Source organism: Mytilus trossulus, chromosome 11 (genome assembly GCF_036588685.1).
Source record: "Mytilus trossulus isolate FHL-02 chromosome 11, PNRI_Mtr1.1.1.hap1, whole genome shotgun sequence".
Classification (NCBI taxonomy): Eukaryota; Metazoa; Mollusca; class Bivalvia; order Mytilida; family Mytilidae; genus Mytilus; species Mytilus trossulus.
The window spans coordinates 57904772-58193129 of NC_086383.1; the positions used below are offsets into that span (position 1 = coordinate 57904772).

A 288358-nucleotide genomic window follows, 5' to 3' on the forward strand; every position below is an offset into this window, starting at 1 on the left:
TCAGTAAAAACTGTCAAAATATGGCTCAGTTTCTTTTAGTATAGAGAATCTGGTCGGTCTTTTTTTAAATTTTCAGTATCTTTTTTTTTTATTTTAGAGTATATTTTGTTTCTGCTTAATTAAATAGGAATTATTCTCTTGTATTTGATTAAAAACAGTTCATTTAAAAAAAAAATTAAAACGATTGCAAGATTGTATACAGTGAAAACAAAAATTAGAAATTTTTAAAGAATCTGTCTCATTTCTGCCTGCTGAGATTAAAAATCTACCTGTTAGAACACAACTGTTCTGTTACCTGTTGAAGAGATTGTACCATATAGGCAACTTAATAAATTAAGACCAAATATCTAAGTTTAACAAAAGAGACAGTAAATTTGATTCTTAAAGGGAGGCAATAAATTTGATTATTAAAGGGAGACAATAAATTTGATTATTAAAGGGAGACAATAATTTTGATTTTTAAAGGGAGACAACAATTTTGATAATTAAAGGGAAACAATAAATTTGATTATTAAGGGGAGACAATTTAGCAACATTTGATTGTCTGTTTAATTAATCAAAGTGACTAGTTCAGTACACATGAAACATAACACATTAAAACAAATAAAATATAAATATTGAGATATAAAAACAAAAAACTACTAGAGGAAGTAAAATAATAAATAAAAGAACGAAAGATTTAAATAAGAAAGAATAGCATTCACTTGGTTCAATTTTCTTTGCCTTTTAGAACCATGTTGGCCTGTGAAAATTACAATTCTGATAAATTGAGGTCATCATTTATCTGTGTGATGTATATGTACAGATTTTTTTGTTCTTTAGAAATTTTTTGTTCTTTAGAAATCACAAATGGTCAATGTTCATATGATCTAGAATTAGACATGCGAGTACAAAACATTAAATATTACTTTTCAAATACTTCAGAAAGTCATCAAGATTGTTGGCTATGGTTTATTTATTCTAAAAACCCTTATCAAATAAAACGATAAAAGCAATCAAGCATGCAAAAAAATAAAAGAATAACAATAAAAAAATGTCAGCCTTAAATATTGATACTATATTTTTCTTTTCAAATCTTGGCTTGCCTATTTTTCTTCAAAAATGGCCTTTCTTTTTCATAAATTTGATCATTTAAAGTTAAGTATGAAACTTTAAATACTATATGCATCTACAAAGTTACTGAGAACTCGAAAATAATACTAAGTGTAACTTATCGAAACTTAAAGAAAAAAACATAACCATGACTTATCTCATAAAACAAACTTTAATATTCTAATAGGCACGTTCGTCTTGTTTATCAAGTTTTTAATGGATAAACTACCGGTATGTCCATCAGGCACCATTTTGGTTGGGATAAAAATTTACAGCAAGAAATACACTGTAGTTGGGTGTTATGCTTGACATCCTTCAACTAAAATTGGAATTTCGTGGGTGAATCTAAATTTATTGAAAACTTAACAAAAACCACAGTTTTCAACAATCTTGATGCAAAAGTTAATCGAAATGAATTTTCATTCTGGAAGTATATCAAAACAAAAAGTACCAAATAATATTAGATTTACTCACTATATGAATCGTTGAATTTGAATTTCAAAATAGACAATGACCGCTATAAAATTAACTCTCCTTATGGATTGATCTACAGCCCAAAAAAATCACTAGAGTTAAAATGAAAAAGAATTCTATAGGAAAATTCAGCTGGTCAGATTCAACATGACTGTTAAAATATATCCTTTAAAAATGGATTAGATATAAAAAAAAAAATAATGTCCTTTTCTATAGAAAAAAATGAACTGGACGGATTCGACATGACTGTTAAAATATACTTTGTAAAAATCAAAAAATAAATATGAGAGACGAAATAACAATAACAATTTATCATTCACACATCCATACCCTTATAAGTGATGATAAAAGAATTCAAGAATTTTGTAATGTCCTCTGAAATTCAATGGAAGCTTGGTGAGAAAGTTGGATTTTAACTGGTTTCAAAAATATCAAAATCAATCAAAATCATGATAATTAAATGGAGAAACTTAAATTTGACTAGCAAAATGGTCACATAAATTTTCTGAACTAAAAAAATGTCTGCACTGCTATATCAGCCATTTTTTTAGTGACTTTTAATGACTGAAGTTATGTCATGAATGTAATCTATTTTGATCTTTTCTTGTTCTTTTTTTTTCATGGTTCATTATTCCTTTACAGATATTTTTTTATTCTCTTGAAGCTAAGGACTGTCAATTTCATTAAAACTCTTTAAAAAGTCACAAATGGAAAAATTTAAAAACTAAGACTTATATCTTTTACCATCAATTATAATTCTGAACATATTCCTGCTGTTCTATAACAATTCAACCATAACAATTAAAGTAATAACAATTATCATAAATAATAATCATAACAATCATAAAAATCATAAATATCATGTTTGTTCTTTTCAATCATAACAATCATAAAAATCATAAATATCATATTTGTTCCTTTTCAATCACAACCATATCAAAAGTCATCACAGTTATCAAGTTAATACAGCTCTCTATCAAAATCATATATACAGTAAGCACAGTTATCATATTTATGTTCCAATCACAATTGTGATTATTTGTTTCCGATTGGTGGCAAGAATTTTCCTTCTTCAATACTGGTCTCCTGCTTATGCAATTTGTCCTCCGATAAATTACTTTCTTCCTTCCTTCCACTTTTGATGGAGGTTTTTGCACTTGGAGCTGTAAAATAATGAGGACCTACATGATTAGTTTGGTAAAGCTTTGTTCTATGCTAATGTCGTTACATATATATCTATATCTATTATCAGATAATATAATGATTTGTGTGATTTAAACGCTTACACTAGTTTCTTATGATTTGTGTGATTAAGACGCTTACACTAGTTTCTTATTATTTGTACATTTTCACTGTAGTTACAACATGTATAAAATTACCATTGCATGTTATTACTGAGTTAAGATCAGTTAATGGTTGTACTTTTTGTCATTCATTTTGATGGTAAAATTATGCAAGCTTTAATTTTTTTTAAATATCACACATATATAATTTTTTGTAACCTTCTGTGTAAATAAACACAGGTATTCTGGTTACAAAATTATAGCTTTGATAAACTGACAAATGGCAAGTTATTTCCTTTTGATGCAACTTTAATGACAACATTTTCACAACATATATTGTTATATGCCATCAGAAAAAAGAAATTAATGGATTTCATACACATGTGAAATTATTGGTTTCCTTTCACGTGTGAAAATATCTAATTTCTTTCACAAGTGAAACCATCGATTATATTTGATTGGGATATCAGAGTTTTCATTGCAGTTTATCATGTTGTTTTTCTTTTTTTTTATTTGTATGATATTGTATATGTGGGGGATTTCTAATGTTGAGCTCATAGTGCAGTTGATGAGGGTAAACTTTACAATAAGCTTGTTGAGAGAAAAGAAGAATCTGTGACTTTTCTCAGATTAATTAAGTGCACCTCTTCAATGTCTTTAAATATTTTTCTTATAAACATTTTTAGAGATGCTTTTGCTCATTAAAAAAAAGAATGAAAGGAATTGTACCAGAAGTCATTTACTTTGAATTATAATGATATTCTAATGGATAAATGTAAATAAACAATAGTAGAAATTTGCTATAAATAAGCAAAAAAAAGGCATTCTATAAATCATCAATAAATTATTGTCATATAAAACTGCAAATCTAATAAAGAAAAAATATATACTAAAATTCAAACCTCATATAATTTTTCTTTTATTTCATACATATCGACAAAATCAATAGTTACCTCCAAGTGTTATTATGTAAGAATTGTGTTAAATTGTATTAGTGTGACATAAAACCACAAACAGACAGACAGACAATTAAACAACAAACACACAATCAGTATTTTTTTATCATTAGTGCAGCATAAAATGGCCCAGCACTAAGCTACGCGTATATCCTACTCTATCATAATAGATATTTATCTTCTTAGAGAACGTGTTTTATAAGAATTTATTCTTATTCAATTAGTAGCCTATAAATTAGAATATTGACGAACTTAAAATAATGATGAAAGGAAATTAAAAAGTATTTTTTAAAGAGAAAAAAGGAAGAGGGATTCCAATTAATGTCAGGTTTATAAAAAGCAGGCAATAAACATGATTGGATTAAAGGAAGGAAAAAGGCGGGAAAAATTCAAAGAATTACCAATAGTTTTAGTTTCATTAGTGTCTGGATTATTTGAAGACAGACGGAACTGAACAACTGGAACTAAAATATAAATTTAGAAAACTTTAATTATTATTATTCCCAGAAAAAATTGACAATCTAATATAACTTTTCCATGTGAACCATAATTTTGCATACATTTTTAAATTTTAAACCATCATCAACTTGTATGCTGTGTTTCAAGTTGATGTGAGAACAACTTCCTGGCAAACTATCTTCATCCAAAACTTAAATCTGATACAGACATACACATAGACCGTAAAATGAAATGAAATGCACCACTTCTATCCTATAGGGTATACATTTAATTCAACCACTCAAATATTGACTACTGACTCCAAAAAATGTGTGCCCCAGTGACAAAAACTTGCTTATATGAGTAAGCTGTAGTCAGGATTAAAGACAGTTAAAAAATCTTAAGCTTTTCTCTTCCCTAAACTTCATACCTATCGAATTTATCAAGAAGAAATAGAACACACCTTTTTGGGGTGATGCTTGTTTACAGAGTAAATCCATCTAGTATCAATTTGGACAGTCAGCACTTGCATTAAAATCCTGTACCACTCAAAATATGTCATGAGGGCAAATAAAATCCTGTCTAAATGAGTAACAACATTTTCAAAGCCAGATTTTGTAATGCATCATGAAAACACAGTTACAACTTCTCCAGTCCAAAGAAATTTTGTCCTCATGTAATTTAGTGTATTATTTCAAAGCAGTACACATTTGACTGTGATCAGATGAAGAGATATTTTAGTGTATGAAATGAGTATGACCAAAACTCAAAATTCTCCCACAACTTAGGGGAGTTCGCTTCTCAGTTTAAAAAATAATTAGCTTTTCAAAACACTAGTTTATATTGATAGATAATTGATAAAGGAATCAAAAGAGCAAAAATATATATATTTAGGTCAATGTGCTTGTTTTCAAGATATTAGCCATTAAAATTTTGGCAGGGAAAATATTCTCTCTTGACTTTTTATAGCTTTATCATTGACAAGTTTTAAGTTCTCAAAAACCATTAAAAAATAATTAAAATTTTATAAGACTTTTATAGATGGCTTATAATTATACATGTAAAAGATTTATATAAAACCAGAGAATAGACCACTTTCGAGTTCATTTATCACCGGAAAAAAATCATCAATTATACATGCATTTATCACCGTCGTTTGTGCATTTAGGGGCGTCGTCATTTCCATTCCAATGTTGAGCCAGTGGTTGGAAAACTATAATTCTATATTGTACGAATTATTCGGCAAATCGAATTCTCAAAATTGACAACCAGCACTGCTGTCATTAGGGAATAGTCATTAAGTACCTATAGAACCACAATTATTTCTAGTTTATCCTGCACAAAGACGATCACTAAGATGTTGATGAAAGTAAATAGTGCAGGGATACAGGCGACCCCCTCTATCTGGTAAATGACGTCATAAAGGTGCGTATAATTGACAAGTTTTTTTTCGGTGAAGGATGAACTCAAAAGTGGTCTATTAAAAAAAATCAGAAAAAAAAACCACCAAAATATGACAAGCGAACTTCCTTCAGAGTGTAAGTAAATTCAAAGCCATTAGTGAATTTTGAGTGCCCCAAAACCAATCTACTGTTCAAATTGAGTACCTGTTATTGTTACCAGTTTCCTGGAATTTAAATCAGTAATTTTAGTTTTCTATAATCTATTTTATAAAAACAATTTCTATCAGTTATTTTAGCCTGTCTAAACTACACTGGATTTCAACATATAGGATTAATGTGACTCATTTAGTTACTTTTAGAAACTTCAGAACTACATAGCAACCACTTTACAAAGAAAAGATAATTCAAATAGAGTTATTGCCCTTAGATCTATTAAAAAAAAAAATGACAAAAGCAAAATCTGTTGGGTTTTTTTCGGCAAATTTTCAGATAGTTAAAAATATTTTTGAAAAGAAATTGCCACACCAGCTTAATAAAATCTCAAAATTTATCATTGTCATAATAGAAATACTAATTTAAAAAAATCCATATTAATATCAAATGCCAAAAAGAAATATCTAACTATAATTCTTGTGCTTTTGCCAAACTTAGTGCTTTCTAGAAAAAAATCTTTTTTAAAATCATATAATATTTATATTTCAATTAATTGCAAATGTTTGTGATAACCTTTAATCGAATCACCACAAAACGTATATTTTTAAATAAATATAATAGCCAATGCTTATAGCAGCCATCAAAATACTTCCATTTGAGAAATGTGTATCAGTAGTTCTGAAGTAGCTAAAACAAGGAATTACTAGTTTCTGGTCTACAGTGCTATCACTAGGGCGCCACACAAATGTCTTACATATCAGGATTTATGTTGTTGAAAGTACAATCCCAAATTCAGTGGTACTTTAGGCTTGTGGTCTTTAACTACTATTAAAGTAAAAATACTCTTCAAACTCTCTGACATAATATTGCACAAGCTGCTATCATTGATATTTGGAAATCCTAAACTTACATCTCTTTTCTTTTATCAAATAATCTTATGAGTAAAATTTCTTGAAGAGTTGTACATATTTCAGTATAACTTAAGATCAATTTCTTAAAGATTATCTCCCTTAGGCAATTCAATACGGTAACTAACTACCTCATGCTGTTTAAGAGAGTCAGAACAACTCATTCAACCAATAAAAAATTGCCAGCATCTAAAGCATTATAGGTAATTTTCAATTTGATGCATAAAAAAAACCCAAACAATTCTGTTCTGCCATTGGCTAACTATCAATTTTTCTTACCAATTATAATCATTGATGCCATTGGTGGAACAGTATTCTGGTTGGGGGTTTTTTATGCATGAAAATAAAAGTAAAGTTTGAAAATATTACCCATAATGCCTCAAATACTGAAATGGTTGATCGACATCACTGATGATATAAAAAGCAACCTGCCATCTGTCACATTATATACTACTGTAACGTCATTTATTTTCATGGATTTCAAATTTCATTGACAAAAACCTTAAATTGTATTGTTTTATTGGCCCATATTCTGATTTTGCTTGTGCATAAAATTTGCAAGGTACTTTTTATGATTTAATCTTGACTGTGAAATTTGCAAAGCTAAATTTCAAGTCCTAACAAAACTTTCCCTTTTTAGAATATTTCCTTATCTACTCAAACCTAAAAAATACCATTAAAGGATTTATTCCTTATCATAAGCAAGAGTACACTGACAAAATCATTTTCCCACAATTTTGGAAGCAAGCTGAGTGCTGTTCCCATATTAGTGTGAAAACTGTGAACAAATGAGTTTTTTAAAAACCAAATCAGCAAAAACATGACCTAAAATAGTCGATGATAAAAAAAAATCATGCGGTTTTAACTTCTTCATTTTTTTTTTATATCAAGAAAATCTAAATGTTTATAAAATTTTGTTACCTGTGTACTTACGATAACCAGAATATAATTTTTTCCACACAAGCCAGTTTAATGGGGCTTGGTAATATTGCCCTATTTTCACTTCAGGAATTTATAGAAGAAAAAAAATATGCATTCTGAAATCTTTCATTTTACTGTTTAATTATCTTAATCAAGATCATAACACTGAAGAACTTTTGTGTGTTTGATTTGCATTTATGATGGATTATTCTTACTCTATCAATCATCAAAAGACAATATAGTTTTAATTTTACGTAACAAATGAAATTACTTACAACTCTTAAAAAAGTCAGTGAAAAATAAAATTGCAGAACAAAGTTTGGCATGAGCAAATGATGTGTTGACAGCCTTCAAGTCCACAAACATTTTTCATATTTAAAAACACCCAACTTTTTCACACATAATCAGCTACAAAAACAAAATACACTCAGCTCATTCTTAGCCATAAAATTTCTGCACACCTTAAATCACAGTTTCATTTACACTCAGTTTAAAATTAGCATGAAATATGGACATTTATCTTTTCCATTCATATTTTTTCAGGAAAAAACTTTTTTTTTTTTAAATCAATACCATTACACATTGGTCATTGAAAATATTTGCATTTTTACACATTTTATTCCAATATCAGAAAAATTAAATTATTCAGAAACACATGAATGGAATTACAATGTGTTTAAAAATACCAATGGTAGTTCACAATCTGATAATAGATATCTGAATGTACTTTTCACGGCTCTCTTCCAAAGATTGAATGAATTTCTACTTTTTATATTTGGTTGACATAGTTTCATCAATTCTATTTAATTTATAGTTGCTTCTGACATTTTAAACCTCTAACTAAATTCTGTATAAACTGGCTAATTCCAAGTCTATATATATATATGCACTAAAACAAAATTGGGCCCAGCAGCTGCCTTATTTGGAAATATTCTACAAAAGGAGAACTCCTCACATTTATTTCTTGTGAAATGATTAAAATATTTGCTTTTCAACAATTTTGTAATAAGTCATAAATGAAAACGAAGTTCACAGAAAATTGTTCAATTTTAAAATGAGGCTGATTGAGAAAGAGTACAATGCAGATTATCTTATATATAAAAAAAAATATACTTTCAATGGTATAATCAAACACAGTGTAAAACAAATCTGTCCAAATTTCTATGACAAATTATGTCACAAATACAGAACTGAGCTAACTCACTTTTCACATGTTGACAATGGATATATTTTTTAATGCTACAATGCAAACTTGGCTTTAAAAAACCCAAACTTAAAATTATGTGTACAAAAAAATAGCTTATCAAAATTGAAGATATAATAATATTTTTGTTTTATCTTTATAAATTTAAAGGAATAAACAATGAGGACCTTGGTAGACTGAATAATACTTTTATGTTCAATATTTTTCACATTGAAGTTCAATTTGAATGTGAGGCGTGGATACACTGACAATGGTGGGCAGAAAAATATTCTTGTCATTTGTAAAAAAAAATCTTCAGTTCCATGGTATTTGTTGATTGAATTTTCTTTAAAGCATAAGTTTTCAAAAGAAACCATACATTTTTTTTCAATTTTTCTTGTACATGGTCAATTGAATTTAAACATTATCAATATGAAGACCAGTGCAAAATAAAATATTTTATATGTCTTAAAGAAATTTAGTAAAACACAGAAAAAGTCTAGTAGCAGAAGTCATTTGATATTGAAGTCTTGTTACGTTGAAATATCTCTTAATAAAATTCAGTCTGATCTTTCCCTTGCAAGACTTCTATATAGTTGGACCATAAAACTTTGATTGGTTAAAAACAAAATGATCTTAAGATTTTATTTCTTCAATTTAAAAATATCTCAACAACACCAGTACGTGACCCAAGAATACAGAGTCATCTTTCATGAAAGACAAGAAAGTGGAAAATTGGTGAAAAAAAGAGTCCAGAAGTTTATACTGTGTTTTAAGTATGAAACTTTCAATTCACTTTTTAAATATTTGTTAGAAATTTCTATGTTCTTACTAGGTACATTCTAAGGAGAGTTTTGGTGAAAGAAAGAGTCCTTTATCCAGAAGTTTACATTGTGATTCAAGTATGCAACTTTTGAATTCAATTTCAAAATATTTGTAAGAAATTTCTATGTTCTGTCTAGGTACAATGTGTACATACCTCTGGCACTGAGTTGTTCTTCATGTTTTTGTGTATCAGCTGAGGCACCAATTGGGGGCACTCGTTTGGCACTCTTTCTGTCCTTTAACGTTACCCTCCATTCTTCTGACTTTTGGGTATCTATAATGGATGGTAACATTCTTTCATTTATATTTAAATTTGCATGAGAGTTCCATGACTTCTATATATTTCTTTACGGCACTATGTTTTATATATATATATAACAGTCTTTCAATATATAAATGAGATGGGGTATTACCCATTGAATTCCTTTATGCATGAACGATTTTGGCAGTCAGTATATAAGGAAGATTTGAGGTGTGTTTGACAAATGTGACGCTCGTTACAAGATAGTAAGAACTAGGTTAGTTTGAGGTGTGTTTGACCAATGTGACGCTTGTTACAAGATAGTAAGAACTAGGTTAGTTTGGTATACTATTCCCAACCCTCCCACCCTTTTTATATTTTAACCTTATCATTTCTATTCGACTTTTGTATGGTAAATATTGATTCATTTATGTATGACTATTATATGTATTTATGTTGAACATGTTTAATTCAAAGGCGATCTTGTTGCGAATGCATGACCCCTATACTGTGTTTGGTATTTTTTCTAAGATGTATAGTTAAGACAAAATTTATTTTCGGAGGAGTGATACGAGGGAGTAAATAAAAATATATTATAATGCCATATTATCTTTTTTTTACATTCATTTTCATTTGCTAAAATTGACCATCAAAACAACAGTTCATATTGCAATCAGCTATTTTACTATACAGATAAAGCTATACGTATAAACATAAGCTTTATACATCAATGACCCCAACTAACCTATAAGCCCCGCCTCCTTATTGTATTTCATCAACAACGCCACGTCACGACCATGACAACGTAAAGCAACAATGGTCAAACTTTTATGAATTTAAACTTTTATGTCTTCAAATTGGTTATTTATATACCATGGTTATCAAATGTTATCAATTAAGTTCATTTTCCCTTTCTAATTCCTTAATATGAATTCCCTTTTAAATTGTTAGGATCAACAAATGTTCAATTGCTACAATATTATAAAAAATGCCCCTGTTAGGACACTACTTCAGTGAAATTAGGTCCAAATTTGAATCATAGACATATTATAATAAACAATCATGAAGTTTTATCCATTAAATAAATGTGTTGTTCGGTCACTTGTTGAATATTTTTCTATATTTCAATTCTTGAATGACTATTATTAGAGAATCTATCAATAAATTCAAAACTGAAACGTTTTTATGGACAGAGAAAATTGGTGATTTAAACAGAATGTCAAAAGACCCTAATTCTGACCTTTAACCGGAGGTTGTGCTGGCACTTTATAAGGATCTGGTTGTCCAGAAGATTCTGATTGAGCAGGAGATGGCCTATGACTAGGTTTAGTTTTGTCCCTATTGGACTCTCCACGTGGACGTCGGTGGACCAAACCTTCCTTTATCCACTCATGTTGTAAGGCCTCTTCTGGTGTCATTCTAATACTAGGGTCCCATCTACAAGGTATAAAGACATGTCTATACTTAAACTTCTGTGGGATGTTATCTCATGAACATCAGTCTGCTTACTTTCAATATGTGTACTGAATCACTATATATATTTATATTTCTGCATGCATTTTTCATTTTTGTAATTGAAATAAGGTTCATCAATACTTTTCAAATAAAGCTGAATTATAGATATTTACAAAAAAATGAACTTCAAATTAAAAAAAACAAAAAAGAAAGAAACAAAAACCAATCTGTACTACAGGCCAATAGAATCTACACAATATTTTCATAACAATCAAAATAGCTTCTGGTCTGTGGCTATACATGTTGCCATATAAGAGGGAGGTTTGATTAGCCATACAACCAGGTTTAGCCCTCCCTTTTTTTCTTATTAAAATGTCCTGAACCAAGTCAGGAATATGACAGTTGTTATCAAATAGGTTGTTTCTATGTATGTTGTAGTTTGCTTTTTGTTGCAGTTCAGTGTATCTTTTGTTTTGTTGTTTTCTTCTGACAGCTTAAATGTTCCCTCAGTTTTAGTTGGTAACAATGGACTTGATATTTGCTTCATCAACTTATGACTAGTGAACTTCAGTAACCTACTGTTGCTTTTATTTATCGAGAAGACTTCTTGTCCTGATACAACAGAAAACTTGATGTATTTTGTTTGCCTTATATATATAGTAACTTACTCTAAACATCTCCGTATAAAATCTAAGAAGTTAGCATCGCTAGTTTTAACAGCCTGCTGTAAGTCTTTAGATCCCACTCGTCTCTTCTTCCCTTTACTGTTTGTAATACTTCTAGGATTACCCTTGGAATCTGTGGGGTACACAAAATAGTAATTGTAAATATATATAGCACAATATATTGAATTCAATATTTGTCTTCCATTGATCAGAATCACAAAAGAAAATATTTGACATCACAGAACAAAAATAAAAGGGTTTTGCCAACTTGGGACAATATTGACAGCAGTTCTACTACATGAAGAAAATTCCTGAAATTGAAAAATTATTTTGAAAATTATTTTATAATTTTTGAGTCAAAATATATTTGAGGGCTTTAACTTCAAATGACTTGGAAATGTTAAAGGGAGGCCTGGGACTGAAGATGGCTTAAATATCTGATTTTACCTACTTGCTTGTATGATATTGTATGAAAACAATGGTGATATTTTTGACAATTAGAGATAATCACAATATCAAAAATTATCTCCTGGTTACCTATTGCAATATATCATAAAGTAGTAATCCCATCAAAAGTCTTACCAAAAAATAATCTCCTCCTGGTTGCCTGTTCTAATACATTATTTGGAGGAAGTCCCATAACTTCCATGATACAGGCTAGCTGCTCCACCTCATTCTCCCCAGGAAATAGAGGGTACCCTGTGTATAACTCAGCTAAAATACAACCAAAACTCCACATATCTATAGGCATGGAGTAAGGCAGACCTAAGATCACTTCTGGCGATCGGTAGAATCGACTCTGGATATAAGTATATACTGAAAAATAATAATCAAAGTTACTTAGCAGTTTGTTAGATTTATACAGAAAACATGTTTTAAGGGAGATAACTCAAAAGTTTAAAAATCAATTTTTATACAATTTTATTACGGGATTGCTGTCTTTTCTTTTTATACAATAATAATATTGCATAGAAGTTTCATAAGATTTCTGACATTTAATTGGCTGAGGCATTCTGAAAGTTATTTATCATTTCCGTTTAAAATGCAACATCTATGACTGCCTATGCTGTCAGTGACAGCTTTAAAAATATGCAAAGATTTGATAAGTTCTGTGCTTCATACAAAAAGAGCTTCAGTCAACTTTTCCACACCAATAAAATTTACAAAAAGAAGCATTCAATTCTTAATAAATCACAAGATATATTGTAGCACTTACCACGTTGATGCTCATAGCAACTTGAGCCGAAATCTATCACTTTGATTGAACTTTGACCTCTTTGTCGTAATAATATATTTTCCTGAAAAATAGAAAAAATTTTAATATAAAAATCTTGCACTTATTCATAACATATTCATAACAGAAAACCCAGTGATTCAATGACTTTATCAAATCTTTATAAAATTCCCAAAATTAGAGAAGTGAAACAAGAATGTGTCCCAAGTACACAGATGTCCCACTCACACTATCATTTTCAATGTTCAGTGGACCGTGAAAATGGGATAAAATCTCTAATTTGGCATTAAATTAGAAATATCATATTATAGGGAACATGTTTATTTAGTTGCAAGTTGATTGGACTTCAACTTCATCAAAAACAACCTGGACCAAAAACTTTAACCTGAAACGGGACAGACGGGCGGATGGACGAATGAACACACAGACCAGAAAACATAATGCCGATAAATCGGGCATAAAAATAATGGAATAATGTTCAAAATAAAATTCTCTTACCTGACATAACTGCTTTTAAAATACTTGAAGAAAGAAATTTTAACATCACAAAATACAGGCAACTTAGATGTTTTTAATTATTGTATAGAACAAATGGCATTCAGTTTTCAGTTTAAGCCATACTAGCAGAGGATTAGTTACTGTTACTGTTCAGAAATTAATTTGTGCAATTTTTTTTGGAGTTTTGGAAGAATGGACAAAAAGGCAAGATTAATCATTGCCATTTCAGGAAAACCTGCATATCATCCATCACAATAAGAAATCTTACTACTTTAATACTCACTCAGTTACATTATTCTCAATATCAAAAACCTCGCAATAATTTCTAACTTTACAGTTATCCACCAGTTTCTACAAGGAAATGCCTGAACCAAGTCAAGAATGTTTTCCATTTGCTTGATATGTTTGAGCCTTAGATTTTGCCATTTGATTAAGGACTTTCCTTTTTTAGTTTGGTAATTTTTTTATTCTTCCCTCTCTTTCATAGATAACCAGGTACAACAGTGCTGTACAATTAATTGTGGGATGCTGATGATATAGTCATACTTACTGGTTTTAAATCACAGTGGATTATTTTGTCTCGTTGTAACAACTTAAGACATTGTAGTAGAGAGAAGGCAAATCTACGTATTAAAGCTATACTAAATCCTTGGAAGTTGTTCTTCTTTATCAATTCATATAAATTCATACTGAAATAAAAATAAAATGATTTTAATCAATTATATTCTTGACACTAAGTTTTGGATGATACATCTTTATATTTTCTTTGGACTTTTAATCGTCTTTTTTTGGTCTTTCTTTTAATATGGCCATTTCATTGTTTGTTTTCCTGATGGTTTTTGATTTTTATTCTCTCTTTCTTTATCTTTTAAAGCAGCCTGCGCCAAAAACTTTTTCATCTAAGACACTAAATATCCAAACTTGTCCCAATATGACCATACAAAGGAGTAGGGGCATTAAGGCCTAATTTTGGCCCAAGAAAATAAAATGTTTGATAACTATTTCAAATTGGCACATAATGTTTAGAAATGCATAGGGTCAAGAAATATAAATGAAAAACATTATGATTTTTATCTGATGACGTCACAATTACGTCATAGTGTATACTATTTTCACAAAAACAATGAAAATACAGAATTTATGCAGTTTTCTATCTTAATTTCCGTTGAGAAAACATCGTGCGCAGCCGAGAAACAACAAAATAATTTAACAGAAGCTTTATTATAACTATTGGCATAATCTCACCAAATATAAAGTTGTTTCTTGAGTGCGCACATACTTTTTCAATCTAAAATCTACTTCAAATTTGATGAAAAAACAAGGAAAATCACGAAATTTAACAAAATATGCAAATTAAGTCATGATTTGTTGCCATGGTAACTTGTTCGATGTCAACTTTGTTTTGTTTTTCTTAGTACCTTATTCCTTAGTCAAGTTTTCAGTAGTTTAAGAATATGTATGATAACTTTTAAATTTGCAGTAATTTTTGGGCCAAATAAGGGCCTTATTGCCCCTACTCCTTTATAAAATATTCACTAGTCCGAATCAATTTTTACTAGTCTTGCAGACTGTTAAAGTGTTAACAACCAACCTGCTCAATATTTGTTATTTCAACGCTAAATATTTTCCAAACTTTCCAAAATAAAAGAAGGATGTGTCCACTGGACACAGATGCCCACCATTTGAAAATATACAGCAAATTAAGGGAGATAACAAGAAATCAGTGAAATAGACATGACCTAAAGTACTCTTGATGTGTTTGATGGTTATAATACAGGGTAACAAATCATCCTGATTGTCCATAATTCTTCTCTTGAATTGATTCACATTTTATCATACCCATCCTATTTATAGCTTACTAAATGGTATAGGTTTTTAGCATTGTTGAAGGTCATACAGCGACCTGTAATTACTCACATTTCAGTTCTATGATCTAATGGATAGTTGTCTATTGGCTATCGTTTAATAATTTGATTTTGGATATAACACGTCTTCTGATTGGCTGACATTATTTTGTTATGAGCCCATAGACATAATTCAGTCATAAGACCGTGACGTCATCAACGTTTTTTCATGGTTTTCTACGGTTTAAAATGGAATTTAGAATTAAATTATAAGAAATGACTGTAACATTTTGTCTGTAATTTTTTTTATGCGCGTTATGCAGTGAGCACCAAATTTTTTGTGTTATTTCTTCATAGACAGAAAAAATATTACAGTCATTCCTTTAATATTTTCATATACTTACCCCATAAGTTCAAATGTGATACATAAATGATTTCTAAAGTAGAAATATTCTCCCATATGTATGATGTTATATTGTGAGTCTTTGTCTTTTCTACGGAGAGCATCTAATATTTTTACTTCTACTAAGGCTTGATGATGAAATCTACAATAGCAATATGATTGTAAAGTCATTTCTTAAATTTCTTTATTTTTCATTATACAGTGAAACCTGGCTGAACCGAATCCTGTATAAACGGAAAAAAAAGTACTGTATTTATAAACCTTGATTAAAGATTTTTTCCTAAAAGTATGATGAAAATGTACATTGTTTTTTCTTTTTCTTTTTCTTTCTATTTTAAAATAAAAAGTACAGAATAAATAGTATAGAATATTTGTTCCATGAAGTACAGGTATTATGACATTGTTTATAATAAAGTTTCCTCTGGAACTTCTGTTAGGTGGAACAAATAAACGTAGACAGTTTGACGTCCAAAATGTTCACCAAGGGAGATAACTTCAACTCAAATTACATCCTAAATTCCACACGTGTATATTACCTCTTTTTGTTCCGTATAATTTTAACAGCTACCATCTGGTCAGTTTTATGGTCGTAACACTTGACCACTTGACCGAACGACCCTTTCCCAAGCACTTCTAAAATCTCATACCGGTAAACCATGTGATCATGCATAACCTATAGTGCAGAGATATAGAGAAAGCGTTGTTAGTATGTGGCTAGCCTAGTTATGGTTGTACTAAAGCAGGACAAGATATATACATAATACATTACAATATATGTACACAGCTACTTTTGCATAGGTACTAATTCTGTACTAAAAATTTGCAGTACTGGAAATTTACTTTTAATATTCAGTTCTATTGTGTTACTACAAAATTAGGGTAATGTTTAGGTACCTGTATTTTACAGTACTGTATTTGTGCTTGAAATTTAGGTACTACAGATTTTTGGTAACTACCGTTACATTTTCAGTATTTTATAAAAAAAATCATCTGTCTATTTCTAATCTCTCAAAGTTATGATTTTCAAACATGGAATATTGTATTATTTCTGTACAAAAATATTGAGTACAAATCAAGTACTGTAAAATACAAGTACCTAAATATTACCATAATTTTAAAATAAACAATTAGTACTAAATATTAAAAGTAAATTTCCGGTACTGCATATTTTTAGTACAGAAATAGTACCTATACAAAAAGTAGCTGTGTTGGGACTCATAAGATGATAGGGTTTCAGATTTCTTATACATGTTTATAAAATTAAGTTGTTAAAATTAAAAAATCCTCCCTTTGAAAATAACAGAAATCTTAGTTTTTCTATCCTTTATTAAATTTATTCTCACATTCAGATTGATATAGAATTTTGCGGCCCTAAAACATGGATAACAATTTAGTTACAGCAGATTTCATTGAGTGTGTAGAGAAAGGTAGAATCCTTGACTAGCTAATGCTTGTTAGTTGAACCGTGAAGTTATTATTTGGTTAGGTAAACTACCCTCCTTTAAGCGTAGACTAGTCCGACAGATAACCAATCGATCAGTCTGTAGGACTTGACTACTTCAAAAGGAGGGTAGTCTACCTTACCTAATGATGACTTTACAGTTTACCTTTGAGCTTACAAGCAAACTAACCAGGTATTGTACCTTTCCCTACACACTCAATGAAATTGACTGTAAATGAATTGTTGATCAATTTTGCCAGACAAATTATCTCACTTGAGTGTATACATATTCACGTACTTTTCATCATTTCTTAAAATATGATGTCGTTTTGTGAGCTTATATGTAGAAATTAAAACTTTTGGTAATGAGTTTCTTAAAAGTTTCTTGACAAATTGATACATTGAATCATTTTGTTTCAGTCAAATATGCTTGTATAATGACATTTAAGTTTTCTTATAAATTGAAAAAGCTTTTTGAAAATTTTATAGCAATAAAAAAAGTTTGTAGAAAAATATCCTAAAATCTACTTTTTACACAAATTTACAACCATGCACGGCTAGCTAGGTCTGCTACTTACAGATACACACACTATAAAGGTTCTATACAGTTCAAACATGTGCAAAATACAAAATTTCAACAGACCTAATCAATCAATGGAGATTCTAGTACTAAAAAGGGAGACAACTTGAAAATAATACAAATTTCAAGCTATGGTATCCTAATTCAAAGCTATGATGGTCTGGTGAAATAGTAATGAATTTCAAAGCAAAACTGATGCTACATGTGCTTGGCAAGCTGAGTACAGAGTCTTAGACAAATCTAAGAAATCTTTTAAAAGTAAGATCAGAGGCTCTTTTAACATTAAATTATCCATATTAGTCTTGAACAATTATAATTTTTTTCTCTTGAGAGCAAAAGAATGCCCACAAAAGAGTAAATAGAACAAAAATGTATGTGCTTACCAATTTTCTTGCATTTTGTGGTCTTTGTATTTATATTCAATCATCAAAAGTACGTTTTTTCAGCACAAATACCTATTTTCTCCATTTTCTTAAATTTGTCATTTCAGAATGCATCTAACTACCTATCTACTCAGCCAAGCAAAAATTTCAAAATTTGTACCTTTTTTTATTTCTAATGATTTTTATTGCAACATCCATACGTCGTTTATGGTCAATTGCTCTGACCACCTGACCAAATGACCCTTTACCTATAACTTCTACTAGTTCATATCTATATCCTATATGGTCACCAAGGATCTGTTTCAAATAATTATATTGTACAACATATTGACAAAATTTATGATTTTTGTAAACTAGCTATTAACAATGGAAACATTTACATTTTAATATAATAAGTCTGCTGTACCAAATTTGGGATAAAAAGATTCGTTGATTGAAAATTAATGAAACTAAGATAACATCAGCTGAAGTAAAGGATCAGATATTATCAGTTTTAAAATTATAATGCACTTATAGATACCCCCCTAAAAAACCAGTTAATTTTGTAATATTCCATATAAATACCTTTTAAGATTACTTACTTATATGATTTTTATAAACAAGCTCACTTACAACAAGGCTACAATTTATGCAAGTTCTTTTTTAACAGCAGCTTATTTCGTTGATCATAATAATTTATAACAGAAACAAGAATGTGTCCCCAGTACATGGATGACCCACTCGCACTTTCATTTTCTACGCTCAGTGGACCATGAAATTTGGGTCAAAACAGTTATTTGGCATTAAAATTAGAAAGATCATATCATTAGGAACATGTGTACTAAGTTTCAAGTTGATGGGACTTCAACTTCATCAAAAACTACCTTGACCAAAGTCTTTAACTTGAAGCGGGACGAAGGGATGAACGAACAGACGTACAGACCAGAAAACGTAATGCCCCTCTACTCTTGTAGGTGGGGCATAAAAAATATAAACCTTAAAGAGTACTAAATCCAGTATTTTGGAAGGTAGATTTTTTAGTCTAAGTACAATAATCTAATAAATTAGATGCTTCAATACCAAATGTCACCCACCTTAATATATGACCCACTCTCGTCATCGTAGCCGTTATTTTGAGCACCACCTGGAACACCCTCTATCTTCTTGGCTTCTAATCCTAGGAACCATATTTCTGGATAATCTAAAATTTCTGTTTGTTCAAATGCAGACAATTTACCCCTGTATAGCTTTAAGGCCTCTGTGAATTAGAAAAAAAATAATTAAACATTTATATCATGAACCATACATGTATCAACTAATTTATACTAGCATAGGTATTTTCTAAAACAATAAGAAACAACGAACATTTGCGACTCAAATTGGCCCTGTTTTACATGCAATAAGTTTTTTTTATCTAGCAGGTTACCAATAATGGGGAAATGATCAGACATCATCATTAAAGTATATCATTTCAATGTTCTCTGAAAAAATGGTAAAAATGGCACAAAATTTACTGTGTAATTTTTGATTTTATAAAAATGGATAATTACCACGTGAATCACTGTTTACATTTACTCGGAAGAAATTGTTCCGAGTATTCTTTATTTTGATTGGTTAATTTGTTACCTGGATACAGGACGCTCTTATATATTTCTTTGTTTCGGGATTCGCGGTACATTTGAAAATTTTCATTGAAATTATTTACCCACCCACCCGCCACATACAACTGTGTTAGTTATTAATTTTATTGTATTTTATGTGCTTATATATAAGATGTGCTTATAAAAGAAATTGTTCCGAGTATTCTTTATTTTGATTGGTTATCTCCCTTACTCTTTTACATAAGAGTAAAAATGGCACAAAATTTACTTGAAAAAAGAAACTATAAAAATAAAAATAAGTCTCAGAGTAATTAATAAACAATGATTTGAATTTATCCATAAAAAAAATTGTTCAAACATTTCACCAAACTTCTAAATATAGTCTGCACTCTAGTTTCTATCAAACTGACCTTGTGGGGTCATTGGCAGCTTGTTCCCATACTGGTCCCGTTTCGCTCTGTCAGGGGTACCAGTTGTGGAAAATGAGTTCTGTCTTGTGATGTTGGAGTCTGAAGTTTGTTGTTTATTGAGTTGAGGTAGTGTGTTGTCTTCATGATGCTGGCGATGGTGCGAGTGTTTCTGGTCATGTGACTGACCAAGGTGAGGTAAAGTCGTTGTTGGGGCAACAGTGGCAACTAATTTGCCACTCTGAAATAAAGACAGAGAAATTAAGATATAGATATGACTTGTACATAAATACAGTCAAACCTCATTGTGATATTTTTGGTTGTGTCGAAAACTAAGATAAAATGATAGTTCTGATAAAATTCATGTTTGTTCAATGCTCTATATATGAAAAAAGAAGATGTGGTATGATTGCCAATGAGACAACTCTGTTTGTTCTAACTCTGATGACTTGTACATGGATGATTTGAAACACAGGTAAATTGAGTATATTTCATATTTTTCTAGAAACACTTAAAAAAATAACCCATAAATGTTGAAGTACACAATGAATTCATTGCTACATTGTACTAGCTATCATTGCCACACAAAAAAAATCTTTCACCACATCATCAGGTTGAAAAATGTTACATTTAATAATTCAAAATATGAAAAAGATGTGCCATCGATTGACAGAGGTTAATTACCGGTATATAGGTGTTCTTCACACAAATACTTAGTTAACCTTGAAGATTATTCTACAAGATCTAGTAATAGACAATTCTGCAATAAGACTTATCTCCCCTTACCTCTGTTGTATGGACTGTATTTTTGTGTTGTTTACTATGTGTATGTGACACTGGTTGCTGTTTGTTGTTGACAGTTTACATAAGAGTGATCTCCCCTTACCTCTGTTGTATGGACTGTATTTTTGTGTTGTTTACTATGTGTATGAGACACTGGTTGCTGTTTGTTGTTGACAGTTTACATAAGAGTAATCTCCCCTTACCTCTGTTGTATGGACTGTATTTTTGTGTTGTTTACTATGTGTATGAGACACTGGTTGCTGTTTGTTGTTGACAGTTTACATAAGAGTAATCTCCCCTTACCTCTGTTGTTTGGACTGTATTTTTGTGTTGTTTACTATGTGTATGAGACACTGGTTGCTGTTTGTTGTTGACAGTTTACATAAGAGTGATCTCCCCTTACCTCTGTTGTATGGACTGTATTTTTGTGTTGTTTACTATGTGTATGAGACACTGGTTGCTGTTTGTTGTTGACAGTTTACATAAGAGTAATCTCCCCTTACCTCTGTTGTATGGACTGTATTTTTGTGTTGTTTACTATGTGTATGAGACACTGGTTGCTGTTTGTTGTTGACAGTTTACATAAGAGTAATCTCCCCTTACCTCTGTTGTATGGACTGTATTTTTGTGTTGTTTACTATGTGTATGTGACACTGGTTGCTGTTTGTTGTTGACAGTTTACATAAGAGTAATCTCCCCTTACCTCTGTTGTATGGACTGTATTTTTGTGTTGTTTATTATGTGTATGAGACACTGGTTGCTGTTTGTTGTTGACAGTTTACATAAGAGTAATCTCCCCTTACCTCTGTTGTTTGGACTGTATTTTTGTGTTGTTTACTATGTGTATGTGACACTGGTTGCTGTTTGTTGTTGACAGTTTACATAAGAGTAATCTCCCCTTACCTCTGTTGTATGGACTGTATTTTTGTGTTGTTTACTATGTGTATGAGACACTGGTTGCTGTTTGTTGTTGACAGTTTACATAAGAGTAATCTCCCCTTACCTCTGTTGTATGGACTGTATTTTTGTGTTGTTTACTATGTGTATGTGACACTGGTTGCTGTTTGTTGTTGACAGTTTACATAAGAGTAATCTCCCCTTACCTCTGTTGTATGGACTGTATTTTTGTGTTGTTTACTATGTGTATGAGACACTGGTTGCTGTTTGTTGTTGACAGTTTACATAAGAGTAATCTCCCCTTACCTCTGTTGTATGGACTGTATTTTTGTGTTGTTTACTATGTGTATGTGACACTGGTTGCTGTTTGTTGTTGACAGTTTACATAAGAGTAATCTCCCCTTACCTCTGTTGTATGGACTGTATTTTTGTGTTGTTTACTATGTGTATGTGACACTGGTTGCTGTTTGTTGTTGAAAGTTTACATAAGAGTAATCTCCCCTTACCTCTGTTGTATGGACTGTATTTTTGTGTTGTTTACTATGTGTATGAGACACTGGTTGCTGTTTGTTGTTGACAGTTTACATAAGAGTTATCTCCCCTTACCTCTGTTGTATGGACTGTATTTTTGTGTTGTTTACTCTGTGTATGTGACACTGGTTGCTGTTTGTTGTTGAAAGTTTACATAAGAGTTATCTCCCCTTACCTCTGTTGTATGGACTGTATTTTTGTGTTGTTTACTATGTGTATGTGACACTGGTTGCTGTTTGTTGTTGAAAGTTTACATAAGAGTGATCTCCCCTTACCTCTGTTGTATGGACTGTATTTTTGTGTTGTTTACTATGTGTATGTGACACTGGTTGCTGTTTGTTGTTGAAAGTTTACATAAGAGTAATCTCCCCTTACCTCTGTTGTATGGACTGTATTTTTGTGTTGTTTACTATGTGTATGTGACACTGGTTGCTGTTTGTTGACTGTTATCTGTGACTGATATCGCCCCTCACCAAGTGATCGATGTGTTTTATGGCCTTGACTGGGGCTCTACAAATATAAAGAAAAACTTATTTGAAAAACAATAAAATATACATATCTAAAAACAATAAAATATATAAGTTGTATAATTGATGTTCATCCTTCTATTCATGTTTTGACTTACTGTTTTTCCAAGTTGCCTTGGTTAGACGGGAAACAGAGAAAATACTGAGACAATCAAATTGTGGTCTCAGATTTTCAGCATAGACATTTTTCTCATCCTCTCATTCAGACCAGTCAGTTCAATTAACCAGATACATTTGATTCTCTGCCAAATCTATTGACTATTCTACATTTCATAATGTATATCCTTTAAAACTTTTGCATTCAATAATTTATGAAACGTGTTCAATCACTTGCTAATTATTAATTTTGAAATCCATTCACTCTTGAAAATTGAATTATCTAAAGTGCATGGCAATAAGTTTCATATTTTAAAAATTGAAATTTAAGTATCCCTAGAGAGTAAATATTGTTATGGACAAGTTATCTAGATTCTATTTGACTTGAAAATTTAAGGTTATTGTATATTATGTACTTCCCATACCTTGACAGTAAGTATAACTTCTAAATGTTTATGAAATATTCATGTTCATATACATGTAAAGTTGTAAACTATGCCTATGGTACATCATACATAAATTATGCCACTTCAGGGAAACCATTTGAATAAACCAATTAAGGCAGATTCATGTATTTCCTGAGGTTGAAATTGTTATTCCATTCCTAAGTACTTGTAAAAGTCAATGATAAAATGTTTTCATTGAAAGATTTGAGAATAGATAGTGGTCAATTAATATATTTCTTTTTTTCGAATAATATTTTTTCTTTCTCTCTCTCTCTCTCCATTTTTACAGATTAAAGGGCTGCTTCTTTTCTTGTGAAGGCTTCACAAAACTTCAAAAACCTAATGAAAAATATTGTCCAGATTTCCATCCATGTCATTATGTTTCATGAGCTCTTATAGACTAAGGTCTACTTCTAATTTTCATCTCTGTACCATGAGAATTTTCACAAAGAGCAATATGCACACCTTATACTCCTTTTAGAAAAATAAACCTTTAATTCATCTGTCTTATATTTTTACTTCTTTTTTTTATTTTTCATTATTTCAATTTTTCTAATTTAAATATAAATTACCGTCATACTCCAGTAGAATTTCTGAAGCTAATATGTAAGGTATTTCTTCACTTATAACACTTTATTTTATAAATGAGTTATCTCCCTTTGACAGCAAAATAATCTCCTTTTAATAACAGAATTTGAACTGTCTTATTAAAGATTGTGATATAACAAATGTTTTTTCATTAAGCCCAATATAACTTTATGGTATATCACTATATTTATATCAGATTTCTTTATCCCATCAAGAAATAAAAGCATTCATTCTCAATTTCTTGTAGAATTTTCTGAATTATACATTATTTAAAACTTCCAGGTCAATTCTTCTGCTTTTCTTTTCACTTGCTTATTAATTTTCAGAATTAAAACACATTAAATTGTAAATTGACCATTTTTTTGTTTCTCAAACATAAACAACTTGATAAATCTGTAATATATCCTGAAAGAACTTATTGTCTTGAAAAAATCACCAAAAAGAAAATAATAAAATATTCCCCGTTCAAATTGTTGTCACACAAAAGGTCCTGTATGAGTTCAAAATTTTCAATACAGCAATATATCATTCACATCACTTAAAGAAAACCCTGATCATAGAGGATCCCACAAAACTATTTTCCTTTAAAACAACACTATCTTCTGAAAAATATTGATACACACAAAATGGGCACTAGGTTCCCAAAATCACGACACAGTTTATCGCACCAAAATAAATTGATTACGGCTTAAAATATAATAATTAGCAACGTTTATGTGATCAACAAAGCCAATGGTATTAAATCAAAACCCATTGGATTAAAGTTAAATTAAGACCAAGTACTTCTGCCTATATGCATGTGTTCAAGTTATAAGATTTAATGAAACATCGTAGCGAAGAATTTACTTAATGAACTGGTCAGAAATAAAATTTGAAGGTACATTAACCTAACATAAAAGATGTTAGCCTTAAATAATGGCCGTCTGTCTGAGGTCTGCAAGAACAAATATTACGGCACTATAATTGGATATTAAATTCAATAATCTTTTGCAGTCTTAATTGTGATTTAATGATTTTTTTTTATATTTATTTTTATATCATTTTAAGAAACATGTTGTACTCAGAAAAATAGTTACACAAGTTTTACTTTAGTCTAAGAATGGAAATATAGTTGTTTCAAGAAGCATGTTTCATTGCATTGAATTAAACCCAAGAAACCAGACTTCAATTTTTTCTTAGCAATTTTTTAACAATACAATTTTAAAGGTGTTAATTAACTCATCAAATATGGGTGGAAACTTCTTCTAATTATTCATTTTAGAAATCTTTCTTTGATGTCGACCTTGTAAAGGAGCAGGGTCAAATATCCAATTTCAAAGACAACATCACTCCCTTTTTTTTTCATTTTTTGTATCTTAAGTAGTTAGTTTGCAGTGTATAAATTGACTACCAATAATTATGGTCAAACATTAATAATTCGAAATTTCTTTTTTTTTTTTTAAATTTTAAAATTCTATATTCTCTTTCATTGATAATGAACTCTCTCTCTGAGTTAATTTTAAAACATTTTTCAATAAACTTAATTGCATCATCATTCTTCAAGTGTAATATCAACCACCTGTGAAATTATCATTCAAATATAATTAATTTCTCTTCAAATCAAGGCCGTAATATTTCGTAGTCAATTTCAAAATGCAATACAACCAATACCACTGTAAAACTTTTAATTGTCAAACATGCCCAGTGTCAAAAATTCAATTTTTTTAATTTGTTCTTCAAACGCTCCTTTTTTCATCCATTTAATAAAATCTTGTATCAACCCTAACTTTCTACTTATCAAACACTTGTAAAATTGACGTTCAAAAAGCTCCAATCTTTAACAATTACCGACTTAAAATACTTACTTGTTTCAATCTATCAAAAGATCGTCAAATCATTATACTGTTAAATTTCACATTAAATACTGAATGAAATTGAAAATCAAACAGCCCTAACTTCAAACAATTGTCACCTTTAAATAAAGACCCACTCCAAAATACCATGAGGTCCACAGATCATTTACTTTTCCAAAATTCAACAAACAGCTGTGCACTTGTAACAAATGTATCACAAAATCTTACATGATTTATTGTACCTGTTACTATATGATTGCTAAAATACCAATTAATCTTCTATATATATATACAGACTTTTTTTTTTAATTATTTTAATATAAATTTAATTTTGACAGGTTGAAAAAGTCTAGATATAATAAATTTAACTTCTTTCAAAATTGTTAAAAAGAAAAAAAAAGAAAACCTAGAAACTTTCCTTTGAGGACATCTTCGCACATCTGAAGGATAGTGCAGTGATGGATTCAGAAAGAAGGGGCCTTAACTGCATGACTGCTTAAGAGGGGACCTGCTCAGGTCATGCATCTGAGTGCTTCCCTATATAATCAACCAAATTTACCCCCACCCAGGGACCGGACCACTATAGCAATGTTTTGATAAATGTTACCCAGAATGCATAAGATTCTGAAACAGCTAAATTTTTGGCAAAATACAAAGGTTGAATACTTTATGATGAGTCCATGTATTGAACCACTGGCAGTTATTTTGAGAAATTGATTAGAAAAATCAAGTTATTTCAATAAGCAAATCTCTTGTTACTGTTCTACAAAATAAGGTTCTACTGTAAGAGGAGTTCATGCAGAAAGATGGTACACTTATTTATTTTTTGTAAGGGTCATACAGTGGGAAATTCACCTTAACTAAAAAAAAAACTAAAATTACATAAAAAAATTCAGATGCATTAACCCCCTCATACAATCTTTTTTAAATACCTTAAATTAAATATAAAAATATACTATAGTGACTTTTTACATTAATCTACACAAAAAAGCTCATAATAAGCAATTTAAAAAAATATAAAAAAAACATTTATCCGCTCAGAACCCAATACATTAAAGACTTACATACATCACAGTATCTCGTAAAAAGTATTTAATGTTTGTAGTATAATAGGTAAAATGTATCTGAACTTCCGTTAGTCATCAAAATAGGTATAATAGGGGAAAATGTAACTAACTACCTCTTGGTCATTCTAAATAAAATCAATTAAAATGGCCGTTTATTCTTTGAAAAAAATCATTCACTTGGAAAACATGACAATTCTCCTGATAAAGAAAGTTTTTAAAGTCACAAGATATGAAGCTCTTACTTTTTTTATCACCTATTCCCATTTTTAAAGGCAATTCATTAATTGTAAAAATTAAATGACAGCAACTGAAAGATAAAATTGGCTGTTCTATAGAATGTTCAAAGGATAAAATTGAGAATGGAAATTGGGAATATGTCAAAGAGACAACAACCCGATAATAGAAAAAAACAACAGCTGAAGGTCACTAAAGGAGGTTCCTTTAATTTCATATTTTACCCAAAGAACCATAAATTAATTGTAAAAGAAATGATAACAACATTTTAATTTTTGATACCGACTTTTAATAATTAGCTTGAATTTCAGCTAACCTTTAATGTACAGTTTGAAACAAAACAAAATTTGTTACTCTATATATAGGCCTTCAATATAAAATGTAAAATAATATGGTTAAGAGTACTATCATGCAGCTAAATAACTAACATGTGTATTTTAAACTATTGTTTTCCAACAAAAAATCTAAACAATTGTGAAGTACCTTTAGCCAGACCATGTGACTATATATATATATGTTAAAAGTCTAATTATGTTCCGCTATAAATCAATGATCGACTTCTTATTATGAAATTTATAGATAAGATCTGACCGATTTTTAAGCTTTCTACATGTACTTTTGAGTGGTGAAATAAAACATTTCTGATTTGTAAGTTGAAAAGGGTTGATAAATGGATGCAAATCTTACTGGTGTATTTACTAATAGGAAAGAGATTAGAATTTTCAATGAATAGACAAAATAAAGGCTGGCTTAGAATGAACAGTAAGGAAAGAAGAGATGTGGTACTGCCTGTCAATCTTTTTAAAATATTTGTTGAATCGGTGATAATGGTAAATATATACAGTATCCCAGAGTCCTAAGAAGCTTGTTTAAGTTACAAAACATTTGGTTGAGGCAAACGTATGTAAGAGAATGAAAACTAAAAAAATCAGCAATTTTTCTATTTATAAAGGGGCATAACTCTTGAACAGTTAGAGTAATGCCACCAAAATTCAAATCTGATCTGTGTTTTGCAATAATAAGCATTGTGTTTAAGTTTCATAACATCGAGTTGATGCAAACTCAAGTTAGAGAACAGAAACCAATGTCGGGACATATGGATGGGCGTACGTACAGACGGACAAGGGTAAAACTTAATGCCCCCTACGCTACGGCAGAGGCATAAAAAGGTTATGGGACGTACCTGACAGAAGGGGAAACACTTAATGCCCCCTTTCACCTAGCAGCTGTTATATCTGTATATTATGTAAATATAGATTCCACAACTGCAACAAGTGACTATTACGTAGCAATTTTACCTGACCATATCGGGAAATAGGTATTTAGTCGGATCTTAACACGTACGTGTGATTTGTTTAAACCGGTTTTCGATAAAAATAGACGAAGAAATGTCAAAATGTTTAAGACTTAATTAAATCCGTATTTCGGTAAGATTGTGCAAGCATACGATATTTATTGCGTGTTACACTTTGAGAAGCGAATAATCTGTAACTACTTTATCAAATATTCTGTAAAAACGTTAATTTTGAGCTATGAAAGTCAAGTGGCAAGAGAATTTTTCCTGAGGAAGTTTTAAAAAAGTGCAAAAAAATATTTTTACAGTGGGTTAGCTTTCATTAGTCTTCACTATCTATAGATTAACAGCTTTTGGTTATATTTATAATTCAGAATCATCATTGAAGGTGGAGCGCGATTGCGCAGTTAAATAATTATATGGATGTGCCATTTGTATGATGAGTGACATTCCGTGGTATTATGTGCCAATTCGAAAAAGTTATTCGAGAATTGTCTCCCCTTAACAGGTTCATTTTTTTTATAATTATGTTTAGGTTTCAGATATAATTTTGAATAATTACAAAATGAATCAATGCAATATATTTCAGTTTTTGTTATTGATGTATCAAAACAATTGATGTACGAATATAATTTCATAAATTTGAAACGTCTAAAATTTTTACATACCAATATAGTTAACTTTTTATTATTTTTGAAACAGACTATGAATAAAAATTGCATGAAATTACTTCCCTTCATGATAGATTGATTGGGAAATGAGCCAGAGTTATCTATTTGTGATCACACAGAGGGACTAGCAAGCAAATTTTGATTGCAGCTAATTCAATGTTAAAACAATGTTCCACTATAAACGAATGTTATTTTATACAAATATAAGGACTTAGTTAGCTAAATCTACAAATTTTATTTGAAATTATGAATTTTTATTGCAATAGATTAATATGCTATATTACGATATGTCTCCACTCGAGACATTTAAATTTTAATCTTTAAAGCGTGAGGCTTAATTTTTTTTTTAATTTAACTATTGAGAGTGGAGACAAATAATCGTAATACACAAGTTACAGTGGTGGAATTTGTTTCTCTAATGATTTTTATCCTTCCTTTTCAAAGATTTGAGGAAAATTGTGTTCTTTTGGTGAGACGTCTGATCAGGCATCAGGTTGCCTTTTTTACGTCACGATTAAATTTCAACCAATCAGTTGTTGAGAACAGATTTTTCACTAGTGAAGAGAAATATTTTTCTCACACCGGTTTGGAAATGTGAAAATAGCACAAAAAAATTAGAGAATGTTTACTCTTATCTCCACAGGAGCTGAAATTATTAGCGGTGGCAAAACAAGCAAATAAAACTTGTTAAAAGAAAACAACAAAATAAAAACTTCATCAAGTGCTTCCCACAAAACAAAATTTGACACTGAAAGTTAAACAGCCCCCAATCAGTCACTACACAATACAAGGTTAAAATGACAAATCTTAAATGTTTCAAAATCACAACTTTAAATGTTAAAAGTGTCACAATTTATATATCTTATTCTGTTATTAATTTTTGTTATATTTACTTTAAACCCCACAACAAGGGATTATACCATACTTTCTCTCATTTCATTTGAAAATATCAATATTTATTTAAACATGACACTAATATGGATAAATTCAATTTTGTGAGGTTAATTTGTATAAAGTCTGATCGAAAGTAGACTCCATAAATGATTTGTAATCCTATGAACAACCTTGGGATTTAACAAAATATCATTTACCCACAAAATATCTGATTGAGAGAAAACCCTGTAGGTGATTAATAATTCTATGAACAACCATGAGACTTAACAAAATATCATTTACCCATAAAAGTCAAAAGTCCATAAATATGACAGCAAGAAATACAACACTTAATAGTAGTCGTTTTGGACAAACTTTTACGCTAAAGGGCCATACCAACCACCAATTAACACCAGACATCTCAACTTAAGCCCTACAAACCTTAGCAACTTTCATTGGAACAAATAGCCATTGGCACTCATACCACAGTCTTGTCATTGTAAAAGTAAGCCATTATAGGTCAAAGTATAGTCTTCAACACAGGCTCACACTGAACAGCAAGCTATAAAGTTATAAAGCTTGGCTCACACTAAACAGCAAGCTATAAAGCTATAAAGCTTGACTCACACTAAACAGCAAGCTATAAAGCTATAAAGCTTGTCTCACACTTAACAGCACGCTATAAAGTTATAAAGCTTTAAAGCTATATTATAAAGCTTGGCTCACACTAAACAGCAAGCTATAAAGCTATAAAACTTTGAAGCTATATTATAAAGCTTGGCTCACACTAAACAGCAAGCTATAAAGCTCTAAAGCTATAAAGCTTGGCTCACACTAAACAGCAACCTATAAAGCTCTAAAGCTATAAAGCTTGGCTCACACTAAACAGTAAGCTCTAAAGCTATAAAGCTTTGCTCACACTAAACAGCAAGCTATAAAGCTCTAAAGCTATAAAGCTTGGCTCACTCTTAACAGTAAGCTAGAAAGCTTTAAAGCTATATTATAAAGCTTGGCTCACACTAAACAGCAAGTTATAAAGCTATAAAGCTTGGCTCAAACTAAACAGCAAGCTATAAAGCTCTTAAGCTCTAAAGCTTGGCTCACACTAAACAGTAAGCTCTAAAGATATAAAGCTTGGCTCACACTAAACAGCAAGCTCTTAAGCTCTAACGCTATAAAGCTTGGCTTACACTAAACAGAAAGCTATAAAGCTCTAAAGTTATAAAGCTTGCCTTACACTAAACAGCAAGCTATAAAGCTATTAAGCTCTAAAGTTATAAAGCTTGGGTCACACTAAACAGTAAGCTATAAAGCTATTTACATGCCTGTCACAAACCTCCCAAATAGTCTAAGAAGAGACACAATAGGAGAAATTAATTTTTAAATATTACACCAGTTAAATTCAAAAACTCTAACTAATTGACCAATATTACCTTAACTTTCTGAAACATGAAGCCTCCCTTGATAGCATTGTGTCTTTTAAGGGCCGAATGAAGATCCCTTAATTCTAAAAGTGTAGCAAAGTCCATCTGCATGTTGATAATCTATCCCAAGTCTCCTGATTTCAACTAATCTTGTAAAATCCACATTGGATGTTTTCAACTGATATGTAAGCACCAAACTTAAAACTTTCTCCAATAAATTGTTTCTCGTTATTGTTTAACAATCATTTTTCTTAGTAATAATTAATATCATTTCCATTATTGTTCCCAACTTTACTGTCAACAACAAGATGTTATAAACTCCTTCAAATTTTCACTGGGAATAGTTGAAGAAAATGAAGACAAATCTAATTATTAAGCACAATTGAATTCAATCATGTACAAAATTACTACAAAATGCACAAGTAGTCATCATTGAAGAATTTTTTTAAACTTTAGAGCCAGAAATCTTTAAAATATCAATTGGTAGTTATATTCAGCTTCCATTTACAAAAGTTTTATTTTTCAAATATTCCATTATTTCATTTTTGTAAACACGGAATAAGACCAATACACATGATTTTATCTTGCCATATTTACATCAGCGATCCGATATTTAATTTTTTCCCACGATCCCTTACACCACTTCGAGTTTAAAATCTATCATAGATCACAATGTTTTAAGTACAGGTCCGTGTAAGAATCAGGCAAATCAAATAAAAAGTGATAAGTCCATATACACGGAATATGGTGAAATTTTGGGAACTTTGTTATCCATTAATAAAAGTGACAAAACCATAGTATTACATCGATGTATGCCATATTTGTCTAGAAAAAATAGATTGAATGCGTTCGCCGTCCGCATATACAACAGTGTAATGCATTGAAAGTAGGTCAACTTCGATATCGATTTTCTGTTAACAGCAGATGCCTAGCACACATTTTTTTTTATATTTGAAATCTTTTGATACATATCTTCTCTTTCAATGAATAAAAAGTTTGGAAATTTTTATTTGAAAAATGTTATTCACTAAAGAAAAATCATCGAAACGCGTCATTGACTGTATTGTTTATCTCCCTTGCTTGGTTACCTCTTTTTAAAAAAGGCGCGTAATCTGCACAACAACAATAACAAATGGCAGACGAGATGGTCCCGCCGGACATGAAGGGCAGTATAAGTCTGTTTTAACCCATTCATGTGGGGTTTAATCCTGTATGTAATCAGGATAAAAGTGTACGAAAGCTCGCTGAATGAGTTAAGACATAACGCCGCGGCATTGACAGATCTCAGACTGCGTGGAGGTTGCCAGACTACACGAACCAGCCGTGGACAATGCCAATGAACATGATGAAGGAGAGTTGATAGCACTAAGATGTGGTATTTTCAGGTAAATCAATATGCTGCCTCTGTCCCCACACTCTGTTTGCACAATAAGTAATACCATTAATACAAACAAAGATAGAACAAGTGATAACACCCATAATACACATTACATCATGTCCGTATGCCCGGTATAGAATATCTGTTATTTGTGGTATATTTTGTTAGGTTTCCAGTTCCACAGGACTAACTACAGTTACAGGGTTTCTTAACTGGAGTCTTATTGCTGAAAAGGCAGTGCACCCATCCATCAAGCTGTTAAGGGAGCTACCATTTAAATTTTTTAGAGGGGGGGTAGGATTATCAATTTTGCCCTGCATTTTTTTTTTGTAATCTCTGTCTTGCATTTTTTCCCCACTCTATCATCGACAGGTCTTGCCAATATTAATTGGGTTATCATTTTTACTTAAATTGTCATCCTGCCTTTATTTTTGGCATTTTTTTTATAATCAAAACTCCTGTCCTGCCTTTTTTAAATATCATCCTAGCCCCTAATAAAAATCAAATGGTAGCTCCTATGAAACATTAGGAACAATATAGATAGTGATTTACAACTAATTATCCAGCTAAAAAAAAATTAAAAAAAAGACATGACCACATTGTGAGTGAACACAAACCTGAAACTAACTTCAAACTATAGGAACTGCATCCATCCACAAAGTACATGTAGTACCATATGTTCTGAGTCCTCTAAGGCTAACAAACACTAGTCAAAACTAGTTTGGGACAAATTTCCACAATGGTTAAAAATAAGAAACCTTTTAAAATTTACTTTGCAATTTATTTTTTGTTTTATAGTATATAAAATGTATATATAATTTATACAACAATTTGTGGTACTTTAGAGATGTTAAGACCATGAAACTGTTCAACCTTTTGTTGTCTCGCTCATTCACCAAATATTCTAGAATTGGTTGGTTCTGTCCATTATATTTTATTCTTAAATTTTGTATCAATGTTTTGAATACAACAATAAAAGGCAAGTAATTATTTCTGGATATAAGCATGATAAGTGTATAGCATGTATAGATTTTTTTGATAAATTTTAAAAAGATAAATATGATGCAGGATATGGAAAATATCACAGTCAGTATTTCAGGGTCATTTATTTCTGACTATATAGATGCAGTAAATCTTTTGCTTATTACTAAGTTACTAACCGCCCTTTACCTATTAAGTGATTTTCCTTGAGTTTAGGTGAAGGGGCCCATGTAATTGGAAATAAAGTTTGTGAAATGTTGGCTTTGAGGAAACTATATTATTTGGTTATTCAAAGGGCACACTGTACATTGTTACATCAGCGTGTGCAACATTCAAAGGGGGTTTAGGGTAAGACCCCCCCCCCCCCCCCCAATTATTTTTAAAATTAGGTACAAAATCCTCGATTCTGAGATCCCTATGTTTATATACTACATGTACCTTGCCGACTCTAAATAAAGCTCATTTATTCATCCCTGACCTATAATTAACCTCAAAGAGATTTGCTCTCTTTTGGAAAATTTCATACATGTAACTCTCAGTAGTCTGTGAGTTTTGAACTCATGGGAATTTGAAAAGTCTGTAATGAGAACCCTGAGTTACTTCATTTGCAATCATACCACAAATAATCTTTAGATATAGGAAGATGTGGTGTGAGTGCCAATGAGGCAACTCTCCATCCAAATAACAATTTAAAAAAGTAAACCATTATAGGTCAATGTACGGCCTTCAACACAGAGCCTTGGCTCACACCGAACAACAAACTATAAAGGGCCCCACAATTACTAGTGTAAAAACATTCAAACGGGAAAACCAAAATATGCTTATTTGTAAAACATGTATAAGGTTGGTCTGAGTTTGAGACTGTTTATATAATTTTTCATTGTGTACTTATAATTACATGTATCACACTGACTATAAACAAACAAAAAAATCCTTGATTTAAGCTCCTACATGTCCTAATGGAATAGATTCTTATAAACATGATGAAATGAATATAAATTATTAATGTACATGTAGTCTTTTATTTGGAATGAAATCAGTATCAACATCTATAAAAATTGTCTTGTGCATTTCTTTTTCAGCATAGAATTTTCACCCATGTTTTAGAATCTGTGATACAGAATTGGTTTTGTGTGGCTTCACTTCTTCAGAATTTTATAATGACTAATGACATGTACCACTGTGGACATATCTGGTTATGCTTACAAGAAATAAGTAAAAGAACAGGTAACATACAATGTATATTACAAAAAAAAATTGGGCTAAGTAAATATAAAGTAAAAACAGAAGACAACAATATCAGAATTAGGGACAACATCAAAAGTTCAATGTAGGATAAAAAACTTATTTATATATGTACTAGTATATATTTTTTTTTCACTGACCCCCTTACTCTCCTCTTAACTTAATTTTGGGAAAATTGAAAGTATAAAATCATTTCAATTAAAGAAAACTTGCAGCAACTTTACCCCCACCCCAAACTATTTGAATTAAGTTTATTATCCTTCATTGATTTTTTTTTATGTTTTCCCTAAGTGACAGTAGTTTAATGTTCATCTTACAGCTAATTTCTTAATGCTTGTAGAGTAACATTTTGATTTGAAACGTTTACCCAAACTTTGCAATTAAGACTGAAATCTTCAAACAATAAATATAGGCAACCTTAAACCTGTAAATATAATAGTTAAAAGCAATTGGATGTTATCTAAATTCCTATTGTACAACATGTACAATATACAAACAAAGTAAAAAAGTCTTGCTCTACATGCATTAGGAAATTAACTATAATCTTTATTTTTATTAAAGCACATATGTTTCTTGAGACATTGCTTTCGAAAGAACAACCTAGAGATATCATTTAATTTATATCTATAAAATGATATAATTATAATTTTGGGAAAACTAAAGCAGTAAAATTGTTCACCATGTCAAAAGCTATCTAACAAGAAATTTTCTGATGAATCAGACAACACTTGAAGGGTTATTGCCCTTTTTCGAAAGGAAATTTGAGTGCATTTTGTTATAACCTTGATATTATTTTAGATGTACAAATGTTACTCATAAACTTATTTTATGCCCCCTGCATAAAAAGAAGATGTGGTATGATTGCCAATAAGACAACTCTAAACAAGGGACCAAATGACACGTGTACGTTGTCGTTAACTTTTACAAAAATCTTCTCCTCTGAAACTACTGGGCCAAATTAAACCAAACTTCAGTGACCCAGCCAACCAACCAAGATGGCCACCATGGCTAAAAATAGATCATAGGGGTAAAATGCAGTTTTTGGCTTATAACTAAAACACCAGAGCATTTAGAGCAAATCTGACATGTGTCCAGTGACCCTGTCTGCCTAAAACATGGCAGACATGGCTAAAAATAGAACATGGGAAAAAATGCAGTTTTTAACTGGTCCATACATGTATCTCTGAAACTAGAGCAAAAGTATAACAACTGTTGCATTATTCCATGCATCAATTGTAATATAAAATTATCATTGGAGCAACAAGGGCTCCTTGGAGCCTCTAGTTTAAAATTATTTTCTTTTCTTCAAAATATCATGTTGACCTATGTAGTAATGTACACACATTTTGTTGAAGTTGAAAACATGACCTTTGAATCGGTTTATAATTGCCCTCATTATTATTTCTTTTCACAGGTTTTGCTGGATGTCAAGTCTCTGAATGTGCTAACTACACCTCATAAAACAAACTGATAACACACAAGTTTAATGGAATAAAGGATTTTAATGAGTTGTGAGTTGAAGAAGATGGTATACTACTGAGGAAAGCCTACAATATTGGCAAAGTAAAATTTATTCCTTATAAATCCATAGACCAAATGGATTTTGGTAACCGACAGGAAAATAAAACAGAAAAATGTGTGTTTATATCAGGATTTTACTTACCTGTTAATGTAACTGGAAAAATCAAAACACCTAAAACACGGTGCAGTTAATCTCCATGAAGGACCAGAAATAAAAACAGAAAATGGTGAAGACTCAACCATATTATCCTCTCATCACTCAGAAAGTTCTGATTAAATGCTGTTTTTTTTGCTCAAAAGTTGGCTGTGTCATTAGATTTGCTACCTTAAATAGACTTGAAAACCATCTATTGATAGCTATATATATATATATATATATACAACTCGTCTAAACATCAACCCAACAATGTTAGATCTGTAAATTTGCTTTCGCAAATTTTTGGTTCTTTTGCGAAAGCAAATTTACAGATCTAACATTGTTGGGTTGATGTTTAGACGAGTTGTATATACATTATGTACACAGCCATGTATCACCATCATTGATGGCGATCCGATGGATACATCTGTTGTCGAGTTGTCACTGACTCAGACGTACTTATGTATATATATATATATATATATAGGAAAGCATTTTTAAAAGTTGTAACAGGAAACAGTCTGACACCTGAGTTGGCCAGGTTTTGCAATGAAGTGGTATTTACAACCAAAAAATAAACCAACATCAACAAATGGGACTGAAGATGAGTTATGAGATAGGCTTTTAAGAAAGACAGGAGAATATTAAGATTTCCTTATTATTTTTTTCATAAAAGTATTTGTCACATATTATTAAAGTACTAAGCATGCTAAGCAATCACTCTTTTGAATAGAAGGTTAAGATACATATTTGATCAATGAAAACTAAGTATTATTAGAACATATGTTAAAATAATTTTACTTGTACCATCATGACCATATAATTATTTAGTTATTAGAAAATTAAAAATTTGAACAACTTATTATCTATCTTTTTTTTTTATTCTTTACTTCCATTATCTCCAATTGACTTTCTTCCTAGTAGTAAACATTGAATTTAAGTTCAATATTATCGATTTGTGAATAAGGGTGGTGTCACTTAATACATGTTAGTTCACTAGATATGTTCTGTTCCAAAGGGAAAAATTCTGTATGCAAGACCATTGACTCTTGCATATTTACATATTGAGGAAGAAAATGGGGACACTTAAGTGAACTGTTTATTTTTTATTAACTGCTTGTACCACTGAACAAATATTTTGCAGGAGTACCTGTTTATCACATCTGAAATAAAAAAAATCAATGTGGGAGACACAAAACATAGTAATCCTTTGCTAAAATTACTACACTAAAGTGCCGTGTGATATTTGGATCAAAATATTGAGAAAACTATAAGTTTCTAAGAAATCAAATCCTTCATTTATATCAATTCAGACCCTTGTTGATGCTTGCAAGGTAACAACACAATTATTGTGGACTTAGGCTCATTACTAATGTAAATCATAACATTTTCCCCCTTGGAAATAGTTCAGGCGACCCTCCTCCCCAAACATACACAAACAAACTATATATTGTTCCACTCAAAATGCAAAATATTACCCCTTTACACCCTGGTATATCATATGTATAGGAATTAGCATGATTAAGTGAATATTTCACCTAAATTTGATCAACATAGGGTATAAATATCGTAAATTATTTTAAAAAAAACTGAAAAATTTGACGATTTTGATGGTGCTGCCACCTACAACAGCCAAATATTTCCGAACTTTTTTTTGTTTCGATTTATTCTACAGGGCTTCTACTAAAAGGGAATATATAATAAAAGTGTGTATACTGTTGCTGTTTCTTAAAAAAATAAATGAAATTAGATGAAATTTGCATTTTTCTAAAATTCATTTTGATCACATTTCCATGGTTACGGTTGCTAGGGAAGAAAATATTTGAAATCAATTTTCAATCTGTTTTCATATCACTATACATATTAACTCTATATAAAGTATATACTTGCAACAAAAAATATATTATTAAAGCAAGATAAATTACTTTAAAAACGTGCGTTTTTGTAGTTTTCCTTGCTCATTTTTAGGGGCCATCAGGGGAAAATTTGAAAATGAATATTTTTAACACAAAAATTATTTTTTCAAAAAAAAATTTCATATTCAAGTTCTAATTAGGTAAATCCATATCTAGAATACGAAATTTGATCAATTTGCCAAAATGGACTTATCACTGTTTGCCTGATTCTTACATGGACCTGTATATCCTTTAAAACTTTTGCATTCAATAATTTATGAAACGTGTTCAATCACTTGCTAATTATTAATTTTGAAATCCATTCACTCTTGAAAATTGAATTATCTAAAGTGCATGGCAATAAGTTTCATATTTTAAAAATTGAAATTTAAGTATCCCTAGAGAGTAAATATTGTTATGGACAAGTTATCTAGATTCTATTTGACTTGAAAATTTAAGGTTATTGTATATTATGTACTTCCCATACCTTGACAGTAAGTATAACTTCTAAATGTTTATGAAATATTCATGTTCATATACATGTAAAGTTGTAAACTATGCCTATGGTACATCATACATAAATTATGCCACTTCAGGGAAACCATTTGAATAAACCAATTAAGGCAGATTCATGTATTTCCTGAGGTTGAAATTGTTATTCCATTCCTAAGTACTTGTAAAATGATTGTGCAATGATTTGAGAATAGATAGTGGTCAATTAATATATTTCTTTTTTTCGAATAATATTTTTTCTTTCTCTCTCTCTCTCTCTCCATTTTTACAGATTAAAGGGCTGCTTCTTTTCTTGTGAAGGCTTCACAAAACTTCAAAAACCTAATGAAAAATATTGTCCAGATTTCCATCCATGTCATTATGTTTCATGAGCTCTTATAGACTAAGGTCTACTTCTAATTTTCATCTCTGTACCATGAGAATTTTCACAAAGAGCAATATGCACACCTTATACTCCTTTTAGAAAAATAAACCTTTAATTCATCTGTCTTATATTTTTACTTCTTTTTTTTATTTTTCATTATTTCAATTTTTCTAATTTAAATATAAATTACCGTCATACTCCAGTAGAATTTCTGAAGCTAATATGTAAGGTATTTCTTCACTTATAACACTTTATTTTATAAATGAGTTATCTCCCTTTGACAGCAAAATAATCTCCTTTTAATAACAGAATTTGAACTGTCTTATTAAAGATTGTGATATAACAAATGTTTTTTCATTAAGCCCAATATAACTTTATGGTATATCACTATATTTATATCAGATTTCTTTATCCCATCAAGAAATAAAAGCATTCATTCTCAATTTCTTGTAGAATTTTCTGAATTATACATTATTTAAAACTTCCAGGTCAATTCTTCTGCTTTTCTTTTCACTTGCTTATTAATTTTCAGAATTAAAACACATTAAATTGTAAATTGACCATTTTTTTGTTTCTCAAACATAAACAACTTGATAAATCTGTAATATATCCTGAAAGAACTTATTGTCTTGAAAAAATCACCAAAAAGAAAATAATAAAATATTCCCCGTTCAAATTGTTGTCACACAAAAGGTCCAGTATGAGTTCAAAATTTTCAATACAGCAATATATCATTCACATCACTTAAAGAAAACCCTGATCATAGAGGATCCCACAAAACTATTTTCCTTTAAAACAACACTATCTTCTGAAAAATATTGATACACACAAAATGGGCACTAGGTTCCCAAAATCACGACACAGTTTATCGCACCAAAATAAATTGATTACGGCTTAAAATATAATAATTAGCAACGTTTATGTGATCAACAAAGCCAATGGTATTAAATCAAAACCCATTGGATTAAAGTTAAATTAAGACCAAGTACTTCTGCCTATATGCATGTGTTCAAGTTATAAGATTTAATGAAACATCGTAGCGAAGAATTTACTTAATGAACTGGTCAGAAATAAAATTTGAAGGTACATTAACCTAACATAAAAGATGTTAGCCTTAAATAATGGCCGTCTGTCTGAGGTCTGCAAGAACAAATATTACGGCACTATAATTGGATATTAAATTCAATAATCTTTTGCAGTCTTAATTGTGATTTAATGATTTTTTTTTATATTTATTTTTATATCATTTTAAGAAACATGTTGTACTCAGAAAAATAGTTACACAAGTTTTACTTTAGTCTAAGAATGGAAATATAGTTGTTTCAAGAAGCATGTTTCATTGCATTGAATTAAACCCAAGAAACCAGACTTCAATTTTTTCTTAGCAATTTTTTAACAATACAATTTTAAAGGTGTTAATTAACTCATCAAATATGGGTGGAAACTTCTTCTAATTATTCATTTTAGAAATCTTTCTTTGATGTCGACCTTGTAAAGGAGCAGGGTCAAATATCCAATTTCAAAGACAACATCACTCCCTTTTTTTTTCATTTTTTGTATCTTAAGTAGTTAGTTTGCAGTGTATAAATTGACTACCAATAATTATGGTCAAACATTAATAATTCGAAATTTCTTTTTTTTTTTTTAAATTTTAAAATTCTATATTCTCTTTCATTGATAATGAACTCTCTCTCTGAGTTAATTTTAAAACATTTTTCAATAAACTTAATTGCATCATCATTCTTCAAGTGTAATATCAACCACCTGTGAAATTATCATTCAAATATAATTAATTTCTCTTCAAATCAAGGCCGTAATATTTCGTAGTCAATTTCAAAATGCAATACAACCAATACCACTGTAAAACTTTTAATTGTCAAACATGCCCAGTGTCAAAAATTCAATTTTTTTAATTTGTTCTTCAAACGCTCCTTTTTTCATCCATTTAATAAAATCTTGTATCAACCCTAACTTTCTACTTATCAAACACTTGTAAAATTGACATTCAAAAAGCTCCAATCTTTAACAATTACCGACTTAAAATATTTACTTGTTTCAATCTATCAAAAGATCGTCAAATCATTATACTGTTAAATTTCACATTAAATACTGAATGAAATTGAAAATCAAACAGCCCTAACTTCAAACAATTGTCACCTTTAAATAAAGACCCACTCCAAAATACCATGAGGTCCACAGATCATTTACTTTTCCAAAATTCAACAAACAGCTGTGCACTTGTAACAAATGTATCACAAAATCTTACATGATTTATTGTACCTGTTACTATATGATTGCTAAAATACCAATTAATCTTCTATATATATATACAGACTTTTTTTTTTAATTATTTTAATATAAATTTAATTTTGACAGGTTGAAAAAGTCTAGATATAATAAATTTAACTTCTTTCAAAATTGTTAAAAAGAAAAAAAAAGAAAACCTAGAAACTTTCCTTTGAGGACATCTTCGCACATCTGAAGGATAGTGCAGTGATGGATTCAGAAAGAAGGGGCCTTAACTGCATGACTGCTTAAGAGGGGACCTGCTCAGGTCATGCATCTGAGTGCTTCCCTATATAATCAACCAAATTTACCCCCACCCAGGGACCGGACCACTATAGCAATGTTTTGATAAATGTTACCCAGAATGCATAAGATTCTGAAACAGCTAAATTTTTGGCAAAATACAAAGGTTGAATACTTTATGATGAGTCCATGTATTGAACCACTGGCAGTTATTTTGAGAAATTGATTAGAAAAATCAAGTTATTTCAATAAGCAAATCTCTTGTTACTGTTCTACAAAATAAGGTTCTACTGTAAGAGGAGTTCATGCAGAAAGATGGTACACTTATTTATTTTTTGTAAGGGTCATACAGTGGGAAATTCACCTTAACTAAAAAAAAAACTAAAATTACATAAAAAAATTCAGATGCATTAACCCCCTCATACAATCTTTTTTAAATACCTTAAATTAAATATAAAAATATACTATAGTGACTTTTTACATTAATCTACACAAAAAAGCTCATAATAAGCAATTTAAAAAAATATAAAAAAAACATTTATCCGCTCAGAACCCAATACATTAAAGACTTACATACATCACAGTATCTCGTAAAAAGTATTTAATGTTTGTAGTATAATAGGTAAAATGTATCTGAACTTCCGTTAGTCATCAAAATAGGTATAATAGGGGAAAATGTAACTAACTACCTCTTGGTCATTCTAAATAAAATCAATTAAAATGGCCGTTTATTCTTTGAAAAAAATCATTCACTTGGAAAACATGACAATTCTCCTGATAAAGAAAGTTTTTAAAGTCACAAGATATGAAGCTCTTACTTTTTTTATCACCTATTCCCATTTTTAAAGGCAATTCATTAATTGTAAAAATTAAATGACAGCAACTGAAAGATAAAATTGGCTGTTCTATAGAATGTTCAAAGGATAAAATTGAGAATGGAAATTGGGAATATGTCAAAGAGACAACAACCCGATAATAGAAAAAAACAACAGCTGAAGGTCACTAAAGGAGGTTCCTTTAATTTCATATTTTACCCAAAGAACCATAAATTAATTGTAAAAGAAATGATAACAACATTTTAATTTTTGATACCGACTTTTAATAATTAGCTTGAATTTCAGCTAACCTTTAATGTACAGTTTGAAACAAAACAAAATTTGTTACTCTATATATAGGCCTTCAATATAAAATGTAAAATAATATGGTTAAGAGTACTATCATGCAGCTAAATAACTAACATGTGTATTTTAAACTATTGTTTTCCAACAAAAAATCTAAACAATTGTGAAGTACCTTTAGCCAGACCATGTGACTATATATATATATGTTAAAAGTCTAATTATGTTCCGCTATAAATCAATGATCGACTTCTTATTATGAAATTTATAGATAAGATCTGACCGATTTTTAAGCTTTCTACATGTACTTTTGAGTGGTGAAATAAAACATTTCTGATTTGTAAGTTGAAAAGGGTTGATAAATGGATGCAAATCTTACTGGTGTATTTACTAATAGGAAAGAGATTAGAATTTTCAATGAATAGACAAAATAAAGGCTGGCTTAGAATGAACAGTAAGGAAAGAAGAGATGTGGTACTGCCTGTCAATCTTTTTAAAATATTTGTTGAATCGGTGATAATGGTAAATATATACAGTATCCCAGAGTCCTAAGAAGCTTGTTTAAGTTACAAAACATTTGGTTGAGGCAAACGTATGTAAGAGAATGAAAACTAAAAAAATCAGCAATTTTTCTATTTATAAAGGGGCATAACTCTTGAACAGTTAGAGTAATGCCACCAAAATTCAAATCTGATCTGTGTTTTGCAATAATAAGCATTGTGTTTAAGTTTCATAACATCGAGTTGATGCAAACTCAAGTTAGAGAACAGAAACCAATGTCGGGACATATGGATGGGCGTACGTACAGACGGACAAGGGTAAAACTTAATGCCCCCTACGCTACGGCAGAGGCATAAAAAGGTTATGGGACGTACCTGACAGAAGGGGAAACACTTAATGCCCCCTTTCACCTAGCAGCTGTTATATCTGTATATTATGTAAATATAGATTCCACAACTGCAACAAGTGACTATTACGTAGCAATTTTACCTGACCATATCGGGAAATAGGTATTTAGTCGGATCTTAACACGTACGTGTGATTTGTTTAAACCGGTTTTCGATAAAAATAGACGAAGAAATGTCAAAATGTTTAAGACTTAATTAAATCCGTATTTCGGTAAGATTGTGCAAGCATACGATATTTATTGCGTGTTACACTTTGAGAAGCGAATAATCTGTAACTACTTTATCAAATATTCTGTAAAAACGTTAATTTTGAGCTATGAAAGTCAAGTGGCAAGAGAATTTTTCCTGAGGAAGTTTTAAAAAAGTGCAAAAAAATATTTTTACAGTGGGTTAGCTTTCATTAGTCTTCACTATCTATAGATTAACAGCTTTTGGTTATATTTATAATTCAGAATCATCATTGAAGGTGGAGCGCGATTGCGCAGTTAAATAATTATATGGATGTGCCATTTGTATGATGAGTGACATTCCGTGGTATTATGTGCCAATTCGAAAAAGTTATTCGAGAATTGTCTCCCCTTAACAGGTTCATTTTTTTTATAATTATGTTTAGGTTTCAGATATAATTTTGAATAATTACAAAATGAATCAATGCAATATATTTCAGTTTTTGTTATTGATGTATCAAAACAATTGATGTACGAATATAATTTCATAAATTTGAAACGTCTAAAATTTTTACATACCAATATAGTTAACTTTTTATTATTTTTGAAACAGACTATGAATAAAAATTGCATGAAATTACTTCCCTTCATGATAGATTGATTGGGAAATGAGCCAGAGTTATCTATTTGTGATCACACAGAGGGACTAGCAAGCAAATTTTGATTGCAGCTAATTCAATGTTAAAACAATGTTCCACTATAAACGAATGTTATTTTATACAAATATAAGGACTTAGTTAGCTAAATCTACAAATTTTATTTGAAATTATGAATTTTTATTGCAATAGATTAATATGCTATATTACGATATGTCTCCACTCGAGACATTTAAATTTTAATCTTTAAAGCGTGAGGCTTAATTTTTTTTTTAATTTAACTATTGAGAGTGGAGACAAATAATCGTAATACACAAGTTACAGTGGTGGAATTTGTTTCTCTAATGATTTTTATCCTTCCTTTTCAAAGATTTGAGGAAAATTGTGTTCTTTTGGTGAGACGTCTGATCAGGCATCAGGTTGCCTTTTTTACGTCACGATTAAATTTCAACCAATCAGTTGTTGAGAACAGATTTTTCACTAGTGAAGAGAAATATTTTTCTCACACCGGTTTGGAAATGTGAAAATAGCACAAAAAAATTAGAGAATGTTTACTCTTATCTCCACAGGAGCTGAAATTATTAGCGGTGGCAAAACAAGCAAATAAAACTTGTTAAAAGAAAACAACAAAATAAAAACTTCATCAAGTGCTTCCCACAAAACAAAATTTGACACTGAAAGTTAAACAGCCCCCAATCAGTCACTACACAATACAAGGTTAAAATGACAAATCTTAAATGTTTCAAAATCACAACTTTAAATGTTAAAAGTGTCACAATTTATATATCTTATTCTGTTATTAATTTTTGTTATATTTACTTTAAACCCCACAACAAGGGATTATACCATACTTTCTCTCATTTCATTTGAAAATATCAATATTTATTTAAACATGACACTAATATGGATAAATTCAATTTTGTGAGGTTAATTTGTATAAAGTCTGATCGAAAGTAGACTCCATAAATGATTTGTAATCCTATGAACAACCTTGGGATTTAACAAAATATCATTTACCCACAAAATATCTGATTGAGAGAAAACCCTGTAGGTGATTAATAATTCTATGAACAACCATGAGACTTAACAAAATATCATTTACCCATAAAAGTCAAAAGTCCATAAATATGACAGCAAGAAATACAACACTTAATAGTAGTCGTTTTGGACAAACTTTTACGCTAAAGGGCCATACCAACCACCAATTAACACCAGACATCTCAACTTAAGCCCTACAAACCTTAGCAACTTTCATTGGAACAAATAGCCATTGGCACTCATACCACAGTCTTGTCATTGTAAAAGTAAGCCATTATAGGTCAAAGTATAGTCTTCAACACAGGCTCACACTGAACAGCAAGCTATAAAGTTATAAAGCTTGGCTCACACTAAACAGCAAGCTATAAAGCTATAAAGCTTGACTCACACTAAACAGCAAGCTATAAAGCTATAAAGCTTGTCTCACACTTAACAGCACGCTATAAAGTTATAAAGCTTTAAAGCTATATTATAAAGCTTGGCTCACACTAAACAGCAAGCTATAAAGCTATAAAACTTTGAAGCTATATTATAAAGCTTGGCTCACACTAAACAGCAAGCTATAAAGCTCTAAAGCTATAAAGCTTGGCTCACACTAAACAGCAACCTATAAAGCTCTAAAGCTATAAAGCTTGGCTCACACTAAACAGTAAGCTCTAAAGCTATAAAGCTTTGCTCACACTAAACAGCAAGCTATAAAGCTCTAAAGCTATAAAGCTTGGCTCACTCTTAACAGTAAGCTAGAAAGCTTTAAAGCTATATTATAAAGCTTGGCTCACACTAAACAGCAAGTTATAAAGCTATAAAGCTTGGCTCAAACTAAACAGCAAGCTATAAAGCTCTTAAGCTCTAAAGCTTGGCTCACACTAAACAGTAAGCTCTAAAGATATAAAGCTTGGCTCACACTAAACAGCAAGCTCTTAAGCTCTAACGCTATAAAGCTTGGCTTACACTAAACAGAAAGCTATAAAGCTCTAAAGTTATAAAGCTTGCCTTACACTAAACAGCAAGCTATAAAGCTATTAAGCTCTAAAGTTATAAAGCTTGGGTCACACTAAACAGTAAGCTATAAAGCTATTTACATGCCTGTCACAAACCTCCCAAATAGTCTAAGAAGAGACACAATAGGAGAAATTAATTTTTAAATATTACACCAGTTAAATTCAAAAACTCTAACTAATTGACCAATATTACCTTAACTTTCTGAAACATGAAGCCTCCCTTGATAGCATTGTGTCTTTTAAGGGCCGAATGAAGATCCCTTAATTCTAAAAGTGTAGCAAAGTCCATCTGCATGTTGATAATCTATCCCAAGTCTCCTGATTTCAACTAATCTTGTAAAATCCACATTGGATGTTTTCAACTGATATGTAAGCACCAAACTTAAAACTTTCTCCAATAAATTGTTTCTCGTTATTGTTTAACAATCATTTTTCTTAGTAATAATTAATATCATTTCCATTATTGTTCCCAACTTTACTGTCAACAACAAGATGTTATAAACTCCTTCAAATTTTCACTGGGAATAGTTGAAGAAAATGAAGACAAATCTAATTATTAAGCACAATTGAATTCAATCATGTACAAAATTACTACAAAATGCACAAGTAGTCATCATTGAAGAATTTTTTTAAACTTTAGAGCCAGAAATCTTTAAAATATCAATTGGTAGTTATATTCAGCTTCCATTTACAAAAGTTTTATTTTTCAAATATTCCATTATTTCATTTTTGTAAACACGGAATAAGACCAATACACATGATTTTATCTTGCCATATTTACATCAGCGATCCGATATTTAATTTTTTCCCACGATCCCTTACACCACTTCGAGTTTAAAATCTATCATAGATCACAATGTTTTAATTATACACATTAATTAACATCAAGATGCCCAACGCTTCCAAATTTAACACAGAAACAATTGACGAATTATCCACTTGACAGAACTTAATTGACGGATCTGAAGATCTATGTGTCCACGTTATATATTCAAATTGTCAAATTTATCCAAAGATTTCAATGTTTTGCTTAAGGATTTTTATAAATATTTGGGGCACTTAAAAGGATTTTAATTTGTTTTCTCGATTTAATTTAATAGCATTTTGACCAGTGGACATTTTTTCCCATTGACAATTTAAGTTTGGAAGATTTTAATTGATTAAAATCAAATGTTAATTTATACTATATAAATCATATGTATGTTGATTTAAATACACTGTGATTTGTATTGAATAATGTTATTATTTCAAACAATGTCTAATGGAAGCAAGAACATTCTTAAACCAGTTAATATCCAATCAAAAGCATCTAAAAATTTACCTCTATAGGTTCTAAATATTTCTGTTACTTCATGTTTCATCTTCAGAAATTTTGTGAAAAATTATTTAGAAAAAAAAGATTCATTTGATGTCATAGTTTAAGAAAATCTAATTATTTCAATCCACTGACATTTATAATACCACAAAGTTCTATAACTATAGCGCCATCACAACAACTTCAGAATGAAAAGTGAAAGATATAGTTTAGTGTATTTTTTGGTTGAAATAAACATGATGGCAACCTTCCCATCCTACTTTAAAGGACCCTCATTCTCAGTTAGAAATGGTAGCTCTTTAGTTTCTGCCATGTCTGGTAGTTTGAGAAATATCTAGCTACTTTTGCTTAGAATGATAGCAAATTACAGAGTTATCTCCCCTCAAATGTTAATTTTCAATCAAATTATATCTTGAATTACCAGAAAAGGAAAATAAGAGAAATGGTAAATTCATTCGCCATTATATTTTCTGAACTTAAATTAATGTCAAGTTTAGTGTTATTTTTGTTTGTCATGTTTTCACCACTGCCTGATTTTAGGCAGATTGGCACTTTAAAGGACAGTCACATGAGTGAGCAGTCTGAAAAATATGTAAAGCTCTAAAAAAAAAAATTTAAAAAAAAATTTGTTAGAGGTCAGTTTCCTCTAGATCATTGTAGATCAAAATCTTTTAAATTTTTAATAACCGTCACTTTTTCTATCAATCAAATATTTCATTCATTTTAAATTATGTATATTTCTCTTTATCAATAATATACCACAATTATGTGACAATATATAATATCCTTTTTGTTAAAATTGGTATTATTTTCTACAAAAAACGGAATATTTAAATTGATACACATCAAATTTTAGCGAGTAATTAAAGGCTCACTTGAAATCTTTAAACCTGCGGTAAAAATAACACGGTCATCAGTATCTAAAATGTGTATTGACCGAATTCATCAATTGTCACTTAAAGAGTTTAGATTAGAAAGCTGTATAATTATGTTCAGATATTAATCAAAGGGCTTTTATTTAGTAAACTGAATACCACAATTTAAAAGAAATTTTATCTTTAATCAGTATTATTGAATGTCACTTAAACCAAGGTCTTTGTAAAATTTAAAATGTGTAATTCATTAATGTTTTATTGTTAAAAGGTAGGATAAGGGCAATTATGAAAAGTAAAAACATGTCTTGACAGTTCTTGTACAAAATGTATATCTCAATTAATTGTACTTTATTTGAGTCCTTTTTCATTTCATTTTGTGATACGTTAAATGAATGATTTAATAGATACAAGTCAATTCACTACTAATTACATAGATTCAATGCTGAAAGAAATTTAGAATATTTTTTATACCAGAAAACAGTGAAAAATCACTGGTGCTATGAAAATGTTGTGTTTTTTTCCAATATAAATCAGTTTATTATGTATTTGTGTATTTTTTTACTTTTTAAAAGCAACTATATCTTAAACATGTCCAAACATTCTTAACACTGCTTAACTGAAAATCATTTTAAAAAAAATGCAATGTATAACAATAAAGCACCCATTTACATATAATGTTATAAAGGGACGTCACTCAATAACAGTAAAAGTGACTAAACCCAAATTCAAATTGATATATATTTGTGTTTTCTGGCAAAAAACATTGCATAAAAGTTTCATAAAATTTGGAGCAAACTAAAGTTACAGAATTGAAACTAATTTTGGGACTTACCCCCTGCAGCAGATCATCATAAAAAAGAAGAAAGTTTTTAATCTTTCTCATTTTCATATCCCCCTTTTATTATTTCCAATCATGCAACTGTCCGAAACATTCAATAATACATTTCGCACTTTAAGCAATTAAAAACAGCTCAATGATGAAGGTCCTGCTAACCAAGTGAGCAGTAACAGCTCCCAATGCTGAAGGTCCAGTGATCCAGGTGAGCAAAATGACAGAAATGAGGATGGTCCTGCTAACAAGGTGAGCAAAATGACAGAAATGATGATGGTCCTGCTAGCCAGGTGAGCAAAATGAAAGGTTTCAATCTATATCCCTTACAGACCCCATAATCCCTTTTATTTATTTTCCTCCATAACAATTAAGTAACATAAATTGCCATGTGCCGCATTATGTATTTGGACAATAAAGTGTTTTATAAATTTAACACCAATTCTGAATTCCATGTCAAAATATTTTGATTTTTAAATTTTGTTGATATTTAATGGGTCCATTAAAGTAGTTAAACATGTATAATAAATTTGTTATCGTAAAACAGGATAATAGGAAAAACAAACTAAGAAAAACATAACATTACTAACACTATTCAGACAAATTATTTTGGTTCACACTTATGGTCTATTTATTTCATTTAAGATGTTTTACTATATAATTGAGAATGGAAATGGGGAATGTGTCAAAGAGACAACAACCCGACCATAGAAAAAAACAACAGCAGAAGGTCCCCAACAGGTCTATATACAAGTATATCAAAGGGCAGGAAATAGGAATGAATTTTCATTGGTCTTTGTCTGTCAAATATTCTTTTTGAATTTTTTTTTTGTTATACTGTGGATTCAGTATTATTCGTTGGATACCAATTTTCGTGGATTTCGTGGGTAAAGGTGAACCACGAAACTAAATGTTCAACAAATAACAAATTGTCCATAGGATTTTTTGCAAAGCCACGAAATTAAATATCCACGAACATGTAAAATTTCTATAATCCACGAAAATTGGTACACACGAAAATAAATGAATCCACAGTAAATCAGGTTGATAGTTTTCTGGATTGAAATGTTTCATACTTTTTATGTCAGGCAGATGGTCTGAAGTGAGCAATTTCAAATTTGAGCTGGTCAAAAGACAGCCCCCACAATTCATGGCATCAGCAAGCCCCCAAAAAAAAATTAAGCTGTCAAATTTAGAGCATAAACTTTCTTCTTGATTTTTTCTCTTCCTGAATATGCATGAAATATTTGTCACTGGACATTAAGCAACCAACAATCAAAAATCAATCAATTCTTCTTGATTGTGCCAAGTTTTCAAAGCTGGACAATTGATAATTTTCATTTAATTTATCAGCATCTTATAATAAAATATTTTAAATATCTTAAATTAAGTCAATTCAAAATACCAAAACCATTGATTAAGAAAAAATCCATATTAAGTATCAATTAACCCAACAATTGAGCTGAAGAATAAAATTCTGACATAATTTCACAACTTCAAAGAAATAAATAGAACAAAATATTTTTTGTGTTATACAATTGACCTCCCATAGATATTTATAAATCGATACCACAAAAAAAGGTCTCAGAAATGTTTTAATTTCAATTATTCATACAGCTTACTTGTACAAGTGCATGGTTCATTTGACAATTTTATAAAGTAAGTTTTAAGCTTACTTAAATTTTATTGATAGCTTTCTCTGATTAAATCTTTTAACTATGAGTGTATTAGTAAGACTTAATTCATTTACTTATATACATTGTATTTCCAAATATTTTACAAATTTATATAGAATAGAAAATATCCAAATGTGTTACATTGTACTAATCATTTACATGATTTCAGTTAAAGTTTTTAACATTTTTCTATCTTCGTTTATAAAGTAACAATTCATGGTAAAAAAATGCTTTGCTTGTTTGTTTGTTTTTCCAATTAAGATTATTAGATATAAGATACTTTGAAGGTTTATTGACCAATAAAGGACACTTTATGGTAAAATAAGGCAGTAATAAGCTTAGGTCATTATACCAATTTTGATAGAGGCAGAGAACAAATATATTTATTAAAACTTTTCTCTTCTTTTTTTTTTTTTGAATTCTACATATATAAAGTGTGGAAATCTCTTCACCAAAAGACTTTAATAGGTGTGCAAAAAATGTCCAAACTTTTAGAACCCTCACCAGATTAATTATAAATTAACTCTATAGAATGCATTATAAAACTCATTTTAAAGGAGATAACTCAAATAATATCCTACAGAATCTACTGTAAAATGGACGTCAATTATCTGTCCTGTTAATTTAAGACAGTCAGCGGAAAATAATTTATAACTCATTCCTTTCATGACTACACCCATCTTGCAACTGGTTGACAAAAATAAACATTTGAAGCCTTGCATGTAGTATTTAGGGGTCGTATGAGGACCACCTTTGGGTGAAAGATTTTCTCGATGCATTGAAGAAGCAATGATGGCCTTCAACTGTTGTCTGCTCTTTGGTTGGGTTGTTGTCTCTTTGACATATTTCCCATTTCCATTCTCAATTTTATCACAATATTTGAATTTTGCATGATTTCCAACTGCTACTATTTTTTAAAATCAACTTCTTACAACAAGACCAATTTCCTCGTCAATTTTTTTTTATTTTAAAAAATAGATCTAATTAAAACTTACACCAGGTGGCATAAAAACTTTCTCTGCCGGTACAATTTTTTCTCCAGCATGAACTTTCTCTATTGTTATTTTGTCTTTAGGTGGGGCTGTTATGATCTTATCCTTAATCACTGCTTCCGAAGAGAGAGCAATTTTTTTCCGATTTTTATTCACCATCGGCAACCTCATAAGAGGAGAATCAAATGGAACCGAAAAACCGGGACCTGCCATTGTGATTCTGAATTCAATTAATTATATATTCCTTCCTTTTATGGTTAACAATATATCATATTCCAAAAGTCATTTTTATTTCTTCTTTCCGTAACAGAAACATATCCATGGAGCACTAAATAATAGAAGTCCATTAGAACAAACCAGCCACTACAATTATTATTTCATCGAAAATTTAAGTGACTTTTAAACGACTTTAAATAATTATCCATAGTACGTTTTAACTATTCGGAAATGATACATCCAAAATCAGCATTTAAACCATTTACCGAGATATCATATTGCAATGAAAACAAAGACTAATTTATGCAATACTGTCGATTCAAAGGAGTTGTAAGCTCAACAACTAAAATATAAATATTTAACCAGAAGGATTGTTAGTCTATCTAACATATAATTGGGCCATAACAATGATGATCATTATGGCTTTTCAATTTGATTTTTTTCACGCTATATAATTATACAATGGAAGAGATATATTCAAAACATTGGGCATAGTTTTATGAAAAATATATATATACATATCGTATGATGATAGAGATAGATACTATAGAATTTAACAATGCTGTTGTATCAGTTTGGCGGCTGCCATGTTGATCTTGAATACTAAATTGATCACCGATTTTGTAAATCTCTATTATTTCATCAGATTAGATTCAAGCACCCGTAATAATCATTAAAGTCAACAGAATGCATTATAGTCCGAATTAAATCTGATAACCTTAAATTACTCGTAGAATCCATTTAAACGGATTTTATGAAAAATATGTTATGATAGACTGTTAAATAATGGTCAATCAAATATTATATTCTTAACAATTTTATTCTAATCACGACAAAAGAACTGATTTCCTTGTTGCAAACACTGGTGTCAGATCTTTAGGAAAAATTCTAAACATTCTTCTATGTGAACTTTTTCAAAACGGCCATCTTCTACATTTTGCATTTCCATTAATTCATCTTAAATCTTATGCTCTTTATTATATATATACGTATAGTCATTATTACCCTAAATACTACATAATTGTAACCGTATGGTGAATCAACTTTAATTTTATTTTTCCTGTTGAAAGAAACTTCTCAAATTATTTGCAATGCCCTTAAAAGAGCAATATATCTATTTTACAATGAGGTCTATATCTTCAAATCAAAATCACACCATAAACACAGGTGCTAGAAAGGTCATGGTAAAGGTCACACAGCAAGAAAGGCTATGGAAAAGGTCACACATCATGAAAGGTCATGAAAAAGGTAACACAGTTTTGAGAACTTCCTTCTAAGATAGGGTCAGATAAAGCAATAAATCATGAAAGGTTTTCATAATATTTGACAATTATGATATTTTTTCTTTTGTTATCTTTAAAATAAAGATAAATGCCTAATTGTTTAAAGTACTGTAAAGTCAAAAATTGATTTTTATTGTGTACATTTGATATAGTACTTTTTTTCTTGTCCTATTTTGGTATTTTTATATGCAATTTGAGTATAATGAACTAGAAATTAATAATTAAAGGGAGATAACTCTGTGAACTAGAAATTAACATTTAAGGGGAGACAACTCTTTAATTTTCTATACTTCTAACCGAAATTCATTTAAAGATTTCTAACTTAGGATGTGCATAACCCAAAAATATGATGGTTATGTGTCACTTGTTTTTTTTTGGGTCAGGGTTTGAATTTTTCTTAATTGCTAAATGATTCATGCAAAAAGTTTAAGACACTTGATTAAAATATAATTACCAAAAAAAATAATTTATTTTTTTGAAATTTGTGACAGATTAATTGGTTTGGTACGTGTTTAATACAATTGTATATCTATATATGGTGGGGGTCAATTTCAATTGGCAGACAACATATGAACCTACAAGAGGACAGCTGACAATCCTAGTCAATTAAAATTCAAGTCAAACGTACAGGTCTACCACAAAAAGAGTCCGAACTACTGAATAAAGTAAAGTCTCATTTAATTTAGAAAAAAATATTCAATGACCATGATGACAATTGTCCCATATTTTCCAAAATCCTCAACTCAAGTCATTAATAATAATAACTTTCATATATTTCGATGGGGAATCATAAAGTATAAATGTAGTTTTAAAGAGCTTTAGAAAAACTTGAAGCAAAAGCAAAAACATTATAAAAATAAATCAAAGTATCTATAAAGTTTATTCTCAGAAATAATTATTTTTAATTTCAAGATTTCTTTTCCTTTCTTTCTGAAGTTAATATAGTGTGAAGCAGTAAGAGTTGTCTAACTTTGATTAAAAATAGGATAGTGGGGAAAATTCACATTTGGACAGTTGATATAAAAAAGAAGTAGTATAATGATTGCCAATGAGACAAATCTCCTAAAGGGAAAAATGATAAAGAATTTCACAACTTTAGGTCACTGTTTGGCCTTCAACAATGAGTCAAGTCCATGTTTGGCCTTCAACAATGAGTTAAGTCCATGTTTGGCCTTCAACAATGAGTTAAGTTCATACAATTTAGACCTTCAACAATGAGTTAAGTCCATGTTTGGCCTTCAACAATGAGTTAAGTCCATACAATTTAGGCCTTCAACAATGAGTTAAGTCCATGTTTGGCCTTCAACAATGAGTTAAGTCCATACAATTTAGGCCTTCAACAATGAGTTAAGTCCATGTTTGGCCTTCAACAATGAGTTAGGTCCATACAATTTAGGCCTTCAACAATGAGTTAAGTCCATACAATTTAGGCCTTCAACAATGAGTTAAAAAGATCCATCCAATTTACAATTTTGTACTCCTTGTCTTATAAATGATTTGACTGACACTGATTTAAAAATTTAGAGTTGAGAGTAAACTAAAATTCTAGAAATAAATTTAAAGAAAACCTAAAACTGTGAAAAGTAAGAAAATATTGCTTTCTATCGATCTTTACCTTAATTTAACTAATATAAAAAATAATGAAAAAATTAGTAAGTAATTTGTTTGCCAGAAAACATAGAGTTGAACAACCACAATGGGAAAATCCCTTAACAACCATTGAGGTTGGACACATGAAAAAAAATAGTGATTCCGCCATACTTCACAAACAGACAACAACAAAAAAGTGTCTTACCTTCTTTCTATAAATAGTTTCGTGCATATTTATATTATCAGGTCATTGTCATCACAATTTTTTAACAATTTTCTCCAAGTTTTTTTGAAAATATAAATATTTAATAACTAATAATACAGATTTAGAGGATTATGTTTTATGCCAGATTAATATTATTCTCAAAGGGGCCCATGACAGGATAATTATTTATTTATCATGCTGAAATTTATTTAATTTAACTTGTAATATCAATAATCTCTGTAAAGAGAAATATATTAATTTTATTTTAAAATTATACACCTTTTTGTAAAGGGGCTTAGACAAATGGACCTTAAAAAAAAATGTGTTTGAAATTCTTAAAAGGGAATTGGGCCATATATCTGATAAAATTGTCATTGGACCTATTACATCTTGTGATTGAATATTTAAATTCATATTTTACATGGATATTTTGCAACAAATAATAAATTATGTTCATACTTCTTAGCAATTATAAAATATCTTCATTTCTTCATAATTTTATTTCAAATATTTTACATGAAAAATTGTATAAGAGTAGAATGTCCAATTCTCTCTTGGGTACCCCATACTTGTACTTTTTAAAAAACTATGCAAGTATTTCTATTCTTTAAAGTGGAAAGTTAGATAATGAGAATTAAATGGAATTAATTAGGATATAAATAATTCTTCAAATCTCTATTTACGATTACTCTGACCTTGTCGTCATAACTGTAAAGTGGAAAATTTATGTACACATTTCAAACAGCACGTGAATAAATAAGGATAAATCCAGGGTGGGGTGGGGGCAAAATTCCATAAAACTAATTATGAAAAACTTGAAATATTTAATTTTTTTGCTGATAAAAAAATTGAGAAAGGAGGGGGAGGGGGTTGTCTGAGTATGATAATAGTACTTAAAAGTTTTATGAGTGTATATATAAGCCCCAGTTGTCCCAAAAAAATTGCATGTAATATTTGCCACTGATAATTAAGCAAACAAGGGAAGCAGTTGTCTTTGTAGTTTCTGTCCATTGTCCATTGTCCAGTTTTCAGATTTAGTATTTTGTTTCACATCTTATTTTTAGATCCAGATTGAAAGGTAGAACTGGATTTATGGGATTGACAATAAATAAAAAATGATACGTTGAACATGACCCTCTCAGCACTTGTACAACGAAGCCTCATAATGGATGGGCAAAGTAATTAACCAAAAAGTATTTCTGTTGTAAAAAGTTAAAGAAAACTACTAATAAGTTTTAAAAATGAAAAAAACAAACAATTCAATTATTAAAATGATTTTTCTTGCCTGACTCACCTCAAAATCTATACTTCGAAAGTTAACAGTTAAATCTGGAAGTTCTGTTTTCACCATCTTTCTACGTAAAATCCTCAAATTAAAATCGGCCAAGAAAAATTATATCGTCAAAAAATGAACGATTTCCTGATGATTTGTCATGTATTATTATTATGTCTCGTCCTTTTCTCTATTTATTATCACACTAAATAACAGTAACCATAAAAGGTTTGGCGTATTTTTCTAATCCGTCTATTTATCACTGACACTTTATTAAACCTTCTTCATACCTAATCTCACTAAAATCCATCCAATTATCCAAAAGCATGACAATATATGTCATAACTTATTCTACAGATGCACTCCAATTATTGAAAACGTAATTCATCAAATATAATATTTTGAAGTGTTTTATTAAAGCGTGATTTGAAATTCAAGTGTACTTTAAAAATGCACTCTGTTTGAAATTATGTTTAATAATTTCATTTTTCTTTTCATAAAGCAAACAAAACCAACTTGTGTAAAATTTATTAAATTTACAACTAATATTTATGTCACAGTAATGCACTTTAATGCAAAATTTATGTTCCAAAGCTTGTTAAAAATAAAATTTTATTGTCAAATTATATTATTTCAAAATTAAATTGTCAAATTTTAAACACATTAAACTTTCAAATTGCTTATAATTTCTGCCATTTTTCCTGTTTCAATACATTAAACACTTCATAGTTAGGCACACATTCTATTGTATCAGTTATAATAATGACATATCATGAGCTAGATTATTCCCAAAGTTGTGAAAAACATTGCTATTCTTGAACTCTATACTAATGAAAAGTCATGAAAAACACAGCTGTTCTTGAACTCTGTCACAATTCATTAATATAAAAAACACAGCTATTATTAAACACCATTTCCCCAATATCAGATATATTGTGCACACCTAAATGAAATATACAAGCTTTAATTAGCATTTTAATCAATTTTTTAAGGTAAGTTTTTTAAAAATGTCCAACTGTAGTGTTTTTAGCTTTGGAAATTTAAAAATTTAATAATACCAATTTTTAAATGCATTTTACACTGACTGTGAAAACACTGACTCCCAAATTTAGGGAAAAAAATAACCACTTCATAAAGATGACAGACTGTTGTTGTCAATACAGCACTTTGAATAACTTTTTTTCTACCCAATATGCAGTATAAAACATCTGAAGAATAACCATTTATATTTTTTCAATCTTAAGGCGAACTCTTCTGAACAATTGAAAACTGACAGATTCAAGTCTTTCTTTGTACAGTAGTTCCTTTGATCTCAGAAGCATTAATTAAAGTTATGTTTAGGTAAGTTATCCTCTTCCAAACTTATAGTGATCGATCAGAAAAAATAAACATTGATTGTTCAAACTTTGTTTTTTTCTCCTCCAAAATGGTAAAACACTATTACATTATTACCAGTAGAATAAAAACTTGCCAATCATTCTCTGTGGGTAATTCTTTTTGTTTGAGACGATTCATCAATCATAAAACACTTGAAATGAAAACAGTACCAGTCTTGACTGTTACCGTGGGCGGAAAACCAGAAATTAAAATAAACAATTCTTTAAAAAAGAAAGGTGCAGTTAATAAATTAACCTTCATCAGTCATAAATTTACTAAATTAACTTTTATTTTTTAAACTGATAAAATCGCTTGTTTTTTTTCAGAATTAAAATAACTTTCAATCTACTGGAGGTGATGTTTTTTGACATTAATAATACATTATTTTCATTTTTCTTTTGTAGACTAATTAGATGTTAATCTCATTAATCCCTTAAAGATTATCAATAACCTGTCAAAAACAACAAATGTGTAATAAATTGTAAGTATTGATAAAAACATCTGACAAACTTGATTAATTATAATCATTCTTACAAAATTACAAATGAATTCAATCATTCTTACAAAATTATAAATCAATTCAATGAATTCAATCAATAAATTTAATATTAGTAAATCTAAAGTAATTACGCATATGACAGCTTAAGATCTAGCAAAAAAACAAAAAAAAACAGAGATTATTTTTCAAGAAGTCAAATATCAGAAATCTGGACAGATAAAATATCATCCAATTTTTTTATTGTATTTTGCAAAAACATATTCACAAAAAAATATATGTAAGAAGATGAAGTATGAATGCCAATGAGACAACACTCCTAAGTTCCAAGAACAAACAATTAATGACAAAAAAGTTAACAAATAATTAGATCACCTTATGACCTTCAATGATGAGCAAAACCCATACTGCAAAGCAATTTGGTAATATATAAAAGGCACAAAATGAAAAATGTGAATCATTCATCAATATATATATGATCCTCACACATAGTTTGACAATCTGAAACCCACAAAATAACAGAAAATCCTATTCATCAAAATTAATACATAGACAGGAAGGATTGGGACATTTTTATTCCTTTTAATTCCTTTTACTGATGTCCTTTCAGCAATAAAATATGGAAAAATTGTGTTTTTTTGTGTATGAAAAATATAACACATGCAACTAATACTAAATACTACCACTTAAATCCAACATATTTTAATTCTTTTGTATTTGAGGCCTTGATACATCAAAATAACAATTTAAACTTCATAGTCTAGTCCTCGTAATATATCAAACCTCCCACATCCATCAGACCCATACTTTCTATTTAATAGATACAACATAACATAACTACAATACACATACACCTAGATTAAAGTAAGCATATAAAATGGTCGAGACTATTATCACTGAACTAGTATACATTTTTGTTAAGGGGTCAGCTGAAGCACCCCTCAGGAGTTTCTAGCCGCATTGGTGGACTTCGGTTGTCTGCACTTTGGTCCATTCCATTGACAATTTTAGTCATCTGAGTGTTCATTCACACATTGTCAAAATATTGAATTTTAAATAAGAAAGTCTGCATAAATATCATGCATATTATCCCTCTAATTGCTACAGATTGTACAAATAAAAGAATATGTTAGGCATATAACAAAGAGACAGCAACCAAAAGCCATCTAAAGGTTAACTTTCCTACTTCAACAATGTTCAAACTTGAATAGGTGGAGGAAGTCAAAGTGACTTAAGGATCAGGAGACAACTACCAACCTTAGGTAGGAGAACTGACAATCCTAGTCAATTGGCCGTTTCAGAATCTAATGCATCCTGGGTATATTTTCGAAAGCGTTCACCAAAGTGTTTTGATTGGTTTAAAACGTTATAAACAATGGAAATTCAACCAATGACGTAGCATTGTTTTCACTTTGGGGTACGAACAATGAAATTACCCATGATGCTCTAGATTCTGAAAAGGCCAATTAAGATTGGAGTCGAGTGCACCTGCCATATGCAATATTGAATTTCAGAATCGCAGTTTTGATAGGCTATATAGGATTAGTTTTCTCGTCTGAATTGTTTTACATTGTCATTTCGGGGCCTTTTATAGCTGACTCTGCAGTATGGGCTTTGCTCATTAATGAAGGCCGTAGGGAGACCTATAGTTGTAAATTTCTTTTTCAATTTTGGTGTCTTGTGGACAGTTGTCTCATTGGCAATCAAACCACATCTTATTTTTTATAGTGGTACAGTAGTTGGTCTATTTAGACCACTTGTCCACCAAGGTTCCTGGTGTAAAATGAACTTAGCTAGCACTGGTAGAATTATTTTGACATATTGCTTGTATGGTCTATCTATGATCGCAATCAAGGCTGTATGCTGAACCTCTCAGTTGAAGTTCCTTGGTGGTGGAACCCCTACTTTTAAAAATGGCTGGATCTGCCCCTACCTCTTTTAGACAGCAATACAAATTTGACAGTAAATTTAAACGGGTGGTGGAACCCCCACTTTTAAAAATGGCTGGATCTGCCCCTGCCTCTATATAGCTATTAGACAGCAATTCAAATTTGACAGCAAATTTAAACTATGTTTAATAAATATCTGAATGAGATGATCTCCCAGTTGTTCCCAGGCCCATTTACACCCCTTAAATTATAGTTGTCAAAACACAAAGAAATCTACTTCCATAAAACTGAAATTTTTCATATTGAGAAACAGTAACATTTGTTCAATAACAATATTGACTTAATGCACATGCTATAGAATATGCATTATAAAGATTGTATTTACTTATCACACATATCGAGAGTTTAATTTACTTGAAAAGAAGTTATAACGAGAGATCAGGTCATTGTGGAATAGATTGGGATTATTATTAGGGCCTGAGAATACTTTTAATTTAGAGTGAATTTCTTTTGAATGACTATTTAAAAAATTCCCCATCTACGTTTTCTCAATAGGTTTTTTTTAAAGTGTAGTAAATATAGTATACTGCTTTTTTGATAATTTATATCAAACTTTTAATGTTACTGTCTAAAGTCAAATAGTATAAATTGCTTTAACATGAAAGTTATGATAATTATTCAAAGTCAATGAGAATATGAATGAAAGTTCAGGACCTATAAATCTTCATGGAAATAAAATGAGTTAATGGTAATGCAACTGCATACCAAATATCTTGACCGTTACCACTTAAGTTCCTCATAAACTGACCTACTCACAAACTGATACATATTCATGCCAGAAACAGCAACCCTCATAATGTCTTAATTTTTGCTTATTGAATCTGTCAAGGGAGGGGAGACAAAACTAGAGGCTCTAAAGAGCCTGTGTCGCTCACCTTGGTCTATGTGCATATTAAACAAAGGACACAAATGGATTCATGACAAAATTGTATTTTGGTGATGGTGATGTGTTTGAAGTTCTTACTTTACTGAACGATTTTGCTTCTTACAATTACATCTATCATGAACTTTGCCCATTAGTAACAGAGAACTATATTTGGTAAAAATTTACATAAATTTACCAAATTAATGAAAATTGTTAAAAATTGACTATAAAGGGCAATAACTCCTTAAGGGGTCAATTGACCATTTAGGTCATGTTGACTTATTTGTAGATCTTACTTTGCTGAACATTATTGCTGTTTACAGTTTATCGCTATCTATAATAGTATTCAAGATAACCAAAAACGGCAAAATTTCTTTAAAAATTACCAATTGGAGGGCAGCAACCCAACAACCAGTTGTCCAATTCATCTGAAAAATTCAGGGCAGATAGATATTGACTTGATTAACAATTTAACTTTTTTGTCAGATTTGCTCTAGATGCTTTGGTTTCATAGTTATAAGCAAAAAACTGCATTTTACCCCTATGTTCTATATTTAGCCGTGGTGGCCATCTTGGTTGAATGGCCAGGTCATCGGACACATTTTTCAAACTAGATACCCCAAAGATGATTGTGGCCTAGTAGTTTCAGTGGAGATTTTGTAAAAGATTACTTAGATTTATGAAAAATGGTTAAAGATTGACTATAAAGGGCAATAACTCCTAAAGGGGTCAACTGACCATTTTGGTCATGTTGACTTATTTGTAGATCTTACTTTGCTGAACATTATTGCTGTTTACAATTTATCTCTATCTATAATAATATTCAAGATAATAACCAAAAACAGCAAAATTTCCTCAAAATTACCAATTCAGGGGCAGCAACCCAACAACCGATTGACCGATTCATCTGAAAATTTCAGGGCAGATAGTTCTTGACCTGATAAACATTTTTATCCCATGTCAGATTTCCTCAAAATGCTTTGGTTTTTGAGTTATAAGCCAAAAACTGCATTTTACCCCTATGTTCTATTTTTAGCGGTGGCGGCCATCTTGGTTGGTTGACCAGGTCACGCCACACATTTTTTAAACTAGATACCCCAAAGATGATTGTGGCCAAGTTTGGATTAATTTGGCCAAGTAGTTTCAGAGGAGAAGATTTTTGTAAAAGATTACTTTAATTTACGAAAAATGGTTAAAAATTGACTATAAAGGGCAATAACTCCTAAACGGGTCAACTGACCATTTTGGTCATGTTGACTTATTTGTAGATCTTACTTTGCTGAACATTATTGCTGTTTACAGTTTATCTCTATCTATAATAATATTCAAGATAATAACCAAAAACAGCAAAATTTCCTCAAAATTACCAATTCAGGGGCAGCAACCCAACAACCGATTGACCGATTCATCTGAAAATTTTAGGGCAGATAGATCTTGACCTGATAAACATTTTTATCCCATGTCAGATTTCCTCAAAATGCTTTGGTTTTTGAGTTATAAGCCAAAAAATGCATTTTACCCCTTTGTTCTATTTTTAGCCGTGGCGGCCATCTTGGTTGGTTGACCAGGTCACGCCACACATTTTTTAAACTAGATACCCCAAAGATGATTGTGGCCAAGTTTGGATTAATTTGGCCAAGTAGTTTCAGAGGAGAAGATTTTTGTAAAAGATTACTTTAATTAACGAAAAATGGTTAAAAATTGACTATAAAGGGCAATAACTCCTAAACGGGTCAACTGACCATTTTGGTAATGTTGACTTATTTGTAGATCTTACTTTGCTGAACATTATTGCTGTTTACAGTTTATCTCTAACTATAATAATATTCAAGATAATAACCAAAAACAGCAAAATTTCTTCAAAATTACCAATTCAGGGCAGCAACCCAACAACCGATGACCGATTCATCTGAAAATTTCAGGGCAGATAGATCTTGACCTGATAAACATTTTTACCCCATGTCAGATTTGCTCTAAATGCTTTGGTTTTTGAGTTATAAGCCAAAAACTGCATTTTACCCCCTATGTTCTATTTTTAGCCGTGGCGGCCATCTTGGTTGGTTGACCAGGTCACGCCACACATTTTTTAAACTAAATACCCCAAAGATGATTGTGGCCAAGTTTGGATTAATTTGGCCAAGTAGTTTCAGAGGAGAAGATTTTTGTAAAAGATTACTTTAATTAACGAAAAATGGTTAAAAATTGACTATAAAGGGCAACAACTCCTAAACGGGTCAACTGACCATTTTGGTCATGTTGACTTATTTGTAGATCTTACTTTGCTGAACATTATTGCTGTTTACAGTTTATCTCTATCTATAATAATATTCAAGATAATAACCAAAAACAGCAAAATTTCCTCAAAATTACCAATTCAGGGGCAGCAACCCAACAACCGATTGACCGATTCATCTGAAAATTTTAGGGCAGATAGATCTTGACCTGATAAACATTTTTATCCCATGTCAGATTTCCTCAAAATGCTTTGGTTTTTGAGTTATAAGCCAAAAACTGCATTTTACCCCTTTGTTCTATTTTTAGCCGTGGCGGCCATCTTGGTTGGTTGACCAGGTCACGCCACACATTTTTTAAACTAGATACCCCAAAGATGATTGTGGCCAAGTTTGGATTAATTTGGCAAAGTAGTTTCAGTGGAGAAGATTTTTGTAAAAGATTACTTTAATTAACGAAAAATGGTTAAAAATTGACTATAAAGGGCAATAACTCCTAAACGGGTCAACTGACCATTTTGGTCATGTTGACTTATTTGTAGATCTTACTTTGCTGAACATTATTGCTGTTTACAGTTTATCTCTAACTATAATAATATTCAAGATAATAACCAAAAACAGCAAAATTTCTTCAAAATTACCAATTCAGGGGCAGCAACCCAACAACCGATTGACCGATTCATCTGAAAATTTCAGGGCAGATAGATCTTGACCTGATAAACATTTTTACCCCATGTCAGATTTGCTCTAAATGCTTTGATTTTTGAGTTATAAGCCAAAAACTGCATTTTACCCCTATGTTCTATTTTTAGCCGTGGCGGCCATCTTGGTTGGTTGACCAGGTCACACCACACATTTTTTAAACTAGATACCCCAATGATGATTGTGGCCAAGTTTGGTTTGATTTGGCCCAGTAGTTTCAGAGGAGAAGATTTTTGTAAAAGTTAACGACGACGGACGACGACGACGACGGACGCCGACGGACGACGACGGACGATGCCGGACGCCGGACGCCGGACGCCAAGTGATGAGAAAAGCTCACTTGGCCCTTCGGGCCAGGTGAGCTAAAACTAGAGGCTCTAAAGAGCCTGTGTCGCTCACCTTGGTCTATGTGCATATTAAACAACGGACACAAATGGATTCATGACAAAATTGTATTTTGGTGATGGTGATGTGTTTGAAGTTCTTACTTTACTGAACGATTCTGCTTCTTACAATTATATTTATAATGAACTTTGCCCATTAGTAACAGAGAACTATATTTGGTAAAAATTTACATAAATTTACCAAATTAATGAAAATTGATAAAAAATGACTATAAAGGGCAACAACTCCTTAAGGGGTCAATTGACCATTTAGGTCATTTCGACTTATTTGTAGATCTTACTTTGCTGAACATTTTTGCTGTTTACAGTTTATCGCTATCTATAATAGTATTCAAGATAAATAAAAACGGCAAAATTTCTTTAAAAATTACCAATTGGAGGGCAGCAACCCAACAACCAGTTGTCCAATTCATCTGTAAAATTCAGGGCAGATAGATATTGACTTGATTAACAATTTAACTTCTTGTCAGATTTGCTCTAAATGCTTTGGTTTCATAGTTATAAGCCAAAAACTGCATTTTACCCCTATGTTCTATTTTTAGCCGTGTCGGCCATCTTGGGTTAAATGGCCAGGTCATCAGACACATTTTTCAAACTAGATACCCCAAAGATGATTGTGGCCTAGTAGTTTCAGTGGAGATTTTGTAAAATATTACTTAGATTTATGAAAAAATGGTTAAAAATTGACTATAAAGGGGAATAACTCCTAAAGGTGTCAACTGACCATTTCGGTCATGTTGACTTATTTGTAAATCTAACTTTGCTGAACATTATTGATGTTTACAGTTTATCTCTATCTATAATAATATTCAAGATAATAACCAAAAACAGCAAAATTTCCTCAAAATTACCAATTCAGGGGCAGCAACCCAACAACAGGTTGACTGATTCATCTGAAAATTTCAGAGCAGATAGATCTTGACCTGATAAACATTTTTATCCCATGTCAGATTTCCTCAAAATGCTTTGGTTTTTGAGTTATAAGCCAAAAACAGCATTTTACCCCTATGTTCTATTTTTAGACATGGCAGCCATCTTGGTTGGTTGACCAGGTCACGCCACACATTTTTTAAACAAGATACCCCAAAGATGATTGTGGCCAAGTTTGGTTTAATTTGGCCCAGTAGTTTCAGAGGAGAAGATTTTTGTAAAAGATAACTTTAATTTACTAAAAATGGTTAAAAATTGACTATAAAGGGCAATAACTCCTAAACGTGTCAACTGACCATTTCGGTCATGTTGACTTATTTGTAGATCTTACTTTGCTGAACATTATTGCTGTTTCCAGTTTATCTCTATCTATAATAATATTCAAGATAATAACCAAAAACAGCCAAATTTCCTCAAAATTACCAATTCAGGGGCAGCAACCCAACAACCGATTGACCGATTCATCTGAAAATTTCAGGGCAGATAGATCTTGACCTGATAAACATTTTTATCCCATGTCAGATTTGCTCTAAATGCTTTGGTTTTTGAGTTATAAGCCAAAAACTGCATTTTACCCCTATGTTCTATTTTTAGCCATGGCGGCCATCTTGTTTGGTTTGGCGGGTCACGCCACACATTTTTTAAACTAGATACCCCAATGATGATTGTGGCCAAGTTTGGTTTCATTTGGCCCAGTAGTTTCAGAGGAGAAGATTTTTGTAAAAGTTAACGACGACGGACGACGACGACGGACGACGGACGACGACGCCGGACGCCAAGTGATGGGAAAAGCTCACTTGGCCCTTTGGGCCAGGTGAGCTAAAAATCAGGGAATAACTATCAAAAATTTGTTATGGTGAAACATTTCTGAAATATTTGAATATTTCATTCTGCTGATCGATAATATTTTATCTGAAAAGTTGGTAAAAGTAAAATTCAAAAAACTGCATTTTTTTATTTTAAATTATCATTAAAGGGCAATAACTCCATTTCCAAGACAATTCAAATAAGACAGGCAGAGCTTATAATTGTATTAACTTGGGGAACTTCCATACAGCAAGGGTTGTCAACAGATGATATCAAATGATTCATCTTTCAGACAATAAAAGATTAGCATTACAATGTATGAATTGAACACATGACCTTGGGTCAGAGGGGTCCTGATCACAAAATCCAGGGCTTAAAAACAGGAAATCCCAAAGTCCTGAATTTAAAAAAAAAATATGCTGACATCTTTAAATGCTAAATAAGAAATCCCAGATCCCGAAAGGGTCAATCCAGACATCCAGAGCTTAAATACACTCGATCCTGACGTCTCTAAAAAGGTCCTGCCCCCCCCCTAATATACACTTAAATCTCAGGTACTTCTAGAGTACAAATATTTTTAAAGTCTGCAAATAATAATTTAGTACAAATTTTTAACTTACATTCAACCATACATGTACATGCTGGACTTGAAGAACCTGGGTTGATGATTCAGTCTGGTTTCCTGCAGCATTTCCCATAGTAGAGGGAACAGTCAAAAATCTAATACTGAACATTAACTCCCATTATTGATGACTAGAGATGATCAATTCTTAATTAACACTTGTAGTAACTTTTTTCTTATCATCAAAATAAAAGTATGCATTTTCATACATGAAAAGTTTTCACTCCAAGATTATAATCATTGATTGCTGCCCTTGAATTTCCGTATTTTTAACAAACTCCACATCGCAAAGTCTTTTGACAAATAGTTTTTTTTTCACTATATTATGTCTGAAAGTATTTTCGAATGGAAATCCAAGTTAATTTAATTTACAATAGCATGAATAATAAAGTACATCTTCATATAAAAAAGTGTCATGGCTTATCCAAAATGGATTCATGTCAGCACATTTCAATTCTCTCATCCAAATGTTTAATTGCATCAATGTGTTTTCCATTTCAATTATTATCATCAAATTGTCGCAAAACATTTGGGATCAAAATCTGTGCCACGCTTCTTAACATTTTGTCAAAGTTTTGCGTTCTGTCTGTAATTCAACTGCGGTCCTAATTTACAGAGTTCAAACAACGAGGATGAGCGTGTTGGCTGCCATTGATTGCACTCATTTTTGTTTCTCTAATAATTCAAGTTGTTTATAAATGCAAACTGTAAAATTAAAATCTATATGTGACAGTGGTCATGCTGTGAATTCTTGTGGATTCTAGACTAGAGGTTAAACAATTCAATTTAGTTTCTTAAGTACAAATATATATATATTCAAATTTTATGGAATCTTATATATCTATTATTTATTATAAAATTGATTTTAACAGACAAGTTTAAACAATTCCTATATTTAAATAAGTGTCAACAAAGATTCAAGTTCTTAATAAATAATAAATGCAATTTAACGAAAATTTGACAACACTTCATGTTCATCCTTAAGTTCCTTGTTTCTTATTTCACAGGTCAAGTTTCCAATCTAGATTGCAAGCCTTTAGTCTATACAAGTCAAAAGTTCAACAAGAGTCAAACAATATTTTTTTTCTCAGAAACTTAATCAATTTATTTTGATGTGAGAGAAGGAAATACAGCACTCCTAGTAAAGAAATTAATAATCTAGGACTTCAGGTTATATGAAAAGGTTACAGCTATTTTAACAACACTAAGATTAGCACCTAATCGCAATTTGCATTTCTGGTTCTCTTGTTCTTGAACATTTATATAACTAAGAAGATGTGGTATGAGTGCCAATAAGACATCTCTCCATCCAAGTCACAATTTGTAAAAGTAAATCGTTATCTATAGGTCAAAGTATGGTCTAATAGACGTAGCCTTGGCTCACATTGAACAGCAATATTTAGAATAATTAGACTTTATATGATGTAACAAGACAAAAATGCACTGCTACCAAACACGCAATAGAGAAATAGGTACGGGTAGTGAAAATCTCTTTTTAAAGTGCTGTTATAGGTCTGTATTATCCTCATTTGTGAATAGTCCGCATCCCCTTTCCAACCCCAAATATCTCAAAAAAAATCTAGCTTAATAATTGCTTGTCAAGTCCGCAACGTTACTTTTGACAAGTTTTGAGTCCTTGAATCTTTCTGACCATCTGACCATTCAAATCTTAGTTTGGTCAAAACAAAGTTCCCTGCTTCAAAAATAATCAGCCAGACCAGTGCTTTTCTTAGAGGCTTAATTAAAGCTCTGTTTGACTGAGTTATAACTGCGCAAACTTAATTTTATTCCAATTTAACTGATGAGTAATATGCACTCTTATTAGTTTCCTGCTTGAAACATCAGACAGAACTTATTTTCCCCGAGAGGCTTGCTGATAGATTGTTTAACACGATCTATGAATTCCAATTGTCTTCTAAGTTGCAGTTTTAAAGTTCCCTCCTTGTAAAATCCAATGACTGGTAAATACCTATAGTGCTATTGTCTTTTAGTTCTCAAAACAGTTATCTCAAGAGTCAGAATATAAACGACAAAATGATACTGTGCACACTTCATTGATAGCAATCAATCAAACTCAAGATTGACCTTTCCGTATTTGAAAGTCAAATCCACGCACTTTTAAAATTAACCGTTATTGTTTACCAATCAAACAACAATTGTTAAATTGTTGTTAATTTCTCAATAAATAATCAACCTACAGATATTCAGCTTACATTTATCAAACCATAAAATAACCAGAATTTCTTTCCATTAGTTAGATTCACTGAAGGGACCAAGTCCCTCTACATGCCAATTTGGAGGTTATAGTTATCAGTATTTCTTTAAACAGATGAAGGCTCTTCCTGTCCCGATTTTTGCAAAACAAAAAATAAACTTTAACTTGACAAAGCAGTAATATTCAAAAGGATGTAAATATCCAGCATCTGAGTCAAAAGAATAAATACAAATAAATCATTTTATTCCTCAATTCAGCACCAATTCTTTTTAATTCCAATACTAGCACATTTAAAGGTGAACAGTCCTTTTCTTTACAGTATCATGACAATAGATTTAAGAGACTTTATTCAATATTTGCCTCGCCAATAAACAATTCTTCTCAATCACTTGAATTTTTCCAGCTATAAAGAGGTCTTATAAATGTTATCATATGTATATCTCAATAAATCCTCACTAGAACCGAAGCTACCAAACTCTATAGTAGCAATGTGTGATTTAATATAAAACTATCCAAACACCATATTTCTTATTTAGCACGCTAAAAATCATTGAATTCGTTAAATAACAGTCAAATTTTCATGGTGCTAATTTACCTCTACTCTCTAACGGTATTTAATTTTGTTAAATTTTCATCCATTTGAAATATTTATTGTTTATTTTCAAAAGAAATGTCAACATTAAGTTCCCCGTTGTTTTTTCTTAAGTCATTTAACTACATTCAATAATAATGTATATGACCAACTGATGTTAGTTTCGCTGAATAAACACTATAATTTATCACAAATTTAAAACTAATATTTGCATTATTAATAAAGTCATAATTAATTCCAAATAATAAATTTCACATCCTGATTTCTCATACAGTGTACTCCATCAAGTGAAAATTAATATCTTGTGTACAAAATCCAAATAGGAATAAACATATTATGAAAATTAATAAACAAATTTCACTGCGTTTGTCCTTTACCCTTTAGCATAATAGTCTTCAATATTTTGTTTAGTATTATTTCCAATTTAATCAACCAGAAGAAACAAAACACAATTGGAGACGATCGTATTACAGCAAAATCAATTAGCGGAATATTTATAGACAGTCAAAGTGTTGAATAATCAAGAATTTTGACAAGTATCCCATTTTTTTTTCATACTTTTTTATTCCTTACTCAAATTCTGTTTTTAGATTTTTAATTAATCCTACTATATCTAAAAAAAATATATATTAAAATTAGAAATAAAATTCAGTATTTAACAAATTTTTGCATGTCTGAATTTAAAGCTTAATGAAAAGACCTTTCTTTTTGATAACATGGCCTTTGTGGCGGACCGTGGTCTAAGTAATTGACAACTACATAGTACATGTATGGTGCCTTTGAATCCAATTGATTTAGATTACCAGTTTTCCTGCCAAGGGTTTTGGTTCACAGGAATAGAAGACTAGCAATGTAATTTATTCACAGAATATGAGTAGCCAAAACTAAGGGAATGTGTTTCAAAAGAGGGACGAAAGATACCAGAGGGATAGTCAAACTCATAGATAGAACATAAACTGACAACGCCATGGCTAAAAATAAAAAGACAGACAAATAGTAGTACACTCACTCACTCCTGAAGACACAACATAGAAAACTAAAGAATAAGCAACACGAATCCCACCAAAAACCATTAAAACGATTATTATGTGATCAACGCCAGTTGTTAATAGTTACCGTAATTGCAAAATATAATTTGTATTGTATAAATTAACTTTATACTGTTAATTGCGTATTGTCCGGTTGCAAGTATTTAATGCATATTCAGAGAGAACATACAAGTTTCAAGGTTTTTACAGTCGTACTGTATAAAAGAGGGACGAAAGATACCAAAGGGACAGTCAAACTCATAAATCTGAAACAAACTGACAACGCCATGGCTAAAAATGAAAAAGACAAACAAACAATGGCACACACTACACAATGTAGAAAACTAAAGAATAAACAACACGAACCCCACCAAAAAACTAGGGGTGATCTCAGGTGCCCCAGAAGGGTAAGCATATCCTGCTCCACATGTGGCTCCAGTCATATCATTAACCTTAAATATTACTTACATATACAGTCATCAAATTATGTATGTTATATTGAATGAGGATTACAAAATAATTGCATGTTGATCGACAGCATCTCTTATTCCAGGGTAGACAATAACCCATTACATGCCCTGAGAAATCTGTGAAATCTAACAGTTAACTATCTAATTTATCATTACTAACGTAATTAAGTATTCTAAAAAATCACTAATTGAAAACTGTGAAACAAAAATTGTAATTATTACTAAAACCAATATGTTTCAAAAGAGAGACAACTTTTGCAAATATAACCAGATGCTCCGCAGGGCGTAGCTTTATACGACCGCAGAGGTTGAACCCTGAACGGTTGGGGCAAGTATGGACACAACATTCAAGCTGGATTCAGCTCTAAATTTGGATTGTGATTATATAGTTCACACAGCATAGGTTTCTGACACAGAATGAATGTGTTCTAATGAACTTAAAATTTTTGTTTTCTCTTAGAGCAATTCACTATGCTGTTGAATATTAATCCTCTCAAAAAAATGTTGGAAGAAAATTTCCTTTTTATTTATGAAATTTCAAATGAGAAAAATTGAACCCAATTTTTTAATCACATCCCCCTTTCCCTTATTCCAAAACTAATCTCAATTAAAATATTCTAATGGAGTTTGCAACAATAACTAGCTCATTTAAATACATCATAAAATATTAAGATGTAAAAAAACTGCTTGTTATCACTGAACACGCAGAGGTTGAACCCTGAACGGTTGGGGCAAGTATGGACACAACATTCAAGCTGGATTCAGCTCTAAATTTGGATTGTGATTAAATAGTTCACACAGCATAGGTTTCTGACACAGAATGAATGTGTTCTAATGAACTTAAAAATTTTGTTTTCTCTTAGAGCAATTCACTATGCTGTTGAATATTAATCCTCTCAAAAAAATGTTTGAAGAATTTTTCTTTTTATTTATGAAATTTCAAATGAGAAAAATTGAACCCAATTTTTTAATCACATCCCCCTTTCCCTTATTCCAAAACTAATCTCAATTAAAATATTCTAATGGAGTTTGCAACAATAACTACTCATTTAAATACATCATAAAATATTAAGATGTAAAAAAACTGCTTGTTATCACTGAATGGTAAAGATCATTTAAATTTATCAGTTGGTAGTAAAAAGTGAATATACATTGTATATTGTATATAACAAAGATTTAAGTTGATTCTGAACAAAGAAAGATAACTCCAATTAAAAAAAATTCTTGCAATAAGATATTTCTTGCTTACTATTCTGGACAAAGAAAGATAAAAAAAAAAATTTGCTATTTCACAATATTGTGAAATTAGATATTTCTTGCCATTGCACAATACTGTGCAATTGAAAAGACTTGCTATTGCACAATACTTAATATAATAATTTTAGATCCTGATTTGGACCAACTTGAAAACTCGGCCCATAATCAAAAATCTAAGTACATGTTTAGATTCAGCATATCAAAGAAGCCCAAGAATTTAATTTTTGTTAAAATCAAACTTAGTTTAATTATGGACCCTTTGGACCTTAATGTAGGCCAATTTGAAAACGGGACCAAAAATGAAGAATCTACATACACAGTTAGATTTGGCATATCAACGAACCCCATTTATTCAATTTTTGATGAAATCAAATAAAGTATAATTTTGGACCCAGATTTGGACCAACTTGAAAACTGGGCCAATAATCAAGAATCTAAGTACATTTTTAGATTCAACATATCAAAGAACCCAACCGATTCATTTTTTGTCAAAATTAAACTAAGTTTAATTTTGGACCCTTTGGACCTTAATGTAGACCAATTTGAAAACATGACCAAAAGTTAAGAATCTACATACACAGTTAGATTCGGTATATCAAAGAACCCCAATTATTCAATTTTGATGAAATCAAACAAAGTTTAATTTTGGACCCTTTGGGCCCCTTTCTCCTTAACTGTTGGGACCAAAACTCCCAAAATCAATACCAACCTTCCTTTTATGGCCATAAACCTTGTGTTTAAATTTCATTGATTTCTATTTACTTAAACCAAACTTATTGTGCGAAAACCAAGAATAATGCTTATTTGGGCCCTTTTTTGGCCCCTAATTCCTAAACTGTTGAAACCAAAACTCCCAAAATCAATCCCAACCTTTCTTTTGTGGTCATAAACCTTGTGTCAAAATTTCATAGATTTCTATTAACTTAAACTAAAGTTATAGTGCGAAAACCAAGAAAATGCTTATTTGGGCCCTTTTTGGCCCCTAATTCCTCAAATGTTGGGACCAAAACTCCCAAAATCAATACCAACCTTCCTTTTATGGTCATATACCTTGTGTTAAAATTTCATAGATTTCTATTCACTTTTACTAAAGTTAGAGTGCGAAAACTTAAAGTATTCGGACACCGCCGCCGCCGCCAACGACGACGCCGACGACGCCGACGACGCCAACGTGATAGCAATATACGACGAAATTTTTTTCAAAATTTGCGGTCGTATAAAAACAAATGAGCAACTTAAAATGCTATTAAGGTGGTACCCAACACTTAAAATTCACTCAAATTAATTTGGCTCATTTAATTTTCATAAAATTTTGTCAAAATATTTACTTTGACCCTTTATCACAAATAAAAAAAAAAAAAAAATTTGAACCAAGTTTCGTCAGAAAAATTACACTATTTATATAGCAGTTTGACAAACATCAATTTTGATCATTGAGAAGCTTAATTATTATAATTCCTTTTACAACACAGCGTATTTAAAACATTTAGCTGACTTTACAGAGTTATCTCCCTGTATCACCTTAAATTACTATTTTTTTAAATTCACATTTGTTTGAGAAATCTTAGCCACAAGCTGCACCACAAAATCATGAAAATTTCTATCCACAACAAAATAAATAACAATACTTTCTGTTTCAACTTTTCTCTTTTGGTTATTTGATTTATTGGCCCATGGGTTACTGTAATTGACTGATTGTTGGTTGTTCATAACATACAGTGGCAAATATTTCATGCATGTTCAGAATGAAGGGCTACTGCGACTCATTGAATTATTTCAAAACTTATATGTATACATGAAATTTGGATAGGCGATTCTCAAGTTACAGTGCCACATGTGGACAGGGGAGTATAAAAATAAAGAGATGTGGTAAGATTGTCAGTGAGACAACTTATAATACACCAAAGTTCAAAATGCGTGGAGATTACAAAGCAATTCCCATTTAGAAAAAGCTAAAAGTTCATGTCATTCTAAATAAGTTTATTGTTTGATTTGATGTTGTCTTTAATCCAATATGTACACACTTTGTATAAAAATAGTCCCCTTGACATAAGTATATATTCATACCAAAATGACTTATTGACTTAGCCATCAACATGATGTAAGCTTTAAATGCAGTTAAAAGTGTAATAAGTACCTTTGCTACAGATATGACTCATATTTATAAGTTCTAATAATAAAATTGAGAATGTGTCATTTAGAGACATTAACCTGGCCAAAGAGCAGTATATATAAAAAGTATATAAGTAACCTTATATTACTAAGAACAAAAAATTAACTGTTAACACAGGGACATATATGCCTGTTTAACTTTAGCAACAAACATTTTGACACCAATAACAACCTGTGTAAGGGTCAAGAATTCATTGGTGTATTCTTTAATTTTTATGCTATTTTCTTTCTCTTAGCCTTCTTTATTTTTTGCTCATCATTCTCATATAGTCAGCTTACAATAAGGGCCATGAAATGAAATGACAAATGTAAAACAAAACAACAGATAAAATCAAGTCTTTAAAACAGAAAGACTATATAGAACCAAATTTAACATCAGATCCTTAAGTAAGCAAAGCATGGAGGACACCAGACCTGTATTTCATTAAGGATGTTTGCCCCTCCATTTTTTTACTTTTTGCCAAATTTTTTGGAATCCTCTGGTTTTATCCATGTATTGTCATTAAAAAAAATTGCCCACTTAAACCCCTACTTTTCTTTTTATAATTTTATAACATAAAGTTTAAAAAGCCATATTTCAAAATTTTATAAAATTCTTGTTACTTTTTCAAAGTGTTTTAAACAAATAAGGTGTCAATGTTAAATATATGAAAAACCTAGAGAAAATAATTTCCCACCAAATTTTCAATGGCTTATATCTCGAAAAAACGAGCACATGGACCCTCCATTTTTTTGCTACTTTTTAAGTTTCTTTATTTATATACTATCAATTCATAATAGTCTTTTAAAAAGCTTGTTATTCTTTAACAGAGTAGTGAACATCCTTACAGCTAATTTCCTAATGCATGTAAAGCAAAACTTTGGTTGGCTTGCTTGCTTTATTTGTATAATTGTTTATTCAAGCTTTGTATTTAAGATTGACATCTTTAAACAATATATGTAGGCATAGTTAAACTGTATATATAATATTTGAATTTAATTGGGTGTTATTCTAATGATTGTACAATAGTAAAACAAAGCTAGTAAGCTTACTAGTCTTGCTCAACATGCATTAGGAAATTAGCTGTAAGACTAGTTTGGGAGTTTCTTCAATTGGTAAATCATCAACAGACCAGTGAGGTACATTCCAACACTAAGTCAATTCTTTTATCACATATAAGTTATCAATTAAGATAAAATAAGTGTTTGAATGGTAGATAAACTCAATAGTTAAATAAATATATCTCCAGGGACATCCACTTATAACAAAATTATAAATATCAGTACCTTCTGACCTTTGATACTTAACTTCCTAAATCATAAAACTTGTTTGACCCTCTATTGTGTGAACGTGCATCAAGTCACTATAGCTTTTTGCAGAGGCAGATTTAGGGGGGGGGGGGGGGGCCCACTTCTTGTGAAAAAATTTGGCTGCTTATATAGGGAATCACTGAAGCATGACTGGAGCTTGCCCCCTCTTAGGTCAGTCAGTGGGCCCCCACTTATAAAAATTTCTGGATCCGCCACTGTTTTGGACCATATGTTGTTATCTTTATTTTGTAAATGATTTTATTTAGTGGATGGAGACTGGGGTCATGATGATAATTTCAAGTTTGATAATTCCTGTTAACCCTTTCTATGTTTTGATTGAAATGAAAACAGATCATAAAAAAAATATTCTTATTTGGGACTTATCAGGGATAAAAACTTAAAAATTTTATACTTATATTTTCTTTTATAAAACTAAGAGATTAAGAGCTGTCGACGACTTTTTTTTTAACTTTAATTAGATAAAAATCGTAAAGCATTTTTTCACATCAAAACTTTTTTAGTGGCTTCACCAATTATATTTAATGCTTCACTTTACTTTTTAGAAAGGACCTGTTATAAGTCAAAATTTTCTTGCCTTTTAATAAAATTAGGGTAACAGTTGAGTTAACCAAAAAGCAATTTAAAAGACAAATCAAAAGTACCAATGAAAACTGAGGAAAGCAAACGAAATGAACACCAAAAGGAGCAAGACTGGGTGTAATGACAACATAAGCTAGATATATCATTAAATGCTTCTCTTTCTTTTTAGAAAGACCAAATAAAAAGTACCAATATTTCATTCAATACCTTCTTTACTTTTCAGTATGGATTAGATATATGTCATTCAACGCTTTCCTTACTTTTAGTATGGACCAGATATGTCATTCCATGCTTTCCTTACTTTTAGTATGGACCAGATATGTCATTCCATGCTTTCCTTACTTTTAGTATGGATCAGATATGTTATTCAATGCTTTCCTTACTTTTCAGTATGCATCAGATATGTCATTAAATGCTTTCCTTACTTTTCAGTATGGATCAGATATGTCATTCAATGCTTTCCTTACTTCTCAGTATGGGTCAGATATGTCATTAAATGCTTTCCTTACTTTTCAGTATGGATCAGATATGTCTCTCAATGCTACCTTAATTTTTAGTATGGGTCAGATATGTCATTCAATGCTTTCCTTACTTTTCAGTATCATGAATCAGATATGAATTTCAATACTTTCCTTACTTTTCAGTATGGGTCAGATATGTCTTTCAATGCTTTCCTTACTTTTCATTATGGATCAGATATGTCAGAAAATGCTTTCCTTACTTTTCGGTATGGATCAAATATGTTATTCTATTCTTTCCTTACTTTTCAGTATGGTTCAGATATGTCTTTCAATGATTTTCTTACTTTTCAGTATAAAACTAAGAGATTAAGAGCTGTCGACGACTTTTTTTTTAACTTTAATTAGATAAAAATCGTAAAGCATTTTTTCACATCAAAACTTTTTTAGTGGCTTCACCAATTATATTTAATGCTTCACTTTACTTTTTAGAAAGGACCTGTTATAAGTCAAAATTTTCTTGCCTTTTAATAAAATTAGGGTAACAGTTGAGTTAACCAAAAAGCAATTTAAAAGACAAATCAAAAGTACCAATGAAAACTGAGGAAAGCAAACGAAATGAACACCAAAAGGAGCAAGACTGGGTGTAATGACAACATAAGCTAGATATATCATTAAATGCTTCTCTTTCTTTTTAGAAAGACCAAATAAAAAGTACCAATATTTCATTCAATACCTTCTTTACTTTTCAGTATGGATTAGATATATGTCATTCAACGCTTTCCTTACTTTTAGTATGGACCAGATATGTCATTCCATGCTTTCCTTACTTTTAGTATGGATCAGATATGTCATTCAATGCTTTCCTTACTTTTCATTATAAATCAGATATGTCATTCAATGCTTTCCTTACTTTTCATTATGGATCAGATATGTCAGAAAATGCTTTCCTTACTTCTCAGTATGGGTCAGATATGTCATTAAATGCTTTCCTTACTTTTCATTATGGATCAGATATGTCAGAAAATGCTTTCCTTACTTTTCAGTACGGATCAGATATATCTGTCATTCAATGCTTTCCTTACTTTTCATTATGGATCAGATATGTCATTTAATGCTTTCTTTACTTTTCATTATGAATCAGATATGTCATTCATGTTTCCCTTACTTTTCAGTTTGAATCAGATATGCCATTCAATGCTTTCCTTACTTTTCATTATGGATCAGATATGTCAGAAAATGCTTTCCTTACTTTTCGGTATGGATCAAATATGTTATTCTATTCTTTCCTTACTTTTCAGTATGTTTCAGATATGTCTTTCAATGATTTTCTTACTTTTCAGTATGGTTCAGATATGTCTTTCAGTACTTTCCTTTATTTTCAGTATCATGAATCAGATATGTATTTCAATACTTTCCTTACTTTTCAGTATGGGTCAGATATGTCTTTCAATGCTTTCCTTACTTTTCAATATGGATCAAATATTTATGTCTTTCAGTGCTTTCCCTTACTTTTCATATTGGGTCAGATATGTCATTCAATGCTTTCCTTACTTTTCAGTATGAATCAAATATGTCATTCAATGCTTTCCTTACTTCTCAGTTTGCATCAGATATGTCATTCAATGCTTTCCTTACTTTTCAGTATGGATCAGATATGTCATTCAATGCTTTCCTTACTTTTCAGTATGGGTCAGATATGTCATGTAATGCTATCTTCACTTTTCCATATGGATCAGAAATATCATTCAAGACTTACCTTACTTTTCAGTTTGCATCAGATATGTCATTCAATGCTTTCCTTACTTTTCATTATGAGTCAGATATGACATGCAATGCTTTTCTTACTTTTCCATATGGATCAGAAATATCATTCAAGACTTACCTTACTTTTCAGTATGGATCAGATATGTTATTCAATGCTTTCCTTACTTTTCAATATAAGTCAGATATGTCATTCAATGCTTTCCTTACTTTTCAGTTTGCATCAGATATGTCATTCAATGCTTTCCTTACTTTTCAGTTTGCATCAGATATGTCATTCAATGCTTTCCTTACTTTTCAATATGGATCAGAGGTCATTTAATGCTTTCCTAACTTTTCATTATGAATCAGATATGTCATTCAATGCTTTCCTACTTTTCAGTATGAATCAGATATGTCATTTAATGCTTTTTTACTTTTCAATATGGATCAGATATGTCCTTCAATGCTTTCCTTACTTTTTAGTATGGATCAGATATGTCTTTGAATGCTTTCCTTACTTTTCAGCATGGATCAGATATGTGTCCTTCAATGCTTTCCTTACTTTTTAGTATGGATCAGATATGTCTTTGAATGCTTTCCTTACTTTTCAGCATGGATCAGATATGTGTCCTTCAATGATTTCCTTACTTTTTAGTAGGGATCAGATATGTCTTTGAATGCTTTCTTTACTTTTCAGTATGGATCAGCTATGTCATTCAATGCTTTCCTTACTTTTTAGTATGGATCAGATATGTCATTGAAAGCGTTCCTTACTTTTCAGTATGGATCAGATATGTCATTGAAAGCTTTCCTTACTTTTCAGTATGGATCAGATATGTGTCATTCAATGCTTTCCTTACTTTTCAATATGGGTCAGATATGTCATTCACTGCTTTTCTCACTTTTCAGTAAGGGTCAGATATGTTTTTCAATGCCTTCCTTACTTTTTAATATGAATCAGATATGTCATTGAAAGCTTTCCTTACTTTTCAATATGGATCAGAGGTCATTTAATGCTTTCCTTACTTTTCAGTATGGATTAGATATGACTCATTCAATGCTTGCCTTACTTTTCAATATGGATCAGATATGTCATGTAATGCTATCTTCACTTTTCATTATGGATTAGATGTGTCATTCAATGCTTTCCTTACCTAATGGGTCAGATATGTCATTCAATGCTTTCCTTACTTTTCATTATGGATCAGATATGTCATTAAGTGCCTACCATACTTTTCCCACACCCATTTTCTATAATTATGATACCAATTACAAAATAAAGTCAGACAGTATTTTTTATACAGAATCCAGCTCTCCTATATAATTCATTCAAGGAAGGTTCCAAAAATTGATTTTCATTGATAAAGGTAGAAAATTACAGGAAAACAAGAATTAACCAAGTTCTGAAAAAACATTAACCAAGTTATCAGGTTTTGTTGGGAAAATTCAATAGTTAAATCGATTAAAACATCCGACCAATTTTCCAAGTAAAAACAAATTTCTCAAAATACAAAATTCTTGAATATATTTTGTTTTCTATCTTTTCAACTTCAAATTTTCACCTAAATTTATTGAGTATAGTTTGTTCAACTTCCTACCACTATATAAATATAAACATGCATACACCTAAAATCTCTATAGTTATCATTTAGAACCGCATCATTTTTTTTTTGTTGCTTTATTTTTCAATATTTTGGCATCCAATATTATTATAACGTTATTCTTCTTAATTTGTTTAGTCCATTTAATTCTTTTATTCTTTTTAACCCATCTAGATTTGTACATATATTTGAACTAAAATATGCAATTCTAAACTTAAATGCAGGCTTTAATTTTTTTTTTAAATAACAACTTGATTAATAATTTAATAATTACGATAACTAAACTGAAATGAAACATCCCCCCCTTTTTTCGATTATTTTTAAACGACTGACATTAACTTTACCTGTGACTCTTCATTCATTACAAACTGGTAACCCATACTGAATTCTAGACATCACAAACCAAAGGTGTATTATAGTCCAGTAACTTCCTGTTCCGAAATTTCCCTTTTTTCCTCCTTTCATCAACAATATAATTCGTTTAAACACAAACAACAAAGTTATTAATTATTCTGTTTTTTTAGCTGTTTTCTTTTGTAACTTTGAGTCAGTTTTAGCATTAAATTTCTGTCATCAAACATCAAACATACTAAAATTCCAAAGTTATTCCAAATCAACTCTTTTGAAAAGCTGCTTCACTGCAGGTTCTTTAAAATATACAGCTAATTAACACTTCACGGAAGATCACATATATATCATAAAATCTCTGTTACTGCTTAAAAATCAACACTTTACAACCCAGATGTTGTTGTCCTGAACATCAAGTTCTAAATCGACACTAATTTATTGACCTGCAGACTCCAATAATCGGAAAATACAAGCATTCGGCCATCCATACTCAGACAGACAATATTTGACCACAATTTTATTCACAAGTGCTATATGATAAATAGTTAAATCCATACAGCAAACAAAATTAAATAAACTTTTTCTGTTAAGTTTTTAAAAAGCTGACTCAATGTGATTTTTAATTCTAAAGTTATCGATTTTAAAAAACATTAAACTGAAAGATTGTTCTAAATGGTATTTTTAACCAATAAACCTTCGAAAGACAAAGATCACAGATTATAGACACATACAACTAATCAGTAATTTTTCAAGAGGGGATCACTGTCAAAAACACAAATTTGTTTTCTTCCATTTTTTGATCAATTGATTTCGGTTAATATCCAATATTAACTTTCACGTGATTTCATAAATGTCACATAAAAATATAAGTCACAACTTTCTTTCAAAATTCAGTAAAAATCAAATTGAACGATTGTTGGATGCTTAATGTCCACTGGCAAGCATTTCATACATTTTCTGGACGATCTCTTACTCAGAATGATTTAACTGTCAGTTGGTTCATGTGTCTTAGTGGTCGATGAGTAGACCTGAGATATTAAGACTCGACTGTTCAAATATTTGTGAAATTTAACCTGAGTTTCATAAGTACAAAATGACTATTATCATTACCTTTCAACTAATTTTCTCATGCAAATCCTACAGAAAATAAACCATTCCTTTATTTATAGCTTTCCCATATATTTCATGGTAACTTGACTATTGTCGTACCACTTTGAGCATAGAGCAACCACTTTGCAAAAATCGTCATCGACAATACCTAATTAATTTTTAATATCTGTATTATGGCATAGAATTACTGGCAATGCTAGTTACAGTATGGTTCCATTAATTGTCATCTATTAATAATTAAGACATTAATAATTAGTTAACCACTTTTATGATCAAAGTTCTTAATAAACTCAATAATCAAAGACTTTTATAATTGAAAACAAAGGACATGGTGTATAAATTCTTGTTTTACATTATCGAAAGACATAGGTCATGAGGAACGTCTCTTTATTAGTTGAGTTTCCAATGTTTGGGACGTTGTTCGGTAACAAAATTAACAGCCTTTTGGTGTACACTTTTCTAAAATTTAATGTTAGTTTAAACATATTTATTTATAGTGGATTGGAAAACAAGTTTTGCAACTATATTAATCCCTTTCCAATTGACCGGTGCAAGTGCTGCTTAAATGTAGCTGCATTAGCCTTCTTTTTTTCGAAATCTACAAGGGTGTCTTTACCTTGCAAGAGATATGGCTCTCTTTTTAAACACGGGTCAGCCATTTATCGTCCCCTTAGGACGGACTATCATCGTTTCCTCAAGACCATACTCGCAAATGGTGTCAAGGGAGAGCCGAAAATCAGTCCCTGAAATGTTCAACCCGGAACGGGAATCGAACCAGGAACCTTTGTGTTAGTAGTCCGATGCACTGTTACCACTACACCACGGTTTAAAAAATTTAATGTTAATTTAATTTATTTGATTCTGAAATGTTGGTTGTATTGTTGTTCTTCATCCAAAAGTTATAGGTCTTAATTAAAGCCTGAATGCCATATAATTATAAAACTCTCACTTCACTACAAATTCAACATGGCACATTAAGCATCAATTTGAGCATATTTCTTTGCTAGCTATTAAATAACTAAGCTTCAAATAATAAAAATTTCCACAGAAAGTTAAAAGCATCAAACAATCAACCAATAAAATAATAAAAAGTAACTTATAACATTGATGGTTGGCATTAATATTTGAATAAAAGAAAAAAGAACAATAAATAATAAATAAATGAATTCTCAGTGGTACATGTACATTACAATGAAGGTGTGAAAGTGTACCTGTATGTGAAACCTATAAATGTTGAACTGATTAAACCCTTCTTTAGCATCTTAGTTCATTTCTAACTAGAAAAAACAAAAGGCTATGAGAGTGATTCCATCCATGACACAAATCAGTACAAACACAGCAAAAACCCACAGAAAAGACAAAAGAACAGCAGTTTTATTGCTGTTCTTCAGAGCAAAATTCTTTTGTATTATTTCGTTCCCGCATGTTAGAAAGCATTTGACCATTTCTGTTTGATAAGTCAATATCAATTAAGAAATAATTCATGGAAGCCATAGATTTGTTGGAAATTTACACATGGCCTGGGCCGTGATATTCGAATTTTATCCTGAGCGTTAGGGAGGGATAAAATTAACGAATATCACGGCCCAGGCCATGTGTAAATTTACAACAAATCTATGGCTTCCATGAATTATTTCGATTCTAATAGTACAAATAAGTTAATTTAAATACTGAAGCGAGGGTTGGTATGCCGTGTGTGGAGCTGTTCTTTTTTACTCCTTGTTAGATAAAGCTCAAATATTCTCATACATCTTTAACTTGCATTAATTATTTCGTTAATAACCGCTAGAAAAAATATGTTTAATTAACAAACCCAATATTTCCGATTTTTAATTTACATGTTTTCTCGTAAGCTACCGTCAAATCCAAAATTGACATTTCGTAAAGAAGGAGCTGCCATGTTGACTCGCTGAATCAAAGGCAATAGAATAGAAAACCTCAGAATTCCATTTTAATACAATATTATACGAACTTCGTTGGTTACAAGAAAGTTTTTATTTTTGTGATATTGACTAAATATTGTTTTTATACTGCAACTTAAATTAGTATATTGATATTTTTTTAAATCGTAACATAAATATCAAGCTTATTTGCATCCCTTAACGAACCCCTCATTGTAGAGAAAGTGTTCTATGATGAAATTGACATTGCACAAAATATACAGTGTTACTATATTTAGGAAATAAACAAAACTAGTTGCATTACATTAATTCTTTTTATTATGCATCTGAATAAGAATAAAAGTTCTGTAATGTTTTTTGTTTAATTAAAATTAATAATACAATAAATTTGGCAAAGCGTTTGCAATGTATGTTCAAATACATGTGGATTTACGTGGGAGGTATATTGTAACATCCATTATTATGTATATCTCTGAGTCTGCGCTAAGTATAGATATATCGAGAATTTTCACACAGTGTTGTTTACAAAGCGAAAGAAGCACGTCATATTAGAATTTTGTATATATATATGTGCATTGATCATGTTATTGGTACTGTTTTATGACACCATCATAAAGTCCAACAGTTATCATCAATGTTTATACAAGGAAGTTTTCATAGTGTTATTGGCTTTTATATGTCTAATATTTATAAAAACAAACAATTTCAAGGTACAAAAGAAACATCTCATTTTGGGGGCATACTGTAAAACATGGTATGGTACGATGGTATGGTATGTGGTATGGTATGATGGTATGGTACGAATATCATCATACCATGGAATGCATGAATGGTACCATCGTACCATACCATGTTTTACAGTATGCCCTTTTTGGGGTAGACATCATAACTTTTAATAATTTCAAAAAACTTCAATAAATACCATTTTATCTAGGGCCATTTAGTGTATTGGTAAATGAACCATTGAACATTAGCCATTACAAAGAGCATACTACTAGTAAATCAAGTAATTTATTCACTGAGTGCATTTGCACTAACGTTGAAGTACTCTCTTATAAATTAATTACAACTTAAGATACCAGTAAATATTTCTCTTTGATAGTTTAATTATTAACATGATCGATAAACGATAAAAGTCAATTTCTCATCAATTTTTTATTTGGCGAACAATTTCTATCTGGCCAATAAAAAACTACTTCCAGTTAATCTGTTTTTGAAACACATGATAAAAAAAATTCTTATCCTAATGCATTGAATTGATTGATTGCTGTTTTCTAAATTTATGCACAGTGGCAAATATTTGATGCATATTTTAGACAACCTTGCTGACTTTCTGTTTGGTAATAATATTGCATGATTGATAATGCCCTTTGCTTTAGGCCCAGTGGCAAATATTTGATGTTTATTAAATTGGACAACCCTTGAAAACTTTCTGTTTGGTATATAGCATCAGGGGCGGATCCAGCCATTTTAAAAAGGGGGTTTTCCTAACCCAGCTCAAAGGGGGGGTTCCAATTACATGTCCCCATTCAAATGAATTGATTGTCCAAAAAAAGGGGGGTTCCAACCCCAGGGACCCCCCCTCTGGATCCGCACCTGAGCATAATAGTCAACGTCATTTTGTTGTTAAGTGGTTTGTGGAATATAGGAAAGTGCTGTTTTTATACAGATGTAATTAATGTACTTATCTTTAAGAAATAAAAACTAGAGTCAGGGTCAGAGTGAAATATTTTAGCTGCTTAAATGGCAATTGATTCACAATGTTTAAGTCTTAAAGATAAAGGTTTATATACAAGTATCACATAAACTTAACATTTTTAAAGATCCATGACAATGAGGTCAAGGTCAGATAAATCCTGTCAGACAGACATATCTACTTTCAAATTATTCCATACACCAAAAATAATTAACCTATATTACAATTATGATAATTGAAAAACAGAAAACACAGAAACTTAACCTTGACCAATAAACCATGACAATGAGGTCAAGGTCTTATGATTTCTGCCAGACAGACTTGTACACCTTACAATTATTCCATCCATTGAAAAAAATCTGACCAATTGCAATTAGTCTTTGAAAAATAAACCAAAACATGAAATCATAACATTGACCATTGATTCACAAAAATTATGTCAAGGTCAAATGATACCTGCTAAACAGACATGTAAATTAATCCACCAATAAAAATTGACTAGTTGCTATTCAACAAAATATGTTTGACCTATCGCTTATGATAAAGTACTTTATAAATCAGACCAAACCACAAAAACTTAACATTGATCAATTAACCATGAAAACATAGGTCAAGTTCATATGATATTGGCTAGAGTCATACAGACATGAGTACATGACTTACAAGTTACAATCATTCCATAATCCACATATCCATGACTATTTTATAACAACTTATTAAACAAAGATCTACCAAACTTGAAACTTTTAAGTATATATTAATAAATATTTCATTCTCTGTTTGCTGGAAGCGTTAGTTTTAAGTCGAAAAAAATCTCCTTACGGGTCTTCCATTCCTAAGTTCAATATATCTACTTATAAAGTCAGGCAAAATTTTCCAAAGTAATTAAATTCAATTCATTTTATGATCTACCAATTAGTGTCCAAGCCAATTTAACTGCCATTTATACAGGTTAATTGTCTAGCCAGTAAATAATTAACTATGTTCGCATGACAAACAGTCGTTCCAAGTCATTTCGACCGTATTGTACAGCCTCGATCAATGGCTAGAACGTGACATTGTTTTACGACATAATTAGACTTTTTTTTACCTTTAAAAGACTGGTAGTGAATGTTTATTTTTTACTTCGTAATTGAAACTGATTTTTAATCAATCTTATAAGACCAGTAACTGAATGTATTATAGTCAGTCCATCCCTTAAGGCTTATAAAACCAGGTTGAAATACAAGGTTTATAGCCAAGACACAGCTGGGGGTCATAAGAATTAGGATCACACAGGATTAAGGTGGTACACAACACTATACAGGGAGATAACTCTGTAAAAATCAGCTGAACGTTTAAATGTTTGTCAAAATTTTATAAAAACTAAACGAGGCAAAATCAATTTTAGTACAGGTACCATCTTAAAATCGGTTTTAAAATTGATTTTCTTTTTTATCTGGTCAATTTACTATAAATTTCAAATAAAAATTGTTGTGATATTAATTAAATACTATTGATACAAAAAAAAATTGAAAAATTGTTTTGACACACAAAGTTATAAATTATGAAGTTTTGACCAATTAATAATAGACAGACAGACACCAGCAAGGGTAACACTTCCTCCATTCAGCTAATGGCCAGGTCATAAAAATCAGAGTTTCCATGCTTTAAAAGGCAGGTCATAATTAGATATAAGAAGATGTGGTATGAGTGCCAATGAGACAATTATTCATCCAAGTCACAATTTGAACATGAACCTAAGTGTTGATCGACACAGCATAATAAGACAGTAGTTTAACTACTGAGACCACCTGGCCTCACGGTCATAAAACTTTCGAGCATGATTTTTGTACTCAGACTAGAAAATCAACCAATCAAATTGCTGGATTTCACGTTTCGAGCCTGATTTTCGTGCTCAGAGCACTGAGCAAAGTTTTATGCCTTCAAGGCCAGGTCACCAAGCTTAAGGCTTCTGCATGGTATATTTGATTTTATTAATTTATTTTTTTAATGCCACTTTGAAGCACCATTTTTGGGCTATTTTGTACGTGTGGCAGGCAGTTTTTATTGATGGATATAAAAAGAAGATAAGGTATGATTGCCAATGAGACAACTGTCCAAAAGAGACCAAAATGACACAGAAATTAACAACTATAGGTCACTATAGGAGTAAACTGGACTGCCCAGAGAAAACCACTGACCTTCGATTGTAAAAATGACAATCATTGTCAATTAAGATTGGAGTCCACTCTAAGTGCACCTGCACCAGGGACTTTGAACTTACAACCTCTGTGTTGACTGGCTACTGTGATTCCCCTGGTATATTAAGTACATGTGTAATAAACCAGAATTAAAGTGTTTATTGTCTTAATTTTGATAAAATTTTACAATCAACTTGAGTGTTACACTTTTCACATTTTTAACAACTTTACAATTTACAATGGGTTGGTTAAACCATTTATAATGGAACAACTACAATTTACAATAGGTTAATGTTTGTATCAGCTTGAAGGGGTCAAAATTTTGGAACGCACTTAAAAGAGTACATTGCATTATCAGAACATAATTTTTTGTTATTTTGTATTCATTAGTTTTACCCATTGGCCATTACATGATTCTTAAGGTGGTACCTAACACTACAGGGAGATAACTCTATAAATTCAGCTAAACATTTTAATTACGTTTTGTTTTTAAGGGAATATTTAGCTTCTCAATGATCAAAATAAGTGTTAGTCAAACTGATATATATATAACCAGTGTAATTTTTCTGATAAAATGGTTGGTTCAAATTTTTTGAAATTTTCATATTGTTGTCAAAGGGTCAAAGTAAATACGTTGCCAAAATCTTATGAAAATTAAACGAGCCAAATTAATTTTAGTGAAGGTGTTGGGTACCACCTTAAGTGGGGATAAAAAGTTAAAATAACAAAAATATCGAACTCAAAGGGAAAATTTAAAACCGAATAGTCACTTATCTAATGACTTAATGGAAAAGTCACTGATATCAAATGCATAAGACAAAATCAAAAACTCAAACACATCAAATGAATGCAAAACAACTGTCATATAAAACTTAAAAAAAAAAAATGGCCTAAAAGCTTTTACAAATCACTTTGGCATACTCTCCTTGATAACAAAAACTAAATGTTAAAGGCCATTGACAAGATAAATGAAATCCATCTACAAATAAGAATATTGACAGTAAATGTCAGCATAGACTAAAAAAGTAAAATTTATATGGTACAAATTCAAATAATCTAAGATACTAATAACTATTTTCTATTTTGAGAAGCACAAACCCACTTCAATAAATCAAGTAACGGACTTAATTGCAGACTGAAAAACATCTCGTAACAAGATTTTTTACCTTAAAATTTAAATCTGTAAATTTATAGTCCTCTTGCTCAATATTGTATTATCCTTATATATATATATATCAATAAAAAATATAATGTTAGTAATCATCTTGGCAATAGTAATTTGAAGCCCAATATATCAATAACAAAAATATGTCCAGTACAATTGCACTATCATTTTATATGTTCTAAGAACCAGGAACTCTATAATATGGCATTAAAATTAGAGAGATCATATCATAGGGAACATGTGTGCAAAATTTCAAGTTGATTGGACTTCAACTTTGTCAAAAACTACCCTGACCAAAAACTTTAACTTAAAGTGAGACAGACAGAGGAATAGACAGACGAACAGACTGAAAAACATAATGCCCCTAGGACGGCCTTAAAAAAAAAAAATGAGGTTATAGCATGGCATCACAAATGCATTGCTCTCACTCTAACAGCATTACAACACAATACCTGGATAAACCATTAGAACATATAGTGTCTTGGTGATCACACACAAAACCCAGTGATGGTTTGAAACTAATACTTACTGAAGATATATCAGCAAGCAAAAATTCTGTCAATAGCTGAAACGATACCCAAATCTTATCTGTTACTGCCCATTTTATTGGTGATTAATTCATGGGGCACTTGCACAAAAAGGCTACCTGAATTATAAGAGTGATGTCAAAAGCACATACCATGTGGGAGAATCGAACATTGGCAACCTCAATGCTGAGTGTTGACTTGCTAGTGATACGGGTGCAATCAACAGTTTTTTCCTATGACGTCATATTTTGAGGGACCATCTATAATTGACCCTTAGTGGTGTTAATGTTAATGAAGATACTTGTATAAAACTAGATATCATCCCTTATGAAATTGAAAATGTTGCTGCAGCATTGCCGTAGCGTTGCGGCTTTATAGCTGCAACCTAATCAGGTTGCCAGAGGATTGTTGCCGGAGTAGTGCCGGATGATGCTGCTAGCGGCATTGTTCTGGCATCATTGCGACACTAATTTCTTTCAAAATTAATGAGCACCACAATATAGCCAGAAAATTTGATGGTCATTTCCTGCGTTTTTAGCTATTCCCTGTACTAGTGTGTTAGAAATCCACCATGTTGCTTGCGATTATAACTGTATTGAAGAATGTTGTGTTCTAGCTGGGTTTTTTTTTGGAAGATTTGAAGACTTGTAAGTAAACACATATCAAGTAATTGCATGTATAGAAAAGATCAATCTTGCATTGTGTATTTCAATAACATGGCCTCATCTGAGTTCACTATACATGTATCGGTGAAGTTTGTGGTTTTTTTTTGCAGCAGTTCAATTGCATAGTTACTTGTAGTTTGGTAAATAACACAATATTATTATGCTAAACTAAGGGCACATTACAAATTTTCATTATTTTTTATGCAGATACCGCTAACATTTATTTTATGTGCCTGTGCATAAAAATTTATAATGCATGAATGCATGTCATATATATATGCATTGACAACTTGTTTTTGCTGGCACAATACTTTATATACAAAGCACGGCCTATTTGCATGTTTTGTCACTAAAATGATGCAAGAATATAGCCGTATTAGCGCCAGAAAACTAATTTGCATACGAAATACGCTATAGCCGCATCAGTGCCGCAACATGATGCCAGAATATTGCCGCAACGGTGCCAGAATATAGCCGCAATTATGGTGCCAGAACACTAATTTGCATACGAAATATGCTATCGCTGCATCGAAGCCGCAACAGTTTGCAGCAACAAAGCCGCAGCATAGCCATACTGCTGCCGCAACTATGTGCCAGAGGGCTTATATTTCCCTAAGGGATTAGAATCAGAATTTTCTCTAGTTTATGATGAAATAAAAATAAATTGTGCTTTTAATAGTACCAAAAAGTTTTATCCAGAGAAAATGGGAAAAACATTGCCTAATCTATGCATAAAAAACATGAAATCAGGCCATGTGCACACCCATGCAGACATGATACATGCACATTTTTCATATTCAAAACTGTATGAATTTCATAGGTTTTTACCTGGTCTTTCTAAAAATTTACGCTTCAGGCTACGTTCGCCTGCTCCGAAAAGAGCTACATTGGGTGCAAATAAGTTTTGCACTTTTCACTGCCAAAAAAACAGGATGTTTACAGTTTGTCTCCCCTTAAAACATGTGTATTTAATCTAATTTTTAAAAATTATTTTAATCATACAACCTGTTTTAATTGAAGCTAATTAACTTATTTTTACAATCAAATATAAAAAACATGATACTTTTTTACCAATTATGTTGATAAAAAGGGACTTCCCTCCAAGTCTATTTTTAGTTGGGGAATAACCCCTAGTTTTTTATACAAAACTGTTTATAGCACCCTTAAGCAAAACCTTGTATGCGATATATAAAAACTTCTCAGCTTTTATGAATCTGTACACAATACCGATTAAAATGATGTCTTACTTTAAGGATTGTGACCCCGAATGGTGAAACTACAGCTAATTTTATATGTTGCATAGTTGTGGTATTTTGGCCAGTGGCAAATAGTTTAACTGGCATATTCCAAACATTTCCTGTATTCTATTGTCATCAGTTTATTTAAAAAGAAAAAACATAAAATTGGGTTTCTTTTGAATAAATAGAATAAAAACTGTAAAATTAGCATAAATAAAGTTACTTTAAACATATTTTGTCCCTATTATTATATGAACTAAGTTGTAGCTGAGTTGAGAAAAATATTGAAATAGTGTATTTCTTATATATGATACTTGGAGCCTTTTAACTATTAAAAGTACAAAAAATATAAATTAATGAAAAAAAATCCATGTTACACTAATCAGTAGTACAGGCCAAAGAAGAAAAAATCAACACTTTGCATGTGCAACTTTTGGTTCCATATATAGGAGAGAATTAATAAAAGTATCATGACGTCGCAATAATCTGAAAAACTTCAAAATTTGAACAGAGTCTGGTTTTCTTATATCTGGTTGCTATGTACAAATCTGTAATATTTGCATTAAATATACCAAACTGATGCTTTAAAATTAATGTACACATGCCATACAATATTTTTCAGAATTGTTTTAGTCCATTCACTAACACATTTCTATGCGAAAACCTCACTATATTATATGTTTGTCCCTTTAAGGGTGCAATCAACAGTTTTTTCCTATGACGTCATATTTTGAGGGACCATCTATAATTGACCCTTAGTGGTGTTAATGTTAATGAAGATACTTGTATAAAACTAGATATCATTAGAATCAGAATTTTCTCTAGTTTATGATGAAATAAAAATAAATTGTGCTTTTAATAGTACCAAAAAGTTTTATCCAGAGAAAATGGGAAAAACATTGCCTAATCTATGCATAAAAAACATGAAATCAGGCCATGTGCACACCCATGCAGACATGATACATGCACATTTTTCATATTCAAAACTGTATGAATTTCATAGGTTTTTACCTGGTCTTTCTAAAAATTTACGCTTCAGGCTACGTTCGCCTGCTCCGAAAAGAGCTACATTGGGTGCAAATAAGTTTTGCACTTTTCACTGCCAAAAAAACAGGATGTTTACAGTTTGTCTCCCCTTAAAACATGTGTATTTAATCTAATTTTTAAAAATTATTTTAATCATACAACCTGTTTTAATTGAAGCTAATTAACTTATTTTTACAATCAAATATAAAAAACATGATACTTTTTTACCAATTATGTTGATAAAAAGGGACTTCCCTCCAAGTCTATTTTTAGTTGGGGAATAACCCCTAGTTTTTTATACGAAACTGTTTATAGCACCCTACAGTGGTTGCACTACTTAGACCACTCAGTCGCTGAGGTCTGAATTTGACCTCAACCCCCACAAAACATTACTACAGTGTTGTGTCTTAAATTGCTTGATATCAAATAACAAAACTATTAAAGGCAAAGAAAGCTAATCAGAATATTAAATGCAAGACAATCTAAATAGTTATCAAAGTTTATAACTTAATAGGCCAGACACACGTTTCGTCTACATAAGACTCAGCAGTGACGCTCAGATCAAATAGTTATAAAGCCAAACAAGTACAAAGTTGAAGAGCATTGTGGACCCAAAATTCCATCTAAAAAGTTGTGCCAAATACAGACAGAGAGATATGATTAAATAGCAACTGTGTACATAAATATATATTTATAAGTTTTTAAAACTCTTGTGCATACTCATGAGGGGGCATTGTCATTTTTTTTATAAACAGAAATTTAGTATTCATCTAGTTCCTCCGACAATCTAATTGTTAAAAGCAGACCACAGTGTAACATATGTCTTCATTCTTTTAAAAGTTGTAAAACTTTTTTTGCATACCCACGAGGGGTCAATGTCATCATTATTATAAACAGAAATCTTGTTTTGATTTAATTCCTGTATTCTGTAGGTGGTATTATATAAGTGTTCTCAACATGTTTTTGTACATATATAAGCACTATAAAATCTGCAATTCACTGCACTTGAGATGATATTTCGTGCATTAAAACGATTTTACAACACTTGAACAAACAATCCTCCACTCTTGGTTTAGAGATTTATTACATCATCCCATTGTTATAAAGCAATTACATATTAAACATTTCACAAAGTTCAAATTGAAATTTAAAACTCAATATTAAAACATAACCGATTTTTGAAAAGTTAAACATTTTCATACTTTTTTTTATCTGCATATTATGATATCAAAGTTTTATATATGGAAATATCTAAGCATCAAATTTAGATATATACAGCTAGAAACTTTAACAATAACGGAACATTTAAGTGCCAGTCTTTGTAAGATTTAGAAGAATTTCAAAACATGGTAATAAAAAAAAACTTGCCAACCCAATCGTCCCAATTTGAAGTTACCCTTAAATTTTGAGTTTGAAAGTGTTTAGTATTGGGTCTTTTTTTTCTGTGTCTGATAATTCCAGAAATATCTAAGATAACTCAATTGTGATTAAAGTGATAGCAAATTACAGAGTTATATACTCTTTAATGTGAAACTTTAAGCCTTAAACTTAGAGAACTAAAATTCATCCATCAAAAGCAGATCTCCAACAAGCATGCTCGAAAGCTAGAGCTTTATATAGGTTTGATTAAATATCAAAATAGTTATCATTGAATCATAGGTACTGACTGTTCTGTTGCTTATTATATATACATTTATACTGGTATATCATTTATATCAACTTAAATTTTAACTAAAATTTAATCTTTCATAGATCTTCGTAATAATAATACAATTCTGTGACAGGGCAAATCTTTAACATTCGTTTCAATTATTTTGGTATCATATTCCATTTTAAATACTCGTAATTATCCTATACTATTATTAGTCCATAGATAAACAGGTAGCTGGGTAAACGTATATCCACGTCCATTCAGATACAAAAATAGTCTCAATAAGTTGCAAATAAATTTCGTGTGTAATAAATCATGCCTGAATTCTTTTTTATTAAACTACTGGTATACTCCCTGGTAATAAAGTGCATCACTGTGCAGCATTTTTGAACTTATGACCAATTTTAGGTATTTAACTCTCGTATGAATTTCTAAGTTCAAATTTCAATACTTTTGAACTGAAAATGAAAATTAACATTGATCTGTAATAAATATAAGGTTTATCTTTTAGTTTAGAGGTTCCAAATTGTGTATGACCTTCATTTAATTGGTATACCAACAGTGCAAGGTAGCCAGGGTCAATAAAAAATACTTTGCCATCCTATAGCTAACCTTTGTGTTATACTAGCAACTTACATTTGTTCCACCTAACAGAATTTAGATAAGGCGGAAATTTTATTATTGAACACATAAAATGTCAGCTATGAGGATTGCATTATAAGTTACCATGGTAACACACATTGTGTGTTGAAGCCATAGTAAGGACTACTATTCTCATTTCAAGGAATGTTTCAATGTTGCTTTAATATCAGAAAACCGAAAATCAAGACGATCCATAGCACTAAATAATGGTCTTTGTATATGTACTAACAAATACCAGACTGAGGCTGAGGTCCTTTTGCAGGATGTCTGTTAGAGGGGTTATTCTTGACGAATTTCAGTCTCTGACATTCAATTAGTATGACGTCCATGATCACTGTACTAGTATACATATTTTTTAGGGGCCAGCTGAAGGACACCTTAGGGTGCGGGAATTCTCGCTACACTGAAGACCCATTAGTGGCCTCTGGCTGTTGTCTGCTCTATGGTCAGGTTGTTGTCGCTTTGACACCGCAGTCTGCACCAAAAACTTTTTCAACTACTAGTCCGAAGACCAATATTCTGACAATTTTCTTATTGGGCCAAACAAAGTTTTGGGGGGGGGGGGGGGGGTGGGGGGGGGGTAGATGAACATCTCCAACCACTGTGACTTAATAAAATTAACAATAACACTTTTTCTGCACTAGATGTGCATTTCGACATGGTATGTCACCAGAGCTACTCTGATTGACAAATGTTATGGGCATCTATAAATATTCAAATAAACAATAGTAAAAGGATGATGTTGCTGTGAAGATTGTGATGACAATATTGTTGGTGTACTTACGAATTCAGGAATACTTTGAGTAATACCGAGTGGAACAATGAATGGAAGATGAAGTGCTTTCAGTGGTTTGGCTTGTGATTCTGTTTTGGAACGATCTTTCATTCTTCGTATCCTAAAAAAAAAAATCCAAATGAAAATGAACAAAAATATTATTATTATATAAAACTGGAGGCTTCAGAAAGTTGGAAGTTCAAAATACTTCAAAAATCAGGACTGTTTTACCCTCTTTGGTTGTTGTCTCTTTGACACATTCCCTGTTTGCATCTAAATTTTATTGAACAATATTTACAAAAAAATTAACATGACTCCTTTGGGGACGGGAGTTTCTCGCTGCGTTTAAGACTGATTGGTGGACTTTGGCTGTTGTCTGCTCTATGGTTGCGTTGTTGTCTCTATGACACATTCCCCATTTCCATTCTCAATTTTATGAAGTGAAAATACACAATTTTATCTGACAACTAAAATAAATTATCTTTTTATTACTAATTATGTTGATCACACACTGCTTCACTAATAGAAAGAAATAATAATTTGAAAAATATAATAATAATGAAAAAACATAATGCATGAAAAATTCAAAAAAATAAAAAACGAAACATCAACTTTGGACTCTAAAGAATCTGACTGCTAAACTTAAAAGGCACAAGTCAATCCACTGCAGTTAGTTTCAAAAGCCAAAAAGTTATTTATGGAAGATGTTTATTAAAAACTGTGCAGACATATTTCAGTAAAGTCTGCATGTAATAGTCTAAAATAAAAAAGAAGCATCGATTAATTAAATGCAACATGCTATTTATCATTGGCCTGAAATTACTGCACATTGTATTTAAATAGCTAAACCACATCAACATCTGAATTGTTGCCTAGCAACAGCATTTTACCTCCACTGAATTATAGACATGCATTTTTTATTTTGTTCCATAAAATTTTATGCCAAACAGGTTTGTAATTTCTTTCTTGCAGTAAGTCTGTTATTAAGTTTTATATTAATGAAAAGAACATGCAGTCCCTTCAGGATAAATTAGCTTCCCTGTCCAGTGGCAAATCCAGGGGGGGGGGGGGGGGGAGTTCTGAAGGTTGGAACCCCCCATTTTTTTGGGCCGAACAATGTATTTGAAAGGGAGCATATAGTTAGCACCCCCTCCCCCCCCCCCTTTAATCTGGGTTGGAAACCCCCCTTTTTAAAATGGCTGGATCTGCGACTGCTGTCTGAGACATTACAGATGAACTTTCAAAATTATATGTCAAAAAATGTAATATACTCATTTTGTTATTACATTTTTAAGTTAAATTAAATTATTAAACTCCAAACACTTATTTTAGTAAATTAGTTAATGTTATACAAATCAAACAAAAAGAACACACAATTCAACAGTTATGTATTAATTTTTCAAGACGAAAGTAGATATTTGATAACTTGACCATTTAGACATTCTAAACAAACTATACCGGGTTTTTTCTCGGTCCAAGGTTGTTCTGATGTAACTGATGCCATCAGGGAATGTTATCCCTGGCCTAATGAATGAATAAATAAACAGATATATAATACAAAACAATTGTGCATCATCATCGACAGGAGTCAATGCAAGTTGTACTATTCAATTCCATGAATGAATTGCAGTTTTGTTAATTAGCAATCAAATTTTATATTAATTATTTAACTCAGCCAACTGAATTTCAATCTGCTATCAACTTTGAGTTGGAAATATTACATACATTTTTAAAAAACAGAAACTGAAAAATAAACAATAGATATAAATATAATAATCTCAATTTAAAGAAGAATGTTTCTGAGGACACTGATGCCCTGCTCAAACTGGGGGTCTCATTGAGGGGTTCTGATCCCGGATCCCGCTTACTGTTTTATCAGATACCAGTAACCCACTTACACTATGTATGTAAGCAATTCTCATTTTTTTTGTAAAAATTTCCCGTGTCCCGCTAGATTTCATTTCCTGTTTTCACGGCATAATAACTTGACTTTCATGTGTCACGCTTACAAAAAATCTGCAATCCCATGTCACGCTTAGACCCCAATGAGACACCAAACTTCTGTTCCAATTTTTTCCAAAATAAAAGGCATAACTGCATGAACAGTCAAGTGTAACACCTAATGCCCTTAGTTGACTACAGGGGGGACAATAGACAAGTTAACAACTGAAGGGTAAAAAAATAAATAAAGGGTTTAAATCAAGGCAAACATCAATATCATGGGAATGTTATATCACAGCAGCTATTAATGGCCTTGGCACTGGAGCTGATGAGAGTGTTTACCTGAGGCGAGAAGTCATGGGTTCAAACCCTGGCTGGGAGAAAACAAAAGACTGTAAAATTGTCTTGTATAAGTTGCTTCTCCACTCAGCACATACTGTAAACCAACTTATTTTTGCAGATACTTTATTTCACGTTTTACCCTTTCTTGACCACTTCACAGCTATTTAACTTCGCGATTTTCTGATTTACTTGATGCAGTTTACAAAGAAAAAATCCAAGATTTACATATTCGCATAATTTTTCAACTCGCGAAAGTCGCAAAAATAAATCGCTCGCTAAAATAAGTTGGTTAACAGTAGCATTAAGGAGTTAAGAGAAGTCCAGGGAGGCTTGGAGTCAGAGTAATGTGCTTTGATAGGGTGACATGTCTTTCTGTAGACTGTTACCTTTTGTCTTATTAGCAGGTAAAATCTACACTTCTATCATGTCTATTTTTATGAGTCTGCTGTTGTATTAGGATTATTTCTGTATGTTTAAAACTACTGCTGAATTCTTATGCAAAAATATGAGAAATAAATTGTTTTCAAAATTTGATAGTTCAATTATCCCATTTGTTTATGAGTGGGTTCAGGTAGTCAAATATTCTGTATAAACACAGTTTATAATCATCAATAAAATTTGGAAAAAAATCCATGGATTATATGAAAGTTTACATATTTACCTTTCGATATTTATTAAGATGTCAATCCATAAAATAAGAATCTACGATAGATCTTGACTTATCGCAAGAGAAATTTACATTGACGACACAGTAACATTAAAATCATAATTTATCACAACACTATATCAATGCACTGGAATCTTTTCAATGATATTTAATTTATCCTGCCACAACACAATTAAACTGTATGGATTTTCCTCTTATCACATTGAAAAAATAAATGTGTAATTTAGACGAAATATTTATATCGTTACAAGACACCATGAAAATTTAACCAAGATTTTACTCCATCAGTTCTACTTGTAAAATCACCTATTTAAAAGCTAGCATTAAAATATGTATTGAAATTTATTTTTAATTTTTTCATACTTTATACTTTTTTAAATACTAATCATAAGATTCAAATTTCCATTCAAAATTTTTGATCCATCTATTTTTAAACGGAAATTTAAAAAATATAAAACTTATTCATTTTCATTATAATAATTTGGTTTTAATAAATCTGGCGCCAAATGTAAAACTCAATTTATATTAATAATTACAAAATTAAATTAACAGATTATGGTTTAATTCAACAACAATAGTTTCATTATTGGTAGCCTTTGGCTGCCTTCTGCTCTTTCAGTTGTTGTCTCTTTGACACATTCCCCGCTTCAATTTTCAATTTTATCTTTAACAGTTTTTAATTGACTTCATTTGAGTTCAGTCTTCTATAATAATCAGTGAGGTCGAAACAAATAAATATTAAAGTGATCAATCTAAAAAGTCTTTTAATTCTCCCATTTATTCAACTTTAAAAACTCCTAATACAGAGTTCGCGTAATCTTTTTTCCCCTGGTGGTCCTTGAGGAAAACCTGCAGGTCCTCACTATTAATTCTATTGAAAAATACTAAAATTATGTCAGTCTAATATGCCATATTTTGGTGGTAAAATCCTGAGGACCACCACTTTTTGTGAAATCTAGAACAGGTTTGATGGCCCTTGAAAGGAACCAGTAACAGTTCTGATTTTAAGTAGAATTAATTACTGTAGGATATGATGTGTAAGTGACATACATACAAGACACTTAAAAAAACAATTGTTTTAAATATGAAACCAATAAAGCTGAAGTCCATAGAAAATTACAGGCTTTTTATTAAGAGAGAGAATGGCTCAATTGACCAAACATTGATTTACAACCTTAATCAAATTACATGGATTGTATCTAAACTTATGGGCTCTATAAACAACATCACAGTTAAACTTAGGATGTGATATCCTGCTTGTAATACGTGTTTAGATTCAGAGAACAAGATTTGAAAAGTAAACAATGCATGATGTAAGACATCACAATTCAAGAACAAATAATGCCAAGGGAGGTCAATAAATTATAGCTCCTATGACTAGGTGAGCTTATAAATTAGCGAGACATATACACATAACAATTCAGGTCACACGACAAAAGTATTTCATATATAAATGTCATGAATGTATAAGACTTAAAAAAATAACAATAAAAATTGAAACAAAGCATCAGGTTTTTTTTCCATATTGTATATTTTTATCTTCATGTTTATGTCTCTAAACAGTGACTATTGGGATTTTTATAATGACTATTGCTCAATGTTCAAGTATTGTTGTTGTTGTTTGTACTTATAATTAGATTGGGTTTTCCCCATTTTTGAAGGCCATACCACCACCTATGCTTGCTAACATGCATGTCATTTTGACTCTGTTGGATAGTCGTCTCATTGGCAGTCATACCATATATCTATATCTTCTTATTTTTATATTACATTCAATATATCTCGTTCATAAACGAAACTCTTGAACTTCACCTAGCCTATTTCATGGTCTATTTTTTTGAAAGGACATCATTTATATTACCGATTTAATAATGCGTAGAGAATATCGTCAAATCTCCTGATCAATGAACGAGGCTATAAAACAGCTTAGATTTATCTCTTTTTATGGCAAAATTGATTGAATTTAGATTCTATTATGTCAATTTCTGTAAATAAATATTATTAATGTGTCGTTATTACCACTGAATGTGATGAATTTATGCAGTTTTTCTCCATGAACTAGGTTAATTATTTCAAATAGCCGTGATATTTGATCTCAGGATTAAATTATGCATTAAAATTCTTCCTGTTGCAGTTTAGTTGATAAGTTTTATATTCGCATTTAATATTTCAATTATGCATTTTGAAACATTTTGTAAGTTTTAAATAAAACTTGTATTGGTATATTTAAGAGTTCAAATTTTAAATAAAATGCAACTTTAAATGAATATCACAAGGCTTATGTAAGTGATATATTTATAGCAGATTGTCACCCAGAAAAAACATGGTCAAACTCGGTGAAACATATTTATTTAAGGAATGACTGTAATATTTTTTTGTCTATCAAGAAATAACATAAAAAATTTGGTGCACACTGAATAACGCGTGTAGTGGGTTATTTAACAGTGTGCACCACATTTTCTATGTTATTTCGAATAGACAGAAAAAATATTACAGTCATTTCTTATAATTTAATTCTAAATTTCATTTTAAACCGTAGAAAACCATGAAAAAACGTTGATGACATCACGGTCACATGACTAAATAATGTCTATGGGCTCATAACAAAAAAACGTCAGCCAATCAGAAGACTTGTTACATCTAACATTAAATTATTGGGGGAAACAGTCTGCTCTATCACCCCTCATGCCTCAGATATGTGTTATTTTTTTTATTTCACTCAATGCTCTGTTATTATTGTCCTTCAATATTCAAATTTCAAATAATAAACAACTATTATTTTCAAATCAGCTGTACTTAAATATATAAAAGTCATCCATATCTTATAAAATCCACAAATGACCAAGCTACTCTTTGAAGACTTATATAGAATATATCAGCACTGAGAAAGTGTAGATTTTTCCCTTGTACATGTATTAACCTATCAAAAATTGGCATTTCAACAGGAACCAGTTTCAAAGAACACTTCATATATACAGTACACCTCAAATGGATTTTTCAATTTCCATGTTCCACATGCACCTGTCAACAATTTAGGCAGAGGCTGAGAGTAAAGTGGGAAACTTCTAGATGTTCAATTGTCCTCATGCTATAAACTTAAAAGTGGCATGGCTATTTCTTTAAGTATGTTTCTAAAGACTAGCAAGTAAAACTAATCGGCATGAATAAAAAACTTATAATAGACTGTGTTCAAGATTGCTACAAAAAAAGAAAATAAGCTAGAATGAACTAGTGGAAATAACAAAATCTGCAGTGTTCTCATGCTAGAAGCATGATTTCAGATAATAGACAATGTAAGCAAAACCTTATGTGGCCCCTCAACATGTACAGTCCTTAACTGGTATTTGAATGTCAAAGGTCATGTGGCCTTTCAGTATTTTTAGTTCACTGGTATTTGAATGTCAAAAGGTCATCTAAATTCTTATTTTTGTGTATAACATTGTACTTTTTATAGCATTATAGTTTTTAACTAAGATTGTGCATTCAAAACTCTCTGCTAATAAAAAAAATCAACTAAAAAATGTGCAAAAATCTTTTTTTTTCTTCAAAATAATCAAGTCAGACAAAAATTCTCAATTTCAATATATTAAACTTTAATCTTTTGATAAAACAATATTACCCTACACAATGATTTCCTTTTATGTAAAAAAAAACCCACTTGCATTCTGAGACCCTAAGAAAACATCAAAGTGTAAATTTAAAGTTTATTTTAGTTAACCAAGCACACAGGTCCAATTATAAGTCATATACGGTCCTTTTTTAAATAGCACCAGCTTGCACAATATCAAGCCAATGGTCTTAAAACTACAGTTCTGAACTGAATCCTGCAAATTTGTATGTATAAGTTTCTTTTCCTTTTGAACTGTATTACAATTATCATGACATTATCATTTATAAATTGGTATAGGTTTTGCTCCTAGTTGAAGGAAGTACATTGACCTTATTAAAATTGTAACACATTGGTGGTTTGATCTTAAAATTGGTAAATATGTTATAGAGAGGAAAGTTTTAAGAAGTGTAGGATGATTAAATATATGACAACAAGAAATAATGCCAAGTGAGGTCAATAGCTTATTTGACCAGGTGAGCTTATATAAGTTATAAATTAGCCAGACATATCAAATACGACCTGAGTCAGGTGTTCACAACACCAAATGCAGATGTAAGCTTAGTGTAACTGACTAATTATATATATACTTCTATCGGTATTTAATTCTATAAAAAATGTGAACTAAATGTAATTATCATTGTTAAAAGCCTTTAAAAGCTGACTATATAATCTGTGTTTTTCTCTTTATTGAAGGCCATACAATGACCTACAGCTGCTTACATAAAATGATCAGAAAACAGGGAATGCGTCAAAGAAAAAACAACCCCACGGAAGAGCTGAAAACAGCCCAAGGTCACCAATGGTTTCAGCAAGAATATCCTGTCATTTGGTCACTGGTTGATAGTTGTCTCATTGGGAATAATAAAACAATTCATTATTTCTATGATATATATCTTAATTTTGAAAAAAACCTTTAAGAAACTGAGAGTATATCAGTTTCTAATAAATATCTTGTTGTTTTTTGGTGTCTTTTTTTAATTTGTGAGCTTCTTGCATGACAATCTAAAGGTGTTAGGCCTTTTCAATTGATTTTTACAGTTTGTTCTAATGTTGTGCTGTAACAACTTACACCAGTGTTCTAGGGTTATTGGATATTCATTAAACCTAACAGTGTCCCAAGCTATCAAGTCAATTCAGTCTTATTATTTTATCATATTGTACATTGTATATATATAAATACATTTTCTTAGCTAGATAATAAATCATTTCAAGACCACTAATATAAATAAGCCCTAAAATGGATCTTTTTTTATGGATATATTTTATAAACAACTTTTTATTTGTCTAAAACTGTCATCCATTTGTGTACAAAATAAAATAAAAATTAATTTATAAAATAAAATATATCTTCTACACCCTTAACCCAGGACTTACCAGGCCAGATATTGCTTAAAATTCACTTTCCCACGGATGAAAGAAAAATAACACAATTGATAAGTTTATATATATCTAGAACATTCATTCTTAAGATTAAAACACATAAAATCTCATATGTGACATTGGTTATACTCTTTCTGGGCAACCTAAAAGAGGGACAACTTTACACTACATAGATAATCTTTTCAACTATATGATGTAATCTTATTTCAGTTGTGTCTGGTATCTATAGAAAGATTTAGATAGGATGTAAATTCAAAGTGAGTTATTTCCCTTGACTACTGTGTTGGACATGTAACTTGTTAATCTTCTCATTGACAAACCAAATTAAAACATGTGGTAAGAGCCAGTGTGAGGTAATATCCTTAGATCTTTGTGATGAATAATGTAAGGCTTAAGATGGTACCTAACACTACAGGGAGATAACTCTGTAAAGTCAGCCTAACGTTTTAATTATTTTGTGTTATAAAAGGAATATTAAGCTTCTCAATGATCAAAATTGGTGTTTGTCAAACTGCTATATAACCAGTGTAATTTTTCTGACAAAAGGGTTGGTTCAAAATTATTTTTTTTTTATATTTTTGTTAAAGTGTCAAAGTAAATACTTTGACCAAATTTTATGAAAATTAAAACGAGCCAAAATAATTTTAGTGAAAGTGTTGGGTACCACCTTAAGAAATTAAAACTGTCCTCCCACATGGGAAATGACTCTTTATCAAGTTGTGTAAATGTTGTTAAGTTGATTACACCCCTACCCCTGGCATGCACACAAACCTCACTTGTCGTCATTTTAAATCTTCCAGGCAAAATGATGTATTTTGGGACTCAGGTGATACAGATACAATTAGGATGCATCCCAGGGACTCACAGGTTTCAAAAATGATGTGTCCAGCTTGATTCTATGTCTAGGACTTTATAGTATATGCTTCTTAACAAGAACCCTGGATGACAATTAAATTTGTAGTGAGTTTGTTGAGAGCATGTGTCCCTTATTGAAAGCTACTTAAGGAGGTAGACCTTGGTTAAGGGAAATAAGTCTTAAAATCATCAGTACGTTTGTGTCAACCGTTTTCAAATATATTCTAAGCTTCAATTATTTTCAATCTGTTTCATGTAAATGCTTAAAAGACATTGATGAAACTTGACTTTTACAAACGTATAACTGACTTAAAGAGTTATCTCCCTGAACCAAGGTCTACCCCCTTAAGTCTGCAGATGAAGAACAGCAATACAATCACTGTTCCCTATGCTAATGTTTTTGTTTTATTAGAAAATAAAATTCCCTACTGAAAATGATGCAAAGAAGATTTTATTATTGACCATTAACCTAGGCCTGTTACTATCACATTTTACCCATCTATTAAAACATTACAGTTATTAATTTCTGAATTTACAGTTATTTACATTTAACCAATCAGAGCGTTTCCACTGTTTTGCAACTATTCATAATGTTAATCTCATTACCTAACAAATCCCCTAATTTAGCGACTATATATATGTATATGTTTATGCAGGAACATGCATATATATTGACATACTGTTCCCAGGTTTATGTTAATTTTATTACCTAACAAATCCCCCTAATTTCACCTTACAAACAAAAGCCACCTTGTGAGATAAAAATATCTTCAAATGTTTGAATTCTGACACATTTTTCTGATAATTTAATAAACTTGACTATTTGAAGTACAATTGAAATGCCTATCTTTTCCTTCCATTTCTCCGACTCGATCACTGTTAAGTCAATATTAGTCTGAAGACCGATATAAAAACTTGTCAAAATAAACGTAATCTGAAAAATCACCATTTATTGATAAATAAATACTTTGAGAGCTTAGATAACGGGATCTTGTGGTACGATATCATATTATTAAAGCTTAACTTTTATGCTTATTTTCCACTTTTGATGGTATGCTGTAACATCTAAAATATTTACATAAAAATTAAAGTTCGTTGAAAAATAGAATTTAACACCTCCTCAATGTTTTTTTTCAACTTTCAAGTGCACATACTTGACCAAATTTTTCCTCTAACAACAAGTTTCATTCTATAAACATGTCTATGAATCAAATTTTGTCATTCTTTATTTGTTTTAGTTTTAACATTCAAACCTTGTGATATAAATAGAGAATGTGTCTGTGATAATGCATCATCTTGCATATATATAACAATTAACTCAAGATTGGTTAAAGTGACAATAACCAAAATTCCTACTTGAATGATGTTTTGTTTTATTTTAAGCATTGTGCATCAGTTCCATAACATTTGGTTGAGAAAAACTAAAGTTTGACAACAGAAATTAACTTAACGTACAGACAAGAGTAACACTTAATGCAGAGGCTTAAAAAATCACATATCTTGTGTTCATGCAATGCCTGATATTTGGAACACCCCCTTTTTTTTGGACAGTCAATGCATTTGAATGGGGACATATAGTTGGACCCCCCCCCCTTTTTTTTGTCCTGGGTTGGGAACCCCCTCCCCCCCCTTTTTTTTTGAAAATGACTGGATCCGCCTCTGAATGTTTTTCAATTTTTATGATACATTACTGAAATATTTGCCACTGTGTAGCTATCAATCACCAATGAATCTTATCTATAATAAATAACTTTCATCAGCCTTTCTTTTCAAACATAAAAACAGTAGATATATTTCTCTGGTCATAGAACGAAAGAACAGTTAAAAAGTCTTTCATCTTCTTTAAAATACTTACAACTAATTAAACTTTAAACAAATAAATCTATTTTTAGTAAAATAGTAAATCAAAGGTCTGAAAGGATGGGATATACTAATTTAAATGTAAATGATATTACTGTTTACCCATTTAAATGTATAAAAGGCCTTGTGGTATACATATATCACATTCATCAGTGTAATAAAATAAATTTCAAGGTGGAAGTTAGAATAATATAAAACCACCCTTCAATTTGAAAATGTTACCGATGAGTATCTAAGTGTCTCTCTGTATTATTTTAATATCCTTTTTCCATTATAATATGCATATTAAAATTGTTCTATGACAATTTTTCAACTTTCATGTACAATCATGAGATCTGTTTTTTCTGTTTTAACTCAGTTCTAATATGATTTTGTTACATGTCTTTACGCATAATTTTAAATATGTATCCTATTTCAATTTGTGAATTTCATTTTATTAATATTTTTAATCAGAATCTGGAAACAGATTGCTTTCATGTGAATAATTTTAAGTACCATACTCTGTATTCACTTTTTAATAAATTTAAATTTAAAATTATCTTTTATGGCTAGTAATACTTTGGGACAATATTACATGTTGAATTTTGAACAAAATTACAATTCAAAGAAAAATTATCAAAAATTAAAACAGGTTTGTGCACTCTACTTGGTGAAAATCTACCAATTTCCATTGTTTTACACATGAACTGTTGGTCACTGGACTGTGGAAATTGAGAAAAACACTGTTGTTGTATTGTTCATAATGTTTATTTATTTTCAATTAAAATAAAAATGCTCTGCAGGGCACAGCTTAATTCGGTCAAACCCTGATCAGTTTAAAGACTGGACACAACATTCAAGCTTGATACAGCACTCACTTTGGATTGTAGTTAAATATATAACATGTACAGCATATGTTTCAGACACAGGATGAATAAGGTCTAAGGATTTTAAAATTTGAATTTACCTAGTATGGTCTAATATCTGAAGTCTAAATACACTAAATACAAATCAAAGTACCCCATATATATATAGGTTTTTTTTAAATGAACAAATATTATTTTTGGCTCCCGATTTTGACCAGCTTGATAACTGGACAGAAATTCAAAGCTCTAAATTCAGTTAAATTCTGTATATTAATGAACCCCCATTGAAAATGGTCAAGAATTCAGAAAAATATCAGGTATTTGACAAGTATTGTTTGTGGCCCTTCATTCTTAATCTCAACTTTTACAAATGTAGGGCCATAACTCCAAAAAGCAAAAGCAATCCAAACCTTCCTTTTTAGGTATGGTACTTTGGTACAATTTCTGTAGACTTATACATGATATTGTCCTGAAACCAGAAAATCCCTGTTTTCTGCCCCATATTGGCCCTTAATTCATAAACGGTTTAGATCAATATACCCCAAATACCGATCCCAACCTTAATTGCTTTTGGGTACATGTATGGACTATAGAACTATGTGGTACAATTTCATAAAGATTATATATTATAAAAATAAAGAGAGTTAGACTAAATCAGAAAGAATAGGGAATAATGGCTAGAAAATATAAAGAACAGAGAAATAATTGTAATACCCTAAAAATATAAAGAATACAGAAATGAAACACCTCCATCTACATGTAGATCTTCATATAAGATGACACTGCTATTAAAAATGTTTACCTATTAATAACCGTGAAAATCAGATAATATGTATCTGCATTTTGAACCAAATTGCAATCTAAAGACTCATTGAAGAATAAACTATTACAAAAATTTATCTAATAATTACTGATTTTACTGATTTTTAACCAAAAATGTAATCTAAAGAATAAACAAAACAAGCAAAATCAATACAAAAAGCAATTTAAACTTTCCACCTTAAGTGGCTAACGGTAAATCAATATATAGATATGATAAAGATGATGATGGCCTACCTTTTCTTACGTTGTTTTGACACACGCGGATTCATTCTCTAACCCCTCGCCATACCACCTGAATCTTTTGGACTGGTCAGTTTTATTCTATTTATTCCGCTGCAAGATAAAATTGTCACTGCGTTGTAATCACTCCATTAAAGCCATGAGGCAATTATATCATTTTAAACTGTGATTTTATTTCCATTCACTGTTTCGACTACGATAATTAACTTAGTTAAGCTTACTCAAGAAAAACATTATAACAACCGAACGGTAGTTTCTGACTTAATGTACAGTAACTTTTTAAACAGGTGATTTTTCTTTTTTTTTACCTTGAATCTGAATATTGATCATAACAATCACCGAACTTTTAAGGAGGTTAATTTTTACCTGTCAGATAAACACAGAGGATGAGTTGATTTTATAACTATTTTTATTTAGGTGATAATTCTAAAATCAATACTATTAACGTCCAGACAATATGTAAACATGTAAAATCGTTTGTATGCCTCAACAAATGTCATTCAAATCAAATTGGATTATTTACATCAATGACAATTAGATTTGATTTGGTGATAAAAATTTCATAGACGTTTTGTTAATACATACATACATAGATCTGCATTTAATAATGTTAATGTTTTGTAAAGGTAAATCAAAACTTTTAAAATACATGATATAGGGTGAAATAAACAATTTTGATGGTTGATGTCATATTTTGAAGGCTCTCTATTCATTAATTTAGTGACTATAAAAGCAGTCAATTCGTCTCTACAAATACTTATAGAAAATTATAGGTATCATTGGAACCAGAATTTAAAAAAAAAAAAAATTAAATTTAAAAAAAATGTCAGAAAACATACATGTCATGCATACATACATGTATGTGTTAAAATGAAGAAAAAAAATCAGATTGTTTTAAGTTCAAAGAAACAATAATTAACTTCTACTGTATACCCAATAATAAATTTATAACATTTTAACATAAATTACACCTTATGTAAGAATCTGTGGGTTTTGATTGGTTAATAGCCAGTGTATTTTTCCCCAATTTACTTTTATCAAATGAATATCGTTAAGGATATGCCTTTTTTACCCTCTCTGCCGTGGTATTTGCCAAAAAATACTCTATCCGACTGGATGCTTGTAACGTCACGATCATCAATGCGTTTTAGTACATTTAACATTCGGTGTAATTAAACAGATATATCATGTTATTGAGGGGTATTTGCGAAAAATACCAGTCTTGAGAATGAATTTCCCTCGCCTTACGGCTTGTGAAATTTAACATTCTCTCCGACTCGACTGGTATTTTTCGCAAATACCCCTCCTTAACATGTTCAATATAATGTGGTCCTTGTAATTATAAATGTAAAATTTTTATACATTAGTTGATGATAACATTCTGCAGAATGACAATATTCTGAAAGTTCTATTCTTTTTTATTCTATGTATCAGCTGATAGACATGATTTGAGTAATAGCTAATAGGTTTATGTTTCACCATTAAATAATGCCATTAATGGCATTATGAACTAAAACTTCAAAAAGAATGTTACTCCATCATCCATGATCACATTGACTTGAGACAGCAACTGTGAACCAAGGACGTATAACTACAATGTAACATACGTCCTTGTGTGAACTGACCAAGCAATCAACACAATTTTCAAAATATTTGTTTTTTATGGGTTTTTTCCTTTTAAATAAGGAAGTTTATTCCAATCTTACTATCAGTTTCTGCATATATGGCACTATGAAAGTTTTTTCAGTTTGGCATTGAGTCTAATGAGTTTGGTCCAGTTCTGCTGGAGCGTTGCCATGAGAGAGATGCTGAATGAGAAGACTTCCGGTTCGGTTAAACGATGGAATAAAATATAAAAATGACGTAGAAAACGAACGTAATGATCCTTCAGTCGATTTGGAAGAGTGTCTGGATGCATGAGCCGGTTTACAAAATCTGAGACCAAAGCCCTACTATGAAGAGACATATGTCTCTGATAAGTCCAACAAACTCTGTTACCAGGTTATAGAAGTCCAGTATCAATCGAAATAGAGAATAAACGACAAATCATACTGAATAAAAGGCCGTGCAATAAGATAAAGAATAAAAAATAATTAGGAGCTAAAACACAAAGAATAGAGAATAGAAGGAATACAAAATACAGAATAGAAATAAATCGTAACTAATATTCTTTGCGTTTTAAAAGAAATTTTGAATTCAATTTTGCCAAACAAACCAGGCTTTACCCCTTTTTTGATTTTTTAAAAGAATAATCATAACTTGACTGCACAAGAATTCAGAGACAAATTAAGAGGTACCCACAAAAAGCTGTTTGTCTGACTCTCTAGAGAATATATATGACTAAACTGATCAAAAAGGACATCTTAGTCTATCCAATTTTTTTTTAAAGTAACCAAACTGGATTATTTTTGTATAAAGCAAAGATCGAAGATATCAGAAAGTTCTCAAAATCATTTTTCTTTGGTGGTCCTCAAAAAAAAATCTTCTGGTCCTATATATTATTTCTAATGCAAAATACCGATGTTTAAAACCTTCAGTCGGACCACCACTTTTCAAAAACTTTCAATGTAACACGGGATCTATGTGTAAGTATATACAACGTGTACAAGACGATCCTTGGACTTTTTAAATAAATCAGTTGGTTGTGTATTGATTGATACTTCTGTCTGGGAGAACAAGATTTATTTCAGTACTGTTTGCAACTAGCTTTGGACACTTTCCCAGTAGTTGCAATTACTCTTAGTTCGATGGTTTGGGTATATTGTCTTAATGTTAATTGGTCGGTTTATTTTGAGTATCTCGCATCGATCTTTTGAGTTATTCTTATCGCAGGTTGTTCTTATATTGTACAGAACTGTTAAAATGCCGTTTCCGCTTCGGGGAGGATTGAGCGCCCACAATCAAGTTGTTGTACTGTCCGTTCGTCCGTCTGTTCGTTCGTTCGTACGTCCGTCTGTCCCGCTTCAGGTTAAAGTTTTTGGTCAAGTCAAATCAACTTCAAACTAAGTACAAATGATACGATTTTTCTAATTTTAATGCAATATTATATTTTAACCCAATTTCACGGTCTAATGAACATAGGAAATGATAGTGTTAGTCTTAGAGTAAAGTTTTTGTTCAAGGTAGTTTTTGATGAAGTTGAAGTCCAATCAACTTGAAACTTATTTCACATGTTCCCTATGATATGATCATTAAAATGTCAATGCCAAATAAGATTGTTACACCAATTTCACGGTCCACTGAACACAGAAGTTGAAAGTGCGAGTGGGGCATCCTTGTACTGTGAACACATTCTTGTTTATATATATATCTCCGTACGTCTCACACTGTCATTAAATTTCGGTCTTGATTTAGTTTAAAACTTAACCATAAATACAAGGCAAAATCATATAGGAACTAGCGGTCAGAATAAAATAAACAAAAAAAAAAGATAAGTTATTGGCATATTTTAATTGAAAGGCCAAGATTTTAAAAATTTTGATGTAGTAGATAAGAGCATAAACATATCATACAATTGTGAAACTTTCAAGTCAAATAGTAAAGAGGATCTTTCAGTTGTAAAATAAAATATTGAGAAAGAAACATTTTTTTTAATTTTCATATACATGTAAGCAATCGTTTTGGTAAATCTGAGAATATAATAAAGATTTTTTGATAAAAACTCATGAAATTTTCATTTCAATCTAGTGAGACTACTTTAAGATGCTTGGGTATAGCAATTTGAATAGAGTCTGAGAGAACATAATTTGAATGATTACACATCTTCCTCCTAATATTGCCAAAGAGTAGCTTGTTTGAATCTAACCAACCTTACATAGTTCTCTAATGAGAGCTTACTCTGGAATAACATTGAGAAGTATATTCATATTCGGCTATAGATATAGGAAGATGTGGTGTGAGTGCCAATGAGACAACTCTCCATCCAAATAACAATTTAAAAAGTAAACCATTATAGGTTAAAGTACAGCCTTCAACACGGAGCCTTGGCTCACACCGAACAACAAGCTATAAAGGGCCCCAAAATTACTAGTCACGGTAAAACCATTCAAACGGGAAAACCAACGGTCTAATATATATAAACAAAAGAAGAAACGAGAAACATGAATATATTAAATAAACAAACGACAACTAAGAAACATCGAGAAATGGGGAAATTGGGAAATCGAGATATCGAGAAATCGGGAAATCAGGAAGAAATCGAGAAAGCAAAATCGAGAAATCAAGAAATTAAAAAATCGGGAAATCGAGAAAACGAGAAATCGAAAAATTGGGAAATCGGGAAATCTGAAAATCGGGAGAGCAAAAACGCGAAATCGAAAAATTCATTTCGCGTTTTCGCTCTCTCGAATTCTCGATTTCCAGATTTCCTTATTTCTCGATTTCTCGATTTCCCTATTTCTCGATTTTCCCTATTTCTCGATTTCCCTATTTCTCGATTTCAATATTTCTCGATTTCCCTATTTTTCGATTTCCCTATTTCCCGATTTCTCAATTTCTCGATTTCGCTTTCTCGATTTCGCTTACTCGATTTCTCGATTTCCCGATTTTCCGATTTCCCGATTTCGCGTTTGCAAAGTGAATGAAGAAAACACGAAAACGCGATAAAGCGAAATGGCCGCATCTGGCCATCATAAATGTTTGCGTCCATTTATATATCATTCTATTCTTCTATTCTAATGATAGTGCAGTGGAACTGCATGATTGAACTTTTAGATCTTCTAATCTGATTGGATTTGCCTGAGTATCTTACTTGGTCTGCCTCTTGACTTACACAAAGCAATTGACAATGAAGGTCGATCAAGAACAAACTATTTTTCGTTCATTTTTTGACATAAATAAGGCCGTTAGTTTTCTCGTTTGAATTGTTTTACATTGTCTTATCGGGGACTTATATAGCTGACTATGCGATATGGGCTTTGCTCATTGTTGAAGGCCATACGGTGACCTATAGTTGTTAATGTTTGTGTCATTTTTGTCTTTTGTTGATAGTTGTCTAATTGGCAATCATACCACATCTTCTTTTTTATATTTACTATACAAGAGTTGTTTCCAAATTGTGAATGTTCCTTTTCTATGTAGCAACATTCTGGCAACGAATGCATATTGAGTATAGGTATCTTAAAATTGATATTACATTTATTTTCAGGACTTTTACTACCTTGATTGCCTTGCTAGAAGGTTGCTGCTTACAAAGATGCTTATAAACCAAGAGTTATAAGAGGTGAAGTTAAAATCATCTCTTCACAATTTAATTAGCAGAATCATGACTGTATTGGTTTATTGTTATGATTATGTTTTACCGATAGTTTTTATAAACCAAGAGTTATAAGAGGTGAAGTTAAAATCATCTCTTTATAATTTAACTAACAGAATCATGTATTGGTTTATTGTTATGAATACATGTATGTTTCACCGATAGTTCCACTACAATCTGTCCTCCATAAATGTAACATTCCGAATAAGATGTATCATAGAATTTGTACTCACATAAGCAACTAGACGAGTATCGAATGTGGAACATGATCTACTGACCGTGACTTCCAGAGGACCTGCGATCACCACTAGTTTTGGTGGGGTTCGTTTTGCTGAATAGAAATAAGAAGATGTGGTATGAGTGCAAATGACACAACACTTCATTCATGTTACAATCTGTAAATGAACCCCTTATAGGTCAAAGTACGGCCTTCAACATAAAATCTTGCATCACACCCAAGAGCAAGCTATAAAGGGTCCTGATTCGACTCCAGAAATGACTAATGTAAAACAATTCTCACAGGAAAACCAACGTTCAATAAATTAGAAAAAAACGAGAAACGAGAAACTCTTATGAACCATAAAAACAAACGAAAACCACTGAACAACATATGTAAAACAATGTAAAAAAGACAACTATAACTTGCATGGAAAAAGTGGAGTCTTTTTTCTAGGTATTGTATATTGTTGGGTAAATCTTCTTGGTTGTTTTTGTTTTTAGTCATGCCATTATAAGTTTGATTTTAGCTCAAGATTTGGATTATCCCTTGGATATATGTTGCTTTTTTGTATGACGTATAAACTCCAGTAAAAATCATTTAATGTATACGTGTTTTTATGACATTAAATGTTCATGTCAAATAAAGCTACCTCGATCTGTTTTAGTCTCAACCTGCAAAATAAGATTTTAAATGTACAGAGGTCATCAAGAAGATATATATGTGACCCATCGTTCGAACTCATAGTAGTCCAATCTTGTGCTTTCTACATACTGCATGTTGAACAGCCAAGGCAACCAGCGACCAAAGCAATGACTTTATGAACTCAATGCTTACAAAAGAGGTGACTAAAATTCAAACAATAGGAAGAATGACCATCATATATGCAAGAACATAAATTAGGTGAAAACAAACGAGCAATGGTTGCCTCTTGGATGGATCATACAATTCAAAATTTCATGAAGACTGCTATCAATGTATTGTCTACAAAAAATAAGAGATCAAAATTATCATTAAAATATTTTGAAAGTTGTTATTTTCCAGTTTGCATTTGTATACAACAATATTCATCCCATACTATTTATATCCATTTAAAATTGGCACTTTCTCTTGGAAGAGTAACACTTTCAGAAGAACAAGCATTATAAATACAGATTCCAAATGCTATAAGAAAAATTACAAAAATACTCAACTCAAAGGGAAATTCAAAATGGAAAGTAACTAATCAAATGATATAACACATTAAATAGATATAGGAAGATGTGGTGTGAGTGCCAATGAGACAACTCTCCATCCAAATAACAATTTAAAAAGTAAACCATTATAGGTTAAAGTACAGCCTTCAACACGGAGGCTTGGCTCACACCGAACAACAAGCTATAAAGGGCCCCAAAATTACTAGTGTAAAAACATTCAAACGGGAAAACCAACGGTCTAATCTATATAAACAAAACGAGAAACGAGAAACGAGAAACACGTATATATTACATAAACAAACGACAACTACTGTACATCAGATTCCTGACTTAGGACAGGTGCAAACATTTGCAGCGGGATTAAACGTTTTAATGGATCCAAACCTTCTCCCTTTTTCTGAAACAATACCATAACATAACAACATAGAAAAACACACGATAAAATTAATTGGCAGACTTAACTCAATCAAAAACGTATGATGAATGGATTACAACCGCCATATTCCTGAATTGGTACAGATATTTTCTTATGTAGAAAATGGTGAATTAAACCAAGTTTTATAGCTGGATAAACCCCTCACTTGTATAACTACCCTAGGCATAAAAGACAAAATATTCTAAGTTAAAGAGAGTACATACCTTTTACTTTATCCCATGTTGGGTCTGTCATTGTTGTGACCATCTTCAGATGTTAACATAAAATTGAGAATGGAAATGGGGAATGAGTCAAAGAGACAACAACTTGACCATAGAACAGACAACACCAGTTTGTTAAAACTACAAATTCTTTGACCATTACCAGAGTCCTCAGGTGTGCACCCCAAGTTAAAGCAACGAGGCCCATCACAGTTCATTCATCCCACAAAACGACCTCACTCAGCAATTATTGAACATAGTCAAACCCATGTTATGAGTGGTGGTAAGGACATCGAATTCACAATCTCTCAAAAGGCTTGGAATGTTGTTTTTTTCTCATTTTTGAAGGCTGTATGGTGACCTATGGTAAATAACTTATATGTAAATTTGTCTCTAGTGGAGAGTTGTCTCATTGACCTTTATACCACATGTAATTATTTTTTATTTTTCCAAGGATTACTCTATCAGAAAATTATATGGAGACATTTTCACCATCTACAAAGCTAGACAACCCTATAAAGATTATCAGACATAAGGGCACACTATAACTACCCTAGGGTAAGATTGTTATCAAGAATGTGTCCATTGTACACAGATGCTTCACTGGCACTATCATTTTCTATGTTTTGTAGGCTGTGAAATTGGGATCAAAACTTTATTTCATAAATATAAAATATTTATTTACAAAACTGTAACTATTGGCTAGAGATAATACCTTTTGCTTTCGAACAATAATTTTCAATCGATTTCTTGAATTTAAAGCTAGGTATGAACCATGCATACTTAGAAAACATAATTCAAGTGTTAACAATGAACACTTATAGTGTTTTAGGACCTAAAAATATTGTAGAAAAATGTTTGAGTTTGACAGAAAGTTGTGTTAAAGACCCATGGGTGGCCTTTGTCTGTTTTATGCTCTGTTATAATTAGATTGTTTTCTCTTTGACAAATTCCCTGTTTCCATTCTAAATTTTATGAAAGATGTTTTAAACACAATATTTTGATTGGCTAATTATCAATGGATTTATTGGTTGCTGTCTCCTTGAAATGTACCCTTTATCTCCTTTCATTTAAAAATGTGCTATACAATCCTTCTAAGATCTATAACTTGAGTGGAACAAACTTCAACATGGTTAACCATGCCACATTCTTTATGTGCCTGTACCAAGACAGGAGTCTGTAGTTCAAAAGTTATTCTGTGCTCATGTCCGACATATTTGTTTTTGTTAATAGTTTTGTTATAAATTAGGCTGTTAATTTTCTCAAGTGAATTGTTTCATATTTTTCATGCCTGGATCTTTACAACCAACTAGATGGTATTGGGTTTTCTCATTGTTGAAGCCTTAACATTGCCTATGATTGCTGACATTCACTTCATTAGAACTTTGATGGAAAAGTGTCTCATTGGAAATCACACCACATCTCCTTATTTTAATATTCATGTAGAAAAAGGTTAATCATTCTTTAATATGATTCACCATTATAATTAAAATATTTAACAAGTAATAAGTCAATATTTTTTTTATCATATATTTTATTTAAATTACAATTTATGTCAGATCAAACACATATAACAGAAAAGTTTATTTGAACACTACTGCATGTAACATTGCTCCTAGACACTGGACAATATTCTTGGTCATAAGTACATCTACATGTTCTTCTAAATGTCTCTTGGGGTCCTGTAAAAAAAAAATACAACTTTTATACAACTTCTAACATGTAATATCTGAGTGGTGTTTTAGAATCCCGATTTTTTTAATGGTATTTAGGTAATTAAAACCAGACTTCGTAATTCGCGGTAAATTATATTCTAACTGTAATAAAAGTCTGTTGTTTAAGATCAAGAACTCTTTCATGCTTTTTCAGTCAATTTTAAGGGACTTATACGCGTTCGCGCTGTCTTTATGTAACGTCATATCTGAAAAAAATGGCGGGAAGATGCTCGCGAGGGTAAAAAATGAATATCCAAAATGGCAAATACCATGGTATTTGAGGCATATTCACCAGCAGTGGTGAAAAACAGTCAGAATCGTTTGAAATGAGGAGAAAATGTTAGAATATGCGAAAATTACACTGGCTATCAGCCAATCAAAAGCTGGCATTCTTATATAAGGTGTAATTAGTACATAAAACAACATTTTATGTCAAAAAAATATACTAGTTTGGCTTCAATTCTTCCATATTCTTTCAAAAAAAATGTTCCCTCATTTCAAATTCTCGTAAATTCCGTAATTTCCTCTCATTTTGATACAGTTTTCAACAAACGGAACCGCCATGTTTACACTTTCATCCAGGTATTCATTAAAGAAAGATAACTCATATTTGCACTGTTTGAGCGGGAAATATAAAAGAGGTATTCCGATCCCGGTAAAACGGGACTCATCGTCAGCTGTCTGAAGCCTGAATCCCGGTAAAATGGAACTCGTCGGCGAAAGGGTTAACTGTCAAATTCATAATAGAAGTCATCAATAAAGGAACCTATAACATATGCATGGACTGCATGAAATTCAATGAATCAATATAATACAACCAATACTACATAAATTGTAGGTCAAGATTATCTAGTATTGAGTATCAAGGTTTAACTTTCAAGAAAGGTTTATCACGTAAAATAATTTGGGCTTTACACTTACCAGTTTTCCCACATTCTTTATTGCCAACTGCTCTGGTGTCATCTTTTCTTCTTCTTCTAGAGCCTAATTAAAGATAAATCACAGTTTAATCCATCTAAGACAAAATGTGACGTCATTTGTTGATTGATCTATGGTGTTTAGCTTTTTTTAAGCAATATTGGCTATTTTCAGGTGGCCAGATTTCATTGGTTGAGAAGCTCTCATGTGCCTGGAAAGTATCATGACTTTTGCCGAAAACTTGCAATACAAGTCAATTAAAATTGCCACATCAGTGATTCCAATTCACAACTTCAGTGTTGACAAACCGGTAATACAGTAGATTAACTGTTTAGAGGGGTCAGCCTAAAAGACCACATAAATGTGACACCAATTTACAATTCCTTGAAAACTAGTCTTAACCTAATATTCTGAAGTGCATGAATTGTTTAGTGGAATAATATATCTGTAACTTTTACATACATCAAGCTTTATTCAGACTTTCAGATTTAAAAAAAAATATTGTTTGTTTAAAATTTTGATGTCAGAATAATGCGAAATTATCTCCCTTTGAACTTCAAACTTTTTAAGCATATTAAAGCAAAAACTAATTTATGTGAATAAACATAATAAGAAAAATTCTATCTTGTTATCAAATGTTTTTGGACATAAAAGATTTTCTTAAACCCTTAAAACGTATTATGCATCCTCAGTTACAATACATTTTCTTGAATTGAAATTTTGCGTAACAGTTCATAATTTGAAAAATTATTTTTGCATTAACATTTTGTATTAAAAGATAACTGCACTTTATTTTGCAAAAATAACTACTGTTTTAAAATCATGGAAATGGACAATTTGTATCTTTGATTTTCTGCATCTTAAAAAAAACTCTTTTAGAAAAACAATTTTAAAGAAAAATAGGAAAAACATGACTTATCTCCCATTTTTAACGGCAGTTTTTTCATGATAAAGTATAGATTTATTTTGTGTTTCAGGTATAACTAATTGAATCTAAGCTAAAAAAAAATATTTCAGAAAGTGACAAAAGGAAAGAAACAAACTGTTCTATTTTTGCATATAGGTTCTTGAAGATCAAATAGTGACTGGTTTGCTGTTACACTCATATTTACTAACATATCTTCTCTTAAACAAACCATAACATACCTTGTGATAGTTCTTTGCTAACTCTAACATGTCTTCTCTTACAAACCATAACATACCTTGTGATAGTTCTTTGCTAACTCTAACATGTCTTCTCTTACAAACCATAACATACCTTGTGATAGTTCTTTGCTAACTCTAACATGTCTTCTCTTACAAACCATAACATACCTTGTGATAGTTCTTTGCTAACTCTAACATGTCTTCTCTTACAAACCATAGCATACCTTGTGATAGTTCTTTGCCAACTCTAACATGTCTTCTCTTACAAACCATAACATACCTTGTGATAGTTCTTTGCCAACTCTAACATGTCTTCTCTTACAAACCATAACATACCTTGTGATAGTTCTTTGCCAACTCTAACATGTCTTCTCTTACAAACCATAACATACCTTGTGATAGTTCTTTGCTAACTCTAACATATCTTCTCTTACAAACCATAACATACCTTGTGATAGTTCTTTGCCAACTCTAACATGTCTTCTCTTACAAACCATAACATACCTTGTGATAGTTCTTTGCCAACTCTAACATGTCTTCTCTTACAAACCATAACATACCTTGTGATAGTTCTTTGCTAACTCTAACATGTCTTCTCTTACAAACCATAACATACCTTGTGATAGTTCTTTGCCAACTCTAACATGTCTTCTCTTACAAACCATAACATACCTTGTGATAGTTCTTTGCTAACTCTAACATATCTTTGACAGTCTTTTCATTATTAGTACAATGTGTATTATAATCTTCTAGAGATAAGCCATCTACCCAACTCTTCTTGTGTAGGTTGAGTAACATCTACAATACACACAAATACATTTACAAATAATTTAATTTTGGATGTAACGTGTCTTCTGATTGGCTGACGTTATTTTGTTATCAGCCCATAGACATAATTTAGTCATGTGACCATGACGTCATCAACGTTTTTTCATGGTTTTCTGCAGTTTAAAATAGAATTTAGAATTACGCACGTTTTTCAGTGTGCACCACATTTTTTATGTTATTTCTTCATAGACAGAAAAAATATTACAGACATTCCTTAAATAAAGCATCTCATATTGTATACAGAACTACCATTTACACAACTCTTCAGTTTATGAATATATAGCATGCTCAATTTAAGCTTGATTATCATTAGAGAAACAGATTCCACTACCAAATCTCTTGTAATACGATATTTATCCCCTCTTGACAGTTAAATTTTGAATTTAAAAATATAACTGTCTCAAGTTGATAAATATATTATCACACTCAATGCAGTGGTAGAATTTATATATAACAGGGAAAGAATGCTCACATAAAGATTGCATCTAAATTTTCAGGAAGCAATGATTTACAGTGCACAGGAGAAATGAAATAAAAAGATAATGGGCATAATCAGCATCTTATTTTTAGATTGAAAGAGAGACCTGCCATTGAAAGAAACAAATGCAAAAGCAAAAGTTTTTACAGAAGGATCTGTATTACACACCTGACAGTTGACTATCTCATAACCTCAATGTTTTTATACTTGGGTTGCAAAACATGTATACCCATATTCTCCTTTTATTTTATTAATACTAAAAGATGCCCCCGAAATCAAGGTACAATTCAGAATTGGGCAAGTGTTGAAACAAAGAGTTTGTAATTTTTCGGGCTGAGTCAACTTAGCATGCAGTAAAGTGTATAAGACACGAATCGATAATGGTCTATGAAATAGGATATTTTCTCTAAAATTGATGTTTTCTATGGACAAAATGTTGTTACAAAGACAAATAGGCTATTTGCCAATTCCCATAGTTGACCCTTTTATTAGAGATCCCTAAAAAAGTTGTCTCCCTTATGAGGGACATTAATTTTTATTTACAATGGAGAGCTAGCAGAAAGAGCAAATCTACCTGTGCGTAATGTGAGTAATTTATAAGGTTTTCAAATTTTTTAATAACTTTAATTTGTTGTTTAACTAAATACTTTTGACATCAGAATTATTTTTCGGGAAAAATTAGTTAAACCACCAATACATCACTTTCAATTCATCATGCTTTGCATTGGCTAAAGGGAATCTTGTCCGGTATGGAACCAGTCTATGATTGACAAAGGAAAGTAATTTGTTTAAAAAGTGTGTAATTACAGAATCAAATCGGTAATTGGCAAATGAACTATTTAGGAAGTATCAAACACTAAATTTATATCACAAACATTTCTGACTTTGTATGGTTTTAGAGGAGTTGCTGCACAATGAAATCGGTCTCTTCCTTTAGTAGTATAGAGAAGTAAACATACCTTCTGTTCTAGTTCATTTTTTCTATAGTTGATGGCAATGGAGTAGTAATGTCTATTGAGTCCATGAATCAATGCCTACAAAATATAAATACAGCAATGTATGACATACACATGATACATATGAGATCATGTGAATTTAATACTCAACTCATTGTATCACCATTTACACTACAGCTCATGTGAATTTTGCTTTGTCCACTGGCCCACCATGTGGGTCACAAGTTGTCTTTATTTTCGATATTCAAATACAGCGATTAGTTATACTTTTTATTACATTGTCAATTGGCTTTTGTTTATGAAATTAATGTAGAAAATGTAAGGAACTACAGTCGACTCTCGTTATCTCGAAGTCAGCCGGACCGGAGAAATATTTCGAGATACACATAGTTCGACTCAAACGAAAACCGGAAGTTTGACTGAACAAGGGACACAACTCTTGCTTAGCATGGTAAAGCTAAAATAAATCAGGGTGAATATGGGAAGGGGATCATATTCTGGTATCAGATCGATATATTTGTATGTCATGGTCTTTCGTTATTATAATAACATTGTTTTACTTATTCAATTGTTTTAGTTACAATTGTTTCCTATGGCTTTTATCCGAGAGAGTAATTTCCAATCGATAGTTTCGTTATTCAGGTCGTTTAAAGTTGACAAAATTGTTTATTCTCGGATACAAAAGACTTTAAAAAATTTAAATTCTTCTTCATTTTGTTTTATCTCACTCTTTCTTTTAATAAAAGAAAATACAAGATTAAAGACGCCGATTGAGTAATTTTTAGGTGATCATCAAAGGAAGTCATAATCCTTACTTTATACACACCCAAGCTCATTAGTGTAAATCACAATTAATTGTTTTGTTAACATTTTAAATACTTTTTCATGAACATAAACAATGTATCACTAATTATTTATAAAAATTCTATAAAAGATAATCTTAGGTAAACACTCGTGAAAACAGCATGTCATAAATCAATAGAGTGGTCAGTGACTGGAAATTTAATTACACGTGTATTGTCAGATTAACTCTTCAATCCATTTAAATGCCGGAGGTCATGTTTTGACATATGTGTATTAGTTCGAGATAAATAATGAATTCTGAATGCTTTTGTTAACCTTGGGATCGTAAATTTAGTTCGACTCAACCGAAATTTCGACACATCCAATTTCGACTCATCAGGAGTCGAATTACAGACATTTATATGGAACAAAGTTCGGGACCACGTGAAAACTTCGACTCATCCGAAATTTCGAGTCAACCGAGTTCGAGACAACGAGAGTTAACTGTATATGTTTTTCCTACGCATTCACAATTTGTTTTGATCCGACGTTATCAACGTCTTCACAACGCCTATTGTTGTATTCTATGGACAAAATGTTGAATTCTATGAAGTCAGAGAGTGAAATAACCACATTTATTTCACATGTGAAATTATCGGTTTTTATTCAACTGGGAAATCAATGTAATTTATTGCAACCAATGTAATACTTGTTGATAACTCCAATGCTGGAAACAGCATACCTAATATAAGTGTTTGCTGTTTGATTTCATCAAAGTTTGAAATAAATTGGAAATAATGAATGTATGTAAAATCAACAATTGTATCTTATCATATGTCACAGGAAAACAGTAAAATGATATTTACCAATTTAAGAGTACAAAAGTCTCCTGAATCTTATAAAATCTATGGCAAAACCAATTTATTGACTTCAATCAAAGCTAGCCTTATGATATATACAAACCTGAATTGATGGTTTTTGTAAATGACCTAAATTTGATGTTGTCTGTCTTGGTTCTTGTCCTAATACCATCATGTTTGGGTTGATTAATCGAAAAGCATCAATTACAACCTACAATTATAAAATCAGTGATCTTTCCTCAACCATAAAACAGTACTCTGAATCAACTTTTGTCTCGTGTAATGCTGATAATTGTTCTGTCTTGTGTTACATGGTTCATCATTCAGTTTTGTGATAATTGAATCATTGTTATGTCTTGTGATAATTGAATCATTGTTATGTCTTGTGATAATTGAATCATCATTCAGTTTTGTGATAATTGAATCATTGTTATGTCTTGTGATAATTGAATCATTGTTATGTCTTGTGATAATTGAATCATCATTCAGTTTTGTGATAATTGAATCATTGTTATGTCTTGTGATAATTGAATCATTGTTATGTCTTGTGATAATTGAATCATTGTTATGTCTTGTAATAATTGAATCATTGTTATGTCTTGTAATAGTTGAATCATTGTTATGTCTTGTAATAATTGAATCATCATTCAGTTTTGTGAGAATTGAATCATTGTTATGTCTTGTGATAATTGAATCATCATTCAGTTTTGTGATAATTGAATCATTGTTATGTCTTGTGATAATTGAATCATTGTTATGTCTTGTAATAGTTGAATCATTGTTATGTCTTGTAATAATTGAATCATTGTTATGTCTTGTGATAATTGAATCATTGTTATGTCTTGTAATAATTGAATCATTGTTATGTCTTGTAATAGTTGAATCATTGTTATGTCTTGTAATAATTGAATCATCATTCAGTTTTGTGATAATTGAATCATTGTTATGTCTTGTGATAATTGAATCATTGTTATGTCTTGTGATAATTGAATCATCATTCAGTTTTGTGATAATTGAATCATTGTTATGTCTTGTGATAATTGAATCATTGTTATGTCTTGTAATAGTTGAATCATTGTTATGTCTTGTAATAATTGAATCATTGTTATGTCTTGTGATAATTGAATCATTGTTATGTCTTGTGATAATTGAAAAATCGTTCTGGCTTGTGTTTTGTAAGTCCTAATTGTAAATTGTTTTATATAAATCATTGTTCTGTATTGTGTTATGTGAATGATCCATTTGTGTTAGGGAAAAAATGTAGGGTGGGTGGTTTGGAAGGCACATTGTTTTAATAATACATGGGTGATGGGTATCAGAGCAACTTTTCACACTATAATGCACTATAATTTTAAATTACAATTGTCTGGGTGGTGGGTGCTGACAAAATCTGCCTTCCAACACCCCCATACATTTTTTTCTGGAATAGCCCTTATGTAATGTGAATGATCATTCCACTTGTGGTTATATCAACTTAAAACTCTTAACAGAGCCTTAAGACACTATTGTGTATACTGACCTTGCCCTTTACAGACTGAATGGGATCAACCACAACAGCCACAGCTCTCTCAGACAGAGCCTCAACATACTATTGTGTATACTGACCTTGCCCTTTACAGACTGAATGGGATCAACCACAACAGCCACAGCTCTCTCAGACAGAGCCTCAACATACTATTGTGTATACTGACCTTGCCCTTTACAGACTGAATGGGATCAACCACAACAGCCACAGCTCTCTCAGACAGAGCCTCAACATACTATTGTGTATACTGACCTTGCCCTTTACAGACTGAATGGGATCAACCACAACAGCCACAGCTCTCTCAGACAGAGCCTCAACATTCTATTGTGTATACTGACCTTGCCCTTTACAGACTGAATGGGATCAACCACAACAGCCACAGCTCTCTCAGACAGAGCCTCAAAACTCTGTTGTGTATTAATATCTACACCAGACAACCAACAACCAAATCCTGGATGGGAGTGATACCAACCAACTACCATTTCTGGCCTGAAAAACAATATATGATAATGTTACAGTCTACCACCATTGCTACAATGCCCAAAAGACAAAGTTGTTGAAAAATGTATATCGTAAACATGACATATAACATGCATTCATACATTCTTACATAAATAAGGCAGTTAGTTTTCTTGTTTGAATTGTTTTACTTTGTCATATTGGGGCCTTTTATAGCTGACGATGTGGTATGGGCTTTGCTCATTGTTGAAGGCCGTACGGTGACCTATAGTTGTTAATGTCAGTGTCATTTTGGTCTCTTGTGGACAGTTTGTCTCATTGGCAATCATACCACATCTTCTTTTCTATATTCTTGTGTCTGATAAAATAATTTTTACATTTTCTTTTACTTTTTATATAATAAATTATTTTTGTAAACAAAAACAAAAAAAAGTGGCCAAAAATGAATAGAAGATAGTTCATATTTAATTAAGTTCAGTTATTCATTTCACAGAAATAATATACATAAACAATCAGATTCAAAACTGACTATTGGTAAACATTATTTTAGTTTTCACATTAAAATGAGAGTTTAAATTGTTGCCATTATTACTCTATTACATTTTTGGCAATAATTACAAGGAATAAAAATGTTGCAATGATTTTAGCATTTACAGTTTTTAACAGAAAATAAAAGAGACAGATGCATAATTTTTTCAGTTAATATTCAAAAGCCAAAGTTGTATACAAAATATTCAGAAAATTTATGACAAAGCCTATTTATATGGAGACAAAGTCCCCAATAACAGTAAAAAAATCAATAATGTTTTTTTTTAAAATTGGGAAAATCCTGAAATTTTCATTGTTCTAATGAACTCAAAATCGTTCAATTTTTTTTATGTCATGTTTTGAATTCCCTTATCTGTGCAGAAATCTATAATGTACTTTCTTTTTCCGGTCTCGTTTGTATGAAACTTTAAATAAAATATATATTTATCAGTTTAGTATAAAATAGGAAGGAATGCAATACCAATTTCATTTTTAATATTTCCTTGATATGAAAAAACGTTACCTGATGATAGAGTTTCTTTGTTAACATTGCATATGACGTCACAACTTAAATAATGTCACAACTTAAATCCCTAACAACAGAACCAGAATCAGAAACGTTATGGTATTTCCGTTTCTTTTTTTAACAAATATTTAAGTTACAAAAAAATAATTCATACAGACTTCGTCCCCATTTACCGGTAATGCCTGCTTCATATTAGTAACGTGACCTTAATTCATAAGTCTACAATACCTTCCTGTTTGTTTGAGCATGTCCAACATCTTGGCCTGGAATACTGGATCTACAGCTTCTACACTTACACCCTAGAAAACAAATAACAAATAGTTAATGAATTATCTCCCTTGCAATACCTTCCTGTTTGTTTGAGCATGTCCAACATCTTGGCCTGGAATACTGGATCTACAGCTTCTACACTTACACCCTAGAAAACAAATAACAAATAGTTAATGAATTATCTCCCTTGCAATATCTTCATGTTTGTGTGAGCATGTCCAACATCTTGGCCTGGAATTCTGGAGCTACAGCTTCTACACTTACACCCTAGAAAACAAATAACAAATAGTTAATGAATTATCTCCCTTGCAATATCTTCCTGTTTGTTTGAGCATGTCCAACATCTTGGCTTGGAATACTGGATCTACTGCTTCTACACTTACACCCTAGAAAACAAATAACAAATAGTCAATGAATTATCTCCCTTGCAATACCTTCCTGTTTGTTTGAGCATGTCCAACATCTTGGCCTGGAATACTGGATTTACAGCTTCTACACTTACACCCTAGAAAAAATAACAAATAGTTAATGAATTATCTCCCTTGCAATACCTTCCTGTTTGTTTGAGCATGTCCAACATCTTGGCCTGGAATACTGGATCTACAGCTTCTACACTTACACCCTAGAAAACAAATAACAAATAGTCAATGAATTATCTCCCTTGCAATACCTTCCTGTTTGTTTGAGCATGTCCAACATCTTGGCTTTGAATTAAGGAATAACAGTACTGTAGTTGAAGAGTTGCCACCGTCAATTGTAGATTTGACAGTCGCAAATGCAGTTTTACTGGCGACGCGTAGCGGAGACAGTAAAACGGAGATTTGCGACCGTCAAATCAAAATTGACGGTGGCAACTCTTCAACTACAGTACTGTTATTCCGATTCTAATGCACTACAAAAAGAAAAAATACGATAAAACTTGAAAAAATGTCTAAAGGACAAGGTATGATAAGAGGCGTTTTTGGCCCCCTTCATAAATAAGTTTATATATACATCGTTGATAGCCTTAGGATAGAAACTCTTAAAAACTATGATTTTTTTTATGTTCCGGTGAAAGGAAGGTTGCCTAGCAACAGTTTTAATAAATAGCCAAATTATCACATATGCATTGCTTTCTCATTACACATTAGCATAATTCAAAATAGTATTGTTTGTTTAACAATAACTTGAGTTTGCAAAGGAAAAGTCACTTCAATTCCAGCTTAAAAAATGCTTAGCAACAACCTAGCAACAAATATTTTCCCTAGCAACGGTTCAAAAATTTGTAATTTCGGCTATATGAGGTATACATATAGCAATATTTAAAGATTTAGCTACCGTAAATGACTTTTCTTTCGTATATATGATGTCTGAGTCATCATTATTTTTTTCTCAAGAAAATGAAATTGACCATAGCAACCAAAATGTTGCTTAGCAACACCCGAAAAAGATAGAAATCAAATTGAACTACAGAAAAAAAATATTTTTAATTGTACAAATTAGAGTAATTAGGGAATTTCTCGCTACATTGAAGACCTGTTGGTGACCCTATTTTTGTTTTTGGTATCATATTTATATCTTGATGAAGTTAATAATTAAAATCATATGCTGTTACCAAAAACAGTGTTGAGATCTCAAAAAAAAAGATTTAACCCGGCAGCATTGAAGTCAGGAGCCTCTGACCTCTGTAAGTGTTTTATGATTTTTACTTTTAGTTTCTTGTGTATAATTCGGAGTTTAGTATGACGCCAAATATTACTGAACTAATATACATATTTGATTAGGGACCAGCTGAAAGATGCCTCAGAAGTAGAAGTTTTTCGCGGCATTGAAGACCTATTGGTGGCCTTTAGTTATTGTATGCTCTATGGTCGGGTTGTTGTCTCTTTGACACATTCCCCATTTCATTCTCAATTTTAGTTTTTAAATAAAAGATAGCTATCAATGAATTGGTCTCTTTAATAAAAAAAAAAACAACATAAATACAAATTATGTGAGAATGTGTCCCCAGTATAGTATACCATGAAAATGGGGCAGCATCTCTAATTTGGCATTAAGATTAGAAAGATCATATCATACGGAACATGTGTACTAAGTTTTAAGTTGATTGGACTTCAACTTCATTAAAAATAACCTCGAAAAAAACCTTTAACAGATGGACGCACAGACGGACGGGCGGAAGGATAAATGGACTAACGAACAGATGGACGCACAGACCGGAAAACATAATGTGCATAAATCAGGCATAAAAAACTTCAAGTTATACTAGAAGTGGCACACTTATAATTTATAAATAATAGTAAAAGTTTTGAATATAACATTTAACATTTACATAATGATTACCGGTACATTAAAAAAGCTCAGATGGATTAAAACTACTATTGAAGATTCAGTATCAGATTTATACAGTATGTATAGCAAATATGTATAGCCTGTACTATGCCGTTGTTTGTCACTTCAAGAATCGTACACTGTGAACTTGTTAACACTTAACACAATATTTTAAAGAAGGAAATGCTGAAAACAAAGTTCAAAGTTTTTGATGAGGTCAGGGTTTAAGACGATAAAAACTCATGAAGATATGTGGACGAAAGAGGCATGAACATCTTCAAGCTACTCTACAAATATATTATTTCTATTATATATATCCTGAAATTAGCACATTGATCGCCGGTGTATAGAATCATGTGCAATCATACCACATCTTCTTATCTTATCCAAAATTTTATGCTTTTTTTTAATGAAACAGTTATTGGTAAGTAGTATTTTATACCCCAAAACATTTAAATTTGATAAGAAACGTAGACATACTTTATTAAAGATCATTAAAGGGTTTAGGTGGCCGAGTGGTCTAAGAAGTTACTTCTATAATTACTAGCTAATGAACACTGAAGTTGTGAGTTCGACCCCTGCTCGTACGGGTGCACTCGTTTTCAACCTTAATTTCTCCTTTCAATGTTGATCTATTTATTATTTTCATTCTGAATGTCCAGCCAAAAGGTTTCAATTTTCAAGATTTACAGCCGATTTCATTGCGTGTGTAGCCAGGGTATAGTCTTTGGTAAGCTTGCTTGTTAGCTGAACCGTGAAGTCATTATTATGTCAGGATTACTACCCTCTTTTCGAAGTAGCATAGTCCATTAGATAGAATGATTGGTAATCTGCTGGAGTAGTATATTCTTAAAGGTGGGTAGTTAACCTGACCTAACAATGACTTTATGGTTCATCTAACAAGCAAACTAACTTGATATTACCTTCGACTTCACACTCAATGATGTCGGCTGTAGTAGTCACCAAGTTCTACCTTTCTGGTATTGAATAAATATTTGAAATTACTAAAAAAATCTTATTTATTGCATTAGGGACATTTAACTGTAGTACTAGTCTTGCAATTTAGTCTTCAATAAAATTGAGAATGGAAATGGGGAATGTGTCAAAGAGACAACAACCCGACCAAAATAAAAAAACACAACAGCAGAAGGTCACCAACAGGTCTTCAATGTAGCGAGAAACTCCCGCACCCGGAGGCGTCCTTCAGCTGGCCCCTAAACAAATATACACTATAATATATTTAGCATGTGAGAGGGAAAACAAGTTCAACTACCGTTTTTGGTGAATATTCAGCAACTACCCTAATTGTTTTTTTAAGAAGCAAGAAATATTGACAAAGTCCAAAAGCCTGACATTTTTAGAATATTTGAAAAGTATAAAAATCCGGTGGCAATGCATGCTTCAATTATGTGTACAATAAAGCTTTTAAAGCTGTATCTCAAAAACTGTAGGATAACCCAGTGGCGGATCCAGGCCCACTCTTTGCCAAAGAGGGGACCGATTTTGTCACACTTCAGTGATTCCCTATATAAGCAACCATTTAATTTCTCAAAAGGGGGCCCGGGCCCCCTCCTCCTCCCCTAATTCCGCCTATGTAACCGACTCTAAATATATATCATGTTTATAGCTTGTACCAAAAGGTAAATGTGTCAATATAACGGACATTAAAAGAAAATTTAAAAAAAAATCAAAACCCTGTAGACATACACACCTTTATTATAAATAAAAAGATTTTTAGGTCAAAAACTGAAGGAGATAATTAGACGTTTATGTCCGGACAGAAACAAACGGACGGATGGATGGATGGATGGATGGATGGATGGACGGACGGACATATCTAAATGAACGAACGCGCTCGACATTAAAAAGAAAATCTGTTAAAAGTAATTTCGCTATAGCATGTTTAATTTGAAAATCCAAATAGGAATAAGATCTGAGTCAATTGAATGCTACATGTGTACTTTTATTTTATGGTTACAGCTTGTCAAAAGAGTGCTCTGACACATATATAAGAAAAGTCATTAGCGTACCGATATATGAAAATGCTGGAACACATAATTTACAGTATAGTATAAGCGTAGTTAACTTAATTTGGGTATCAACTGCTCTTCACATGAAATTATGTTTATAATTACATTTCATACTTTGGATTCAGTACTGACTGCTCTGTGCTCTGATACATAACGTATTAGATTAGTACTGTATAATAAATTTAGGTCTGTCATCAAGTCGTAGTTATATTTTTACATCTCCGTTTAAGAATGTACTATTGTATGGCCATTGCACATTTATTTACTTTCAAGCATTCCACTACGGAAGAATGTTTCACGAAATAGATAGGATACATAAATCTCATGATTTTTCTGTAGATGGTCATATAGCAAACTTCAAAGTGCAAAATATATAAGTTCAAATGAATGATTTTCTTCAGGACTACAACAAGAGTTTGAATATATTGTGAATTTATTATGAAATTCGTTTGTAAGATTTCGTTGAATATTTGAAAATAATAATGAATAAAAATTAATTCATCTTATTTCAAGGGACACAACTCTGTATTTGGCTGCACAGTATTAGACTATTTTGATTTACATGGGTCTAATTTCACGAACAACATATTTCTTTAAGAGAGTGACATGTCTTGGTGACTGGATACGGCGTTATAAGTACGTGATATTCTGATCGATTATGTATCCCGGAATAATTTCTTACCCGTGCCGTTCCCTATGACGTATTACAATGACTTGCCAAAATAATGTAAACAATCGGATTATTTTTCAAATTTTTAGACATGAGCGCCAACGTAGACCACCATGATATTTTATTTAGGGAAAGATACAGAAGAGTACAGTTGATGGTTCAAAATTTCAAGATGGTCTACGTTGGCGCTGATGTCAAATTTCGTCTCCGAACATGACAAAATTGTAGATTTCTTACACTTTTCGTCGTTTTAGCCCTTTTAAGGTCCAAGTTTGAACATATTTGAGTACATAACATCTAAAAATAAGGTTCTACAGGCACGAACAGATACTGAAGTTCATAACACAAGCGTGATGTGTTTCAACTTTAAAGTTTAAAAATTCTGGAAAAAGGGGGGCCAAAAACGGCCCTTATCATACCATGTCCTTTATCAGATAAAAAAAAATCCGTGAATCTTCATGAATGATTTTGGCACAAAGACATCATGGCTAAACGTGACGTCATACAAATGAAAACTTACAAACTGGAGGTTATGACGTTACTTGTACACTTCAAATTCGGATAAAATTACATTAAAAAGGCGAATTTGAGGGAGGTGTTGTTTTATTTTCGGTTATATAGTAGTAATCGAACATTTGTTGATTCATCAATTCAAAATGGCGGGTCCCTCCTTAGTTACGCCTGGTCAACTGTGGATTTGACGGCCACTTTTAGCCAATGAAAAAAATTGTTACATCCAAATTGCATTAGAATACTGAATCGACTGCTTCTACACTTACACCCACGAAAACACAAATTACAAATAATTTTTAAATGATCTCCCTTGCTAAACACAACCGTAAAAGGGAAAAGATGATTATTTTGTGAATTATTAAGACTATAGATATTATTTGTAACAACTTAGTATGTTAATACATTATTCAGTTGATTATTTTGTCATCAGATTGTTTTCTATCTATATTGACAAGAAATTTGGGGTAAAATGGTGCAGTTTAATGTTTGCTTTTCTCTAATTCTTACTTGATTTATCCCTTTTCTGACCTTTTGATTATTTTTATTTAGAGAATATGTGGTACATTTGATCTCAGTTCTTCATTGGATAAAACTTGATTATGACATCAAACTTTCTTGTTTCCTCTGAAATTACTATTGTGACTTAATGAAAACAAGAATGTGTCCACAGTACATGGATGCCCCACTCGCACTATCATTTTTTATGTGTACTGGACCGTGAAATTGGAATAAATTCTCTAATTTGGCATTAAAATTAGAATGATCTTATCAAAGGGAACATGTATACTAAGTTTCAAGTTGATTGGACTGCAACTTCATCAAAAACTACCTTGACCAAAAACTTTAACCTGAAGTGTAACAGACGGACGAACGAACAGACAAACAGACGGACAAACTGACAACCGAATGGACAGACCAGAAAACATAATTCCCCTCTTCTATCGTAGGTAGGGCATAAAAAGCAACCATGCCTGATGACGTCACGTAGAAGGAACACATATTTTTGTTTGTATTTTGACACCTTAAGATTGCTTGCATATTGTCTAAAAATCATTGCAGAAACAAATTCCATCACTAAATCTCGGGCAATAAAATATCTACCCACCATCGACAGTTAAATTCTAAATATTTAAAACTTAAACTGTCTGCAGGAGAAGATTAATATCGTATATAACACTCAATACAGTGGTAGAATCTATCTGTATCTTATACTCATACGCCTAAAGAATTATATGAATAGTAGAAAAATAATGAGGCAAAATACTCTCATATTTTAATAAGCTACACATGAATAAAAAAAATGATAAAAATATGTTATACAGAAATAAGACAACTGTTGGTCATCAACCTTCTGACAAAAGAGTTTATGATAGGTATGGTTTAGCCAACTGATGTTTTTCTAATCAGACTGGTATCATTTTGATACTTACAGTTCCTGACTGAGGCATAGCAAACACATCAATGACTCTGACTGTGTAATCGTCAACAAATTCTCCCAACATCAGACCCATAACTTCCATGGGAACACCAGCTCTACCATGCTTTAACATCTGTAATCAAATATTGAGAAGTTGTCAAATCCATTTCTCATTTTATCGTATTTGCTGCTCAGTTATATATATTTTGTTAATAATTCTAACATGGTTCAGAGAAGACATACATGTATCTTAAAAGTTATTTATTTGTGGAGACAACACATTGACCTTTGAATGTCTTTTGGCAAAATATTTTTATTCTTATTGTTTGCAGTCTCATTAACTAGAACTCCACTTATTGTTTTATTCAAAGCAAAGATTTGACATATTTCACTTGTACATGTATTGATGGTTTATTATTTGAAAGGGAAAATCTCAAATGCACATTGTTAAATAATTTATTTTTTCAGGGATTTCACCATCTAATTCTAATCCACTATAAAGGTGTGTATAACATTTCATTTAAAGACAAATCATTTGCTGCCATATCGACTAAGCTTTTGTATAATGTGAAATAATGAACATTACCACATTCATATTAAAAAGTCTGCATCTACGTCACGCGTTTTCACACACTTTTTGAAATGTTATGTCATGACCATGATGACATGATTTCCTATTGTCAGAGGTTGGCAAGTATGACTAAGCCTGACTGATAACGTTTTTATTCAATGGCAATTGCAATTCACATTCAATATATACAATGATCTAATTAAATATAACGGAATTTGATGAGACTGTCATCAAAGTAAGAGGGTTAGCACTATAAAACCAGGTTTAATCCACCATTTTCTACATTTGAAAATGCCTGTACCAAGTCAGGAATATGACAGTTTTTGTCCATTCTTTTTTGATGCGTTTTGATATTTGATTTCGCCATGTGATTATGGACTTTTCGAAATGATTTTTCTCTAAGTTCAGTATTTGTGATTTTACTTTCTACTGATACGTACTGAATGTGTTGTATAAAATTCCTGGCAATTCTTGTTCTTCCTTTGTATGCGTTATTAGACATGACATTTATTAACCAGATGCTCCGCAGGGCGTAGCTTTATACGACCGCAGACGTTGAACCCTGAACGGTTGGGGCAAGTATGGACACAACATTCAAGCTGGATTCCGCTCTAAATTTGGATTGTGATTAAATAGTTGACACAGCATAGGTTTCTGACACAGAATGAATGTATTCAAATGAACTTAAAATTTTTGTTTTCTCTTAGAGCAATTCACTATGCTGTTGAATATTAATCCTCTCAAAAAAATGTTTGAAGAAATTTTCTTTTTATTTATGAAATTTCAAATGAGAAAAATTGAACCCAATTTTTTAATCACATCCCCCTTTCCCTTATTCCAAAACTAATTTCAATTAAAATATTCTAATGGAGTTTGCAACAATTACTACTCATTAAAATACATCATAAAATATTAAGATGTAAAAAAACTGCTTGTTATCACTGTATGGTAAAGATTATTTAAATTTATCAGTTGGTAGTAAAAAGTGAATATACATTGTATATTGTATATAACAAAGATTTAAGTTGATTCTGGACAAAGAAAGATAACTCCAATTAAAAAAAATTCTTGCAGATATTTCTTGCTTACTATACTGGACAAAGAAAGATAACTCTTAATTAAAAAAATTTTGCTATTTCACAATATTGTGAAATTAGATATTTCTTGCCATTGCACAATACTGTGCAATTGAAAAGACTTGCTATTGCACAATACTTAATATAATAATTTTAGATCCTGATTTGGACCAACTTGAAAACTGGGCTCATAATCAAAAATCTAAGTACATGTTTAGATTCAGCATATCAAAGAGGCCCAAGAATTTAATTTTTGTTAAAATCAAACTTAGTTTAATTTTGGACCCTTTGCACTTTAATTTAGACCAATTTTAAAACTGGACCAAAAATTAAGAATCTACATACACAGTTAGATTTGGCATATCAAAGAACCCCAATTATTCAATTTTTTATGAAATCAAACAATGTTTAATTTTGGACCTCGATTTGGGCCAACTTGAAAACTGGGCCAATAATCAAAAATCTAAGTACATTTTTAGATTCAGCATATCAAAGAACCCCAAGGTTTCAATTTTTGTTAAAATCAAACTAAGTTTAATTTTGGACCCTTTGGACCTTAATGTAGACCAATTTGAAAACGGGACCAAAAATTAAGAATCTACATACACAGTTAGATTCGGCATATTAAAGAACCCCAATTATTCAATTTTGATGAAATCAAACAAAGTTTAATTTTGGACCCTTTGGACCCCTTTTTCCTTAACTGTTGGGACCAAAACTCCCAAAATCAATACCAACCTTCCTTTTATAGTCATAAACCTTGTGTTTAAATTTCATAGATTTCTATTTACTTATACTAACGCTATGGTGCAAAAACCAAGAAAAATGCTTATTTGGGTCCCTTTTTGGCCCCTAATTCCTAAACTGTTGGGACTGAAACTCCCAAAATCAATACCAACCTTCCTTTTGTGGTCATAAACAGTGTGTTTAAATTTCATTGATTTCTATTTACTTTAACTAAAGTTATTGTGCGAAAACCAAGAATAATGCTTATTTGGGCCCTTTTTTGGCCCCTAATTCCTAAACTGTTGAAACCAAAACTCCCAAAATCAATCCCAACCTTTCTTTTGTGGTCATAAACCTTGTGTCAAAATTTCATAGATTTCTATTATCTTAAACTAAAGTTATAGTGCGAAAACCAAGAAAATGCTTATTTGGGCCCTTTTTGGCCCCTAATTCCTAAAATGTTGGGACCAAAACTCCCAAAATCAATACCAGCCTTTCTTTTATGGTCATAAACCTTGTGTTAAAATTTTATAGATTTCTATTCACTTTTACTAAAGTTAGAGTCAGACCTGCCAACTTTTGAAAATCTCCATGGGGGATTTAGCGCGCGACAAGATTAAGGGTTACAATTATAGCGACTTTTCTGTGAGCATTGTTTTTTACTCCTAAAAAAGTGTAAGTCCTCTTCTTTTTTTTTTTGTATACTAATGATGAGCTTATAGGGCTTGATTTCTTTTATTTGCATGATTCTTGTACTATTAAATTATAAAATAACTGAAGACTAGAGAAAATGGCATTAAAAATAAAAGATTCAAAGTAGAGACACCCCCCCCCCTTTTTCCCCCTCCAAAGACCTTCTCATCTATGAACCTTGACTCAAAACACCTAAAACTACATGTCCTAAAGTAAGAAGGATGAAGACAGATTTTGATGTAGTCTTACTTATGGTCTTATCAGTATTAATGAGAAAATGGATAACATTTGAGTTATCTTTCTTTGTATTCAGAGGTGCTCTTACCGGTGGAGGCTTATACAGTAACACAGTAGAAGTGTATACAAAATGGCGTCGATTTTAAATCAACAGACACACGATGTCTGATTTCAAAAATTAAACAGATTTCAAGATAAACGATGTTTTCTTGAGAGTTCATTACAGTTCTCATCTTTCATTATGATTTTGCTGTGGAACTACGGCAAATGTTGCAAATTGTGCTTGTATGATGAATTGATTAAAATTGAAAGGCTGTTTGACCAAATTTGTGTTAACCTAAAAATTAATTTTGAGATCTGTCACGACCCATTAGGTAATCTACCTACAACCACTAATTATGACACCTGTTGTGACTGTTGATTAGCGTAGGGTCATTAACTTGTCACAATATGTCCCCAGGTAAAATGATTGATTTTTTTAAATTGATCAGAAAAACTTCAAAATCGGTAAAAAAAATAAATTTTCGGGTATATTTGTTGAAAATCGGGATTTTGACTAATTTTACGAACCCGATATCGGGATTCGGGTTGTGGGGTAAAAATCGGGATGATACCGCGAAAATCGGGATAGTTGGCAGGTCTGTAGAGTGCGAAAACTAAAAGTATTCGGACGACGACGACGACGACGATGACGACGCCAACGTGATAGCAATATACGACGAAAATTTTTTCAAAATTTGCGGTCGTATAAAAACATGTCAACATCATTTACCATAATCTGCCACCATGCCAAAAAATACAGCATTCCATTGTCATAAAACATTGTTCAAAAATTATTAATTTACTATATATATTAGTACAATGTACTGTATAGAAGTTATATTTACCTTCAACAGAGCTAAAGATGATATATAAACTTGTTCTTGTGTGTCTACTGCAGGGGCATCTGATGGAGGGGCACCCTGGAAGTAATCAAAACATACACTTTGAGATGAAGAACAGCTTTTACTTTTCTAATGTGTTTGTAGTCTTGAGATAAGTTACGCGATTAATAAACACACATTTTGAGATTCTTTTCATGTGTATAGCAGATTTGTGACTTGAAATCCGCATTTGGGAATGTAATGCATTCTGGTATAATTCATATAACAATGTTGCTTTATTTACTCATATTTGTCATGTTCTTTAATACCAAATCAGAAATGTTATTAACAAAATATAAAGCTTCATCATAGTGTAACTGTGTTTGGCTACATGTATATGTACAATGTACTGTGTTTGGCTACAATGTATATGTACAATGTACTGTGTTTGGCTACATGTATATGTACAATGTACTGTGTTTGGCTACATGTATATGTACAATGTATATGGTGGTTCTTTTACAACTATCACAATTACAAAGTCTACAAATGTATGCTAATAAATATGTACTACTGATGTACAGTAGTTGTCGTTTGTTTATGTAATATATACGTGTTTCTCGTTTCTCGTTTTGTTTATATAGATTAGACCGTTGGTTTTCCCGTATGAATGGTTTTACACTAGTAATTTTGGGGCCCTTTATAGCTTGTTGTTTGGTGTGAGCCAAGGCTCCGTGTTGAAGGCCGTACTTTAACCTATAATGGTTTACTTTTTAAATTGTTATTTGGATGGAGAGTTGTCTCATTGGCACTCACACCACATCTTCCTATATCTATGTGTACATGCACAGCCATTTAGCATGTTTAGGAGATACCTGCATCAGGGTTCGACACTAACGCTAGCCCGAGACTAGTAACTTTTGTGTCGGGCTAGTAAATGTCCGTAGCGAGGCAGCCCGAGGGGCAGCATTGTATTTAAAGCTCTGAAGGCATTAATTGGTGATTTGATAGTAGCAAATTATGTTTACTGGCGACCACTGTCATCCTTTAGCAGAGTCAACAAACAGGTATTTGCAAATCAAAAATTGAAGCAGACAGAGCTTAATATACAATATTGTTATCTCCATATCTTTGAAAGGAAAGAAAACAATGTCAAATCATTAAAAATCTGTCAAACTCAAACATCTTCTACGACTGTGAATGAATGCCATGAAAATTGGGGACGCTTATATCCATCAAAATTAACGCTACAAACAATGTTGCATTAAAATATGTGTTTAATAATACCTGGCCGAGTCCTGGCATACCACCACCTAATCTGAGTAGTCTGTCCATTTCTGAAATCAAAAAGATCAACATGATTACAACTACAGCTTGCATATACATGATATATTGAACTGCTATCTTCCTTTGTCTATATTTGTATTTGAACTTGAACCTTTCTTTCTATATCTTTCTTTCATTCTTTGTGCAGTTGAACTTCAACCTTTTATTTTTGAAACAGATACATTGTAGATTCATAAACCAAGAACACATTATATGACTTAATTGTTAGCTCTAGCCTGGCTCTAACTATAACTAATTTAACTAATACCTTCTTCTCCTTCAAGGTATAGATATTTATTTGCTTGAAATAACATGTACATGTATATGACACTAGACTAGTTAGTATTTTGGCTTGATTGAGGGTTCATACACACATGTACATGACATAAATATTGAAGTGTGAGTTTTGTCTATTGCTTGTTATAAGTGTCCCAATTGTTGGCTGTTTGTTTTATTGTTGTTTTGTTTTGTATATGTTTTTATATGTGTTCATGTGTTTCAGCAATGATCCTTTTGTACTGGATTTTATAATGAATACAATTAGTAAGTTAGTTAGTTAGTTACATGTGCAATGTAAACAAACTTTTGTCATTTTATTTTCTTCTCCGATTAGCATATCCATTTATAGTAAATAATTTGGTTATAATGACTTATTCAAATTTTACATCTATATATATAGATGTAAAATTTGAATGAGTCATTATAACCAAATTATATATATATATACAACTCGTCTAAACATCAACCAAACAATGTTAGATCTGTAAATTTGCTTTCGCAAATTTTTGGTTCTTCCCTCGCCGGGATTCAAACCCATGATACTCTGATATCGTGACACCAAATCGCCTGCACTGCAGTCGTCCCGCTAGACCACAGGACCACCTGGGCTCTCAAAAAAAGAGCTTTCGGTGGGCATGTGTTACCTTTCCACGTCAGTTTTAATCTAGCAGCATACTACAGTACATGATATATAAGGCAGACTTGGGGTTAATTACATTGGAATGTAATTAATTAAATTACACATTACATTGCAAAAATGATCAATTACATCAATTACACATTACACTGTTTTTGAAATGTAACTAATTAAATTACAATTACTTTACTAAAGTAATTAATTAAATTACACATTACATTTCGTCATGGTATTTTTAACAATATTATACATGTATAAATAATGCATGTGTAAAATAATCATGTAAGCATAGTTTAAGTGTTGCATTTGATAATCATTGGCTATTTTAATGTTTTGTCATTTAGTCTGAATCTCTCTGGTCTGAACACTTTGACATCAAATCTAAATAGCTTTTCGACAGGAGTTAATGTGGCAGATATTGCTTGATCAGAACATGGAATATCTATGATCAGAAGATCATCATATTGAAAGGAGGGGGAATTGGTTTCTATGAACTTGCCAATACATCAAGGGGTATTTTGACATCTCAGAAATGAAGTCATTTAAATTAAACAGAATATAAATAAAGATATTATACATAAGTCATAAATATTTTTTTTACATTAAAAATATCAAAAAGTGTGCTTGTCACAATATTGAAAATAATTTTTAGTACAAATAATGTATGTCTAACTTTTTTAACAACATTCATTTCGGATTTTATTTTTTGCTCAAGTATATATGCTTTTAAACGCATAAACACGTTTTTAACTTTTTTGATGATAATTTTATGAATTTTAACGTTAAACTATATTAATAATGTATATAACATGTGTTAAGGTGGTATGGGTGTCTTTCGCCATCTTGGATTGTAAAAAACAGAGAATCTAAGGTCCATATTTTCTAATAAGTTAGCAAAATATGATGCAGGAATGCAGAATTTAATGTGAATTTTCATTTAAAAGAACCAATTTATAAGAATATAACTTAGAAATATTAATATTTTTACAAATGTAGATTAATTTTGGTTGTTTTTGAATATTTTTCAAATTGGCATTTTAAGGGGAGGTAACTCTATAAAAGTGCATTTTCTGAAGGACTCTACATGAAATTTTCCTATTTTGTCTTTTAGCCGGAAAAAACGTATGGTGACCCTATCTTTTTTTTTTATATTCTCAAAGCATTGTCTGAAAGCAATCTTTTCCTTATCTATTTTACTATTCTATCATTTTGTTTAGTTTTTATTCACAAAATGGTGTTTTTTCCTGTATAATCCATACAAAATTTGTCATTTTGTCACAACCTGTAGCTTGAGAAAATGCACGGTGACCTATCATTTTAATAATATTTTTGATCATGTATCAATAGATACTACATTTTGACAAAGTATGAACAAATTCTATCATTTTTATTTTAGACTCCCATACCACCTTAAGTGTCTCATAAGTCAAATTTATGACTGGGTATTGATTGTTTTATTGTATACTGTGATTTGTAAATATTGTCAATCAATATGTGACACTATAATAAAATATATATTTATTTATTTTATATTTTCTAATGTCTAAACATTAGCAATATTTTGCTAATTAGATAAAAATAGCATTGCCCCTGGACATTTTAATCTGATTAATTGCTGTTTGTTTTTACAGCTGTTAATTTTTATTTCTCCAATCCTTTTGTGTATACTAATTTGACAAAATGATTGTTTGCAGTGATTTTAAATTCTAAATGAATTGTCTAATTTCAATCTATTTAGTGAAAGGATCTTTCTTAGAAACTGAACACTATAATATATGATTCTCACATTTAAAAAAAATTAAAATTCAATAATAATTATTAAAAAAAAACATCTGTAGGTCAAATAAATATTAATATACATTGTAACTTCAGTATAATTCATAGACTTCATAAAAAAGTATGTGATATCAATATTTGAAAAACAAGTATTTTTTACAATTTATATTATTAAACACAAATCCTTATCTTTAACACCATAAAAGTATATGTAATTGAAATGTAATTCAAAAGTAATTGAGCATTACATGCTTTTTTCAATGTAATTAATTAAATTACCATTACATGTAATTCAAAAAATGCTCAATTACACATTACATTCAATTACATGGAAAATTGTAATGCATTACACTTAATTACCATTACATTTTCAATTACCCCATCCCTGATATAAGGCATGAAGATGTTATTGTTACAGATCAGCTAAATTATCTATAGTAAAGGATCCTACAAATTAATGTAATATACAGTCACAGAAAATATTTATATTCATAAGTACGTCTGAGTCAGTGACAACTCTACAACAGATGTATCCATCGGATCGCCATCAATGATGGTGATACATGGCTGTGTACATATATATATATAAGTATAATCATGATAATAGCTGTTTAGCCTGTTACATTGTTGTATGTATCTTCATGTTCATTGTCATTCTGTCTCTGGTGGAGATATGTCTCAGTGGCAACCACACCACATCTTCCTAATTTTATATTATATGTCCTCTGTGCTCATATTTTATATTTATCATGAATCCATAATGATAGATTATCTTTGGTCATTTCAACAAGATTGAATTTCTCTCTTGAGCCGATATCGAGTTGAGATGACCAATAATATTCTGTTTATCGCTATTTTATTTATAAAGACTTTGCTTACATTGTATTTCATTGACAATGCAAAGGCTATCTTAGTTTCTAGCAATATTTTTTCATATCCCTCTACTGTGCTGAGAAAGGAAATTATAGTAGTCAGTAAGATGAAAGGCAAATTTCATAAAATAGCTATGTTTATTAATCAAGTTAATAAACAAAAGAATTATAATTCAGTGGCTGATTGGCAATACATGTATCAAAGTTTATCAATCATAACCTATGTCTTTAGTAAGTGTCAACTTGAAACTATAATCTCTCTGTATTATTCGATCACTCTGGTAATTTTATGACACTATTGTATATAACTCATTAGTACGTTTGTATTTATGATATGGCACTGACTGCCAGTGAAAAATAAATAAATCAATAAATCAAATAAATAAATCAAAAAAATAATTAACCCTTATAAAACCTTAATGATCTATTTTGTATCTTTATCCAGTATCTTTAATAAAGACACCTAACAAATTTGGAATATCTTCTATAGATGTGCGATGTTTGTAATTTTCATTTTCTGTTGTTGCTAATTATACTTCTTATTTAAGTGTTAGTTTTGATGATATGAAGCTGAGTTTAGAGCGGAGTTTCTCTCTGGCCTCCTCATAATTTTCATTATACAGAAGATAATGGTCAACTGTTTCTATCAATACGGAATCTGCAGTTCATTGTATATTTCCATTATGTGCAATGATCTGATGATGAAGAAGTCTTGACAAGTTGATTTGCATAAACATGTGTTATTCACGACACTCTTCAAACCACGAAGTAAAACACTTCAAGTAAATAACAAATGAGTGTGTTCCATCCTTATTAGTGTTCTACAACGTACACAAGTTAATTTTTGGTTGTGAATGACAATGCAAAAAAATCTTTTTTGTTCAAGATTTTACGGACATTGATTTACACAGAAACCTCGGAGCAGACACAGTTTTTATGTCGGATGGGAACACGCACGTATTGATTCGACATGGAATTACATTCATCAGTATCTAAAACGTCCATGAACGAAGGCTTTACAGATATAAATATTGGTTTTCAATTTTTTTCTTACCAAAATGCCGACCGGAAATATCAAGTGTAAATAGAAAACGGTTTACGGAAAGCTTAAGGTTGGAATTCCGTGATTCGTACTATGCTAATTTAAGATTTACAGAATTTGGTTACAGAAAAGTTTATTAAACAATCAAAACTTATGCTTGTCTCTTAAATATTTCCAAATTCATAGACCTTAGCAAAATATAAACATCTCATTCAGAAACTTTACTTTGCTGTTAATTAATCAGGCATTTCATATAACCTGTACACATGGGTCTCAGGTTCGTTCGCGCCCAATATACTTTCGCACCCTACACGTTCGCACCTCGCACGTTCGCACCCAAGGTTCGTTCGCACTCTACACGTTCGCGCCCAATTTTAATTCAAATTCCAGTTGAATAATATGAAAATCAACATTGTTGTTTTTAATTGCTTTGATGTAAATACTGAATGATGTATTTATAGCTTGGTATGAGTAAAAAGATTGAATAATTTAAATACAGAACACAAAAGATAATTGTTTTTAACAGCTTGGTTCCTTTGATCTGAAACAATGAAATAATAAAATATGGCAATACACTATTATAAAAACCAAAACATGATAAAATTCATTCAACACACAAAAAAACGAAGTCAGAATCTCCCTTTATTTTGAAACAAGTCAATGAAACAAAGTTATAGGCAATGCACTAAACAAAACATGATTAAGTGTTATTCAGCACAAAATAAAACGTTGACAGAATCCCACTTTAATTAGAAAGGAATGTTATTTTTTAACAATACACTCTCAAAAACTTGATAAAAATTTATTCAACACATTAAAAATGCTGTCTCGCTTTATTTTGAGACAATTAAATCAATTATACTTTTAAGAATACTACTTGCCAAAACTTGATGACAAAGTTATTAGACACAAAACCAATTAAAATTGGGCGCGAACATGTAGGGTGCGAACGGACTTTGGGTGCGAACATGTGGGGTGCGAAAGTGAAAGGGGGCGAACATGAATGGGTGCGAACGTGAATGGGCGCGAACGGACCCGGATTCGTACACATGCATGCATGAGTAGCCCACATGTTCGCACCCAAAGTCCGTTCGCACCCTACATGTTCGCGCCCAGTTTTAATTGGTTTTGAGTTTAATAACTTTGTAATCAAGTTTTGGCAAGTAGTTTTCTTATAAGTATAATTGTTTTCGTTGTCTCAAAATAAAGTGAGACAGCATTTTTTATTGTGTTGAATAATAAGGGATTTCTATATCTGCTCTTTCACAAATATTTTAAAAATGCATAACATGTACATAGTTTTATCAAGAAATATACATAGGATAACAATCCATAAAAAAAATTTAAATCACTGTTATATTTTTACGTTAATTATTTTTTCTAAGCACCAATGCAATGTAACGTAATATTACTGCAAATTTATTTCTTTTTAATTGTAAATAAGCCACGCATGCAACGGCACGTAATAGTCAAAGTTGTGACTGAGTGCGGAAATATGAAGATAGATAGATAGATAAATCTTAATTATGTTTTGGACAGTGTATTGTTAAAAAAATAATATGGAGTGAGATTTTGACTACTTTTTTTGTGTGTTGAATAAATTTTTTATGTTTGATCATGTTTTGGTTTTAATAGTGTATTGTTATATTTTATTGTTTCATTGTTTCAGATCAAAGGGATCAAGCTGTTAAAACAATTATCTTTTGTGTTTTTCATTTAAAATCTTCAATCTTTTACTCATACCAAGCTATAAATACATTCAGTATTTACACGAAAGCAATTAAAAGCAACAATCATGATTTCCAATTATTCAACTGGAATTTGAATTAAAATTGGGCGCGAACGTGTAGAGTGCGAACGGACCTTGGGTGCGAACGTGCGAGGTGCGAACGTTTAGGGTGCGAAAGTATATTGGGCGCGAACGGACCTGATACCAATAGCCCAGGGGACGAAGATTAACACGTATACAATCTACTAACAACTGATGTACCCTCTTTTAACACTTCTGATCTCAATCAGAGGTATTTAACTTAAATACCTCTGATTGAGATCAGAATAACTGTAGTAAAACATAAATTACACTTGTAAAAACAGTGTGCCATACACGATCAATTTAACAATGGTTCTCACGGAAATACAGCATTACATGTACTACCTGCCTCATTCTCACTATTTAATACTCTTGGTGCTAAGACAATATGCAACATAACACCACATACTAGACCATTTGCTTATAACATGTACTATTACAAATCCCAACTTATCATTATCCCATCATAAGTGTAATTGCACTCCAGAAAAGTAGTTGGGGTAGGCAAAATTCATTCCAGATATTACAAGCATTGACACCAAAAGCACCACAACATGTGCAGTCATACTTATTCATCTTGCTAATTGCAAATGCCTTTGACACAGAAACAAACCCAGGTCCTAGGTGGCCATGTGGAACATGTCAAAAGGCTGTTACATGGAAACATAAAGCACTCTGTTGTGACAGTTGTGATGTTTGGTTTCACATTGATTGTCAGAAAATGTCACCTCAACACAATGGCTGTATGGATGCGAGTAACATCAGCTGTGAATGCATACAATGTGGTATGCCCAACTTCTCAACTAGTCTGTTTAACCACTCGACTATTGAAACATCATCAAATTTGTAGGATACACTAAATGATAACTCGGTATTGGGGAGCCCAGGTGCTCCAAAAGCCACATCCTTACCAATACCTAAACAAAGTAAAAAGAAAAAGAAACAACGGATAACAAATAAAAACAGAAAACCTATTAGAGTTCTTAACATTAATTTCCAGTCCATTCGAAATAAAAAAAACAGAACTTTTACAACTGATAGACTCTGAAAAACCAGATATCATCCTTGGTACTGAAACTTGGCTTGACAAAAACTCATCCTCATTTGAATACTTCCCAGCAGATCTTTACAACATCTATATAACTGATCGACCACCAAGTAAAAACAACCAAAGCTACGAGAAAGGGGGAGGGGTATTACTTACAGTCACCAAAGAATTTATTAGTACACTACCACCAATAGGCCTTAGTGACCACAATATTGTCTATGTAGAATCTGACATCTGGTTGTGCAGGGTGAGAGAAAAACCTAGAAAAATATTGAAATAGAACAAAGCTAACTGGAGTAACTTCAAATAAGATCTAGAAAAAAACATACAAAGATCTACAAAACCTAGATGACAAAACAAATGTAAATGACATGTGGAACACATTTAAAGTAAACCTTACACAATCAGTGGAAAACAACATCCCTCATAAGTTCCTAACATACAAAAACACACTACCTTGGATTCACAACAATCTAAGGAAAATGATCAATAGAAAAAACAAGCTCTATTATAAAATGAAACAAGACATCAAGTATGCTCAAAAGTACAGACATCTGAAAAAAAGTTACAAAAAGAACAAAGAACTGCATACTGGGGTTATATTGAAAAAATGATATTAGCCCTACCCATAAACGAATCCGACCATCAGTGCAACAATCAATCTTAACCTAAAAAGCTATTTTCTTTTATTAAATTACTGCGCACAGATAACAACGGTGTCGCACCACTGAAAAAGAAGGACAGTTAATAGCTGATACAAAGCAAAAGTCAGACATACTCAACACACAATTGCAATCAGTGTTTACAACTAAATCAAATAACACCATTCCAGACAAAGGTCCTAGCTCACACCCTGTGATAACACAACTTGAAATATCTTTACCTGGTGTCAAGAAACTACTACAACCACATAAGGCAACCGGCCCAGACAACATCAGCGGCAGACTACTGAAAGAACTCAATGAGCAAACAGCTCCAATTCTCACACTTATCTTCAAAACATCACTTGAAACTGGCATTAAATATTACACCAACAGACTGGAAACACGCCAACGTAGCACCAGTATTCAAAAAAGGGGGAAAATATAAACCAGAAATTTACCGTCCTATATCATTGACATGTATTTCCTGTAAACTTATGGAGCATATTATCACCAAACACATCATCAACCATCTTGAAAAGAACAATAAATTGTATGACCTCCAGCATGACTTCCGTCAGTCTAGATCATGCAAAACTCAACTCATTTCATTCATCCAAGAACTTGCAGCAAATAATAACAACAACACTTACATAGACTTAATTATAATGGACTCTATTGCCAAAGCCTTTGACAAAGTCCCTTTCGGTATCCAGAATGAAACTTTAATCAGTGTGTCTGCCTTTAAGTTCCTAAATAACAGAACAAAAGAGTTGTCCTGAATGGAGAGTCATCTGACCTAGCCCCAGTCACATCAGGTGTCCCTCAAGGCACAGTTTTTGGCCCAGTATTATTCTTGGTTTACAATAATGACCTACCAGAATACCTATCATCCTGTAAGCTCAGACTGTTTGCCGATGACAGTATCATCTATAAAACCATCAAATCTCAAAGTGACTGTGATGCACTACAGTTAGATTAAGATGCAGCTGCTAGGTGGAAGCAAGACTGGTTGATGGCTTTCTATCCAGACAAATGCACAGTCCTTACAGTCTCACAAAAGAAACACCATAAACTGGCCTACTCTATAGGAAAGAAGAACACGCACAAGATTAATAATGTTCTACAAAATATTACATCAAATCGTAGCGATACCATCTGCTATTCTCATACCATCAGACAGTAGAACCCGCAAAAAACCATAATTATACTTTTAGACACATTTCAACCAAAACAGATACATATAAATATTCATTTTTTCCATACACCATAACTCAGTGGAACTAATTGCCAATGAAAACAGTCGCTGTCGCCAGAGTCGAAACTTTCAGATAACAGCTCACACCAGCTGTTCTTCACAAATTCATCTAACTCATTATTAGCCTACATAGTTTTAATAACAAAATTAAAAATTAAATTACGCACCTTAAATTTATTTCCAAATATTTTTGTTTTTTGTTTTTGTAAATATATATATAGGCCACGCTGCGCAAACAGTAAATACTCTTCAGATCGTTGAAGGACTACTAAAAACCTAAAAAAGAAGGAGAAGAAGATTATCAAATGATATAAATTAATGGCTATCATCTTTTTTACTTTATTTAGTCATTTATATCTACATAGTTTTTTTACATTTCAATTTCTTTTGTTTATAGATTTTAAATTTTGTATTCTTATTTTTGACTTTTTATTATTTGTTTTTAAACTAAAACAAAACATAGCCCTTGAAGCCGGACCGTGGTTGTACTAATTATGGTATGTATAGGATCATGGATGTCAATGGAAGACAATTTGTTCCAGTTTTTAATGTTTTTACAAAAGAAAGAAGATATGTAGCTATCTTTAATACATTCAAATGATATGTAAAGTAGAAGTCTTTATGGAAATTAAGATCTTGTGAGGCATTGACCGAATGTTATCGATGTAATAAATAAGCTCACCATTGATAACAGGATTAAAATTAAATTGTGCACGGCAGACGCGTGTTTGTCTACGAAAGACTCGTCATGATCAGTCATGCTCGAATCGAAAAAGTTAAATTTGAAGGTCAAATAACATGATGAATAAAGTACAAACTTGAAGACAATGCAGACCCCAAATTCCGAAAAGTTTTGCTAAAACACTGCTAAGGTAAACTATTTCTGTGTTAAAAAAAAACATGTGATGCAATTGGCATATTTCATTTCCTATTTGGTGGAATATTATAAGTCTAGTTCTTAGACGGCGTTCTTGAAGATTTTGCTAATTCATGGTCTAACATCTCAGACACACTGCTGTTATTGTGATGTCTGCTGTATACATATATTGACGCCCATATCAGTTGTCTTTTAAGGTAGATCACCAGTATATATTTTTTGAGACAGATTTTTTTTATAATTTGCCAAAATGAAGATTTTACTATGCTCTTTTCAAAAATTTAATAAAAAGTATGGGTCACCGTGCTATTTTTCAGGCAATGAGTCGTTGAAAATTGCAAAAATTTGGTTAGTTTGTTCATGAAAAAACACATTAGTGTGCATAAAAAAAATTCTATGAGATAGAATTTTGAAATAAATTGTGAGAAGAAAGGTTTCATAATATGTTTGAAGAAAATAAAAAGAAAACATGGTGTCACCGAACTTGTTTTCTTGCTACAAGTAAAAATAAAAAATTCCCCTATTAGCCCAGTATAAATTTTGTACTAAAAGAGTTATCTCCCCTTAAATGGCTTATTTGAAAAAAATAGTTTAAAACCCCCAAAAAATGATATTTGATAAAATATTTTGAATGAATCCATTAATAAACAGGTTTTCTTCAAATAAAAAAACAGTCTAACTATTGAATTACAATTCTGTCTCTAAATTGGCAGATTTAGGCAAATAACTAGACCGATTTTGTACTGTGATTGTACAATCCAAGATGGCGGTATACCATCAATCTACCTTAATGGTCTTTATGTTTTCATTTTTATATGGTAACCAAATGTAGATCATATATACGAACTACGAAAACGGAAAATCCCTAATCAAATAGCAAAAAAAAAAAAGAAGCTCAAACACACCAAACGATAAGGATACCAACTGTGATATTTCTTACTTGGTACAGGCATTTTATTATGCAAAAAATGATGGATCGACCCCGGTTTTATAGCTAGTTTGATAAGAGTTTGATATACTATTTCTAGAGTCAATTGTTTGTGAATGATTTGAGATTATTCTGCCGATCAAACATCAGGATTTATTAGCTTTCGTGGCTGCTTGTTGAATGCGAGTGTTTCATTTTTAGATCTGTTAAAATTGCGATGCACATTAAAGTACCTTGCATGTTGTACTGATTCTATCATATAGACATGTATGTTGTAGTTGTAGTCAGGAGTTCATTTTATAGCAGCTTATTGAAGCTCGAGGCAGTCATGTTATAATTGAATTTGTCTGTAGATTATTCTGTCACCTACAAAAAGTCATATACGGATTTGTTTGAATTGTTTGGAAGATGATTGAGGGTTGCTGATCACAAGTAATTAAACCAAGAGTTCCAAATGGTGAAGTTGAAATCATCTCTTCGTTAATTTTACGAACGCCATCAAGAGTTGGTTGACCGTTATGGCATAACCGTTTCACAGATGATATCGGATATGTTCCTTACGTCGTAACTACAACCCTTTCCCTTTCACGAATGTGACCTACCGAATAAGACTATTTACCGGATTTGTTATAATATGAGCAACACGACGGGTGCCACATGTTGACTAGGATCTGTTTAACCTTCCGAAGCAAATGAGATCACCCCAGTTTTTTGGTGGGGTTCGTGTTGTTTATTCTTTAGTTTTCTATGTTGTGTCACGTGGACTTTTATTTGTCTGTTTGTCGTTTTCCTTTTTAACCATGGCGTTGTCAAATCATTTTCGATTTATGAGTTTGACCATCCATCTGGTATCTTTCGTCCCTCTTTTATTGAGATAGATAAGGAATAGTATTGGAAATATCAATGTACCATGTGGGACACCTGATATGACTGGTATTTTTGAAGATGTCATATTTTCTAAAAGCAGAATTTGATAAATTTGATATCTTTTTACCTTTCTCCTGGTACTTTTGATAACTATTTACACCACTGGGTCGATGCCACTGCTCGGAACGTTTCGTCCCCCAGGGTATCACCAGCCCAGTAGTCAGCACTTCGGTGTTAACATGAATATCAATTATGTGGTCATATTTTTTTTCCTGTTTGAATATTTCGAAATTCTAAGGATTTTCTTGTCCCAGGAATAGATTACCTTAGACGTATTTGACACAGTTTTTTTTGGAGTTTGGGATCCTCAATGCTCTTCAACTTTGTACTTTTTTGACTTAATAACTAGTCTATTTTGATATGAGCGTCACCGATGAGTTTTATGTGGACGAAACGCACGTCTGGCGTACTTAATTATAATCTTGGTACTTTTGATAACTATTTGAAAGACATGATTTAATAGTCATCAAATGTATCAGGCTTATAATTTGATACGCCAGACGCGCGTTTCGTCTTAAACTCATCAGTAATGCTTAGATCGAAATAGTTAGAAAACTAAACAAGTAAAATAAAAAAATAAAGTTGAAGACCATTAAGGACCAGAAATTGCAAGGTTGTGCCAAATACGATTTAGAAAATATATGCCTGGGATAAGAACATCCTTAGTATTTTGAATAACTCATACTTTTGCAAACAGTAAATTAAAAAAAGAACAACATAATTGACATCCATGTCAACACGCTGACTGCTGGGCTGGTGATTTCTACAGGGACAAATCGTCCTCCAGCTGTGGTGTAAATAGTTATCAAAGGTACCAGGCTTATAATTTCATTCGCCAGACGAGTCTTTCGTTTACATAAGACTAATTCAACCAAGTTTATAATATTTGCTGCTATACCAAAGTATTTCATTTTGAATAATAATATCTTGTGTGGTAACCTGCAAAAAAAAAACTTTATGCAAGATCCATTAGTATCTGTGTGTATTATCTTTTCATTCTATTGTGGTAATTAATGTAACATTTGAACTATGGTACTGTTAAATACATAGAGGATTTGAAAACTGGTAACAGACTTTTTCGCGTTAAATTCGTATATTTTGTGGGTTGTCTAAAAAGTATTTGACGTATTACACAAACCTTGTTTGACCTCAGAGACAGTTTTTTCTAAGTTGTGTTGTGTATACTGTTATTTTTCTTTTGGTCCTTTTTTCCGCTTACATTTTAGTTTTTATATACCTTTTATATAGTGTATATTGCTTATGCAATAACAAATCCGGTAGAAAGTCTAGTTAATAGTTATCAAAGGTACCATGATTATAATTTAGTACGCCAGATGCGCGTTTCGTCCACATAAGACTCATCAGTGACGCTCATTTCAAAATATTTATGAAGCCAAACAAGAACAAAGTTGAAGAGCATTTAGGATCCAAAATTCCAAAAAGTTTTGCCAAATACGGCTAAGGTAATTTATATCTTTCGCCTTTGCATTTTTCATATAAGAGATGTTGTTTTGACAATATAATTTAGAAAGTATGCTTGTCCATGGGAAAAGTTTTCACCCAAGACCAGGACACAGAAATAATTTTTAAAATTTTCTTTTACTATTTAAATTGTTTTAAGGTAGATCATAAGTATATATTTTTTGAGACAGATTTTTCTTATAATTTGCCAAAATTAAGATTTTACTATGCTTTTTTAAAAAAATTGATAAAAAGTATGAGTCACCGTGCTTTTGTTCAAGCTGTGAGTCGTTGAAAATTGACAAAATTTGGTTAGTTTGTTCATGAAAAATCACATTAGTGTGCATAAAAAAATATCTATGTGATAGAATTTTTAAAAATAAATTGTGAGAAGATAGGTTTCATAATATGTTTTAAGAAAATAAAAAGAAAATATGGTGTCACCGAACTTGTTTTCTTCCTACAAGTAAAAATAAAAAAAATCCCTATTAGCCCAGCATAAATTTTGTGATAAAACAGTTGTCTCCCCGTAAGGTAGCACAATACAAAGATTTTATAACTCCAACTCCCAAGTTTTAAAATGCTGTAACTTTCTTAATAGTGCTTGAAAATTTATAAAAGTGGTGGTTTTGGATAGCTAACAGATTACTCTTTTAAATTAATGCAATGATAGTATTATGCATCAATTATGTAACCAATTATAATGTTAACTGTGTCTAAAAACAAATTCACCAAATTTCCACTTTCAAATGAAATTAGCTTCTGCATAGGTATCCCTAGAGGGTTGATTTTATAATATGTTGTTCCTATGGCCATTATCTACAAAAGGGTGTCTCAGATTTCAGATAGAATGTGTAGAACAAATTTTACACCTAATTAAACATTATCTACTTTTATGTGGTTAGGATGTTTATACTCATTAGAGATTTATGAGAGATTGGAATAACATAGAGACAATCTGAGACACCCTTTTTGAAGCCCATGATGTGTTGATTAAGATTTCGTTAAAATTTTCTGTATAGTTAAAGAGATGATAGAGCTCAATTCATTCAAGTGAACTTACCCAGATTTTGCCACTAATTACATAATAATTGATTACATAATGATTGCATAATAAAATATTACATTCATTTAAAAGATTAATGTTTTATCTATCTATGTATACCTCTTTTATTATTTTCTATGCATTCATAAGATAGATACAGCATTTCAAAGGTTAGTGATTGGAAGTAAAAAAATCTTTGTATTGTGCTACCTTAAATGGCTCATTTGATATGAATGATTTTAGAACCCAAAATTTTCATATTTGTTAAAATATTTTAATTAATACAATTGAATAACAAGTTTTCTTTATATAGAAAAACAGTCTAACTATTGAAATGCAAGTCTTTCTACAAATTTGCAGATTTAGGCAAATAACTAGACCGATTTTGTACTGTGATTGTACAATCCAAGATGGCGGTATACCATCAATCTACCTTAATTCAAAATGTCTGTGAGCGCCCACTATAGCATTTATAATGGACAGAGGCGTAACTGCATTATATAAAAAAGGCAAATGTCTGTTTTTTTGTAGCAAGACTCGTCAGTTATACACCACACACAAAACAAATATTAGAAAGACAAGAGTAACAATGCACATATACAATTATCGCACCGCGGGTAAATTATCACGCTGTGATTGGTTTAACGCCGTCACGTGGTGACCCCCTATGAGACCGTAGGGGGTTAGTAAGTTACATAGGGGGTTTGTGACGCAGGAATGGTGACGTCATCTATTAATGTTGTTGTGTTTCGTTGTTTATTTTACAACAAAACGCAGCAGAAAAAGTCTAGTGTGCGATAAATTCGTTGTACGGTTAACTAGTGACCCCTTACGGATACATAGAGGGTGAATAAAATCCATAGGGGACTCGGCCTCCGGCCTCACCCCCTATGGATTTTACTAACCCTCTATGGATCCGTAGGGGGTCAGTAGCGAACCATATAACTTATAATGGTACTCATGAAGTTACTGTTACATATTGAGTAGGATCCGTTTAACCATCCGTTGCAACCTGGGTTTTTGGTGGGATTTGTGTTGTTACTCATTCTTTAGTCTTCTATTTTGTGTTTTGTTAACTGTTGATTGTCTTATTGTGTTTTTATTAATGGTTTGCTTATGAGTGTTACTGTCCATTTGGTATATTTCGCCTCTCTTTAATTGTAGGTTAGTTCGGGGCATTATTTCAAATTATGTTTCACGATACTACATGTATTATCATTATAAGCTCTTGTTCTTCTGATATTTGTCGTTACTACAAACACCGTGAATATGTCTCGGAACATCATTTCAATTTTATAAAATAATAAGAACCACCAATGGGTGCATCTACGACTTCCAAAAACAAACCTGCAACAACTTTGCAGTTTCAGTTTTAGCTGCCTGTTTCGTCTTCATTGACTACTATCCTGTCAGTACGTCAAAAGAATACAACATATAGCTGTTAAATAATTAATGAGTGATCTTGATGTAATAATTTCAAAATGAGCTTTTGGTTTTGTTATTTGATTGGAGGATCTCTCCGTTTTGAATTTTACTCGGAGTTCCGTTTTTTTTTTTTGCTATATATCTTACTTTTTAGTAAAGTTGCATTTTTCTCTAAGGACCACATAGTGTCGTCTGTAATAGTAGTTTTAAGAATAATTAACTATCTTTCGAACTTTTGAAATGAAAAAAATCGTATAATAAACTGCAATAAAGTGAAATATAAAGAAACATTGGAAAGTTGTTTATTATGCAAAGAATATTGGAAAAAATGGATAAATAATTTACCACTGTTTACTGCCACTAGTTTTTAAATCTGTTCCAAGTGAAAAAAAAACCACTAATACATTGCATGCATTCGAAGCTCTTTTATGTATTTACATTCATCTGGAACGCTTAAACTTTAAATTTCAAGAAACATATATAAAAAATAAAATAACTTCATGCCCTACACGACTATATTTTAATCAACATTATACACATACAGATACATTTAATAAACTGATAAATAAAATTCTCCTTTGCTTTTTTTTTTTTTTTTTTTTTTTTTTTATCTATTTGACTATTTTCATTCTGATACCTCAAATATGTGAACCTTTCCTTCTTTCGTAGCTACAAAAAGTTGATTATGAGGTATATCATAATATAGTGCCCTTGGATTTCGGATTCCGTTATCCTTCGAGAGCAGCTGCTGACATTTTTGTCCATTCGAACACAAAAGTATAACATTTGACGATGTGTTTCCAGCAATGTAAATGTATCCTCTATCGTCAAGAGCCAAACCCCTCGGTTCTTTCAACATTTCATTCTGATATTCCCATACTATCTTGCCGACCATACTAGAGCAAGTGACGGTGTGCAAAGTAGTATTTGTATAGTACAGGTGGTTGTCGGTCAACGCTACATATGACCACGGAGGCAGTTTGCACTTGACAACTGTTTCAACATTTCGATACTCTAAGTTAACCTTTTGAATTCCCAATCCTTCAACGCATACAAACAGGGACCCACTTCGATAGGATATCCCAAAACATCTCCCGCTTAATGGAATATAACTTGTTGTTTTCCTCTCTGTTATGTCTACTAAACAAATTTGCGGATTGTTCTTGGAACAAGAGCTAACAGCTACATTTGAATCATCGATATAAGCTACATCGGAAATCTCAGCTGGTTTCATACAGACGCGGAATAAAAAATTTCCGCACGAATCAGTTATGATAACCTTGTCTTTCTCGTAACTGCTGAACACCCATTTCCCTCCCTTCAACATACAACACCCTGACAGAAATTTGCCATCGATTTCAAAATCACAAATTTGTTTTACTTTCAAAAATTTTTTATCATTGGCAGACGCATTGCTTGGTTTACCAACGAGTTGAGCTTGTATGTCTTTATGTCTAACCAGAGAAATTTTACTTCGACTTTTAAGTACCTGGATACAACCAAAAGCAGGAACTGGTGTTGGATCGATTCTTAAGATACTGCGCATGTTGATTTTCTCGTCAACTGTAAAATCAAATTTGAGTTTATCTAAGCTGTCATCTTCCACAATGGATTGCATATATGATTCCATATTGATAATATCACTTGTTATTTGTCTCATGCTATAAAAGGTTTGTAGATCAGATGCATTTTTGATTAATTGTTCCAAAACTGTTCGTGCTTCTTTTACTCTAAGTTTATTTTCCTCCACCTTTTTCATTTTAACTTTGATTTTACTACTTTCTTGTTCTATAGAATTAGAAAATTCTTTTGTCAGGGTTTGTTGCATATCATCCAGACGTTTATTTACTTCTATTCGAATATTGGCAATATTTTGGAGAACAGTTTTTTTTTGTTCTCTCAGACTTTCTAAATTTTCTTGTAACACACAATCAATTTGCTCAAAATTATGCTCCGCGTCTTCTGTTCCTCTTATTGTTTCACGGAATGACTCTGACGTTTTGATATCTTTTATCATCTCCTTTAAAGTAACCATATCTTTACATTCGGAATGTCTTTTAAGACATGTGAGACAGATAAGTTCGTCGTGTGTTTGGCAAAAAAGCTGGAATCTTTCATTGTGTTCTGTGCAATAGGTGGACACGACTGTAACAGATGGCTTCAGTGAAATATAACTGGATATTGGAATTGTATCGTGACTCTCAGATGACCTTGAATAGGTATGGACATCTTGACACTCACTGAATAGACTTTGTTCACATTCATAACACCAGACAGATGATGACGTAGTAATGTGACGTCGATCGCAAATACTGCATATATCAGGGTTGTCTGTCATCTAGGAGAAAATAATATAGATACAATAAAATTGAGAATGGAAATGGGGAATGTGTCAAAGAGACAACAACCCGACTATAAAAAAAAACAACAGCAGAAGGTCACCAATAGGTCTTCAATGTAGCGAGAAATTCCCGCACCAGGAGGCGTCCTTCAGATGACCCCTAAACAAATATATACTAGTTCAGTGATTATGAACGCCATACTAATTTCCAAATTGTACACAAGAAACTAAAATTAAAATAATACAAGACTAACAAAGGTCAGAGGCTCCTGACTTGGGACAGCGGGGTTAAACATGTTTATGAGATCTCAACCCTCCCCCTATACCTCTAGCCAATGTAGAAAAGTAAATGCATAACAATACGCACATTTAAAATTCAATTCGAGAGAAGTCCTAGTCTGATGTCAGAAGATGTAACCAAAGAAAAATAGACTATTTTCATATTATTATGGATTCATTGATTTTCGTGGGTACCAATTTTTTGTGGATTGAGCAAAACTTAAACTTTCGTGGACAAATAATTTCGTGGTTCTGCCAAAGTCTGTGGAAAATTGTTATTCGCTGAAGATTTAAATTGTGGTTCACCTTTACCTACTAAATCCGCGAAAATTAGTGTCCAACGATAAAAAAAATAATCCTGACTGCTGAGTTTATAATTTATTGACAGTTTACCCTCACCATGTTCACTGTGGTAAGACATTCTGGTACTCGGTCAAGAAATAACAGCAACTTAAAGAAATAGAATCAAGCTCACACCCGGTACAAAGTAATGTGGAAACTGTTTCGTGTTTTCTATACACGACAAAGTCATAAAAAACAGTACACTTTCACTCTAATTGCATCGATTATATGTCTGATTTAACTACTTTTGACCACGAACAAGAACATGTACCAGATGTTTTATCAGAAAGTACGTTTCCTGTCGAACATAATGCAATCTGAAGTGTAAAGTCGGTGATATGAAAATATTTAATTAGCTCAAACGACATTTTGTACTTGTACTGAACAAACCATCTGTGTTCTTGTGTACACGTAGGTGACATTGTTTAATTTTTACTATTAAGAACAACATAACTGTTATGGTATAGTCATTTTTGTATGGACAGCGTGGCATTATCGGACTTAAATTTTTTCTTTACCCATGAAATTAGTTTGGTTTAGTTGAATTAAAAGTACGATTTGTATTATAAATCGTTTTTCTTACCTTATCTTACCTTTCAATGACACGGACACTTCATAACCATTGTTTCTGGTTTTCAACCCGGAAGAAAAAACTGTCACATTATCAAAGTATAAATAAACTTGTTGTAATCTTTTGCAATGCAATATTGCAGTTGTAGACGTTTTATTCAAAATTAATATTAAGTAGATAAAAATATGTATTTTTATCAGTTTAACGGTGAAGCGAGGACAATAGCATGAAACGCATTTGTTTAAGTCAAACTCCCCAGGCCCGTTACAATACACTATGCAAGAGGCTCCACATCATATACTGCCTTATTATCATTTCTCATCGAAATACTAGGTATTTCTCACTTACTTTATATCTTAATATTGATTTTATGAGTTTTTATTTAATTGCATGTTAAAGTTATTATCGGCCATTCTGCTAGCTTATTTGCATAATTCAAGGTATGTAGTATAATATTAAATAATTGAAAGGAGTACTAAGCTAGCTAGTAAGACCCTTCTTTTGCCCCATATATATTAGTATCAGTTTTACAAAATTTATTAACATGTAAACTTTCATCTATTTATTGGTAAGTAGAATACTTCTGCTGCATACATATTGGCTGTTTGTGACCATACAATGCACATATATCAGGTACTGGCATCATCAAGTTAAGCAAAATTACTGAAATCTTCACAATTTATTATTTGAGCTAATTTTTGAAGGGTTCCGTCTTAAATGTAAGTGGCCGGATTTGTGTTATTTTATATATTTAAATGCTGTTGTATTTGAGGATAATACATAGCATATATTATTGACTGAATATGAATGCGGCCACTTTCCATTTTGACGAAACCCTTTTAAAAGTGTCATTTTATAGCATATTGGATAGATTATTTCTATTTAAGCGTCTTTAATGACTATATTAGTTCAAATCATTCACATAAACTATAAATGGAATCGTTTGAAGTAGACACTTAGTACGGGTTTCCAAAAAGTATCCAAAATGTTTCATGTACTTGAAGTTTTGGGTCAAAATTGGTCCTTATACCGGAACTATTTTTTTTAATAAATAAAGGCAATAATAGTATATCGCTGTTCATAAGTCAAAAATCAATTCATCAAAATAAAACCGAGTCACAAACGAAAACCGAAGAAATTTATAAAAGAAAAATAACGGAACAACAAAAAACACTCTTAATTGCTACAAAAACATAGAAATTGACTACTTGAAACAACTGACAAATTCTTGACTTGGTACAAGACATTTTAAGAAAAAAAACCAGAATGTTGAACCTGGTTTTTATGGTAAGCCAAACATCCCGCTTAAATGTATAAAAACAAGATACATTAATAGTGAATAGATATAGGAAGATGTGGTGTGAGTGCCAATGAGACAACTCTCCATCCAAATAACAATTTAAAAAGTAAACCATTATAGGTTAAAGTACGGCCTTCAACACGGAGCCTTGGCTCACACCGAACAACAAGCTATAAAGGGCCCCAAAATTACTAGTGTAAAACCATTCAAACGGGAAAACCAACGGTCTAATTATATAAACAAAAAATGATTACTTTGCTGAATGAAATAGAAACCAATCATAGATACATGTGTAAAGATAAACATTATTAGTTTTCTCGTTTGAATTGTTTTACATTGTCTTATCGGGGCCTTTTATAGCTGACTATGCGGTATGGGCTTTGCTCATTGTTGAAGGTCGTACGGTGACCTATAGTTGTTAATGTTTGTGTCATTTTGGTATTTTGTGGATAGTTGTCTCATTGGCAATCATACCATATCTTCTTTTTTATATTATGACCACCAGATGCGCGTTTCGTCTACAAGAGACTCGCCAGCTACGCTTGGATCATTATTAATTTATTTGCATGTTTATTAAGATTATTACATGTAGTTATTGGAATTACGTGGTTGAAGCAAGCACATCATATTATGCTATTGATATATTTATTATGTAAAGAATTGATTTAATGAACGATTTCTTTAAATTGCGATCATAATATGTTTGATTATGCCGTTTGATAAACAACTTCCGGTTTTGAACTCATAAAAAGATTGAAGCAACTATTGGTAAACAACTAGTACTGTTGACTGCATTTTAAATTATAAGCCTGGTACCTTGGTAACTATTCAGACTACTCGGTAAATGCCACTTCTGGTGGACGTTTCGTCCCCGAGGATATCACTAGCCCAGTAGTCAGCACTTCGGTTTTGACATGAATATCAATTACATGGTCATTTTTATAAACTTACTGTTTGCCAACGTTAGAATTTTTCGAAATACTAGGGATCCTCTTACCCCAGGCAGATATTACCGAAGCCGTATTTGACAAGAGTCCAAATGACACAGAAATTAACAACTTTAAGTTACCGTACGTATTACGAAATATATTGGCACTAATTACAATATTCGCGTCTTTGGTCCTGTTAAAATATTTCTTAACTAGCTCTTACTATAGCAATGATTATCATCTGAAACTGTTTGACATTTTTGAAATCATTATGACGGGGATCGACTTTTTTCTATTTGTAGAGCAATTAAAATGTAAATTATCCGAAAACTCAATTATTTTTTTCCATTTAAACTTTGGATAAGAGAACATCATTGAAATTGATCTTGTAAAATCTATCAAAAAAAACCAGTTCAATATTGTCATTTCTAATATAGCTATATTTACTTAAATTGATCGTAAAAAAATGATGTTAAAACAAAATGAAAATTAAAATCGTGTCATATGTTTAGTGTAAATAGAGTCTGGTAAAGGGTTATTTTCGTTCAACGTGTTTTGCCATCTTTATTTAACGTGTTTCGTCAAATCGGTAAAAAGATCAATGTGCAAGAAATTTTTAATTGTTCGTTCGTCGTAAAATTGCAATTTTGTTTCGCGTTCTTCCGTGCAGATACCCCCTTTACGCCCCTCTTAATAGGTCATAGTTAAATCAATTGGTAAAATCCCCACATCCCACCTCAGTAAAAACTTTCTGTACACATGACATTTGATGAAATAACGGTACAATATTTCACCGCTCAAGATGCACATTTTGATAAAAAAAATAAAAAAATTGCTTGTTGATTATATATCTTTTAATCCATGACCTAATATATTTTCGATACTTAAGTTTAAAATCTGGATTAATGCGTTGTTATGTGTTGATGTATCAAAATTATATTAACCTCATTCAACATTTTTGTTTCAATCAGACCTAAATTAACTCATCATAGATACCAGGACTAAATTTAGTTTATACGCCAGACGCGCGTTTCGTCTACAAAAGACTCATCAGTGACGCTCGAATCAAATAAGTTAAAAAAGGCCAAATAAAGTACGAAGTTGAAGAGCATAGAGATCCAAAAATCCTAAAAGATTTGTCAAATACAGCTAAGGTAAGCTATGCCTGAGGTAGAAAAGCCTTAGTATTTCAAAGAATTCAAATATTTGTTAACAGTTATTTTATAAATATAACCATATCAATGACAATTCAAAGATACATCGGGTAACATTTATTTCACGGTACAGTTTTCTAATCTACCTATTTTGACTTTCTTGGATTGGTACTTGAAATTAGCATCCTTTTGGGGCTGGAATGACTTCTTCTTAAGTGACAACTTTCGTCTTTTGTGATCTAAATGAAATATAAGTTGGATCAATAAGTGTTTCACTTGTTTAACAAGTAAAACTTTATACTTTAACACAATGATTTTTCAGTGTAATAACTTTACTGAAAATTTCATTTTTCATTGTAATCACTCAACTATTTCATGTTCAATTATCTCGAAAGATATAACGGGGCATTTTAAATGAAGATAACCCCCAAAGCAATGCATATATACATCAATTAACATTTTAAACTTTATTTGCTGAAATTAAACCAATTAATAATTGAAGTTTGACCGAATAGTGCGTTGGTTTTAACAATGATAGTGCTGCATGTACTAATTAGATCCGGACACCCACAATAATAATAATCATTGACTGCTGTACCCCTATTTTTGACATTTTTACTCTTTGAGTATGTTTATTTTGTTCATGCATCGTTGACAATGTAATGGAATTTGATGCGACTTTCATGCAAGTGAGAGGATTAGCTATCTATAAAACTAGGTTCAATTCACCATTTTCTACATTAGAAAATGCCTGTACCAAGTCAGGAATATGACAGTTGTTATCCATTCGTTTGGTGTGTTTGGACTTTTGATTTTGCCTTTTGATTTTGGACTTTCCTTTTTGAATTTTCCTCGGAGTTCAGTATTTTTGTGTTTCTACTTTTTTTTTTAGAATGGAAGATTGACTGAGATGATCATATTCCTTTAATAGAATCAGCCTTAGGAATATTTTAATTTGCCATCAAAGATCGATTGTGTATGTTTAGTATTTTTGACACACTTTAAAGAATTGTTGATTAATTGAGGAATATAATTAATGATGATGAACGGAATTAATTCAATTACTCAGATATTTAAAATTGACATAACAATTAAATTTAGCTGAATATAGGAAAATCAATACCAATTGACCACAATATCAACTAGTGACATCCTAAAATGATATTCGATATCATAAATTATAAGAGAACCCAATCTATAGTCAGGTCCGTGTAATTGGTTTAAATTATTTGTTTACTCTTAAATAAATGTTTTCAGTTTTAATTACTATATTTGCATGAGTGAGTTTTGTCGTCATTAAAATTGTATAACGGAAGAAAAAAGAATTGATATCTTGTTGGAGTGCAGATTACTTTTAAATTGCATTATCGAATAATTCATTGTGAATTCAAATAGATCATAAGGCATACAAACTGACTCTAAACGATCGCAGAAAGGAAAAAGAGAAATTATTTCTCTTTTCTGATACTTAAAACTTCTTAATGATGAAAATAACTGGAAATAGAGTGAATATTAAAACACTTCACGAAGATATTTTACATATTCAAAACTGAATTGGGAACGGATATTTTTATTTTCATAGCTATGAACATATGCATATTGTAGTGACAGTATATCCAAACATACGTTGAAGCAGGTCAGCTGACTTTTAAAAGAAACAAATCAGAATGATCACATTTCTATATACGAAACTAAAACATCTACAAAATGAATATTTTATGTTTGATTGATTTTATTCCATTGTATTAGTACTGTTAATTTTGTAACAGTCCACAACGTAGCGGCTGGTATCTACCAGAAGTTGTTATACATATCAACATACTTTGAAGCAAGTAAGCAGACTTAAAAAGAAACGATACGTAAGCAGCTGCAAAATGAAAACTGTGATTTGTTTACTTTTATTCCATTGCATGAGAACTGTTTATCTTGCAACAGTGCACAACGTTACAGGTGGTACATATCAAAAGAACAAACAATTGGACTCGTTTGTCATGCTAGCCTTCCCTCATATGGGACCACAGATGTGTATGAAGGAATGTTTAATGCATACAAACTGCAATGCAGTTAATTTTGACAAGAATAATTATATATGCCAGTTACTACAAGCTAACTATCCAGGAGATGCGCTTGAAAGTGTTGATGGCATATTTTTCTCAGAAAAAGCCAATTGGAACAAGGTAAAGAATTTTTTTTTAATTTAAATTTCCTGTTTACAAAACTATGATTTTTTTTCGAAAACTAAGGATTTACTTATCTCAGGTATAGATTACCTTAGTCGTATTTGGCAAAACCTTTTGGAATATGGGTACTCAATACGTTTAAAATTTATACTTGTTTGGCTTGATAACTATTTTGATCTGAGCGTCACTGATGAGTTTTATGTAAACAAAACGCGCATATGGCGTATTAAATTATGATGGTACCTTGACAACTTTTATCATGACTTATTTATTCTAAATTCATATGTAACACCTATACCTATTTTGATTATAGTATCCAGGTTTCTTTCTGTAATCAACTTTGTTTGTTTTATTTTTGACTTATGATGTTTTTTGATTGGAAGGTTACAATTTTGTTGCTATTTTTTGCTATTTATATATAAAGATTTAGAATCTATATTTTTGGGAAATAAAACAAAACAAGAAAAGTCGCATTAGTTTTTTTTCGCTTTGCATTGTTCGCATGGCTTTGGCTTTGCTCAAATACCGTACTAGAAATCCGATTCTCTCTTGTCATAGTATAGTGCTTTCAATGCCAAATTGTTCAATACAAAATAAGTAACTATTTACAGCTTGAAAAGAAAACTTTTTCAAGTTTCAAAAAAAGAACATTTTGTTATCATATGCCTTTTTTTCTATATCTGAGTGTCACTGAATATTTTGGGGTCTATCTTTCAGGATTTTGATGCTTGTTGGCCAAACACCTGTCCGCCGGATACCAAATGCTATGTTCTCTATCCAGACGAAAGGTTCTGTCATACATACGGTAGGTGACATCAAAGTTTGTCTTTATTTTGTAAACACATTGTATATACAATTATATATACAACCGTATTCAAAACATTTTGTTGACATGTTTATATATATATATATAGATATTTCATCTTGATTAAGTCAGAACCCGAAGAAAGTTATGTGGTATGCGAACTGTATAACCATATACAAATAAAGGAATATTTTATATCTTTGACTAAATATTATAATCTTAATCATATTCAAATTCAATTAAATTTTTGAATTATTAAGGCTTTTCTTCCTCAGGAATATATCACCTTAGCTGTATTTTGCAAAACCTTTAGGAATTTGTGGTACTAAATGCTTTATATTTCTAAAGGTCAGAACAGACGAAAAGATGGTTCAATCCTGAAATCATTTATTTACATTGCTATATAGTATAGTAACTAAAATTGCGTACTTCATATTACTATAGGCTCTTTGAGTTCTTTTGGTCGGGCGCTTTGGGCTCTAATAATTCTACGCTCGTGGCTTCCATTAAGGTGATTTGAACTGCTCTGTTTAGGTGCTTTGATCTATTCATTTCCAGCACTATTCTTTGGTTCCATTGTTTTGAGGTGTTCTGTTCTTATAAATTTCCACAACAAAAGTACATTCAGTACATATATGGGAGTACCCGCAGTTACTTACAGCTAGTTCAAAGTCAATAAAAATTCACAAAATATCATGTTTGTAGGATAAAAATATCAAACCGTACACGTCCAGCTAGTTCAAAGTTAATTACAACTAATAAAATATCATTAACTAAGACTGAAATATCAATCAGTGCACATCCAACATCCAATGGAGTGTAAAGACGTCATAAACAATCCGGGAAACATATGACATTGTGTTATGCAAAACTATAGGTATCAACAGATTGTAAATCCGTAAATGTACATATGTGTATATGCTCAGCCTGGTATCAATTTACTGATAACTGAGAGTATGTTTTTTTTACAAAATACATATATCTATTTTAATAGACGAATATATTAAAAATTAAATACACAAAAAGAGTTTTAAAAGCAGCATTGATATATACATATACATTTTGTAGTTGTTGCGTTTGTTCTGACAATTGTTTCCGCCGGTTCTGTAACGTCCTTCCCGTCTGGTCGTTTCAGTTGCATGTGTTCATAATGATCAGTGTTTTCTTCTGTTTTATTCAGGGTGTTTTTCTTTATTCTATTTAGTTGTTATCATCTGTTTAGTTAAGTTTTTTTCTTTTTTCTGTTTAGTTGTTATCGTCTGTTTTATTAAGTCTTTTTTTCTTTTATTCTATTTAGTTGTTATCGTCAGTTTTGTTCAGGTTTTTTTTCCTTTTACTCTGTTGAGTTGTTTTTGTCTGTTCTGTTTATTTGCTTTCGTCTTTTATAAACAGCTATTTTCGTCTGTGGATCTGTTTTTATTCGTTACATACCAATTGTCGTGGCTTTCGGGACAGCAGATGAACCACGGATCTAAATGTTCAACGAATATCATTGTCTTGTGGATTTGTATGCAGAGATGGTCAAAACCACGAAATCAGATATCCATAAAAATGTTTCTGATGCATCTGTGATCCCAAGACATCCGTTTCATCTTCACAAAACTTATCAGTGACGGTCATATCAAAATAGTTAGAAAGCCAAACAATTATAAAGTTGAAGAGAATTTAGGACCCAAAATTCCAAAAAAGTTGTTCCAAATATGGCTAAGGTAACTAAACTCATCATAGATACCAGGATTAAATTTTGTATTTACTCCAGACGCGCATTTCGTTGCGTTTCGTCTACGAAAGACTCATCAGTGCTGCTCGTATCTAAAATGTTAAAAAGTCAAAATAAAGTACGAAGTTATGCCAGGGATATGAATGTCCTTAGTATTTCGAATAATTTATACTTTTTCGAACAGTAAATCTATAAAATGAATTTCCATAGTCTTTGTAAAATGTAACACCACCTAATCAGGCCCTTTCAGAAAAGAACATACTGGAAAGTAGCACAAATTTAAAAAATAGTTTCGACTACTAAAAGTAAATCTTAAAACTATGTAGCATATGTTTTATCAATTAAGGTATTTAGTTTTAAATGCATAATTTTTTGTGAGTTGTTTGTGGCTTTGAAGTAGCTGTCAGTTAACTGCGAGTACTCTCAGATCTGTTCCTAGTGTCGTTTTGTTGTTGGGATGTACAAGTACCTGTCCACGTCCACTCTTATATTAATCCATCTGATGAGTTAAGCCTTTTTAAACTGATTTTCATAGTTCGTTCTCATATTGTACTGTATACCACTGTCCCATGTTAGCGGAGGGTTGGGATCCCGCTTACATGTTTAACCCCGCCACAATCTCTATGTATGTACCTGTCCGAAGTCAGTAGCCTGTAATTCAGTGGTTGTCGTTTGTATATGTTACATTATTGTTTTCTTTCATTTTTTACATAAATTAGGCCGTTAGTTTTCTCGTTTGAATAGTTTTAAATTGTCCTTTCGGTGCTTTTTATAGCTGACTATGCGGTATTGGTTTTGCTCATTGTTTAAGGTAGCACTTCACTGTTAGAAAATAAAATTAAAAATGTTTTATCATCTCCTTTTCCTGGATTTCTAAAGCATTAACCTAACTGTTTGTGTTGTACATTTGCATATGTATGTAATTAGTATTTTTCATAGATTTGATTTGAAAAAATAAAAGGGTGAAAATTAATTCATTTTATGTGTATGCATGGCATCATTTTGCATTTATTTTCCCTAAAATATTGCAAAAAAGGGGGTGAACATGTCACATATCCCCCCAAAATTTGGATCTAACTAGAATTTCAATGCCTTTGAGTGATACCTTTTTAGAAACTGTTTCCATAAATTTTCCTAATGATTAAATAAAAAATGGGTGTCTTGATGTGATGTGTTCAAAGTGGATAGGACCAAGACTAAATTGTGTGAGTCTTATGAAATTTTGGTATACAAACTAGCCTTCACCTGAAAGAATGATGTGACAAACATAAAAAAGGTTATCTGAAGAAAGAATATAAAACAGGCAAGGGGTGATTTACGTTGCAATTTAAGGAAATGCATTGAATTACACATTACATTTGTGAAATTTTTTGCTGCATTAGACATTAAGTGCAACAACTTGTGAAAAATGTAATGCATTACCATGTATTACAATTTCAAACTTGCAATATATCATGCCTGATATACATTGACTTTAAAAATATAGAAGAGCATACATATCAAATACGTGTGTTCTTGTCAGTTGATTTTGTTAGGTGGAAATAGCTTAATTCAATCAATTGCGTCGAAGCACTCATTAAAAGCTTCCAAAACACCAAGTCTTAAAAACAATTCATCCTGCAATTGGGTGTTCTACTATACAGATACAGCCCTACAGATATCGCTATGCTGTATCTGTATACTATACAGATATCGCTTTAAAGCTCCGCCCACTGCCGGACTAAGTATTGTATAAACCTGCGTGACCTCAGAATGTGTATTGCAGCAGCATTCCAATGACGCATTGATTGCGAATTAACGATTACTTTTTTAATACGTTCTGTTTGTTTTCAAACATTTCTTTAGAGCAACAAGAATCACACCAATTTTCTGATAACATACACACATGAACAGCAGTCTTTTCTACGATGACACCTATCGATTTCAAAACTTGAATGTGTATGATTTTTTTACAAAAACAACCATGTCAATTTTAGCATGCATGTTTAGTGAATGTCGAGTCTGAAGCGTAGGACAACTCGTACACTCATGTTTCAAATTGGACAATGTTTTGTTATTTGTTGTTACTGTTGATATTAGTTGTTATGTTGTTATGTTGTTATGTTAAAATAGATAATTATTCACCTTGAACGATGTTTTATTGTTGACCATTCGAGATTCTTTTTTTGCGAACCCGTCTTTAGCTGAATGTGTGATTACTGTATTACTACACGGGCCTCAAGGGATTTCAAACCGAAAATAAATGCAAAAAAATGTGTTTTTTGTGTCTTTCAAAACACAAATAATGTACAGAACTAATTGCAGGATAAAGACAATAACTGTTTAGTGTCTTTAAATATCAGAAGTATTTGTACTCGACTCGAAACATGTGTAGTAGCTCGCTAAAAACTCGCATACACCTTGTTTCCTAGCCTCGTACAAATACAGCTAATATTTAAAGACACTAAACAGTTATTGTCAATGTACTATACATTATGTTCTCCAAGGCTTGAATTCTTCAATCTCTGTTTTTGACTTTTTGTGTCGACGCTGTATGTTAAAATAAATTAACTATTCGTCTCAATTTGTTTAATGTCAATATTCAATAGATGCATCCAAAAATTCTTTTCATAAATCCAATTTTGGTTTTAATTAGTAAAGCACTATGTAATGTTGTCGATTTTAAACAGTGTGCAAACATAACAAAAATGCAATCCATCAACGCACCATTTCTCTTAACGGATGTGCAAATAACAAAAACAAAGACCATTTAATAAATAATGAATCTAGAATGAAATACAACAGTCAAAATGAGTATTTAAAACATTTCAATTGTTTCTAAGATTACTATACACCAGTGATGACGTCATTAATAAGCAGACGACAAAAAGTCTGTCTTTTTAATTCAAGTATCACTGATGAGTCTGTTTGTAGATGTAATTGGCCTACACTATTCCTTTACTTGAATCTATGATAAGTCTATGCTATTGATGCTGAAATAAAAAGTTTTTTCTTTTCACAAATTTAATTTTAATCAGTAAAGCACTATGTAATTATGTCGATTTTTCAATTTAAACAGTGTACACGATAAACAAACGAACAATACATAAATGCAATCCATCAACGCACCATTTCTCTTAACGAATGTGCAAATAACAAAAACGAGGACCATTTAATAAATAATGAATCTAGAATTAAATACAATAGTCAAATTGAGTATTTAAAACATTTCAATTGTATTTAAGATTACTATACACCAGTGATGACGTCATTAATACGCAGACGACAAAATGTCTGTCTTTTTAGTTCAAGTATCACTGATGAGTCTTTTTGTAGATGTAATTGGCCTACACTATTCTTTTACTTGAATCTATGATAAGTCTATGCTATTGATGCTGAAATAAAAAGTGTTTCTTTTCACAAATTTAATTTTAATCAGTAAAGCACTATGTAATTATGTCGATTTTTCAATTTAAACAGTGTACACGATAAACAAACGAACAATACATAAATGCAATCCATCAACGCACCATTTCTCTTAACGAATGTGCAAATAACAAAAACAAGGACCATTTAATAAATAATGAATCTAGAATTAAATACAATAGTCAAACTGAGTATTTAAAACATTTCAATTGTATTTAAGATTATAATACAACAGTGTCATGACGTCATTTATATGCAAATGATACAATGTCCATATTTTTATTCAGGTATCACTGATGAGTCTTTTTGTAGATGAAATTTGCGTATACTATTTTAGAACTTGAACCTATGCTAAAGATGCTGAAAATGGCGATTTATTTCATGTACTAGTATATTCCGTGTTGGTTGTTACATCGCTGATACTTATTCATTTATAGACCTTGTTCTATAACAATACGAATGTGGCTTTGTCGTCTGTGCATTAATAACTTCAGTTGTCAACATGTTGTTTTCTTCCATACTGGGATAATTTTGTACAAAAACCTAAAATAATCAAATTCCAAGCTTAATTTTTTTAAAGAGTTTCTCGTATCAAGAGGCATGAGAATGGTAAAAAAAACCTTTCATAATCCTGATTTTGTGCAGGAATTCTGTTTAAAAAATTTATCTATTGTCGGGTTGTTATCTCTTTGACATATTCCCCATTTCCATTCTCATTTAATGGTGGTTGTAGCAGAAATTCGACAATATATTCCGACACGTAATAGTTGATATATATACTATACGTTTATGTGAAAACTAGAACGTACTTGAACACAAAAAAACTTTCCAATTTTATTAGTTTATGTTTTTGTTGATTTAGCACTGTTCATTACTAGTATTGACAAGGTGATATTTTAAGTTATCTACGGCCATATCCGTAGATATGGATATTTTAACATCATGAAGTATCCAAATACACCCTGAGGCGAAGCCGAATGGTGTACAGGATACCACGGTGTCATCTTACGTTGTTTATATATCACATCGATGTTTCCATGTCTGTATTAAAATCAATAAACATAATCTATGTAGAACTGGAAAATGATATAATCATGTATTTAAATAGTAGATGTTTTTGTGTTCTGTTAAATTGTTCCTTTTAAAATTGTTATACGATGATGGCTGATGTACCCATATTTTGACTATTTTATTTATTGTGTCTGTTTATTTAACATCAATGTAAAGATAACAGAATTTAATGAGAATGTCATTAAAGTGAGAGGGTAAGCGCTATAGAACCAGGTTGAATCCACCATTTTCTGCATTTGAAAATGACTGTACCAAGTCAGGAATATAACAGTTCTTGTCCATTCGTTTTTGATGTGTTTTGTTATTTGATTTTGCCATGTGATTATGGACTTTCCGAATTGATTTTCCTTTAAGTTCAGTAATTTTACTTCTTACCGAATAGGACTTAAAACCGTTAATAAATTATTCCATAGTAACGAAGATTTGGGTTGAAAGTTGGTCTATATTTGTAGAAAATTGATGTGAAGCTAAATATAACATTCTTATTTTAGCGAAGATGTTGTTAACTGAGAACAGAAACAGAGTTACGATCCGGTTAAACTTGTCCATCCTTAAGGAGGTAGACTTAGATTAAGGGAAATAACTCTTAAAATCATCAGTACGTTTTTGTCAACCATTTTCATAAATATATTCTAAGCTTCTAGATTACATAGATTATTTCCAATCTGTTTCAGTTTCAGGTAAATGCTTAAAATACATTGATGATACTTGTCTGTTACAAACACATAACTGATTTAAAGTGTTATCTCCCTGACCCAATGTCTACCCCCTTAAGATACATTTATTCTTAAAGGATAATAATCCATGAATGTCATTATGTCTTTGAATATTGTTTTATTTGTATAAATATTGATATTATAGTAATCAATAAATTAAAACTAAACTGATATTATTGTTATATACATGAGGACTTTCACGGTTCTACAATTTGTCTATACCATTTGTATTTTGGCATTGCGCAAGGTCCTGTTTTTCGCTGATGGTTAATGACGTCTTACACTAAATCTATTTGTTGTTAAATGTATGACATTTAAGTCTTCGATATATGTTTTTTAAAGAGTTGTTAGTGCTTTGAACCAGCTTTCATAAGCGCGATTACTCTAAGAGAATTTATAGAAATTTTTTAGTAAATTATACTGTTCAATATATTATTTATTGACTATTTACGTTGAAGTCAACATTGTCACCCACATGCAACTGTTAGAAAGCAATTTACATTCAAACAACACATCCCACATATATGACCCATATGGATTACTATTACAAACAATACATCCCACATATATGACCCATAATGGATTGCATGTTAGACGAAACTGCTGAAATATCATTGAATTGGTCTTGATTATAAATCAACTGTTTACAAAATTTTACATTGTCTACCTCTGGAATAGATTACATAAGCTGCATTTGTTCAAACTTTTTTTTTATCCTCAATGCTCTTCAACTTTCGTACTTCGGCTGTTTAAAAAAAATAATATTTTGGTTTCGCGCGTCACTGATGAGTCCTTTGTAGACGAAACGTGCGTCACTGATGAGTCCTTTGTAGACAAAACGCGCGTCTGCCGCAAATACAAAATTCCAATCGTGGTATCTATGATGAGTGTAATCACATCAAAACATAATTTCTGTTGAAGTTTTTTCTTGAATGATGTACTTGAAGATTCAAAATGCTGATAAAAAACTCATCAAATAATTGTGTACGTTTATAAAAGATTAATGAAATTAATTAGTTGATGTTCATGTTGCTGTTTATAATAATTAAACCATATCACAGTCGTCCAACGATTAGAATTCCTGATTGTCTCACATACAGACATTAATAATTTTGTATTGCTTTATGTCAAAGCATAAAAATTGTACAATGAATACGACTATATCGATATACTAATTTCAACATTAGAAGTGGACTAAAATTGTTCGTTTGTTTTTCATATATATTTTATATACAAAATAATAATAATAATCTCTGCACACAAAAGCATAAACACAATAAGAAATTGAAAAGAACAGATTCTCGTGTTTACCACGCGTGTTTTAGTGAATAAAGACAATAGAGTTAATACTGTTTCAAAGATATAAAGCCATAAGACTGAGTTTATTCAAAATAACAAATATGTGGTAAAATTGCCAATGAGACAACTTTCTAGCAGACGGCGTAGAGGTTAGCAATCATTGGTGGCCTTAATTCTGCTGTTGTCTCCTCTTTAGTCGGGGTGTAGTCTCTTTTATATATTCCCCATTCCCATTGCCAATTTTATATTTTTTAGCCACTCCGTGCGATGACTACAATAATGAGTGTCAAAATGGTGGAGCATGCCGAAATGTGGCAAATGGGTTTGGTTGTCGCTGTGCAACGGGATTCTATGGAGAATATTGTGAATGTAAGTAAAGGAACAAAGGAACAACAAGTTGATATAAAGCAACGTCCTATTGACTAACTGAGGTTGCCATAGTTACAACAGCTAATCGTTAAGTCATATGATGTCACAATATATTGATTCAACATCTTTAAAATCATACCAAAGTTTGTTCAAAAACATTTAGTTTTCTGAATGACACCAAGACAGATCTTAATATTTTTTTGATATTTATACATTTAACTTGTTGAAACTATAAACTTTATCATAACATTTGACTAACTATAGAGAAGTTTCCCTGTGACTTTAACAGCGTCCTTTTTTGCCTCACAATAAGACATTCGAGCGTCCCTGATGAGACTTTTGAAACGAAACGCGTGTCTTGCGTACACATTTATTATCCTGACGATTTGTTTTGGCAAGTTTGTCTTGCACTTACTATGATTGTTTTATAATGTCAAAAATCATAGAATAAAATTTATAAGACAGTAAATTTCAAATTACATTGAATTTTATTGCAATGAAAATTTACCAAGTCCATCAATCATAATTCTTCATATTTCATCGCATTTTTTTTATTATATGGCTTTTAGCATGTTTAAGGTAATTAGTAAATCGGTTCGAACTCGAAAAACAACAACAACATACACCTAGCTCATTGCAAAATAAATTCCTACTAGCTCTCTTAAATAATCAGATGTAAAATGGTGGTAGTGCCGTAAAATATTTCACCCCCTTTTTTTTGGGAGGGGGGGGGGAATTTATTTTCATTTTGAGTATTTAATTCGAAACAGGTCTTTTCAATGTAGAGTGTATCAATATGCGTAAAATTGATAAAAATACATGTATAAACATGTTTAAGTTTACACATTTTATTTCAGCAACACCATGTACATCATCCCCATGTGTCCATGGAAACTGTGACGTCAGTGGTTCAGGATATATTTGTAACTGCTTAGACGGATATTACGGAGACACTTGTCAAAGTACGTAAGGACGCATGCGTTAGTTAGTATTGGTGTTTTGTAACGAGTTGACTTTTTGGCGATATTTTATTTCTTTTATATAGGATAATCACGGTTATTATATCCCCGCTAGAGAAAAAATACATTGAAGCAAGTCAATTCCATTGTATAGGTATATCCATCTATGTATCAAGGAGCTGTTACATTGTATAATGCACTTTAATGTTCAATTTTGGAAGTTTTGTGGACTTCCCTTTCTATGAATTTAACTGAGAGTCCGGTATACTTTTGTTTTAGCTTAAATATATTAATATTTCATTATTAAATCTGGATATTTAACATATCAAAACAAATAAAGAAAAATAATAGAATTGATAGAAACGTTATTTTGATGTTTATCAAATGCAATATACAAACTGCTACTTTTTTCAGATACTCCGTGTACGTCTGATCCTTGTTTGAACAATGGCGTTTGTTCTATTTCCGGTTCAAATTTTGCATGCGGTTGTCAAGACGGCTACAGTGGACCAGTATGCGAGAGTAAGTTTATAGTGTTTGGTTTTCCTAACGGCTACCTCTTGTAGATGGTTGTAAACAAATTTCTGCTAAGACCGCATTATAAACATAGAACACAGTTGGCGTTAGGATGACATGTTTATGATTTCCTTGTTTTGATGTTTGTGTTTGATGTTATCAGACGTTTAACATTTTTGGCTTTCCATACATATATCCTAGATCATACCCGATGAAGGTAAAAAATGATCACATGTCATAAACAATGAATTCTGATTAGGATTCTTAATATTGTTTTGTGGTTTCGTCATCTTAGTCTCACTTCAATTGTATCGAAAGTTTTTGCATGTCATTTGTTTCTCTGTTGCCTTAATAAATTGATTAATTCAAAAGTATTGGTTTGAGTTCAGCAAAAGAAGTTTTTCAAGTTTTATATAAAGAACATGTTACATTAAAACTTTGTCTTCCTGTTATTTCACAGATACTCCATGTACTCCACAACCTTGTTTGAACAGTGGAACCTGCTCAATTGTTGGATCCAGTTATACATGTACCTGCCCAACAGGGTATTCAGGTGCAACATGTCAGAGTAAGTAAACAATAACTTTTACAAGATGCTGAATAAATTTGATGTACCATATAAGTAATAGCTTTGATATACCATATACGGTAGAATTTTGATGTGGAATATGTTAAATAACCTTATGTAAAATAGTACATTTTAAGAAGTGCTGGACATCATGTATTGAGCATTCAAAGTATTAAAACTTGATCGGGATCAAAACCCCAAAATAGTAAATAGATTGGATTAAAGATATATTTACTTAAAATAAAAAGACACCAAACTTGATATCAAACATCGTGATTGAAAAACAATATAAAAATGTCCGTAAGAAATGTTAAAATCCATAAAAAAATCAATTTTTTGATGTTTTTATATCAACATACTGTGGATACATTAATATTAAAGGGATACCAATTTTCATGGATTTCGTGGTTTTAGATGAACCACGAATGTCAATACTAAACGAGGCTAAAATCTTATATGAAGACATTGCCTAAACCACAAAATCAAATATCCACAAAAACATAATTTTTCAAAAATCCGAAAATAAGTAGCCTGCAAAAAAATCGATTCGACAGCCACGCAAAGTAGTTAATCAGGCACGAATATAGTTCAGGTTACACCTAACTCTTACAAAGTATGCTATTCAATAAATATTGTATAAAGCATAAAAAATGTGTAAAAAGTAAAATCACAAAAATACTGAATAATTTTCCCTCCATGCACTGTATCTTCCCTCCTTTACCAACAAAAGACTCACTGCCATGAAATATCAAAGAGTGCTGAATGTGGTATAAAAACATCAACAAATCAAACTTGTATTATGCATGTAAATATATGCAGAAAGTTTGACTTAATGAATACCCTCATGGTAGTTCGCCTCTCAAATAGTTGGAGCAAGGGTTCAGTAGCATGCAGAAAGCGTGCATATGACCATTAACCTACATGAGACATCTGATTTAAAGTCCCTTTTCAGACAAGGTGTTCTGGCAACATAGTTTACTATAATTAACAATTTTTTATTTCTATACAACTATGTCAAACTTTGAATTCTCCTGAGTCTATCAATGGTTTATTCTAAAACAAATTAAACAGAATGATCAGTGGTTGATCCAGAATTTTTTTAAGGAGTGGATGTATTTTTAAAAAAACTGAATAAATTGAAAACTTAGCAAGGGGTAATTGTTTTGATTGATTTAAAAAAAGATGCCAATTCATGTGAAAAAAGTCATGATTAACTAATTAAAAAGTAAGATCGAATAGATTGAAAAATAAAAAGGCAGGACATAGATAACAACTAAAATAAAATAAAGGACACACATTTTAATCTAGCTCCACCTCCCCCGACATAAAAATCAAATGGTAGCTCTCTAAAATGTAGCACACATCTTTTACTGTTTACACCAAAATATAACGCACATTTTTAAATTACTGCATTTATTCAATGACATCACACAAGTGAACGAAAAATGTGTATTCCATAGAAATCTTAAATTGTATGTGTATATTTGTTTGTAGATGACCCCTGTCACAGTCTACCATGCAAAAATAGCGGAAGTTGTACTGTTTCTGGGTCAGTGTATACGTGTTCATGTACTACAGGGTTTCAAGGAACTCTATGCGAAGGTAATTATATTCTTCCTCAGTCATAAGAACCATCCATCATTACCGAACTGAACAAAGAAATAACACGACGGATGCCGTATACGGTGCAGGAAATGCTTACCCTTCCGGAGTACACGATTTCACTCCCGGATTTTAGTTGAGTTCGTGTTATTTCTTATTCATTATTTATAACTATTGATGTAGATGTCTTTTGGTTCAGTGAGTCTTTGTTTACTCCTTGGTTTTGATTGTTATTGTTTTATGCATATGAAATTATGATTTGATCGGCATAACGAAAAGGTTGTGAGATTGGATGCTCTGTAGAAAAAAAGCTGCACTTTGTTTGAGCATGTTACAATCACTTCACATGTACAAATGATGGCATTGAATCGTTATGGTGTCACTGTGCCCCTTCGAAGGAAGAGGTGAAAATGTTAAACGGATATTCAAACTCATTAATCGAAAACAAACTGAAAATGACGTGGATAAAAACGAATAAAAAATCAAAAGACAATCAATTGTACACAAAACACAACATATAAACCTTAAACCCGAGCACCACGAACCCAACTACCACACAGTAGTGATCGTAGATACAGGAACACATTAGATATCTATTTTGTATTCCACTACACTCTTTCGTGTTATGTTATTCGGAAACACGTTTTTCTTCAAGTGGTTCAAGTTTTCTATAGTGAGGTTTTAGAGCAAAGAATGTAATCTGCAAAAGCGAACAACATGTAGTACGGTGTATTTTAAAGTTAATCAACGGTAGATTCCCGATGTTAAAAATCAAATACGCTGGAACAGTAATGAATATTTTTTACGATTTAACAAGTGTTATGTTACCTAACTATAAAACCAGGTTTAATCTAACATTTTCCGAAGCTGGTACAAAGCAGGAATAATGCAGTTTGTTTTATCGTTAGATTTTGTCAGTTTTTAGAAGCTTTTTCTTTTTGAATTGTCTTGAAGTTCGGTATTTATTTCATACTTTTTTATGCCCCCCCGCTGTCATTCTTATATTTAGTTTTATTGATTCACTTAGTTCATTTCTTTAGATGTATGGATTTTTAACGTCGGCCAACTACTGTAGTCTTGAAAAATGGAAAAACACAAAAAATAAGATCCTTTTCGCCTAATCTCACTCTCACACATATAAACAAAACTGCTAAAAACTAATAGTTCTCTATATATATAAATAAATAAAAATATGTGGTAGGAGTTTGGTTTTAACGTTGGTCAACTACTGTTGCCTTTATTGCATGTAAGACAATCTTTTCTTATGAACAGTTTGAATACATTTTGTTTCCTATTATGCCAAACAGGTATTTAGCTTGCATTACTTTGACAAAAACATACACTATACCTTATGATTGTAAAGTGTTTGTTTGTTTATGAAACAATTCAGATATTAACACCAGAAAACGTTGTTTTACAAAATAGATTTCTAATAAATGTGTACCATGTACTGTTTTGACATAAAGTACTTATTTTTAAATCCTAATCATTCGAATTTCAATTAACTTGTTTCATGTTTAAATTGGCAGAAATTGTATTGGTTTTCCAAAATATATAAATAAATATATTTATAAACTTATATAAATGTTATTTTTTCAATTTTAGTGTAAATTAAGTAGGATACAATACAACTGACTTAACCATTTTATCTGAATTAATTTTTAACTAAGAATCATTTTAACATTAGAACATATACAGTATTGGTCCTTCGTAGTCTAATTAAAAAAGAGACAGAAACATCCAAAGAGACATTCAAACTAATATGTCGAAAACAATCTGAAAATTTCATGAAACTAAATGTAGCATCAAAATAAATGAATGTGATTGTGTTTGTGTTTGTTAACTAATTTTGAAACAATATATTTTTCTCATGTTTCAGATCCTGTGGCTGTGTAAAAAGAATGGACATCAACAGTTGTGATTTGAAAACGAGAACGAGGAATACATGCTTTGTTTGGTGTATACAATATGAACTATTATCTTCTATGTTGGTCTAGTGGAAATTATATTCAATTTTAAATGACGCCTGTTTCGGAATCCTATCTGTGAATATGAATTTATATTTTAATTTGTATAATTCATAAAAGAAATATTGTTAACCGTTATATTAAAACCTTATAATACTTTGGAAGACATAAAAATTAAGTTCACATTGTTGCAGTTTTTGACAGACGTTTACCTGAAATATATGGTTTTTTTTCTTTCTTATTTCAAGATTTAAATAAATAAAGTAAATCAGTTAAAATAATAATGTTTTATTTTCTGGTCTATTAATATTTTTTTTCTACTGGTTATAAGGAACATAGGACTAATAGTTAATATCAAAGAGGTAAACAAATGCATATTCAGGTATGAATAATTCCGCTTCGTACGACAAACATATATAACATTTTACAACTGCAATTGATATAAAATGGAAAACCATACAAGATCTTTGTCGCCTCAACCAACACTCACACAAATTTATAAAACTATTAAAACTAATAGTACTTGATATATGAATAAAAAGATGTGATATGAGTGCCAATAAGACAACTGTCCATCCAAATCACAATGTATAAAAAGTTAACAACTACGTACGGACTTACGTAGCCTTGGCTCACATTGAACAGCAAGCTATTAAGGGTCCCGAAATGACGTGTGTAAAACCATTCAAACATGAGCGAGCAGCAAAGGGAAACAACTGTGAAAGTTTATATACCAGAGGATCCTCATGCGTTTTTTGAATATGTGATTTTAAGTGATTGTTTGATGACCAGACCAAATATTCCATGATTTTGTTTATTATTTGATAATTTAGGACTATAGTTTCGATTATGTGATTGTCTTAAAGTAAATAATAAATGATTACTGTTGATTCATTTATTTTCGTGGGTATCAATTTTAGTGGTTTGAGGAAAACCTGTATATTCGTGGATATATAATTTTGTGGTTTTGGCAAAGTCTGCATACATTCCTTTAGAATATTTGTAATTCGTTGAACATTTAAATTCGTGGTCCTCTTGTACCCACGAAATCCACGACAATTGGTATCCAACAAATATTAATGAATCTACAGTATGTGATAATATTGGCAAACAAATTGTGATAATGTGATTACTTGGATCCCCCATGAGGGGCCACATACCATCACATACAGACACATGTTGATGTGTTTAACAGGAACTGCACAGTTCGACCAATACCGTATAGCGGGTTATTTCACAGGTGTCAAATTTCGCGATTTTCATTCAATAAGGTATACGAAATATTTTCGTTGTTATTATTTTGGTGGTTATTATTTTGGCAGATTCAAAACTTTTATCAATACCATTGCATGCACACTTTTGAATTGGCGGAATTAATTTTAGCGATTTTGTTCAATCTGCGAAAATAAGCAAAAAACACCAGCTAAAATAACCCGCTATACTGTACCTTCTAAAAAAACTCACCATAAATACCAGGACTAAATTTAGTATATACGCCAGACGCGCATTTCGTCTACAAAAGACTCAGCAATGACGCTCGAATCCAAAAAAGTCAAAAAGGCCAAATAAAGTACGAAAGTACGAAGTTGAAGAGCATTGAGGACCAAAATTTCTAAAAGTTTTGCCAAAATACAGCTAAGGTAATCTATGCCTAAGGTAGAAAAGCCTTAGTTTTTCAAAAAATTCAAAAATTTGTAAACAGTAAATTTATAAATATAACCATATCAATGACAATTCACAGACTCATATGATATCTAATAACATCCAATTCACCAATGTACTGCATCAGCTAAAATAAGTGTCACTTCTTCAGAGATACCCGAGGCGAATAGTTTTCTATCTCAAGGTCTACTACAAACGTTGAAGACAAGTGCTGATAAAAACAAAAAGACCAGTATAGCCAGATCCAGACAGTGAATTAGAGATTTGCATGTGATAAATACATTTCATAATGTAAAATAATTTCCAAAATTTATAACAGCAAATGTGCCACATGTGGAGCAGGATCTGCTTACCTTCCGGGTCACCTGAGAACATCTCGGGTTTTGGTGGAGTTCGTGTTACTTAGTCTTTAGTTTTTTATGTTATGTTTTGTGTACAAATATTTGTCTGTTTGTCTTTTTACTTTTTAGCCATGGCGTTGTCAGTTTATTTTCAATCTATGAGTTTGACTGTCCCTATGGTATCTTTCACCCCTCTTTTAAATTAATCAATATCCGTATTTCAATGCAAGTACCGATGTATAGGCTACTAGGCGGTTGATACCTCTAACTAGAAGAGGTATTGAGCCAGTTGTAGTGATAACATTTACGATACCAATTAAAATGCACCAGACGAGCATTTCTCCAACTTATGTTTCTACAAGTAGCTTCCATACACGATTCATTATGTTTAATCGTCTATAAGAAAACGTTTCATATTTGTTTAATTTGGAGGTAGACGTATTGAAACAACTTGTCAGCAGTCTTATTGGAACAAACCTCGTGCTGTCTTATTTTTATATGAATTGGAGTTCCTTCAGACACTTGTCAAAACAAAAAAGAACAAAGAAGCCAGGTAGTTTAATTTCACATTCAGATACTAGTATATTGATGATGTTCTTTTCATTAACAATCTAAACATATCTGATTGTGTTTCATTTATATATCCATCAGAACTAAACAATTAAAGAAACAGCAGGCTTCCTCTGTCTCATTCTTAGACTTTTACCTCAAATTTGACATACTTTGACATCTTAGTGCCAGAAATTGAATCTATGACAAACGAGACGATTATATTTTTGAAATTATCAATTTTCCCAACCTCAGTAGCAATATACCAACTTCATCTGCATATTGGATATACATTTACCAACTTATTTTTTATTCAAGAGCTCACATCTCCTACTAAGACTTTGTAAAACGACACCAGTGTCCGAGCAGAAAGTTGATGAACAAGGGTTATGTCAAAGAACTTCCCGTTCGTTTTCTAAAATGTTAACCGGAAGGTATCAAGACCTAGTTGATAGATATTCTGTATAACTTCACAAGTGATAAACGATGGTCTTGAAGTATAGATTCAGGGTACTGGCTATATTTATCATCTTGATAACGTGGTATAGAATGACTTGTGCTTATGAATATAACTTAAACTGTTTAGACTGCTTTTGTTGATACTCATTTGATATGACTCTGTTCTTTAAATTTTGTCATTGTGTTATTGTGCTATGGTATATTTTAGTGTTCTTGTATTTCATTTTTGCTAATGTGCTTTGTCTATTTGCCTTTCTGTGCCTCTTTTGTTTCATATATGTTTGTTTTATAGTGATTAAGATGATAACACAATGTTGACTGTTGTACCCCCTTTTTTGACATTTTTACCTAGTACTATATGTATGTCTGTTTTTTTCACACATCATTGTCAATATAATGGAATTATATGCGACTGTCAAACAAGTGAGAGGTAAAGCAAGGTATAAAACCAGGAAAAATTCACCATTTTTACATAAGAAAATGCCTGTACCAAGTCAGGAATATGACAGTTGTTTTTCAATTTGTTTGACATATGTTTGATGTGGTTAAGTTTTTGATAAGGAAATTTACGTTTTGAAATTGCCTTGGAGTTCAGTATTCTTGTGGTTTTATTGTTTTCTATGACGTAACAGTTTTGGTAATTGTTTTGATTTTCTAACTATTCAGCATAAATAGGTGTTTATCGTTTATGCACTGCAAAATCTAATAAAAAATACCAGGCTTGTAATTCGGTACGGCAGATGCACGTTTTTTTCTATAAGAAACATAATAACTTTCCAATAGTTTATTTGTAAAGTATGAAAAATCATTATATAACAGTACAGTACTAAGTATAAAATTATGCATATATACTCTATTACATATAAATCAATCTGTGTTATACATATGTACCATTCATTCATTTTTATCTTTTTTTATCATTCTTCTTTTCCGTCGGGATTCTACTCTTTCCTCCTATCATTCCATTTATTCCTTCATTCATTCCTTCGTTCATTTCTCATTCATTTTATTCTCGCTTAGTACCCGAATCTTAACATGTTGGTATCATATATCTTATTAGATTAGTCTTACATACACATATATACTTCAAATGGAAAATAAAAATAAAATTGTTTTCCAACATTATGTTAATACAATTGAGAATGGAAAGGGGGAATGTGTGAAAGAGACAACAACCTGACCATAGAACAGACAACAGCAGAAGGTCACCAACAGGTTTTCAATGCAGCGAGAAACTCCCGCACCCGGAGGCGTTCTTTAGATGCACCATAACAAACATCTTTACTAGTACATTGATAACAGACGCCATACTAAACTCCGAATTATACACAAGAAACTAAAATTGTTTAATTTCTGTGACACGTGGTATCTTGTGGATTTTTTTCTCATTGACATTATACCACCTCTTCTTATTTTTATAAAGACCAACTTCAGTTAAAGGCAACTATTGTTTCAACGAGTAGTATTCTAGCAGTAATGAATATAAAACAGATAATCAACTTAACGTTATCTATGTTATATCTCTCATATTCTAAATAAAAATTATCAAAGGCATTTTGTATGATTAAAATAATTCATCAATAATATAAGTTTGCCTATCGCACATTCGTTGTTAATAGTGAAATCCTAAAAAGGAAATACATGATATCATCATTTTTTATAATTATTTAATTTCCTTGTTTTTATTTGCATAATAGAATAAGGTAGTTTAACGAAAAATTCTTTTCATATTTTGCTCTCAGAACATTAATCATGATCCATTTTAAGATAACAAAAGAATTCAGTCAAAAATCTTTACAATCTGTGCCATGTACAATTTACCAATATATAATAACTTGTTTAAATTAATTAAGATTTGTAATAAAAAAAAAGTTAAAAAAAATACCAACATTTATATTTTTATCACGTACTCACATATTATGCATACACTCAACATATATAAACATCACATGTTAAATTTTATTGAATACAAGTAAATGAAAAAAAAATGCAAATTTAAAGCTTGTGGTTTTATAAAATCTTTGATAATTTTAACTTTATACATGTCTATGTGCACATGTTCATTTTCAGTGGCGGATCCAGGGGAGGGTTCCGGGGGTTGGAACCCCCTTTTTTGAATGATCAATGGATTTGAATGGGGACATATAGTTGGACCCCCCTTTTTGTCCTGGGTTGGGAACCCCCATTTAAAATGGCCTGATCCACCCCTGATTTTGAGTGAAAGAATTGAAAGATATTTACGCCATATTGATTCACCCAAAAAATAAGAAAAATCTGAATTTTCGAAAGTCAAGTTAGATTCTAGAAATATTCAAATTTGCAAAATTCAAGGACTATCCTTAAACGTAAAAGCTGTAGAATTTATTATTATTAATACATATTTTTGAAGAACTAAACGATTATATATTTTCACAGAAAAATGAAAACAAGGAGTTCAACTAGGATGGGATGGACAAAAATGGCAAGTGGCAATTGGCTAAGTTTGTAATATAAGAATATATATTATAAAAGCTAGATACATATACACAAAATATCACAGTTACTTTTGTCATGTCTTATGATTCAATGGATGGAATCGCCACTTCGATCATGCTATAATTAGTCTAATTCAATTAATTTATATATACATGTAAGCTACGCTGAAAACAGATTTTAAATCCGATTTCAGCCCATCTTACTTTATGGTAGTTCATTTTAAGTAGCCAAACGTTGCCTTATCACACACTATATCATTAAAGTTCAATTATTGCAATATTTAGACCAATAAATATTGAAATATCATATTGCAAACGCAAGAGATGGTGGCCATATTGAACACCATGGAGACTTATCTTCATTCTTTTAGTCTATGAAAACGAATGAGGAATTTAGTGCGTTAGCGAATTCAATTGGTATGACAAGCTTGAACTTTCACTCATTAGTATATTGCACTCAAGGACGTTAAAGTGAATTGAAACATTGTTTGTTAAGTCGTATTGGTCGCGTAGTCTTTCTACTTCTGAGTAATATTTTCTGTTCACCTCTGATTATTATTTTTGTTTGCCTTTAAATCAACTTTTTGTTCGCCTCTGAATCACTGTTTTGTTCGCCTCTAAATCACTTGTTAGTAACCACCTATATCACTTTTAGCCAAACTTAATCACGGTTTCAATTCCCCTACATTCATATAAGGATTTTCTCTATTAAAATTTTCATAATCTTCCGATGGTTCGTCATCGGCAATCATCATATTTGTTCTATTAGGAATTGTGGGTATAATAGCACAATTTTCATAATCCTCCATATCATCTTCATCGTCTATTTTAGCTTTAGAAAGAGCATTTTGCACATTTTCATAGTCTTCCAGATCCTCGTCGTCCTCAACAGTCTGGTTCTGATTAACTAACGCAGAAGTCTTACCGAAATTTTCATAATCTTCCAGTGGCATGTCACTGTCATTTTGGTCTTTTTGGTAATTCGCATAATCCTCTTGAGGATCTTCTGCGGTTGCGTCGAATTGAGCGGTACTAAGGTGCGGTTGTTGTCCCGACATATCCTCGTAATCCTCTTGATCGTCCATTGCTTGATTTATTGCACCTTTCGGTTGTTTAGATTTCTTTACTGATATTTTTTTCATAGAAATTTTGAACATAGATTTCTTTTTCTTTTTTGAGATAGCTGCCGGGGGTCTTGGTGCTTCCCCTAACTCTGATAATTCTACGTCTTCAGACGACGCACCTTCAATATTTTTTTGTAAGCGTATGGCAGAAGCATTCGAATAAACATCACTTTCTCGGTTCACATTCTGAAAAAAAGAAACTATAATAAGAAAAGAAAGACAAAATAATATTTCTATATAACATAGATTACATACATCCATCTGACGAATAATTGTCTCATTGGTAAACATACCACATTTTCTAATTCTTACAATAAAAACCTTGAAGTCGCTCCGAGTAGTATATCATGCCTTAATGTGAACCTTTCTAATCTATGTTTAGTTCATTGTCAATTGATATTTCTAAATAGTGAAACAAATCTTGACACTTTGTTAACCATAAAAATAGCATACAAATCATCAAATGAGCATATCGGTTCATGTCACCATAACTTTGCGCTATACGATTTTATAAAAATGTATGCCCTTACCGCCATTGGAACTTTGGTGGTTTTGCCTGTAGCTGGATCTTTGACGTATCTAAATATTTTATCCTGGTTCCGCTGAGCTTGGGCAGCTACTTTAGAATCATCAATTGTATTGGTATTTTCATAGTTTTGTCGTTGAAGTGTCGGATTCTTCCCACGTCGTTGATCGTTCTCATGCTCAATGATATGAACTGTGTTATCTTTGCTGTTATCTCTAGTCTAAAAAAATATATTTCAATATAAGCGAACATTCAAGATAAATGAATAACAGGAGCTATAGACCTACTTTCATAAAACTTAAACTTAAACATAGAAATCATGATACAAAATGTGTGCTCAAAATACCAAATTCGGGATTTTGATTGGTTGAATTGTTAGTCTGATCAGGATAAACGTAATCCATTTCATACCTTAAAAAACATGTCGTAGTACTGACAGTTTTGTATAGAATTATGTTTATCATTTTGAAGATGGATACATTCATATATTATATATAATAGAGAATGGAAATAGGTAACTTGTAAATGATCCTAATATGCATGCAAATACGTTCCATATGGAAAACTACGAATATAGTCCCTGGTGTTGACAATGGGTAAATTGCGAATTTTTTTTATACCCCTTCCAAATTTATTTCTCCATGTTTTATGCCTCAAATTGCAAGGAAGGGGGTGAAATTACACTGTAAAAATATTGGGTTTAAAGGAAAGTAGTGATATGGTGGAGCTGAAAAAGGTTAAAAATTAGCACTTCGGAAGCTGTCAAAAGATTTCAAGACGCCCTAAACATAAAATTTTCCATATTTTAAGTTAGAGCCGAAGTTAGAGCCGATGAAGTTTTCTATAATTTTGATATAATTTGTCTTAAAAGTAGTACAACACACTGTAAATAGTTCATTCAGAAAGCGCAGGTGGGATTTTTAAAATTTCCATTTATGTTGTAAAAGAAATGCACTACGAACTAATTGTGGTCACGGACCAATTATCTGTTTTTTTTTCAAGCGAGTGTCCTGATTCTATATTTTTTTCGGATTGATACTACAAATAATAGTTATTATTTAGAATTATACCTCGGTGTATAGTAATGTTTAATTTAATAAAATGATACATATTTGAAAAGTTCAACACTTACATCTAAAAGCACACTCATCCGAGAGGATTTCTGAATATTCATTCGTCTTGTTCTTTGGTACATGTACACTAAAGCAACAATGAGGATGATCACTACTACTGCACCGCCACCAGCAGCGGCACCAATGATAATGGCCTTATCAAAACCAGTTTTTTCCGGTGCTTCAGCAAGACAGGTACCATTATTGTTATTCCCATGGAGACATGAACAAACGTCTACTGTAGACCCACTTCCGGTACAGTTTTTGCATTTGGAATCACAGGCAACACAGACATTACTACTGTTTGCAAAGAAACCTTCTGGACAGGAAGACCCACATAAATAAAACACTTCCGGTTTTGGTTCTCCAGAAATTTCAGTTGTATTGTTTACTGCACTTGTACTCATCGAGTGTGTTGTTGTGTCTGCTGTAGACATATCTGTACTTGTATATGATGAAGTTGTTGTTGGATAAACACATTCTGATCTATTTACAAATTCATTAGAAATGTATAAAAACAACCCAGCTGGACAAGCATTGTCACATGGTGTCTGACATAGACAATCCTCTTCTGATTGCTGAAATGACATAAAAAACCAGCATTATAAACATTTTATTTCAACATTTGAACGAGAAACATAGTAGCTCAGTTTAAAGTCATATTTCGATGTACTCTTGTGTTAAGATGTTTTTATCTTAGCAAGAATATTGTTGGCGATTATTGGTGTTTTTTCTTATTTTTTCGTTCTTTTTGTTTTTATAACTGCATGGGCTTATCTTTTGAACATTTTCAGAAATTGCCTGACCGATCGAATGTCCATCGTTGCAAAATAGAAACCACAGTGACTTTAAAAAAAACTACTGATGTGAGTATTTTGTTAGCTCAGTCTGTTGTGAGGTTGCTTTCTTATTTACATTTAACCCTTCCTCGTATTTGACTGATGTAAATGCTAAATATACAGATTTAGAAAAGGTCGAGTATTGATGTATTACACAAGGTTGATTATGATATAATTTAATTTAGGTCAAACAGTTCATAATGGCAAATATTAATTTATTTAAATCTGATTAACTTCGATGAAAAACTAACACAAATAATGCAATTACGGCCCACACTGATCTGTGTCCACACTTGTTTGTTTAATAAAAAGAAGCTGTTAATAACTCATAAACTTCGGTGGAGAATACTAACACAAACAACGCAATTTCTGTCGACACTTATATGTGTCCACACTTTTTTATTTAATAAAATGAAGCTGTTAAAAACTCAGCCTTTGGTGAAGAATACTGCTAACACAAATAAAACAATTACTGTCCACACTGATCTGTGTCCACACTTGTTTTTTTGATAAAAAAAGAAGCTGTTAAAAACTCATCAACTTCGGTGGATAATACTAACACAAATAATCAATTTCTATCCACACTGATTTGTGTCCACACTTGTTTATTTACTAAAATGAAGCTGTTTTAAAAAGACTCATAAACTTCGATAGAGAATACTATTATCACAAAAGCAATTTCTGTCCACACTGATCTGTGTCCACACTTTTTTATTTAATAAATCAAACGTTTGGTGTTATATCTATCATTTCACTGAATCGATTTGGAAGTTTGCCAAATATATTTGAAAACTTTTATATTTTTTGTGTCACGAAAGACATTTGACCTATACCCGGTCTTCCTGGTTCGTTTTCCCTAAATATTGACTAACCACTTTTCTTTTGTATTCATGCATTATTTAGAAATAAACATTTCTTATATTATATATGTAATTTTGTTTTGATACGTCTTAAAATAATGTATCGTAACATTTGAACGTATGTTTGAAAATTTTAAATATCTTTATTTCATGATTTTGAGAACGAGATTAGTTGTAACAAATTTGTTTTTTATTCGCGATTTGTATAGAGACCTATATGCATTATGCCGTTCGTTTTCTCGTTTATATTTATTTTTACAATTGTCCTTTCGGAGCCTTTTCTATCTGATTATGTGGTGTGTGTTTTAGCTCATTGTTAAAGGACGTACGGTGACCTGTAGTTGTTAATTTCATTTGTTTGTTGGTTGTCTCTATGGCAATCATACCACATCTTTTTATCGTTATATGTCTATATTTGTACACAATATCTGTTTCGTAAAGGGGAGGGGAGTGAGGTTAAACATAACTTTACACCAAAATCTGAAAACACTTTATACACAATGCACTGCCTTATAACCATAATGTGATCTGCGGCCGTTTGAACGGTTTCAAAAAAAGGCAAAAAAAAAAGTTTTTAAATTGTGATGGAAATAAATCATGATTATTCATGTCACCATTTATTTTTTCTGGTTTTATCTGTATATAAAGCATATATGTAATTAATTTACATACAGCGAAACCTGACTAAACCGAATCCTTTATAAACCGAAAACCTGTATAAACCAAACATATTCTTAAGCACCACCATCTCAAATAATGTGCGTGCTGAACCTGATAAAACCGAACATTGGTCAAAACCGAACAAAATCTTAAGACCCAAAGAGGTTCGGTTTGAACATGTTTCACTGTATAACAACTATAACGTCAACAACATGTGGGATGAGTTTCAAGTTATCTAATTTAATGAATGGACCATGAGTGGAATTTCCTCCTTTCACCAGGAAGTGAAATAGATATATTAAACCCACGTGATCTAATCGATTAAAGTTCAGAAAAAATAGCAATAAATTTACCGTTTTTAAATTACATTTTAACTAACTGGCAATTGTTATTAATTTATTTGATCATTTGATTAATTATAGTTGATGTAAAATAAAAAAAGTTCCTTAAACATTTATTGAAAGTATACATGTTCAAATGTTCAGACTGACCCTACTGATACATTAAAGGATAGAGAATAGCCGATTGCTAAAAAAAACATTAAGTGTCCCATGATACCATATCGACAACTCTTTTATTTAGGTGTAATTTAATAGTCAATTAACTAGATGGTTTCGCAGAGTTTGCTGTGGTCAAACAATTTTTCTCGCTGCATTGAAGACCCATTGGTGGCCATCGATTGTTTTGTGCTCTTTGGTAGGGTTGCTGTCTATTTGACATAATTCACATTTCCATTATCAATCTTATTATTGGTATGTTTTTTTTTTTTTTTTTTTTCTATGGTCGGGTTGTAGTCTCTTTGATACATTCCCCATTTCCATTCTCAATTTTATTTACATGAGACTTTTATTGTATTCGGAAGTTGTATTTGAACTATGATGGAGAAACTGAATAATTTCAGGAACTTCTTTTAAAAATAAGAATAATTTGGACTAAAATCGTTCCTAAAAGGATGTAGTCTGGAAAATTTTACTAGGTAAAAAAATCTGACGTAGTGAAAAAATGTGATCAATCCGGAACAAAGTATTTTCATCAAATCGAACAATGTGACTAATAGCTTTGAAAAGATTGGGAATATTTTTCAAGGATAGTGAAGACTAACGTTTATCTTATTTTCATGTAAAATAACCTACTAGAAATGTACAATCAAAGTGATTTAAAGATATCATATTTCTTTTAAAATTCTTCTGCAGATTCAAATATTTTACGCGCACTGATACGGTATGTACGACATATTCTTGTATCTACCTTTTGAAAGTCCACTGTTAGAGATTACGAGAAAATTGACTAATACACTAGTCCAACCTCGCTTCATATTCATAAAGCTGTCATAGCTCATGACCCTACTACATTGACTGTCTAAAGTCATATTTAAGTTACAGCCGATTTCATTGAGTGTGTAGCTAAAGATAATATCTTTGGCCGTTAGCTTGCTTGCTAGCTAAACCGTGACGCCATTATTAGGTAAGGTATGCTACCCTCCTTTCGTAGTAGCTTAGTCCTACAGACAGATAGATTGGTCATCAGTCGAACAATAGATATAGGAAGATGTGGTGTGAGTGCCAATGAGACAACTCTCCATCCAAATAACAATTTAAAAATTAAACTATTATAGGTTAAAGTACGGCCTTCAACACGGAGCCTTGGCTCACACCGAACAACAAGCTATAAAGGGCCCCAAAATTACTAGTGTAAAACCATTCAAACGGGAAAATCAACGGTCTAATCTATATAAACAAAACGAGAAACGAGAAACACGTATATATTACATAAACAAACGACAACTACTGTACATCAGATTCCTGACTTAGGACAGGTGCAAACATTTGCAGCGGGATTAAACGTTTTAATGGGCCCAAACCTTCTCCCTTTTTCTTAAACAATAGCATAACATCACAACATAGAAAAACATACGATAAAATATCAATTGGCAGACTTAACTCAATCAAAAAACGTATGATTACACAATGAACGAATAAATTTGATCTGCGATATCTGAATACAAATGCACAGTTAATTAAATATTAGAGACAAACATTCATGACCAAAAGGCTAACAAAAAAATTCAAACACACTGAGAAATATTTAACCAATCAATGTTCACTTTAGAAAAAAACGGTTTTTTATAATCTTGAAGTTTATACAAATGTTGTAAGAATAAGTGAAAAATTGAAGATATTACAAATAATCCAAGCTGGTATACAGACAAGATCCATATAAATAAAAAAAATGACAAAAAAGCATTATAAACAGTATCAACATGTCGAATTAACAAGAAAATACGATTTGAGAGTACTCGCAGTTACTGACAGCTAGTTAAAAGCCAAAACCAATTAATAGTAAAAAATCATGCATCAGAGACTAAAATCGACTAAAACACATCACAGGGATTTAGTATTTTAACGTCATTAATAGTCAAAGAAGACATGACTTGTGCAATGCCAAAAATAAATGTATCGACAGGTAGTAGTATAGTGAAGTGCGACTTCAATAGAAATAAAAGTTAACGTGGCTGTGTCCCCTATACATCTCGCCTCAAAAGATAATGAAATTTAGTTATGTTTTAATTTGCTAATGACAAAATCAATATTAGTGCCAATGTGAACTATATTCAGAGATCTAATTACAATATTGGTACGATAACCCTTACTTATAAGTTTGTTTAAAGGTTCGATGAGTTTACAAGAATCACATAGTGATTTCCTCGCTTTAAGTACAATATTACCATAACATTTAGGATGAGAAATACCATTTTTAATAAGCTTTCTACAGGTATAGCCAAATTAACTAATCAAATCTTTGTATCTATGAAAGAATTTAGTAAAAGTTTTAAGTAATTTATGGTATCGAAATCCCTGACACAACAATTTACCAGTGATGCATTGATTACGTTCGTTAAAATCTATGACATCAGAACACACACGGGCAAACCGAACGAGTTGCGATATATAAACACCGTATGATGGAGCCAAAGGCACATCGCCGTCTAAAAAAGGAAAATTAACAATAGGAAATGAAAAATCGTCTCTTTTGTCGTAAATTTTAGTGTGAAGTTTCCCGTTTGAAATTGAAATGTCTAAATCTAGAAAAGGACAACTGCTGCTGTTTATGTTAGATTTAGTTAAAGTAAGTTCGTTTGGGTAAATTTCTGAAGTATATTTAGAGAACTCTGGATTATTCAACGAAAAAATATCATCCAGATAACGGTAGGTATTTTTGAATGTATCAACCAAATGTAACAATGATGGGTCTTTACTGAGTTTGGTCATAAACTGAGATTCATAGCAATATAGAAATAAATCTGCTATTAAAGGGGCACAGTTGGTGCCCATAGGAATACCTACTACCTGACGATACACTTTGTCTATTCTTAAAGAAGGGTAGATTACCTAACATAATTATGACTTCAAGTTTCAGCTAGCAAGCAAGCTAACCAAAAATATTACCTTAAGCCAATCAATAAAATCGGCTGTAATAGTTGAGAGCTTAACAGACTTTTGCCATCTCTCATCATAATCATGTAACTGTCTACCTGAGGAGCCTACTGGGTGATTGTCTGAGGTTATGAGGCATTGTTAAACAAGAGAATTCAGTGATTATGTTATGTTAAAAACTAAATTATTAAAGCAATAACCTTGAAAATGGAAATGGGGAATGTGTCAAAGAGACAACAACCCGACCAAAAATGCAAGCAACAGCCGAAGGCCGCCAATGGGGCTTCAATGCAGCGAGAAACTCTCGCACCCGGAGAGCTAACCCCTAAACAAAAATGTATACTAGTTCAGTGATAATGGACGTCATACTGAACTCTGAAATATACGCAAGAAACTAAAATTAAAAATCATACACTAGACTACATGTACATTACAAACAATTTGTTTGTTTTCAATTCAATTACAGGAAGGATTTATAGTAAAAAAAAATATGGTTTTTCGTTGACAATTTGCATTAAAATAACAATACAAATGATAGATAGCTATATAAAGAATATCGGTAAGAAAAATACGAAATAAAAGCACAACCATATTCAGTGATCTATAATCTAATAATTATTTTTCAATAGATTTTTCAAAAGTATTTTTTATATACAAACTCGAAACTTGAAACCTTGGGAACAAATCATAAAACGTACAACTGCATGCGATGATCTATTATGATAATTTACTTTCAATGGATTTTTTAAACTTGGTTTATTACTCTACAGGTACCAAATTTTCTTGTAACATATTGTGTAGCGGAAAACTAATTAATATGGTGATCAAAGCCCGACAGTTGCTTTATCCATGTCAACTAGACTATGATTGAACGTTTTTGATTTTACAAAGGCGGGGTTCTCGAAACTGGATGCCACACAAATCCAAATAATGATGCTATACATATATAAAGCTAACATATATATGTGCTTGTCCCAAGTCAAGAGTCCGTAGTTCAGTGGTTGTAGTTTGTTGATGAATATCATATATGTTCTTTCTTTATCAGTTTTTACATAAATCTGGCCGTTAGTTTTCTCGTTAATTTTTTTTCACATTTGTTATTTTGAGCATTTTACAGCTTCCTATTTTGTATGGGTTTTGCTCATTGATCGAATGTGGTTAGGTGTCCTATAGTTGTTATATTCTACAGCATTTGTTCTGTGTCGGGGAGTAATATCATTGAAAATAAAACTACATCTTCTTATTTTCATAAGCTGAAGATACAAGTATTGATTTTAGTGACCTTAAAGTACTCAGTTTGAGTGTCGTCTGGTAAATGACTAGATAAAATTGTGGATTTTCAGCTTATAAGGAAGGAAGTCGGTTGAGTGGAATTGGTTATATTGTTCCTGCGTACTCAAGGTTAAAGTCTATCATTCTGAAGTACTTTATTGATTATGACAAATATCCGTCAATTCCCTATGCACTTATTTATACATTCAGTCTGTTTGACTAATTAAAGAGGACTTGTGACCAATTTCTCGAGAATTTTTCATAGAAATTTTCAAGAACTATTTTCACTTGAGTTTCGTGTTTGTTATTAATAGAAAAACTAAGAATTTTGGGAAAATCAGAAAATAACACACAAAAAGAAAAGTAACAGAGCTCTAATACACCTAATCGCAATTTATTCCATTCCGGATAAGTTCTAAAATTACACAACTTTTTCATCCAGTTGAAGCTATCTGGGTCCCTGTTTAAACAATTCACCATGCATGATACTTTTTAATGAGACCTGTTTAAACTACCGTAAATGCTTCAAACAAAATATTGTTTTACTTCAATTTTAATTTCGAAAAAAGTGGATCATACTTTATCAATGTTTCCTGATCAAGACCCTCTAAAGTTTTTCCTCCCTCAGCTCACTGCTGATGACCTATATTTTCGGCCCGCGTGACCTAAACAGGAAGTTGTATAAATGACTGTTTTTTCAGGAATGGACTAAATAGCGATAAGGTGTATTGCTTTTCTTAATCTCAAAGTCACAACAAGGCCTTCTAAACGGAGCAAAACAAAAATGTAACCTCATTGTAGGTTAATACGTCCACTAGCACTGGTTTGGGTGGAATTCCTAACCAAATAACTCGGAAAAACATTCTAAGATTAAAAATATTTTCATAAAGTCTTCTACTCTTCACCAATGGATACAGTTACATAGTTCAGTGTGTTACTTTGTAGTTGTAACACAATTACTTATATTTAAAAAAAAATGTTACCTACATATATTAACAGATGCTACTAAGTAAGAATTGTGTTTAACCAATAAGCTGGTACCGTATCTTTGAATGCTTTTACATGTTATAAGAGCTCCCCAGTATGGCAGTGAAGTGTGCCTGCTCGTTTCATAACTTGAAAAAGTATAGCTGCGAAAACGTAGCTCTATTGTCCTTTGATTTTTTTTTGGCGCGAAAACGTAGCTCTTTTGTCATTTGAATTTTTTTTGCCATCTATGGTCCGCAAATATAAAAAAATCATCAAAAAGACCTTAAGAGCTACGTTTTCGCAGCTAGGAAAAGTAGTTCTATATAAAATTGAGAATGGAAATGGGGAATGTCAAAGAGACCACAACCCGACCAAAGCGAAGACAGCTTATTCATGTACAAAAATACTGAAGTTAAATTTTTTTTCATTGTATATTATCAATTTATCGTAAAATTTGACCTTTGCAACTTATATTTATTGATTGTTGACACGTTTAACCTTTAAAAGAATGTATAAATTACGTATAAAACAAACATGCATCTTATCTATTCATATGTCGTAACTCATATTTATTGGTGATTTATGAATGCAGATTTTATGCGATAAAACTTGATATAAATGTCGTGATATATATTTTTTCGATTGTTTATTTTTTTAAATCTCAGAAAAGGTGAAGCTGTCTTTGACATCGTTATCTTATTGTTTGACATGTGAATTTCATCATGAATTGTTATGACAACAATTTGTGAAACATCCGTTTATCGCGGAAGCGACGTAGAAATGTGCATGGATTAAAACTTTGACATTTTTGTCAAAAAATATTTCAAATTGCAGGACCCTGGAAGTTACAGGATAGGCAATTACACAAAATGCTAAAAGGTTTTTTTTAGAACACATTGATGGCCAAATCTTTGTCTCTAGAATTATATATTATAAAACACATTTCTTAATTTTGATTGTCCATGACAATCATTTGGTCAAGACATGATTATTTCGGTATTTTTTAATGCTTAAATTAGCACATCTCTTTCGGAAAAGAAATTCCAAACCTAACAACAGCCCACGAAGTACTAGGCCAAACAAATAATATGTGCGTTTCCTAATACATCTTTGGAAAAAAGGTAGGTAGGTAGGAAGGTAGGTATGGATTTTTTTATTTACCGTTTTTTACATTGAGTCTATGGGAGGGGCATTCTGACTTTAACAATGCTAATTAAAATGTGACTAAAAAAACACTGTACATCTGTAGGGTAGGTTAATTTTTAGCTAAAAAATAGGGTGGGTACCGTAATATGAAACACACATCTTTTATTTGGCCTTATACAAATAACTAAGTGTACCGTTTAACCAAATATATTATTTATTTTGACACTGTTTATACAAACTTCTGATGTTAATATTTGGTATTCTTTTGCAACATTTCAAACTGTACAACGTAAGCATTTATTTCCAACGTTCTATAACTAGTTCGAGAAAGGGAACAATCTATTTTATAGGTCAACAACAAGAAGGAAGAGACGCTGATTGGATAATAACATCTTGTTTGCATCATCATAATCTCTCTATCTAAAGATTATAGACGCTGATTGGATAGTCTTGTCTCGTCTGCTTCATCATAATCATATTATCTGAAGTATGCTTATCACAAAACGACTTTGAATCGGAGATCAGCCGGAATATAGCGACTGATATTTTTCGGATTAGTTCTGATTATTACAAAACGACAAAACCACTCCTGTTAAATAATTAAACATACGAACAACGATATGAGTACTTTTATTTTTTATTTGATTTTTTTGTTAAAACAATTCAAACGTTTTACATCGTTCCATGACAGTATGAAACTGATTACAAAAAGGCTCATTATAAGGGTATAAATTTAACTTGAGCAAAAAAGGAAATGACTAAACTAAAAAGTTGAAATAAGACAAACAGGTTACACTATTGAGAAACGGAAGAAAAAAAAAATGAACAGACAAACAAGAGTCAACAACACGCTACATTGAAAATTAAAGATTGCGGTAAAATGAATCACTAGCGGAAACCTTTAGTGGATACACTTTTTTCATAACCGTCTTTTGACTTCAAAATTATTTTTTTCTCGACAGGTTGACTATTGTTTGGGTAGAACTTTCTGGTACTCGGTCAAGTAAGAGCAACTACAAGAAGTAATTTAAAATTTGGAGAACATTATTAGCCGTTTTCCGATGATAGTGTGAGTGTAGAGAAAACCCATAAAGCAATTAATTTCCCACCCAAAATTGCAAAGATACATGTAGCAAGCTTGATTTTAATAATAATTGCTTTTATTTTACCAATTACCAGAATGTCCCACATGTCGCAAAATTATATACTCCGGTAATATAGAAATGGTCTATTCGAGTAATCCAAAAGGCAGTCAGGCGGATCCAGGCATTTTCATAAAGGGAGCCCACTGACTAACTAAGAGGGGGCCCTCTCCAGACATGATTTGGTAATTCCTTAAATAATCTGTCAAATTTTTCCTACAAAAAAAGGGGGGACGATTTCTCTGGAAAACCCCTAAATACGCGTCTGGGTCAACAGTTCTTGCCGCACTAGTGATCTGCAAGGCTATAGTTGGCTGTCACAGCATTTCTATTTCTCTTGACCTTATTTAATACAGATTATTAATTATAAAGTGTTCCTGACAGCGTTTCGTTTTCAATTTTTGTTTTAAAACAAATGAACTAATATGTATCCAAATTAAGAAAATTATGGCATTTTTATATAAAAAAAGCTTTAATTCCTTGTGTTGAACAGTTCTTCCGGATGTACTATCAATACATGACGCCAAACAGGATGAATTATGCCTTTGTTGTTTAATTTTAAAATTTGATAAATATTTTCCTTAGATAACATGTATAATATAACAAGAATATTGTTAATTTCCAATTTAATCTGAACACTGATCATTTTTTGTATTAGTTTCTATTTTTTTCATGTTTTATTCGGATATTACCTACTCCATTGAAAGGAACGGAGGAAGAGGACATGTATTGATGACTGTTCTGTTATCACGAAGATGCGTTATGTATTTAAGGAATGACTGTAATATTTTTTTCTGTCTATGAAGAAATAACATTAAAAATGTGGTGCACACTGAATAACGCGCGTAGTGGGTTATTTATCAGTGTGCACCTCATTTTTTATGTTATTCCGAATAGACAGAAAAAATATTACAGTCATTGCTTATTATTTAATTCTAAATTCCATTTTAAACCGTAGAAAACGTCACGGTCACATGACTAAATTATGTTTATGGGCTCATAACAAAATAACGTCAGCCAATCAGGAGACGCGTTACATCCCAAATTAAATTATTAGGGTATAATAGGAGCAATCTTCATTTCTGTACTCTCCAATTTAAATGCCATTTTAACTGTTTTTTTTCTTTCATTTGTTCAAGTCTTTCTATTTGAGCATTCCAGTACTCTCCATTTTTAATATTTGTGGCTTTTTTTTTCTCTCTATTCGTTTTTTCCCCCTCTTTTATTCTTTATTTTTTTGTCTATTATTCTCTATTATGTAAACATAATCTAGATCCTCAGATATAATAGTTCAAAGAACTTTACATTACTGGAGTGGACCATTGGTGTTCGTATTAAAGTCCTCTCCATAAAAACCATAATAATATATAAAAAAACCTTTACAAGAGTTTTATATTTAAACAGATAGTACGTGAAATAGGGATGTACGAAATGCATGAACACACAAGTCAAATATCAGTGTGGTTGTCTTTATATATCAAGAATACAATCTCGTTTCAATTTCAACAAAACATTCTGCATTTTTCTATTAGTAAAACCCTATTAAATTACACTAATGGTTATTGAACGATAAACTTTTAATTTTTTTCTATGAAATATTATATCATACAAGATGAGATATTTAATCAACTGAACACAAAGACATTAACACTGTGTTAAAAAATCCCATTGAAAGTCTTTCATTGGACGTGTGTCATATATGATAAATATATGGCAAGTGAAATGATTTTGTAAACAAATACTAGTGTACATCTACGATAATTTCATAAATGAGAGAATAACATCGCGGTAAATATTCGATTGAAAGTTTATCATCGCACGTCAGCTGGTTATGAATATTACTTGTCGGACACCGAATCATCAATGGCAATTTTGTATTACTCAAATACACTCATACAGGATGCTACCGAAGTGGGTTAACTTTTAAAGAAATAGGTCAAAAGCCTAAAAAAAAGATCATAGGTATTTTTTTCAGTATGTTTTATAAGTAAAGTGAATCCATTGTGTTTATAAAATGCAATGTTTCGTCTAATTACCTTCCTATGTATCGCTACCGACTGACTGACTAAAATGTACATCAAATATTTGCCACTGTTCGTCCAGCAATTAACAATTATTTAATCCAGCTGATATTGAACGAAATGGCAGTTTTACACCAGTCTAACAAATGACCAAATATATATGCCAATGGTATAAATATCTAATATCGATATAAGAGGCACATGTATATGAAAAGGAAACATTGGGATTTACTGTTCGAATTTTTTTTTCATGTCTAAGACATTGTACATTTTATTTATTTCAATTGGAAAAAGAAAATTTACTCTTTTTTATAGAATGGAGAAGAAAGGACACGATGTATAATGGCGCATCATAAAAGAACAGCGCCACTAAGTATGTACTCGCCCCCTCGCCAACTTGTATGATATTTAGAAATACATGTAGCATCATGAAATAAAAAAAACCAAAACAATTATGACGTGAAACAAAAAGTACCCGTTTTTAACTTTAATTTGATAAACCTACAATGTACATATAAAGTATGAAGATAACTGCTGCACTTGTAATACAACATGCTAATAAAATAGTTCGAGATAACAGTAAGTCGTTCATAAAACTGTAGATAGGTTGAAATAAAATAAAAAAGATATTAATGGGAGTCCTATATTTCTCATTCTTTAATTTTTATTAATTCTGCCACCTATTCTATAATCGGAATAATTTAGCACCCCTGATTCCGTATTTTTGATTTGTTTTCGTTTTTTTCTTTTTTTTCTTTCTTTTTTTCGTTTTGTCCATTATTCTTTATTTTGCAAAATGGTCCCATTTTCAGCCTCCGATATGTGTACATGTATTACCGCCATTGACAACTGAAGAATCTGTGTTTATCACTTTATATTAGTGAAAAGTATGTTTGTTTAAGGTTATTACTAAAGACAAATACTTTATACTACTTATATAATATTGATGTCAGTCTAATGTATGCTGAAGTCTTAAAAACCTAGATAAGCAGCAAAATGTGACACAAAGCTAAGATAAATACATACTAGACTAGTATTTGAAAGTAAGAATATTTAATGTGTTAAAACAAAATCTCTTTCCCAATGTGAAAAAAATTATAACGGAAGACTTCCAAAAATATGACTTTTACCCTATTTCGTAATATAAAAATAGTTTTTTTACGGAATCAAGAAGTCTATAATGTGAATTTTACGTAAATCATTAAATGAATGTAACAGACAAAAACGAATTACTTTTAAAAGTTTTCAGAAAGAAAAGTGACATTCTTGTAAATTTCCCGTTTCAATTTCCTCATCACTCTTAAGAATCTTTAAAATAAATGTACTTTTCTTTATCAAGGACAAATAAAACAACTTCATGAAGTTGTTAAAATATGTATGAATTCTCAGTAAATCGAATAAAACTAAAACTAAGTGTTAACCGATCTTTTTTCATCGGTCCAAACGCATGTTCAAAATGTTCTTTCAAGTTTAAAATACGCTGATTAATTTTGTCATTTTCAAACACATATTATCTATTATACTCAGAAATTTCAATTCATCGTATGTACAGAGCCTGACGTTCAGAAATTAAAACAACTTAATCTCCGGTTCAATAACTTTTTACTTTTTCTTTTACTTTTTTATTTTATTTAACAACATGCTGTAAACATGGCACTAACAAGACAACAGCACAAAGTAAACATGTTAGCAGAGGCGAACACATAGAACAATCTATTTTTTTCGCGACAAGTTGAAAACTTTTTTTTTCTCTTTCAATTTTAACATTACAGATAGTGGCAGCTGAGGGTGAAACACACAATTTTTTTTTCAGAATCAAAAACAAATTATTTTTTTCTCCAAAATTGGAAAACCCCCCTTTTTTTTTCAAAAAAAAAACATAGCTCCCCCCCCCCCCCCACAAATAAAATGGTTGCTGCTTTATATTATTACATGCTGCGCGCTTCGCAGAAAACAAGAACAAGATTTAAAAGTCTTTAAATTAACCAAGTCAAAAGTACCGGATTACCACTGATAATAAAATTGAGAAAGAAAATGGTGAATATGTCAAAGCGACAACCACCCGATCATAGAGCAGACAACAGCCGAAGGCAACCAATGGGTCTTCAATGTAGCGAGAATTCCCGCACCTGTATGTGTCCTTCAGCTGGCCCCTAAAAATATGCATAATAGTACAGTGATAATGAACGTCATACTAAACTCCGAATAATACACAAGAAACTAAAATTTAAAATCATACAAGACTAACAAAGGCCAGAGGCTCCTGACTTGGGACAGGCGCAAAATTGCGGCGGGGTTAAACATGTTTATGAGATCTCAACCCTCCCCCTATACCTCTAGCCAATGTAGAAAAATAAAAGCATAACAATACGCACATTAAAATTCAATTCAAGAGAAGTCCGAGTCCGATTTCAAAAGATGTAACAAAAAAAAACAAAAAATGACAATAATACATAAATAACAACAGACTACTAGCAGTTAACGGATGTCCATTCCACACCAGGTCACGTGACATATAAAAAAGAAGATGTGGTATGATTGCCAATGATACAACTCTCCACAAGAGACCAAAATGACACAGATATTTAAAATAACTATAAGTCACCGTACGGCCTTCAACAATGAGCAAAGCCCATACCGCATAGTCAGCTATAAAATTAAAAGGCCCGATATGACAATGTAAAACAATTTAAACGAGAAAACTAACGGCCGTATTTATACAAAAAAAAAAAAAAAAAAATGAAAATTCACACATAAAATGGAAATAGGGAATGTGTCAAAGAGACAACAACCCGACTATAGAACAGACAACAGGCGAAGGCAAGCAATAGGCGTTCAATGCAGCGAGAATCGCCCGCAACCGGGGGCGTCCATATGCTGGCCCCTAATTACATATACAAAAATGTACATGTATACTAGTTCAGTAATAATGGACGTCATACTAAACTCCGAATTATACACAAGAAACTGAAATTAAAAATGACACAAGACTAACACAGGCCAGAGCTAACTAGGCTTCTGACTTGGGACAGGCGTAAAATTGCGGCTGGGTCAAACATGTTTTTTTTAAACATAGATCGAATGTGTAAATCCAACACTAAACCATAAGTAAAATGATTTCTACCAAAACAGTATTTGTTTTCCTCATTAATATGCCAGCCTTTAATTTATACAAGATGTCATGTCTTTTCCAGGAACTTTATTATCAACTTAGATGTTTCGAAAGATGAGAACAATCTTCCGGGAAAATAATCTAGATAAAAGGTATATAAACTGTTCAATCTTAAATTATAAGTATGTGTCATGTCATTTTAAATGGCAGTACTTCATTTTATTGACTGAAATTTAAATGGATCTTTTTTTTTAAATTTTTGTTTATGATAAGTTTAAAAGGAAATGTGGGATACCACGATCGAATATTCATCAACATACATGTACCCTGAGGTAAAGAAGTGAATAAACACATTTTCTTCCTTAGTTTAATTTTTGGCAAGACATTTTATATATATACTTGTACAATACTTTCAAGTACAGAAAATGTATGTATTACTACTGCTAATATTGATTACAACCTTCTTTTATCTTTTAGTAGGGTTATTTATAATTTTATAAAATCTAACAATATTTTGATGTTACAAACTAAGTCACGTATAGCACAGAGGTACTTGCAGGATCGCTATGCAGTTACTGAAATCACTTTATTTTGGTAAAAAGTTCAGTTCTTCCATGGTTTATTTAATGCGTTTCCCTCGGTTTTAGTTTGTTACCCCGATTTTGTTTTTTGTCCATGGATTTATGAGTTTTGAACAGCGGTTTACTACTGTTGCCTTTATTTAAATATTAAAATTGTTAAAGTTTTATATTTTTTGCCTATTTAGGTTTAATTTTTGCATGCTTTGCATTTAACAGTTTGACCACATCTTTCGTTTCACATAATTTCTAGCACCTTTATTGCTTCGTGATAAAGAGTGTTAATCTGAACACATGTACATGTACGCATCTAAACTGTTTGTCAAAATATGGACATTGGTTTAGTTGGAGCAAGTAGTATATATAAGGGTATATAGTTTTTATGTGGAATAATCATTTAAGAAGAAGTTTGGTTTAAAATCATGACTTGATATATATAATAGTGGGTAGAAGTAAATGCAGTTGAATTTAGCATCGCTATTAAAGTCAAAAATCATGATATTTAAGGGGGTATCCAGCAATTTGACTAACACATGTTTGACATGCTTAATTTCTATAAACATCATATTTGGTCATTGAGAACCCTGATCTCACTTTACAGATAGTATGTGATTAAAACGCAGAGCTGATTTTTAAAGAGTTAATTCCCTTAAGCTTTGTTCACCTTTCGGCACAATTGTCTCCGGCCGATTCCGTACCCTCTTGAAGAGTAGCGGATTCTACCGAGAATTGCCGAATGTTTTCGGAAGTATCAGGAAGGAATGGCTATTAAATAGTTGCATGAAGTACTATTTTTGTTATTGTATAATAATATAATATCCAGGAAATAAAATGTCAATTACTAATGTCGGTCTATTCATGGACACGTGCTTAATTACAATGGATTTCATTATCATGATCAAAATTAATCATCTTTCATTTCATTGTTTTTCAAGCAATTCCAAAAAAATGGAATCGTTTGCGACATTCTATTATGACACATTTCCTGACTGAGCAACACCCTGAAAATAGTGTCCATTTTATTCACCAAATTCATATGTTTAGAATGATATGACTGTTGTCACTTCAACGTGACTGTTGGGTCACTGTACAGTCATCGGGTCATTTGCATCAATGACAGAATAAATAATTAATTATGTTTTGTTAAGCATTTTCGCCCCAAAGTTCAATTCATCCTTGGTTCTAAGAACACTTCAGATCACTAATTCAAAAAATGACTCAAAAAGTGAAATTAAAATTAGTTACTAAGCACACAACGAAACTTTTAAAAACACCAATCAATGAATTTTTGGATTTTTTTTTTTGGGGGGTGGGTCGATAATAATGAATTGTTTCACTGAACTAGTACACAATTTTATTTAGATGCTTGCTGGTGACCAGCTCCGGATGCGGGATTTTCTCGCTGCATTGAAGACCATTTCGTGGCCTTCTGCTGTTATCTTCTCTCTGGTCGGATTGTTGTCTCTGTGACATATTCTCAATTTCCATTTATAATTTTATTTGCAAGCCGTAGCAAACCATGTATGATTTTTAGGGAAAAAATACCTTTTAAAAAAAAATCACACACGTGATTATTAGCAGCTAATGTATCCTTTCTAAAACTTGAGACACATTATATGATGTGGCTATTAAGAAATCCATATACCAAGAGGAGATAACTTATCTATGTCAGAGAAACAGAGAAAAAAAAAAAATGACGAGAAAAAAAGACAAAAGTCAAAAGGTAAACCACACTGCAAAATACTAGGAACTCCATTAAAATGTTTCATTTTAGTTGACCTGAAAAACATTTAGGTTCATGTGCATTCAGAGATGTAATTTCAAAAAAAATATCGTCACATGCAGTCACATGATGTGCGTATAACAAATTCATTATTCAGTCATGACAACCACATCATACATCATTGTAAGGAAAACTCTCCACAACAACCGCATGACCAAAACATCAAAAGTAACACTCACGTGCAACATGTTAATAAGTCGCGAATAACAACTTTATAAATGATATATTTTTTACTTTGTACTACAGAAATCTGCAGGGCATTTTATTGATTTATTTTTGTTTTTAAAGTCTTGACGATTACTTCAAATCCAAGCAACCAAAATCTGCATTATTAAGTGTTATTTTTGTTTTTATTTGATTGTACTAAAACATGATCTATTTCAGTATTTGTATATCAATTCCTGACTTACATGCACGAATCTAGTGTTCCCCTTTAATAATTGGTAGGAGATACCTCACTAATAAAAAAAAATACAAATGAAATAAAAAAAAATGTCATCCTAAATAGGATTATTTACCAGCAACAGAGGGGAGAACACGATGAAAGAAGTAAAAAGAGAAGGGCCGCGTTTTTATCATACATATAAAATTGAGAATGGACATGGGGAATCTGTCTAAGAGACAACAACCCGACCATAAAACAGACATCAGCAGAAGATCACCAACAGGTCTTCAATGCAGCGAGGAATTCCCGCACCTGGAGGCGTCCTTGAGCTGGCCCCTAAACAATTATATATATATTAGAATAGTTCAGTGATAAGGAACGCCATATTAAACTCCAAATTTCACACAAGTAACTAAAATTAAAACCCTTGTTCTAACCAACAATTTTCCCAAATCACATTGAGTGGTTAAGTTCCGAAAACATATCGACATGACCTGCCGTTAAAAACATGCATGAAATATTTGCAACTGGACATTTAGCGAACAATAATTAATCATGCAATCAACCTGACCAAAACAGCGGGACTCATTTTGATGAACAAGCCACTGAGTGACAAATCAGGATGAAACTAAAATAGGTATTCACACTCTGAATATGGTATATTTACATAATTTATATATGTTACAACAAAACGTACAGGATATTATATACATGTACATAAATGTACATTATACAACTATTGACTATCTCCGTTTCTCTGAATAGACAAAATACTAATAATAGCAATAACCGCTGATGAGTTTTTTCTCTCTTCGTGATTGAATTTTAAATGATTAAAATATACAAACAAAATATGGTGACAACCAAAGACAGAAACGGCCTTTAGGAACTGTAATTCAGTGGTTGTCGTTTGTCTATGTGTTACATTTTTGTTTTTCGTTCATTTTTTTTTACATAAATAAGGCCGTTAGTTTTCTCGCTTGAATTGTTTTACATTGTCTTATCGGGGCCTTTTATAGCTGACTATATGCGGTATGGGCTTTGCTCATTGTTGAAGGCCGTACGGTGACCTATAATTGTTAATGTTTGTGTCATTTTGGTCTTTTGTGGATAGTTGTCTCATTGGCAATCATACCACATCTTCTTTTTTATATTTATTGGCAAACGACGACGATTCAATACCTAAAAATGCTCGGAGGCTGTAGTAGGCTAGAATAACATTGTTTAAGTTGTATAAACGTACATTTTCTGGCTTATTTCGCCTGTATCATGTGTTATAGTTCTTTCAAAACAATACTATTTCTTTTGCAGAAGGAAGTAAAATAGTTCGTTCCAAAGGAAATATATTTTCTGTTCTTTTATTTTTTTCGTCCACTTCGACTCATCTGAATCCGATATTTTACATGTGATCTGTTAAAATGCCGAATAAATTTGATGATTTGTGATTTTCTATTTGTGACTTATTATGTAATAAAAACTTTTATTATACTTCTCGTTAAAATGCCATATTTTGATTGGCTAAGACGAGGGTGTCAATTTACTCTATCACATGGCTGAGCGGGTGACAATTTTTTTTAATGTTACCCTCTCGTCTAGACCAATCAGAAATCGATAATTCATAGAACAATGAATTGAATTAACATCAAGGAATTAAATACAAGCTTAAGTTCTACGTTTTGGCTCAGATTTTATTATCGACTGTTAAAATAAATAACATAAAACATCTTGATTGACTTTTTTTCTTTCTTCTAATGACCGTAACGTTGTTATGAACGTGACGTCATACAAAATATTTTAAAATAAAAGTAATCTGTAAAAGCCAATAATGACAGGACATTCAGTATAATAAATTAAATAACACATAGCTGAGAGGGTGATAGAGCAGATTGGAACCCCTCGAAAAGGCATTGTCAACCTTGGCGGTTGACAATGTTTTCTCGGGGTACCAATCTGCTCTATCACCCTCTCAGCTATGTGTTATTTATATAATGTTGTTCGTTGAGATATGCATATTGTAATTCAGACTTAATTTGCGTAAAACCGCACTATAAATCCTTTACAAATAAAAAAAAAAAAAAAAAAAAAAAAAAAAAAAATACGCAGATGTACAATGTAATTAGCTGTCATTGTTTACAAATGTTAAGGACTACTACAACATTATACTTGTCAACTGTTTAACCATTAAACATATACATGTTAAATGTGAATAAATATTTTTGGGCAAAATAATTTCTTGGAAATACAAACGAAATGTCATAAATAAAAACATAAATTGTATCTCTTGTTTATTAAAGAAAAATCATAGTCGTCTTCCGTTTAATACAATAACTGATAAACGAAAAAGGGGAAAACACTGGGATGTTATTAAACCAATAGTTCTAAAAGAGGGACGAAAGATACCAAAGGGACAGTCAAACTCATAAATCGAAAACAAACTGACAACGCCATGGCTAAAAATGAAAAAGACAAACAGAAAAACAATAGTACACATGACACAACATAGAAAAGTAATAAAAGAATAAACAACACGAACCCCACCAAAAACTAGGGGTGATATCAGGTGCTCCGGAAGGGTAATCAGATCCTGCTCCACATGTGACACCCGTCGTGTTTCTTATGTGATTACAAATCCGGTAAATAGTCTAATTCGGTAGGTCACATTCATGAAAGGGAAGGGGATTGTAGTTACGACGTAAGGAACATATCCGATATAATTTGTTAAACGGTTATTCTATAACGGTCAACCAACTCGTGATGGCTAAATGGTGTAGTTGGAATCATTTATTCGTAAATTTAGCGGACGCCATCACGAATTGGTTGACCGTTAAGGAATAACAGTTTCACAGATGATATCGGATATGTTCCTTATGTCGTAACTATAATCACCTTCCCTTTTCACGACTCGATGTGACCTGCCGAATTCGACTATTTACCGGATTTATAATAACATAAGCCGCACGACGGTTGCCACATGTGGAGCAGGATCTGTTCCAGAGCACCTGAGATTAAGTGTTAATGACAATAAACAGATACGAAACACATCAGTTATACCAAATTATAAACCTGGTATTTGTGAGGAGTGTTTTAAAACAGAAAAGTTCAAAGTCCATTTTCGGTCGTTCCGAATGAGGTTATAGTCGACCGTGTGGGTTTATCAGTTTATGGACTTCCCTTTCCAGAATGAACCTTGGAATTCTATATTTTTTATATCATTTTTCGGATGAAATTACATACATGGAAAAACCTGAAACAAACACTTTCACCTTAGTCACAATACAATATAAAATGTACATACAAATGTATATGTATAGTAAATAAAATGTCACATCCGGATTCATTTCACGTTTATCCCATTTATGTCCATTATCTGGTCATTTATCTCAATGGAGTCATTGAGGAAACACTTGGATAAAAGTTTTAGTTCTTTTGTTGTTGAAGTTATTAAACGTCAATGGGGTATACACCGTTGCAGTAATTACATTTCTTTGACAAGGCCGTGTCAGTTTTTTTTGTGTTCTATCAAGTCAAATATTTAGACCAAAATATAAAAGCGCACTTATGTGTATCAAGATATAAAATAAGCAATAGCCACACACTAACACACACAGATTAACATATTGACAAACATTTTAAACATTAAAATTACTTTTTTGTAAAAAAAAATTAACTATCAAACTATATATTTGTCGCATGCAGTGGTTTTAATTCCAACCTCGGCCTTTTACGAGTTTAATTTATTAAGAGAACACGCAGCAGACCACTATAACAGTACAAAAGCCCCTTAAAAATATAGTTTTTAGTCCGAAACATCTTTTGTGTTTGTTTTGTGGTTTCAGACCATCAAAGCTTACAAGAAAGTAACACAAAACTAAGAAAAACATAGCTTTGGCCTAAGTCTATGATAGACAGACTCAACATTTCAGATGACTTCCTACTTATACACAGTGTGTACTTGTAACCTAAAGTTTAATCAGTGCATAAATTGATGTTAACGTATGGATTTATCGATTACATTGTAGCTTGCATGTATGATATCTTTAAATAACGCATGCGCTTAATGTGCATAATAAAATAACGTGCATAGGAGGATTAAGGGAGAGAGGGGGGGGGGGGGGGGGGGGGGCTTTCGTAAAACAAATTTGGTTGATTATATTGGGAATCACTGAGACATGACTGCATACGGCGGCCCCTCTTATGTCAGTCAGAGGGTCCCTATTATTGATCCGCCACTGACGTGACTGGCATTGTTGAGTCTGCCCCTTCTGTATACGTATTAGATACACCCTGAGGTCGTTAGCCCGAATAGATGTGTCTAGTCAACACCAATATATCATTGTTGATGCAGAATGATAGTACATTGTTATAACAATCTAGGAGGGGGATCTTCCAAAGATTTGACCATGTTATTGAAAAGCATGATAAATGCAGGGTATCCAATTTCATTTAACGACTGCTTGGTGTGAAAATTTATAATGATTTTAATTTTTGTCACGTTATCTTATGACGAATTTTATTTTTAAACAATTCAGTTTGCTATGGACTAAAGTTGAAGTATATTGAACGACCGTGTGTCCACTTTGTAAAACTGCCTTTTGCTATCAAAAATATTTGAAATAACTTGCTGCGTTGAAGCCTTTTTGCTCTCATGTAAAGCATACACAAATTAATAAGTCAACCAGCCTAAAAAATTCCAAAATTCACATTGCAAACCGCTTTTTGAAATAATTAATAAGTTTAACGCCATTGAATAATCAGATAGAAAAGAACTAAACAGGGTAAGGGGGGTCCAACTATATGCTCCTATTCAAATTCATTGATCGTCCGAAAAATAGGGGGGTTCCAAGGATTTAGGATAGTTTATAATAGCTCTATAAGGTTTGGGACCCCAGGGGCGGATCCAGCCATTTTAAAAAGGGGGGTTCCAACTAAATGTCCCATTCAAACGCATTGATCGGCCAAAAAAGGGGGGTTCCAATCCCCGGAACACACCCTCCCCCCCCTGGATCCGCCAATGGACCCCTCAAGTAAAAGAAGTGGGATAAAATAACTTAATATACAAATGGGTAATACAGAATATCATGCAATAAATAGACAATTTTACTCTTAAAATAAAACTGGAATAAAACAATGGAAACTGATAAATTCCTCATAATTTATATCTATATTGATAGATACAAAACAGTCTTAACTTGAGATTTGGACTATACACTTGCACAGATTAAAAGGTTATCTGATGCAAAATGAACAATTTTAAAAATGTATGACGTGAAGATAATTTAGTCGGTCATAAAACAGTAAATATCATAAAGTAACCCCTTTTGATAAATTTAGAAATTCTTAATAAACTTATGCCAAAAACTAACCCAAAAACTATCTTGGGAAAAACTTATCCTTATTTGATTTTGCTGTTCTTTATATATATATATTGATAGATACAAAACAGTCTAAACTTGAGATTTGGACTATACACTTGCACAGATTAAAAGGTTATCTGATGCAAAATGACGATTTGAAAAATGTATAATGGTCGTATAGCTCCTCGCGATATGAAGCATCATTTGCCTTTCAAAACATTAAAATAATCTGAGATCATTATAAAGGTAAACCTAGAAAAGCACTTCGAACGCATCAATTTGTTTACATTGTAAGCTTCAAATTATAAAAAAAAACACCAATACGTTCCAACGAAAATTTAAAAAATGTCATGTTCTGGTAAATGCTGTTGCAAAAAAAAAACAATTGAAAAAAAGTGGTAAAAATTAATATTGCGTCAAAGTCCAAAATCCTTACGAAAGTCTGGGTGGGGTCCTTATTATTTTTCTGTCTATATGTGCATCCTTTATCTATTTTGCTTCTTAATCGCTATCCTTTTAATTTTTTTTGGCCTATTTCTGTATGCTTTAATTTTGTTTCCATATATTACGATCTTTTTGTCACTTATTCTCTTATTTGTAAACCACTCCCAGACCAATACTTACGAATGGACTATAAAAATAACGACAAACCATTTATAACGTTTCGCAGTAATATGTTTAAGTGATCAGTATAGCATAAACACCACAATTATTGCTTAGTTGTCATTTCAACAAATAGAGGGCGTTGCTATCAATATTGTATATATATATATATTTTTTTATAAAATAAGATGTTTTGATAAAAGATAATTAACAAACCAAATCATTGTTAATTATGAATTCTGTACATATTTAACTTATACATATAGTAACATAAATATATAAATTGTAACATCAGAGAGGCAAAAGATAGCAAAGGGAATCATATTTCGAATATAAAGTAAAAACGCCATGAATAAAAAAGACACACAGACACACAGACTAACAATAGGACACAAAACATCACACGGAAAACTAAAACTGAGCAGAACGAACTCAGTTTTGATTTAAATTTAAGATCCTAATATCTCCCAAACACCACCCACAAGAGGGTATGGAAGGAGATTTACAGAATAGGGAATTATGGGTAAAACATAGAGAAAAATGAGCAAAATATGAAATAAATGGAGTGATCAGTATAGCATAAACACCACAATTATTGCTTAGTTGTCATTTCAACATATAGAGGGCGTTGTTATCAATATTGTATATTTTTTTCTTTATAAAATAAGCATGATGTTTTGATAAAAGATAATTAACAAACCAAATCATTGTTAATTATAAGTTCTGCACAACTTATACATATAGTGCTTTACTTATATAAACCTATAAATTGTAACATCAGAGATGCAAAAGATAGCAAAGGGACTCATATTTGGAATATAAACTAACAACGCCATGAATAAAAAAAGACACACAGACTGACAGACCAACAATAGAACACAAAACATCACATGGAAAACTAAAGACTGAGCAGAACGAACTCAGTTTTAAATTTAAGATTCTTATATCTCCCAAACACCGCATACTAGAGGGTATGGAAGGGGATTTACAGAATAGGGAATTATGGGTAAAACATAGAGAAAAATTAGCAAAATATAGAATAATTCGAGTGGGGTGCTTATCACGAATAGAGGAACATGATTTAGAAAAAAAGTACAGAGATATAGAGCCCCACCGAACTAAAACCTTCCGATAAAAGTTAGAGAACATTTTATTTAGTTTATAACACATATGCACTGTTTTAATTTGAACTTTGCATAATAAGAAACACAAACTACATGTATTTCATAAACGGAAAAATACCACTTAACAATGTTTAACACATGTAATTTGTACAAGCGGAAGCGTGTTCTTTAACCGATTTACATGTATCAGTATATCATGAATTGTTAACACTTATGCTATCTATTACAAAGGTGTTTAATAATTTAAAATACGTAAGGAAGTTTTTACTTTTCTAATTTTTCAACCATAAAGTTCAACTTTCAATTAATTAAAAGAAAATTTCCAACTTTTTTTAGAGTTCCTTATATAGATGTGTTGTAATTTTGCGTTGTATTATCTAATTGCAAACAAGTCATCATCAATTAACCGACAATCTTTACTTTTTAAAGAATATGCAAATTCAATAGTCTGTTAGTTTTGCATGAAACTGTACTCTCCTTGTTTACATTTAAATCTATCACTTTCACTTCGAAATGATTGATTAACTTACAATAGTTTTAAAAAGAAAATGCATACAAATTATATACTTTCGAAACTTTAAACTTGTGACTTTAACATCATACGTCATGCATCAGTGCACAAAGTAATAATTTTTGTTTTTTTTTGCTTCATCTGCATAATTTTTAAACACATACATGTTACGTATATCACTTGAAAGTTTTTGTTTTATCTTTAATGATTAATTTTGTTTACCACTTTGTGATTAAGCTTGTATATAGATACCTATCTATTGATAAAGAATGCAACTGCATCGCTGGTCTCGTGGTAGTGTATTTGCATCAAATGAAGGAAATTCTGAGATCGAATCCGACCGAGTCAAACCAAAGACTTTAAAATTGGCATGCGCTGCTTTTACATTATGCACGTGGCATAGTCGGCACGAAGCCAGAATGGTGTGTTCGGGTAAGGTGACATGTCTCAATGCGGACTGTTTGTTACCATGTGAATTAGAACGTTAACAATGCAGCTCAGCGTGTCGATCTAATACAAGGGAGGTTTTATCATAATGTTACATTAAAATAGTTCAGTCCTGGATATGAATATAAATGTGCCGCTGGACGTTAAGCAGTTACCCATCATCAAATTAAGAATAACTACTATCCTCTACATTATGTATGAACAAGTCGGCTCAGCGCGTCGATCTAACACAAGGGAGGTTTTATTATTATGTAACTATCAATGTTCCGCTGGACGTTAAGCAGTTATAATACATCATCAACTTAAGATGACTATTATCCTTTAGAATATTTCTGTTGTTGGCTTGATGTCGTATTGATAGAGACTCTTTCCAAATATTTTCTGAGATCTTTATAAAGCTTCATATAAACATTAATATGCAAATCACTTTATAAATATATTTTTATGAAATAACGGGACATAGATGAATGTTTTTCTCATTCAATTAGGCCTAATGTCTTTAATCATTAAACTACAAATGTTTTTGGCAGGCAGATTGTTTTTAACTTTTGATTTTTTACCTTAATGGTATGTCTTTTAAAAACATCCCAGATATTGACTTAAAAAAATTCCATTTAGAGGGGTCTAGCCAAAGACCAGACACATACAATTACAGATGCTGATCGTGTATTTTAGTGAAGATTTGACATGACCAAAATCTTAGGCTGACATTTTTTTTCAACTGCAGGGTTCGAAAAGTTTTTTTATCCACCCACGTTTTATAAATTCTTCTATTAAAAAACCTGATTATTACAAATTCTATTAATTAACACTCTATTGAACTTATTGTATTATATTAGTTAAATCATATTCAACATGCCTCGTTAGGAATGTCAACCTGATAAGTGTATATAAGTTTTAAAATCATACATAAAAGATTTAATTATATACATATATATACACAAACTTTACTTACCTGTGAATTAACTGCTACTCCAGTCAACACCATATAAATCACAAAAAATAACATATTTTCTTATTAATAAAGTCACTTTTATTCCTAAAGGCAGTTGTGTATTGACTATTGTCTCTCAGCGGTTAATATGTGTATCCCTTTCCTACATAACTTTCACAAAAATGCGCATTTACTGTTTAAAACTCGAACAAGGAAGTGATCTCGTTTGATATCACAGAGTACATAGTTAATAGTATCCACTTCACCGAATGACTATAGCCTATTTTGTATATGATTTAAAGTATATATCGTTGGCGATTTAAATAAACTTCAACTGGGATTCCCCAGTAGGTTAGAACTCGATCTATAAATAGAACAAAACACGTTTTTATGTACTGTATATTCATATTGAGATTTATTTTTGTGAATGAAATGACAACGTAAAATGTGGGAACAATTTTCCTTTTTCTTTGCCAAGAAGGGTTTGGTTTTATTGTCGTTTATAGTTTATGATCAGAAATATTAACGTTGATGTCAAAAAGACCTTACATCATCATTGGAACATTCGAATATAACGTATAGAACAACGATAAAAATTACAGGGACTGAATTTTCGGCTCTCCCTTGACACCATTTGCGAGTTTGGTCTTGAGGAAACGATTATAATCCGTCGGAAGGGGACTATAAATGGCTGACCCGTGTTAAGAGAGAGACACATCTCTTGCACGTAAAAGACCCTTGTAGATTGGCAAGCCTCCACTTTAATATTTTGTCTATCTGATGAGTTTAGCTTTTTTCAACTGATTTTTATAGTTCGTTCTTATGTTGTACTGTTAGACCACTGTCCCAGGTTAGGGGGAGGATTGGGATCCCGCTAACATGTTTAACCCCGCCACATTATATATTTATGTGCATGTCCCAAGTCAGGAGCCTGTAATTCAGTGGTTTTCGTTTATTTATTTGTTACATATTTGTTTTTCGTTCATTTTTTTTTTACATAAATAAGGCCGTTAGTTTTCTCGTTTGAATTGTTTTACATTGTCTTATCGGGGCCTTTTATAGCTGACTATATGCAGTATGGGCTTTGCTCATTGTTGAAGGCCGTACGATGACCTATACTTGTTAATGTAAGTGTCATTTTGATCTTTTGTGGATAGCTGTCTCATTGGCAATCATACCACATCTTCTTTTTTATATACCACATCTTTCTATATTTATTAAGAAATCATTGCGTATGAAAAAGAATCCCCTAGCAAACATGTAAAGCTACGTGGAAATGAAGAACATGCACAAAAAAAGGACAAGGAAGAAATGAAAAATAACACTACACAGAAACATACACAGCAAAGTAATGTTTGAACAACACGAATCCCCCCAAAATAAGTCTAATTCATGCATTGATATGTCTTCACAGATTTGCTGGTTAAGGGGTATTCCAAACGATGACATTATGTTAGACATCTATCTATGCCTTTAATTCTGAAATTATAAATCCCCGACCATCCACCTTTTTAGCAATATACCTTCTTCACCTGCATATTGGATATACATGCACCAACTTATTCGGTATTAAAGAGCTTGCAGCTGCTACTCAGACTTTTTTAAACGTCAGCAGTGTCTGAGCAGAAAGTTGATTAACTAGGGGTATGTCAAAGAACATCTCGTCCTTTTTCTAAAAAGTTCATCGGAAGGAACCAAGACCTTGTTTATAAATATTTCAGTCGTACTATAATCTTCACAAATAATACATGATGGTCTTGAAGTTTAGATTATGGGTACTGAAGTTGATTGTCACCTTTTAAAAGAACGTGGTAAAGTATTCTCTAGTTATCCTCTTGAATATTAATTTTACTGTTTAGTGCATTTTTTGTGATATCCATATGACGTGGCTCGGTACTTGCACATCCACTGTGTAATTGTGCTATGATAAAATTTTGTGTTTTTGTCTCTTTATTTTGCGTATGTGCTTTGTCTTTATGCCCTTTTCTGTTTCTTGTTGCATATTGGTTTGTTTTATAGTGAATGACATTTTAACACACTGTTGACTGTTATACCCCTATTTTGACATTTTTACCTTTATGTTTTGTTTTGTTCACTCATCGTTGTCAATATAAAGGAATCTTATGCGACTATCATTCAAGTGAGAGGTACGTTAGCAATCTATAAAACGATGTTCAATGCACAATTCCTACATTAGACAATACCTATTCCAAGTCAGGAATATGACAGTTGTTATTCATTCGATTGCTGTGTTAAACCTTTTAATATTGCCATTTGATTATGGACTGTTCGTTTCAATTTTCCTCGGAGTTCAGTATATTTGTGATTTTACTTTTTGATAGTAGTCCATCCTACTCATATCCTCTTTTCATAACGTTTTCTAGTGAGTTATTGTTGTGAATGAAATGACATCTTAAAAAAGATTTGGTTTTATAAGTTACAGAAAATGATCAGGATATTTTGGTACTCAATGTTCTTAAATTTCGTACTTTATTTGGCCTTTTTAACTTTATTTTTATTTGAGCGTCATTGATGAGTCTTTTTAGACGAAACGCGCGTCCGTCGCTAAACAAAATTTCAATCCTAGTATCTATGATGAGTTTATTTATAGAGAGAGCATCATCTATAAAGTTGAGGAATGTTAAGTTAAAAAATAATGCTAGCTTCTGTTTTTTTCCCTTAGAAGATTCTGTATGAAGCGAGTCCCTTATAAACAATGGAACACATTAGCAAAAATAGGGACACAATTGGTTTCAAAAGAATATAAGTTATATGGTTCGTTACTGACCCCGTACGGATCCAGAGAGGGTTAGTAAAATCCATAGGGGGTGAGGCCGGAGGCTACGAACACACAGACTCACACAAAAATGTCGCATACTCCAGATAAAAACCCTGTACAAAAACGCAAACGTACAACGACACCACAACACTATTAGCAACCCCATAGAGAGTCAGTTGTTACCGATGCTTTACTGAAAGACATTAAAATGTTAAACCTTAACTGTTGCGGTGTAGTGAGAAAATCGCAGTATCCTGAATTTATCAAATTGATAAGTGACCATGATATTATATGTTTGACTGAAACAAAAACTGATAATTTTGATAATATTAACATACCAGAATATACTTTTAAATTTAAAAATCGAAAGTCACACTCCAGAGTAAAATCAGGTGGCATAGCTTTTGGGTATAAAAATGAAATGTCTAAATATATTCATATCATTGAGACTAAGAGTAGCCTAGTGCTATGGGCTAAGATATCGGCAGATTTCCTACTAACTGATGAAGACTTGGTGATTTGGAACGTGTACATCCCTCCTGAAAATTCGCTGTACAAAATAACCGATTCATTAAACGAACTAGAGCAAGAGTTGTTGAAACTTTCTGTAAACTATAAATACATTATGCTTGTCGGAGATTTTAATAGCAGAACTGCTTCTGATATTGATTTTTCAAATATTGTAAATAGCAAACATGATATAGTTAGTGATTCAGATTTATGCTATGATTACTCAAATGTTTTACAAGAGTTAAATATGTTAAGTATTAGAAAAAGTAAAGATATATCGAAAAACACGTATGGAAACGCTTTACTTGATATTTGTAAAAATAACAATTTGTTCATTTTGAATGGTAGAGTGAATGGTGATAAAGAGGGAATATTTACATGTAGAAGTTCTAGTGTTGTTGACTATTTTATTTGCTCATTTGAATTATTAAACCATGTTGTAAATATGCATGTAGATACATTTTCGTCTCTTTACTCAGATGTACATTGTCCATTGACACTTTTTTTTTAAATTTAAAATTGAGCAAAATGCTGTAACTGAAGCTGAAATATTTAATTGTATTAAAGATTTAAAAAATGGAAAGGCTTGTGGAGATGACAAAATTGTTAACGAATATATTAAAAGCACATGTCATATTTTTATGCCTATATATGTTCAATTTTTTAATATTGTTTTCGATTCTGGTAAAATTTCAGAAGCATGGTTAGTTGGTAACATTATTCCTTTTTATAAAAATAAAGGTGATACAAAAAACCCAGAAAATTATAGACCTATCACAATTCTTAGCTGCATGGGAAAGCTATTTACTTCAGTTTTGAATTCAAGACTATCCACTTTTTTGGAAAATTACTTATTGTTAAATGAAAATCAGTCAGGATTTAGAAAAGTCTATTCAACCATAGATAGTATTTTTGTCCTACATATTCTTTTTGAACTTTTGAAGATGCGAAAGAAAAAACTTTTTTGTGCATTTATAGACTTTGCAAAAGCCTTTGACACAGTTTGGCGATCTGGTTTATGGCAAAAACTGCTGGAGAATTTTATCAGTGGAAAAATGTATGATACCATTGTAAATATGTATAGTAACATTAAATCAAGAATTTTTGATGGTAGTGTATTTTCAGAGTATTTTCCGTGTAATGTCGGTGTACGTCAAGGCGAAAGCCTCTCACCTTTATTATTTTCTCTGTGAACATTTTTTAAAAGAACAAGATGTAGAAGGGTTAAAAACAGTATCCGATGATATAGAAATTGAGCTAGACTACTATTTAAAATTGTTTCTGATTCTGTATGCAGATGACACAGCTCTTTTGGCAGAGTCAAAAAATGACTTACAAAAGCAGCTTGACTCTTTGTATAACTATTGTGAACTTTGGAAATTGAAGGTTAATGTAAATAAAAGTAAAATTGTAGTTTTTTCAAAAGGTAGACCATTATCAAATATAGAATTTAAATATAATAATACTGTTTTAGAAATTGTAAATGAGTTTAAGTACCTTGGTGTTATTTTTTCTGGAACAGGAAGTTTTTCTAAGGCAAAAAAGGCACAGGCAGAAAAAGCCACACACGCTATGTACGATGTTATCCGCAAAGGTCGAAAACATAATTTATCTATAGAATGCCAACTCGATCTTTACGATAAAATCGTTAAGCCTATTTTATTGTATGGAAGTGAAGTTTGGGGAGTCGGCAACATTTCTGTTATTGAAAGGGTCCACCTTAAATTCTGTAAAATTTTGTTAAATGTAAAGAAGTCAACGCCAGATTTCATGATTTATGGAGAACTGGGAAGATATCCTTTGGAAATTGATATCAAGTTGCGGATTTTAAATTACTAGTCGAAACTTATTTGTGGAAAGCAAGAAAAACTTCCTGTTATTTTGTATAAATATGCATATAAAAAGTATGGGATGAGTATTCCATGGCTTAATAATATTATATAATCTATTCTAGATAGTTGTGGACTGTCATATGTTTGGAATGCACAGTACTTTGTTAGTAATACATGGTTATATCATAAGGTTAAAGTTTGTGTTGTAGACCAATTCAAACAAAATTGGCACTCTATCTTATTAGAATCGCCAAAAGCTATTAATTATCGTCTATTCAAAGATAATGCTGAAAGAGAAAACTATTTTAAGATACTAGATGATAAAAATATTATTACTTTTTGTAGATTCAGGATACTCAGTCATAAACTTCCTATTAAAACTGGAAGGTGGAAAAATATACCTAGAGAAAATCGAAATTGTAAACTTTGTAATTCAGGAGATATTGGGGATGAATTCCACTATATTTTTAATTGTTCGAAATTTAATCATGATAGAGAAAAAAAATTGAAACCATATTATCTAAATAGACCAAGCATATTGAAATTTCATGATTTGATGAATACTAGAAACCTCAGTATGTTGAATCATTTGTGCAAATTTATCAAACTGATTAATAAACAGCTGGACTCTTAGGGGAAACATTGTTAAATATATTTTTTTATATAATATTGTATACATGCATAATGTGTTTTTTTTATATTGCATGAAGCTGGAAATATTTTTCCAGTTGTAGATCATACATTTGTATTAATTCTGACTTTATGTTATATTATAAATGTTTATAATATCTCTGTACCATGGATTTTGGTTTATGAGAATAAAGATATATATAGTGTTTTTCTTAAACTGTTGTCTTTTCATAGTGTTGATAGCTTCTATTCGTCACATGATTACTCATGATAACTGAATGTCCGTTTGGACTGATAGTCTCTTTAGAAATAGTTTAATTTCCTGGATTATCAAATACATCAGAAGTGAAGAAAAAAATAAATGTATAAAAAGACACATTTTAAGGAGAATTCGTAAAATAAGGTTCACGAACTAAAAGTGTGATCATGGCAGCATTAATGTGGTACTAGTACTTAATAATGCACGATAAGAAGCTCTGGTCTTCTTAACTGACTTAGTTCAAGGATTAGATAAGGGTTGCATATAAATTCGCAGTGTATCCCTTTTTCTGAGCAAGCTGTCAATTCCATCGTGTAGGTCTTTTGTTTGCAAATTAAAATTTTCATTATATGATTTTCATTTTATAAATTCAATTTGTTTCAACTAGTAAATATAGTATATTTTTTAGTTAACATTTAAAACATTCATAATTTCACGACAGTTTGTGGATATATTGTATTGAACTTTCTTTGTTCTAATAAAATGCAAATTGAAATGGACGGTGTTGGCTGTTATTATGCTCTTTTGATGTCACACTATTGTTTCAGGTAAGAGTAAAGGTTGGTACATATCAAAACGTTTAAACCCGCTGCATTAGTTTGCACCTGTCGTAAATCAGTAACATCAAGTTTCAGTGGTTGTAGTTTGTTGATGTGGTTCATAAGTAATTTGCGTTTCTTGTTTTTACATAGATTAGACCGTTAGTTTTCCCGTTTGATTGGTTTTACACTAGTCTTTTTTGGACCCTTTAAAGCTTGCTGATCGGTGTAAGTCAAGGCTCCGTGTTGAAACCATACTTTGATGTATAATGGTTCTCTTTTACATATGTTTCTTGCATAGAAAGCTGTACTATTGGCTTATTGGCACTCATACCACATATTCTTATATCTTCTTACCATTGAAAAAATCGGTTTTCCAAACACCTGTTTACAAGTGTGTCATAAACATGTGTTGAGCGCTCATATGTCATACATTTGTTTTGAATTACCAGTGGATCAGTAAATGTAGCACTGCTGTTGGACTCTCCATCCATAGGCTTATGCGTCGTTTTTTTAATAGCTTACATATGCAAAATTGACCATATAGCTCTGAATATTAATGCTCTTTTGAACTCTCAAATATTTGATACCGGTAATTTTGACATTTGGTTAAAAAAACGCATCAAATATACTAGACTCATAACTGGATAGTCAAGACGCCCGTTTAGTATTGTTAGTCTTATTGAGACTAAGCAGTTGGACAAATAAGTTGAAAGTCTTTATCAAGTACATGGATCCACCATATTTTACATAACGAAATGCCCGTGCCAAGTCAGGAAGATGACAGTTGCTTTACATTTGTTTGATGTGTTTGATGTTTTGAATTAAGGGACTTTCCGTTTTGAATTTTTCTTGGAGTTCTATATTTTTATTATTTTACTTTTTCATTTTTGTTTCAAATAATTCAACATTTTGCAAATAAATAGTGAGTTCACTTTGTAATGACTGTTTCAATGATATATGTTCATGTGATGATGACGTATAAAATGAATCAGTGGAGGTCGAACAAATCGTTAAAAAAATAAAAAAACAAAACATTATCTTTAAAAGATTGTCAAAGATACAGGGCTTATAACTTAAATGCAATCCCTTAAAGGACATATGCTTCGGGTTAGAAAATCCCAAATGATAGGTATTATAGAAAAATGTCAATTAAAAACCCCAGAAAACCCGTGTCTTTATTGTTAAAAATCTAATCAACCGATTGTCGTTCGATACGAAATTAAAATAATTGTCATTCGTCCGACACTCTCTCCTGAATATACCATTATGAGGAACGTTCAAACCAATCGAATGAAGTTGATATATGTTTTTTCCCGATATTTCCTAAAAAAATCTTTTTTGATTATGCACATTCATATTTTTTTAAATTATTTTCACAGATTATAATGATTTTGGTCCTTTGCTGATAGCAAGTGGTTCTTGTTCTCCAGAGGTAAATGCAAATTCAAACTTTATAACGAACGAAAACAGACGTAAAACGTACCATTTAAATATATTATACACAATATTAATTACAACATAGTTCATAATACAAACAGTGTGCATTTTTAAATTATACATCTACAGGTACATTTTCCAACAGACATATCGGAATGTCAACAGTCAGAATGTCATTACCTTAAAATCTCTGAACGACACGAAATTAAGTGTTTCAGATGGATTCATATTTCATAACAGTTTTGGTACTTTTATTTCAAGGATAAAACATCGAAGAATTTCAAATCAAATTTATTTTTCAATTGGTCTGATATAGCTACCATATCAAAAACAAAAACATGACACATAATTGTCTCTTTGTCTCTTAATTGTTCATCGATCGAAGAAACATTACTCTCGTTTTTGCCTATTTTTTTTTGTTTAACACCCTATATTCCCCAATTTTGCATTTCTAGAACCCTGGACTAGTATTCTCTTTTATGAGAACGGTTACTAGCCCCTTAAACATATCTACTTTTCATGCAGTTGAATGTTGAAACACAATCAATGGAGGTAACGATATAGATATTAGCAATGATTTATGTAGTCGTTAGTATATTGTGTCTTGTGTACTATTATTTGTTTGTTTGTCTGTATATGTAAAAGTTAAAATCAGTTAAATTTTGATTATGAGTTTGAATGTTCATCTGGGATCTTTAGCCCCTCTTTTTTTAAAAGTGAAATCAATCTGTGCACGTCATCACCGCAACCATTTGATGTGTAACTATTAACATTGATACTAATTAAGAATAATGCTTTGATTTCAAGAATTTTAGAGTTACTGTTAAAGTTGACGGTAAGCCAGTAAACGAAGATTTAGTTCTTGATCTTGAGAAGAAAACTTTTTTAGTCAATGTCGGTGAAGTGAACCATCTAGGGCCAAATTGGTCAAAGACCATTAATCTTCACGATTTTAATGTGGTATGTATAAATATAAAAACAAGATCTTTCAGTTCTACTTTGTTATCAAATTTATGTTTAAAAACTCAAGAAACAAGGTTGCATTTATTTACAAAAAAAAATTAAAAAAAATACTCGATTTTTAATAACATAGCTAAATTTGATAAAGAAATACGACAAATTTGATAAATTTCTTACATTTTTTTTTATCTCTAAACTTGTAAAATATTTATTGCAAAATTTGAAAATTTGATATCTTTACAATTATACAGCTATTTTGGATAGTACACAGATAGGTTTGTTTAATTTCATCTAGAATTGAAATAATACAAGTATGTTTCAAATTATACAGTTTGATTTTATAAATGTCTCGATTTTTTACTCCATATAGGGAAATAATGCCAAGTTAGAAATAAACTATTTTATTCGTCATAAATGTTAATGTTCATTTCACATTTAGTGATCAAATCATGGTGAACTACCACTGGTATCTTTTGTCCCTCCTTTATTGAAAATCTTTACCTCATTTCTCTTATTTTGTGCTATTGTTACATTTCCTGATTGGTGTGAGAAACATATTCCTTCTTACTAGTGATATATCTGTTTTCGGCAAATGATTGGTCAAAATTTAGTTATGATGTATAATTTTCCTAAATTCTTATAAATTTTCAGATTGTGACGTCATAATTTAAAAAAAAAAAAATGCATCAATTACGTCAAATATAAAGAGCACAACATTCTGCAAATCTTAAATAGAGAGCGAAAGAGATTCCACCATTACATGCATTATAACTCGTATAATACGCTTCGGTTATTTGTTCAATCTCAACAGTTAAATTCTAATTATTTAAAAAGCTCGACAAACCTCGCATTTTACATATTGAACGGATTGCTATCTTTATCATATTTTTTCTCTGAAAGTAGGAAATCTTTATATATAAAGATAGCAATTCGTTCAAGATAAAGAAAAACCATAATGATCTTGTTATTTCGTCTTGTTATAATTTTTTAAATGATATTTTCATTATTTTTATTATTCTATATATTTTGCAACCGTGCAATATAATCAAATCGTTATAGAAATATGATCTTTTGACCACCCCTCAGCACTTTCGCCACTCCAAGCATATATTGTAAATATCAAAATATGATCATACGAGTATTACCTTCTCTTGTAAACTAGGTCTATTCAAAAGTTGAAAGTCGTCTGACCGGCTCTGCTCTACGGTAAAGGTCTACATGTAATTACATATAAATACATAAAATTGTTCAAATAATAGACTTATGAAATATGAGATTTGCTTGAAGTCATTGCTAATAACTCTCCCTTTAACTGACAACCGCTAATGAACTTTAAACTCTTTATCGCAAAATTCATTTTGTTATACACAATGCGAATTCAGTACAGAAACAAGCTTTGTATTTGGTGGAAGTTAATAGTTGTAAAAGCTTTATATTTATGACATGACGCTGTCCTTTTTATTCCATCTTATTTTAAGAAAAGACTGGCATTAAAGAAAGTAGACGACGGAATTTGTTATGTTACACTCATGACAGAGAATCTGACAGAAATAAGTGCGCGGCTTCATAATATGACGAGGTAATATAGAAACGAGCTCAGTTAGCACATATCAATCAAGTAACCTATCACAAGACGAAATATAAAATAACAAGCATGACCAAAAAGCATTTTAATGATTTCATGTCACGCATATTGTAAAGTTGCTCAATATATCGTTTTCTATTCATTCTGTGATTGAAATTGACTAAACTTAAAAAGATTGTTACAAGAGAAACCATTTGAAGGATTACAACTACAACTTTTCAAACATTTTTAAGTGATGTACCAACACATACAATTTTTCAATTGGTTTCTTCTATATTTTTATTGGAAGTAAGTCGAAAGCTGGTATGTCTTGCATATCTAAGAAAGAAAAGAATGAAAGTAAATTTTCTTTGATTACCTGACTTTGAGGAAGAAGGACACCAGCAACGAATACTTCTGATAATATTGATCATTTCGTCGGTATAGAATGAGTATATTATGTGATTTTTCTACTATCATTACAGACGATTAATGGAGATTTATTTATATTTTAGCCAAATATTTGCAACTAATCTAACAAAGCATGTGTACCAATTAAGCAACACAAATATGTCAAACGAAAACTTGCTTGCCTATGCTGGTCCAAAAATTACAAACTTTTGTCACGGATACAAGTCGATATACGCACACAGACTGGAACATGGTGAGTTCGAATGACAGCTATATGTGAAGACATGAAAAGCTTTTTTTAGACATGCTTCTTTGGCATTGAGAATAGAAAACTAGGATAAATGTCCCCATTAGGACATATAGGAAAAGATACATAAGAAAAAAATATCTTTAAATTGAAAAACAATATAATTATATCTAGAATCAAAAGGCACATTTGTTTTATAGTTTACCTTTATCAAATTTACCACGCTTAAACAAAAATGTTTGTTATGTATTCATCCAACATGTGTAATACCAATACCAATATCAAATTGTTTATTATAGTGACATGTGTTTTATAATATTAATAAATGTACTAATAAGCATTCATAATTAAATGTATCAACACCAGGCCATTTCAAACACTTACAGAATACATATTAAAAGAATAATCATTAAACAGCGGAAAAAATAGATTTCAGGTTTGATTGTTTATATTCAAACATTGTTTTCCGTATTAAATACATTGTTAAAAAATAGTAGTTTTTTACATACATGTAAGCACTTTAAATTGTTTATCTTTAGAGATGTCATCAAAAGAGTATTTTATATTCAGTATAATTGAATTCTTAAATCTCAAAAAAAATTTACAATCCACTAGATATTGTCGTTCATTTTCAACACATTTTGCAAGTGCGATCAGTTTCTGCTTCTCTAACTGACCGTCCTGTTTCAATCCGCAAAGAAAATATGCCGCATCTCAATCATGCCATTATAAAACGTTCAGCATGAGAAAAGTTCAGGCCAACACAAAATTCTGCATTCGAAACCATAGTCGGGTTAAATGTCGCAATCGCTAAAAATATGAGCAGACGAATAAACTGATTACTTAACATCTAAGACCACGAAATTTTTTTTTCAATGGAATGTTAAAATCAGTTGAAGACAAGTTCTGTAAAAACAATTCAAGTGTACAATTGTCTAACACAAGTTCTAGGGTCAAACAAATTCTCGGAATACCATTTGTTATACAGGAAAACTGTTCTATTAAACAGTTTACATGATGGTTCCTGAACGAAGTTTTGAAACTGATTTAAACTGTATTTACACGAAAGTTATTAAAGGATTAACCGCTTTTGTAAAGGAATTTATCGGTGTAATAGTATACACTCGACCAATTACCTCACAAAAAAAAAAGTCCAAAGGACTTTTTGATATGTTTGTGAGTGACTTGGTACAGATTATACACCAATAAATTCCTTTAAAAAGCGTGGAAAACTTTTCTTTGAACTTCTTTTAGTAAAATTAATTATCAGGTTTGGCGGCTACTTTCCTTAAATCACACATTTATAAAAAATAAATATTTGACATATCCAGTATTTGCGCATGCGCGAAAATGTTACATAATTCTTTCAAAAACATTTGAAATTTCAACTATAAATTAAGTGTTTTTGGATTTCTAATGACATGAATGATATTATGAATTGGTTTAATAACATTTTTCTAGGTTATGATACACATGTGTTTAATAACACTTTTGCGCATGTGCTATAGACATCAGAGCGATATGTATGCACTACCAGGCAATTCTCAGGTATTCGATGGATAAGGCGAAAATGTGGTGAATCCCGGAGAAACATCAATTGTAACTGCAGATCAGCCACTTTTGGAAATGCCTAAGCAAATTCATCGGGAATGGCCTGATTTGTACAGAGAAGATAAGTTAATCGTCATGTTTGGTGGATTGCACATTGAAATGACGTGTTATAAAACTCTGGAGAATATATTGCGTGATAGGGGATGGACATTTTGTCTTACTGAAGCCAATACTTAACACCAAGAACGGCAGATTCTTTTTATGTATGTTCAAATGTACCTAGGACTAGACAGGCGCATCAGACAACTGCATATTTTTGCTTAAACTGTTAGTTTTGGATTATGAAAGCTAAACTCAGAATATATAATTATGTCATGACTCTGTGACGTTCAATGATTTAAAAGACTGGTGTAAGAAAATAGAGTCATATTGGCCACAGTTTCAATCCTGGCATTCAATTTTAAAATAAGAACTTCTTCTGACTTTGATATTATGCTCATTTTATAAGTGAGATTTCGTACTTTACAAACAGTCCATATAAAGCATGATAGCGTATTATTTTAGGTCTCGACCCATCTTCAAGATATGACTTCCCTTCCTGAACATCACCCACAGGTGGCAATGAAATTTGAAAATGATAATTTCACTGTACGTAAGACCAGCAAATTTCTTTCTTATAACACAATTGATCATACACAAAAACAGCATAATGCAATTGTTAAGGGCGATGTAGGTGCTCTAGGATTAACCGAAGATCACATTTAGACAAATGGATGGTAGCTGGACCAGGAGTCAGTATACTAGAAGATGAATTTGAAAGACACAAAAAATAGGTTTTAAACAGCCTTAAAGGCTTTGTAGAGTAATGAACGAGTTAAGAAATTTGTTTCTAGAAGAATCGACAAATTTGCAAACAAAAACAATACTCCATTTAGGAAATTGTTGAACAGATAACTATGTAAAGAAACTCCAAGATATAGGTCCAAACAATACGAATATCATTTAAAGCAAATGCAAAACAAAGGAGAACCTGCATTTTATAACCAAATACAAAATAACGACTTCCTATTTTGGACGCAAAATTAAACTTCTTTGTTGAAAACAAAGCTAAAGAACCTTAAAAGTGATTGGGAAACTTTTAAGACTTCTTGTCACAGTAGACATTTTTACTTGGCATATTTTCTTATGCATAAAACCCAAACTGCTCCGCCGTCTTTAGCTCAGGATGTTTCTTGAAATAGTGGTATTAAATCGCTGGAAATGGGTTTACTTGGAACATTTTGCGATTAGCTGATCCAGATTCGGACGCATTTATCGTTGGTTGGGCACCAATGGTTTATTCCAGGTCTCAAAGTTGGGCAAAACTATTAAATGATTATGCAAAAAATGCCATACTGCCTTATACATAATCGTTCATCGATAAGTATTCAAGAGTAGACATTGTATTTGATGTTTACTAAATGAATAATTTAAAGGCTGTTAAAAGACAAAGGCAAGGTTTTTGTGCCAGATGGAAAGCTGTTGGTCCTGGAAAAAAGAACACCAAGGGTTTGGAGTAGCTTTCTCTGTGAAGATGACAACGTAACGAAATTGTTCAAGTTTCTTGCTGAAAAAAGTGATTCTTACGGGACTTATAACTTGAGGCTCAAAAGAACCTGTGTCGCTCACCTTGGTCTATGTGAATCTTAAACAAAGGACGCAGATGGATTCATGACAAAATTGTGTTTTGTTGATGGTGATGTGTTTGTACATCTTACTTTACTGAACATTCTTGCTGCTTACAATTTTCTCTATCCATAATGAACTTTGCCCAGTAGTTTGAGTGGAAAATGTAAGTAAAAATTTACAAATTTTCTGAAAATTGTTAAAAATTAACTATAAAGGACAATAACTCCTTAGGGAGTCAATTGACCATTTTGGTCATGTTGACCTTTTTAAATGTCTTACTTTGCTGTACATTATTGCTGTTTACAGTTTATCTCTATCTATAATAATATTCAAAGTTGATAGTTGGGTCATCGGACACATTTTTCAAACTTGACACCCCAAAGATTATTGTGGCTTAGTTTGGATTAATTTGGCCCAGTAGTTTCAGGGTAGAAGATTTTGGTAAAAGATTACTAAGATTTAAGAAAAATGGTTAAAATTTGACTATAAAAGGCAATAACTCCTAAAGGGGTCAATTGACCATTTCGGTCATGTTGACTTATTTGTAAATCTCACATTGCTGAACATTATTGCTGTTTAGAGATTATCTCTATCTATAATAAAATTCAAGTTATATCCAAACACAGCAAAATTTCCTTAAAATTACCAATTCAAGGGCAGCAACCCAGCAACAGGTTGACCGATTCATCTGAAAATTTCAGGACAGATAGATCTTGACCTTATATTCAATTTTATATATGTCGGATTTGCTTTAAATGCGTTGGTTTTCTAGTTGTAAGCCAAAAACTGCATTTTACCCCTTTGTTCTATTTTTAGCCGAAGCAGCCATCTTGGTTGTTTAGCCATGTTACTCCACACATTTTTTAAACTAGATGACCCAAAGATGATTATGACCAAGTTTGGATTAAGTGGGCCCAGTTGTTTTAGAGGAGAAGATTTTTGTAAAAGATGACTAAGATTTACGAAAAATAGTTAAAAATTGACTATAAAGGGCAATAAGTCTTAAAGGGGTCAACTGACTATTTCTGTCATGTTAACCTTCTTGTAAATCTTACTTTGCTGAACATTATTGCTGTTTACAGTTTATCTCTATCTATAATAATATTCAAGATAATATCCAAAAACAGCAAAATTTCCGAAAAATTACCAATTAAGGGGCAGCAACCCAACAACGGGTTGTCCGATTCATCTGAAAATTTCAAGTAAGTTAGATCTTGACCTGATAAACATTATTACCCATGTCAGATTTGCTTTAAATGCTTTGGTTTCTGAGTTATAAGCCAAAAATTGCATTTAACCTCTATGTTCTTTTTTTAGCCGCGGTGACCATCTTGGTAGGTTGGCCGGGTCACCGGGCACATTATTTTAACTAGATACTCCAATGATGATTGTGGCCAAGTTTGGTTAAATTTGGCCCAGTAGTTTCAGAGGAGAAGATTTTTGTAAAAGTTAATGACGACGACGGACGACGGACGACGGACGACGGACGCCAAGTGATGAGAAAAGCTCACTTGGCCTAGGCCAGGTGAGCTAAAAATGTGTATGCATTCATGGTGGTTATATTCTTTGCGATTTCAATAAGAATACTTCCTATCTACCCCTTATTATTACGAAGAAGCAGACACACGAATGTTTGCCCACGTTCGGCACGATTATGAGAAGTGTTGTAAAATGTAATTTTAGGAATTACTGACACAGATGTAATAGAATCAAGAATTGCAGCAATCGCAAAACTAGGTAGAAAATATTGTGGATAGGTTATGGAAGGAATAAAGACTCTTGATGGCTCCCTGTACGTGACATATCAAATGCGTTTGGTCCTTGTGTAGCTGCTCTTCCATTCGTCCATGCATTCAATGGATATGACACTTTGTCGAATTGCCGTTCGGAAAGCTTTTAAGGAAGAGGTCAGCTTGGCTAATAATGGTAGGTTTTCCAGATGTAAAGGACGTTGTTTTGGGCTTAAGTATTAAGCGAAGCACGATGTGAATTGTTTTCCAGGACGCAGCAGCATTGTGATGCAATTTTGTGAACAAGAGGTTCTTTTCCAGAGCACATCACGAGAATGATAGTTGGAAACCGTAATAGACTTCTTTGACTGCCGTTGCTTCTTCGTTTCAAGAACTTTTGAAATGTGGAGGCAAAAAGCCAGCTGCGTTGGTGACTTTAAATGCTACCGTTCTGGCCTTCCTTGTACGGGTTGTTTTAGAGGCAAATGTCAGATAATTATAAGATAAGCAACCTGTTTTTCTAACCGAACTAGGCATTTAAACTTAACTAAGAGTGTTATCACTTATTAAGTTGATGGAAATTATAAAAATATTTTCTACGTATTAATTTGCTTCCATTTTGGAACCGGAAATCACTATTTTTCTTCATTTATGTGTTGTTTTGTTGTACTTAGGAACTGTTTTTAACGTTTTATCTTAACTTATTTTGGATTATACCTATAACACATCTTTCAAGAATTTACATCCCTTTTGAAATTGCTTGAAAGTATAAAAATTGGAATTTTTGACTTTTTTGCCGGCATTTTGAAACCGGAAGTCACCTAAAGTTTCATTAATGTATTGTCTAGTCGTAATTAAGTAACTGTCATTTGCTTTAAATCAATCTAACAGTGGATTTTACATATTACACACCTTTCCAAGGATTAACAAATTATAGCCAATTTGTAATGACGCTATTTCCAAAATGTGTGGCCATCTTGAAAAGTTTTTGTTTTTTTCATGCCAGCAGCGGATTTTTTATAAGTTTCATTTAGTCAATCTTTATACCAAATTTCATGCTTGTATCACGATTTGCACAATTATGTCCATAATATCTCCCTCTATGAAATGAATAGTTCTTTTTGAAGGTACAAATGAAAGAAAACAAATTTTGCATTTATCCGTTCCCAATTACGTTTTACTTAGTCACAGATAACCATTTTAATTGTTTTCAATTTCAGATATGAACTTACGTAGACGGTTTGCACCAGCGGAGGCAGCAAAAGCACCCACAGTTCTTTGTAGCTGCTCGGAGCATATTATGTGTAAGTATATATATTTTTGAGTTAGATTATTTTTTACAGGGGAACATTTCTTTAATAGCTGTTTGGCGGATTACAATAAATTAATATGACCACTGTTTCTTAGCTGTTATATATAAACATGTATATGAATTGACTGCCAGCAATTATTGACAATCGTCAAACAAAATGAAAAAGTGGCAAATTTGTTACAGCCCTGTAAAACCCCTTATGATTCTATGAGGGTAGTACCGGTATATCTGCTAGTCTTTCTGTTCTACTTTTGTTTTCGCAATTGCAACTGAACGGCTTGACATTATTTTGTGGATTGTTAAAAAACGTGCCTAATATAACGTTGTTCTGAACTTTTTATCGAATGATGTTATGATAGTTTTACTTCGGAATTACATAACAGTGCAAAATTTTACCTGTTTTTCCTCCTACATGTAAATCATTACTTATACTATGAATGTTATGTTTTCTTAAACTATCAGGATTCCATTCAATATTGTATCATAGTCTCACAACATACAAAAATAAACTGAGATTCACATACATAAATTTAACACATTTAAACATTTTCATTGCATGCACCAATCTTAAAAAGATTTATGAGAGACAATTAAATAGACAATAATAGTGCATTGACTTGACATATCAACGATATAAGGATGAGGCTTAGAAATGGGGAAATGCGAGGCTGTGCCGAGCATTTTCCCCGTTTCGGGCCGAATCCTTATGTCAAGTCAATGCACTATTATTGTCTTTATACTGCAAAAAAACATTTTCAATTGTTGTTTAGTGTGTTAATGTTTTTTTATTTGATTTAAGTATTGTTAAAAATTCCCTTTTAAAAAGGCCTCATATCACAAAGGCGGAGAAATATACAACATGATGAAAAGTACATCATTATCTGTTCTAAACCGTGAACGAATTCATTTGTTAACAGACTTAAATATCATAAATAAACATAAAACATAATGATTTATAGGTTGCAAACAAAAAATATTAATAAGCGAAATATGTTTTCCCAAAAATTGTAAAAGAAACAAGTTTGAGTCGTTAAACGCATCGTTGTTTACATTGGTAACAAGAACAGGTTAATAATTAAATATAATTTCGACAATTTCTATTTAAATATTAGTGAGGAGAAGTGATATCAAGTCATTGACTGTATATGACATAGAAATATATGGTCAACACATTCTGACTGCGTAATAGAACGAGTGCAGTATAAGATATATTATATACATATAAACATATTTTTAAACATTTATATCTAGAATTCTCAATATAAATTTTTACTAAATGAAAGTAAAACATTTGTTTCTTTAAGAAATACTATTTCTTGTTTATAAAATGTTGTTGCAGGTTTTGGCAACTATAGCAAGATTGTCGTTACTAAATAAAAATAAAAAAAAATCATTATCTGATAATAGGTTAAAACTTTCATTAAAATTTAAACTTCATTATCATGATTAGTTTTAGATCCACATACAATGGGCATTTGAAATGACGTGCAGTTCATCTTCAACAATAGAGCTACAGTTAAAACATGCCCTCTCGGGGTCTTCTTTCCTTTCCAGTTTCTATTTTTAGTGGAGCTACCCCATACCTAAATTGAGCGAAAGAACTTCTGTTGTAAATGACATAATATTTAGCAAATACATTTCAGCACAATAGTTATTTTTAAACAATTTGTAAGTCCTCAATTGACTTCCCTCTGCATATGCAGCAACTCTTGTACACAAGTTTCATTTTAAATGATCAAATACATCTTCCTACAATTTTTATTGAATACATTTAATTCAAAATTACAGTATTGATCATAGTTATACAATTTGAACTCTGAAACTCCAGTTTTTAATTCTAGCATAACGCTTTCGTAAGGACCACTTAAATTTTTAAAAATTTATCATGTGTGGGTCCATTATGGAACACCTAGTACAATGTCTCAAGACACTTGACCATTGTTTAACGCATGGAGGTTTCCAGCCCACATCACCAGCTATGGCATCATTGTGGTGTGTATTTGATAAAACCCATGAAAAATCTCATGGCCCTGTTTTGGACTGGGGCCCCAAATACCTGCATCATAACTTAATAACTGCCCATACCCTTGTATCATACAGTTTTGAAAAAAAAATGTGCTGGAAACAACCATGCGATTTACTCTTTACAATAACATGAATAATAAATCTTAATGCTTTACTGGCTAATAATCATATACATGTACAACCATTCTACATCCTTTTTCTGGTTTTGAAAATGAAATGTTTATTTTTGTTTGTTCACCTCACATGTGTACTTCATGAGTCACTATTTTTAAAACTTGCTGTTTAATGTTTTCAATGCACTCTTCCAAATATTTGGCAATTTGGTAAAAAATTGTATCGTTCGTTTACTTATTAATGTTAAACCCTTAACACAAATTGATTTGTCATTTTTAAGGAAATTATTTACATCTTTGAGGACAATTTCAAAAGAGTTTATACGATTAACAATTTTTGCTGTTTTAGGTTGCAAAAATAAATAATAAATAGATAATAACAATCATGTCGCAAAACATATTGAATAAGATATCACTTGTCCAAATAGAGACATACATCAAATAAATAAAATTATTTTTTAGTTAGCCGGACTTTGCATAAGTACAATATTTGGCGTTGTTAACCAGCTTGAAAACTCACAAATTTCATTCTAACCTATATTGGAATGTTATTTTATCAATCATCTTATTTCAGAAATACAATTCAGCAAAATATAAAACTAGTCCTTAATAGAATGTTTACTTTTTTATAAACTAATTTCTGTTTCACTTTTATTGTAGATGAGGGGAACAATCAGGACAAATGATACCTTACATCGAACGAATCTGATAAATTGACATAAATTATAAAACAAATAATTCAGAATCAAAAGAATTCTAATTTTTTTCTATCACAAGCAAGAGAAAAGAATGATCGACATACTTATTGTACACATATATACATACGGTGACCTATAGTTGTTTGTGTCATGTTTTTATATTGTGGACAGTTGTCTCATTGGCAATCATACCACATCTCTTTTTTTTTTTATATAACAGACACAATGCACTCTTTTTTCTGGACTCAAACATGTGAAAAGATTAGCTTGATATAAAATCAATTAAATCTTTCCCTTTCGACATTATGAAACGCCTGTACAAAGTCACACTGAAAACTGCTGATAGTCAGAAAAGACCGTATCTTGTGCTCAACCAGTAAGACTTAATAAAATTAAGAAAGGAAAAGGTGAATATGTCAAAGCGACAACCACCCGACCATAGAGCAGACAACAGCCCAATGGGTCTTCAATGTTAACATTACTAAACACTACTAAAATGTACTGGAGTTTGGTCTCGACTTTATTATTTTATTTTTTTTAACTATTTTTTATACTTAATACCTCTGATTCAGTACTATATAATCTCATGACTCTTGATGTAGTCTCAAATGATCTCTACAAAGGCTGTTCCAGTCTTAAACTGTCCCGACCAGTCTCACCAAAGGTATTGGTCGAGACTAGTTGAGAATGAGTCAAGTCTGGTCGAGACTGTTCGAGACTGAGTCAAGACTGGTCGAACATTTGTCGAGACCAATTCGGAAGTTACTAGATTAGTCAGTACTGAATCAGATCCATTATGTAAAGTCTAGACCAGAGTTGATTACAGTTGAGTACAACTAAGTAATAACAAAATTATATCGAGTCTTGCTGAATAAAATCTGTGTTCGACCTGTAACAAAATATGTTCTTTGAGTTTGGTGTGTCAGGAATATGATTGCTTTCCATTCCTTTGATGTGCATTTAAAGCTTCTCAATTTGTCTTCTTATTAGGATTTTTTTTTAAATTTTCCTTGGCGTTCTTGTTTTTTACTTTCCTTTTATATTTGGATGTCATGCCTTTGATGCATAATTAAACAATACTAAATAACTTTTGTTTTATTCATTTCTAATACCATGTTCAACGTAAGTTTTTGGTCTTGGACGTGAATAATATTTGCAATTTTGTTTAGAAGTGCGATTCTGGTGCAATAAAATCTGTTCATGTTATTTTTGATGTTAAGGCTTATCTGATCATATCACGTATATTGTGTTAGCCTTTTTTATTGTTGTATATTGTGACTTTGATATCTGATCAATTATCAGGTTATAAAATTTGCAATTACCGATGATTTATGAATCGGTTTGACAAAAGACATATTACAATCTAACTTAACCTTTACCAATCAGGAAGATAGCTTTAATCAACTTATTGTGACAGTAGTTACAGGAAATTATGAAACAGGAACTTCATACTCCGCTAAGACATGTGACATGTTATATATATATTATAATGCATAGTGGTGAGTAGATGTTTTCTATGTCAATTAGACATTCATATTTTCAAAGACATTTTTATTGGTCATTTGATGTATCGAATGAGATGGCTAATCATCCGTATATATCTGCATTTATTAAAAAGTAACAAGTACATATTTGTGTTTAGGACTTGCTCAAGCCCGCTTACGGGTATGGCATTTTCCCCCCGTGTTGACGACCTATTGGTGACCTATGGCTATTAACTACTCTTTGGTCGGGTTGTTGTTTTTTGAAATTTTCACCCTTCCCATGCTCAATTTATTAGTTTCAAAAATGCATATGAATATAAAATTGTTAGACAAAATTAAAAGTCGAGAGTAAATAATTGATTAGTGAAATATTCACACTAAATATCGACTCAAACTCCATAGGATGTTGGACTACTAACTTCTATAAGGAGAACACGTGTTGTCTTTACACAACCGTCATACTTAGAAATTAATCAGGAGTAACAAATTTATAAATTAACAAATCACCTAGATTTTTCCTTTATAGACCTACTTGAAATAAATTAATGTAACCCAACAGTTATGGAAACGTTATCAGTATTCCAACACAAAACAATTAAATGCATTTTTATTTGATATACAAAAACAAGCATAAGCATGCATGAATAAGATAAGTTCATCTTAATTTTGAGATATCATATGCTTATTTACTGATGCTATCCATATATGAACCAAGGGTAACCTAACTTAAATAAGGAGATCATTACTGAATAGGAGATTCCTTTAAAGATACCAGAGGGACAGGCAAACTCATTAATCGAAAATAAACTGACAACGCCCGGGCTAAAAGGGAAAACAGACAAACAGACAAACAATAGAACACATGACACAACATAGAAAACTAACGACTAAGCAACACGAACCCCACCAAGAACTAGAGGTGATCTCAGGTGCTCTCAAGGGATAATCAGATTCTGCTCCACATGTGACACCAATCGTGTGGCTTATGTGATATCATATCTGGGAAATAGTCTAATTCGGTAGGTCAAATTCATGAAAGGGAAGAGGATTATAGTTACGACGTAAAGAACATATCCGATATACATTGTGAAAAGGTTTTATTCCATAACGATCAACCAACTCGTGATGGTGTCCTTAAAATTATCGAAGGGATGATTTCAATTTCACCATTTAGAACTCTTGATTTAAAAGCTTTCTTGTGAGCAGCATTCCTCTATCAAGATATATATATATATATATATATATATATATACTCCGTATGCAAATGCTGCTGGAATGTTACTACTTTGAAATGAAAAGTTCACAATTGGAAAGCTGAAATCATCTCTTTTGCCGTAAGGTTTTGTTTTTCAACGACCCTCATTCTTAATTTCTAAATGCAAGTCAAGATATGAGGCCGACTTAACTGTATATGTAGTAGTATCCTTTATCTCTAGTTCGATGGGATAGATGCGTTCAACATAGTCATGAAAGAATATCGTCTTTATAGCGGAAAGTAGAGATTATTGCTTTAATTTATGTCTTTCTTCCTAAATGTTCCTGTAAGAAGTCAGCCTCATAATAATAAAGAAACTAGTCGAAAAGAAGAGAGGCACAATTTGTTCTTATTGGAATGCCGAAAAAATGATTTATTTTTTCATTTAAGATTATGTATAAACTTGATTCAATAGGATTCTTATCGAATTCTAATAAGATACTATTCCCTCCCTTATGCACAAATCAATGTGCGAATACAAATAAATCATATTTGCGTCCTAGTAAAAGATTTCGTAAACATTTCTTTTAGAGTTGCTCGTCATTTAAACCAGTGCAATATTATAATACCTTATCCTATTTTGTTCGCTGTTTTTTTTCTTTTTTTTAAATCCAATATTTTATAAAACCCTTCCAATATTGGATCTCCTCTAACACCACACAACAAACACTAGAATTTCATGAATCTTTTTAGATAATTATAAAAACTTCGTAGATGTGCATATCGAGGAAAATTATGATTCAGTTTTTTCCAGGAGTTATGTCCCTTTGCATTATTGACCTTAATATGCAGTTAAAACAGTTTGTCATAGCAAATCCTTTAAAATTACACAACCAAATTGCTTAAAACTTTTTAGATAATAAAGACATACTATGTAGATGTAAATTTCGACATGAAATTTTGATTCAATTTGTTTAAACAGATCAGCAAATTAAACAATTACAACTGAAAATTCTCAAAGATTGAAAATTTCTTAAATTTTTATTCTAATCTGGAAATTATTGAGGCAGTTTACCGTTCATTTTCCTTTTCGCTGCTGCTGCTGCTGCTGCAAAAAAACCCAAGCATAAATGACTTATAAACAGTATGTGGTATTCGAAAAAAAAAGTCATTAACAAACAACATGCATGCATTTAAAACTTGACTTTAACCTCTCTTTTTTGGGGGATTATTTCGGATTTATATTAATGAAACATGTATATCACGACTTGATTATTGATAAAACCAATATCTCTTTGTCAAATAATCCTATGTTTTTCTTAAGTTTTATTAGTTGTCTTGTCAGGCTTATGTTAACCTTTTACTGTTCAAGTGGTGCTTAGAATAGGTAAATACACTCCATATAGAAACCAGGATTCAATTGTTCCAGACGCGCGTTTCGTCTACAAAAGACTTATCAGTGACACTAAACAGTGTATAAATTTAAGCTTTATATATTTTTAATTAGTTGAAATAGATCATAGAATCAATAAAATAATACTGAAGTCGATAAAGCAATAGTCCTTTTACAATCCAATTTGAACTTGTTCATGTTGTTGAAGGAAAACAAACATGTTAATACTATTTCAGTACTTTCGTAAAATGCAATACTACATACTTACTGTTTTCATAATGTAAACTGGTTTTAGCTTTTTTTTTAAATTAATTTAAACATTACTGTGTAGTGTAAATAAAAAGTCCATCCAACGTAAAACATTCTATATCTTGTATCTTTGCTGATTGCTTTTCATTCAGCACAAAACTGATATCAATCTTGGAAATTATGAATCAAATTGCTTAAGTGATGTTTAGATATTGTTCTTTCAGTTAAACACATTTATCCAAATCGATGATTACAAATCGACATATGTTTAAATGTGAGGAAATTAAATTTACAATTTTCATAAATACACTTATCTTAGATACATGATTTTTTTTATCAGGTGTTAGTGGCTATAATCTAGCTGTAAGTAACTGCGAGTACTCGCAGATCTGTACTAAGTATCTTTGTGTTGTTGGAATAAACATGTTCCCATCCAAGTCCACTCTGTGTTTTGCTAGATGTATTTCTATGTGTATCCATCTGATGAGTAAAACCTTTTTCAACTGTTTTTGTAGTTATTTCTTATGTTGTACTGTTACAACAACCAGGTTTGGGAAAGGGTTGGAATCCAGATAACATGTTTATCCCCGCCACATTTTGTCTGTATGTGCCTGTTCCAAGTAAGGAGCTAGTTATTCAGTGGTTGTCGTTTGTTGATGCGATACATATTTGAATTTTGTTAATTTTTTGTACAATAATAAGCCATTTGTTTTCTAGTTTCAATTTTTTTGACATTTTTCATTTCGGGGCGTATTACGACTGAATATGCGGTATGGGCTTTGCTCATTTTTGAAGTCGTATGGTGACCTATAGTTGTTATTGTCTGTTTCATTGGGTCTCTTGTTGAGATTTGTCTCATCGGCAATCAAACCACATCTTCTTTTTTATATTAACTCAGCCTATTTTGAAATTGTTTTATTTTGCATTCAATATTGAATTTTGTTTATGACGATGACCAAGACATATACTAGTAGTCTTTATACAGTTATCAGTGTGTTGCAAATTCATTTCAATAAGTAGAACACGTATTTTATCTTCTTTGATTCTGACATTATATAATAAGTCTTTGTTCTTAACTTCCATTAACAGAACGTTCTAATGTTAGCAGTTGAAAATCATTTATTGAGAATAAATCATTTATATATCTAAATGGTTAGGGCTTGAATAATTCCCCTATCAAACTCCTCTGTATCAGAGTAGTCAGTGTATTAATTGTTAATTTTGAGTGCTGATATTGTCCTATTATTCCTACATTGAATCATATCAAATATTTCAAAAACAGCGTATTGTCGATTTTTTAAAACAGGCAGAAGGGTCACGCATACACCCTCCCCTTCCCTTATAACAACGCAGTGATAATGTATCAATTTGACAACAGAAAAGTGTGAATAACTTAGACATCTTTCGGTAATCACACCTTTATTATACATCAATGTAAAGTGTAACAGCATGTACTAAAGTGTTTAGCAGAGTGGAGTGGAGTTTTTGAACTTGGAATGGATCGAATGTTGAAGTGTTGGAGTGCAGGAGTATTGAATTGAGTCATATAGAGAACATTAAGTGTAGTTAAGTCGTTTTAACATTAAATCAGAGTGTGAGATATTATTTTATAGCTTTTCAAATGAAGTATGAATCTGGATGCTTATTCTGAACTGTTTTCAAATTAAACCAATTTTTAAGATACCTTTTTATACTTTAAAAATCATTGAATGAATGTTGAGTCTCAACATGTACAGCGTCCATCTTCATTCATGTACATTATACCAACATAATTCACTTTGGGATGTGTTCAATTCAGTCTAGGTCGTACACACATTAAATAATGTCCTGAAATGTGTAAGATGCACCAAAAGGGCACCAGCCCGAGTAAGTGTATCTAATTTACACAATAAAAGATTATGATTAATGTTGAATTATAGATTTCTATAATTTAGGAGTTTAAGCAATTCACCTTAGTTTGCAACATTAATTTAAGTGTTACTTGTTTTACCTTCAAAGCAAAATAAAAGTTATAAACTGCTAGTATATACAAAAAACAACAGAATACACAGAACAGTCTATTGCAAGAAAACCAAACTTGGACTCCGTATGGTTCCTTTGAAAAAAGGTATGCATGTTTTATTTGGTAAAAGATCTTTGTTTACTTGTATATCAAAATCAATGTATCAGTCATTGCAGTTATTTCAAATCAAGAATCAAACGAAAACGTTGTCCTTTTGAGATTAATCAGATAGTATTGTTGGATGATCATGATGATCAATTATTTATTTTTTATTTGAATATTTGATAAAATTAGCATTCATCTAAAATTCATGAAATAATCTATTAAACTCTATCATTAGGGGAACTAGCTGTCAAATTCATGGTCACTGATTTGACTCAAATTCTCATTTTTTTTATAACAATGTAAAACATTATCCAAACTATCAAAAGTGTGAAATAAACAGTCTTAAACTGTGCTGTCTCATAGATACATAGTGTGACCCTAAAGATGTATCAAACGTATCGCAAAGTTAATGAATACAATGTATCTTTTGTTCACATGGCATATAATAAACATAGTTTAGATTGTCTTGACATCTCTGACATTAAAACGCGGGAATACTGCAGGGTCCAAGAGATGAACTTATTGACTTGCCTCTTTCTGTCATAAGAGAATTGTCCATGTTAATGAAAAATAATTTTTGATATTGAAGAATAATTACAGTGTACCTCTCTTCATCATGTAGCCTATTCCAGACTCGTTTATGTTTTCTTACTTTTTTTTTACCAATTTATCCAATCTGCAGTCATGTAAGTCTCTGGGTTTGGTATTTGGTCGTTGTATAGAAAACAAATAGCATATTTGCTGTTGGATGTTTTCACCAAAACAAACCAGTAAGTCTAAAATATCCAAAAAGATCTGGTGGTTGCATCTGTTTTGTTTAGTTTTAATCCAACTCTGATAAGATTAATCAGCTTCAATAAAAAGCAACAGAACTAACCTGATTCAGTATACTTTGATTTAGGTTTTATTTCGACATAACAGCAGTCATTATATGTAAGATGCGTTATATAAAGACATGTATTGTATTAAGTATAACGACATGGACTATTTTTTTTTATAATTTTAGCAAGTATAATTAATACAATTGATGTAGATTATCAGTTATAGTTGTATTGCAGGTAATAGACCTTTTCAACAGTTGTCTACACATACAGTTGAGCACGACTATGACAGGTAGCGTTTTCTGGACTTATATCAAACATATGAAGACTGATAGCAGCGGTGTGGCACCACTACGTAGTAATGGAGTACTTCATTCGCATCCTGTGGACCAAGCAACAATCCTGAATAAGCAGTTTCAATCTGCATTCTCTTCCAAGGAAACATATAGTCCAGAACAATTCAAATATCGTTGTAACATGCCAGGTCAATACCCTTCTGCTGAAGATCTAATCATTACAGACAATGGAGTGCTGAAACTTCTTACAAAAATGAATCCACATAAAGCTTCAGGACCAGACAACATAAAACCTAGAATACTTAAAGAACTTGCAACCGAGATAGCCCCTATTTTAACTATCATCTTTATAGCATCACTTAATACCTGGGAAGTACCATCTGACTGGAAGAACGCCAACGTAAGCCCAGTCTTTAAGAAAGGAGAGAGATACAAGGCAGAGAATTATCGACCAATATCTCTGACATGCATCTGCTGTAAACTCATGGAACACATAATAAAAAGGCATATTATGAATCATGCAGATCTCTACAACATTCTATATCCATTACAACACGGATTTCGTAGCAAAAGATCATGCGAAACAAAGCTGATTGAATTTGTGGATGACATCACCAACAACGTGAGCGCAGGAAAGCAAACGGATGTTCTCATCATGGACTTTTCGAAAGCCTTTGATAAGGTCGGCAATAGTCTCCTAATGCATAAACTGGAACACTATGGTATCCGAGGAAATGTAAATAAGTGGATTGCTAGCTTCCTGTCTAATCGAACACAAGCAGTAGTTGTTGACGAAGAAAGTTCATCTCATACTGATTTAGAGTCAGGAGTACCCCAAGGCTCAGTACTGGGGCCGTCATTATTCCTGTTCTACATTAACGATACGCCAGATGGGATTAAATCTACAGTCCGACTATTTGCAGACGAACCAATAGCTTACCTAACGATATCATCCGACAAAGATTCACATGATTTACAACTAGATCTGGACAAACTTGGACTATGGTAATCAAAATGGAAAATGTCGTTCCACCCTGACAAATGCAATGTTCTCACCATCAGCAGGAAAAACAAGACAATTGCAACTTCATACAGTCTACATGGTCAAATTCTTGAGTCAGTCAGCAGTGAAAAATATCTAGGCTGCACATTTACATTCGAACTCAGATGGAATGACCACGTAAATAATATATGCAATAAAGCAAACCGAACAATTGGTTTCCAAAAAAGAAATTTAAATATAGGATCAACTACAGTTAAGGTGAATGCCTATTAAACATTGGTACATTTGTGTACTTCCAATTGTTGAATATGCCAGTCCAGTATGGGATCCATACCTTAAGACAGAGACTGACATACTTGAGATGGTACAAAGAAGAGGAGCTCGCTACGTATCCAACAAACATCATAATCACTTCAGCGTTAACTTGATGCTAAAACAATTGAAATGGACATCTCTAGAACAAAGAAGGGAGGAAGCGAGACTCACAAAGCTATACAAAATAGAAAACAACAGTGGCCATGTCAAAGGAAGGTCGTCTAATACAACCGAAAAGAATGACACGAAACATGCATGATAAATTCTTCCAAGCACCATCATCATCCTGTGATTACCGTAAACACTCATTCTTTCCAAGAACTATCCGGGATTGGAACGCTCTTCCTCCTGGGGTCGTATCAGCACCGTCAGTCGAGGCCTTTACAGCCTCGATGACAAAGCTGAATTAAATTCAAAATTTTAGGGGGGAAGGGGGTGGTCGAATATGCGCACCCAACCATGGCAGTATGATCAGTCCGTTGATTGTGGCCATAACCTGACAGAAGCAGAAGAAGCAGAGAAGGTAAGATGTCAGCGAACATAAAAATTCAAAATTATACTTTACATAACTAAGAGATTTAATGCTTGGAATTTATTTGATTGACAATGATATAACTTTCAAACTGAGTAAATTGGCGTGAATTTTTAGATTTAGAAGGAATAAACAAAGATCAACTGTAGGTTGAAAAAACCCAAAGAGAAAACAGATAAAAAAAAAACAACAAAAAAACCCAGCGATCTTGTGCGATCAATTCGACTTAAAAGAAATCAAAAACGAAGGCGAAGCATAGAGTCAAAAAATATCAATAACTTTTCCCACCGTGTGAAGGCCGTACACAGTATCAACATTATCATATCGCTTTGTAATTCAATTAATCTTCTAAATTTGTCTATCTGATCTTTGTTTCAATCGTTCTTTTCGAATGCGTTGTAACAAAAAAGAGAACAAACGACACATAAATTAACAACTACAGGTCACCGCACGACCTACAACAACTAGCAAAGCCCATACCATATACTAGTATTCAGCTATAAAAGGCCCCGAAATCACAAATTAAAAGAATAAAATCAAACGAGAAAACTAAAGGCCTAATTGATGAACAACACATGAACATAAAACAATATCTTACACAGCAACAAAGAGAACCATTGAATATCAGGCTTTGAACTTCGGAACGGCACAAACAGAATGAGGCGAGCGGAAACATGTTAGCGTGTGCCCAAGCTTACCCTGAATCCGGGGACAGTGGTGCAGTAGAACAAAACAAAACAGTAAACAAACAACACATATGACCAACAGCAATAGACAACAGCCGCTAAATTTTAAGGCTCCTAACTTATAAAAGTCACATATAGGATATGTAAGCTGGAGCCCAATATTCCCCTCAACCTGGTACAGAGGTGTAACAGAACAACATGATAACAAACTATAAAACTAGTTGGAAACAAATTCATTCGTCAGATGTATACACATACATTTAGAAATACATCTGAAAAAAACACAGACTTGACGTGGCCCGGTAGTTTTACATTCAAACAAGCAATGACAGATCTGATAGTACCCTCATTTACTGACAGCTAGCTCAAAATGCAGGAACCTGTTGTTTAGTGGTTGTTGGTTGTAGATGTTGAGACAGTCCTTGTATGGTGTAAACGTCCCACTAACACCATACATTACTATCAGCATACACCGTTACCCCACATACCCTGTGTCATTACACTATAAATGTTACAATTTATCATCATACACCTTACACACTCTATCTAAAACCATACAAAATTACTCATAATGCACTTTTTGTTTAACGAAAGCGTGAACCTACAGAATGATATATTTATTTTTGAAAAACGAATTTTGATCACAATATTGTAAATTAATGTATACAATTACAGATAAGTTCTGATCATTTTTTTGCATAGGTTTTAATTTTGATTACAACACTTTAAGTACACGTTTCACAATCACACCATCCATCATACACCATTACATCATTCTCCTCACACATTACACCATAGCACAAGACACCTTTTACCATTGCACCATATGACATACATCGATCATTACTCCATATAAGTGTTTTTTGGGAAGTTGTATGTGTTGCTCTTTTCATGCTTTAAAAAAGGTTAGACCGCTAGTTTTCCTGATTAAAAGTGTTTACACTAGTAATTTTGGGAGTCCTTTATAGCTTGCTGTTCGGTGTGAAAGCCATACTTTGATATTTATTACTTTTACAAATTGTGAACTGGATAGAGAGTTGTCTTCTTGGTGCTCATACTACATCTTCTTATGTTTATTACATCTAATAAAACATAATCGTGCATATAAGACTACACCATTAATCAGTACCCTTCCAAAAATGAATATATTTAATGTAAAGGCATCACAAACAGGCAAAGACAAACATGAAAAAGCCAAAATACATGTATCAAAAGATTGTAAAGCCATGAATGTAAATTTATATATAACCATAATATTTAGTTTGCTTATAATTTACTCATCTTACTGAAAATAGAATCAATATTGAGACCAATAAAAACATAATATAGAGATATACTTATAGTGTTGAATAAGTATCTTTTAAGAATTAGTTTAACTTATTCTTTTCTAATTTCTGGGCTCGGCAAAAAAATAAACTTCTCCGTAAAAATGAGGATGTGCTATCCCGTTTTAAATAAGGTTTTTACAGGTACAACAAAACTTCAAAACCCAATTTTTATATTTAGTAGTCAGCATTTCTGTGATGACATGAAATGTCATTGTTATTTACACCTTTTGATCGATACTTCTGCCGGGTTTTAATCCCCGAGGGTATCAGCACCCAAGTAGTCGAGCGTCATTGATGAATCTAGCGCATACTCAAAATTTCAATCCTGATATCTATGATGAGTTTATTTGATATCGAATCGAGTATCGAATCGAAAATATATATTTCCATAACAAGAAACAAACGCAACAAAATTATCAAGAAAAGGGAAATGATCAACATGGAAAAATAAAGGCACCATTAGAAAACCGCAGTTATAAATCGATTGTGGGAAAGCAAAGCCGAAGGAAACACACTTCAGCTGGAAAACAACGAAACAACAGAAACACTGAAGTACGAATAAAATAATTAAACGACAATGTAACATACATAGAACATAACTATTAGATAACAACTGCCATGTTGTAGACATGGTACAGGACATTTTAAGAAAAAAATGGTAGGACATTGTAAGAAAAAAATGGTAGGACATTTTAAGAAAAAAATGGTAGGACATTTTAAGAAAAAAATGGTAGGACATTTTAAGAAAAAAATTGGGGATTGGAGCTACTTTATGTCTAGCCAAACCTCGCGCTTTATGAGAAAATTTAATATACCATCCTATCAAACTAGAGATAAAGGATATTCCAGATACAGTTTATTCTACCTCATATCTTGTCTTATATCTAGAAATTAACAATCAGGGTAGGTTAAAAACAATATTTACGACCAAAGAGATGAGTTGAGCTTCCTAATTGTGAACTTTCCATTTCTAAGTAGCAACATTCCAGCAGCGCCTGCATACGGAGTATACATTTCCCAATTGATACGATATTACCGGGCTTGTATTTTCTATCATGATTTCCGTGATAGAGGGATGCTGCTCTCAAGGAAGCTTTTAAACCAAGAGTTCAAAATGATGAAGTTGAAATCATCCCTTCATAAATTTACGGACGCCATCACGAGTTGGTTGACCGTGATTGAATGAACGTTTCATTGATGACATCAAATATGTTTCTTATAGTCACGTTGGGTTCGTGTTGCTAAGTCTTTCGTTTTCTATGTTGTGTCTTATGTAATAATATTTGTCTGTTTCTCTATTTCTTTTTTAGCCATGGCGATGTCAGTTTATTTTTTATCTATGAGTTTGATAGTCTGTTTGGTATTTTTCGCACCTCCTTTCATCTAGTTATTTTCCTAAGCTGTATCAGATTTTTATTAAAAAAATATAATTACTTTTCTACTTTTTGTTTAATAAGCTATCACTGCAACAAAAAGCTAATTGTTGAAGGCCGTACAATAACAAATAGTTTTTAATGGTTGTGTCATTTTGGTCTCTTGTAGACAGTTGTCTCATTGGCAATCATACCACATCTTCTTTTTTTTTTATATCACTACAATTAAAAGATAATCTACTAAAACTATAAACGCTGAAATATTATTATGAAAAAAAAACCAATTTTGAATAAACATTTTGGTTTCTACATTGAAAACTTAAAGTAAGTAGTAGTATTATAAATATAATTCAAGGAAACTTAAGTTTTTTTCAATTGATTTTTATATTCTTTTGGTTAACCAATAGTCGACTTTCTATCATTTTGTGGGCGTTCTGTAACTTTCTAATTATTTGATTTAAAGATCTTCAATTTTCTAAGAGAAAAGACATGCAGATCCTATGAACAAGTCAAGGAAAATGAGGCTGCAAATTGTATTTTGTCTTATTAACTTGCTCATTAAACTATACAGCGGAACGATAATCATATCAGCTCATCATAAACCAGAGGCTGATGGCACATTTGAAAATCAGAACAATGATGAAATAATGTTTTCTATATCAATAGCTGAATGTGATATGAGATGTTCATTAAATCGTCGTTGTGTATCTTTTTTCTACAACACGTTGACAAAACTGTGTATCGTACATTCAAATCCATTTACTTATACTGTAATAGCTAAATCAGGAACTGGATGGAGATTTTATATAACTCGAGATCGTAAGTTCATATTAAAATTTTTTTCAAAATACGTATACGTATCGAATGAAATTTTATCCGATGATAGAATATTACTCGAATCAGGAATCAAAAACAAAGAAGAAATATTATAATTCTAATTTTCAGTATAACTGATTCAAATAACAATGCTTTTGTAAAATAGTGTTATTACAATTTTTTTCAGGAAGCGGTCGTTGTCCTGCTGATTTCTTCTTATATAGACAACTTGACTTTTGTTACCAGTTCAGACCAAAGAACATGGCTGCTTACATGTCTTGTCCGCTTGGCTCACTCCAAAAAATTGCTACTGAGGAAAAACAAAACTATACCATACAAATCACAGGTAAATAAATTATAATCGGTATCAACTTCACTGGAAGGAAATATCAAAAAGTTGGGGTAAACGATATAAGTGCGAAAAAGAAGATATTCCTGCGTCAGTTTGGTCACTTGCGGAGATTTTTATCATTGGCAGTCATACCACATTTTTTTTGTATTGTGGAAAGTAATTTTTGAAAACTACAGATTACATCACACGAATTTTTTTTTTCTATGTTGTGCTTTTTGAAGTATTCTTTGTCTGTTTTTTTTTTTCAATTTTAAGCCATGGCGTTGTCAGTTTATTTTCTCTCCCTCTGGTATCTTTCGTCCATCTTTTGTAAATGTTTTTAATATATTTATTCGTTCAGCAAAAATTTTGAATTGTTGGTCCACAATGCTCATCAGCTTCGTACCTTATTTTGCCTTTTTACCATTTTTGTATTCGAGCGTCACTGATGAGTCTTTTGTATACGAAACGCGCGTCTAACGTAGATATAAAATTTCAATCCTGTTATCTATGATACGTTTACTTTAAAGTGATTAAGATAATAACACAATGATTGCTGTACCCCTTTTATGACATTTATACCTATTATGTCTGTTAAGTTTTATTCCATACATCGTTGTCGATTTAAATGAATTTGAACCAGGTTTAAAAAAGAGGGGCGAAATATACCAGAGGGACAGCAAAACTCATTATTCTAAAATAAACTGACAATGATATGGCTGAAAAGAAAAAGACAAACAGACAAATAATTGTAAACAAGACGTCGACACAACGTCGAAAACTAAAGACAAAGCAACATGAACCCTACCAAAACTGAGGGTGACCCCAGATGTTTCAGAAAGCTAAGCAGATCCTACTCCACATCTGACACCCGTCATGTTGCTCATGTTATTACAAACTCAATAGATAATTATTTTCGGTAGTTTATATTCGGGAAAAGGGAACGGAATTGTACTAACAAAAGAAGAAACATATTCGATATCTTCTGTAAAACGGATATTCTTTTACGGTCAACCAATTCGTGAAGGCGTCCGTAAAATTTACGAAGAGGTGATTCAACCTCACCTATTGGAACTCTTGTTTTGATTGCTTCCTTGAGAGCACCAATCCTCTTGTAGGAAATCTACCGTTTTATAAATAAGAAAGTGTCTGTACAGTTGTTATCCATTTGTTTTATGTGTTTGAGCGTCTGATTTTTTCATTTGATAAGAGACTTGCCTATTTGTATTTTACTCGGCGTGCGTTATTTTTGTGATTTTACTATTTGTTATATAATGTTAAGGGGAGTTAAAGCAATACCTTTTTTGTTTCCTTTGATGAGATATTTCTAACAGTGTTCTTTCATAGTGTTGTGTTTTCTTCAAACAAATTTCTTAGTTATAATTTCAACTGAAAAGGTCAGTTTCAAAAGCTTTCAAAATATTAAAATGAGAAACCAAATTATGCTTTTTTCGAATCAATGTAATTTGTTTTATTTTCCAGTATGGCTAAGGAATTATAAAGTACTATATACAAACACAACTAGTATTGTTTTTGTTAAAAAAAACCTGTGTGAGCTAAAGGGTATTGAAGATTTAATCCTGTGTATAGCCGTTAAGAAATGGATCTTATCCATTACTTAGTTAGTTTTTAAGAACAATGAGGAAGATGAAATGAAAACGAAACACAAAACAATATGTCTAAGCGGATACATCAATAGTATGCAAATTAAGTTACACGCAAATTGAAAAAAAGAAGAATCTCGTGCGGGGAATTTGGTAATGAAATGAGTTGTGCTTAGAGATTATGTCCAATAAACAGAAACAGAATACAAGGATGATATTTTTTTCTATGACACTACATTAAGACATATACGGAAAAATTAAGCCTTATCAAACATAAAAGATATTTTCAGTAGCGATGATGAATTAAGATATGCAAAATTAGAAATGACAAACGTAGATATAGGAAGATGTGGTGTAAGTGCCAATGAGACAAATATCCATCCAAACATGAACCTTATGCTCAATCGCCTACAACAATATGTAATCATCAAATCCATGCTTTTGGAAAAAAAGGCTTTCTGAGCGTCACTGATGAGTCTTATGTAGACGAAACGCGCGTCTGGCGTATTAAATTATAATCCTGGTACATTTGATAACTATTTACACCACTGGGTCGATGCCACTGCTGGTGGACGTTTCGTCCCCGAGGGTATCACCAGCCCAGTAGTCAGCACTTCGGTGTTGACATGCATATCAATTATATGGTCATTTCTATAAATTTTCTGTTTACAAAACTTTTAATTTTTCGAAAAACTAAGGATTTTCTTACGCCCAGGAGTAGATTACCTTAGCCGTATTTGAAACAACTTTTAGGAATTTTTGGGTCCTCAATGCTCTTTAACTTTGTATTTGTTTGGCATTTTAACTGTTTTGATCTGAGCGTCACTGATGAGTCTTATGTAGACGAAACGCGCGTCTGGCGTATTAAATTATAATCCTGGTACATTTGATAACTAATTTCATGAGTATTTAATAATCAAAAAGTCATTCTGATCTACTATCGCCTTAATCAATAATGATTTAACAGGTTAATATTGTTACATAAGCAAGTATATATCTTAATTGTATCAAGACAAAAAAAAAACTCATTATAAGCATAGGTTTAAATGAATTGGTATAATAATAATAAAAAAAAAATCGGTTTTGTGTTATGGTGTTAAAATCAAATTTATCTTTGGCTTTTTTATGTCCCTTTACTCAGGATTAAATTACCTATATGCCCTTTCGTGTTTCTTTATTATTTCCGTTTTGAATTTTCTGCGGAGTTCAGTATTTTTGTGATTTTACTTTTTTCGTACTTTATTTGGCCTTTTACATGTTTTTATTCGAGTGTCCCTGATAAATCATTTGTAGACGAAACGCGTGTCTGGCGCAAACATAAAATTGCAATCCTGGTATCTATGTTGTGTTTATTCTCCCATAATGGTATCAATGTAATGCGTAGTGTCATCTGGAACGGGGACCCAATTATTTGCCCCATTGGAACGCATTGCAAATCATAATAAATATATAGGGTCATGTTCAATAAATAATTTTGATAGCCACTTTGGGACTTCTGGTTCATATTAGGCATTCATTTTGAAGTGTCTAAGTACAATCTCAGTGCCTCATGACCGGCATTCCGTTGCAAAATTTTGTTTTTATTGACAACAGGATCAGTCTGTCTACTTCCGGGGAAGAATAAAGGCTAGAATTTAGGCAATTTACTCTATGTACTGACGCCATATTACATTTAAATCAATCAAATTTTTTACGGAAATTCAAACTAGAAAGCCTACCCTTTGAAATAAATCTTCATTCAGTTACAGAACTAGTGAAATAATAACACTAAACAATTTATAACAAAAGTTATATTTTTTTTTAAGAACTACACTCGTGGGTTCCGGACTGGTTGCCCTAACAGGGATCCTGTAGATTCCATCTCAATGTAAATTTGTAATATATAAATAAAATGTCACAAATTGTGAGTTATTTGATATTTCGTTCAAATGTGACTAAGCTTAATTTTCTAATTTCTCCTGTTTTGAATATAGAAAAGGATGACAAAGCGTTTTTATTTGTTAAAAAAAATATTGAATGAATCATGTTTGTTTTGTTATGAATAATCCAGGACCATTATGTTCAGTGATTGCCTTTTGTTGACGTGGTTCATAAGTCTTTCTTGTTTCTCGTTTCTGTTTTTTTTATTGCTGTTTAAATGGTTTTATACTAGTCATTTTGGGTCAATTTCCTTCGCAGTTTGGTTTTTAAAGACCGTACTTTGACCTATACTGGTTTACTTTTAAATTAAAAATTGCGACTTTCATGGATAATTATCTCATTTACACTTCTACCACATCTTCTTATATCTATTTACAATACATCTTAAGGGTAAACTGGTTCGTTGAGAAACTTCACACTGCATATATTCTTACCACATATAGATATTTATATAAACTGGGCACCAAAATAAAGCCGTTTCGAGAAAAAAAACATAATGATAAAGACAATAACATAAATTACAATGTACAGTAATGGTAATACAATGCATTTAAATTATTACAGCTATACAAAACCTAAATCAAAATGGTAACAGCGAACCCACCTAAAATGCTCGTAACATAAGTAAAATATGGAATGCTTTTAAAAAAGACATTGTTGAAGGCCGTACTTTAACCTATAATGGTTTAATTTTTAAATTGTTATTTGGATGGAGAGTTGTCTCATTGGCACTCACACCACATCTTCCTATATCTATTATCTCTAAATCATAAGAAGATTTTGGCCGAAGTGTATAATTTTTTTGAAAGTTTTGTGTAAGCTATCGATGATTACTTATATATAACCTGATCCAGTATATATACGTTAACTGCAACATTATATCTAATTCTTTGATAAGTATAAAAAAAGGAACACGATTTTTAGATTTCAAATATTAATCATTTGCTCTGGATGCCTCTTGTGTCTTTTTTCTCTAAGCTAAGGGCAGACAAATACTTGATAAAAGGTCTTATAACAATTTACCCGATTATGTGAATATAATACGCTTGTTGTCCTTGAAATAAAATGAATTCAACATATTCTTTTAGTTTTTAATTTTTATTTACCAATGTACAATTTTAGCTAATATAGAACAAGTATACGACGTTGCAATTTGCATACAAGGCAAGAATACAGGAGATGGTTGGAAATTCCTGGATGGAACACCAATGACGTATTTTAACTGGGACTGGAACCAACCAAGATTTGAATCAAATCAACTACGCATGATCAGATGGAAGAACTACGTGTGGTGCACTACTCCTGATACTAAGTATTGCAGTTATATATGTGAATATCCATGATTAATGGCGACATTACATATTTATATACTTCTTTACCATTATGTGTTCCAAATTGTGCAGTTACCTGAGTAAATATCAATTACTTTAAGTCCTTTTCTAGAGGAAAACTTATAAACATATCCAAATATTTCTTTTACAAATTATGAATTGGATCTACATGTAACTACAGCCAAGATTTTCAAATTATAATGTTGTGTATTTATGTTCTCAAATTGTATTACTATTACAACTTGTTATAAATAAAACGTAATGCAATTACCAGATTTTTTGTATTAGACGATTTTTTGTCAATATTTTTGAATGGTATCTATTTTATTTTGATTGTGGCTGGTATGGCCACAATCACAAAGGTAGAAATGTTAGGCCTACGTTGTTTAAACAAACCAGAATTCGTAGTCCCATCTTTTAACTGCAAAGTTGACCAGTGTTTACCCAACATTATGGAATACTATTTGGCATATTTGAACTATCCTAACGTTAATTATTGTTTAGATTTATATTACCCTACACACTAACTTCGAAGTTCACCATTGCCTTTTACTTTACGTTTCATTATGAAGATAATGTTCTCTCACTAAATAATTCAAACTTGGCGACTATGTTAAACGCATCTACATCTTTGAGATAAAGGATACAACAGATTCAATTACTGTGGATTCATTATTATTCGTTGAATACCAATTTTCGTGGTTTTCTTGTGCACAGGTAAACCACACATTTAACTGTTCAACGAATTACAAATCTGGTATCAAGTTGTATGCAGACTTTGGAAAAATCACGAAATTATATGAATCCACAATAAATTTTTGTGTAGGTCTGTCGTATATTTTTTCTATGACACTACATTAAGATATATACGGAAAAATTAAGCTTTATCAAACATAAAAGATATTTTCAGTAGCGATGATGGATTAAGATATGCAAAATTAGAAATGACAAACGTAGATATAGGAAGATGTGGTGTAAGTGCCAATGAGACAAATATCCATCCAAACATGAACCTTATGCTCAATCGCTTACAAAAATATGTAATCATCAAATGCATGCTTTTGGAAAAAGGCTTTCATGAGTATTTAAGAATCAAAAAGTCATTCTGATCTACTATCGCCTTAATCAATAATCATTTAACAGGTTAATATTGTTACATAAGCAAGTATATATGTTAATTGTATCAAGACAAAAAAAACCCTCATTATAAGCATAGGTTTAAATGTATTGGTATAATAATAATTAAAAAGAAATCAGGTTTGTGTTAAGGAGTTAAAATCAAATTTATTTTTGGCTTTTCTATGTCCCTTTACTCAGGATTAAATTACCTAAGCTTTATTTTGCAAAATCGTAAGGAAATGTTGGTCCTCAATACTCTTCAACTTCTGTTTTTTTGGTAATATTCATTTTCCATGGCTTTGTACTTATAAATCATTTTGTTTTTGAAATATCTTTAATATTTGCTTTGTCCGTGTGATCTTTTTTGTTTCTTTGATACATATGACTTTGCTCTGTTCTTAAAAATCTGATAATGTGTTATTGTTTTCTTTAAAACAAAAATGTATACCGGTCTGTCATATACGCAATTCTTTGCCTATATGCCCTTTTGTGTTTCTTTAAACTTTCCGTTTTGAATTTTCTGCGGAGTTCAGTATTTTTGTGATTTTACTTTTTTCGTACTTTATTTGGCCTTTTACATGTTTTTATTGGAGTGTCCCTGATAAGTCATTTGTAGACGAAACGCGCGTCTGGCGCAAACATAAAATTGCAATCCTGGTATCTATGTTGTGTTTATTCTCCCATAATGGTATCAATGTAATGCGTAGTGTCATCTGGAACGGGGACCCAATTATTTGCCCCATTGGAACGTATTGCAAATCATAATAAATACATAGGGTCTTGTTCAATAAATAATTTTTATAGCCACCTTGGGACTTCTGGTTCATGTTAGGCATTCATTTTGAAGTGTCTAAGTACAATCTCAGTGCCTCATGACCGGCATTTCGTTGCAAAGTTTTGTTTTTATTGACAACAGGGTCAGTCTGTCTACTTCCGGGGAAGAATAAAGGTTAGAATTTAGGCAATTTACTCTATGTACTGACGCCAGATTACATTTAAATCAATCAAAATTTTTACGGAAATTCAAACTAGAAAGCCTACCCTTTTAAATAAATCTTCATTCAGTTACAGAACTAGTGAAATAATAACACTCAACAATTTATAACAAAAGTTATATATTTTTTTTTAAGAACTACATTCGTGGGTACCGGACTGGTTGCCCGAACAGGTATCCTATAGATTCCATCTCAATGTAAATTTGTAATATATAAATAAAATGTCACAAATTGGGAGTTATTTGATATTTCGTTCAAATGTGACTAAGCTTAATTTACTAATTTGTCCGGTTTTGATTATAGAAAAGGATGACAAAGCGTTTTTATTTGTTAAAATTTTTTTTGAAAGAATCATGTTTGTTTTGTTATGAATAATCCAGGACCCTGATGTTCAGTGATTGCCGTTTGTTGACGTGGTTCATAAGTCTTTCTTGTTTCTCGTTTCTGTTTTTTTTTTTATTGCTGTTTAAATGGTTTTATACTAGTCATTTTGGGTCAATTTCCTTCGCAGTTTGGTTTTTAAAGACCGTACTTTGACCTATACTGGTTTACTTTTAAATTAAAAATTGCGACTTTTATGGATAATTATCTCATTGACACTTCTACCACATCTTCTTATATCTATTTACAATACATCTTAAGGGTAAACTGGTTCGTTGAGAAACTTCACACTGCATATATTCTTACCACATATAGATATTTATATAAACTGGGCACCAAAATAAAGCCGTTTCGAGAAATAAAAACATAATGATAAAGACAATAACATAAATTACAATGTACAGTAATGGTAATATAATGCATTTAAATTATTACAGCTATACAAAACCTAAATCAAAATGGTAACAGCGAACCCACCTAAAATGCTCGTAACATAAGTAAAATATGGAATGCTTTTAAAAAAGACATTGTTGAAGGCCGTACTTTAACCTATAATGGTTTAATTTTTAAATTGTTATTTGGATGGAGAGTTGTCTCATTGGCACTCACACCACATCTTCCTATATCTATTATCTCTAAATCATAAGAAGATTTTGGCCAAAGTGTATAATTTTTTTCAAAGTTTTGTGTAAGCTATCGATGATTACTTATATATAACCTGATCCAGTATATATACGTTAACTGCAACATTATATCTAATTCTTTGATAAGTATAAAAAAAGGAACACGATTTTTAGATTTCAAATATTAATCATTTGCTCTGGATGCCTCTTGTGTCTTTTTTCTCTAAGCTAAGGGCAGACAAATACTTGATAAAAGGTCTTATAACAATTTACCCGATTATGTGAATATAATACGCTTGTTGTCCTTGAAATAAAATGAATTCAACATATTCTTTTAGTTTTTAATTTTTATTTACCAATGTACAATTTTAGCTAATATAGAACTAGTATACGACGTTGCAATTTGCATACAAGGCAAGAATACATGAGATGGTTGGAAATTCCTGGATGGAACACCAATGACGTATTTTAACTGGGACTGGAACCAACCAAGATTTGAATCAAATCAACTACGCATGATCAGATGGAAGAACTACGTGTGGTGCACTACTCCTGATACTAAGTATTGCAGTTATATATGTGAATATCCATGATTAATGGCGACATTACATATTTATATACTTCTTTACCATTATGTGTTCCAAATTGTGCAGTTACCTGAGTAAATATCAATTACTTTAAGTCCTTTTCTAGAGGAAAACTTATAAACATATCCAAATATTTCTTTTACAAATTATGAATTGGATCTACATGTAACTACAGCCAAGATTTTCAAATTATAATGTTGTGTATTTATGTTCTCAAATTGTATTACTATTACAACTTGTTATAAATAAAACGTAATGCAATTACCAGATTTTTTGTATTAGACGATTTTTTGTCAATATTTTTGAATGGTATCAATTTTATTTTGATTGTGGCTGGTATGGCCACAATCACAAAGGTAGAAATGTTAGGCCTTCGTTGTTTAAACAAACCAGAATTCGTAGTCCCATCTTTTAACTGCAAAGTTGACCAGTGTTTACCCAACATTATGGAATACTATTTGGCATATTTGAACTATCCTAACGTTAATTATTGTTTAGATTTATATTACCCTACACATTAACTTCGAAGTTCACCATTGCCTTTTACTTTACGTTTCATGATGAAGATAATGTTCTCTCACTAAATAATTCAAACTTGGCGACTATGTTAAACGCATCTATATCTTTGGGATAAAGGATACAACAGATTCAATTACTGTGGATTCATTATTATTCGTTGAATACCAATTTTCGTGGTTTTCTTGTGCACAGGTTAACCACACATTTAACTGTTCAACGAATTACAAATCTGGTATCAAGTTGTATGCAGACTTTGGAAAAATCACGAAATTATATGAATCCACAATAAATTTTTGTGTAGGTCTGTCGTATATTTGAACTTACATCTAGAAATTGACAATGAGTTTCGGTTGAAAATATAATTTTACGACAAGAGATGATTTAAGCTTCCCAATAGTGAAGTCTCTATTTCTATATACCAACAGTCCAGCAGCGTCGGCATACGAATTATCTATCTCCAAAATTGATACGATATTCCCGGGCTTGTATTTTCTATTATGACTTTTTCAATAGAGGGTTGCTGCTCACAATGAATGAGTTCCAAACAGTGACGTCGAAATCATCTTTTCGTAAATTTGAACGGATATTATAACGAGTTGGTTGACTGTAATGGTATATACGTTTCACAGATGACAGCAAATTTGTTCTTCAGGTAACTAAAATCCCGTCCCCTTTTCACGAATGTAATATACCGAATTAGACTTGTTACCGTGTTTGTACTTACATAATAAATACGACGGTTGCAACAGGTGGAGCAGAACCTGCTTCTCCTTTCAGTGGACTTATGATCACCCAGAACGTTGGTTGGGTTCGTGTTGCTTAGTCTGTTGATTCATATTTTCTGTTTTATGTATTGTTTACAAGTTTGTCTATTGGTTTTTAAGCCATGATGATGTCAGTTGTTTTTTCAATTTATGAGTTTTATTGTCCCTCTGGTATGTTTCGCTCATATGTTTATGACGTCTCAAAGAAAAGAGTGATTTTTGTACAAATTAAAAATTTCAACTGTAGCAATTAAGTCTTTACTGACAAAAACATAATGAAACACTAAACCAACATAAAACAAAAGATTCCAGAAAAATTAACTAATGTTAATAGCAACCGGTTAACTAACATTTGTATCTATATGAAACAATTTAAGGTGGTACCTAACACTACGGGAGATAACTCTGTAAAGTCAGCTAAACGTTTTAATAACGTTGTTGTGTAAAAGGAATATTAAGCTTCTCAATGATCAAAATTGGTGTTTGTCAAATTGCTATATAACCAGTGTAAATTTTCTGATAAAACGGTTGGTTCAAATTTTTCAATTTTTTTATAATTTTGTTAAAGTGTCAAAGTAACTACTTACGATCCAAACTATTTTTATCGAAAGTGTTGGGTACCACCTTAAGAATATCTAATTTAAGAATAGAAATTTGAAAAATATTCAATGAGTGATGAAACAGCATATTTATTCGCAAATGCTTATAGTGCATGACTTAATAATTATTGTTATTCAGTCTACTTTGTACATGTTGTAATACTTTTCGATATTTCACTTGTCGGATTAGTTATTCTTTATATTACATTGACTATAGATTTCATAATTGAAATTATGTATACACGTTTTAAATTTGAAGCGCCATCGACAAATTCAGGACAATAATCACATGATTTATCAAATAACAAAAGTGCATTTGTGTTTAGTTATCCGATGCTGTCAAACACATTTCTGTACTATTATTTTTTTCTGTTTGTCTTTTTTTTTTAGCCAAAGCGTTGTCAGTTTATTTGAGTTTGACTGTCTCTCTAGTATCTTTTCTCTCTTCTAAACTTCCTTTAACAGAAAATTCTAATGTCATCTTATACATTTCAAAACAGCAGTCATTTATTGAGAATGGATCAATTTGATATATGTTTAAATGATTAGGGATTGGATAATTCCCTGATCTAACTCCTCTGTTTATAACAGAGTAGTCAGGGTCCTAATAGTTAATTTTGAGGTCTGACATTATCTTAGAAACATACATTGAATCATATTGATCATCGTACTGTCGACTCCTTAAAAAGGTGCTCACATTATAAAGATGTAAGTTGTAGAATAAAAAGCAGTGCGCATGTCAATGAAGCATATATAAATGTGTCCTTTACAAAAATAGGTGTATTTGATATAGATTTAAGTTCATAGTACAAGCACACTGTCAGTTACCTCATTTTTTGTGAAATAATATTTTTAAAGTGCTGAATCTCTCATCCAAATTAATCATTTAATACTTATTAAATACTATACAAAAAATGTTTGCAACACCATTTAAGAGTACAATACCTCTATAATTATTTGGGTCTAGTGGATCTCACATGTGGAATGAAGAGATTATGTATGCATTTGGACAAGTTTCATGATAAACACATATGACAAACAGTAACATACTTAACATTACCATGCATATACATAAATATGTGGAAAATAAACAACAAATTATTTAATTAAAAAAAAAGTATTTTCGTTCTCGATTTTTACTGTATACCTAACAACAAAATTATATTTATGCACCAGTTTTAAATTATTCTTTTTGGCTACCTTTTGTTCAGGTAATGTTTTTTTTCTTCTTCTGAAATTGGACATCTAACCCTTTATTCTATTAATCTTTGATTTGCATTGGGTCATACATCAAATGTCTTCGCCCAGTGTATGCTCACTTTTATTCTAAAATATGAGTTAAGCCTTTCACTTGTTACTTCATAAAGAACAATAGTGTGTTTTTTGTGGTTGTGATTTTGTGATGTTTTACTATTATTTCAGATATGAATGAAGGTCGGTACCAACCTTCACTCTCACCTCAAACAAAAGTGTAACAAGGAAAGAAGTCCCATAATTTTTATTTAAGAAACATTTAAAAAATATTCCTCAGTTTGAGTTTGTTGAATCTGTAGATATACTCCAATATAGAATTGTATTAAACACTAGTAACAAAAATCAGTAGCACCATTCAAAAGAAGAAAACAAAAAAATCAATACCATATATATAAACAATTGTATCTCAAATGCCACTACAATGTACGTCATTTATTAAATACAGTTTGCTTCCTTACTTTTAAGCCTCTTTTGGTCAACACGATTATTAGCTTTTATACACCCATGACAATCAAATATTTGATATATAGTGTCCAATTGATGGTCAATACAGTAAGTAGTAGTGTCACGATCCAATGTAAATCATCATATACAATATAAAAATCTTTAAACCCATATTAGATCCCTGCCTTTTAGACATTTGAGACAGTTTCATCCTTTTCAAACTAAAATACATATACTATAATGTAAACGAAATATTTATATAATAAAACTTTTCCTTATACTACAAATTCTAAAATCTTCTTTAAGTTCATTTAAACAATCAATATTGATAAAAAATTTACAAATTAATCTTCCCTCTTTTAAACATAAGATGCAATGTTCTGGCATAATAGAATCAAATTTTTCATCTGAGTTTAAAGCATTAAAAGTGTTATTCAGAATATTAATATAATTAAAAAGTTCTTCTCTTATATCTGCATAAAAATTATAGTCTATTAGAAAATTTTGTTCTGTCTATATTAAATTGTCATTGCAGAAAAGACAAAGTTTATCACTTAATTAATGGAGTGATCGGTTTGGTGTTACTCCGGTCTCAACCACAAGCGGCAGCGATTCACATGGAAAATTTTATTAAATGCGCTGATGGTCACGAAAGTTGATTGTTTTAACAAATACACTAGTTTGGCCATTGTTTTTAAACCTTCTGATGTTCTAAAGTTGTTTCCATTTACAGATTTTTTATCGTCAAAAACATCAATTAACCATTTCTCTTGATCTATAACTGTTAATTTGTCTTGAGCCGTTCGTAGCTTTTGTTTGTATGTAATGTTGAGATCGATTATAAAGTTCAATTCAGATTTTCTCATAAAAGCTAAAACGTGAATGCCATGATCGTTGTTTTGTCTCACTAGTTTTATGTATAGTTCGAAGTATTCTTCCATCATGTAAATAAGAAAATACAGGTGGACCAAGGTTTTCGTATATATTAAAGTCCATTCCACCACAGGCTATAAATGTGGCATAAAGTGCCGACAAAGCTAAACTGGCCGATTTTCTTACTTCTCTATCTGTAAATTTCCAGTCTAGGTGTTCATCTATCCACATACCAAGATATCTATATTTTCTTTCGTATTTTACAACGGTATTTCCACAAGTAAAACCAAAGTTAGATCGAGGTTAGGATCCACATCTGAAATGCATTACACCAGTTTTTGTCAAAATGTATACATAATCTCCATTTCGAACACCATTTATGAACAATAACTTACATTTGCTAAAGTGATTCATCGTCGGGCGCAAATAGAACAATGTCATATGCGTATAATAACATCGAAATCATACTATCTGCATTTATTGGTATACCAAATTTAAAGAGTTGATTTCATCTGCCAGATCGTTTACATAAATTGAGAACAACGTCGGGGATAATTTGTATCCTTTTTTCACAGCCAAATTAACGTTAAACATATCTGTTATGTACCCATTGATTTTTACTGCGTAACACACATCTACGTACACAGACTGTAAGTAACCCTTTTCAGTGTTGAACAAATTTTCATATTAATTTTTTCAGGTTTCATAAAAAATATTGATATCCTTGCTGATGTTGCCATTTGGTAGAAGAACTTTAATTGGTACATTGTATTTTGTCTTGTCTAATTTTTCTATTCCTAGTTTTCCAATTTTTCGATAAAATTTCCCGTATTACTTTCTTTTGATAGGTCTAAAAGTTCTCATTGTTGACGCAATTGATAATAACATTTTTCCTTTCTTTCGCAAAAGTTTATCAAAATCATTTCTAAAATGTAGCTGTTCTCTAAGACGTTTTTTTTTTCGGTCTACATATCTTATACTTTAGCCAATTTTCTCTTGTTCACATACGTTCTTCCAATGTTCTTGAAGATTATCGTTCCAGTATGGTTTATATTTTGACTTTGTACTGCATTTTGTAGTTATTTTATGCTGGTCATTATGTGCACTCTTGTGTCCTATTTTTGGGATAACTTCGCTGTTAAACAATATAAATAAATTACTATATGCTTCGTCAACGCCTCGTCTATCTGCAAGTGCATTTTCTATTTTGTTCAATATTTGCTTAATTTTTTCTCGAGCATTCTCATTATTTGAGAAATCGTTAGGAGTTTGATAAGATTTTGGTTTATTTGTAATTTGTTTTAAATTTGTCGGGAATTTTAACCCGGTATTATGAGGAACAGATGCTTTCCTTTTCAGCACTGAATGATCTGGTATTTGGCTGCACTCTTGAAGATCTAAGAAATCAGTTATATCAGACATGGGTTTTACATTGAAGTCAATGCACGAGTTTAAAATTGTCGTGAGTTGTGAATATATAGTCAACTACCGATTTACCATGTTTTGAGATACATGTACAAAAATACAAAAAGGTGCGATTTATTCAACAAAAAGTTTTAACGCTATATAAAAAGGTCGTTAAACAATTTTCATATATAATTTACTTAGTAGTTGTGACCAGTCAGAAATAGATCTAACCTGATTATGTTCACCATCTGAACAAGCAATGATTAGAGATACATTTCATATAGGATGAAATATGTACCAATTATAAAGTTGTCTGCTTATTGTCAAATATCAGCTGCGAGTTTCAATATGAAGCTTTTTATCGAGTGAGCATAGTCTTTGTATTGTGCCGAGCCGCTAATATTTCACAATATCAATATGCAGATAACCCGATAATTGATTTATCGAGGCGTATTTGCGTCTTTTTGAAGTCCTTTGTGTGTTTCACCAGCAAACCGGAATATAACTTGAATGGTATGAATACTCTCAAATTATTATTTGAGGTGAAAATTGAATGATTTAGAGATCTGTTAAATAAGTATGTCTTATCACTTAAACACCTTTCCTATAAATAGTTCCTTACTGCTCAAGGTTATTTAACTACAGAACAATCCTTATAAACGAACACAATTATTTGCATTTACCTTTGTATAATATGATGTAATTTATTTCAAGGTTGATGTTTTTCATAAAATTGTCTATCATTTCACAGCGGTTTTATATTTTTACCGTAGTTTAAACCTCCTTATTTACTTTCTAACATAATTATTCAACTTGTTTTTATTAACTATGCATTTGCATTTGTATCACAGATCACATTTGTTCGTTCATTGTGTGTGAATTTGTGTTACGTTTTTGTTTATTTAGTTGAGCCTTCCAATGTTGTGATATTATACTTTTGTTTCAGAGAAGGCAGTAGAATTGATATTGCTGCAATTGTTTGCACCTATTCTAAGTAAGGAATCTGATGTTCAGTAGTTGTCGATTGTCAATGTGGTTTATGAGTTTCTTGTTTTTTATATATATATTAGACCGTTGATTTTTCCTGTTTGAATTGTTTTACACTAATTATCTTTGTGGCCCTTTCTAGCTTGCTTTCCAGTGTTGGCCTCGGCTCCGTTGTGGCGGCCGTCCCTTTACCTATAATGGTTTACTTCTATTAATTGTTACTTGTACGAGGAATTGTCTCATTGGCACTTATATCACATCTTCCTTACTTTTTTTTTTACCGCTGTCATATACCAAACATTGTTTAATTCTGGTATTATTTCCATTTCAGATTCGCATCTTCGGCCCAAAATTATTCTGGCGTAATAAATTATAATCCTGGTACCTTTGATAACTACTATATTTCTTACAACTATGTAACGTTATTGGTTACTTTTCCCTATCAAGTGAAACTCTTTAATGTTCATACTGTCTTTAAAATGATGTGAAAAAAAAATAGTGTAGTAGAAATGATAACTTTTTAACACGCCATTTTGTATGCTCTGTAATCATTTTTACAGCACTGTTTTGCAGCCGTTTTCAACTAAAGCATAAGCATAATTTTTAAAACACATTACTCTGATTGGTTAGATAAAATTGCCCTTCGGTGTATGAAAAAATGAATACAAGTGAATAATTTGCTTCTGTATGTTTCAATATGAAACTTGTAGGATACTTTTGTCACATCCTACAGTGAAGATAATACATTCTGCTGAAATATGGATTAACTATACATTATCTTAAGTTATAGGCTTTATCTCTATGTTAAAAGAGAGGAAATGTCGAGCAAATAGTTCCTATTCCAAGACGAGTATAGATAAAACATAAATGTTAAGACAAGTTTTAGTTTTCTATAAAGAATGCAACTCCAAATATGTTCAAAATGAAATATCTAGGGAGACCAATCATTATATTTTGTTTTAAATTTTGTCACGAAAGACGTAAAAATTCAGCACACCTTTACTTTTAATGACATCATAAATAAAACTGTTCGAATGCATTTTCTCAAATGATTATTCGGTAAATGTAATTTGACTGCGTAAAAAGCACAGCTGTAATTTATTCTAAAAATTCCCTACTTAATATTGCGCAAATGATTACAATGTTTACGTCCAAATACAAGGCCAATGCATTGAAAATAACAATATTTTCGTAACTTAAGAGGTCAACAGTTGATAAGCAATGCATATAAAACAATGAATATATATGTCTATCTAAGAGCGAGCGGATAATTCAACGGGTAAGGTGATGCTTCTTTGAGCTTTTAGAACACCGTTTTTTGTGTATGATTTTTAGCATTTAAAGGTTTTTCAACGTTTACACGTTATTGTCCATTTTGAGTTGCTGTGATTTCATCAGTTTTCGTTACCTTGATTTGTTCCTCATTTATCTTTATCAAGTTCTTTGCGAAAACATTCGGGAATAAAAGATTGTTTTGAAGGGTTTTAACTTTAAAAAGCCAAGGTTGTGTCTGTTCTATGGATTCTTGTGGCTTAAATATTCATTAACTTGAAAGTGAATAAAATATCAAGCGAAACCAAAAGTTAAAGGTACAATACTCTTAGAATATTTTTTTAGAAATGGTTGCATTAAAAATTTGATAGAATAAATTCAATCTAATTTTAAAGGAGAGGTGATGTTTTCTCTGCTGATATTTAGGAACAAGGCATTGTCATGGATGAGCGTATAAGAGTAACGTCAAACAATATACCAGGTGTCAACAGTGTTATATCAAGTTGGTGCCCTTCTTTCGATTTTGACTGCCATCTGATGTTTACAACGAAGACTCAATTTGTGATTGATTCATAAGCTGATAACAATTTTGAAACCTTTAACTGTGAAGAACATGGACGAAAATACTATATATTCATATTCAAGGTTAAATACCTTTATTCAATTGCAATAGTAAAATATTTGAAACTCATAAAACATTCGAAGACGATCTTGAAATAAAAGGATGATTTGAATTTAGTGTCGATTTATTCGTTGGAATTATAAAATTGCGAATTTTAAATTGTAATTTCAAAATGATTTGCATAAAGGATAATATATATCTTTTGACTGCTTCACAGATAATGATGATCTTGTTCCTTTTGCTGATTGCCAGTGTGTCTTGTTTTCCAGAGGTAAGTTACACATTGTTGCTCTTTATATAAGATATATTTACAAAAGTAAGTCATCAAAATACTATTCGATGACAAATATGAAAAAATGGAAAATCCTAAGTTAACTTTTTATATCTATGTCTGGTTTAAATCAGTCCACATTTCGGGTTTTATACTTCCTTGTATTTATGTCGTTAGGCATCATGGACAAAATTATGTGCTTACTAATTTTCATTCATGTGCTAGTATTATCTCAACATAAAATATAAAAGCAACTTGTAAGCTGAACCTATTGAAGAGTTTTTTTTATATTGGTAGAGCTACTCTATGAATGCAAACATGAGGCATTGAAAACGTGACAGCTGAAAAAATGAATTAATCACAAATCGTCGAATGAAGAAATTGATAGAGTTGACCTAAAATGGCATGGTGTAGGCAGAGTAAAATGTGCGCAAATGCATCACAAAACAAGTTTTTAAAAAACTTGAGTCAACAGTTATGTATTTAAAGGCAACTAATTCTATTCACAATGTCCTTAAAAAAGTAAAATCCCAAAAATACCGAACCTCAAAGAAAATTTAAAAAGGAAAGTCCCTCATCAAATGGCAAAATCAAAAGCCAAAACACACCAAACAAATGAATATAAATTGTCATATTCCTGACTTGTTATAAGAGATAATGAAAATTTGGACTAACGGTTAGCTAACCTTTGGTTTACAAAATGTGTAAACGTTTTTGTGCTATATTTGATAGCATTTTTAAAAATACGAATAAACATTTATTTTTTATTTCGCTATACAGAACTTTAGAGCAATTGTGAAAGTTGACGGGAAACCAGTTCACGTAGATTTCGTTCTCGATCTTGAGAAAAACACATTTGTGGTCACTGTTGGTAGAGTCAGCCATCTTGGACCAACATTCTCAAGTACCGTTAATCTTCATGACTTCAATATGGTATGTTCACTTACAATGTACTTTACTACTAAACAGTTATCGGATTGTATTTTATTAAAACAACAAAGTTGTGAATTCTGTTTGAAAATCACTTTGTTCATTTTCCATGTTTACGATTTATTCCTTGTCATATAACCCCGACTAATTGGCTATATACAACAAAAAGAAGTACCAATGTAAGAACTGATATAAATAATCAAAGGTCTTATCACACTATCTAATTGATAACATCTAAAGAGAGGGGTAAAGTACTAAATAAGCGTTGAACTTATACGTTTAGGTTCAATTGAATGGCCAATAACACTACAATGGTCATATATTGATTGTGTCTAAACTAACGAACTCGTTTAACGACGCCGTAATAGAACTATGAAACCAAATTGATATTTCTGAACGAATTGCGTATTTGTTTTTAAATTGTAACTTTTTGTATAAAGGGTTTATATCTACATACATGTTCTTCTTAAATTCAGCAAAAACTAGCATTTAAACGGATAGATGCTGGAATATGTTATGTTATTCATATGGACGAGAATCTTTCAGAACTAAGTACTCGACTACATAACATGACAAGGTAATATAAATGTATTGGTACTCAATGTACAATATAAACACGCCGAAAAATTAAGACACATCAAAAAGGTTTGTTTTGGATTGACGTTGATCTGTTTGCGAAAGAGTTAGGATAACCGTTTGAATTTAATATGCATAATGTCTTAAAGACAACGAGATTACCCATTTACGCACTTTTTTTTTAAACTGATTGCAGCAATAGCATGTAGAAAACAAGGAAGATACAGAGTTGGTTATTTAATGTAGACGGCACATATAAACTAAAAACAATGACAGCCTTTTTATTTATAAAGTTCTTTATTCTGTTTTTAGTCATTTTTTATATTGTGCTATTTTCGATTATTGTAAAAACTGCATGTCACCTTACACAAATAGGAGATTTGGTATTGGTGCAAATAGATCTACTTTAAACTAGAGTCTAACTGGTGAAGAATTAAAAACCAACGTCCCTTAAGTGCTCAAAAACTAAACCGTATCGTCCGCTTCATAAATAAAACAGTATCGTCCGTTTAAAAAAACTGAACCGTATCGTCCGCTTAAAAAAACTAAACCGTATCGTCCGTTTAAAAAACTAAACCGTATCGTCCGCTTAAAAAAACTAAACCGTATCGTCCGCTTCAAAAAACAAAACCGTATCGTCAGCTTCTGAATTCTCCAACATAACAAAATAAAAGTTCAAGCGAAATAATGTGAGAGGTAAAATTGGTAACTCTAGCAAGGCACTAAGCTCAATTTTATAGTAATGTTAACGTTAAAGCATTAAAATGTAATTAGAAAAAAGTTACTCAATCGATTGTTAAAATTGAATAGCAAAGATAGCTCGAAAAATACTTTCAGAAAAAAAGAAAAGCTATTAGATCACCTAACACGGGTTTTGATATTATTATTCGCAGTTTGTAAAGACGATGAACAAACAAAATAAAGAGGGTACAACGAAAGGATATATTCTTCTGATGTTTCGTTCTTGTAATATCTCGTTCCGGAATAATTTCATTAACATGTGACACAAGTGGAAAGTATTAATGAATTAAGAACAAACAAAAAATTCATACGTACTAAGCGGAGTGTAAAAAATATGCACTTACAATAATCAGTTTTTGAGTATGAAGTTTGTTAACATGTTTTATCATATACTTGTATAAAATATTAGTAAAATTTTACAGTTCAATAACATTTAAAAATATCAAAAGGCTATAAAAGGATTATCTAGGTTTATTGACCAGATTCCTTAGAATTTCCATAGCGGGCTGATAAAGGTACCTTTATTAACTGCTTCCGGAATGTTATCACATGCCTTTCCGTTAATTTCCGTGACGTTTATCACATGCAACTTCGTGCATTTCCGGAAATTTGTTTGAAAACGGCAAGGATTTGTATAGTCAGCTCTTGGGCTGATATCATAACCTCGGGCCGATAAAGGGTCTGATATGAAAAATGCCATGTAATAATCTATACATATGATTCTTTTCAAGTGGGCAACAATTGATAACACATGGGAAAATTATTTAAAAATGTAAAATGACCGTAGCAAAACAATAGGGGTCTGATGTTGTTACTTTATTAGTCATATATATGCCAGTTCACATCGTAAATAACTAATTTTATTTTGGCATATACTTGTAGTATTTGCGCCGTGCTTGGAAATTTAAAAATTGTTTCAGCGTTCGCTTAAATTGTATAAATTTCAAGATTTTGATAAAGTTTTAATTTGAATTGACATGATTCATTTGTCATTGTGCAATTACCGAGGAAGGATATCTGTTATCCGAAATATCTAACATATTGTTCGTTTTATTGTGTTTTTTGGTGAACTTGTATCCTTTTAGATTTGATTTATATATTGGGTCTAATATGCATGTTATACAAAATAATTACTGCATTTCTGTTTTAGTGAAATATTTGCACCTAATCTACCAAAACATGTCTATCGACTCACCAAAACCAGCATGTCGAATGAAAACCTGATTGCCTATGCCGGTTCAAAGATTGCCAACTTTTGTCGTGGTTATCAGACCAAATATGCACATAGAGTGGACGATGGTTAGTTTAATAGCTTTATAGGAATCCGTCGTAAGATGGACTGAAGCATCTTGTTGTTAAATTCAGAATTATTCATGCATGATTGTTCGGGTAAAATCAAAAAAGATCTATTTGATTAATTTTGTATCATATGAATAAAGGATATCTGTATTTCCAAACACATTTTTGATTCGTGTATATAATTTTTCCTTTTTAAAATAATTTTCATACCTGATACACTTTTTAGGTGCATCTTGATCTTTCCATAACTACAGAGTTTTGATTTTTCGATTCTACCATAATTTTCGACAAATAAATTTTCCAAGTGTTCATATGGTGTTTCAAATATCTATTAGCATTTGGCAATTTTGGATTAATATGTTTAGGGTTTTAGTCTCAATCAGACCTCATTTCTATTTACTCAATGATATATTGTCTAAAATATACTGTAATGCTGGGTTTTTATCAATTGTCGAATTCGTTTTTTAAAATACTATATGTTTACGAGAATTGCTAGCACTAGTTAATTAAAGTGTCAATTGATAAAGAATGTAACAGCAGTGTTCAACTTTTTAGTTGTCAAGCTAGAATGTTTTGGTATTGTTCTATAAATGGGACTAAATTTGAAATATACACTTTAGTATGTTGTAAAGAGCAAACTGATTGCTGACCCACACTACATATCGTATCAGTAGAAACAAGGGTTTTAAGGCATTTGTTTGATATCATTTCGGGGATACGTTATTCTTTCTGCACCCTAACACTTTCTGTTAAGAAAATTAACTAAATTTTCCTATGTTTATAAGCAATGTATTTGTAAATCTTTGATAATAAGTGAAGGCAGTTTCCTTTTTTGTAGATGAGATTCACAGACGGGCGTTGTTACAACAGGTATCGGATAATGTTGCTTGCGGCTGTGACCGTATTAAAATGATTATTTGAAATTTCTACATTTACCAAATTATCACAATAAAGGGGTATTAAGTAGTTGGACTTAAATGACTTATTGGTTATTTGATCTCAAAGAAAATAAAACATTATATTTAGCAGTTAAAAGGGGGGAAAAACCTGTAATGCAATATTTCAAATATGTAATTCAACATTACCAATATGTTATTCAATATAACCAATATGTAATTCAACTTATCTACTACATTTGTTGATTTTATCTTTGTTTTAATCGTCCTTTTCGAATGGTTTAAACCAAAGACGAAGTAGTATGATTGTCAAAACGAGAACTCTCCACAAGAGAAAAACGACACATAAATTAACAACTATAGGTCATTGTACGGTCTAGAACAACTACCAAAGCCCATAACACATACTAGTAGCTAGCTATAAAGGCCCCGAAATCAAACATGTTAACTAAAAATATCAAACGAGAAAACTAACGGCATCATCAATGAACAACACATGATCATAAATCAATATCTTACACAGCAACATGTTTTATGTAAAAAATTAACAAAAAACAAATATGTAACACATAAACAAACGACAACCACTGAATTACAAGCTCCTGACTAGGGACAGGCACATACATAAATACATACATAAATACTGTGGCGGGGTTAACATGTTAGCGGGATCATAACCCTCCCCTAACCTGGGACAGTGGTATAACAGTACAACATAAGAACGAACTATAAAAATTAGTTGAAAAAGGCTTAACTCGTCAGATAGACAAAAAATACAAGTGGACGTGGCCGGGTACTTATACATCCCGACCCAAAAAATCCACAATGAACAGATCTGAGAGTACTCGCAGTTTTCTGACATCTAGTTTAAAGCCACTAACAACTAATAAAAAAATCATGCATCTAAGACTAAACAATCAATCCGTACACATCCAACATCCAATGGATTTAGTGAAAAGACGTCAACAACCGCCAGAAAAAAAAACATGACCCTGTGCCATGCCAATCTACAGGTATCGACATATTGTAGTATCTTGTTAGCGTGTGGCTAATCTTCCCCTGACTCCGGGGAATTCGATGTTACTGTCATCAAAGTGAGAGGTTTAGCACTTTAAAACCAGGTTTAGTCCACCATTTTCTACATTTGAAAATGCCTGTACCAAGTCAGCAATATGACAGTTCTTGTCTATTCGTTTTTGATGTGTTTTTGCATTTGATGTAATTATGGACTTTCCAATTGGATTCTCTTCTGAGTTCAGTACATTTGTTATTTTACTTTTTGTGCAGCAGAACAAAACAAAACAATAAACAAACAACATATATGATCAACAGCAACAGACAACAGCCGTTAAATGTATAGCTTCTAACTAAGAAAAGTCAAATATAGGATAGGTTTCCTTCAACCTGGTACAGAGGTGATGTCAGTACAACATAAGAACAAACTATAAAATATAGTTGGGAACGAATTCATTCATCAGATGGCTATGCATACATTAAGAAATACATCTGAGAAAAACACATACTAGACGTGGTCGGGTAGTTTTACATTCAAACAAAAAAGACATAAGTACAGATCTGAGAGAACCCTCAGTTAATGACAGCTAGATCAAAATGTTATGTATAAACTTGTCCTTTATATCCACGTTACACAATCACAACATCCCTCATACTCCATTACAACATTATCCTTACACAATTCACCATATCACATTAGACCTTTTCCCCTTGCACCATGTGACATAAATCGATCATTACTCTATATACGTGATTTTGGGAAGTTGTATGGGTCTATCGTGCCTTGTTTTTTTTTTTATAAAGATAAGTGCATTTGTTTTCCTGATTAAATGGGTTTACACTAGTAATTTTGGGAGTCCTTTATAGCTTCTTGTTCGGTGTGAAGGTCATTTTTTGATCTCTTAGTTTTATAAATTGTGAACTGGATGGAGAGTTGTCATATTGGCGCTCACACCTCATCTTCTTATGTTTAATACATCTAATAAAATATTATCGTACATCTTAGACTACATCATCAACCAGTACCCTTCAAACAGTTAATATGTTTAATTGAGTAGTGTTTTGTTTATTAAAGAACCAGTTACCGATGTTTTTGACTAAATAGTGTTTGGCTTCTACCTTTTAAAAGCTTGGTATAGGATAAATTTGTAAGAACGGAATTTTTAGGTCAAGAAAAAATATCCCTGCACTTTCAAAAGTTTAAGTGTTATTTATAGCATATTTACCTGACGATATCAGGATATTGGTATTCAGTCAAATCTGAACCGGAATTTGTGACTTCAAAATTTATAAAATGTAAACAATATTTCGAAATGTTTAGGCTTTAAACAATTTTTTTTCGTATAAGTTAATGCAAGCACACGAGGTGTAGAGAGTCTTGTACGATTACAGGTTTGTAATGTCGAACAACAATATCATATCAGTGTGTAAACAAGTTAATTATGAGCTTTGAAAGTCAAGTAGTTTGAGCATTTTTCTTATTAAGTTAAAAAAAAAATCAAACATATATTCCTTACTGCGGGTAAGCATTCATTAGTCATAAGTATCCTATAGATTAATATAGTGTGGTTATATTGAAAATTTAGAATCGTCCTTAAAAGTGGCGCACAAATGCGCAGCTAATTAATTTGATTGATGTGTCATTTTTACACAAGAGTTATATTCCTTTGAACTATATTCAATTTCGTAAAGTCAATGTGTTGATTGTCTACCTTGAACAGGGTTATACTTTTATCTTTAACATATAGTTTTTTTTTATTGAGTTTAAAATCGTTACAAAATCTGTAAATGTACTATACTCGTATTTTTCATTAGTTTATCAAAGACATTTATGTATATCTATATATTCTTTTACTTGTTTTGAAATGGTTAAAATTAATTTATACTAATATACAGTATGATTTTATTATCTTAATAATGTTTTTGTTACATTTAAATATTTAGACCGTGCAAAAACGTCATAAATGAGCAACGTCGAATCCACCCTCATCATAACTTAGTTTCTTAGTGCGATGAGACAAACTGCTCTAAATCACACATCACAGGCACTTTTTTCAGATTAAAAATTCCTGTATTATACCTTAATGTAACATAATGGTATATAGGGGGAAATAGTCTAAAACAAGTGCCTATGATACAGGAAAAGCATCTTCCTCCAACTACTCATGACATTGTTCTCTTTTAAACCCATATCCTGGAAATTATAAAATGAAAACCTATTCATTCTACTTTTAATTTGAGGTACAATATGCCGGTAAACAAATAGGTTTAATTGTGCTGTCAAGAATATACTGTTTCAAATTGTGATATGCATAAAATTGTCCAAAAGCATTCTCCCTTCCATCGATCGATATGTTGTATACAATTATGTCAGCACTCAAATGAAGCAGAAACGCTTACTCAATACTCCTTTGATATTCAAAATGAATCGTAAGATTAGATTACAATAGTATCACATTTTGTTGGTTCAGGTTTCGATCTAACGTATGAGGTCTGAAATATTACCTTTTTTTTCTGAGGGTTGCGACCTATAGGCTCAACAAGTGTATAATTTGCTACGCCAGTCGTGCTTTTCGTCTGCATAAGACCAATTAGTGACGTTCAGATAAAAAAGTTAAAAAGCCAAACAAGTATAAAAAGCATTGAGGACACAAAATTCCAAAAACGTTGTGCCACATACCGCTAAGGTAATCTATGCATGGGATAAAACAAAAAGGCCTTAGAAGTTCGACTAGTGTACACGAAAGTGACCGCCCGAATTAAAAAAATTACCTGATTTGTAATAATATAAACAACACGACGGGTGCCACATTTGGAGCAGGATCTGATTGTCCTTCTGCAGCACCTGTGATCACCGCCAGTTTTTTAAGGGTTCGTATTGCTTAGTCTCTTCTTTTCTATGTTGTGTCTTGTGTACTATTATTTGTCTGTTTGTTTTTTTCTGTTTTAGCTATGGTGTTGTCAGTTTTATTTTGATCTAAAAGATTGACTTTATCTTTCCCCCCTCTTTAACACTTTTGTAAACAGTAAATAAAAAAACACACAAAAAAACAACAACATATAACTGAAATTCATGTTAGCTCGAAATGCTGACTACTGGGTTGTGATGACCTCGTGAACTAAACGTCCACCAGCAGTGCCATAAACCTAGTGGTGTAAATAGTTATCAAAGGTATTAGGATTATAATTTGTTATTCCAGACGCTCGTTTGGTCTACATAAGACGCACCAGTGACGCTCAGATAAATAAAAAGTTAGACAGCCAAACAAGTATCAACTTAGTCAATAATTTTCACTCTTTACTACTTCATTTTACTCAGCTTTTTCATTTGAGGTTTCATTGCAATCTTAATTATTAAATTGATATTTTACCCTTCATGGTTTCATTCTACTAAATTATTTATTCGAGTTCACCATCAACAGTTTCATTGCAATAAGCTTTTTAAATCGGGTTCACCACTGAAGGTTTCATTGTCAATGTAATATAAAGAATAACTAATCCGAGAATTGAAATCTAAAAAAATAATATTTTTTTTTTTTAAAGTGACTGAATATTATTGTTAATTTAGTCTTGCGTTGTTCGGTCACTCTTTGAATATTGTTCAAATTTCAATTCTTAAATAAGTAATTCTTTAATTATTTTATATAGGTAAACATGTTAGTAAGCTAACCGGTTGCTATTAATATAAGTTGTATGTTTATGGAAACTTTCGTTTTTAAGTTGGTTCAGTGTTGCCCTGTGGTGTTTCATATTGTTTTTGTCAGTAAAGACCTTATTGCTACTCTTGAACTTTTGAAGTCATACAACAAACACTTGTCTTTGAAGCGTCATTAACAGATGCGCAGTACATACCAGAGGGACAATAAAACGCAAAAATTGAAAATAAACTGATAAGCCATGGCTAAAAAAGAAATAGACTGACAAACAATGTACCACACAATAGTTATCAAAGTTACCAGGATTATAATTTAGTACGCCAGACGCGCGTTTCGTCTACATAAGACTCATCAGGGACGCTCATACCGAAATAGTTATAAACCAAACAAATACAAAGTTAAAGAGCATTGAGGATCCAAAATTCCAAAAAAGTTGTGCCAAATACGGCTAAGGTAATCTATGCCTGGGATTAGAAAACACAAAATAGAACATAGAAAACTAAAGACTAAGCAACACGAATCCGACCAAACACTCTGGTTGATCTAAAGTGCTCCGAAAGGATAGGCAGCTACTGCTCCACATGTGGCACCCGTCATGTTAGTACAAACCTGGTAGCTAGTCTAACTCGGGGTATTACATTCGTATAAAAGGGGACTAGATTTTAGTTACGACATTATGAACAAATTTGCTATGAAATGGATTTACGTGCATAACAGTCAACAAACAAGTTATAGTTTCTGTTCGGATATATATTTAAATTGCACTATTGGGAAGCTCAAATTATCTCTTTTGTCGTAAAATTATGTGTATAAACGAAAATCATGGTTAATTTCTATATGTAAGTCAAATTAAAAGACATACTTATTGTTGATTCATTTAGTTCCGTTGGAACCAAATTTCGTGAAATGCAGAAAACTTGTCTCTTACTGGATATTTGATTTCGTGGTTTTGCAAAAGTCTTCATACAACCTGATACAAAATTTGTCATTCGTTGACTATTAAAATTCGTGGTTTACCTAGCTGTATCCACGAAAACCACGAAAATTGGTATACAACGAATGGTAATAAATCCAAAGTAACTGAAATTGTCGTATCGTATATCTCAAAAGTAGATGGGATTGATGCAGTGAAAATATTCATTAAATTTTGAATTAATTAGTGAGAAGCACTATTTTAAAACAAAAAGTAAAGTAAAAGGACATTGTGACTTCGAAATTATTGTGTAGGTAGTAGTTTTTTTCTGCGGTCGGGTTGTTGTCTTTTTGACACATTCCCCATTTCCATTCTCAATTTTAATATTAATCTTAACAACAGTTCACATGCCAAACGTTATTCCATAATGCTGGGTAAACGCTGATTCACTTTGCAGTTAAAACATTGGCCTACGAGTTCTGGTTTGTTTAATCAACGAAGGCCCAACATTTCTACCAGAGTGATTGTGACCATACTAGTCACAGTCAAAACAGATGTCAATCAATATATTTACAAGGATTCGTCTAATACTAAAATATGGTCATTGCTTTTAATACGTATAACGAACTGGTATAGCAATACAATATTAGAACGTGAATAAACAACATTATAACTTAAAAGCTTGTCTGTAGATATATATAAGAAGATGTGGTATGAGTGTCAATGAGTCATCTCTCCATCAATGTCCCAATTTGAAAAAAGAAATCTATGTTTATGTTTATAATATAATGTTGCCTCTAGAACAAGCATTTTAAGTAATTGATATTTACACACGTAACAACACAACTTAGAACAAATAGTGATGAACATTAATGTAAAATTGTGCTGTCGCCATACATCAGGGACATTTACACAGATAACTGCACAACTTAGAACATATAGTGGTGAACATTAATGTAAAATTGTACTGTCGCCATACATCAGGGACATCAGGGACATTAACGCAGGTAACTGCACAACTTAGAACAAATAGTGGTGAACATTAATGTAAAATTGTACTGTCGCCATACATCAGGGACATATAAACAGGTAACTACACAGCTTAGAACAAATAGTGGTGAACATTTATGTAAAATTGTACTGTCGTCATACATCAGGGATATTTAAACAGGTAACTGCACAAGTTGGAACATATGGTGGTGAACATTTATGTAAAATTGTACTGTCGCCTTACATCATGGATATTTAAACAGGTAACTGCACAACTAAGAACATATAGTGGAAAACATTTATATAAAATTGTACTGTCGTCATACATCAGGGTATATTTACACAGGTAACTGCACAAGTTGGAACATATGGTGGTGAAAATTTATGTAAATTGTACTGTCGCCATACATCAGGGACATTTACACAGGTAACTGCACAACTTAGAACATATAGTGGTGAAAATGTATGTAAATTGTACTGTCGCCATACATCAGGGACATTTACACAGGTAACTGCACAAGTTGAAAGTGGTGAAAATTTATGTCAATTGTACTGTCGCCATACATCAGGGATATTTACACAGGTAACTGCACAACTTTGAACAAATAGTGGTGAATATTTATTTAAAATTGTACTGTCGCCATACACCAGGGACATTTACACAGGCAACTGCACAACTTAGAACAAATAGTGGTGACGATTTATGTAAAATTGTACTGTCGCCATACATCAGGGACATTTTCACAGGTAACTGCACAACTAAGAACATATAGTGGTGAACATTTATGTAAAATTGTACTGTCGCCATACATCAGGGACATATACTACGGTAACTGCACAACAAAGTACATATATTGGTGAACTAGTATGTATATTTACTGTCGCCATACATCAGGGACATTTACTAGGATAACTGCACAACTAAGTACATATATTGGTGAACTAGTATGTATGTAATAGTATAGTATGTAAATCTGTACTGACGCCATAAATCAGGGATATTCACATAGGTAGCTGCAAATCTTAGTATCACTAGTAGTGGACCACAAGTAATTCTTCCTTCTGACCATGCGCAATTGATTTGAATCAAATCTTGGTTGGGAAATACCCCAGTTAAAATACGTCATTGGTGTTCCATCCAGGAATTTCCAACCTTCTCCTGTATTCTTGCCTTGTATGCAAATTGCATCGTTGTAAACGAGTTTTATATCAGCTAAAATTTCAAATTTATATATATAATTAAAGATTATCGTAGGTCATCTCAACGAGATTGAATGATATCTGTTTATCGCTATTTAACATGTTAACCTGTGGCGACGTTGTTACTTTCATTGACAACCATACGTGTGCCCTTAATTTATAGCGATCATTTTTCATGGCCATTTTCATTCTATAAGATCAAAGGACAATTTGTAAAATAGCGATTATTATACGTATCCTCTACTTGCTTATGTAACAATAATTAACTAGTTTAAGATAATTGATGGAGGCAATAGAAGTCTACTAAATTTCGTAAATGAGAATGATTTTTTTATTCCTAAATACTCATGATTTTTTTTTTAAGAGGGCTTAATTTTAAGGGTTGCATTTTAATGATTTCATTGAAAAAATCATACATTTGTTTCATTTTTTTTAAAAGTTTTATCATCAGGTTTAGGTTTTTGGACATGATAGCCAAAACAAATTTTGCATATCAGAATTTATCAAGACTACTTAAAATATCGTATATGATTATCATAGTTAAAAAATTGTTCAGTATACATTTGAACATTATATCAAAGAAAAGTGTCATATATACATATAAAAATGAAGAGGTGGTATGATTGCCAATGAGAGTCTCGCTACAGGATATCAAAAATGACACAGAAATTAACAAATATAGGTTACCGTACGGCCTTCAACGATGAACAAAGCCCATGCATACCACATAGTCAGATTTGGTTTTGGTTCTATTCATTGGACATAATCCTCAAGCACAAAATATATTTGATACAAATACAAAAAATATGTCATTACCAGCTTTCGTTTATACGATTAGTCAATATTTTCTCACTTTTGTTAATTTGCGTGTTACTTATTATGCTTTCAAAACATACTATTGATATTTACGTTAAAACAGCTCTTTTTGTGTAATACTTTCATTTCATCTCCTTACAATCCAAGTAAGTAATGGATAAGATACATTTCTAAATGGCATGGACAGGATTAAATCCTCAATGCTCTTTAACTCAAAAAGAACATTTTTGTTAACAAGCTATTGTGTGTACATAATATTCCATAACTCTTAACCTATAAAGGGAATTTAAACAAATCATATTGATTCGAAAAAAAAATCATATGGTTTCTCATTTAAGTATTTTGAAAGCTTTTGAAAATGTCCTTTGAAGTTGAAATTGTTACTATGAAATAATTTAGAGATAAAAAATAAAACACGATGCAAAAACACGCAGTTTGAAATATAAAATAAAAGAGGGAAACAAATATCGCTTTAACTCCACTTAATATAAGATGAAAATTTCGTGTAATATAATTTTTAGTCATCAGATTTTGATTTGTATGACACTAGCTTAAAAATTACTTTTCACAATGATCAGTCGAATTAATATGTAAGTGATTAAAATTAACAACATTGTACAATATCATGCATAAAAGCATTTATAAAACTCTTGCATTTAAATTAATGTACGAAATAGTAAACTAAGAAATCAAATGTCAACCACTATTAACATAAAGATTAAACACTTTCGAATAAACGCATCACTGATATAGGCAGGATGATAATTTTGTAAGCCAGATTTGAGATCCATGTAAAGCAGACTCATCAGTGACGCTCGGGTTAAAAAAGTTCAATAGACCAAATAAATTACGAAGTAGTAGGTTGCACTTTGTAAATACAGCTGTTTCTCAAACCACGCCTCTTTTGGTGAGATATACTAAAATTAATTTTGTTTACATACTGGTTCCCAGTTATGCTCTCTGTGTTCCATCTCATAGAGACATAACTTGGGAATGTTACCAGTAAATACACATGTGCATATTGTTTACATTGAAATCTGTGGTAACCCTTCATTCGAGGTAAGAGTAGTTAAAAAATTTAATGTTAATTTAAATTCTGAAAAGTTCAGAGCATATAAACGTTAAAAATATGCCGCACAGCCTAATATTTTGACTTTTGAAAACAATTGTAGTGCATATAAACTTTCAATTTAAGGATACGATTTTTTTCAAAACTTCATAGTGAAGTAGTACAGTTTTAGCCGTAAAAGGATTTCCCATGGGAAATTAAATTGTCAATATTTACAGAAATGCAACCTGAAGAGCATTGAGGAAATATGATCAATAAAAAAGCAAACAATGTAACAATCCAAATCTTAACATTTAATGCTGACCCCCCCCCCCCCCCCCCTTTTTTCAAGTTTTCCCCCCAGTGATATTGCTACCGATTTATTCTATTTACCTGTGATTTTCATTGTATAGTTCTGTTTTTCCTCGGTATCAATTCTTTGGAATGTACCAAACGGACAAGTAATGTAAGCAGCCATGGTTGATGGCCTGAACTGGTAACATAAGTTAAGTTGTCTATAGAGAAAGAAATTGTCAGGACAGCGACCAGTTCCTGAACATTAGTCAAGTTATTTTACAACAGCGAAAATTAAAAAAGTCTCATGTTATTTGAATCACTTATACCCAAAATTAATATATAAAATTGAGAATGTGTTAAAGCGACAACAAACCGACCATACAGCAGACAACAGCCTACATGTTCTTTTTTAACTTATTGCTGTAATAGTCTTTCCAAAGATTGAATTTCATTTGACGGTTGTAAGTATACGTATACATATTTTTTAATACATTTTTAATATGAACTTACGATCTCGAGTTATATAAAACCTCCATCCAGTTTCGGAATATAACAGTATAAGTAAAAGGATTTGAATGTAAAATACACAGTTTTGTCAACGCATTGTAAAAGAAAGATACACAACGAGGATTTAATGAACATCTCATATCACATGCAGCTATTGATATAGAAACCATTGTTTCATCATTGTTCTGATTCTCAAAGGAGTAGGTCCGGTAAGAGCCCTTTTTGGCCCCAAAATATAACAGTTTTACAAAATTGTTAAAATGTAAACTTTTAGTTATTTATTGGACAGTTGAATGCTTCTGCTACATTAATATGGGCTGTTTTTGACAATACAATGCACATATATCGGGTTGTAGCACCATGAAGTCATGCTAAATTACTTAAATCTTCAAAATTCTATCATTTTAGTTAAATTTTTGACGGTTTCCGTGTAAAACGAAAGTAGCCGCATTCGTGTTCATCCTTAATATTGAAATGTAAGTTGTATTTTATGATAATACATAACATATATAAAGATTGTGGATGAACACGGATGCGGCCACTTTCATTTTTGACAAAAACCATCTGAAAAGTGACGTTTATTGGCATATTTGAGAGATTTTTCATTTTTGAGCTTGAATCGGATCGTTTTTAATGACTAAATCAGTAAAAATCTTTCACAAAAATTAATTGAATCAAGTGAAATAGACACTTAAGTGTTTAAAAAGTGGTCAAAATCTTTCGTCAGATGAAACTGAAATTTTAGGCCAAAATGAGTCCTTACCGGACCTACTCCTTTGTCATCAGCCTCTGGCTTATGATGTGCTGATATAATTGTCGTTCCGCTGTATAGTTTAAAGAGTAAGGTAAAATGAAATAACATAATTTCAAACTTCATTTTTCTTGACTTGTTCATATGATCTGCATGTCATTCTTTTCTAGTGAAAAATTTATCGTCTTGAACATGATATAGTAAGACAGTTTCCGAACACCCACATACTGTATGTTAGTTGACTATTGGTTAATCAAAGGTATATAAAAAATCAATAAGAAATACATTTTCATGAATGATATATATATATATATATAATATTAACTTCAATTTGTCTCCATTGAAACCTTAAAAAACTCAACAATAATGTTTTTTTCCAAAACATATTTCATATGAGCGTTTGAAATTTTTATTCCACGGTCTGACAAAAATATGATTTCTTTCAATTAGCGTGTGAACAGTGAATATATACCTTTTTTACAGCTAAGTTACGTTTTAAAGTACAACACACATGCTTTACTATGATGGTTATATTGGGGTACATTCTAGTTTTGCATTAATAAACACGTGTGCATATTCTATTCGGACAATCGGCAATCCTCGCGACAATTCGCTACTCTTCGTTTATTCGTTTGTTACGAAATCGGCCGAGTTGTGACGAATACTATTCTAGGTTGCTTTGTAGAAAACATTCTTACTGGAACAGAATGTTATACATCAGTTATACGGTCAATAACAAAAATACCAAACCCCAAAGAACATTCAAAAGGCAAAACAAAAAACTCAAACACATCAAACGAATAGAAAACAATTGGCATATTTCTGATTTGGTACATGCATTTTGTTATGTAGAAAATTGTGAATTAAACCTTAATTGCGTTTGCGTCTTTGATGATATTTTGACATGTTGATTTGTCCTTCATGTTATTTTGACATCAATTTAAGTCCTTCATGTTATTTGGACATCAATATACGTTCTACGTGTTATTTTGACATCAATATACGTCCAACATGTTATTTTGACATCAGTATACGTCCAACATGTTTTATGTACATCTAAATACGTCCTTGGTGTTACTTTTACATGTAGTTATGTCCTTGGTTCTATTTTCAGTGAACTTAAATCTCAGATTTTCTTTACATTAAATTAATATTTCAATATTTGCTTACGCAACAAATTTACCAGGTGGTATTTTGATGTTCCATGTATCAAATACACCACATGTTGCATATGTATAACTTTTTATTTTTATTTTGCATTTGATGTTGAAATTCCTCCACAACTTCATTGTTTCTCGATTTATCAGAATAAATCGTCAGTATAGTAACATCTCCCTAAATTTCAGAGTTCATTATTCAGGAAAAGATGTTTTTAGGACAAACAATTTTCCAAAGTGCTGCAATTGCATGTTTATTAAACAAGACACTACCCCCAGGACCAAGTGATTTTCCTGGTGTTTGACAAACCACTGAAGAAAAACTACGACTATATCATAGGTATTTATTATATGTCGTTAGGTTAAATAGGCAAGCACGAAGAAAAAAAAATAGGTTTGTACAACATTGTCAAATTTGTCAAATTTGTAATATGTAATGAATTTTCTGTTCATATTTATTATCATGATTCTTCATATAACTAAATTTTAGAATTGTATTTTTTAATATAATACTACAGTTGGTGGCGGTTCGGCGGGATCTGCATGAGCTGCTCGTCTAACAGAAGATCAGGTTACGGTATTGGTGTTAGAGGCAAGATATTCTGATTTAGAGAATGAAGCAACAGTTATACCTGGTGCAATTATTAGGCTTTTACGAAGCAAACAAGACTGGATCTATAACAGTGTTCCACAGAAACATTCGTCGTTAGGGTGAAAAATGAGGTTAACAAATCTGGAATCATTTAAAATCTAAAGGACTATGGATAAGTTATTTTACCGGACCACCAAGTGTCATTACGTCAGACTATGAATTTTCATTAATTTGGAAATGTTCAGCCTTTGAGTATTCAATGTAGTTATGCGTTTACTTTTCTACATTGGTTAGAGGTATAGGGGAGGGTTGAGATCTCACAAACATGTTTAACCCCGACGCATATATGCGCCTGTCCCAAGTCAGGAGCCTCTGGCCTTTGTTAGTCTTGTATTATTTTAATTTTAGTTTCTTGTGTACAATTTGGAAATTAGTATGGCGTTCATTATCATGATTATTATGACTAGTATATATTTATTTAGGGGCCAGTTGAAGGACGCCTCCGGGTGCGGGAATGTCTCGCTACATTGAAGACCTGTTGGTGACCTTCTGCTGTTGTTTTTTTTTATTTTGTCGGGTTGTTGTCTCTTTGACACATTCCCCATTTCCATTCTCAATTTTATCATGCAATGTAATGTGGAAGGTCATGTGAACAAAAAAGTTTCCATACGAAGACATAACGATAGTCTCGACGTAAAGCAAGATTTTTTTTGAGGCGATTTCTTTCAGATAAATTTATCCTTTCAAACAATTTGTTCACAAGGAAAAATCGAAAACAACACTTGGGGTTCGTGTTGTTTATTCTTTAGTTTTTTTATGTTGTGTCATGTGTACTATTGTTTGTCTGTTTGTCTTTTTCATTTTTAGTCATGGCGTTGTCGGTTTATTTTAGATTTATGAGTTTGACTGTGCCTTTTGTATCTTTCGTCCTCCTTTTGGGGTGAAAGAAATACGAATTGGGGTGAAAGAAATACGAATTTAAGACTGCGCTAACAATCATCCTCTTCACGGTCGAAGGGAACGTAGTGCGCACTTCATGTAAATGTTATCATTTTTAAACAACGGGTAAATTTTAATTTGCTTTTAACTAATATCTATTATTTATGAAAGTACCATACAATCGGAAGTTTGAATGTTATGATTCATATGAGAGGGAGTCGGCATGATTATGACGAATGGGAAATACAGGGATGTACAGGCTGGGGTTACAAAGATGTTTTACCTTTCTTTAAAAAGATGGAAACGGTTCAAATTCCGGAAATCAAGAATTCGCGTGAGTTAAGAAATGTTTTTGAAAAGTTTAAATGGGGTTCGTCACATTCTTTTAATAAAATGTGTATCTTATTTTTTCTTGTTACTTCGTTCTTATTTCTAGGTCTATGAAGAATGGCCACTACCCCAATTGCAATAACATCGGTAATTTTGAATAAAAAAAAAAGTATATCACTTAAAAATGAGGTAAAAGATGAAGAAAAGGTTTTTGAATATTTATTTATTATCGATTGGGACAGTGCATCTGGCAACGTTTGCCATATATGCGTTTAATTGGCATGATGTAAAAGTGTATCATATATCTATTAAGGCAAGACTCTAATACATGTGTATGCTCGTTATAGCTGATTTAACTATTTACTTACTTACTTGTTTAGTAAAGCAAACATAATCAAGTCCTACCTTTCAGGTTTTAGAGGAAGATGTGGGCCACTTTCTATATCTCGCGGATCTCCTACGAATCTAGAATACTTTCACCAGCAGGCTGCATCAGAGTTGAACTTTTCTACTGTAGATTGTAATGGTTATAATCAAATAGGTAAATTTAACATAAACTACTAGTATCTCTTAGTTTAATGACGTTTTCTCCTTTTGTTTTTTTTAATGTTTGCCAAATATTCAAATTCCGGTATTGTTATCAATGTAGTGGCAAAACACTTTATCCCGTTCACTTTTCTTTTTCTTTTCATACTTGTATTACCTAGAGTTTAAAAAGGCATATTTGAAACCCCTATAAAGTCCTTTTTTCACGATTTTTCTGTTAATGTTAAATTTGCATTTATATCACAAAAACAAGCACATGGACACTAATTATGTTCCTGCTTTTTTAAAGGAAGGACGAACAATACCAAAGGCACAGACAAACTTATGTATCTAAAATAAACTGACAACGCCATGGCTATAAATGAAAAAAGACAAACAGATAAACAATAGTACACATGACACAACATAGAAAACCAAAGAATAAACAATTGTTTTGTATATATGCATGTACTATCAATTAAAATCAGTCTTTTAAAAAGCTTATTTTGTTTGTTTTAGATCGAGTAGCAAACATTTGTTTACTTAGTGTTAATATACGATGTGTATATCCTAAAGCATAGAAATATAACTGAAGTTAAATCCGAGAAATACATATCACAAGCTACTTATTAACAATGTATCTTCATTTCATCAATGAATAAATACCAGTTAAATGCTTGTAAAAATATCTCAAAATCACTTTCTTTCAAAGAAAAGCGCTTCAAATTTAAAAAAGGTTTTATCGATACAATCACTATCTTACATATTTGGATGATCCCCACGTGTAACTTAACCACAAAATCAGAAGTTGACAATTATCAGTTATTTATGAACACAAAGCAAAGGAATCGAGAATGATGAAACTTGCAAAGCTTACAATTTTGTTTTGTTTGTTTTTGAAGGGTTTTGTCGGAACCAACTTAACATCAAATATGGCAAAAGTTGTAGCTCAGCTTCATGTTACCTACGACCTGTTATGTCACGACGCAATTTGCTAATCAGTCTTAACAGTTATGTGACCAAGGTATGTAAATTAGTTAAATTAGAGTTATTTTTCTTTGTTAAAAATAGACAGAATACTTTGTTATGACTGATTTCTAGCACAATTTTCAAATAATCGTATTTTGTCAAATTTATGTTGAATACTTGGAAAGAGATTGTGTGTAATTATTAGAACACTCAGCTCTGGAAAAAGTAAAATTCAATAAAAAAATATTGAACTGATAGGAACCTTGAATCTTAACAGTTATGTGATTCAGGAAGATAAGTACGTGATATTCAAGATTTTTTTAAAAATCTTTATTTTGCTAATCAATTTGTATAATAGTCAAGGTCAAATTTGAGAGCCACTGATATTCATAAAACAGTAGAAGATAAATATTTAGTTTCTACTACGCTTATCTATTTTATTTGCAAATTCCCATGTTGTATCGAATTATTGATACATGTATAAAAGTAAAAACATAAAAATACTGAACTCCGAGGAAAATTCAAAAAGGAAAGTCCAAAATCAAAAGGCAAAAATCAAAAGTCCAAACACATCAAACGAATGGATAACAACTGTCATATTCCTGACTTGGTACAGGCATTTTCGAATGTAGAAAATGGTCGATTGAACCTGATTTTATAGCTAGCTAAACCTCTCACTTGTATGACAGTCGCATCAAATTTCATTACATATGTCATTATAAGCTATAAAAATATTCATAAGTAAAAGCCATAATTCTTTGATCAATTTTTGATTTAATGACTCTTGACGTGGCTCGGTAATTCATTTATCAAACTTTCGGATTTTTACTTAGAACGTTCCTTATGTGGTTTTTGTCAGATGTGCGATTGCACATGTATTGTATGTTCTTAATGAGACCGAAATGTAAATGCCATCTAATTATTAATTTTTCTTCTCATGTACTCATACGCAGAAAACGAGCCTACGGTGTTCGGTTCGTGAAAGATGGAAGGACACTAGAGGTTTTTGCTCGTAATGAAGTCATATTATCTGCTGGTTCGTTTGAATCACCGCATATCTTTCTATTATCTGGAATTGGACCAAAGAATCATCTGAGGATATTTAATGTAATTGAAATATAACATGAGTAATGAATATACATGACTGAAATTCTGTGTTAATGTACCAAAAAGTAAAATCACAAAAATACTAAACTCCGAGGAAAATTCAAAACGGAAAGTCCATAATCAAATTACAAAATCAAATAACAAAACACATCAAACGATAACAACTGTCATGACCATGACTTGGAACAGACATAAATAACAAAATACATAATTTATATTATTTATTTATGTGTTTTGCTGTCATGAGTGATCTAATTTTTATTCCTACTGTATTCCTGTCGTGTATTGTTGTTATTTTAACGTTTTTTTTGTCATGCTATCAAGTCGTTTGGCTAGGCAATAAAATGGTTTCAAGCCACTAGTTTTGCCTTAAAATTCACTGTACGGAAGTCTTTTGTTATCAAAAAGTAAAATCACAAAAATACTGAACTTAA

The 288358-nt window shown here is 31.5% G+C and overlaps 7 protein-coding genes and 2 long non-coding RNA genes across 21 annotated transcripts; 5 read left to right on the forward strand and 4 right to left on the reverse strand.

Annotated features, from left to right (window-relative positions):
- Positions 1-1077: 1077 nt before the first annotated feature.
- On the reverse strand, positions 1078-110462 carry LOC134691349 (dual specificity tyrosine-phosphorylation-regulated kinase 4-like). 11 transcript variants are annotated; one of them, XM_063551819.1, is made up of 17 exons: positions 110342-110462; positions 108630-108728; positions 97532-97597; positions 96083-96194; positions 22954-23088; positions 20371-20608; positions 19454-19617; positions 16513-16649; positions 15978-16118; positions 14280-14418; positions 13214-13295; positions 12580-12813; positions 12001-12130; positions 11118-11314; positions 9791-9910; positions 4207-4269; positions 1082-2729 (listed from the first exon to the last, which is right to left on the reverse strand). In XM_063551819.1, the coding sequence occupies exons 2-17, from the start codon at positions 108662-108664 to the stop codon at positions 2602-2604; spliced, it is 2121 nt and encodes a 706-aa protein (XP_063407889.1). In that variant the 5' UTR covers positions 108665-108728; positions 110342-110462; the 3' UTR covers positions 1082-2601. The 11 variants fall into 11 exon arrangements, with proteins under 11 accessions (XP_063407888.1, XP_063407893.1, XP_063407896.1 ...); XM_063551821.1 differs by lacking the exon at positions 97532-97597 and having other exon boundaries at positions 1082-2747; XM_063551820.1 differs by lacking the exon at positions 4207-4269 and having other exon boundaries at positions 1082-2747.
- LOC134690502 (uncharacterized) lies at positions 32313-37116 on the forward strand. Its single transcript, XR_010101948.1, has 3 exons — positions 32313-33015; positions 35072-35216; positions 36649-37116. It is a non-coding gene; the product is annotated as an uncharacterized LOC134690502 (long non-coding RNA).
- A 6990-nt stretch (positions 110463-117452) lies between the features above and the next one.
- On the reverse strand, positions 117453-144044 carry LOC134691351 (26S proteasome non-ATPase regulatory subunit 14). 3 transcript variants are annotated; one of them, XM_063551830.1, is made up of 11 exons: positions 143981-144044; positions 139324-139373; positions 138061-138135; positions 133884-134003; positions 127482-127552; positions 125486-125636; positions 123726-123833; positions 121983-122057; positions 120390-120515; positions 118575-118637; positions 117453-117620 (listed from the first exon to the last, which is right to left on the reverse strand). In XM_063551830.1, exons 2-11 carry the CDS (start codon positions 139369-139371, stop codon positions 117522-117524), a joined length of 936 nt encoding a protein of 311 aa, XP_063407900.1. In that variant the 5' UTR covers positions 139372-139373; positions 143981-144044; the 3' UTR covers positions 117453-117521. The 3 variants fall into 3 exon arrangements, with proteins under 3 accessions (XP_063407900.1, XP_063407902.1, XP_063407899.1); XM_063551832.1 differs by lacking the exon at positions 127482-127552 and adding an exon at positions 127008-127078 and having other exon boundaries at positions 143907-143989; XM_063551829.1 differs by having other exon boundaries at positions 143907-143989.
- Positions 144045-156013: 11969 nt separating this feature from the next.
- Positions 156014-157726, reverse strand: LOC134690192 (uncharacterized). Its single transcript, XM_063550169.1, has one exon. It carries the CDS (start codon positions 157724-157726, stop codon positions 156014-156016), a length of 1713 nt encoding a protein of 570 aa, XP_063406239.1.
- Positions 157727-164040: 6314 nt separating this feature from the next.
- LOC134690194 (adhesive plaque matrix protein 2-like) lies at positions 164041-175394 on the forward strand. Its single transcript, XM_063550170.1, has 5 exons — positions 164041-164481; positions 165202-165289; positions 173756-173869; positions 174727-174831; positions 175243-175394. The coding sequence occupies exons 1-5, from the start codon at positions 164179-164181 to the stop codon at positions 175392-175394; spliced, it is 762 nt and encodes a 253-aa protein (XP_063406240.1). The 5' UTR covers positions 164041-164178.
- A 410-nt stretch (positions 175395-175804) lies between these two features.
- On the forward strand, positions 175805-179682 carry LOC134690503 (uncharacterized). Its single transcript, XR_010101949.1, has 3 exons — positions 175805-175912; positions 177407-177514; positions 179394-179682. It is a non-coding gene; the product is annotated as an uncharacterized LOC134690503 (long non-coding RNA).
- Positions 179683-184374: 4692 nt separating this feature from the next.
- On the reverse strand, positions 184375-215235 carry LOC134691352 (uncharacterized). Its single transcript, XM_063551833.1, has 4 exons — positions 214924-215235; positions 187749-188306; positions 186621-186836; positions 184375-186276 (listed from the first exon to the last, which is right to left on the reverse strand). Exons 1-4 carry the CDS (start codon positions 214975-214977, stop codon positions 185632-185634), a joined length of 1473 nt encoding a protein of 490 aa, XP_063407903.1. The 5' UTR covers positions 214978-215235; the 3' UTR covers positions 184375-185631.
- A 3071-nt stretch (positions 215236-218306) lies between these two features.
- LOC134690195 (uncharacterized) lies at positions 218307-235158 on the forward strand. Its single transcript, XM_063550171.1, has 7 exons — positions 218307-218457; positions 222834-222886; positions 223699-223851; positions 225330-225430; positions 225931-226079; positions 232243-232326; positions 235133-235158. The coding sequence occupies exons 1-7, from the start codon at positions 218307-218309 to the stop codon at positions 235156-235158; spliced, it is 717 nt and encodes a 238-aa protein (XP_063406241.1).
- A 30553-nt stretch (positions 235159-265711) lies between these two features.
- LOC134690504 (uncharacterized) lies at positions 265712-271189 on the forward strand. Its single transcript, XM_063550474.1, has 6 exons — positions 265712-265785; positions 266618-266671; positions 267452-267604; positions 268078-268178; positions 270069-270217; positions 271056-271189. The coding sequence occupies exons 2-6, from the start codon at positions 266621-266623 to the stop codon at positions 271136-271138; spliced, it is 537 nt and encodes a 178-aa protein (XP_063406544.1). The 5' UTR covers positions 265712-265785; positions 266618-266620; the 3' UTR covers positions 271139-271189.
- Positions 271190-288358: the final 17169 nt, after the last annotated feature.

Coding starts and splice junctions, on each gene's coding strand:
- LOC134691349 (XM_063551818.1), bottom strand. CDS start 52,980: ATGGCAGGTCCCGGTTTTTCGGTTCCATTTGATTCTCCTCTTATGAGG. Junction 16,650..19,453: donor AGAGTGGGTCATATATTAAG/GTGGGTGACATT, acceptor TCTGCACTATAG/GTTATGCATGATCACATGGT. Junction 12,814..13,213: donor TTGCTATGAGCATCAACGTG/GTAAGTGCTACA, acceptor ATTATTTTTCAG/TATATACTTATATCCAGAGT.
- LOC134691351 (XM_063551830.1), bottom strand. CDS start 139,371: ATGGACAGACTACTCAGATTAGGTGGTGGTATGCCAGGACTCGGCCAG. Junction 125,637..127,481: donor ATGCTCAAACAAACAGGAAG/GTATTGCAAGGG, acceptor ATTGTTTTTCAG/GCCAGAAATGGTAGTTGGTT. Junction 123,834..125,485: donor TTCAGTCTGTAAAGGGCAAG/GTCAGTATACAC, acceptor TTATAATTGTAG/GTTGTAATTGATGCTTTTCG.
- LOC134690192 (XM_063550169.1), bottom strand. CDS start 157,726: ATGACAGACAACCCTGATATATGCAGTATTTGCGATCGACGTCACATT.
- LOC134690194 (XM_063550170.1), top strand. CDS start 164,179: ATGAAAACTGTGATTTGTTTACTTTTATTCCATTGCATGAGAACTGTT. Junction 164,482..165,201: donor AAAAAGCCAATTGGAACAAG/GTAAAGAATTTT, acceptor TCTATCTTTCAG/GATTTTGATGCTTGTTGGCC. Junction 173,870..174,726: donor CTATGGAGAATATTGTGAAT/GTAAGTAAAGGA, acceptor ATTTTATTTCAG/CAACACCATGTACATCATCC.
- LOC134691352 (XM_063551833.1), bottom strand. CDS start 214,977: ATGTTATTTTTTGTGATTTATATGGTGTTGACTGGAGTAGCAGTTAAT. Junction 186,837..187,748: donor GGATGAGTGTGCTTTTAGAT/GTAAGTGTTGAA, acceptor ATATTTTTTTAG/ACTAGAGATAACAGCAAAGA. Junction 186,277..186,620: donor CCACCAAAGTTCCAATGGCG/GTAAGGGCATAC, acceptor TCTTTTTTTCAG/AATGTGAACCGAGAAAGTGA.
- LOC134690195 (XM_063550171.1), top strand. CDS start 218,307: ATGCTTGTCGGAGATTTTAATAGCAGAACTGCTTCTGATATTGATTTT. Junction 222,887..223,698: donor GTGGTTCTTGTTCTCCAGAG/GTAAATGCAAAT, acceptor TTTGATTTCAAG/AATTTTAGAGTTACTGTTAA. Junction 225,431..225,930: donor CGGCTTCATAATATGACGAG/GTAATATAGAAA, acceptor TTTATATTTTAG/CCAAATATTTGCAACTAATC.
- LOC134690504 (XM_063550474.1), top strand. CDS start 266,621: ATGATGATCTTGTTCCTTTTGCTGATTGCCAGTGTGTCTTGTTTTCCA. Junction 267,605..268,077: donor ATCTTCATGACTTCAATATG/GTATGTTCACTT, acceptor TCTTAAATTCAG/CAAAAACTAGCATTTAAACG. Junction 270,218..271,055: donor TGCACATAGAGTGGACGATG/GTTAGTTTAATA, acceptor CCTTTTTTGTAG/ATGAGATTCACAGACGGGCG.